The following is a 203119-nucleotide window of genomic DNA, read 5'->3' as shown; positions in this document are numbered from 1 at the left end:
TGCTGCTGTCCTATGAAATATGGCTGAAATGATTCATGGTGCTAGAAATGAACACAATGATGAAAAATGCTTTAATTCTTTGAAATTCAGACCATAAATAAAATAAAAGTCAAATTGAATTCACTATATGAGGAGTAAGCAGCACAGATATATTTGTATTACAATATAAAAGTAAGTAGACTTGTGTCAGTAAAATTAGGTACAAAATAATGTGTCAAGAGATAATTATAACACTACCAAATGGTTCAGTATATTTACTTTGTCGGGGTCCAAATTTAACATTAATGCATGACCTTGGCAGAATGGTGGTCAATCACGACTCTTGTGTGTTTGTGTGTGTGTGTGGGGGGGGGGGGGAATCCCAAATAACATCCACACTGCCCTCTGGTGGTTGATTTCAGGAATTGCTTTTTTTCTAGCGCATGCTATCTGATGTAGAAACGTCGGTGAGGCTGATTGTTGCCCATCTGAAAGTGACTCTTGAGAACAAAGCGGAGCTTCGACTCTCATCAGAGAGCTGGTCAAACATAACTCTTCTCTACGGGTCACTATAGACGTGTTGTGGTGTCCACGCCCCCGCCCAAATTCAAATCTGGCGCCCATCTGCCTGAGTTCCAGCCCAGTCACGCCCCTCCACTCCCCCGGGACCTGGGACTGCGCAGGCGCATTGGCCGTAAATGACCGCCATTTTGTGTTAGGCCCACTCTTCGAAAGCGGGAGAAAATTATTAGTCCCGCACTGAGCACACACGGCGGTTCGCTGCGGGACTGACGGGAGCGAACTCCAGAGGCGCACTCATAAGCGAATATACGGAGAGGGGGAGCTACGGAGGGTGAGTGGAACCGCCGATCTGCGTCCAGGCGGGGAAAGGTTTTTGTAGGAGCCGTTGTCGGCCTCTAGGTGTCACGGTAGGGCTTACCGGCCAGGCGGCTGGCGGGGGGTGTTTGTCTCCCTCTATCGTTATCCAAAATGCACTAAATCTGTCTATAAACTGTAACTGTCCGTCTCCATTGAGTATTCCGGTGTCCGTCGGCTCATATTTTTCGGTATTAGCAGGAGGATGGTCGTGTTTTAGTGTCTTTCTGTTTTAAGTTAGTTCAGGCCTGACGTCCATCTTATCCTGCCCTTTGTTTCCTGTTTTCAGACGCTCTCGCGCCTCTCGAGTTAACCAACTAACAGCCTGCAACTAGTTCTTACCGAACGACTCCGCTTTTTGGGTGCGGGGAAACACTGCGAGCTGCGAACAACGCCTTATAGACTACGTGTCTACGAACAAGTAGTTGACCGATTGAAGTTTGTATTGTTGGCAAACATTCAGCCTCAATTCGTGCGTGGTCAACACAAGAGGGCGAACACTTACTCTGTAAAGTTTGTATTCCGCTCAATGCAATGGGGAAAAAGTGATGGGGGGAATATCCTAGTGCGTTCTCTACGCGTTTTAGCCTCATTTTAGGCTAGAAAAGACCTGATCTATATCCAACAAACCTGAATTACAAAGCTTATATAACTGCCATTGATTAACTTACATCAAATGTTGACGAAGGGTAATCTGCTCAATGTTAATATTGGTGAAGTAATAAATGTTAAACCAAGTCAGACAAATGTTCCCAATAAATATTGTCATTTAGATCTAAGTACATACTGACATTGTATATCTGTATAATATAAAAAGTCTTACGTGTATTTTTGCTGCTTGAACTGATTTAACAGCCTCAAAACGTGTCTACACAATACAGTTTAAAGAAGTGGAAAGTTAAATAATACATTCTGTGTACATGTTAAAATACTGTTTTTTGCCTCTGTGTAGATTGTGTGTTTGTTTTTTTTTATCTTGTCTGGACTTGTTGATAGTCCTTCTGTGAATTCTGTTTTGGCCCAATGCAAGCATTTGTGCAGGTACTCATGTTGACATAGTATAGACTAACACAAGTTGTTTACCATCTGTGTTGTAAATTCAAGTGATCACCCTCACATAAGTCCTCGTTTGTGTGTTCTTTCTGTTCAGAGCTCTGGTTGGCCGCTCACCATGGAGGGTGAGGTTGTTTCCATTGAGGCGGCCCAGGCCGCTGCCCTGGCATCAGATGGAAAGGTCTTGACGGAGCGCGGACAGACCTTGATTCAAGGAACACAGGGCGAAGTAGCGGGGAACATGGAGATGATGGTGATGGACGATCTAGATCCGACTCTGCTGCAAATGAAGACAGAAGTGTTGGAGGGAGCCAGCACAGTGACCGTCACTGGAGGAGACGAAGGCCAGATCATCACACTTCAGGTTTGCAAAGAGCGCAGAGCAAACAAATGTTGAACCCTTGAGTAGTTGATGTTGTGAAATGTTTGTGTTTCGAGTAGTCAAGTTGTAAAGTTGCACTGCTGCTTGCAGGTGGTGAACATGGAGGAGCAGGCTGGAGCTGCATTGGGGCTGGGTCAGCTGCAGCTTGTCCATGTACCAGTCACAACAACCACTGTGGATGGTATCCAGACCACTTTTGTTCAAGCACACACCACAAACAAAGATGGAGAGCCAGTTATCTGTCACACTCTTCCCTTACCTGAAGGCTTCCAGGTGAGAACAAGTTGATGCATTTTGTTTTTGTCCTCTATTTAACACAGCCTGAAAATTCCTGTTGATGAAGGTTACATGAGTTTGACTGTATTTAAAATTCTTTAGGTGGTCAAAGTGGGTGCTAATGGCGAGGTGGAGACTGTAGAACATGGGGAGCTTCAGGCAGCCCATGGTGAGCTCCAAGGTGCAGGGGAAGAGGAAGACGAAGAGACTGCAGGAGTTGGCTCAGACATGCACCAAGAACCCCCGGAATGGTCCAAGGACCCAGACTACCAGCCAGTTACAAGTTTTCGCAAAGGGAAGAAGGGAAAAAAGAGCCGCTTGCGCTACGCAGAGGGAGATCGGGGCATGGATGTTTCTGTGTACGACTTTGAAGAAGAGCAGCAGGAGGGCCTTTTGTCGGAGGTGAATGCCGAGAAGGTTGTCGGCAACATGAAGCCACCAAAGCCCACGAAAATTAAGAAAAAAGGTTGGATTGTCACTCAAATATTGGGATACATTTTGAAAATTGCATACAAAGCAGATTAAAAAAGACTAGTTTGTAGTCAAGTGGATATAGCTCACAAATTGATTTGATTTTAAGAGTGTGTTAACATGAATTCTTTTTTTGCATTATTTCTGTAAATCTTGTTTTTACTTGTGTGGCGAGATTCTCTTGAAAATGAAATCCTCATCTGAAATAATTGTTTGGTGTTCAGGTGTGAAGAAGACTTTCCAGTGTGAGTTGTGTAGCTACACCTGTCCAAGGCGCTCGAACTTGGACCGGCACATGAAGAGTCACACAGACGAGAGGCCTCATAAATGTCACTTGTGTGGAAGAGCCTTCAGAACAGTCACACTGCTGAGGAACCACCTCAACACACACACAGGTAAAGGAAACATGAATACACATCAAAACTTAAATGAATGTATTTCATTTACCTAAGTTGTCTCTGTGTGCCAGTCGAAGAATATACGGTTTGGTTTCTTGCTATATTTACAATACAATGTCCATATATATTGAGCAGATATTCAAAATGTAGTTGGATTTTTCTTTAACCCTGTTATGACCCTTTTTTTTTTACTCCCCAAATCATTTTTTTAGGAACTCGGCCACACAAATGTACAGATTGCGACATGGCATTTGTGACCAGTGGAGAGTTGGTGCGACATCGTCGTTACAAACACACACACGAAAAGCCATTTAAGTGCTCCATGTGTGACTATTGCAGCGTGGAGGCAAGTATTGTGATGACCCATCGTCAGGCATTATTTTTATCTGCAAGTTTCCTCAAAGGTCTTATTTTGAAAGGTCTGTCTCCTCCCAGGTAAGCAAATTAAAAAGGCACATTCGATCTCACACGGGAGAGCGGCCCTTCCAGTGCAGCCTGTGCAGCTACGCCAGCAGAGACACTTACAAGCTCAAGAGACACATGAGAACACATTCAGGTAAGCGTCGCTCAGTTTTGCATTGTTGGGGCAATATTTTTGTTTTAACTTGAAAAGATGACACCCCTCACCGTTTTTCTGTCTTTTGCTGCAGGTGAGAAGCCGTACGAGTGCTACATCTGCCACGCTCGCTTCACACAGAGCGGCACCATGAAGATGCACATCCTGCAGAAGCACACAGAAAACGTGGCCAAGTTCCACTGCCCACACTGTGATACTGTCATCGCACGCAAGAGTGACCTTGGTGAGTGATCTTGTTCCATGCATCCCATTAAGCTACACAGAATAGACGGCGTTGGAGAGACTCATTTTGAAGTGATCACTGTCTGGAATAACAAATCATGCTACCTCACGACCCGCTAACCTTGTAGATCAGGGCACGGCTTTATTCTATTGTTTTGAGTACGAACTCCAGGGAATCTGAATATACCAAAGTGAAAGGTGGCAGAGCAACTGTTCTTTATGTCTACAATAAGTCTATCGTTTGTCTGACGATTCTCTTCGTGGTCCTTCTATCCCAGGTGTTCACTTGCGTAAGCAGCACTCGTTTATTGAGACGGGGAAGAAGTGTCGTTACTGTGATGCCGTTTTTCATGAGCGTTATGCTCTCATCCAACACCAGAAGAGTCACAAGAATGAGAAGCGTTTCAAGTGTGACCAGTGTGACTACTGTTGCAGACAGGTTTGTATTCCATGAAACGTGTGTTACTGACAAAGCAGACAAGTCATTTTGGTCATAAGTTTTGGAAGATGTTTGTCCACATGGCAATTTATTGGCCCTCAAATTGCTTTAAGATGCCTCCGACCTGGACGACGGACTAATATGTGATGTTTTCTCATTCCCGGTACTGCTAAATAATGGCTGAATCACTTAACTTTGCCACCAAACAGGAACGCCACATGATAATGCACAAGCGTACACACACCGGGGAGAAGCCGTTTGCCTGCAGCCAGTGTGAGAAGACTTTCCGGCAGAAGCAGCTTCTGGACATGCACTTCAAGCGCTACCATGACCCCAACTTTGTCCCTGTTGCCTTTGTCTGCAGCAAATGCAACAAGAACTTCACCCGCCGGGTAAGACTGAGATCAGAGAGCGCGCACAGCAGCTGTTCTTCCTTTTTGTGGCACTGGAGTGTGAGATTTGTTTGTGTGCTCCACAGAACACCATGCTGCGTCATACAGAGAGCTGCACAGGAGAAATCATTGGAGATGAAAATGGAACTCCAGCAGTCAAAAGGGGTCTCAGGGCCAGAAAGAGGAAGATGCAGATTAGGAGGGATGATGATGATGATGATGATGACACAGGTATTGTATCGTATTCTGAAATTAGTGAACGTGAAGACACTCAATACCTTTTTATAATGCTTTCAGTGAACTTGATTGTTTTCCTGTTGTAATATGTAATATATTGTGCCCAAAATAGATTAGATGACAGTTTTTCTTTTCACGAGAACAAAGTCGCTTGGGCCAGTTCAGTAGTTTTGTTTTAGCCTTAAGATGCACTTGAGATTTTCAATCGATGTTTTTAAATCCAACAAGACATGCCAGTCGTAGCTATTACCTGTTTACAACACTATAGAGAAACTTCTTTAAAGTATATTTCTTCCCGGTGCTTTTTGTCAACTGCTAAATAAATATTTCAGTAAAGCTGAACTTGTGTTCACAAACTCTGTTTGGTACTTTAATCTTTCTGTTTTGAGTACACGTAACCTGTAACTGATAACTGCTTCTTGTCCGTGCTGTCTTGTGTAGAAGATGATGCTGACGAGCTCGAGGGGGAAGACGATATCTTAAGTGAGCTTGAGGTGGAGCAGGCTGCAGCCGTTATCCCGGTCCCAGCCCCGGTGGAGCCCCCAGTCAAAAGGAAACGGGGACGACCCCCAAAGAATAAACCCAATAGTAAGTGATCCTTTCATTAGTATTTCCCCGCATGGAGACACTGGAGCTGAACAGCTAAGTTCACTCAAATCCATTAAACCTTTTAAATTCTGTACTTTCAACGCTCTTCATTCGGTTCACTGGTAGAATGGAACTGCATTGCAACGTTCTACTGGTACAATGGTGATCAGGTTGAGTTTCCCCAGAGGTTGTTTTAAGCCTTGTATTTGGAGATGTTTCTCATTTTTTTAAAGGGAAGTGAAAAAAGTTTGGTGTTGGGTGTGTGTGGTGTAGTCATTTCCTTTATCAGCACCAGTGTCTAACCGGAAACTTTCTGTGTAGCGGCTGCTATAATCCGCGTGGAGGATGAGACCACGGGAGAGGTGGATGACATCATTGTGAAGAGCGAGGCGGGATGCGATAATGACTACGACGTGGAGGAGGAGGCTGAGGAGGTGGTGGTCGGAGGGAAGTCGTCCATCGAGTTGGAAGCTTTGTCTCAGGAGGAGGAGGCAGCGCAGGAAGGGCAGCTCTCTGAGGCTCCTCCTAACGGAGACCTTACTCCTGAGATGATCCTCAGCATGATGGACCGGTGATGGTTGACCCTGCAAAAACACCCAGACCCTTGTTTTATCATTTAGATTTCAACTCTTGGCAGTTAGGATAACAAACATTCTCGTTCTGCACAGATGCAACCATCACTGTTGTAATTTAAGATTTGATTTTTTTTTTTTTAATGGCGAGTTGAATAAGTGGGAGGGGGAAAAAAAATCATATTTAATGAGGTTTTAAATACCAAAAATGCATTTTAAAACGTTTGTGCTTGGTGTGGCTGTAGCTAACGGCAGTATCCCCCCTCCACTTCTAACTTCAGTTGCACAATGAAGAGGATTATGTTGTGCTTCATTTTAAAGTTTGCTCCCTGGTCCTCGAGTGCAAAATAAACCACTAAATAAATGACTTGGGTAAACCTGGAGACGCTTTATTTTTTTACCTGCTGTAGAATTGAAGTTTTACACTAGTCATTTGTAGGAACCTATGGCTGAATAGCTTCAAGGTATAAAAAAAAAATAATAATTAGTTGGGGGTGAAAGAATACTGCTCCTAATTACAGCCATTTCAATATGAAGAAAACAATCTAAATATTTGTCTTTTTGTTTTCTTGGTTTTTTTTACATTTTTAGTTTGTTCATGCTTAATAGTTTGCTTATCTCGTGCTCTTCTCTTGCTACTGTAACACCCGTAGATAATGTGTATGTACTAAACATTGTCCCATTGATGCGAGGAAAAACATGTTTTGCTCTTCTGTGTTGCCATTCCACTATGGGTTGATGTTTTTCTTTTCTTTTTTGTATCACTGGCAATGCAATGCTATGTAGCAGCTTGAATGACCTTTTAAAAACTGTGGCAGACGAGAAAAGATGTATGACAACGCAACCAATAAAAAGAAAAGTAGACAAGCAAGTGTTTGTCTAAGTAGTCCATGGTCTGGAGGTACACTTCTAGTGAGACGTTACCTTGTCTACTGACATTGGCTGGACATGTGCTGATGTACTTTGATGACAAAATGTATTTTATTAAACAGAAAACCTGTATTATGTTATCGTTATTTATATGCCCAAAAGGATTTGTTCACACACTGATGAGCTTCTATGCATTTCTGATGGGGTTGGGATTATAATAAAATAACCTAATGGTTTTTTTTTAGACAATATTGAGAAGAAAACAGGGATATAATTAGTTTTAGCTTTGAAATTAGTCCTGTTTGGTTCAAGTAGATTCCTATGAAACAGACTTGGCTCATGGACTAGTAACACCGATCACTTTTTTTACGCTTTGTTGTCGTTCCAATGTGTTGTTAGTGATGAATGGTGTTGGTGTACACACAACCACAAATATAATGCCAGTACACATTAACCAGAATCACGAGTCAGCATTTTAGAAGCTGCAGTTGTGTTCAATTTTCAGTTCAGCTGGTATCAACAGCAGGATGCCAAAATAGTGACCAGATTCTCCACATGTGACATGTCATGTGAGGAAAGTATGGTGGGGCTAATTACAATCTGCCATAACATTCCTTCCGTCTCTTCTACTGCAACCACAAAACCAGAGGCGCTGTTTTAATGCTATGAGAAATTGTTCTGCCTGAAAGTATAAAGGATTTCTTTTTTACAAAGTTGCTTGTTTTCAAAATCCTGTTTAATGTCGGGCAGCTTCACAAATTAGTTTTTCAGATAAAAGTGCTTGCATGTTATCAGCAAGCAAATATCACCCATTAAAATTTAAACCAAAAGTTAAGTACAATCTGGAGACATTAATGAATTTTCCAACATTTTGAAAACAATGATAAACTTAATGAGCATGGTACATGAAAAAATATCTAAATTAAGATCAAATAATGCTTGTTTACCTGCCTTCAAGTTAAATGTATCAGTGGTTTTACTATTTTATTATTTTAATCTCAGAAGAGCTGGCCTAGTCTGCTCACACTGAGGCAGTGATGGCGAAGGCCCAGCAGAGGTTACTACACTTCTGAGGGTCTTCAGGAAGAACAAACTGGACCAGAGGCTGCTGGTGACCTACCGATCCAGAGCGTCCTCCCGTACTGCATGGCAGGCTGGTACGCTGGGAGATCGGCTGCGGACAGGAAAGCCCTGCAGAGGGTCATGGGCGAAGCACAGAAAATCATCGGCTGCGCTCTCCGGAGGAGGTCACCAGCTGCAGATGCTCGAGGAGGACGACTGCCATCCTTAAAGACTCCTCCCGCCCAGCTCGTCACGTCTCAACTGATGCCTGAGCCTCAACTGTGGGATCCCACTGCTCCTATGGTTAACTCTAAATAAGATGGATTAAATGCAGAAAAGAAATAATTCTAGGGGTTTGTTTGAAAAAAAAGAGAACAATTTTTAATTAGTGTTTATGTTGCAGTCTGGATAAAGTGGGCATAGAAGATTCATGGTTGGATTACACCTGACTTTAGGGACGATATTTTGTCCACTGAATGTGTGTATTTAGTAAAGCATTGTGTTTCATCACTACAGCTGGTATGGGGCCATGATTATAGGGGTAGTGATAGTTATATGTTAATTAATTCCATTCTATGTCAAGGACCTCAATTTTCTCTGAGATTACCACAGAAGTAGTTCACGTTCTGCTTTAAGCTCCCTGTGCGTTTTAGGATTGATTTTAAGATGAACTAAGCACTTTTTAAACTTGCCATGGCTTTGCTCCAGTTATTAGACCTTGTTCAGCTGTAGGACAGGTGGTTGTTTCAAAGTCCAATGAAGACAAAGGTAAACAAGCTTTTTCTGACAGGATATCATTTTTTTTAAAGACTTTCACTCCTGTAATGTTGTTTCATTGTAATATTCAGATGTTATTATTGTAATGTTAAGTCCATGCTCATTCTAGTTCATATTCTGTTACTCAGTATTAATCTTTTAAATGCCCAATAGTTTACATCTTAATTATTTTTGTTGTTGATGATGCTGTATTACTATGAGGAATCATCACATACTTTCTTCATAAAGGAATATCATGTATTCGGGGCCTTTCAAGCGTTTTCCAACTGGAATAAAGTATTTCTTTACGACTTAAGTTGATTATACTATAAAAAAAAAGTAATTTTGTTTCCTCCTGGCTTCTTATGATTAATAGCAACACTTTCAAAAGAGATGGATCACATGACTAGTTCCGTATGAAACCAGCGGGAACAATAAGTAACTTCTCTAACGGAACTCACTCAGTGTGTTAATCACTGGAGAAGTGCCCGTCTCCATGTTGTTGTTGTTCCTGACACAGACTGTTAGAGCTGGGTGGTTTCTGAGGTTTGGAAGCCTCCCGCTCGTGCAATACTTCTTCAACTCGGTGTAATGTTTGTTTGCTGGGAAGCTCGTAAGCAACAGGAGACAAACACGAGACCACATAACGTTTACATTTAAGTATTTTACGTGGAGTCTATAAACCACTTTCTTTTCCGCTATTGTATTTGCCCTCGCGCTTAAATGACCGTTAATAAGCAGCTGCCGTGAAGCGGCTCGTTTACCGTCATTTAACTCGCTTTGTTGACCTTGGCAGATTAATAGCAGCTCTCTCTCTCTCTCTCTCTGTCTCTGTCTCTCTCTCTCTGTCTCTCTCTCGGCGTTGCCAGCTGCAGCGTCCTGTTTTGGAGGAAGTCTGGAAGAAAAAGTGCCACATGCTTTCCTTCATCGCCGCCCCTTCTTCCCCTGCTCGGGTCAAACTTGGACAAACGGCACCTGATAAGGCAAACAGAACCGGCACGTTTTAACTGAAACACACCGCGGAGGGGAGGGGGGGGGGGGGGAACGCTGCGGCTCCGACAGGGGAAGTTGGGCACATTTCTCTCCGTCTTCTCAGGGTTTTTTTTTTTTCCGCTGCCTTCTTTCACCGCGGCGGCGTCGCCAGCAGCGGAGAGAAAGCAGTGACACACGGAGAGGGACATCCTCCCTGTTGCCACAGCAACTAGCCAAGGCACGAGTTCCGGCCGCAGCAGCAGCTTTTCACAATAAAACGGTGTACGCAGGAGCGTCTCAAACAATGACAACATGAGGGAAAAGTTTAGTAAGCCAAAAGTTTAAAGCATTTCTAACTGGTATGATTCTGAAATATTCCGATATTTTCAAGTTTGAAACTTTCAAGTTAATATAGTTCATTTGTTAAAAAAAATACAAATATATTGTATTCAATTCATGGTAGATAAACATGTAGTTTTAACTCACCATACTTTATTAATCTCCTAGGAAACTCGATTTTCTGCATTAACCCATCGTGTTTCTTGTGTGCGGTGGGCAGCCACATCAGGGTGCTTCAGGGAGCTGATGAGGGTCAAGGGACTTGTTCAGGGATTCACATCAGTGACCTGTCCATTGGGGGAATTGAACCTGCAAACCTTTTATCCCAAGTCTGTTTCTCTATCCTCTAGGCCACAACTTTGTAGGAGCATTAACACTGCTGGCTGTCAGCATACTTTTGATTGAGACATTCCATTGTGTTTTCTGTTGTGGTTTCTGTTTCCGCTCAACCCCCAGCCCGGAGGATCATTCTTTGTCTGGTCTCCATCCTTCGACCTGTTCAGCATAGGTGACCCTGCCAGGAGTGCTAGACTCCAGCCAACTCCTGCACTGAGGTTGAAGAGGTTTGGTTTTATCTTTCCATGTAACAGTTTCATGATTTGGAGCTGTCATCAGATCTAGGCACAGATTGTTCCAGCTGCTATGAAAAAGATGTTACATAAGAGCAAAATGCTACATCACCAAGTCTTTTCGTCCCGCATTGAGGGACAACTGATTTCACTCTGACAACCTGAAAGGTCCAGTTGGTTCACACCATACAAGCGTGTAAGCCATGAGTGCTGGTGCATGTTGTGAAGGGTTTTAAAATCACAACATGGGTTGTTCTGGTTCAGTTGTAGTTCTTTGAATTAATTTGTCCCAAAGTCTGTATGAAGCGCATTACTCTTTTTTTTTTTTACTGATAGACGTTCTCATGAAAGATTAATTGACCGAAGTAAATCAAAAGGATATTTTCAATGAGAGGAAGTCAGACAGTGTTTCAGTCAAAGTTATTATAAAACAAAAGAGTGGAAATGTACAGTTGTTATAATTTAGTGTAAGAAGAAATTAAGGGACAAATAGTAAATGCAAAGGGAAACATAAAACGTACAAGACCTAGATTCCAGTGCCATTTTGATAATCTAATGCTTTTTTATGTAATGCAATGCTTCCCAGTGCTCTATACAATTTACACATGGGTTTGTGCCCTGAGTATTTGAACTGGCAAATGCTGTAATATTCATTTACACCAGGAGAGAGAGAGAGAGAGAGAGAGAGAGAGAGAGAGAGAGAGAGAGAGAGAGAGAGAGAGAGAGAGAGAGAGAGAGAGAGAGAGAGAGAGAGAGAGAGCTTTTACTCTGAAGCCCACAGACCGGAAGCGGTCCGTGCTGTCTGTCGCTGTTTTGACTGCGCTCACAAAAAACTGCGAAATCAAGGAGAAGGACAGCGCCCAGAATAACAGTAACCCTCGGCAAACTGCGGGCAGCAGCGGCTGGAAATGGGACTCGGGCGGTGTGTTCGGAGCAGTCGGACAGTAACTCGGAGGTAGGACTCAGGCTGCTTTTAAAGTCCAAGGTCACTACGAGAAGCCAGATGGTTTTCCTCTACATGGGCATGAGTGCGTCCGACGTGAAGTTGCTTGATGTTGTTGGAAATGGAGCAGCAGCGGGGCTCCGTCGGACTTTCCCCCCTCGTTTCTCCCCTCCGCCGGGTTCTGGGTGGTGGATTGTCGGGCTGAGATCTTCCGGGGGAGGGTGGAGGTCCCGGTGCGTGTGTGTGAGAGGACGGAGTGGACTTTTTGTGGCCTGTGATGAGCTCCGGGGGTTTGGGGTGGGATATGGACTGAATACAAAATCTGCCTGGAAGGCGTCTCAAGTTTTTTTTTTTTTTTTCTTCTCTTCCTCCTGTTGTGCTCCATCCTGCGGGGATTGTGTGGGGGGGGGGGGGAGATCCGTGAGGTGCGGGTGTGTTGATCCGACTGAGTGGCCTCCTACCGCCGGGTTACACTAATCCAGTAATCTGGTGGTTGCATTTTATTGTAACACCATTACTCCTCATCTTCCTCCTCCTCTCCCTCCTCCCGCTCCTCCTCCTTAAACACACGCACAAAGTATGGATGTATCCGCTATTACTATCTATAATAACCCGCACAATGTTAAAACGTCAACAACTGATCGCGAATTAATAGATTGGCCATCATTTTATTTTATTGTCTAATTTAGTGTCATACTGTTAATCTACTATCTACACTCTGATTTGATCGATGTTCAGATTCAAAGTAGTAATTTAGATCAAATTAAAGTGAAAGTTCAGTTCATAAATTCCTGGAAAAGTTGAGAAATAAGTACAAAAAAAGAAGGTTTAGCCTGAAAATGGTCTCGTATTCACAGGGCTGTTGGATTTGATTGTCATGTAGAATAAAGTTATTCTAATCTGCAGGTGAAGCCTAATAAACGGCTAATCTAAAATTCCTGAATTTCTCTGATCCATGCTTAATAAATCCGATTATTTTCTGTGAATATTAGGAGCTCGGTTGTTGTGGTCTGCTGATCAGGACTTTTCAACAAATTTGACATTTTCTCTGACGTCTTAAATATGATTTGATTATTCCAGCTTCTTAAAACTGGATATTCTGCTGTTCCCTTAGTCATCCATAAAAAACAAACAAACAACTAAATGTCTTGTGAAATACATTGCAGGCTGTATCTCAATTTTGTTTCTTTCAGTTTTTGTGAACCCCTAAACAGCAAATTCAGCAATCAAGACAATAATTGATTTTTTTGAACAGAGTTTTATTCCCGTTTCAACTTGATTGTATTATTTATCTTTAGGGTTCTTGCTAAACTTATCAGCAAAGTTGAGATAATAACAATTTCGGGACACTGAGGAAACGATGATGTGCCAGTTTCATGGGTACACATGCGCTTTCCAGCTTCGTATCACCGAACAGAAACATTCTCAGCTCTTGTTCATCTTCAGCATCTTATTTGAGTGTTTTGCTGTTCAAGTCGCTCATCAGATAAATGAAAACTGATTAACGTTTTACATAATTCATATTGAAATAATATCACTGACTCACTGATTGCAGTTTCTCCAGTGTGTTCTGTGGCTGATACAATTGCATTTTTTATTCTTCTTTGTGTAACAAGTCTCTTTGCTTAAACGTATTCTTTATTTCTGGATGTTTATATAATAAATTATTCAATCCATTTAATATAGTCAGTGAGCAAAAAGCATCCTGTGATTGCCATAGTCTCAAATTACTGTGTGAACACAGTAATATGTGCTTGTTCGTGCTGCGAGTGCATTAATGGTTTTGTTTTTTTCTTCTCTAACAAAACTCCAGTCTTGTGAGGTGTTTGGGAACAGTGTCCTCTTTGTTCAGCCTGCTCCGCGGAGAGGATTAATCCAGCTAATGATCTTTAATGTAAGGAAAGGGATAAAAGCATATCTGATAGAGAGGAAACGGAGCAATCGGCTCCCATAATTATCAATATAAGTGAAGCTTGCAGAGAACATGTGTGGGCTTAATGTACAGCTATTTATATAAGTGTGGGAGTGAGTAAGACTGGGGTCCTCTCTCTTTTCTCTCACTCTCTCTCTCACTCCTCTTTCCGTCCTTCTGTGAGTGTTATCATGATGACTTTGCACTTCCACAGCAGAGTCCTGCTCCATGTTTAGTAAAAGACTTATTGCTTTTTATCTTTTGGGGGGGGGGGATCTCTGAAAAGCAGTTTGCTCTTTGCACCTTTTCTTTGCCACGTCCCTTCCTCCACCGTGCAGCTCCAGTTAATCTCTCCAGGGTACAGCAGAAAGATTAAGCTGTTGAGCTGGACCCCTGGCCCCCCTGTGCACCCCGGGGCCACGTCCTACAGTGTGACCGCAGAGAGTCAGCAGGGGGTGTGTGTGTGTGTGTGTGTGTGTGTGTATTTGGCTTAATCTGTTATCAGCAGCGTTGTTTCCAACAAGGCATTGATCACTGTAAAAACCGTATTCTCTGCGTTACCATCTTAACACCTCCAACAGGTGGAGCGCTCCATCCCATCTGCTGCAGAAAGACACTTTTCTCCATCCTGGATGTGAGTCTAACGCAGGACAATGCCACCAGTTGCTGTGTCTCCTGCGTTGGCTCATCCATAGATCCCATGTGTTAATATGGGTTTGGCTCCTGCTTGACAGATTTAGTTTGCTTTAAGTCTGTAATCTCTTTTGTGACTAGATTAGCTCAGGGATGACCCTCTCACTTCCTGCAAGTTTCCGACCCACCCGGCCGCAGCATCGCTCTAATCTGCACGTTTCACAGCTTTGGATGGGAAAAGAAAAGGGATCCCATTTTTACACCCTCGCACTCCACATGCTGCAGGCGTGGATTCTTTACGCGCTGGCCAAACTTCTGTGTAGAATTTCCTGTGTGGAGTCGGCCATGAGACTTCCTGTGCTCGGATGCTGGATGTGTTGTGGAGTGGCCGGGGGGGGAGGAGGTATGAAAGGAAGGGGAAGAGACGCACCAGCAGACTGTACTCCCTACTGTTGTCAGCGTCGGCCACAGAGGCTGCTGCTCGCTTGTCCCTCGCAGGCCTTCAGCAGAGCACTGCGGACAAACTGAGGAAGTGAAAGAGTGATTTGTGTCTCCTCTTCGCCTCAGGTTTTTTTTTTTCTTCAGGGCCTCTGTAATTATCAGAATCCTTGAAAATCACAGAGCGGCAAAATCCCTGACAGGTACAGTGAGGTATGAGGCACAGAGGGACATTTTTTTTTGCTTCTAACATCTCCGTTTGGTGTAATTACAGGTCATGTCCTTCAGTTTAAACCCACAGTGCTACACGCAGCTCTCCAAGCATGCTCCAGCAGTGATCATATCGCTCTACGCAGCAGGTGAGCCACGATCACAATGCACCATCGCTTCCTTTGATGCCATTTTGAGCGAGCTTCAATTAAAACTACCACAAAGCCCTTATCAGAAATGATCTTGAGCTCACTCTCCCTGTGTCTTTCCTCTTCCCCCAGCACCGTTTGATCCGAGAGAAACGTGCCTTGTAAGGAAGCAGGATGTTCACGGGCTCCACCAAACTACCACCCACTAAAACCCCCCAGCCCGAGCGGCTGGATGAAGTGTACGCTGCCTTACGCAGAGGCTTACAGTAAGTAAACACATCTCGGGCTCTGTTTGCGTTGATTTCAGTGGACGGCTGCCAGGCGGAAGATCGCGCTCAAAATAAATGTTATTCCAGGGACTTCACGCTAAAGAATGTGATGTGTCTGTGTCACCAGGTCGTACCTGCAGGTCCACCAGCTGGAGCTGGACAGTTTGGGTCAGCAGATCCGGGAGAACAAGAGGAACGGTCGCTTGGTGAGGCCCGATGTTGTCGGACCGGTCGCACCGGGACCGGCCATCGCTCAGTATCGCAAGTCGTTTCTTTTGTGATTGTAAATGTTCTCATTGTTGTCATGTTCTTTGCAGGGGTCTTTGTATGAGCAGGATAAGGTGAGTTTCACTCACTGCTGTTGGTTTTCAGACTATTCAGGTGGAAGTAGAAACAGTTTTTTAGTGTGTTAATTGTTTTCTTTACTGTAGCAAGTGAAAGCCATCGAGAGGTTCATGCGACGCTTGGAGTTCCACCTCAGCAAGGTGTGTATTTATTCATGGATTACTGATTGAAGAAAGAAAAATGTGTTTGTTTTTAAGATGAGCTGATATTGTCTTTGCTCTTATTAAATGAAAACACACAGGTGCACCTAAAAAAAAAAACAAGGTTCTAATTGAAAAGTTAATTGTTTTATGACTCATCACTAAGAACTCTCAAGATCAGTTTTGGATTTCTAACTGTGACAGTTATCACATCTGGTTAAAATGGAAATAGAGCTCTACTTTGGATTTTCATGAAGTATTGGCATAGAATATAAATAACAAAAAATAAAGACAAGAAATATCTCATTTTATTTGGAACAAATGTGAAATATATGGGGCTTCACTGTTTGAATGTGTATGAGTAAATAAGTAAGAGATAAAGATCAACCAATTAATTATAATTATTTTCTCCTTGAATATGATGAGTTGTTTTAGTAAGATTCTGCTTGGTGTTTTTGTTATGCAGTCCTATAACTTCATTGTCTTTGCTCGCACTCATTTATAGGGTTTTCATAAGCAGTAGGCAGCTATTTTTAGCTTCACTAAACCCATTTTGCACAACAGGCTCATCACCAAACAGAAACACAAAGTGTGTGTGTTTGGCTGGTGAAACGCTGAGCTGCTGAGCACACACAAATGCTGTTTAGAGGACATGGATGGAAGCAAATCTGCATCGTGAATATTGGACTTTAATTCATTTCTTCTACATAAAAGGAAACATCTACATGTTTTGTTGTTTTCTTGATTGAGAAAATACTGAGAAACGACTCAATCAGAAAGTTTTTCTCTATTTAGTCTTTAATTGTAATGTTGAAATGTGTTTTTAGTTTAATTTCTTTTTAAGTTTCTTCCCAAATCAATAGAAGCAATAAATGGACTTCACTTATCCTCAAAACATTTTATACAATTACACGCTCACACACACACACGCTCCATCACTTGGCGCTCAGTGTCTTGCCTAAGAGCACTTCGGTATAAGGACAGACGGAGCGATGAAGCCAACTTCATGAAAATGTTCAATAATCTGTTGAAACTTGTGTTTTGCTGAAATATTTGTTTGTCCAGGTCGAAGAGCTCTACGATGCTTATTGTATCCAGCGGCGACTGCGTGATGGAGCGAGTAAGATGGTGGCAGCGTTTAACTCGGCCACGGGCAGCAGGGAGGCGAGAGAGAGCCTGAGTGAAGCCAACAAAGGTTACCGGGAATGTACAGAGGTAAGAGGTGGAACGTGTCCACATGCACGGGTCAGTTCTGCATTACTTTAGAATGATGTTTTGGACTTGTAAGTGTTTTTACAAAGTGTTTTAACTGCCAAAGCACTTTTAAATATATTCACATTTACCGTGTTATTAATCGTATTGAGCTCAGTTGGTTATTATCTAAGAAACCTTCTATGTAGTAAGCAGCTGGCCCAGAGGACAGATTCAGCTTTAATACGTCGCATGTAAATGTAAATAAAGGAAATCTTAAAAAAAAAAAAAGCACAAGAAAGCCAAAGAAAGTTGGTTCTTTGTTTCTTACATTATATTTTTATTAATATGATATTTTAAGGTCTATATTTCTAAATATATTTTAAGCTATTTGATAAAGTTATCAGTTGACGCATTATGTGAACTTGGTTCTGTTTCGCGTTCCTCCAGCACATGTGCTCACTTGAGAGTGAGTTGGAAAGCCAGATGGGAGAGTTTCATGTGAAGATGAAGGGTGAGTCACAGTCTGCCTTCATGTGACTTCCTATTCACTCCTCTCAGCGTCACTTCACTTCTCATTTCTATTTTATTTGTCCGTTTCAGGCCTCGCTGGATTTGCACGGCTGTGTGCAGGCGACCAGTATGAGGTGTGAGACACACACACACACACACACACACACACACACACACACACACACACACACACACACACACACACACACACACACACACACACACACACACACACACACACACACACACACACACGCGCACACACACACGCACACATACACACACGGCCACTTCTCTGTTTGGCCCTGTGTGTATTGGGCTCATCATGTTGGGTGTCTCTGACCCCGTCAGGTCCTGATGCGCTACGGGCGGCAGCGCTGGAGGCTAAGAGGCCGCGTGGAGGTCAGCAACAAGCAGATATGGGACAGTGAGGAGTACATTTTCCTGCCTCTTGTAGCAGAACTGCTGTCAATAAAGGTAAGGACACTGCTTTCTCACCATCAAGATCACATCAAATCCTCACAGAAGGTTTTTTTTTTAAATATTCATGGACCACATTTACAAACCCCGTATATTCACAAATTATTCTAAGATCGGTACAAAAAATAAATAAAAACATCAAATGAAACCCATCACTTGATTAAAAAAAACAAACCCTGAATAAATAGCAATAAATACTCTCAAAAATGTGGCTATTTTAAATTAAATTGGACTCTCACTGCGAGATTGATAAAAATGTTGTTGTTTTTTTAAATCTGTCGCTGTACAGTTATTAAAAGCACAGAAATTAACTGTATTTAGAAAAAAAAAACTAATTTATTTCATCCTGTTCCCAAACTTTTCTTATATAATCTTTTTGTGTTTTTCTCCTCTTTGCGTCCCTGTCTTGTCAGTATTAAATAAAGGGTATAATTTAATTAAGTGCTTGTTATAATCGATCAGATTGTTGCAGTAATGAATGCACCTTTTAGGGAGTGTTTGTTGCTCTGTTTGAATTCAGGCTTTGTGCCTTAATGCAGGAGTAGAAAGACCTGATAATATACATTATATACAAATAATATAATGTACAAATAAACTAACATAGATGCAGCAAAGAATGACAGAGAGAACTTCCAGGCCTTCACAATAGTTCAGCGTAAAAGTTGTGATATAAACAATCATATCATCATCCGAAAAACTGCAAACTTGCTATTGATGAGTGGTATTGAGTTTTTCTACATACCTGTCCCTGTTCAAATCAACACTGAAAAATATTTGCTCTAGCTATTTATTATTGTGACAATTCAATAGAATAATATAAAGTATCTACTGTATTGAATAAATAAATACCTGGAGGAAATCGTAGTGAAGGAACACAAGTCATTTACCACCGATTAACTCTTGTTTAGTCGGATGATTAATCACTGCATTGGAAAATAATTTCTTGTCATTTGGATGTTTTCAGTGTTAATTTGTTTCTCTTCTCTTCTCTCATGATTTGTTGGTATTCTTTCGTGACCTTTGTCATTCATGCTCAGAGACCTGCTTCGCTTCGTGGCTGTGATCCGTGATTCTAAATGCTCGTCACTTTTTGTTGAATGCCTGGTGTCTGCCGCTCCGCATCTCATTGAGATCTGCTCTGGTATGTTGTCAAGGTGACGGAGCTGAAGAGCCTGGCCAATCACGTGGTGGTTGGCAGCGTGTCGTGTGAAATGCTCGATCTCTTCTGCCCGCTGCCCCAGACGCTTGCCGTCGACATCAACGACCTCGGGACGGTGAAGCTGAACCTGGAGGTCACGTGGAGGTACAGACTCTGTAAAACCGCCTTTGGCTGTTTTGTTCTCATCTTCGCTCTGTTGGTCTTCATCTGGATTTCTCACGTTGTCCTTCTTCTTCCAGTCCGTTCGACAAGGATGACCAGACGTGTTCCACCAGTACGGTTTCTAAACGGCTGCTGTCCAATCAGAGCCCCCCTGACACTCCCTCCATGAGAGAGCAGGTGTTTTATGTGAGTCACAGCCTCAGCTTTTCTCATTATCTCCCACTACCATCCCCCGTCTCATACTTTATATAAAGGATTTGTCTCATAAAATCAGCAGCAACCTCTGTATTTTTGCTCAATGTCTCTGACTTCACTGCAGTTTATTTGCTCGTCATCTCACTGATCGCTGTTGTTACTGTCATTTCACTGGCTTGTTCTATTTCAGCTGCTCCCCGACTGCTGTGTCTGTAGTGGTAGCACTGACGTGTGCGAGGATATTCACAGAGCGCTGTGTGTCAGGACTTGTGGCTGTGGGAGTGGCGTGCCTGGTGCCAGGAGGTTGAATGATAGTAGTAGCGGCGTGCGTGACACCAGCAGCAGCATGTTTGAGCGGAGCTGTGGTCCTTGTAGCTGTTTGATAGTGGTTGAGTAGTGCTCCAATATGTCCCTCCTCTTCCTCACCCCGATGAAGAGCGTGCCTCGCGGTGGGACCCGGCAGAGTCGCCCGCTGGCGGAGGCGTTCCACAGTGCAGCTGGGGGCAGGGCGGCGACCTTGCGTTGTGAATTCGGCCGCACAACTGGACAGTTGACCTCAGTACAGCCGGTGTGTTGTGACGTAGTTTAGTCTAGTCGGCAGCTCGGGGTTCCCACACTGAGTCTGGGAAATGCTGTGACATTAGTAGTTTTTTTTTTTTTTTTACTGGTGGGAACCCTGAACACTGACCAGACTGAGAAACAATCTGATCAATGGAACACAAATGATTGATGAGAACAATAATTATTTGTTCTAATTTATTTACTAACTATGAGACTGTAATCAAAATGTGGTAGCAGCTCTGCTCTCTAACACGACTTGTAAATAGTGTATTTAAAACCAAACTGGAACTCTGATTTAGATTTGTATTTGAATCTAAACGGATGACATTTCTTCCTGATTATTATTGGAACTTTTAGAATTTTAACAATGACAAATATAAATAATGATGTATATTGTGTAAAATATGACTAATCACAAAAACCCCAAACACATATCTCCTACACATGGGGGAGAACATGCAAACTCTGCTCAAGAACATTCACAAGCCTGAACTGGGGCCGTTCTTGCTGTGAGATGAGAGTGCCAACAACCGCACCACTGTGCGGCCCGAAAAAAAGTTTGTTTCAAGAAAAAACTGTGAGGTGCAACGGTTTTGCGTTACAGTCAGACCTGTCCTGTCACGTCCTGAGTTTGTAAACAAAACGCAGTAAAACTTGAGTGAGATTCAGAAGTTGTTTCAGTCGCCAACGCTGGTATATATGTAACTTTCAGTAAATGACCATTCTATTATTTTATCATGACTGATATGTCACGCCGCTACTGGAAACTAACAATGGAAACAGAACCGATGGATCATGTAACGTAAAGGCTTCAAGCTGCAGGTTTTCGCTGAGTTCTGATCATTGATGTAAAGTAATTGCAGTGAATAATTCATGAAGTTTGTTATGAGATGCTGTTAGCACTCATACAGGATTGGTTTACTTTGTGGACTTTTTCTGTCATGCTTCATAAAAGCAAAGAAAAGTGTTTGATCCCTCGTTAATTATTTATTGTGTAAAACAATTAGCTTTTCATCATTAAACATGAATAAAAACAATGCAGGAGATGACGACATAAAGATGAGAATAAAAATGAGGAATGATTAAATTTTTTTTTTAAAAAGACAATTAAATTTGATCAAAGTAAAAAAGTATTTTAATTAAAATGTATTTTTTTAAAATGCAATGTGAGAGTTAAAGCTACAGGACACAAAGTACAGAAACATGACTGTGTGTAGTGTTTACCTGTAAAAACAACTTTTACTTTGACTCCTTGGATAATGAGCCTGTTGGATTTTCCTGACTCCAGTCGAGACATTCGAGTTCACGTTGCCAGATTTTCAGTTTCAGCAGCCAGAAATCCATCAGCTGCACTTCACGTCTGATTTTACTGTTTGAGTCATTCCCGTCTTGAAGGGTTTTTTTTTAACCTGTTGGCACCAAAACACTGTGATGTGGAATTAGTCACCATATATAACAGACAGACTAAAACGCAGCTCCTCTCCTTGTTTTTGTCCTCATCTGCTCCCTTTTTAATTTGAGGATCAATAAATTTGTCAACCAGTAATTTGATAATTAGATTTTGGGATCATTTCCTGCAGCCCAGCAGTGGTAATGTAGCCTAATTCTCTCTGTCTCCTACTTATCTACTGCCTCTGGTCTCCTTTTTGTCAGTCTCTGCTGAAGCGTCAGGGTGAACTGGAGAACGGGACCGTGTGGTCCAACTCCTCCGAGTCCTCCGACGACTCGTCCAGCCCGGCGCTGGCTCATCACACTCAGAGGCTGACGGCCTCAAACATGCTGCAAACCACTCTCACTGCTCAGCTCTCGTCCACGCCGCACAAGTCCAGCGCCTCCACGCCCTCGCTCTCGTCCAATCAGGAGGAGGACGAGGCAGAAGCCGGGGAGGTCTTCCCTCCCGCGGACTCGGTGCAGAACGGGCACCTGCAGACGTTGTGCTCCCTCAGCCTCATCGGAGAGAGCAGCCCGGACTGTGCAGCCACGGACAGGGTGTCTGTGCGATCGGAGGAGCTCTCTGAAACCTCCGCGGACCTGAGCTGCTCCTGCCCCGACGTCTCCTCTGCACCTCCCGAGTCGCCGGTGGAGAAGGTGGAGGTCTCTGTGGAGGAGGTGAAGGAGGTGAAGGAGAAGGTGTCGGACGACTCGTTGGCCCCGACTGAACAGACTGAAGCGGAAACACAGGACGGCGCCACTGACGCGGCAAAGGAGCCGCAAACAGAGCAACGTCCGGCCGTCCGGGAGGTCAAACAGCCGGAGGACGCTCCAGTGGTGAGCTGCACAGTCACACCCGCTACAGGGTTGGATAAGAGTGATGTTTGAGCGTCTCACTCTGTTTTCTCCCTCAGGCTCCTTTTCCAACGTCCACTAGTTTCAATCAGGAGGTCGAGACCGCGCTCGAAAGCTTCGACTTTCTCAACTGCGCCGACCTCGAGGAAGAGGAAGAAGAGGAGGAGCCCCAGCAGCCGCAGGAGGACGAAGGAGAAAAAGAGGAGCAGGATGTGAAAGATAAAGAGGACCAAAACCCAGCAGGGGATGAGAAAATAAACGAAACAGAAGAAACAGAGGAAACAGAGAAGGTGGAGGAAACTGAGAAGATGGAGGAAACGGCAAAAACAGAGGATAAAGAAAAGGCGGTGGAGATCTTCTACTCTGGAGGAAGGTTAGTGGGAGGAGGACTCAAATATTCTTCTTTCAACACTAAACTGTGTGGCTTGTTTCCACGATGACTCTGTTTGTGCTTCCAGGACATTGTGCTTCATGAATATCAACTAAACATGGTTGTTCAGCACAATGAATGAATGAATGAATGAATGAAAACATCACCACTGATTCTTTTATCCTCTGCTGAAGCAGCTGCCTGCCATGTTTGCTCACTTTACTCTAAACTTTAGAGTAAAGTGAGCAAACATGGCAGGCAGCTGCCTACAGTGCCGTTTATGATTACATCAATGCTTTAGAGTCTAAAGCATTGATGTAATCATAAACGGCACTGTAGGCTGCTGCCATACTTGTTCATATTAATGGATATTTATACACTGAAAATATTAGGGATAGTCACAGAATTACACTCAATAAAACTGCATTATTTTAGATTAAAGTAGAAATAAAGAGGGATTAATCACCTGTTGCTGCAGCTCCTGAGGACTAAACGAAGATATCTGATAATTAGATTATACAAACAGAGGTGCAACTGTGTCCCAACAAGTAGAGCAAATCAAGAGTGGACATCACTCAGTAGAAAATCAGAAGTCAGGAAGTCAGCAGGAGTGATTTAGTGGAACAGTGTTTGTTGTTACTCTGATGGCCTGTGGAAGCCTTCAGGGACTGACTTCTCCTTTAATGTGCCGCAAATTAAAATACCATTGGAAAGCCTATTATTTTTTTTTTCCAACTGTTAGAACACATAAATTTGAGTTTCAAGCATTTGTTAAACAATTATTTTGAAACTCATGAGCGTAGGTAAACAACACGTATGAAAGACATCCGATTTTATAAAATATTCCAATATTCAGCGATACAGTATTTCATATTTTTGCATCTTATAAACTGAAATTGTAAGATTAAAAGAGGTTGTTAAATACATAAAATAAATATAAAATACTTGAAAGTTTGCATTGAATCCGTTAAAATAAGATTTTCACTTTCCTAATTTCTGAGCTTTACAGTTTCAGGTTGCTGTGACGTTTCTCATTATCTCTCCTCTTATGATTCCCTCTTGCTTCTCTCCTCTGACCATTAGAAAAACCCTTGAAAGCTCTAATGACGCAAACTCGTACATGTAAAGAGACAGAAGGTGAAGATAGTGAAGCTTGTAGCTGCTCATGGAACTGACATTTGATTCAGCGGGTGATAGAGACCAAACGTAGCAGTTGTTACCAAAGCGCTGCACATTAACCAGACATCATAATGAGCTGGAAGAACAAACGCTCAGAAGAAATCAAATCAGTTCTTGTGGCGCCCATTGGAAGCTCTCTCCAGTAAACTCTTGTGTTCTTAAGGTATTTGACACGTTTCTGGAGCATGACTCGTCCGAGTCAGATTTATTTTGGTGAGATGAAACATCACATTATGAACTTTTCACAGACAAATCAAGCAGGTATGAAAACTAACATCTTTGATCATTCCATGGATCTTCTCAGTATGTGGGAGATATTGAAGATACAAAATAATAAGATAAAGTTATTCAGATTCCTTTGACTCAAACTTACTTGAAGGGTGTTAAAAGTTGTTTTTTTGCTGATCTTAGCTGCTTGTAGTTAATACCCAATTGTGATGTGAGAGTGAAACAAACCAAACAAGATCCAACAGCGCAGCCAGACATTGTGCTAACGTCTTTCAGCGTAGAAGGATTTCCCCTCCGTCATGTTAAAAACTCCCCATGGACTGAGAAGAGACTCAAGAAGTCTCTTATGGATCAAGTTTTCCAACATGCCCGAGACGTCAGGCACCAAATATGGAGATATGTGCCACATTACAGTGCAGTGTAAAGGTTTCCCACTGTACTCACTAAATATACATTCGCTGAAAATGTCCAGTTTTGTGTGTGAATACTTCCCTCAGAACTGCAGTTTGGAGCGACATGCTCCTGTAACATAATCACAATGTTTGTCCTGACTCTGCAGTGACGAGGAGGAGGAGGTGGAGGAGGAGGTGGAGGGTCTTGACATCCTGATGGAGGCTCCTGAAGGCTTTAGAAACTCGGATGAGGATGGTTTCTCTGAGTCACAGGTAATCAGACTTCTGCTGAAGAATTTTCTTCTTCAAACAGAACTGTGGATTAAAACATATTTCTTGTGAAGGAGTCGAGCGTGGCAGACGTGCAGGATTTGGGTCAGTTGGAAATCCCCGTGGCCGAGGAGGAGGAAGATGAGGAGCAGAGCGAGGAGAAGAAGGGAGACGAAGAACACGGTGAGAGCGGTTTATCAGGAAACGGAGGCAATAGTTGTTCATGGGAGTGTGGGCTCAATTTTCCCCTCTTTCAGGAGAGGGAACATCCCAGGATCAGGAGGAGTGTCCCTCTACCCCCACCCATTTGGCCACAACTGTCTTCTGATGACACGGCGGAGCCGCAGCGAAACCATTTCTCCCCTTTTCGACATACCAGTGCCATCTCAGTCCGTCTCTCTCAGCCGCTGTGGGATTGGAGGCCGTGAGGACTTCTTCACTCCCTGCTCAGACAAACAGGCTCTCCTAACAGTGGAGTTTGTGCACATTTCTGCCTTCTTCCCGACCAGCATCGGTGTACTACGAGGAGGTTTCCGCGTCTTGGTCACGACTGAAAACACTCTCGCACACACTCCCCTCTTCGATCACTCTGGAACACCCCCTCGTCACGTCGCCTGGGTTACAATGGGGGCAATGTTTTACGTTTACACTTTTATAATCTGCTCCTGTCATGTGATCGTTCAGTGTCCAGGGCGTGCCAGGAGCAGATGAAAGGGGCCTTGTTTTGGCTGTTACAGTGCTTTGTTTTTGTTTTTTTTATGTGATCTAATAATTTTCAAATGATTTTCTAGGTTCAAGTATTTTTATTATTATTTTTTCAATCTCTGGAGAAGCTTACAGTCATTTCCCAAGTTGCATCACAAGTTTTCCCAAATGTATCAGTATTTGTGGATGTGACAGACTGCAGTAGTCATTATTTTCAGTGTTCAGGGAGTGCACACCCCGCAGCGCTCTCATTGACAAGAGGGAAAGACTTCATGAGCATGTGATGTTTGTCTGAGGGCATGAAGTCATTTCCAAACCAGAAATGCACCCAGAGAAGTGAGAGGGATTTTTTTTTTTTTTTTTTTGAATTTGAGGCATCTGAGATGTTTCAGGAGAATATTCAGAGACACACATGGAGACCACAAGTTACATTTACTGTTCAAAGCTGTTCGAACATGTGTTTTCTAATAACTTGAAGGATTGGAGTGGTGAGTCTCGTCGCAAAACTCATTTTGGTCCAGTTTTTTTTTTTTTTTTACATAACAATCTGCAGTGTGGAAATATATTTAAGCGTGCATGTGTAGCTGCGTCACATTGCCAGCATGTCTGTGTAAAAAAAGAAAGAAAGAAAAAAGAAAAAAAAAGCTCAACTGATCAGTTTTAAGTGTGTAAGCTAGGCTCCACTCCAAAAGAAGCCATCTGGTCTGTGACTGTGTCCAAAAGCTGCCTCATGGGGGCGCTATAGTCTCTCAGCGTCATGCTTTACATGTTTCTTCAACAGCCTCTTCATTCAGAAAGTGCCTCAAGTGACAGAGATGTAAGGTTTTAAATGCTACGACAGGAGAGATCAGGCTAAAGATAACAGTGTTTATTTTCTGAATTACTTCAAGAGTGTGCACAATAAGAGATATTTACTGTTTCATATAAAGGATTGTATATGTCTTGAAATGTTCAAATGTTTATGTTCAGAAATGTTCAAACTTTATAAAGGTTTCTTTAAAATCGGTACACTGGCTGTGTTGAATGAGTGATGTAAATATCCAGATTAGAGAAATCCCAGACGCTCAGTGTTCCTTCCTCAACCTGATGAGCATTAATGACGCACCGATGAATGCTGGAGTGTTTCTGATGCTCTTTGGCTTTCCGAGTTATCGTGTGAACATCAAAGAATGCTACGGGACTGCCTGTTAATTAAAATAGACACATTTTATTTATCTGGACACACATTCCTTATTGATGAGAATAAAAACCTAGAATAACAGCTTATTTTGTCAGTGCTGCTCACAAACGCATTAAAATGGATTCACCACAGCAAACGGCAGAAATGACTAAAACCAACCAGTCAAGCAACACCGCAACCCATTTAACCTGCCAAACGTAATCACTCACTCTCTAGAGACATTGAGACCCTTTGCACCATTCGTGCTACTTGAAATGTGAACAGGTGACCCAGTCGAACAAAACCTCAGACGCTTGAAACTCAAACTTCAATGAAAGCCAGTTAATGTGACACACACACACACACACACACACACACACACACACACACACACACACACACACACACACACACACACACACACACACACACACACACACACACACACACACACACACACACACACACACACACACACACACACACACACACACACACAGCAGTCAATATTCAGTGCATTAAAACATCTCAGATAAAACACAACATGAATTAAAACAAAGACTTAAAAAATGCCTTGTTTTGTTGAAGCTTCCTGAAAAAGAAAAGATAAAAAAGCACATCATACACAGGTTGTATAGTTTGATGTTGTGTTTCTTGTTCTTACTAATGATGGGATGTGTCTCCTCTCTTACAGATTTAATTTTGGTATATTACATTTGGATTTTTCTCTTCACTGTAAAATTACCAAAATATATATTATAACAATGTAAAAATTCAATAAAACCACAGAAATCACAGCAAAAGAGTCTTAACTGGACTATATCACATTCCAGTCTATCAGTCAGCAAACCTCAACATTTGTGTCCTTGCACATTAGTCATGTTTCGCCAACAAAAGGCTAATGGCACAAATGAAGTGTTTCAACGACTGATATTTGATTTAATATTATGTAAAACAGATTTAATTTCACATGTTGATTTTGAGCCACAATAAGCTTCTTACCAACCGACTGCTTCAGTGGCTTAACAGTGAAAACCCTCCAGTATAAAACCAGAACCGGAGGGCGACAGATCTGCGGGGCCGTGTCCTCACCTAAAGCCTGAGCTGATGCTCCAGAGACCCCCCGAGCAGCAGCAGAGCCGAACTCAGTCCAGACTTCAGCGCTGAGTAGTCGGGCTGCTCCGAGTACTGCAGAGCCATCACTGAGGTCAGGTAGTTTTGAAATGAAGCTGCACGACAGCAGAGAAACACATGAATACACACAACCCACCAGACAGGCATTGTCAATCAAAGGAGAAACATTTGCACTCACTAGAAACTTTGTTCCTCCCAAAGCAGTGATGTAACAGTGCAGCAACGTCATCCATATACCTGCAGATACGTTTATGATTAAAACATAATAGAACATGTCATGTCTGTAAAAAGACTCGCTGTATTGTACTAAAGTGTAGATGAAGATGAAGTTCTGCGGGTCTGCAGCAAACGGCTGACAGTGCAATGTTTCTGCCTCAGAGGTGATGATGAGCTCGGTCTTACCTTTGTTTCTGGGTGGCTACCTGCTCTGGTTGAGTGAGTTCGGTCCACGGCAGCATCCCGGTGTGCCAGTGCAGCATGCAGTAACCCAACGACTGCAAGTCACTGCGGCGAGACGGAGCTGAAACCCAGGGAGGACAGCCGCATCGATTTTTAACACAGAGTTATCGGACACACCAAAGCACCAAACAATTTGGAAGAAAAGGATTTAACTCCTTTCTTTTCACCAGGGCTTTGCCTACGCGGTATACTTTTGAACAAAATACTGGTTTCGTACCAGTATCTGTGATACCAGCTATGCTTTTAGGAGATCAGTGGTAATGCGCAGCTCTGGTTCGAAGCCTGCGTTTGACAGATGGTGTGTGGGCTAATCATGGACAGGAGAGAGTAAATGTGGTGGCGTTTACTTTACGCAGACACTCAGGATGAAGCGATGATCACTGGCATCGGAGGTTTGACAGTCATTTGTGCAAGAAGGCTCACCTGCTCCTTTATGCGCGTCCAGGCTGATGAACTCGATGGCGCCCTCGTGTGGTGTGCGGCTGCCCTCACGGTACTCCACATGTTGCCCTCCGGGACAGTACCGGAAGGCGTGGCAGTACCCTACAAGGTAGACCTGAACACACACGTGAACAAGGTCCGGTCAGTTTGAAAGACACTTCAGCTGCAGACGCTGTGATTGTTCCTCACCTGTGATTTCTGTCCCGGTTTAATGTAGATGTTCTCCGCATTAAGATCAGCATGAACGTACTCGTTTGAATGTAGATATTCCAGCGCATCCAGCTGTTTAATTCAAAAAATTCAAAAAATTTAAAAATTCTAATAATAAATTTGAACTAGGATCATTTTCTGGGTAACATTTCAGTTGTGGACTGGAGTTCATTTACAGCAGACATAAGAGTACTGACTATTCTGCAGGCGAGCTGAAGAACAACTTTCTCAGAAAGGAGCTCGTTTTCTTCCTCAATGACAGAGTGCAGAGACTGGCCCATGCTGGGGAAAATCAGAAACCTTAAAACAAAGCAAGACATCATCTCAGAGTTAGTGTGAAATGCGTCAGTTTAATGTGAGCGTACGCAAAGAAGAACCTCACACCTGTAAGATTCTGCATGGCGACCGAAGCCGACACAAGAGGGAATCCCCAGAAAGTCCATCTTGTTTTGTTTGATCCATTTCTCCACTGTAGAGGCACAACGAGTCTCATTAGGACAACAGTTATCAGTAGTGCATTTTGGTACACTCAAGGAAAGTCAGCATAAAGAATGTAATAAAGTAAAGATATGGCTCAGCTAGTTAACCTCGACATTCCTCTGAGTGTAACATGGAATCAAGCAGATCTTTGTTTTATATAAAATAAGTGGATCCTCTCAAACTGTAGCAGTGTTATAAGTCGTCAGGGCTTGTGTGACTCCAGATACACAGAACGCAGACCCCAGAGGACTGTACTACGACGCTGGATTTTCTCTTATCGAGATAACTTCAAGGATTAAGGATATTAGATTTTCCGTACTACGGCGCTCGCTCGCTTCTCACCGAGATGAATCACCCCGGTAACTGAATGTCTAACCTGCTCTGGAGCAGGTTAAGTTCTCAAAAAGAGGTGAAAGCTCCGCCTCCTGACCAGTCAGATCTCAAATCTTAAATGATTCTGATTGGTGCACTGTTTCAATTCAATTCAACTTGAGAAAAATGTATCCTTCACTAATGTGTAAACTGCTCTGCAGAGTTTCTCCCTGTGTGCGATTGGTCAGCCGCTGCAAACTCCGCCCCTTTCATGTCAACGCGCACACGTAGGTCTGGGTGGAACCAGCGAGTTGATAACCTGCTTCGTAGTAACGGTGATCAGGATCACACGTGTCTGGATAAGTCAACCCAGGAAACAGAGAGATCCTGGATATATTGATCACAGTTTGCAGTCCAGGCCTCTGGTGTAGACAGTATAAGACAGAGGACACACTTTCAAAGAAAACCTGTTAATCTAAAGAAAAATGTTAAGATGTTCACCTGATGCAGGTTTGGCTGCTCTCTGCAGGAAATTCTGCTCGTTGAAAAGTCTTCCAACATTTGCTCCCTGGCAGTAACAAACACATGAGAGATGTTACTCTTGTTATGGAAGTTTTTTTATATGGCAAAGACAAAGACGTCAAGATGTATTTCTTGGAATAGACAGAAAAAACCCCCAGATGGTATAAAAATGCTAAAGCATGCTGAACGGCGCCTACAGTTTAAAAACTCTTCACGTTTTTAGAGGTGCTGAAACTTACCAGTTTGAGAATGTGGTTGGATTCTTTGGCATTGGAAAGTGACACTGAAAATGACAGATATTATTCTTCATTAGTAATGATATTTGTGTTTAACATACTTTAAATCAGTTTACAATGAGGGCATGTTTTGTTGCTGAAATGAACTGATGATTCATTTTCTGAAATAAATTAATCTTCACATTTTGGCAGAAAACTTTTCTTTTTAACAGGAAATGAGATCTGGTTTGACAGATTTAAAAAAAAAAAAAAAAAGTAAACAAGTTGTGATGTCACTCACCTTCGTATATGAGCTCCGTCCAGCTCTGACTGAGCAGTTTTATCAGCTTCCACTTCTTTCCTGTGGTGTCCGTCACTTCTTCACCTTCCTGCAGCGGCTCCACAGCGGGGGCACGCTTTGCTTTCTTGGTTTTGCTTTTTCCCGTTGCTGTACATTCACAGACACAGCCCATATTAAATAATGAGGAGTGAAAAGGAAGATTTAGGCACTAACTATATATATAAAAAAAAAAAACTTTCTTCGTTATAATCCTGGGAGCTGCGGTTAGGAGGTGTAACAAGTAAACTGGGACACTTATTGCATAACAATTATCTAAGCACACATGAAGACATCAAAGAGTTTGATTGATTCATTTATTTTTCAAACTCAGCTGAAAGTTGCACACAGAGAATGTTTAAGAAGCTCAATCGTTTCCACATCATTCTGCTTCTGACGTACAAATCGACACAGTGATGTGTGCAGCAATGCAAGCATAGACAGGTTAATGTAAAAATTCTTCTCAGTGAACATAAGTTGAGCAAAGGAATGAATTCACAGACAGAGGAGGATGGGTGGAAGAGGAAGCTCACCTTTCAAAGGGGACTTGGAGGTCAGAGATGAAGTCGGAGAAGAGACGCTCACAGAAGAGCCATCAACCACTGAGGCCTCTGCTCTGCTGCTCATCCTCTCAGAGAGCCTTTTTCCTTCTGGGCTGGAGAGTTTGGATTTTCCCCTGACTACACAAAGACCCAGTAAAGGTCATGCTGAATTAAAGACATGACTATGACAGCTGTGCTGGGAGATGCTGCGGTTTTCAGAAAGCCGCTGTTTCAATGAGTAGATCAAATGGATTCAGCTCACCAGATCGAGTGACTTTTTTGGCAGGAGAAGGTGACGACTGTACGGCTGGCTCCACCTCCGGGTTGAGTTTAAAAGCCACTGTGTGCCGTTTCACCCAGGAAAATTGCTGTCCAACACCCTTATCTGTTTAATGAAATAGCAGGCCTGAATCATTGCTGCTGTTTTCATTGTGTTTTTAAAGTTTTGTTGATCTAAATTAACTCTCTATGACCATGAAAGTACCATAATCTGCTAACAAAGTAAAAAATATGAAATTACAACTGAATCACTCTGCTGCCCGTCTGTTCTTCTTTGTCTTGTGTTTCATATAGAAACCACAATGAACAGTCCTTCTCTTTGAATTTGTGTACCTTCAGTCTTGTCGTCCCTGAGAGAATGAGCTGAAGACTCTGCAGACTGAATTGCATCTGGGATGTTAGGAGTCACTTCCCTATCCAGGCGAAGAGATTTACGGGTCTTTCCTAGTGGGGGACGTGGTGAAGCTGGGGTTGGAAGAAACACAGGCATACAATGGAGAGCATGCCTCAAAATCTCTGCACAACACGCACAAGAAGTTTTCAAATGTCTCCAATATTTACCCTTAATGTGTGTTGGCGCCGTGCTTGCCACGGGACTCCTTGTAAGTGCGGATGCTGATGCTTCATTATTTGAAAGCAAGCAGAGACTTGGAGAGGCAATGGAGCTGCAGAAAGGTTCAGGCTCATCGGCAGCACCGGGAAGCTTCTCACCACATGATGGACAAAATTTGAACCCTGGCTGCAACTTTGCCCCACACTGAGGGCAAAAGTGGAAAGGCATTCTGCAAGAATGAAAACACTTTATTGTACATCCATCCTCACCCCTCGGGTGAAGGGTACAGGCATAAAGCAGGTGAAGCAACGAAAAGACAAAATCATTGTTGTAAAACTAGTGAGGAATCTGTTCAAATATTTTTTAGGTGATATCAAGTAAATATCAGCAAGTATTTCAAAGCTTCTACAATAAAAAAATTATCTGAGAAACGCTTTGCACTCTAATCTCACCTTGGAAAAAAGCTTCTTTTTTCTTTTTTTAATCTTGCAATTAAAACATGACAGAGAGCAGTAACCTAATATTTACCGGACCATTTATGTGTGTGTCTCCACATGTGTTCACATAGCTGATGGAGCTGTTGACATTAACAAAGACTATTTTTAATTTGTTATTTTATTACGTTAGCTTGCTGTGTGTGGATATCTTTGTTCCAGTTTTTGTTGTTGTTGTTTTGAATAGTTTTATTGCATAGCATACAGTGTTTGCATTGTATTCAGTGGTCCACAAGCAATTTGTTGTTTTGTCTTATCGTATCTGGTTTATTATGAGCTGTCAGTGAGGATACAGCTCTACACACATATGTTTTTTACACCCTCTTATATCAACTTCCAAGTGTTCAATACATTTTATATCTCCAGCATATCAATCGTATGTCACCGACTCGGAGTGGGACGACATTGTGCCAGTCGAGTTCGGTAAGATGAAACTATAAGACAAAAACCAAACTATTAACGTAATGTTAGCTACTAGTTCGTGCAAATTGAAACTTTGCACAGAAACAAAATACAGCGAGGTAATCTTTCCAAATGAACTTATTGCGGACACAACGCTCTAGATGACAGTACACTTGACGCAAGCATTGAAATATATAAGAATTTTACTGAAATAGTAATTAAGAAAGATTAAAGGTGTTCCTGTTACCTTTCTGCGATTCTACTTCCTCCTGACGGTGTTGAATCTTCTTCTCGCTACAAACTGTGGTGCAGCTCTGTCTGCGCTGCGTAGGTGCTGCCCCCTGCAGGCTCTCAGAGTGGCTACAGCCGAGCGGCACTCAGCCAAAGATGTTAAAATTAAATAATCGCTTAAAATATGAGTTATACGGTTTTAATCATTTTAACAAACGACGTGTTTAAAAATATACGCTGTGCCTCTAATCTGTTTTGTTTGGAAAGTAATTCCGAATACTTCGTAGGCCAAGTAGGCACAGGCTCAGGAGTGGAACTACCGGTCTCTTACATATTTGCACCCACAAGTCTATTGTCTTGTAGTCTATTCATAGTTATAATCACTGTGATGGGAGTGTTAATGTCTCTGTACCTCTGGAAAGTTACAGCATTTGATCAAAAGTCTTGAATACAATTTCCCGCAGCTTTAATATCAAACTAATAAACTTGGCATAACTTTTATTACAGTGCGATAAACTTGTGAGAAGTCGTCATAATCATGTCCTTAAAAATGCGTCATGACCTCACTAAATACAGATAGAGCCCCGGACTATAGAGAAGAAAATAACCGCGTAGTAACAAGATAATATATTGTTCCTTCAAGTCGATAAAGTGAGGGAACGAGATAATTTAGTTCCTGGCCACGAGATTCTTTACCCATGAGCAGGAATTACTTACCTCGAGTTATATTGTAGCGATGGCGGGTTAAAGAACAGTAATATCAATTTCTAAAGCCAAATCTTTTTAATTTCTCATGTTCTGACAGAGATTGGTGGGTCTCCGGCAAAGATATCATTTGAATCTTTCTTTTCTTTCAGTTTTGTTAAGACCTTCACTCTCTTCGCAGGTGAAATCAAACCATTTATTTTTAGCGACAACATTTTTAGACTGATGAATCGGATGCTATCAGGGGTGAGTCTCAACTATGAAACTACTGATATGGACGATAAAACTAGAATACGGAACGCGAGTAATACCATTATGGTCCGCCATGATTGTTTACAAGTGGATGAGCAGAAAGAAGGGGAGGGAGGGGGTGAGATATGCGCATGCGCAGTAAGAGCGCTCCATTGCCTCCGGCAGTCTCTTCAGGAAGGAATCGTGACCATGAAAGAATCTTTCCACCTTTGGAGCCAGGATAAAAACTTTGCAAATACAGTAGATCCACACACCAGTGTCGTGTAAACAGACCCCCCCCCAAAAGTGAAGAAAGTTTTGCGGATACACTCGTATTTGTTGTCGTGTAAATGGGGCTTTCTCGTCTGTGTGTTAGCGCTCAGTGTGCGCGCCGAATGAGAAGCTTGGTTCTGTCTGATAGCGCCAGCTCGTTTCTCAGCAGCTGGTCCAAAAAGTCCGCAATTGAGCCTCCATCTGCTCCTTTGGGCAAGCCGAAAATCCGAATATTATTTCTCCGTGATCTTGCCTCCAGGTCTGTGATTTTTTTCCTGCATCAGATGAGTGTGTTTGGCCACTTTCTGGAGTAAATCGCTGGTCTCGGTGTTATAATGTTTCAGCTCTGGTTTTCGAGTCTGAGGCCACATTTACACATACCTGGGTTTTTACAAAAACGAACATTTCCCCCTCTACCTTTCAAAAAAAAATAAAAAAAAATCTTAATTTACATGTACTAGCATATATACCGGGTTCAGAGCTGCTATGAGCAGCCAAACCTGTAGGGGGCAGTGTAGCAAGAAGTGGTTCTTCAGCTTCTTTGCCCTTTCATGTCCTATATTTCAAATTGTCAGGTCCCTGTCTGTCTGTCTGCCCCTGCGTGTCTCACCTCATGTTTTCAATTATCCTATGTGTTTTCCGTCTGTGTGCACCGATCGTTATGAGTTCCACCAGTGTCCTCCCTCTCCCTGTGTATTTAAACCCCTCTCCCTTTGTTGTTTGCGTCGGCTCTTGTCCCTTCCGTATATTAATAATAATTGTATCGGGTCCTGGCCTCCTCCTGTAAATCCCCTGAACGCGCACTCATACACCTACTCTGGCTAGTTTGTTTTCCTCAAAATAAAAATGGCTCCATCCCAAAACGTAATTTGTGATGTAAGCCCGACTTCCCAAGGTAAGAAAACCCCAAAAAACAAAAACTGAGATCAGTCTTTACCTCAAATTATTAACGCGAAGGAACAAGATCATTTAATTAACGGCCACGAGTTACTGCCTTTTGGCCATGAATTAAATGATCTTGTTCCCACGCATTATTTTTTTATTCCTCTATGGCCACTCTAAGGCCGCTGGCGCTCCACAGAAGAAAAAAAAGATGAAACTCTTTGTTGAACACAGTCAAAAAGTGTTTGATGTTTCTGCTCAGTCACTGTGTCTTTTTTTGCGCCTCACTTTTGGGGATTGTTTAAAAACTAGTCTCATAACCCTCAGACTCTTTCAGATTTGAAGAGTGAACAGGCCTCGGGAAAAGCGTACAAAACCAAAATGTTGCCTAGCAACAAATGCACTGATACTGGCACAATAGTGTAATAAAATCAGCACACTGAGAGATGGAAAACGTTCAATCTAGCAGTGATACTGCAGCAATAACTTAAGACGACAACAAAATCTGAACAATAAAAGACATTCAACATGTGTCCACCATTGGGAGGCAGCTAAAGGAATCTATGATCCAGGTCTCCATTGTATTGCCATATTTATTCAACTTTGTAATACATCTTGACTTGGCAGCTCATAACCAGAACTGCAATGCAGAGTTTCGGTAAAAAAAGCTGTTTGCCTGAGAGAAAATCCCAGATATGCACACATCTCATCTGATCCATGAACGAACACACTCGAATCTGCTGTATGAAACTGCCCTTTTTCCTCAGTCTGCAACTTCATTCTTTTAAATGCATCGTTTTCATCATGGTGTCAGCGGGAAAGACAAAATGATGACAAACCTGTAAGACTGAAGCTTTTATGATTAAAATTGTAGGCATATTGACAAAATTAATCACATTTTTATAATTTACTTATGCGGTGGGACTTCAACAGTCTGAAGTGTCTTTGGGCACATTGGTGTTTTCATGCAATCAGGTGCCAGTTCAAGTTAAATGCATATTTGTTGCAGGATGAGTTTTGCAATTTACTTTAATACTAAAGCTTTATTTTTTTTTTTAAAACATATTTATCTTACCTTGATAATCAAAACCAAAATATTGTATTCATGAATGTATCGCCAATAGGAAACAGCCCAAAAGAATGATAATAAAAAAAGAGCGTTAATGATCCATGCAGTGAATGCTGTCTGGTCAACCTGAGCTGTGTGTTCGCTGTGGCAGCAGTGAGATAACAGTATTCAGTCAGACATTCAGAGAAGCATCAGTAGTACATAACCGATGTTGAAATATATCTACAAGCAGTGTGTTTTTACAGCAGGTTCAGCGTATTAACAGTGTTTTTATGGCACGCGTTGCACAGGAGCTCATTTTTCGGTGTCGCAAACAACAAAGATAAAACCTGAATTTATTTGACATCTTCGACTAGAGATTAGAGCTGAACGTTTAAGCTCAGCGTCAAAGGAAATAAATATCCCACACTCGCAGCAACCAAGAAATCATTGATGAAAAGATTTGAATTGAAATTGAATGCCCAAAATTCAAAAGGCATTCACCTTGATACTGATAAACAATACAACACGTCAGTGGCAGTAGATCCATAAAATGCTGGTTTGGGGGCAAAAGGTCATGTTAAGTTCCACCTAACATACAATATATTACACAAACTCCCACTTTGTTATACTTGGAGGTATTTTTCTATTTCCACCAATAACGTGAACAAAAGACGTGAAACTAAACATCCTCTAGCATGCACATTTGCTGCTGTCAGAGCCCTCTGAGATATCCAGGTGAGTGGGTCCGTTTGCTCGGACGGTACCATCGGGGATCCAGGACTTGTCCACACATCGCTCCATCCTCTTCATGATGAGATCCAGCAGGACGTCTACAGCCTGGCCCACGTTCTGCCCGTCGGCAGCACTCGTCTCAAAGTACGGGATCCTGCCCGCAAACGAGACAATGTGACACAAACCTTCAGGGCTTCTGTGGTCGGTTTTCCTTTGAAACATTTCTAGCTGCTATAAATCTCAACAAAATAATAGTCCATATCTCAGCAACTATCAAATGCTGCAAATTAACAAGAAGATCCCAAACAATTAGTTTGTTTTGAATATGCAATAAAAACAACGTGATTGAAGAGCTGAACATTGTTTGACTGGACAGTGTAACGGCAGGTGGCATGATACCTTGGTAGACACGCCAGTCTTGAAGTCATTAAAGATCCTTTACAAGCTGCACTAGTAAAACTGTATTTTTAGTAAAGGTGTGTCTGACAGGGGCAGAACAGGATATTTTACATGCATGCACAAATATTTGCTTTTCACCGAGGACCAATTTAGACTTGCGTTCTCCTGCACAGACTTGGCAAACAATACTGCCACTGCCTTTTTGACAAACGTTCAAGGGAGAGGTTGGTGGAAACACACACACACACATTTAGACACACACACACACACACACACATTTAGACACACACATACCCGTACTGCTCTGCCAGTTCACGGGCCTCTTTCTCGCTGACAGCTCTCTGGTCTGACAGATCACATTTGTTGCCGCACAGAACCACATCTGGACTCTCACAGTACGCGTGAATCTGTAACTGACCTGGAAAACATTTTTATCATCTGTTTACTCTCGTTTTAGAAGGAAAGAGATTCAGAAGCAAAGGTGTTCAAAATGATTCACTCATAACTCTGCATGCTTTTTTACTGCACACAAATATTTAACTGATATGAAATGTCCAACATAAATGCATTTGTCTTCAATAATCAATATTTTGAGAGTCTCTCTCTCAATGAAATGAAATTGTTGATTTAAGTCCGATCATCAGGAGACGCACTCATCCAGTTTCTGACGTTGAGGAAACTTTGCTCATTTGTGAGGTCAAACAGCAGCAGGAAGCCCATCGCATCTCTAAAGAAAGCCGTCGTCAAACTTCGAAACCTGATATTCAGGAAATAAACAAATCATTAGAGATAAGAGACCCATCTAAAAAAAAAGAAAAGCTGTATTAGAGGCAAGTCACTTACCTCTCCTGTCCTGCAGTGTCCCACAGCTGCATGTGGATCTTCTGTCCTTTGCCTGAAGCTCCATCAGGACCTGTAGATTTGTATATCTGAGGGAAATAAAAAATATTTTACTTATTCTTAATCTGTTTTGAAATGATATGGTCAAAAACCTGCAGTGTTATCCAGTAGCTGTTTTGAAGACATGACAATGTCTGATTACACAAAGTAGTTAAACGGATCATATAGAATTGAGGTAAAGAAAAATTTAAATCAACATATCCCACGTCCAGAAGGAAAGCGGCCGTTGACATCACTCTATCGCGCCGTTTGGGAATGCCAAGTCGAAGTGAATTTTGATCCTTTTTTTGAGGGGCGGGCATGAAAATGAAAAAGCAACCTCCTCTTTGAGTTCTGTCATAAAACGCACGGCCCAAATAAAAAAATGAAAATGCAGTATGGATGATCTATTATTAATTTTATTTAGTTGCAATGCCCTTGTTGTGTAAACGAGCAGCCAAAACAAGGTGAAAGTTCTCTTGCTATTTGAGGAACGTTTTACTTCTTTTTCAGGAGGACAACGTTAAATAAGATACTGCATTCATCAGAACAGATGGAGACTACACAAATACAAACATGGCTCTTTAACGAAGTTTTGTTTTTTTTGGACGCTTCTTGAAAATTCTATGAAAATGTCTCTGCGATTCCCCTTGATTATCTTCTTGAACTGTAAAACAAAAACAATAAAACATGCCTGGATAAGCATACTTTACTCCTTTTCGTAGTTAACACACACCAGGAACACGAGGCTGCCATCATGTGGCACCAGAGGCCTGAACTACGAACCGTGATCAACATATCCAGGATCTCTCTGTTTCCTGGGTTGACTTATCCAGACACGCGTGATCCTTCGTTACTACGAAACAGGTTATCAACTCGCCGGTTCAACCCAGACCTACGTGTGCGCGTTGACACGAAAGGGGCGGAGTTTGCAGCGTCTGACCAATCGCACACAGGGAGAAACTCTGCAGAGCAGTTTACAGATTACAGAAGGATCAATTTTTTTGTTGGGATTTTTGTTGGGATTTCAACCTGCAAACCTCTGAACCTAAGTCTGCTTCCCTAACCTCTAGGGCAGAAGCCTCCGACCTCGGTCCTCGAGAGCCCCTGTCCTGCATGTCTTAGTTCTCTCCCTGCTTCAGCGTACCTGAATCTAATGATGATGTCATCACCAAGGTTGTGAAAAAGCCCAATAAGGAGCCCTTCATTTCAATCCGGTGTGTTGCAACTGGGAGCGAGCTAAAACATGCAGGACAGGGGCTCTCCAGGACCGAGGCTGGAGACCTCTGCTCTAGGGAAACCAACAACAGGATAAAAGTGTTGCAGGTGCTGTTGATTCTATGTATGTCTGCTACCACTACAAAATGTTTATTTCAAAGTTTTCTTTTTCCAAAAAACATTTGCGTCGTCTTTCAGGTTTCTTCACTTGGAAAGGAGAGAAACCCCTAAAGACACTGAAGGTTCTGGGGTAAATACAATTTATTGGTAGTTCAGGTTATATTCCAGGAGCTGGAAGCAGCATGAGAAGGAGAACAGTGTAAATATGGCTGAGCTGTTTGCCAATGCTTTCAAGTGTTTATTCTTTAGGAGGGTGCTGCCTGCTGTTCATGAGTCACCACGCAGATTTCTGTTGCAACATTCGTCACTAGCGCTTTGTTACAGGAGTGTTGCTTAATGTTTTCGGAATGGATTTAAGCTCCTAATCAGGGTGTTGAAAATGCTTGCAGCGCCTATGGATGTTAGAAATTGCTGCATCACTAGTCCAGAGCATAGATTCACAGAGATAATCCCAGCTATCCCAAAGCTGGCTCGAGTAAAGCGTCAGTATCAACTCACCACTCGTTTTTCTCTGAAGTCGATTCCCACTGTAGTGATGAACTTTGAGTTAAACTTGCTATCTGTGTACTGGTACAAGAAGCTGGTTTTTCCCACGCCAGAGTCACCGAGGGCTAGGAATTTGATGAGGTAATCATACTCCCCATCAGACATTGTGGGTCCTTAATTTCTGAAATAGAACAAGGCGGCACAGTGAACCAATGGGTCATACTCACAGACAAACATATACATGTAAAAAATATTAAATGATCAAACTTTTGTTTTCCATTCATAAAATTCAACAGTGTGGGCAGTCTTTTAGGATTTTTACTTGACACGTCTATTAATGAGCAGAAAAGAGCCCTGGAGTTGCTAATGTTCTATTAAGCTTCATTTTGTTTACATCTGAACAGAAATCTGTGTAAATGTTTTCACCACCAAGTAGCTGATAGAGTAAGACATGCCAACAAACTGGCAGTATGATGGACAGAGGCGTGTTTGGTGATTGATGGAAGAATATTTTCTCAATGATTTAATTGCGTTTCAGAGAAAGACAACAGTTAAAGTTTGTTTCTGGACAAAAAGAAAAGATCTTCAGCTTGCCAAGATGTCTTGGACAATGTTATGCCTCCAACCTGGTGGAATAAATTTAGAAACACCTTTTTAACTTTGGATACGTCCGTAACCATTTCTATTTATATGTGTGACACTCCAGTCTCAATGAGAAGCCTCAGCAACATTAAATAAAATATAATGACACAACCCCCGTGTAGAAGACCACCTCCAAAAATAGACATTAAATTTAAATGCACAGTATATCAAACAATCCACTTACTGCAGCCATCTCTGTTACTCTTCCCCATTTCAATTAATAGAATAATGTTGCCACATAGTTGGCGTGTTTATATTGTAAAAGATGCAATAACTATGAACAGTACTGTCATTCTTACCACAGATCACACCTCCCGGGATTTTATAGTGTTTAGTTTAACCTACACCGACTGCTGGTAAGAGAAACACAAAATGAGGTTAAACAATTCCACTGGTATGTTACTTGTAGACGTGGATTTGTGTCATTGACACAGCGCAGTGAGATAATGAGTGTGACGTAAAAGTCGCTTCATCTCGCCGACACTGTAACAGGAAGCATTTTAAATTCCTCGGCTTCTCTCATGCTGAAAACACAGTATTACAAACGCAAGGTAACTGTAAAGATATGAAAGTACCCAATGCTTAACTTCCCTCTACTCTTTAAAAGACAATTAACTACATTCTGGTGAAGAAAATGAGCAGATATTGAACCCATTTTTGTACACAACCGCACAACTGAATGTAACATCCTCAATTGCAACACTTGAGTGATCAGGACAAAAACAGTTTAAAGAAAGTGCAGATGCATCATGTGACGAAGAAACGCATTCAGGGGAGTCTGCATTCTTTAACGGAACCTTTCATCAGGGGCCATAAGCAGCTTAAGGTCTCGTGCAAAATCCAGACCCAAGGTAAACGCACTGTGATGGAAATGGTTGCTACCGGCATCAATGTAGCCAAAAATGGTGAGCCGGCTCCTCTAAACCCAACAACAATGATGATGTACACATTCCTGCTTATGGACCGAATTGGACTCAGGTGGATTTGAAGCTATGAATGAAGCTTCACTTATAACTTTAAAACTCCATCAGGCCTGGCAGAAGAAGCTCAGTTACCATCAACTATTAAACAAACCCATGTGAAGCCCATGTACAGTAGAACTCTTAACTCTTTTCAACATGCTGCACATGTCTGCATTTCATTTCTGACTACAAAAAAAAATTCATTAATATAACCAAGAATCGATTTTTGGGCAAATACACATTCTGACGTAAATTTGCAGAAAACGATGCAACTTTACAGACATAACAAAGGTTACCAACAACTCAAATCAGGTGTGGCTGCAGAGGTTTGTTGAGTGTAAAGTCTCAGAGACTGCAACAAAACAGAAAAGTAAAAAAAAAAGCAAATCAGTCTATACTCAGGAAATTCAGTGGAGAATGATCGGAACACAATGAGCTGCTGGCAGGAAGAACATTTTTGTAATGAGAAAATTAAAGTATCATAATGACTTTGCCTGAGCAGTGACCTCAATCCCATAAAGACCCTGCAAGATGCCAAACAGACAAACTATTAGCTCATTATTCTTCTGATGCAGATAAACTCAAGGTTTCACACAGAGGAAACTTTCATCACCGCCGTTACTGAAACAGACACAGATGTTGTCAGGCAGTTCTGCAAACTACGTACACATTCTCTTTGTCATACCGCAATAAACGTGTGTTTCTTTGATCAGAGTTTGGACAATATGTTCACGTGAGTTGGTGTGCATTGTGTGAGCAGGGTTTCTACTTAGGTTTCATAAATATTCTGGGTCACTGTATACGGGACCAGCTGGTTTTTAAATATTACATTAAAACAAAATGTTTCTTGAAGTAAAACGTGGTGAAGAAAACACTTACAATTTGACTTGTCAGTCTTCCATGTTGACACAAATGTTCACAGTTCGGAAGAAACTTTTTTTTTTTTCCCCAATCATGACTTGAAATATGAAATTCTTTATACACTACAACTCAATCCGACATGTGAAGATCGCACTCATTTCTCTAAAACCTAGTTCCCGACATTGTTGTAAATGCCATGACACGAAAAACCAGAGTCATAATATAATTTGTGCTTCTGTAGCAACAGATATCAGAAGTGACACAGACAAGGAAAACCACAATGAGGGAAGATTTTTTTCTGCAAATTTCTGCAGACTGCTATCAAGCTAATCAGATGACTCCTTGCTGACGTCAACTCGAACACAAATCTTAAAAAATAATCTTGCGATTAATAAATTCTGCTTTAAAGAAATTTAAGTAAATGCCAATTCTTGGTCAAGTGATTCAGGTCCACTTTGCAAAAACCCTAAAATTACAAGAGCATTTCCTCATCACACTGCACCTCCCAGAGCTATTACAGCAGCGAGGAAGAAACAAGCTCTGACTGTCTGTTGTATTACACCAGAAAAAAAAAAACTGAGTGCAGCAAACAAAAAGAGCATGGAAACCTGTCCTTACCGCTGCCTTAAATCTCTCTGCAGAAACATTATAAGACCAGGAGAAAACTAAAAGTTGATGTATTTTTAACATGAAAATCTAAAGTCTCCTTGTGACTTGCTGCCTTCTGCCAATAACTACCGTGATATATTCACTTTGCTTCATTACTTTTTAGCACTCAGGGTTAAACTAATTTAACACCGGGAAGTTTCATGTATCCCTCAACCTTTTAAAAGACACAAACGGCTCCTTGTACTCCCAGATGGAAGCGTCACATAATACCAAGATCCTCGGTGTTGGAAAAAGTCTAAGTGTGATTAAATGGAAATGTAAAACTTCGCGTCACTTTTAACTTAACTACATTCATTGTTTCCCCCAACAACAACAACAACAACAACATTACCATGTAGGACAGAAACAACTGCTGTGTTTGAGGAGGATTATCCTCTGGTGTATGTTATGACAAGAAAGTGTGAAGGAGTCTTAACTAGTCTTACCTCACAGGGTTTCACCCATATTCTGGAGGGATTTTCTCTGTTAGGGTCCCACAGTCCAAGCACAGTGTGCTTTGTGTCTTTTGACCGCTGGTGTGAAGGGAGTGCGTTTGTCTTGTACGTCTGTTATTTCCCCCTGTGATCGACTGGCAACCTGCCCAGGGTGGACCCTACCTTGAGCTTCTCTGCTCCAGACGCCCACAATCATAACACGAGGTGGCACAGAACACTGATAGATAAACTGTCACACTGATGCAAATATCATACATGTCTCTCTGTGATCGACCCGGTTTATGGGCTGGTACAGCTGTATTACCAAACCACCAAAGCAAGGCGATTGGTGTTAACATTAACAGCACTTAAGTAGTTTTGAGTGTCCCGTCTGAAAACTGACTGAATTGATATTATACTGAGAAAGAGGCTTTCCAATTAACCAGCCATCCTGAATGAAAAGAAACTTCTTAAAATCAGAGATACGCCTCAAATTTGTCCAACAGGTCCAAACCTAATGATAGTTAGTCCATACTTCTAACAGAAAACATCTAATAGTGACAACTAACAAGGTGATACAAAACATAATTTGGTATTGTTTCTTTAAATTAAAAAAAAAAAGGTAGAAGCAATCATTTAACCATCATCTAGTTAACTGATTTTGATCCCCAAAATATTGAGGTTCCAGCTGTCAATGGCTCATGTAGGCAAGTTAGAAAACAAATGTTTAGATATTCACCACAAACAACTAACAAACACCAATGTGCTGAAAAGAAAAGAGGGGAAACTGTATTTCAGACTTAATCCTCAGAATGTATTAACTGAGAAACTGAGTAGAACTATTATAATCTTTTAATAAACTGCCAACTTTGGATGAAAGAATCAAATACTTAGAAGAAATGTCTCAACAGATATGGTTTGTTATTCGACACTTCATGATCACATTGGCACATGGCGTTGTCGAATGTTGTTCTGTATAGTTCCCCCGTAGAGCTTTTCCAATCAGTTTAAGTACAGCATGTTTAGAAACTCAGCGCTGAACCATGGTATGTTTTGGTATTTCCTTCTGCACCACCACCCAGTAGCAAATAAAAAGCTGCTTTGATCATTGGTCACGGATAAAGTGGAAGACCCACCCTGGGAAACTTTCCACCTCAAAGAAAGGCTGCCTTGCTCCTTGGGGAATATCCAGAAAACCCTGTAAACTTCCCCTCAGCCAGCGAAGACAACCTGGCAGCACACAGGTGATGGATGTGTTGAGCCTGCATTTTTAAAAAAAAGAGACTGATAACCTACAAATACCTTGTGAGTATTTGTATCAGCAGCAAACACTGGAGCACAAGGAAAACCATCATCAGACTGAGGCAAAAAACAACAAAAACAACCACAACAACAACACGAAAACAAAACCCAAATCGATTAGATCAGACACAATGTAATGATCCTCAGCTGGTTCTCATGTGGCTGTCACTGTGACCATGTGACAGAAAGAACCTTTACTTCATCGTGCCAAGAGGACAACATGGTGCCAGGCAGCTTCACAGCCTCAGTCAGTCCGAGTGGGAAACATGTTCATACTTCCTGCTGGGACAAACTCTCCGAGCAGTGTGTATCAGCTCACTGGGGAGGAGCAGGCAGGTGGAAAAAGCTCCCCGGTGCCAGCACTGGGGGGCTTCGAGGGGGAAGCCCCAAAACACAATACTAACGTGAAGTGAGGTTGATAAAAGTCCCTCGAACTGGTGTGAACTCCAAACAAACTCTACGGGCTGCGTTCAGCGACTTGACATTTCCTGAAAACTCTCGGAGGAAAGTACTCACCACCGGCCCCGGGGCGTCGTTGAAAGCTGCTGCCGCTGCTGCTGAACGAACTCGAAAAGTTATCTGCAATATTTCCCCAATATCACCCGAGGGGCTTTACTGACTCTGTCCCCGCTGCTGGTGCTGCTGCTGCTGCTGGTGGTAAGTTTGGATAGACATGGGAACAGGCTCATTAACAGAAAGCGCCACCTTACAGTGCGTGTCGCTGTGAAGAAACAGCTCCTCCCCGCGGAGAAACAACGAGGCCGAACGGGGCCGAGCGGATCCGAGCGGGGCCGAGTTTAGCCGACCGGCGCCGAGTGAGCCCGAGTGGCGTGCGCTCTGCGGAGGCAATGGTTGCAACGCAGAAACAAATTTTAAAAACAGAAATTTTTACCTTTATTAAAACAAACCAATACAACAACAATATACAGATATACTGTTTTGAAAATTCTTTAAGTGAAAACATTAAGAAAATGTCTTCCAGAGTGCAGTGTCTTTTTTTTAATACTGTCGATCTCAATCACAAGCAACAGCAAACCTAACTAAACGAGCCTATAGCAATGGAGGGCAGCTTAAAGGAATTTATATCATAATGTTCTCGCTGCATATGGGTGTGAGTTTATGTTCCATCACCAACAAGTGGCCGAGCATAACTTATTATTTTCAGTGTTTTCCACATGAACAGTGATCATTATAGCAATGTTGCCTGTATTGAACATGAAACATTTCTGAAACAAAAATAAAAAAACGATGCATTTTCAGACAATATGTTTGTGTGAACAGGGCCTTCGTGCATTTGCTGCTGGTAAATACCACGACTTCAAACATAACCCTGATGAAATGAGTTGCATGCATTTCTCTGATGCTCTCCTGCAAAAATGTTTTTATCAGCTATAAAGCTGAAAAGTTAATTTTACCACACGTAACAAAGACAGTGTGGAGGTGATGCAGGTCAGTACTTAGATTACTGTAGAGACCAGAAGCTTTACACTGTATATGTAATTTTTAATGTGGTCAGATCTGGATAAAGTGGCATAACTACTTTTTTATCCTCTCCCTTACCACATTTTCATTGTTTCCCCATGCTTATGGTTTATTGTTGTGTGCCCTGATGGATAGGTGCACTTATTTTTCATCATGTTTCACAGCAATATTGTATCACAATATTGTTTTAGTAAAACACTGTATTTTAACTAGTTGTGTGGCAGTCTTTTAAAACCCTTGACACAATAATGTTACGTGACTTTAACATTCAGAGACATTAATAATTTAATTTCGTAAAGAAAAATGTTAGTTACTTTCTTGCATCTGTACACAACGGATCTAACATCACTAAATAACATACAGGTTTTGGCACCGGTCCAAACATGGAACACAGTCCATCCTGGTCCTCAGCACCATGATTATTTTGGCACTGATGCAAACGGTAGCAAAGCTTCACAGCCTTACATTCCAGTTAGATGCAGAATCTATTTGATTCTACACATTTAACACATTAACACATTTAGATCCAATGTTGTGCTCTTTTTGTACTCAAAGCCATTTATTCAGTTAAGTTACATTGTTACATGTACAGAAGTAAAAATGACAGTATAAGGCAAATATAATTGTGTTTTTTTTTTTTTTTTAATTTCTATGTTCTTTTTCAAGCATACGGACAGTACGGAAAAACATGAGAAAAGTCCTTTTGAGACAGACAGCTCCAAACGGATGTTTATATATATTTTTTGTATACTTTTATAATCACACAATGCCGTTACTGGAATAAAGACTTCACTGTGGTTTGTTTGGGCTCCCACTGTGACAGTCCTGCAGCCTGCGATTGTTTTGGCTTCCATCTGTGAAGTTTTTCCTGGGAGTGATGAATGGCTTCAGTCCGTTTCACTCTCTTTCTTCGGTACATCCTGGCTCTGCTCCTCTGAGGGCTTTGGCACTGGCTCGAAATACGGCCCATAGATATAAATACCACCACAGACTCCGAGCAGTGCAGCTAAGGCCAGCTGTGTGAATGGCATTCTTCGTCGAAACATGACTTCTCGAACTTCAGACACTGGACAACCCTGAAAGAGAAACAATGCCATGAACTTTACTGTGTTTAAGCTATTTCACGTCCTGTTGAATGTTACATGTTCTTGCAACATTTAGAGCATGTTGCATGACTGTTGTTAGTGCTTCCAGCAAAGTCATGTTTTGCTGACTGCGTTTGAAGAAAGCTAATAATTTCTCCACGCTTAACAGCTGCTGCAGCTGGATGACGTACAATCAAACAATCCTCTGATATTGAGCAGTCACAGGACTCTTTTTAGGTATCTGTAGAAATATTAAAGTCAAAGAATACCTTTAATCTACTTGGCCTGGTGCACTTTTACAGCAGAAGATGCAGGCTAGAACAAATGAACTGCACAGTAATACATTTGCCTGCACACATCTGAAAACCAGAGTAGGAATGTAACTCTGCGTGAATTCCGACGTACTCTGCATTGTCTAAATATTTCTCTTTCATGTAAGATTGGATCTTTACTACAATAAAATATTTTATCAAATTTATTAATCCCAGAGGGAAATTCTTGAACTAATGAATTAATGTAACTCTTAACCTCACTAGTTATAGTATGAACATTAGAATTCTTCATTCCTTCCCCAGCCAATGAAAAATATGTACATTCACATTAAGTGATTGGATTTCTTACAAACTGAATGACAAGGCGTTCTTTTATCGGTTGATAAAATTCTCCTTCTCAAAGTTAAAAATAGCCATTTGTCTGAGCTTGTGCAGCTGACTATTTAGGGCTATAAGATTGAAAGAGGGCAGCAATACTACAAATCTATACAATCTTATGGATCACCAGAGTAAATTATGCTTTATATTATGCTATTAAAATGAACTCAATCTTGACCTTAAATAGCAGTTAAATGGCAAGTACACCTAATGTAACTGTAACACTAATAACATGACACTAATATTCCAGTATAACTGTCAGGAACCATTCCATTAACAAATGATTTAGTGAACTTTCATTAAAAACAATATGAATTCGATTTTTTCATTAAAAAACGACCTTTGAACTTATGACTTTTATTCTTAGGACACAGTCAGCATTAATGAACAGAATCCCCTCCTCTTTGAAGTTGCTTAAGGTGCTTTTGTTTTAGTGCAAAGAGGGGTGTTCTTCTTCACTGGATTTGATCCCCAATCCAAGAGATACTCAAGAGGAAAACGTGAAATTTCATATCTGACAAAACCTTAGTCAGGAATTACACTTTCAGTACTTCCACTGAGTGGGATTGTTACTAATATTTAAGTGATGGACTTCCTTCTTTCAATGAATCTGAATACACTTCGACGTGTCATCAAGGTTGTATTGAAGTACAGTATGTCTTATACAAAATGCAAAAATGGAATTTCTTACTACCACTGTTAAAAAAAACACAGCTTCTCATATGTAAACAAACAAACAACAAATTATATATCTGTGAGTATTAATAATGAAAAAGTCTAATTCGGCTTCATAAATATCCTTCTAAAATCCTTTGAGATAGTAATAGTTTGTTTTATGTTGAACAGTGGATTGTATCTTAAGCTATAAAAAGACCACAATCAAATCACTTTATTAGTAAAAAAAAATTGAATGAAATAAATGACACAAGATGACACCTGGATAGGAGCTATGTATCTATTGTGGGGGAAAAACAAAAACCCCAAAAGAGATTCTGGAAAAAAATAGAGCTTCTGGAATAAAGACAGCATCAAAAATTGGGAATGGATGCGGCTCCCAGATAAATGTATTTAATTTTAATACGTATAAAGTCATGGATTAAATACAGGTGTTTGCTTGTAATTACTTTAATCAAACAACCAGGTTTAAGAGTTCGAAAGTCTTATGAAAATGTCTTTAGGGTTAACAAATGAGTTTTAAATAAAGCATTAGTTATAATACTATTGCTTGGTATTGTAGTGAGTCTTATTTTGAGAAGTCTGTCCTTTTACAAAACAACCTTGCTGCTACTTTGACAGTTTGACCCCCTTTTTGTAACTACGGCTCTGGCAGGAGGTCTCATCCGCGACATGAACAGATTCCTGGAAGGGTTTTAACTCACCGAGGGCACGGTGTAAGAGACGAGACGCTGAGAACTTCAGCAGAAACACAGACGGAAAAAACAAGTAAACACAGAGGAAACCTATGGAGGGAAACGGCAGCAGCATGAGGACAGGAGGACACTTCTTCCTCTACAGTGACCTGAGCCTGAGCAGCACAGCAGCGCCCCCAGCGGAGGAGGGCTTACAATGCCTTAAAACGAACTGCGATGTCTCCCTGTTTCTAAACGTTAGTTGATGCTTTGTACATGATTTATGCTGTTTGACAATGAACCCGATCCGGGAATTTAAGAATTTTTGACCGTAAGAAAAGCGAATTTGTGAGATCACTGTAGTTACTTGTAGGTATTGCCCCAAATAGTGGACAGTCGAGAATAATATGTATTCCTCATGCCTATGGTAGACGCACACATCAGTCCCGGGCAGTGGGGGGCGGTATTGTAGTATGTGGTTGTTTTCACATTACTGATCTGAAACAGAAGAAGATTGAGCGCCGTGAGAAAAGAGAGAAGCTTTTATACTGAAGTTTGTTGTGACCATTGCACCGGAAATGAGATCTTAAGGGCGGAAGCAGCCGCAACCAGGTCGGAATACTTGCTCTGTATGTGTTAATATTTACTTACATTTTAAATAAAGACTTTTGTCAGTCGTTGTGTGAATGCTGAGAAAGGCCGTGGGTGTGCAACTGAAAGTTCAATTAAATCCAGTGTTAACGAGCCTCGAGGAGAGGAGCCTCGTGCATCTGCATCTGAGCACCTGCTCGCCTCAGAAGAGTTGAAGTTGACATGTCCTGATGGAGACTCTCAGGCTGCGCTTTGAAAACAAAACACAGGATGTGAAGTTGAGGAAACGTAAATCTCAGCTGTACTTTGGGGAAAATGACAGCTCCCTGAACCACGGTACGGTTTAAGAACGTCACCATGGAGGAGAGTGGCTTATGGTGGATGAACGTGTGAGTTGAGCGTGCTGTCCTCCACAGGTGTGCTGAGAGCCAGAGTGCTGGTGTTTGCTGTGGTGTTCAGGCTGATCAACTGCTCCCTGGTTCAGACCAGCTTCGTCCCCGATGAGTACTGGCAGTCTCTGGAGGTTTCCCACCGCATGGTCTTCAAATATCCTCCCACCAGCAGACCTGGAGTGAAATTTATACTTGTTTTAATCCCACTCAATTATGAGTAAAATCACGGGTGTTAAAAGCATGCAAGCTTCTGGGGCGCGAGTTACTTTTTAACCACGGGGTGTTTTATTGCTCCGTCAGTCGCAGACATTCAGTTCAATTCATCTGCATGCGTATCTGCGTTCACAGAACTTTATACATATAAGCAATACAATATAAAGCGTGACAGAATGCACATTTCTACTGTAATGAAATGTTGACAAAAAGCCAACGTTTTTTCTTAAAATATAAATTCTTGGCTACAAATGTGCAGATCAAAGGTTTGAATATGGTTTATGATTGTGGGTCCGAGGAGGGACTGGTATCATTTTGAAGGTAGTTTTAAGTCTGAAAGTAGATTATCATACAGAGAGTAAACCAGAGATGGACATATCATTTTCCTGGGGGGTTATTTTGCTTTTTTTGTTTTGTTTTGGTCTCATAAACTCTGTAAACCTTAATAATGTGACTTATGGGTATCTGACCTGGGAATGGAAGCAAGGAATAAGAGGTTTCACATATCCCCTCTTCTTTGCATTGCTGTACAAGATACTGAGCTTCATGAATTGTGACTCGGTTTATCTCCTGGTGAGTTGTTGTTGTTTTTTTTGTTTTTTTTGTTTTTTTTTAATTACTTCCTCTTTTTTTTTCATCAGCACACAGTTTCTCATCTTTGTAAGGTTCTGCTTGATCTATCTGCAGATTTGGCTTCCACGGGTGACTCAGGCGCTCTTGGCGGCGTATGTAGATGTGAAAGTCTTCTTCCTTTTCCGTACACTGGAAAACCAGGACGTTGCCAATTGGACGGTACAGTTGAAACACTGTTTTATGTTTCTTCACTTGACATGCAGGAAGTCTTTAATTTGATATCATTCGATATTTAATGTGAGTAGTGATTACAGTTGAAATCATGATGTTACAGTTGTATATAAGATATTTTAAATGAAAATGACATTGTCACTCTATAGAGAAGCTGACTGCTGTATAATAAACACACTAATTCAACACCTTTGAGAAGAAATATAAAAACTCAGTTGTGAAGACAAACAGGAAAACAAACATGACAGATTAAAAAATGAAAACATGCATTGATGTGAGGCATCATAAATATTATGAGTACTCAGTCTTGTAGTAGTTTCATATATATAATCTTACAATTTTTTGCCTTTTATTCTGATGGTAGTGTCTTGTTTTCCCCACAGTTTTTCTGTCATATGTGCTCCTGGTTTACGTGGTTTTGTTGCACCAGGACTTTGACCAACAGCACTGAGACCGCCCTCACCTCTCTGGCTCTTTTTTACTTTCCTCTGCCAGGATCCAAAACACAGAACAGGTCTCCGACACAGCTGATTGTCTCATTCCTATTTACCCTGAACCTCTCAGACACTGGTCCTACACTCAGTCTGTTGTGTTTTTCTACTCCAGTGTGAAGTATTTGGCCCTGGTGGCCTTGGCTGTGATTGTTCGACCAACGGCTCTGATTGTGTGGTTTCCTTTGCTCATCTACCACTTCTGGCAGGAGGAAAACAAACTGAGACTCCTCACCCATAACTATATTCCGACAGGGTTTGTGCTTTCATCCTCTTTTCCACTCAAACACCAATTTTTCTCCAATTTATTTAATTTCAATATGATTTCCTCATTTCCAGGTTGCTAGCGGTTATAATTTCAACTCTGATAGACTGTGTGTACTATGAGAAGGTAAAAAAAAAAGGTTTTCATGTGTACTCTCATTCCCGCATTTCAAGTCAGATTTTCAAACTGTAGTCTGAATTTTTTTTCTTTTCTGCAGTGGACTCTGGTTCAGTTCAATTTCCTCAAGTTTAACATTTTCCACGGTGTGGCTGACTTCTACGGCTCCCATCCCTGGCACTGGTACCTCACGCAGGGGTTTGTCGTGGTGATTGGCCCTCATCTTCCTTTCTTTCTTCACGGCTGCAGCCTTGCTTTCGCACGGTACAAAATCCTGCTGGTCGCCATCATCTGGACCATCGTGGTTTACAGGTAAAACTGTTCAAGAATGAGGAACCATGCAGGTTCTTTGACGTGCAGTAAAGACTATTTCCTGTGTGTCACATATATTTTTAAAAAAAGCTTCTCACTCATTGATTAAAATCAAATTTTGAAGAACTAGCAGATCTTGAAAGCTGAAGTTATCTTGGGAAAAGGGGTAGAATCACTCAACTAATGCACATTTTATGACAAGAGCCATGAAATCACAACAAATCTATTCAATCTATTCAGAAGGGACTCAAAGGAAACCGGGGTGAATTATCTCTCTGTTTGAAGCCAGCCAGACTCCATTAACAAGAACAGTTCTTGTGCCTTGGAGAGTGTGTGAGTTGTGGGTGCAATGCCCCCACAGTAACATAAACAAACTGTCTGCTGGAGGCAATGGCTGACCTACAACTCTACTGCAGTGTATCTGCTAGTTTTAGTCATTCGGTGTTGTCTGTATATATAAAGTCCACTATCCGACTGTCTCTGATGAAAATCAGTCTCAGTACAATCATGTGAAAAGAGACATGTTGAACAGATGTATGACTGTGGCCCTCTGGGAATCAATGTAAGAGGTTTAATATCAGACGTGACATTGTTGAAAAATATTTAGCCTTAATTTAAAATGCAAATGATCTCAAATTTATGATCCTTTTTTGGCTGAAAAGCTTTTAATAGCATCCACGTTCGGTACCTTGATGTAGTGATTAGCTCTTTAACTTCAGAGCATGAAAGCTGTGGGTTGTAGTCTGGATTCAAACTTTCCCATAGATAATTTGCATGTGCTTCCTTTGTGTGTGTGTGTGTGGGGGGGGTTTCACTTCACTTTGCCTTTGTAGAGCAAGGCATTTTACAAGTCTGAAAAGCATGTTGTTAGTAAAGTAGTGTTAAAATATATGCTTTCAGTTTATCAAAGATGTGGGTGGTTACAACATTATCTAAAACTAAATCCTAAAATGATGCAACAGAATTTCATTCCCGGTGACAGAGAATTTCTGTTTCTTTCATTTCAGTTTGCTACCTCATAAGGAGTTCCGGTTTATCTACCCTGTGCTGCCTTTCTGTATGGTCTTCTGTGGTGAGTGTTTCCTCTCATGCGGTGTTAATCACACTTACTGCCACACAGATGTGTTTATACACGGCCTCCTTGTTTTTACCACAGGGATATCCATCTCTCGTTTGAAAATGTGGCGTCGGGCTGCAGCAGTTTCCTTGCTGGTGGCCAACCTGGTCCCTGCCCTGTACACCGGCCTCGTTCACCAGCGGGGCTCACTGGATGTGATGACACACCTGCAGAAGTTTTGTAACGGCAGCGGCGACTCCACCCACGACATGCCAAACATCCTTTTCCTCATGCCGTGCCACTCCACGCCGTTCTACAGGTACGACTCGCCTCATCACACCTGCAAGTTTTGTGACCTTCTGCTGCTTTAAAATCCTGAGTTGAAAGCTCTGGCGTGTTTTTCCTGCAGGAGCCTGAACAAGCCAAAAAATTAATCACAGTAACTGTTTATTTTTGTTTGGTTGTCACTGAGGTAATTGTTCGTACAGTTCAACAGTTTTTGCTCAATTATTTTAACACGATAGTAAAACAAATGTAGCGTAGTTGCACAAGGTTTCTTCAGTAAAATATTAATAACACATAAAGTCTGCAGGTTCCACCATGCACAGACAAGTGAAAAGCCCTGACCGCTTACCTCCTCCACCACTCCTCCTACAACTACAAACCATGTCGATTCACTTTGTGTCGTTTGTTTTGAACTGTGCATCATAAAGACATTTCACATTACTTTAGGGGTTTCAAAATGCTTTTATAGTTGTTGTTTTTTTTTTTTTTTTAAATACAATGTCCAGATTGAATTGCTTTATTAAAGGGACTATTAGGATTATATTTACATTTACAGGGGCTTTTCACTTCTGTAGTATTATTACTATATATAGTATTCTTACTATTGATACTTTAAGTGAGACGTAATCCCCAAGAGACTGCCTTGTGGGCGAATCTATGAGGCTGACGGAGGAAGCAGTCGTCAGAGTGGCATTGCTTCTAATCTGCCCACAGAACGATGAAGAGAAGTGCTGCTTTTTTTTCATAGAAACTGTCGGGACAATTCCCCTTTGGCTCTTACAGTCAAGACAAATGAGCGGCAGAGTCCACTCTGTGCAAATCTGCCACATCTGAAGTAGAACTTAAAAAGACAGCTATTGTTTACTTCCTTTTAGTGGAGGAGGAATTATTTATATTATATTTATATAATTATTTGATTTCAAAGATTACCAAGACCCATAACTCCACGTATCACTAATACTAAAAGAGAGGTTATTTCAAGCATAATAAAGCATGTTGAGTAAACTCTCAGAAGACTTTCTGAATTTGTGTCTTTTTTTCTAGATATTTTGTTTTATAAATTAATTGTCTTTTACGTACTGATGAAGCTCATTTTGAATATATTAAAACTATAGGACAGCTTTAAGTAAACCTCCGGTATCCTTTAAGGTGTCTTTTTTTTTGGAAATGAAAATATGGTCAAAAATAAATGAAAAACTTACCCTACAAGCCACACATGCCAGTTTGTATACTATTCAAAATTTCTTTTGACAAGGAGTCTGTGGTGATCTCTGTAAGAAGTCAGTTTTTACATCGAGTGACGAGAAACAAAAGATAAAACAATAGAAGTTAGGAATGAATCATTGCAGTTATCAGTAATAAAAAACAGACCATGCATCTCGGGTGTTATTAGGTATAATTACAGCACGATGGAGGGGATTTGGTTTATGGTGTATTTAGTTTGAGCCGAGTAGTTTGGAAGTACCTCTGGAATACACCCCAGGCTGTGCAATACTGCATTTGTAATCTGTGTGACTGTTTGAGGGTCGGACAAGACATAACATTGGGTGCAGGTAGGCAGTTTTCAATGTCAAATTTCTTTTGAAAATATGTCCAACTATTATGGAGCAAGAGTTCATTTCAAAGTGTGTTTTGTACATTGTGATTTCTCCAGTCCGAATTAAGTTTGACACAACACACTCTCCTCGCAGCCACATCCACTGCCCCATGAAGATGAGGTTCCTCGAGTGTCCTCCGGATCTCGGAGAAGAGGGCTACTTCGACGAAGCTGAAGATTTCTATAATGCCCCTCTCCTCTGGCTCAGGACTTCATTCTCGCACACACTCTCCCTGCCATCGCATCTGGTGTTTTTTGACGTTCTGGAAAAGGTAGAGGTTACGGTTCTTCATTTAAGTAAAATGTTTAGAAAGGCACGTAATGTTTGTGTTTTCTTTCAGGAGATCTCAGAGTTTCTGAAGTGGAATAACTACACAGCAAGAGAAGAACTATTTCACACTCATTTTCCTGAAGGAAGAGTTGGAGGAAGCATCTTTATTTATGAAAGAATTGCCTCGGGGACAACGTGACACGGAATGAGAGTGCAACAAATATAAATATTTTCAACTCAAACACTTTTTAAGTGCAATTAAATGATTTGGGATGTTATCTTTCCAGTCAATATGAAGTGGGGAAAAAAAACCTCTAGGTCCAGTTAAACAAGCTGGAAGTGGAATGTCAAAAAACGGCAAATCACACAGACACACACACCTCACTAGCAGCAAATAAAAAAAAACAACAATTGTGGCATTTTCTTCACAGAAGTCAGATTTATAATTTTCCGCTCAATATTAAAAGTGATGCCACGTTCAGGTTCATAATTTCATGAGGCAAAAGTCAAAGAATGCTTCATTTCAGTTTTGGTCGAATGTTAAACTCAGAAATGTGCAGCAGATATTAAATACGCCACGTCTTCAAATCAGGTAAGACGTTAACACAGCAAACAGCTGAAAAGACATTCAGTAGCCATAAAAGTTAACATGGAACTGTTTCGCATCTAAACGCAACCCAAAATTTTAAATGTGCAGCAAATATAAGAGTAGCAGAGAGAAAGAGAGGGTGAGGATTTTCAATATTTTGGATCAAATGGCATAGGGCCCAGCTCTATTTTGACATCAGCCATGTGTCTGTCCGTGTTTCTTCCTGATCGGCTCCACTTGCGTTCGTTCTGTGCTCGAGCTCTGGCTCGCTGGTGTTTTCGCTGTTGGTTCTTTGCCCACGAAGTCTCCTTGGAGTCTGTGCTGGGTCCTTCAAATGGCCCGCTGGGTCAAAGACAAAAGAAAAATGATTTCAGTAAGTTAGCGTTTGTTTTTGTCAATAAATAAACATTGTGTTTGCTTTGTTAGTGTAGCTTATTGAAACTGAACGCTGCCATCCAAACACCTGGCGCACACCAAACACACCATGAGCCTCTGAGGAACCGGCAGAGGCCTGTTTTAGCATTTGATACGATTAACTATGGAATTTCTATTGTACAAACTTAACGCAATCTGACAGGATAACTTTATTGATTGGATGTGTTCCTATTTAAGTGGTCGAGAACAAAGAGTGGCTCTGAATGGAGTGGAGTCGGGGGCAGCAGCGATAACGTTCGGTGTACCTCAAGGCAGCATACTTGGTCCTTTGTTGTTTTTACTGTATGTAAATGACATGAAATCAGCAGACAACTGTGAGCTCCTCTTATGATTCAGCTCTTGTTTTGTACCACTGTCATGCAGGTCCACAACATCAGAACTTGTTAATGTGTGACTTTGTGAGATTATACAATATTGATTCACTGGATAATATTAACGAGCTGTGATCAATTAATTTCACTTTATTACAGCAGAAACTTTTCAGGCAGCGTTTCCTCACTGCTCTTCTTTTAGTTTATATTTTCCATCAAGTTATTTTGAGTTTCCTCCATGTAAGTGTGTTTTGTGTTGGAATATTAATAAATTACCGTGACGAGTAGATATGCGCTCCATGTTTCTGCAGTTCTGTCAGGCTTTCAACTGCGTGAGCAGCCCCAAAGCTTTACATCGTTAATCACTTTCGGCCTTTCACACACCAACGGAGGCTGCGGCCATGCAAGGCGCCGTCTCTCCAATGGGAGCAATTTAGAGTTCAGTGTCGCTCACGGACACTTTGGCAAGTGGGCAGGTGCAGATGGGAATTGAACCTACAACCGTCCGATAGGGAGACGACTGCTCTACCAGCCAAGCCATGAAATGAAGTTAAGCAGACTTGGGAACGTGTCAATCAAATGTAATTTGAAGCCTCAGTGATGAGGCTATATGTTATTATGTCAAAACGTTGCTCTAATAACTCTTTCTCCTCTCTGAAACGATGTTGTATTTGGTGCTATATAAAGTTGAATTGAAATAAAACAGAATAATTTAAGAACGGGCAGGTCATTTTTAAAGAGATCTGATTGGTCAGGGGGCGGAGCTTTGACCTCTTATCAGGAACACAACCTGGTCTGGAACAGGTTAGACATTCAGAGCAAGTTACCGGGGTGACCTATCCAGGTAAGAAGTGAACAAGCATCGCAATACGGAAAACCCAGAGTTAATCCCTGAAGCCACCTCAATAAGAGGAAATCCAGCATCATCATATAGGACCCCTGATCTGCTCCAGCCAGTGTTTTCTAGGAACTACTTTCAGTGTGAAGAACAGGGGTTCTTAGAGGTGATGGTGTGGCTCTCACAGAACCATGATCCCAACATAATCAAATCTTTTTAATATCTTCCTTTGCAGCCATTTCTTTTTACACCTGACATGAACTTATGGAGAACTCAAGCATGCAAAAATACTAAAAATTAATTTGTTGTCATCCTCATTCACACTCACCTCGGGCCGTAACTTTTGGCATACGTTTCTCCAAATACATGTCTGTAGATGAAATCATCAAGATCTCCAAACACGCCGTCGGCGTGGCCGTGATACTCGTGCATGTCTGCTAGATAGTTTTCAACGCCGCTTACAAAGTCTGTGAACAACATCTGGTCGTGGATGAACATTCCATTGTGGAAGAAGTCATTGATGAACGTCTCCAACTCCTTCCAGTGGTGGAAGTGGTCGACCTCCTGATGCAGGTAGCTCTGCAGCAGCTGGAGGAACTCGTCGGCTCTGATCGGCTCCATGGCCTTGTTAAAGAGACTCATTGACTCCTGGTACGCACAGTCGAAAACCCCGGAGCATCCCTTCATGCCTGCTTTGTGATTGCTATGTCCTCGGTCTTCATGAACTTTGCCCCCTGACTTGCGTGTGTTGTGGTTGCTCTGGAAGGCATCGGACTTGTGTCTGTGGTGAGGTCTGTGGGATTTGTGATGCCACGACTCTCTTGTATTCTTCTCATCATGTTTCTTGTGGTAAAACCCTTGGGCTTTATTCATGAAGGTCGAGGCTGAATCCTTGAAGTTTCTGAAAGTCGATTTGACAGAATCAGAAAACTTCCTGAGGTTCTCCTTCACAGCCTCTTTGGCCTTCTTAATCTGCTCTTTGTGGTGGTGTACAAACTCCTTTGTGGAGTTCTTTACCGCATCAAACGTCTCCTTCATTTTCCCTGCCATACCCCGTTTAGAGTGTTTCACTTTGGGGTCCATGTCTCCTTTAGCTCGGTCCTCTTTGGTTTCTACGTACAGCCTCTCCCACAGGTCAGAGCGCTGCTGCTCGAAGTTCAGTCTCTTCTCCAGCTTCATCAGTCGCGACTGCAGCTCCCCTGCCTCCGAGCTCCCTTCCTTTCCAGCTCCGGAGGCTCGACTCCTCAGGTGGCTCAGCTCTCTCCTCAGCTCATCTGTGACCTTTCTCTCTTTCTCCAGCTTTTTTCTCAGCATCTGTGCCTCCACCATTATGTTCTCCCTCTGGCCGTGAAAATTTGTCATCTGCTGTTTCTCCTCCTCCAGCTGCTGCTTTAGCCTCTGGTTTTCCAACAGCAGGGAGTCCGTACCAGTGCCGAGTGCCTCCAGCTCTTTAATGTGCGAGCGCAGGTTTCTCAGCTCCTCCTGCAGGGTGGCCAAAGACTTTTCTTCACGTTCCAGTGAGTTTTTCAGCAGCTGGTTTTCAGCTGACAATCTCTGCTGCTCGGACAAGATGCCCATCTTCTCATCCACCTCATGTTTCAGCAATGTCTGCAGTTCATTTCTTTCAGCCTTGATGAAAAAAGAAAGGAACGCAAGGTTATGGCTACCAAAAAATAAAAGTTTACATTTAACAGTACTGTTCACAGTTCAACCAAGTTGTTCAGGAAGAATTGTTTGGTTCACTTTCTACTGTCTACTGTCAAATATTTCATTAGTGTTTTGTTGTCAAATATCTTTGTTAGGAAATAGGAAATAGACGACGAAGTTACCTGTATCTGCATTTCTGTGACAAGAAGTTGCATATGACGAGTTTTTAACTTTTCTAATTGTTCTCTGAGCTGATGGACATCTGTATCATCTGGTTTGATGAAGCCAGAGTCATCACTCTTATAAGGAAAAAAGTCATCATCCTCAGAAGGAAAATGGTCAAAGTCGTCTTCGTAATCTTCACTCTGAAACAGGAAAGCAAAAATAATAGTTATGCAGAGGTTTGAATTCAAATTAAAACAAGTCAAACCATCACAGAATTCAGGTTAGTATCGTATTCATCATACAAAATAAACCAAATTAACTGTTCATTTTCCTGGCTGGCCTGTTTTCACTTGGTTTACATTATCACAATAAATGACAACAGACAAAAGTATTTGTTCTTCTATTAGACAATGGAGATTTAACACATCACTGCTCAAGGATCCAGACATCCTCACATTCTTTAAAAAACAATGGACAATCTTTTTAGAAACAAATGACCTGCCTGGTGTTTCTCCTTGTGTCCTCTGGGAGACGGCTAAAGTTGTCATGAGAGGCTAAATCATTTCTTACTCCTCATACAAGACCAAAAAGGACAAAATAAAGGAAAAAGAACTGGAAGATAAAATCAAAACCATGGAGACAGCTCATTCTGCCTGCAAAGACGACCGCTTCTTCATGGAACTAAGGAAATTAAAAATGGATTTGAATAAAAAAACTGAACATAAAACACAATTTCAACTGCAGAGATTACGCTGGGAGAACATTGAACATGGCAATAAATCCAGCAAACACACACACACACGCACACACCTCGTGAAAGGTGTTGCTGAAGTTGCTTAATTTCTGTCATCATTTGCTCAAACTCATGTTCCTCTTTTGTTGTTGCCTCTGTTAATTCATGTTCCTGCTTCATGTTACTGTCTAGATAGAGCTGCTCAGGCTGGTTAATCTAGAAAATCATGTTACTCTCTAGATAGAGCTGCTCAGGCTGGTTTAATTTTGAAAATCATGTTACTGTCTAGATAGAGCTGTTCAGGCTGGTTAATCTAGAAAATCATGTTACTCTCTAGATAGAGCTGCTCAGGCTGGTTTGATTTTGGAAATCATGTTACTGTCTAGATAGAGCTGCTCAGGCTGGTTAATCTAATAACAGTTGGGAAGTATTTGGATCAGTGTGATAACTGCAAATAATATATGTAGCACGAACAAGGGTATTGTATGTAACCCTCCCTCCCTCCTCCCCTCAATCTCTCTTCTCTCTCTCTCTTTGAGCGTTCCCCCCCGGTCGTGTACGGCAGCCATGCCAACTTCTAATAAAGGCAGCAACAGGAGGAGACACCAGGTCTCTTCCTGTTGCAAGAGCAAAAACTGTTCTGACTCCGGAAGGCTCTCAATCACATAATATTGTTTGCCCAAGCTGCCGAACAGGACAAGGGTTAAAAAATAAATAAATCAATAAAAAAAGAAGTATTTTTTCAGTATAATGATGATAGGACAGTTTTATGGGGATGTGTAGTGTGTTCAAAAAGGAAAAAAAAAAAATCCCAATATTCTTAAAAGGAAATCATTGCACATAATGCTACATATATACTTACACCACAAACAAACTCCATGTATTCAGGGTCATCATGGAACATTTTACCTGCGAAGGAGATTTAAAACAAGTTATTTACCTGCAGCAGTAAGTAAGTGATCTAAGCGACTGACATGTGAAGAAGCAGCAGTGGGTTAAGAAGTCTTCGAGTTGTTGTGAGGAACAAAAGTTTGAAACCCACAGACCATTTTTACCAAAGACAAGAAAATCAGACATTTAGAAAATTAAAAAATACAGCACAAAAGAAGGTCTACTTGAACGTTATTATTACCAAGATCAGTCAAATGCCATGGAGGGTTGAGTTCTTACTGTAGAAGTGACCAAAGGACATGCAGACAACTACGAGGAGGCCGAGCAGGATGCATGTGATGAAGATGCTGTGCAGCCGTCTCCTCACAGTGGCTGCTTTGACCTCAGTCGGCTCCTCCTGCTGGTGCATCTCTTTGACCTCTTCTTCCTTCTCGTCCTCTCTCATGCTTGACACCAGCAGCGCCTCCTCCTCCTCCTCCTCCTGGTCTGTAGTGAGGCTTGCGGTGTTTTTTCTCAACCTCCGTCTTCGTACATTGGTACAGGCGCTTCTTTCAGACTCGTCCTCACTACTGCTGGAGTTTCTCACTGTGGGCTGCTGAACTGGCAAATCTATAATAGAAATAAAAAAGAGACATCTTCTAAAGATAAAACCTAAATATATTGAAAGGTACAAATTACCAAAAAGGGCAGTTAATCATGCAGACAATAATGCTGAGCAATACTATTAAAAAAAAAATGCATTTTGTGGATGCATTTGTCAATTCTTCACACACACAACACACCCTAGAAGAAATTAAACTGTAAAATCTGCTCATGCAGAGAGACAGGACACAAATGTATGGCAGCAATTTGTGAGCTTGGCACTCTCAGACTTTATCGGGGGTTAGCTTAGAGCATTGCTGAACAACAAGTTTAGCACTGTTTTGGATTCACTCCTTCAATCAGGCCACCTGTAAAAGAGCGGCTTCCAGTGAGACGACCTCTCAGACGATAGCTTAAGTTCATCAGACTCTGAGGAAGTTTCCAGTGACTCAACAACAAATCTGCACACAGGCAGAGGAGAAACGTCTTGTGTTAACCTTTTGAATGCTGAATACTAGGCTGTGTGTAGGAATGAAATCAGGTTTCTAGAAGAACGAGTTTCGTGTGAGCCTTGGCAGTCGTACCGGGCTCCGCGGGTCTGAAGGTGTACTGGCTGCTGCTGGAGCTGCCGAGATACAGATCCTCGGTGAAGGCAGCTCCCACCTCCAGCTCGGTGTGATCGTCATCCTTTAGGTCCCCCAGAGTCACAATGTCGGAGTGATCACTGAAGGACAACACGTGCTCCTTCCCTCCAGTGTTTCCTCCAACCTGCAGGAGCAGAGATTCAAGAAGGACAGTGAGGAAAGCATCCATAAGGAGGCTGAGATTATTTCCAAAACCTGCTGCATGCTGGTTTCAGTTCCTCCCACCTCTGAGGCCTGGAGAGTCTCAACCAAGGCTTGTTCTCCCAGAGTCTTGTCAATTGAGGCAGCCTCTTCAACACACACACCTGAAAAGATCATTATAGTTAAAAGGTGACTGTGTTAAAGAAATGTTCACTATGAATAAAGTCAACTACCGAAGGTGGTTTTGTTGTGTTAAAAACTCTTAAGCTAGCCAATCACATTTCAAATGACACAATCTGATAATAAATGTAGTATGGAAACTATTCTTGTCTGACAATAGAACTCAGGCATAGATTGTGTGAAATAGGTCTGAATGCTCTAAAGCTCAAGGACACTATTGAACATAATACCACAAATGTTTTAGTTCCAGTCATGTGAGCTGCACGATGGTTTAGTGGGAAGCACAAAATGAGAGCAATATAATAGGATTAATTTACCATCAGGTGCAGAGGCCTGTGCGTCCTGTAGCTCTGCTTCTTCTACACGAGGGCGCTCTAATGGTTCCACTCCATATTCCACTGTGACCTCCGATCCCAAAGTCTCAATGTCTGAACCCTAAACACAGCAGCCAGCGTTAAAACCAGAAAACTAATGAGAAAACAACACATTTCTGAACCAACAAGTAAAATTCCAAAGATATTATATCGATGCATTCATCACAGGAAGTCTTTCTGTGAGAGATGCTGAACTCTGACTGGCCTGTTGTCATGGAAATCATCAAATACAAGGTATGAATAGATGATATATAGATGGTAGTTTAATTACTCAACACCTGAGCCCGTATTCACCTGAGTCCTCGCAGAGAGCTCCTAACTTAGCCTAAAACTTCTTAGCAAGGAATTTAGCTTGAAAGTGATTCAGGAAGTTCCGAAGAGCAACTCTGAGCAAGGAGTTGACAGAAACCTTTATCTCAGTGAGGAGGTGTGGTTGACCCTGTTGCTACGTATGATGCAGTCTGTGATTGGTTGTTAGAGAAAGGAAGAAAGAAAAAGGCGCTCTGTGCTCCTAGGAATGAATAGAGAGTAAAATTAACTGATCAAATATCTTGGGCTGTATTAAAAATGTGTAATCATTAAAACTATTTTATGTCATGATGCTGAAACTCAGAAAAATGTATTTAATTTGTACATTGCTTAAAAATTATTGAACTTACCTCGTTCACGTGCCGATTATTATATTGAATTGCTTATTGTTATGTTTTCTGTCTATGCTGGTTATTTTTTACCACTTAATGTATCTGATATTAATGGTGGATGCAGACGCAGCCGTCACCAATTCCTGTGATTGGTGGAGCTCTAGTAAAAAGAGATTTGATTTGGCAGAATGATGAAAACAACAAACTGAATGGATACCAAAAAAAGAAAAAGGAAATAGAAAGCCCAACTGTACAGAAGAGCAGTGCCTGCTGTAAGCTCATCCCCGATGAGGTCGACCACAAACATTATTCCTGTAGCGTGTCATTAAATCGTTGTCGTTAAGCACACAGAGAAAAATCTTTCCTTTTTCTTTGTCTTTCCGCCATCTTGTCTGTTTAAGAAAGTGTTAGGCTTCATAAAAGTCTTCCTCACTCCTTTTAACGGTTTTCCACCTTAAGAGCTCTCTTAGGGCATAAGATGCTTTGTGAATTACTTTTATCTTAGTAAGGGAACATTCTAAGAAAAATCTTAAAATTCAAGGAATTCTAAGATTTCCTTTCTTTTTTTTTTTTTTTTTTTTTAAAGAGTGACATCAGGGCTATTTTCGGCCTTAGGATACTTTGTGAATACGGGAACTAGTCTGAGATTACAGCATTGCCTTTTTTGGGATGTTTTTCTTGAGATAGTAAAGTTTGCTATGCTAAAGTGTGCTATCACATTGTTTACAAATGTTTGACAATGAAATTAACAATTTATAACATCAGATTGAACATTTTAAAAGTTGTCATTACTCAGTAAAGTAGGAGTCCTCCAGTCTGCTGTGAAATAATGTCATCCACACAAAATAAACAGGACTAGTGGACGCGTCTTAACACATTAAACCTCCTTGAAATGTCACTGACTGAGGGACAAATGAAAGGTGGGAAAATCCTTTTCTCATTACCTCATTACTGATAATGGTCCAGCCACAGGACGATTCTGCATCGCTTGAGGTCTCCGACATTTTCGCCAGCTGTCACAGAGTTACACAGGAGATTGGAAAGAAAGAAGAGATTAGCACTTAAGAATTTCTGTCCTGGTGAAAAGATAAAGCAAATCAATATGTCACAGTCAGATTTAGTTACTGATTAGTAGAGGAATCAAACTATCAAATGATTTACAGGAAGATGGTTATATTTTGGGGTGTACTTTTGGGAGTCATTTTTAGATAGCTATAATATATAATTAGACTCATATATTAGAATAATCTAAACTAAACTGCATCATCTACTTTCAGAAGCATAATCACTTCTGAGTACACCCACAATTTAAACAGATGTTAGGACTCCATATATCAAAGTGCAGTTTATTGTTTCTCTGAGAAATGTCCTTTGGACAAAGATAAGACTTGGAGTAGTTTCTGAGAAAAATACTTTAACTGTCTTTTTAGCAGGAGTGAATGTCACCGAGTACAATTTAATCAAGTTCATGGTTGTCCACGAGTCCTGGTTTCCACTTGTGGTTATTATCTACGGGTAACACTGGAGGAAGGCTGCTTCTCTGTGGCCTCATTATAGAAACATACTGCAGTCAGATCAGTGGGTGGATGTGAGCTACATTTTATTAGTTCAGGGAGTTTGTGCAAATCGTTCACCAACAACAAACTCAAGGTTCCTAATCCCCCCCCCTTTTTTAAATGAAGTCTAACCAACTTCAAGGGTCAAAACAAGATTATTTTCTGTGTATCTAGAAAAAGGCGAACAATGACAAGAAGTCGACGGAATCCCACTGGTTGAGGATAAAGGTACATGGTTGTGATGTGATGGCCATAGGCTCTTCATAGGTGAAGATATAATGTTCACTTCATTTCAAGCCTGTGTGTTATTCATCGCAATGTAGTCTTGACCCAGGTACCATCTCAAAAAAGCGTTAACTATTAAGCAAGTGACGACAGGATGGCCCTGGTCTATGATCCTGGTTTTGAGGCTACTGCTTCAACACATGAAGCAAAATCCATCTGGATTTGTGATGACAGTCTTCCCCACTGACCCACAACTGTGCAGTCATCTAGTTTCTGCAGGTGACTGCTGTGCTGCTAACCACCTGCTCAGACACACCCCACCTGAGTTACAAAACTATAGTCTGTCTGCAATCTAGTGAGTAGATCCAGAACATGTGGTGGTGTCTACTAAGTGAGAGTCGGTTTGATGAGGCAGGCAGGTGAGAGAATCATATCTACAGCACCAGCCTCAGGGTGGTATGCACATTAAAGAGGATAGATAAAGAGAGGGGTCACCTGAGGTTCTGAGACATGTCAAAACCAGCCTCCACAGGACTTAAATGATGAGGGATGTCATTATAACTATTACGATGTTAGTCACTGCTTTCTGGCTTTGTGGAAGAGAAGTAACAGAAAATAAAAACATTGCATCAAACATACTATTCACAATGGATTCAAGGCCTAGTGGTATTTTATATTCCTTAAGAAATACAGATACATCCCACTGTATGCAATCCTCAGTATTTAGAATTCTGTGATCACTCCTGCTGTGTCCGATAAGAAAACCAGCCACTTACTACTGAATATGACTTTAGGCTCATTAACTCTAGTACAAAATAACCAATGTCATGATAGAAAATTACTTATATATGTAACAACAGCTTCAAATATAAAACACAGGTGCTGAGCTACTTAATCTGCGCTTAAGCTCTGTTGGTTGTTGTATTCATACAAATATGATACATGTCAATGAAAGACATTTTAAGTGAAAAGACAAATTTGTTAAATTTGAATGACTTTCAGGTCCTTGTAAAACACACAGCAAGGAAACATGTTTCCATCTGTGTGTAGTGACGTCACTGCACGTCGACTACAATGACTGCTGAACAAATTCAAATCCAAGCATAAAATAGATTTCAAAAGCAGCATGTAAAACATAAAACTACTCAAAAATACACCAGATAAAAGCAGAACTTCACAAAAACACCACCTCATGCAGCAGTACTTGTTGTCCTTTATGATTATAGCCTCTGTCAGCTGTTTAAGGAGTCTCGAGATGGTTTTATTTACATCAAATCATTTAAATGCATATCATGAAGCCTTGTGTTTTATTCTCCTGATGATGTACCAATTACTTGTCTTAGCCGTATAAATACCTCTATATATTCCTCAGACTGTACAAGGTGCTGAAGAGTGTTTACACCGTAGTATAAACATAAACAAGAACATGGATGCGACAGCTCCCCCTGGTGGTCTCAGGCCTTTATGGCACATCGTGAAGAGTGCCAACCAGGGCGGCCTGACACAGCACGCAGTCATTGTTTACATCTAAAACACAGATTTCAGCATCATAGAGAGACAATGCTCACAGTGGACAAGTTTATCTTCTTCTACTCACATTCAGTAAAGAAAGTTAGCGACATTGTCGCAGCTATTCAACTCACTTTAAGGCTTGTTAGTGAGTGACACATTTACAAACATCGTCCCGACCACATGAATCCTGACGCCTCCATTGCGTGGTTTGTTTTTAACAATACCTCAACACGACCGGATTCTTAACAAACTACCGGAGAAGCTCTACTTACTTACCGGCGGGTTTGCGCTGTGCGACGAAGCAGCTGGTTGCAGACAGACCGACAGTTGTTGCAGTACAGCCCCGGTTACCCGTTAACAACACTGCGAAGCCGACAGCAGACGGGAAATGTAGTTTTACGGCGATGCTGCGCGCGACTCAATAGAAGTGGCTCTCCAAGCTAGTGGAACTACATCTCCCATCAGCCAACATGGTACCCAAACAGGCTGAGCCAGAGTGGCGCAAACCCAGTGGAGACAAATCTTGTGGGCGAAAAAAACAAAAGCCTTATACAAGGAAGCATGACAGGTGGCCCGCCCACTGCAGATTTAAACACGGGACTCGAACACCGACAATAGCCCCAAACAACACTGTAATAAGCATTTCACTGAAATATGGAACGTGCAAGTATTCGTTTGAAAGCACGTGCTCATTGTTATGGAAAGCGAACTGCCACCCACCAGATCAATAAACAATTAACAATGGAACACAACAGATCTTTAACTACTGTACGGAGCCCTTGAGTGGCCATAGAAAAGAAATAATGTGTGGGAACGAGATAATAAGTCATTACCTCAAGTTATTAATGCGAGGGAACAAAATGATTTAATACATGGCCACAAATTATATATATGTAAATATATGTATGTAGGCAGCTTTTTCACACTACCATACTAGCACACACGCAGGACGCACATGCACACACACACACACACACACACACACACACACCACTAACACCAACTGCCTTTAACGAGACATAAAAACAGATGTATGAATGGCCGAGGTAGCCGCTGCGGCATTCTCTCCGCATTAAGGCCTTTCCATGCTCTCTGCTATGCACGTCTGTGCAGACCGTGCACAGGCCACGGGTGCGCACATGATTGCATCTACTCTGGGTTCACTTCCGTGCGCGTTCCATAACATAACATAACCATCCCGAAAACATCTCCATGTCCGCGGCCCAGCGTTCGCCACCTTTCCTAAAGTAGTTTATGTTTCACTTCAGGAGTTCTGAGCCATCTGGCTATCTTTATTTGCTTTTAAATTGTGATTGTTCAGACGGGAGACTGAGGATCTCCTCACACAAGCGCCCCTAGATGCCTTCCAGTGCATTGTCTTTAGAATTTGCACGGTTTTCACCTGGTTCATCTGACACAGAAATATGACCCCCCCACTGACGAGTGCACAGCACTGACCTCACATGACCCATGGGCTTATACTTTTGAGATGCCATGTTTCTCTGTGAATACTGAATACAGACTGAGGCAGGGAAACCTCATTTATATGAGAGTCTGTTTCTCGAGACATGAAGCATGACATTCTGCAGAAGCTATCTGAGGAAATTTCCAAGTTCTCGGCTTACTAAACAAGATTTAACATTTCACAAAGGTTACTGCAGCACTGGTTGTTAAGCACCCTTGCCTTTCTGAGCCAGGGTCAGCCATGCATTGCAATGGATGGACAAATAGTTTAAAGTTCAAAATGGGAAATCTCCGTTCTAAACTTCACAGATGTGGAAGTGCAGATGTGTAAATCAATGGTAATATAGAGCACAGCAGAATCCAGATGGAGAGCCACCTTGTGAAAACCAGAGGAGACCCAAAAGAAGTGAAACAAACTTCCTGCCAGATTTACCAGTGGGCCAGGATGCTTCAACCCTTGAAAACTCTCTGCAGCTACTTGAAGATGAAATGAAGAAAAGGTTCCCAAATACAGCTTTTGTGAATCAACTGATGAGCCAGACCTTCTCATGAAGATGCAAAGAAATCATGGAAGAGCAGCCCTCTGTGAAACAGATGTTGGAATGTGGCCAGCTCTATTCAGAAAACAACAGGTAAACAAAAAGTCAGGATGTTGCTTGCTGAGGGAATTTAGGGGAAAAACATAAACCTAAAATACAAACGTTTTGCATGATGTGAAACTGTCCTATTCACAGATTGAATGCTGCGATATTGTGGCCATCTCTCAATGTGGTATACAATGTTGTGTTTGTGTCCTGTTATGTCCTTGAGTGGTTGCAGAATTCACATAAGTGGCAAGCAAAGACCTTGAGCAAGACTTTTTGGAGTCCCTGTACTAATCGCAACTTCACCATTGGTTTTGCGATTATTGTTGAGGAATGACATCACATACCCGCGTTGTTACGGTATTGTCTGTGGTGGGACCATGCACCAGAGGTGAGAGGAAAGCATGGGAAGACAAGAAGAAGCTGGTGACTTTTATTAACATTGACATCAGGTATTAAATCAAAAAAGGAAAGGATCAAGGTTATTAAGGTCAGAGATCATCAGAGCACAGAGACAGCTCCGGTCAAAGTTACTAATGATCTTCTCCTGGCCTCAGACAAAGGATTCAACTCTGTTCTTGTCCTGTTAGAAATCATCGTTGTATTTTATACTATTGGTCATAACACCCAACATTACACACATTACACTTTGTTCATGTTAATAGTGACTCTTCAGCTCAGATCATGGAGTTCCACAGGGTTTTGTATGAGGACGCATACTTTTCACATTATACATTGTTTCTGGAGGGGATATCATTGGGAAATATTCCATTAACTTCCATTGTTATTCAGATGATACAGAAATGTAATAATTTATTAAACCAAATGACACTGATCAAGATTTGAAACTGAAAGGTTGTCTTCTCAATTCCATACAGTAAAAGTCATACAGGTCTTTTCTGCTTCTTCACTCAGATAAAACAGAAGTTAATATATTTGGCCCAAAACATCTGAGAAACAAATACACAAATGATCTAAGCATATGATAATGCTGGATGGTACTATTTGACCTCCAGTACCACGAGGGGGAACCTGAGAGTTACTTTTGATCATGCAGGACTTATCCTAGAGCTTCCACATTAAAAAAAAAGTGTGCAGGCGTGTTCTTCAACTTGTACAATTCATATCTCCAAGATCAGGGACATGTTGACTCAGAGTGATGATGAGAAAGTAATCTATGCATTTTTTAGTTCCAGACTAGACTATTGTAACTCCCTATTGCCAGGGTCTCCCAATAACCGCTTAAGAAGTCTTCAACTGAATGAAAATGCTGCAACGGGAGTATTGACACAGGAACGAGTAGGAGAAATGACATCACTCTAGCATTGACTTGTCTTCATTGGCTTCCTGTGAGATGTAGAGTACTTTGGTTCTTTGAACGGTACATATGTTATAAAAAGAAATTAAATAAAAACAAAATAAAAATAAAAAAAACACAGCAGACACCAATCAGTTTTCATTTCGCTTTTATTTTAACTGAGAATCAGAATTGTATATAGAATTATTAACTGTCTAAAATGTCCTAACTAAACCAACTTGCTAGAAATGTTTTTTTTTTCTGATGTGGACAAAATGTAACAAAACATCAACACAAAATAGCAGGTAAAATAACAATTAGAAGAAGGTACATTCATTTTAAACACCTGCTTTCTTCTAGAAAAGGAGGAGCTGTGGGTCCCCCTGAGTCAGACTGTACTGTAAATGACCCACAGCCCCCCTCCACTGCACGTTATTCAAACATTACTGCAAAAAGGAAGGACACAGAGCAAGTTGGCTCACACTTAACTCTGCGTTTCATCCATAAAAATTCACACACTGGGACCAGAATATAATTCCAACATAACATCATGAATGAGGTGGAAAGCAGCAGATCAACACCCTGAGCCACATGTTTAAAGGTGATGAATTCTCGCCTTAATCTCACAAACATTGACAACCCAAGTGTTTCATCTGCATTTATGATGAAAATACACCAAACAATTAAGACATGAGGTAGCAGTTGTGTACCTGCAAGAACTACAAAAACCCAATTCAGAGCCCTGTATGACAACCATAAGAAGAGCCGTAACGCAGAGACATTTCTACTGCAAACATCCACTGACTGGTGAATGAGCCAAAAGGATTCTGGATTGGGCACTTAAAGATCTCAAAATACAGGGTGTGAGCCTATGGAAATTAAAACTGAAAAACCTGAAGTTTCCTCACACTGGAAAAAAAGGCAAACATGACTGAATTTCTTTCCAAATCAAATGATCTTAAATGAGAGAAAAAAAACTACATGGAACACATGTTTTCTTCAAACTTTTTTCACATTTCAACACATACAGGTAAAATGTGTATGAGAGCAATTAAAATGTCAACATTTCACATGAATATAGGATGCTTTTAAATTGATCTCTTGCCAATATGCAACGGCGACCTTAAAAAAAAGAAATCTTTGGTTCACGTTGTTTGCTTTTTTCAAAGAAAGTTAAATTGATTGTGTCACTTTTCATCCCAAAGCATTCCCTTGATTGAATCCTCTGCATTCTCCTCTGATTAAAAACACAGACTCGTATGCACCGCTGATATTTCTAGGATCTCTCTCATGCTATAAAATAATTCATAATTTCCATTTATGACAACCTAAAATGAAGCATCATCAAAATATATGTATCAAAGTGGAATCATATGCTTAATACTCTTTCTTATTTAGAAAAATTGTTTGCAAATCTCTCAAATATATTTAAAACATTTCCCTGTAAATTACTTTTTGCTCATTCATAGAAAGAAAAATCAGCGGATGCACGTCTACACGACTGTGCTGTCACAACACAGACCACTAAACAATATAATATACTGTAATTATCTCTCATAATACTCTCCTACAATGTACAGATGTCTGTGTGTGACAGTTTTGGAGGAGGTCTGCATCGGGATTATTTGGTTCATGTGCATAAACATTGATTATTAATTGTCACTCCATCGCCGTTCAGCGCCCATGAATCTTGTTGGCACCTGGTCAGAGTTTGAACCCGCAACTCTCTGCAATTTTTCTATGTGTCACGGGACAAGGCCACTATTGTGCAAGGCTTTGTTTGAGGGTCTCAACTAATCTCTGAGGGCGGTGTTTCTTCTTTGGTCTCATGTGTTTCGATTATTTCACACTCGTACAGTGAGATTAGTTGAGAGGCTAAAAATAAACTCACTTCGCAAACAACTCTTTGGGTAATAGCGTCACAGTCACCGCTGCACATTGGCCTATCGTACAAAACTACCCGGCAGACAAGTGCTAATCTTCATCTACACTATGGTAAAGAAAGGAAAAGACTTGAAAGAAGAGTGACTACAAAGTGTACTCAGAAGTACATTATTATCTAACAAAAATATAGACTTTAACAGCTGGTGTAAAAGTTGATTCTTCACTTCAATCTCTGATTAAACACTTTCATTGCTTTGACTACGATCATTCTTCATGTGTTGCATCGTCACGCGGAGCTTCTCCCTCAGAGAGATTCATTAGGCTTTGGTTTGGGTGTCTGAGGGACGGTTTCCACATTAAGGCCAATTTTAAAGCTTTTCTAGACCGACATGCCATTGCAAGCACTTCTGGTGTGAATCCTTACGCTAATAAAATAAGTAGGGGAACAAACACAGCGGCTTGTGGGAAAGAAAGTTAAAGAAACAAACGCAAAAGAACAGACATCACAGGAGTTGAAACACAGAGGATGAATCCATCTGTTGGGGAGGGGGGGGGGGGGGGGGGGGGGGGGGCAGCAGCGACTTCTGAGCTACTGGCACACAATGTCAGAGATACATTCATAGCATTTTCTATTAGGTAATTACACACTACAGCAGTTTAGTACTGAGAAGATACCCTGTCAGTTCACCATGTAACACTACATGACTTTTCAAATGTACTAAACTTTGTTCCCTGAGTTTAGGAAAACAATAGGACAATAAAATTAATTGTTAAACGAGGTAGTATAAAACAGGAATAGCAAGGGCAGCTGCTCACTGTAAATGAAAAAAAAGCAGACATTCAATATTTCTTTTAAACCATTACTCAATAATGGATTAAATGAACAAATAATATTATTAATACTGGCTCAGATCCTCAGCATCATCTGAGGATATAAATAACAAACTGCATGCGTGTTGTGTATATCCTTCAGTCCACACAACAGGTGGAGCGAGAGGAAAAAGCAGCGGTACCCTTACCATCCAGGTCAAATCAGAAAAAAGCACAAAAAAAATGAAACAGGACGACAATTAGAAAAAAAAAAGTCATCAGGAAGTATAACACGCAATGCAACTGAAGCAGCCCATCACGTAACATAGGTAAAAGTAGTTCTTAAATACACAGTGGAAAGTTTACCCAGAGGCAAACTGAGGTAGATAGTCAGCGAAGAGGATTCACACTTCCCTTTCGCTCCAGTGATAAACTAAACTCTGTTAAATAAGGTCAGAAATGTCACTTTGACGATCTCTATTAAACATTCATGGTGGGTGAGATTTTCTTTCAAACACACACACACACACACACACACACACACACACACACACACACACACACACACACACACACACACACACACACACACACACACACACACACACACACACACACACACACACACACACACACACACACACACACACACACAGACAAGGCATCACTGAAACAAAGAGGAAGAAAGAAATGAAATGAGGTGACCCTCCTGGTCATTGTTTTGTATTTTAAAAGGCCTTGGTTGGCTTTGTGTTCTTTACGTGTTGGGAAAAAAAAGGAGAAATAAAAAAAAAAATAAAGGAATTCTCTCACAAACAGTACAGTCACACCAACATTCACACCTGCAGTACATTTACAACAAAAAACCATCTGTGGGATTTAATGGAAAAAGTCGAACCTGTCCTGACTCCTGGGAGAGTGACCATGTAAAGTTGCTCCGCCATGTTTTGATGATTATTGTGATGACATTTGCACTTAAATAAAAGAAAGGGACTAGTTGAATATTTTGCACATGAGTGGACTGTGATCAGTGTCCCCTTTGTAGGTTTTAATACAAGGCTCGACTGCTTGTTTACTTTAGGAAACAATTAGCATCTGCACATGACAAAATCCACCTCGCAGACGATTTAGCCCTGGTTAAAGCATGTCATGTGGTTTTTTGTATGTGAAAATAAAAATATACGCTGTTGATCTTATAAGTTGACTTTTGCAATGAATTTTTTCAGCAAATGTACTGCTGCCTTCAAACATGCACGCACGCACACACTCACACACTCACTCGCTCAAAATGACAGATGTGCCTACATGACAGAAAGTGCAGCATGAGAGCTGCCCTGGTCTTCGTGATGACAGCAGTCTGCATCGACTGACCCCATCTTCTTCACATTGGTCTGACTTGTCTCCTCAGCAGAGCCGCAGCCCTCCGAGTCGGCGCTGTCCTCCCCAGTCAGCGACGAGGGCCGGCTGCTGTGACCAGACGACAGGTTGGTCAGCTCGGTCTCGTCGTGTGAATAGCGGCCTGAGTCGCCTGTAGCGTGGCTGCCCTCGCTGTTAGAGGATCCCTCAGTGTCGCCAGGAGGCCCGAACAGAATCTGCAGGCTGGTGGGCTGGCTTGGACTAATAGTCATCTCGTCCTCATATGTCAACACTGTGGTGCCTGGCTGGTAGGAGACAGCGCCACGTCTCATATTCTGTGAAGTGGAGAAAAAGATTGTCCTGTTAAATTGTTTTGCTTCAGAAACATTTATAGCTGAACTCAAACAGAGAAAAATCCTTCTGCCTCTGTATCCGAACTGGAAGCTCAACTGGTCGTCTTAAAACAAACTCCAGTGCTGTTAAAACATCAAACTAGCAACAGGAATAAAGTAGTCATGTTTAAAGGATGTTTATGAGCCTGGGTGATCACTACATTGTGGAATTATTTTTTCTATCTTCCCTGACTTGTTGATGGTGACAATTTACTTCCAAGGCTCTTATTAAATCTCACCTGCACTGTTTTACTGTCTTTCTTCCTGTTACCGTTGAAGAAACACCATTTCTTTTTCTTCTCAGTGTTGGGCTGAACAGGACCGAGAGAATTGATAATAGGACTTCTTCCACCCTACAAGAAAAACCAGTTCTTTAATGAAAAGGTTTACCATGTGAGCCCAAAAAAAAAAAAAAATGTCATGAGAGCCATTTTAAGTGGCTCTTATGACGTCAAGGTTGATGTGTGCACAATGTCTGACAACAATATACAAAGTTACATTACTGTTATGGCTGATGAATATGTCAGTGTGCTTTTAAAGCCATAACGACAAAAACACATGAAAAATATTTTCCTTTCATTAATTGAATCCCATATTTTTTTTCCCGACATTGTATTTTTGGCAAACATACCTTGGCATCGAGATAATGGCCTTGAATTATCATGGGCACGGTCACGTCATTACTCTCTGCCTGTCTCTCAGAGCCCGGATGTCCCCCGGCTTCAGCAGATGCCCCTACTCTCTCCCGGTATGTTTTAGCAGCTGAAAGTTTCCTGGAGGGAAACAATTGTGACATCATGTTAGGCAGGACGCTCATGGAAAATGGAATATTGGAGGCCATCAAGCACTGGTTTATTCACACACAGTTAGTACCTGTTTTTGCCTCTGCAGACAATAATGAAAGCACAGACGATGATGCAAATGAGCGCGATGGAGACTCCCACACTTATTCCTGTCATTGACTTTTGGTCCAGGTGGTAGAAACCTTCAGAAAAGGCTGTGGCAGATCAGAAAAACACTGTCAGATTAACCCCAGGAGGTTTTGATCATGAACTTTCACCGTGTCATTATAGGACATCCTTTGGTTCTGTTAACATGAACCTTCTTGTCACTGACCTGTGGAATGTGTGGAGCCTCGGGAGAACCGGACATCATTAGTGGAGAGATCTGCGCGTACCATCAGCTCCACCGCGTGAGAGAACGGCCCATCACCCATGTCGTTAGATGCAGAAACTTTCACTAAGTAAATCTGTCCTGGCTTCAGGTGTTCCAGCAGTGTCATGGTGACGCTCCCTGTTGAGACAGGGTACTCTTTTGTGACTAAAGCAGTCTCATGGACCGTTAGCAATACAAATTGAGTTTTCATATAATGAGCAAATTGATATCTGATGAGCACAAATCTGGAGGTTTGACTGTCCTTAGACTGATGATGAATATAACAAAGAAACCTTACTTAGAAAAATTCTCATCAATGTGTTATTTGTGTCAGAGATTAAATAAACACATTATGTGGATAAACATCTAAAACAAAAACAAAATTTAAACTAAGTGAATTCTATCTTTTTTTCCCCACCTGTCTATGTAAAAGCATCACAGACAAATAAGGGAAAGTACACTTGTCTGCTTTTATATTTATATGTCATATGTAAACATGTGGGAAAACCAACTGTAGGTCTAAGCATCACCAATAATATTCCTTTCTAGTATAATCATACTTTCAAAAACTAAAGTACAATAGCAACATGATACTGAAAGCAAAGAACATAAACAACCCGCATTTTCCAAAATACTTGTGAGAATCTCTAATGATGGGGCTGACCTGTGAATATAGTGTGATGTAGGAAGAGACAAATAATCCCCGTGTGAGGTGCCAGTTGACAAAATCTGGAGCTCTGTAGATTAACAAGAACCACCCTGTCTCTCGCTCACCAGGATCTCAGTGAGGACTGAAAGAGGTGAGTGCTAAGTTTGAAGGAACAGCTTCACTTTTGAGCTGTTTGCCAGCACCAAAGGAATTGTGTCTTTTTCATATGCTCTGAAAAAAGACCCTCTGCTGTATCACAAACCAGATACAGCAAATTCATAGCCACTGAATCTGACTGCTAATCTGTGATTCCAATATTGTGGTAATACAGTGAAATGATTTGTGCATTTTCCTGACCTGTTCTGGAGAATTCTCTGATCACAGTAGACAGACACATGGAATAAAGGATGAACTTAGTTACTGATTCCCAATCAACAGTTTGACTGTGGCCTGATGATAGCTTTGTTTGCGTGTCTCAATGTCTTGCATGTCTCATCTAATTCACCTCATTTATCTCTGCTCCTCACCTTCTCTCTGCAGCACTTGCCATTCACCGGCTATCCAAGCCTTTCTTGAGGCGTATAGGATGGTGTAATGCGTCACAGGTACATTGGGTTCTTCTGGGAGTTTCCATGAAACCAGCGCTGTGTCCTCTTCAATCAAGGTCACTTTGACGTTGGAAGGTGGTTGAGTGGGAGCTGGGAAGAGACAGATGAAAAAACAAACTGAGAAAATAGATAGAATTCAACATATATGTTAAAAAAGAGAAGACATATTATGGAGGATGCCTAAATCTTTTCTTGCTCACCTTCAGGGAAAGTGCTCTGATAGACCACAGGGCTCCATGGGCTGGACAGCTGGTCAAAATGAAGCCGGATGGCAAACTCATATTTGGTGTTAGGCTCCAGATCTCGCACTAGCAGGTTCTGCTCATTTCTAAGGAGACAAAAAAACATGACAGACAATGGTCATGGGTGTAGATTTACCACGATTGACTGATGGTGCAGGTCAAAAGAGCATCATCAGATATGCATTTTGACGTGGCCACTCACATTGACTCAGTTCAAATGAGGTGAACTGGTTCTTTAAAAAATAACCAGTAGATGGCGATGTGGAGCTTTGCTGACAGTGAGTGGAGTGAAACTACAAAGTACCATGGAGCTGCAAACTTTCCTCAGCAAGTGTGAAGAAGATTTTGAAAGCGATGAGTTGTAAAGAAACATTCAGGGAGACGTGATTCACTGGAGGTGATGAGGTGATAATCTTATTGTGGATATTAATGTGTTTGTCATGTAACATTTGTCTCTAATGTTGCACCATTTACAATTGATCAGTCTTGTGTGAAATTTGTAGTTAAACTATTACTACTTACGTCTGTAGGTAGAGCACCAGAGAGGCGTTCTGGAGGCCCACTGGGTTGCAGCGGACAGTGTAGTTGATGGCCTGGCTGGAGGTGAAGGCTGGTCGGCCCCAGTGCAAAAACACCGTGGTTGAACTGTTGGTCTTAATCTGCACGTTGTGTGGAGGAGGTGGCGGTGGCACCAAGCGGTCTCGAACAGCTGAATGAATGATGAATGAATTAGCTTACTGGAAGTGTTTATGCCTGTAATACTCCCAAAAATGTTTTTTTCAACACTGTGGGACTTACAGACACATCCAGGCGTGCTGACAGTCTGGTCTGCCTGGTATCCATCTCCAACTGTGTTATAGGGCAGAAGCTTAACGTGGTACTTCTTTCTTGGATCTTGAGGAAAAAACAAAGAGAAAAGTGAATTAACTCCAATCGAGGCCGGTGTTTACTAACACTCAGCTTTCAAAGTAATTTGGGGGCATTGGCACTGAGTCACATCACACTGCCTTCCCTGTAGCCATTGAGGAGCAGAGGTGCTACCTGAAAGGAAGCCGGACTGTGTGGATGAAGGGTCAGTGAGGTTTTTTTTGGACTGATGGTGTGGTGGGAACACTGCGACAGATGCATGTTGGTGCGAGTCCTTTGGTCAGTTTCCACAGTACAGGGGGCAGCAGGACAGATCCATCACCCTGTCACCCCGATTCTTTTGATGCAAATAAGAAAACCCATTTAGCCCCGCCCCGGTCAGGCCTGCTGGTCAGTGATCAGTGGCCTCTTCGACTCAGGACCTGAATCTAAGGGTGATCTCCCCTGGGAAAGACGACGCTGATGGTCAACAGAAGTTGCAGGGTTCAGTGACCCTAAAGACCCTCTGCAAAACAATAGCCATCTGACCAAATGTCCCTTTTACGCCCCAAAAGAACAATAATCAAATCTCAATTTAAATGTTGCATTTAGTATAGATATTTTTTGTTTTATATTCAACTCTTACAGAGACAGTTTGAGATGATATGTGATATGTGTTTCTTTCTAACAGCTTGACAAAGTTTGGTGAGAAACAAATTTATTTATTTTTTGTTGACAACATGTAATAAATGTAATTCGTGCCATAAATGACTTGAAGGTCTGTTTTGTTATTGAGAGATAGGTATTTGTAGGTTTTTAGTTACTTTTTAGGAACACAATTATAAATGTATAGACTGAATACGAAAAACATGATCTTCCTATACAACACAAACTATTTATTGACCCAGCTACATTTATGTCAAACCTCTGAGTCCTGCTGGACACAAGCACTTTTCTTTTGTGTTTTCAGGTTGTCAGTAGCTTGAGAGCACAAGGGGACCACAGGAGGTGGATTCGTGTTGATAGAGTTTAGCAGAGTTTAGGAAAGGTGGAGCTTTTTGCACCCCCATGCAGCCCTGAGGAGATTCACTGGAGCCACATCAGGGCCAGCAGGTCAGGCTGAGATAAAACTTTGAAAAGAATCTGAGGTCACGGGTGCGGAATACAAGATGAGCTTTTTTTTTTCACTCAGGGGTCCTCCATCTAAAAAGTTCTTAGCCGAGGCATTTAGGAAAAAGGATGACCCAGCTAATGAGCACAATGATGTATTATGAGTTGCTAGACTTTGTATGGAAGAGATAAATGTTTACGATGTCAACACAGAGCAGGAGGATCATTTGAATGGAAAGAAGCTCAGTCTGTCTCTCTGGTACGATGAGAAGAAACTTTGAGGCACAATATCCACCTTGTTCTCCTGAGTTTTTGTGCTGTTTGTTAAGCCCCAGTGTCCACCTCTAAAGAGGAGCAGGCATGTAGTATGTACCTCTACCCAGTCCCTTATACAATGGGCCTGCCGTAATTATGTGAGAGAAGAGCTCTGAGAGGGGGTGGGGGGCTGTGACATCTGGGCCACGACCTTTGACATGGAATCTGGGCAAGCTAAATCCTGCAAAAGGAGGGGAGGGGGAGGGTTAAAGCAGAGGAAGTGAGTAGAGAAACAGGGAAACACCACAAGTCAAAATGAAACGGCTCTTAATAAGGGGTGTCACAGTGTCCTGATAGGAGGAAACTCAGCAAACAGGTTTGTTTCTCGGTCTCAGTGCGGTGCAATCATCTGACACGCTCGACAACAACAGGAGGACATGTCGACCAAGAGCAACAAAGTCAGATACAACCAGGGTGTTACATAACAATCCCCCAAAATCTCCGCACTATTCCAACGTGAATAGTCCCTGACACAAACTGGTCAACACGATGCAGTGACTCACGAGGCCTTCAAATTTGGATTTTTATGGCTGCAGCAAAAAACTTTTTTTGTTTTTAGTTTCTGGTTTTGTTAATATTTAGCTATTCCAGTGACTTGTCTCATAAGGCACAAGGCAAAGACCAAGCCTTCCATCCTCTTAGTCCAAATATATATATATATATATATATATATATATATATATATATATATACACAAATGGCTGCAATACAACTTGCAGTGACTTCATTTGTGTTTTGAAACTCATTCTTGTGAAGCCTTTTTCTCTGCCCCTACCACTGGGATGGCTGAGCAGTCATAAATTATTCTGTCTGTATTAAAGGGCATTTTTGGGCCATTTGTGGTCACCTCATTTTCTCTCTCCCTTTTTTCTTAAAGCTAAAAAGCATTTCCATTGGCCCCTGAAGTTTTGTTCTTTTAAGAAAGGCCCCCCAGGCCGTGGCAAGCCAGGCCCGAACCAGGGCTGTAAATGTCAACTCCTGCATGAAGCCTCACACCAGCATCTATCACCCCTCCAGCCACCCCTCTACCTTTAGACCCTCCTACCACAAATCAACACATGGACACAAACTGACACACAAACAGATTCAACACAAAATACCCTTTTAAGGTGACGGCTGTCAGGGACTTAGTTCTCACGCCAAGCCCATTTTGCATGTTTGATTGAAGAAGTGGACGAAAGGTAACGCAGCCCACGACTGCAAGATAAATCTACAGCGCATACAGTGCTGTCTGGTGCCAACAGGTATGAGAGGTATTTGAGCTTCGGCTATGACTACATGTTCTTTTCATGGGCAGAGGAAAGAATACACACACGAGGAAAGGTCACATCACTGTGCCATTTATACCAACTAGAGCCCCACACATTCCTGTCTCTCATGGTGGGCCTTCAATCATCTGGATCGTTATAAGTGATAATTCAACAGTCGCCCTGTTCAGAGCATGTTGTCCTGCAGCTCCGCTCAGGGAGCTGAATCAGCAGGATCCAGTTTTGCCCGAGCTGATAGTTCAGGAATCTATGTTATTGACAAAAAGGGGATGGCTGTGGTGTACAACATCAAGTGGATTATAGGAAATGCCATTTACAGTACAAGGAGATTTAATTCGTAGTGATCGAAGGCCGAGAAAAATCAACATTCCGGATTTCACAGTCTGTGGTCTGGAAGCTACTTCTAACAGTGAATGAATGATAGCAATAATACATTTTGAGTAAAGTAAATGTGATTAGTAGTGCTGTCAATAAAATGGTCCAATCCATAAATGCAGCGTGTGGAGTTATTTCAAATTGATCTGCGTTGTTCATTGTTTCTATCATCATGGCCTTTTTCTGCCTGTCAGTATGACAGAAACAAAGTCAGTAAATATAAAGGTCCTGGTTTGCACAGCTCATCACCAGTTCTGGTGGAAAACTTGACAGATATGTACAATACCTATGTTCTACAAATCTTTAGCTGCATCACCAATTACAAATGAGCCACAACTCAAAGTGTGATTATGTTTACAGTAAAGAACTGTCAGCTTTCATATAGAGAAAACAACATATTGATCTTTTAAAATAAAATCCAAATTGATAGGGAAAACCTCACCCAACATAGTCCATTACATTCAGGCTTGGTTTCTTTGGCATTACTTGGTTTAGTGTGACCAATAGTTTATGGTGGCTAATGTGAGGATATAATACAAATTGCTTCATAACTCATGCTACAGTGTGAGCATGCTGAGTTTACAACTCTTTCGGCATTTGTGAGAGCAGGTTTCTTCATCAAACAGATTTACATGTAGAGTACCTCTTCATCTGCATGCGTTTTAAAATTTTCCTCTAATATCCACATTCATATAGGTTTTTGCAGAAGTAAAGTTAACACATTTAATTGATAGTGTGCATTCATGTTTTACTCTTGAACATTCATCATTGCACTTCAGTATTTCCTCTTCAGGATGTGTCAGAATACAAGGAGTTCAAAAACTTCACTTTATACCTTTTAATTCATGCAAGTGGCACAGGTAATTTATGAGAAATAAATCCCAGAACTATGAGATTGCAAGCCCACAATATCTGTTCATTGTTTGGCCTGCAGCTCAGTTGGTCGGAGCCTGCCTTTCCTTGAAGTCTTGGCTAATAAACTATCTTTGTGGCTCTCGAAGCCAAACACAATGAGTGTCTTTGATGTCAATGCTCCTCCAGCAACACTGCTCAGAGCAGTCATAAAACACATGATAAATCAGGCTCCACAAAACAGCTTTCCTCTCTTTAAAACCAGCCCTGCAAACACCCCCTAACAAAGAGGAACAAAAAGGTAATCCTTTTTGGTTCTTATTGACTGCTATCTTTTATCTTATTCATATCTTTTATTCACACACCCAAAAAAAAAAAAAAAAGTCTATAAACTTTAACCATGATTACAATAGCAATTAAAGAAAAAAAGACCAAATGGAATAAAACGCAAGATAAATCAGACAATGGAGGGGTTTTTTTTAAACATCTCCTTGGCCAACATTATACCAAGCACAACCGTATAATTAAATGTATGACTTTAGCAGGTTTGTGCTTTTATCAGTATTGAGATTCATCCCTATCGATGAGAAAGGGTTCAGTAACAGCAGGACGAGCTGACTTCACTGCAGCTACAGTGCAGCAGTGTTCATTGAAGTAAATAACTAACTAAATGCCTGCAGCAGTTCTTAACACCTACAGTAATTTATAGTGCCTCCTCGTCTTTCTTTCTTTCCTCTTCATCTCATTCAAGCATGGCTTCCTGATTTACAAGTCAGCTGCTGACCACCTGGTTGACCCCCACTGGCCACAGATGGTCAGTTGTCCACTGCACTGGCTGAAGGCCCCTTCACCATCTCACAAAGAAAAAAGGCCAAAATGAATCTGACCTAAAGGCCAGAAAGGCAGTGACATAGCTCAAAAGCCACCCAACAGTCACAGAAAAGTCACACAGAACTCTTGCTCAAAGGTTGTGGGAGGTCATCATGGAAGTGGGATGTGGAGCTGCTCTGTTTCACGCCTATTGGGTTTCTGCTTGACACATGACAATTATTCACCCATAAGCTGTAAACAGACGCTAATTTTTAACCAAGTCCTTCCTCCACAAACTCATTCGTTTAAGGCATTGCGGATGGAGATGAATGAATGGACGCGATTTGACTTGACAAATATTTGAAACGGTCTTTTAGTCATTTGTGGGAATATGTAAAGCTCAAATCTTCATATGTTGTCGTATCTCTGTTAGTGGTTGTCTTCCTATAGTTTAACATGACAAGAATACTTAAGCTGCTTCTTGGCCAATCCTAAATTTGAAAAGTATCAATCCAAGCAAACTTGCTCTCCTCAAATTACACAAATTTGAGTTAGAAAAAATGATCTTTGTGTCAGTGTGTTATTCCTCAGATGAAACCTGAGTAAATCATAAAAACTGGGTGTCTATAATAAAGGACATTTTCATTATGGAGAAACTTAAATACAAGTTGAAAATACAAGAATCCATCTTTACCAGAAATAGGGACAAATGGCTCATTTACATGGAGCAAACAGCCACAAACAAAAGAGACTTGATTACTACTAAAAAAGTATAAGTGGACTTAACTTCCCCACATTCCCCAACTTTTGTTAAGTGAATGTTTTTTTTGTCTAGTTCAGTTTTTAATGTAAATTTTCAGGGTTTAACGTACACATATATTCCAAGATATTAATGGGAAAAAAGGAGCTTCAGCGAAGCTATGAGGAATAAGTTGATTAAAGCTCAAGAAGGTTGTTAAAATTAGTTTGATCTTAATATGTCCATTTGTGCTTCTGAATTTCTCAAAATCCTGATTCAGCAGCGTGAACATAAAACACCCATTATGTCAATGAAAATACCACATAGCGACTCAAACACCAAGCGGTATCGTGCCACAAGGTGTCCAAAGACAAAACTCACCGAGTCCTCCGATGGTGTGAGCATTATCAGTGGCACGCAGCTGCAGCGGGGTGCTCTCAGCCTGGCTCTCCTCATGGTAGAAGAGTCTGAAGCCTTGCACCCCAGCGGAATTTTTCGGCGCCAAGATCCAGCGCACTGAAATAGTGGTGCAGTTTAAAGGCTCCAAGTACAGTTCAGGGGCCAGAGGTACTGCGGAGAAAATCAGAGTAAAAACATTTTTTTTTTTTGACACTGATATTACAAAATGGTTTGCGGTCACACTGAAACCAACACAGGCTTTTGAGATCAAAATAAATTATGCTGCTATTTTCTTAATATTCAATGTGTGTAAATATCAAACTGAACAAGACCTAGATGCTCTTGTTAGTTGCTATGTACAACTTGCCAATCAAGTTCTTCAGAAAATGGTGCCTTGTTCTTAGATAACTGAAAACTATCCACTCTCTTGTTTCCAGTGTTTACATGAAAGACACGGGAGCTTCCTGAGCAGGTTTTCTTTGAAAAGTGAAACTGTCTCACCAGCTGTTTCACACTCAGCACAGATCAGGGAAAAAACACACCGATAGTCTAGGGAGCCTTGTCACACATTTTCATTTTAGACATGAGGGGAATGAAGTTTGTCAATTAAAACAATGAGGGCAACAGAGATGGCCAGGGGAAAAAAACAAGGCCTCCCCTCCTCCACCCTGAAAGCTTCAGATGTAGCTCTAAACAGCCATATACTCTTTCCCACCCGGAGGCCTGAGTCGCTCCCTTTATGACCCATGACTGAAGCCCTTCCAATGTTACTGACAGTGCAGGGCAAAGGTCACAGAGTAACAAACGCAATGCCTTAACAAGATTATTTGAGCAAGCTCTTCTCTATGGCTTGCTCTGTCACATGGTGTCAACTGAACCCAAGAGGGCAGTCATATTTCATCTTTTTGGGTCAATCATCCAAAGTGCCAGCACGCTGGGAACTTTGCACAATTTTATGTACTTCGGCTTTGTGCTGTTTCATGCTGTTATTTCATTTTATTTATTTTATCATGAGTATTATAGCTCAAAATGTTTCACCTCGTGCACTGGATGCCTTTGGTGTGCGGTGAGATGTCCAGGCGGACTGCTCCCCCCACCCAACGGCGGTGGCAGCAGCAATACGCAAAAGATAGATGGTGTCAGGCTGCAGGTTTTCCAGGAGATGCTGGGTCTTTTCCCCAGGTAGTTCTATTTGTGAGACTGCGCTATCCGAAGTGGTGCGATAAGACAAGCGGTAGCTGGAGATTTGGCCGCGGCTCAGCTTATCGGGAAGCGGCTGCCAGGACACCTGGATGTCGGTGGGGCTGCGGCTGGTGAGGCTGAGCTCTGGGGCACGGAGCGGAACTGTGGGCCAACAAGAGAGGAGCATTAACTGGGATCTAAGTGCCTCAGCATGCACTAATCTCTAATGATTAATTTACAGACAGACTTCCAAACTAAAAACACCCTTACAACTTAAAGCTGTTGGAATGATGTTTGTCCACATCGGACGGGAAAAATTGGTCTTCAATCACATTAAATAAAAAGATGTTCAGGGCCACTTGAAATGTTAGACTAATAGCATTAGCAACAGCCAGTAATCTTGGGTTTTGCCAAAATATGAGCATTTAAGGTTTATAGATTATGTTAAATTTAATTACAAAAGTCTAATGTAACTTCACTATATAATATTTGATCTGTTTCTTATGATGTATTCATTTGGAACATGCTTTATAATTTCTTTGACAAATGCTATTTTTCCAGGGGGTAGGCCTCACCATCCTCGAGCGTGTGCTGGAACACGTTGTCAGACATACGACTAGCTCCCATGGGCATGTAGGCCACCACGTAGAAGGTGTAGTTTTGAGCTGGCTCCAGATCATCAATAATATAGCGAGTTGTATCGTTTCCAATAACGACTTGATATTCCTCATTGTTCAATCCTGGGAAAATGAAAACAAGACAGATTAAGACCGATTTCTGACATTTTCTTCAAAGAATAAGATCTCCTTGGTTTAGGGTCATGCTTTCCTCAAAAGCAGACTGTCCCAGGTTAAATATTCTTTTAAACTTGTGAAAGTTGAGAGCAGGTTATAAACAACCATTCCATTTTCTGGCGCACAAAAATATATCTAAAAAATGGGTCATGATTTTGTAGTTAAAAAACAATTTTAAAATAGTTTTGAGACACATGTATTAACAGTACATGATTCTAAAATGTATAGCCTCATTATTATGTAAGGCTGAATAGCGAGTTGCCACAGCTTTTTTTCTTGCACCCCTTTAATTTGAGTTTAGTGAAGCTTTCCACCAGATATATGTGAAGGCAGGTTGGAATTAATTATCAAGCCTGATTTCTGACCTTGTAAACAAGGTACTTCAGAGTAAACAAAAAGAGCTTTCTCCATACTCTGAATGCCTCAGTCAGCCTCTGTGCAAAATTGAACAAAGCTTGTCTTCTTGTCCAATTCACACCCTCTTTTTGCCTCACAGAATACACACTTTTGGACACTCCATCACGCCAGCTAATTAGTTCCTCCTTTCAGTAGAGCCTCAATTTAGTGCTAAGCCACCCTGTCAGCAACCTCAGGTGCAGAGCGTACTGTCTCATACTTTGTCAATGTCAATGTGCAACTATTCTGTCCGACTGGGACCTCGGAGATTGTGTCACAAAGTCTATATCAAGTGCAGACACAAGTTACTCAAGAACAAAACTGAGAGTTTCTTGAGTTTGACCTCCTTATGCCTGCTGAAGGCCAGCAGGTGTTTCCCTTTTTGCCCGTTGAATTTTGAACATTTCACCTCTCTCAATGGAAGTCAGCACCATTATAATTAAGTGCAGTGCTTGAATGTGGAGGGTGCACATTTTCCTGAAATGATGAATTGCTTGAATGTGACTCTTCTTGTCAACAGCAAGAGTTCCCAGGGGAAACTGAATGGCACTGAGGCTTTTCTACTGCAACACTACAACTTTTGTGCTTTTTATTACCTTCCTCTTGCATTTCATCCAATAATAGAAAGGAATGTACCTATGACACTCCCACATGGTTATAAAAAAAAAATCTAATTCTTTTTGATGGGTTCCTATCTTTGACCTCTATAGTGGAACTGATCATTTATGTAAAAGAAAAGTGGAAAATGTACCCTCCTGGTAAGCTATTTCCTCAAGTCATAAATGCAATAAACACCAAATGTATAAATGCATTAATAGCCCCCTTATGCTGCTCTTGTTATAGCCTGCTCACATGGGGCAAAAATCTAAACACATTTGTTTATTTTTCACATGTACACAGTGGAAAACAGGGACTTTTTTGTTTGCACATCACTCACCCTCAGCCCTCATATAGTGCACAGAGTAAGCTATGACTTTATCTGAGTTGTACAGAGGCCTCTCCCAGGCCAGAAGAATGGCAGAACTCGACACAGTGTCAGCTCGGATGTTCCTGGGCGCGCTCGGTCGGTCCTCGGACATGACCACAATCAGCCTGGCCACGGAGAGTACGGAACCCTGCTCATTCTCTGCCTGGCACTGATAGATGGCATCATCTTCAGGGATGATCTGGTTGATGACCAGTTTGCTAGAACACACACACAAACACACACACACGCACGCACGCACACACACATACACACACACAGATTATGGACCCGGACGGCTTCTTCCTGAAGCTCATTTTCCAATGTTCACCCCTTCTATAATTACCTTAACAAGCACTGACAGTTGAATAAGGAGCACAGGCAAATTATAGGTAAAACAACTAAAATCCCATTTACAGAGCTGTAAATTATTCAGTTTCCTTTCTACTGTAGGACGAGTATTGATTTATTTATTCAAACAGTTTTAAATTGGCCAACAAACATCAAACATGTGTCTCATGGTTAAAGGATATGGGTTTACTATGTCTGTGAATACGAATGCTTTAAATGTGTAATGAAGGTCCCATTATGAAATTTATGGGATCGCAAGAATTTATGTGGAAGAGAGGTACCTGCTGTACATCTTGATCCGACCATTGGAGTGAACATTCTCTCCATTCTTGAGCCAAGTAACGTGAGGTGTTGGAAAGCCTTCAGCATGGCATACAAAGCGTGCGGTGCCAGCACGTGGACGAGTCAGGCTTTCCGGCCACTCCACCAAGGAGGGAGGTGCTTTAGAGGAATGAAAGTAACACTTGAATAACTGAAAAAACAAAATTAATAATCTGATACATACACAGCCGAACTACTGTCTGGAACCCTTACCGAGCACGGTGACATTGGCTGAAGTCACGGTATAGTTTCGCGTGCCAGGAGTAGTGGCTCTGCACATATACACTCCTCCATGTTGGGGCTTGATGTCCGTGATAATGAGGTTGCCATTTCCCAACACTTTGGTGTTGTAAACATCAATCGACTTGCTGTCTGCTCGACTCCAGGAGATGATAGGTCGAGGATTTCCTGTGGCCATGCACTCCAAGATAGCGGTCTGGTGCAGTGGCACTGAAATGTTCTGTGGTCCGACGATGATGCGAGGTCTCTGGGGAAGTCGGGGGCTCGGAGCTACAGAGACATAGGAAAACAGCTTTAGTGAACATAATGAGATGTGATCGGCAATCATGTAAAAACACAATCCTTCTGCCAGCTCCATAAGTTAGAAGGTAGCCCTTTCAATAAGGTACTGACCAGTGTGCTACTTTAAAAACACACTAACAATCTAAACCACTCCACTAACCCTTATCCTTCACATAGGTGTTATTTACTACTACATTGTGAAAATGGCACTACTACAGTATCAATGCATAAACGACATATCTGTAAGAGAGATTTTTGACACACCTCCAGTAACAGTGAGGGTGGCTTCTGTGCTTCTTCGGCGACTGGCAATGTTGGTTGCAATGCAGCGGTAATTTCCAGCATCTGATCGCTGCACGCCATAAATTTGAAGAACACCACTGGGCAGGACTGTGATTCTGAAAGTCCAAACCACACACCAGTATTATACAGCCTGTATCATTGCAGTCATGTATCAAAAAGGTTAAATACTTGATGATAATCAAGAGACATACTTTAAAAACAATATGGAAATGATACCATTTAGTGGAAACAACAGAGGGCATACCTTTCAGTAGCGAGGGGTAATGTTAACCGATTGAACTCCCAAGTGATGATTGGAGGAGGATGCGCACTGATTTTACATGAAAATCTGGCAACTGAGCCTTCAGTCACCACTATGGACATTGGCTGGAGTGCAAAAGAGGAGATGCCTGCAACAGAAAAAGGGTGAGATGTGAATATAAGATATATAATATCAGATTCAACACTATTCACAGTGTTTAGCAGTATAAATACAAAGAAGAAAGTGTCCTTAATCATTTGAAACCCAAGTCCTTTTAAGTTCACCAAAAAAAAGTCAATTGTTTAAACTACGATGGTATTGTATGAGTAATAAGTGGTTTGTTCTAAAAAACTTATTCAGCCTCATATGATTAATCCATCGATCATCAACACCACTTCATCCAACTTGGGGTTTTAGAGAGCTGGAGTCAAACCCACCTGATTATGGGAAAAGGCACTGTACACCTGGACAGGCTGCCACTCCATCACAGAGAGAAGAGAGGCCATCACACATGACCTTACATACTAGCTTCAAACATATGCTTTCATATATTTGAAGTATTGCAAGTATTGTACCTTAAGAAAACCATTGCACACACAACAACAACATGCAAACAGTTAAACACCACACATAAAGGCCCCAGCCAAATTCGAAGTAGGGATATGGTAAGGCAATAGCTCAAACCACTGTATCACTGTACAGCCCCAGCCTTATATTAACATTGTATTTTTGCCAAAAGGCAAAAGAAGAGACGTTTCCCAGTTGTGTAGTTTCTAAAGCGGTATTCTTCGGTACAACTGAACCACTTTTTATCCCTTGCATGTAGCCCTTTCCAAATAAATTAACAGGAAACTCCCCTCAGGTGGCTCTTTGTTGTAAAAGACAGTATTAAATTTCACTCTGTCTCTGGTCTTAAACCTTGCTTTGACACAAAACTGTAGCACACCGGGTCCAAACTAATTACATAAAGTGAGTAAAACCATGTACAACTGACCACAAAGTCAGCATTAAGAATGAACCCTCAAATGGCAAAATAATACGATGATCAAGTACTATTATCTGCAACAAGTGTAACAAACAAGCAGTATATTTCTTACTAACATTTGGTTTTTAATTCAAGCTTTGCAATGTGTATCAGAAATTCATCCATCTCAGTCCAAGCCAGTGGATGTCAGAAAACAAAGATGCCTATTACCTAAAGCTAGAGACATGCTGAGTGCTGCAGGAAGGTGATGACTGGAGTGGAACAGCTACATCCGGGGCAGATAGAGTTTCCCTGAAACTGAGCTGTTGTCAGCCACCAGCTGAGCAGACAGCAAATAAGAGCCAGCATGACTGACAATGGGCCTTTTATACAACACCAGGAGTGCATGCATTTTGTGGTGATTTCAGTTGTTCAAACCTTTTTTTATCAATAAGTGTCCTCTTTGACAGTAGTTCCTTTTGAGCCATAAAATGAAAGACATTAAGGTCAACCAGTGTGGTACCATCCCCCTCAACTCTAAAAGCCAAACACGCCTGAGGTCAGTCATTTGTTAAGAGAAATCAATTGCACTGCTGTTCATGATAGAAAAACAGTCAGACTCACAGCACGATAACTTTTAACTATGGTAAAGACATAAAATCATCAGCGGCAAGCCAAGAGCAGAGATGGTCTAGTAAAGTTAATTCAGTGTGAAATGATTTCAAAACTAAGTAAAAGGATGACATTATCTATACTGACCTAAAATTCTAATGTCAGTGGGCTTATTTCTAAGACGTAATGATCAGTCTGCTAGAAAGAATAAGTGAGGGACAAACAAACATATTGTGAGGGCTCTTTAACCTGAGTGCACACGCCACAAAGCTGTTTCTGTTGCAGTGAAACATCAAAGAAACACAATAGAGCAGGAAACAGGGAATCAAGCTGAAGCCACTTCTGTCAGAAGTGATAAACATATAAAAACACTCAAAATATGAATGATCTCCTACAGCTTAGATATGCTGCATGTAAGCCACACCAGCAGCAAATAGACAAGGCAAACAATCTACTTTTATCTAACAACTCAACAGAAAAACAGACCATTGTTTTAATTGCTCTTAAGAGAACTAAAATCAAAGATAAAAAAAAAAAACAGGACAGTAACATATACATTTTTTTGGTTTGTTCTAAAAGCACCATCATGTTGGGGTAAACTCTGCTTTCGAGAAAAGCCTACTGGAAATCCCTGAACTGCAATAAACACACTGTGTGTATGAGAAGAATGATAAATTACTGTGTGTAAGCGAAGTTGCCAGGTGTTATGGTGTTAAACAGTAGGAGAGCTCAGACTCTGAATTATGACTTTTACACATCTAATAAGCAACTTGTCTGCAAATCAAGCTGACATCTGTTTGGAAAGGAGTGTCTCATTTTGACCAAGAACAGAAGAGGGATCTAATTCCAAGATAGAAATATCAGGATTCATTTGTGGTGCTACATTGTTTTAGTTTGACAGGAACAGAATAACTTCTAAGTTATTGTTAATAAAGAAAGGTTTGCACAAAAGGCTATTTTCTACGGATGCAGGCCCATAATACATTTTTAAACTATAAAAAAGAGGTCAAATATTACAATTTGCAAACAGTGTCTGTTGCTAGAATTTGATATTATTCCCATTGTGTTGCATATTGTGTACAATCGATTAGTTATTTTTCTTTCAGTTTCAGTAAAAGTCCATGATAGGTCAAATTTGCTGGAAATCTGAATTCAGAATTAAAAACATGGCTTTTGTTTTCAGACAGTCCATTTATCTGAGACTATTCTTGTTGGACAAGCGGCAAACTGCTGTTAAGATCAGTTCTCCTCACCATGGACACGTTTAATCAAATTAGTCTTGAGCTGTTACTCCCATAGCTCCTCTCTGGGTGTTTGATGTGAGGACAGAGGCAGGGAGAGGCCTTCAACTCCCCCACCCCCCACCCCCCACCCCCCCCCCCCCCCCCCTTTCTCACACAAACACCCACCCTATCCTGCCCCGCCTGTGTGGGAAGCTCCTACAGAAATGCCATTAATGTGTTGAAGTGATATGACTGCAGGGCATACGGGATGAGCTTCACTTTTCCTTGGCCTTCCTTTTCTTTTAAATCTAACCATGTGTTTCTGTATCGACAAACAGCGGGATGATCATTGATTACTGATAAACTACTGAGACAAGGTGGAAAATCTATAAATGCTCGGGTTTGTCTATCACTGACCAGGGGACTTCAAGCTGAAAATAAGAGGCCAAGCTTCTGCTTTGAGCAATGATGTTTGTCCAGGGACATCTAATATGTGGACGAGATGATCAGAGCAACAAAACAAGTGCTTCGTGATTTACCTAATTACATTCATCCCCCTTCTATAATTTGTGTTTGACCAAGAAAAATGGGCAAATAAGTTTTCAACTTTCACTGTGAGTAATGTGTGTCATGCCTTTTACAACACCAAAATATATCAACATAAAACCTTCAGGGTGACATTTTGGCCTCTCCTCTAACTCAAACACGGGGTAAATACCTCGGCCTATTCCCCGAAAGCTTGAAGAAACAGTTCCGACCATCTGCCCTTCCCAGCAATCTCACCTCTCACCTCTCACCCCTGACCTCCACAAATCCCAGCCAGCACCCGGCTCAGCCAGAGCCCTGTGTGACCACCCCAAACCAGAGCTGTTGCCCACTGCTGTCGGACAAACAGGGCAGAAATCATTTTGATCGCTTTCCAGCTGTGGGGCTTTAACATTCTGTTTTGTAATGATATTGTTCTCAGTATCGTACCTGTGACTTCTTACAATCGCTAGTACTACAACAAGATGAAAAGAAAACTGCACCCCTTGTTTTGCTGTTGCAAGACTTGGGATTGCAGTATAATACATTTAAAACTACTCTTTACTCTTCATACTGTCAATACTGTGTTAAACGGAGGGCAAAAAGAAAAAAAAAGGAATATATATACTATTAATAACATGCACACAAGGTTTGTTAGACTGAAGAACAATGCAGGTAAAAGTGTTCAGCGTAGTTCAAAATCTAAAGTTAAAAAGGTTCTATTCATTCGCCTTTCCTAGTTTATTGGAACAATTCATCCTAAGGTGCAACCTGAACCAGAGGAGTGAATCTATATTTGTAACACTCAAGCCTGCAGCAGATGGGTCTTTCTGATGTCAGCAGCTCAACAAAGGTCAGAGGACAGGTCGGGTCCAAACAAAGGTTCCCTTGCAAATGCAGGAATTAGTTCAGGCCTCTCTCCTCTGGCTGCTGTGGTCAGTTTCTCAGCAAGAGCAGGATACAGCAAATCACAAACCCTACCAGAATGTGAGCTATAAGTGCCAGGAGGAGCCGAATTGTTCCACTGCTGCGCAATAACACAATATTTCTAGAAACAGGTCAGAACTTTTTGCAGAAAATCAATTATTTTCTTTTCGCCTTACAATGCGGCATTCGAATGCCTTCAGTAGTTAACAAGAAATTATTCAATTACCATTCAGTGAGAGAGTATTCACCTCAGAGTGGTTTGAGCATTGTGGATGACGAAAGCAGTTTCTGTTCAGTTGCTAAGTTATGTGGATGACAATGATGTTTTCTCCTCCATCGACAACCATCCCTCACCCAACCCGCCCTCCAGGGTCCAATCTTAAGGGAGGCATTAAAATTGATCATCCTCTTCTGATCCTGCAGGCTGCATCCTGAATTGATGGCCATCAGGAGGCCCATGAAACATTGGGCCTTCACTGAATCACTTAAACGACCCTCAAAACTCTCACTCTTCTTATGGTTTAGATTTTTCTGTGCTGTGGTGTGCCACATGACCCCCCACCGACAGAAAAACTAAAAAACAAAAAAAACTTATGTCACTATCCAATCCATCAGTGCTACTGAAAAGCAGCACTATGTAATTGACTGGTGAATCATTTACAGCATTCAGTGACGCCACTGAGCAATAATAAAAGGCCTGGGAAAAACAGTTCTGTGATAAGCAATGAGAAGAATGCGAAAGCTGAAAACCTCCTAAATCAATCACTAGCTGGTTGGCAGATGTGCTGCAGCTCCACACAGGCTGCAGGACAGTCAAGTGACCAGTGGCCTGGCTAAACAAAGAGCTATTCCCATGAGCAGCGTGACCTCTTAAAGCACCGGACAGGCAGTGGGGGAGCAGGGTTAGAGCATTCATCTACTCCTCCAATCCCTTATCTCCACTGCAAAGTTTTCCAATCACTCAACAGCTCCCCTCCACTCAGACAGAGGCGTCATTGTCTTTAACCACTATATCAGAGCAGAGGGTTTGAAAAAGTCAATCTGTAATTACCTATACTTTGTTCTTGAGAACACTATAATCATTTTTCATCGCAAGAGAAATTTAGGACTGCTAGTTAAAATGTCACTGAATATGCAATAGAAAATCTAAGGACAGATACCCACAAAAATATAAAAGCAGATAAAACTCCAGGAGCTGATGTGATTGTAAGAAAGATTTAAGTCTTGTTCTAGATATCCCTGCCCTCCATCTATTGAACAGTTTAAAGAAACCTTTGACCTCCGGGCCTGCTGTTCAGGGGAACCATGGTAACCTTTCGTACCCAGCAGAGGAGAAAAACAAGATTCCAGGCTTTGAGTTGTCTCACTTAAGGGCATTTCATTCATTCACATCACTGTTCACACTCGGTAAGGTTTGCTCTCGTCGTATTAGAGCTTCTAATTGTGCCAAGCCTGTGCAAATCAGATGCATTCCTTAGCACCTTAAAATAATGCTGTGTCTCTGACCTGGCTGACTTTGGGCACACCAGTGAGGTCAAATGAACTTTGTAAATTATCTGGAGCAGCATCTTTAAAAAATCTCATTAAGGCCAGTTCTGCTCTCAGCTTTAAAAACAGGCTAAATGAATAGGATCAGCAAGATGACCCCAATATTTGTAAGAATTACTTTTCCTCTTACGAGAACTAAAGAACAGTACACAAACTTGTACTTTAGGATGATGTACTGAGACTTATTTTGTTGGGTGACCTCAGTTTTATACTTAAAGAAGACTTAAAACACAGTGGGGCTCACTAAAAATATACTTAATTAAATGTGTATTATATTTGCAAAGTAAGCTGCTTCATTATATTTCTATTGTCACAAGTCTTTTAGCGTTATCATCTAATTCTTTTCACCGGATAGTGTGTTGCACTTAAATCTGACACCCTGACAGCAATCTTTTTGTGCAGATCTACTGGTCACCATGAATCTCACTAACAATATATACAATTTTCACTCAACAGCATAAGTCAAACCAATTTAGTGGCAAATGGATGGTGCATTTTAGCACTTCAGCAGTTTCAACTGCTGGTCTTGTGAGGATGAAATAGAGAATGAAACCACCACCACCACCCCTCAGATCAGAAGGTGATCCATTCTACCAACTAAGTCACAGCTGCCCAGCTGTTGATGGAATAACTCAGGTGCTCTTTTATTTGATTTTTTTTTTTTTTTTTACAAATAGGGATTTCAGTAATAGTCCACACCTGTAGAAATGGGCCAAAAATAGAAGACATCATCCACAGGTTTTTGCCAAATCTGTGGTCAGGTTGTATTAAAGGACAAAAGAGTCAGAGAACCCAGGAGGCAATCTCTCTGTCAAATCACCATCAATCTAAACTCTGTTGACAAAAGTCACACGATGAGGTTCAGGTGTCACATTCCTTTTCATAAGGCCAAATCCCTTCTCACCTGTATGCTTTATCACACGATGTCTAAGGTTGCCCTCTATCACCACCACATCCATCACAACAACTAGCGAGTCCATTACTTCAGAAGGTCACTAAGAAGAGTAGTAGGTATCTCTAATCAGCTTGAGAAAGTAGGTAGTTAGGCTACAGAAGTCTATCAGACTGGGCTTACTAATAATTGATATGTCCCTGCTTACACACATCACAACCTACATATTCTCTCAGAGGACTTAAGGCAACAGGCAAGAAAGTGGCGCTGGCTCTCTGCGAGCCAACATTAGACTAACTAATCTTTAACTTTTACAGTTCATTGTAATTAGCCTTGCTGTGATGACCAGCTCCAGCTGTTAATGTGCCCCGATTTCAGGGCGAACAATTGCCCCCAAAGAATCCCTATTCTTGTGTGAGCACGGGAGGCAGTGTGCACAAAAACAGTCAGAAAAGCTTTTCACTCTTTCACCAGAGTAGTGAGGCAGAAAACAATTGTGTGCAAAGCCTGCAATCCCAACTGACCTGGTGAGGCCTGCAATAAAGTTTAGGTCATTTAGACACTTAGGGCAAAGCCACAGTACTGGGAAACAGCAGTGGTGTGTGTGTGTGTGTGCGTGTGTGTGTGTGTGTGTGTGTGTGTGTGTGTGTGTGTGTGTGTGTGTGTGTGTGTGTGTGTGTGTGTGTGTGTGTGTGTGTGTGTGTGTGTGTGTGTGTGTGTGTGTGTGTGTCAACCCCCACTGCTACCTCTGTGCCCTTCAAATGAGCATTTCTCAGGTATGTGAAAATTTTATGAGCTTCTAGATAGACCTTCCAGCAGCTCTAAGTGCCATTTTAAAACAAACTAGTAAAGCTTACTGGCAGCTTTTATCACCTCTTAACATCAAGCTATAAAGCAGGAAAACTACTCAATCAATTAATAAAACTGTAGACAGTCTTTAGGTACCACAATACATTGGCCATATGACTAAATATTGCATCAGAATAACAAATGTAGAATCACTCAAATCAAAAATCAAACAGAAAAACGGATATGTAGTTGCCCTTTACAAGCATGATGGGAGGTGGTTTGGGGGATTTGGATTTTGACCTCTTTTTTTATCATACGTATATAGAATGGCACAGAATTTTGTAAACTAAAGAAATCCAAGAATTTAACAGTAATTTTCATCAACTTCTCTCCTTCTCAGGGGAAAATTACTTCAGAATGAAACAACTATCTTAAACTGGATCATCCAGTTACACAAAAACAGCTGTCATCTGCCTTTTTAAAGTCATCATAAAGACTGATCGTGAGCATTTTGCGTAGAAAACACGTTTCAGTTGAGATTGGTGGGCGTTGCTGGCAGGGATAAATGCCTAACATACACGCACTACACTGGTGCCACAACAAGATGCATGGCCTGTAGATAGGTGGGTAGGTAGGAGGGGATATAAGGTCCCAAAAGCGTAACCCTGCCCACAGCTTCCATACCTCCCCCTCCTTAAAATACAAGGCCAGCTCGCATGGCAGTGAGGGAGAAAGCATTCCAAAGGAACAATTCCTCAAGCGACCAGGGTGCAATAACATGAAAGCCCCAGTCAGTGAATAGGGGTCATCTGCTCTTTAGCATTGGTGAGCTGGTATCCTGGACAGCTACTAACCCTTCAAATCCCCTGCTCCTTCATTACCACACCAATGGGCATTTCCCCCCTGTCCAAGCAGCATCATTTTTAACTTTGAAGACTTTGTCCTCATTCGTGCTTCCAGCAAAGCTTCCCTAATCGCAGCACGAAGCAGCAAAAACAATATTCTATGAGAAGGTGACCAGGCATGATAAAACATTACTAACGTGATACTCACTTGCGATTGTAAGACGGGCTTTTTGGCTCAAGATTGCTCCATACTTGTTCTGAGCCAGGCACTGATAGAGCCCTTCATCTGATTTGTCTCCTCTTCTGCTCTCCACCTCTGCAATATAGAGGGAGCCATTGGAGAGCCGGTAAACCCGCTCGTTCTCTACAACTTTTACTTCATTCTTGAGCCATCTGACATCAATGGGCGCCTCTCCACGTGCCTGACAGTCCAAAATAACGGCCTCTTTCCGCATGATGGTGACATCATGGGGCTCCTTGATGAAAAACAACTCACTAAAGCACAAAACACCTGTAGATAAAGGGAGAGAAAGACCAAAACAAGAGTCAGAGAAGCACATGAGAAGTGAAGGTGGTATTCTACATGAGACCAGACCAGAGGAGTAAGATCAGCAGTGGTCAGTCAAACAATTTGAAGCACTAACACATATAATTAAAGTCCAAAGGTAACACAATTCACAATGGTTGAATACTTTTGCATGTCTTATTTGCTTTAAAGGAAGTAATAACAGTTATTAACGCAGAGGCTGAGCAACCTCTGGGTGTACAGTATCGTTGTCACAAGTTTCAACACTTTAAAAAACTTCAAATTTAAAAGTGAAACCAACAGTCATCACATAGCAGCATCATTTCAGGTTTCTGCTCCACTCATATAATGCTAAGAAGTTTTTATAATGTTTGCAGTTTTCTCCAGTAGAATAATCTGAACAGACATTTTAAAGAACTTGTCACTGGCCCCCTCTATGAATTCTGAATTTATGAGGTTACAGTGAGTTTACTACTGCTACCGGAGAGTAGTGGTATATTGTTCATGCTCTCCACCTCCATAGTGATGATGAAGTCGCCAGCATATTAGAAACACACCTCAGTAGTTGGACACTAGTGTTCAACAACATTAGTGATAAACCTGTACTTTAACTGACTCTATGACAGTTGCTGGTGCGGATGAATTCATGCTGCGTTGCACTGGTCACTTTAAACAGCACAGATTGACCTCATAAGTGTGAATCCTTTCTTCATGACTGTGATGTAGGTGTTTTTGTTTTGAGTTGTCAATGCTGAATTCTGATCTCAGCTCCGATCATCACTGTATAATGACAGCCTAATAGTAAAGAAATAATCTGTTGTACTTTCATGTTTAGATATTATTGTTTTACTCTGTTATTATTCCTCATTTATCAGACAGTCTGTTATTATAACAATGATTAGGTATGAGATCAAGCAACAAAACCACATTACATGAAAATACTACTGAAAAATGTTTATTCATTATATTTGGTCAACATAAACATCTTTCACCTTTACCTGTTTACGTTGATCAGGTTTAAGAGGACGGAATGTTGGTGTTTATGTTGTTTATCTGTTAGAAATAACAGATAAACTGTGACGGGTGGGTTCACAGTGGTTTTAAAGTGAACCCGTTTAACATTACATGAAGTTAAAAGTCATCAAACCTGCAGCTCACTCGTGTCTTTACTCTCACGTGAAATGCATGCAAAAACAAAACAAAACAAAACAAAACAAAACGACTCTTACCTGAGATTGGAAGAATAACGGCACAAACCAGCAAACGCTGATATAATTTCCTTTTGACAGGCTCCATTGACTCTAACTGTCGTGCATGCCAGCTCCGGTGTGGGCTGCTTCCTCCATGTGAGCTGCGCTGGGACTGACCGCAGCTCCGCACTGGTCAGCGGAGCAGGACTGCAGGTTTCCCTCCTCAGAGGTGGATCCAGGCGATCAATCACGTCTCTGGTCAGCATGGGGCAGTGTGGGACAGCGCCATCTGCCGGCGCAGTGAACAAACGGGTCGGTACACGTGGGACAGTTTGTGTGGAAGGGCCCACACTCACCACAACCATTGAAAAACTACATATATGACCCTAGTGCTACACTTTGCACTTTTGCATGCCACAATGGTAATTTGCCTATTTTGGCCATTCATCCGTCTTATACACTGAATCAACCCAGAAAGGCTGAGTAAACCCTGGATAGGTCACCACGTCATCATAGGACACAACCACAAGTACTAACTTGTATACAATCAATTTAGAGACAAAAATACATGTAACATGTTTTTGAACTGTGAGAGTGAACCAGAGTACATGGAGAATTCAACCCACATGACATGATAAGAACGAAACACAGTTTCTCAGGTCACAAAGTACAGCAGAATAGAATAAACAGATAAAGGTAAAGCAAAAGACAAAGGAAAGAAATAGAATAAACTGAGCTAAAGTATAAATAATTAAAGCCTAAGATAAAGAAATGTGTAACTGCACAGTGTACAGCAGCAGTAGCATCATAGGGTCATGGTCAATGCAAAAATATAAGAAGGACTGCAGGTCATGGTGGTTAAAGTAAATATTTTAGTCTCAGACACATTATCAAGAACATGTAAACTTAACACACGGTTCTATTGCACGTAACTAAACCAGACACTTGTGAGGTGAGACTGAATGCAAACCACTACATTCCTGTGCAACCCTCAGTTTGACCATATTCTTTCTTATTATTTCTTTTCTTCTGTATTTGGTTAGAGACTCCAGTTTTGTCATTTTATGTTAGAACTCAGTTTGTGCTGTCTTCCTCTAATTTGACTCATGCTTGTCTCTAATTTCGCTGCTCAAAAAGATTGTTTTATATCTCTTTGACAGTTAATGGTTTGTACATTTAAAGCACTGTTGACAAGTATCCATATGCCTGGTGCATCCATATTTTCATCACACGCTTCAGAGGGAAACCTTTCACTCCTCTCTTATCAATACAAGTCAGTTATATTGATGACGGCAGATCACTCAGAATTATAGACCAGCTGCACGCCAAATGGTTTCCACAGACTGAGAAGAAAAATATTGTTAATGGAAATGAGTTTGTCCTTTAAAACTGGGCCTGCAATCACGAGGAAGCATTGATAGGAGCAGGACAGCTGCTGTGTCAGTGCCGATATTGATCAGATGTCCATCACTTATTGTGAAGAGCGATCACACTCCCTGCCCCCCAAGGTCCTCCCCCTCACTCCCTCTGTGAGCCATTATTCAGGAGTCGGACTGCTGCCCAGCTGTGATGTCCAAAGGAAAACAAAAAAAGTACAAAGGGGGGGGGGGGGGGGGCAGAAAAAAGTGTGCACTTCAATGATCAGTGAGGCCTATTCCTTGGTAGTGTGTAATATTTTGAGTGCACAACACTGAACCATTCATATGCAAGGATTTGAGGATGAAGGGATCAAACTACTTCAGTACTAAACAAATATTCTATTTTATCATATGAGTAAGCAGATTTTCTGCACTAATGACCCCTTAATAATAACATTGATACAAGAAAAAAGATCAAGTTCAGTGGTCATTTTATTCCTAAAACTAGCATTTAGAAACTTCTAACTTTGATATTTGACATTATTATAAAGAGTTCATTAGTTTTAAGATTTCTGTCAGTTAAATCATTGGATCTGGTCGACCAGTCTCTTGAGCTTGGAAAGTTTACCGACCAGCAACATTATTAAATTTCTCTCTGTAGTCCCCTCAGAAGACTCCATCTCCTAATTTACAGTTGAAAAACTTGTCTTTCCTACAACTACAGAAACAAATATATTGTAAAGGGTTGCTGTCAAAAAGTCAACACACATGAGATCATATTTGATCTTATCTCAAATGTATTTGTTCTCAAGAAAATGAACACTTTTTTTTTTAGTTTGGGTATGAAAACAATAATGTGGCCTGATTCAAAGTATTACATAATCCAATAACTGATCACCTGAGTTTAAGTGAGCCACGCCTCTCTTACATAATGTGAGAAAGTGCAAGGTTGACCTGAGTCCTGGTCAGCTGGTCCATCCCCAGGGAGTTTAATTAATCAATGACTCAGCTTCAATATGGCGCAGTTTGTGGGTGGACTGATGCTCGGCCCATGTGTAAACTGGGGTCAAGCTCTGCAGCCAGATCAATGAACCAAAAGTCATTATCAAGCTATGAATGCTGTAGAGGTTGTGGGTAAAGGGGAGCCAACTTTCTCAAGACCCAGTGCCATTGGCTGAGGCCTGTGCCTTCCTGTTACCATGCAGGACCAGCCCCACTGACCCCAGAATTGTCCAAAAAGACTGGCCTGAATCGTGTGTGACCTTTACCCTAACCTCTGGAAAGGGAAGGGGGTTTTAGAGCCCCAGTGGGGGGTTGAGGATGGATTGGGATTGTAGCTCTTCAGCTAAGTCACACAAAAGACTGCAACTCCAGAGATGGAGATGAAAACTCTCCACACATTGTTCACCGTAACATGAGTGCCCCATGCTGTTGGTCACCTGAAATGGATTATAAAGTGAAAGGAAGTTTTTCATCCATAGAAATAGTTTGCTCCGTTGAGATATTGTAACGTGCTTATTAATTCAGATGATGACTTTATAGCCCTCATAGTTTTTTGAAATATTTTAATGTTCTGGGGGGGTAATGCACTTGAATCCATCTGCACAACTGGGAAATGAAGGTTAGTAGTTTAGAAATTAAAAGTCTCTCTCTGATTTTGAATAAATGGGGAGAAACTAAAGTAAAAGCAACTACTAGTTTAAACACATTGCAGAAGCAGGGGTTGAGTGTTTCTTCTCTGTTTTGCTCATGTACTGTGGTGACTTGTACAGATGCTCCAAAAGAATTCAAATACGTCCCAACAGACAATGGCCATGCTTTTCACCTAATCTTAGCCTGCATGTTAACTGACAAGCTGTACTCACGTTTGGCTTTAATGTCCTTTTATTTAGTATGATGGACTCTTGTCACGGTCTCAGTGAAAAATCTGTTGGAGAGCTGCAGCTCATCCAGAACACTGCAGCCAACACTAAGATTGACTCCAACATTGTGATTCTTGTCTATAAAGCTTCAAATGGGGCCTAAATACATCTCAGATTGACTTGTAGAATATAAAACATCCAGACCCCCGAGGTCCTCGTGAAGAGGTTTACTAAGTGTTCCTTAGTATTCACCAAGGCCTTCCATTAACTGAAAGATTTTATCTATACTGTTACCTTTATCCTAATAAAGATTTTACTTTATTTATTTTATTTTTATGTCTTTCTTAATCATTTTGTTTTAATGTATTTCATCATCTGAACCACTTGATATTAAAATTCTTAATCATCTTGTTTTCACGTCATTCCTTTGAAACACCGTGAATTGTCTTCCGGTGAGACAGGCATCAAAAAGAGTAGACTATATGAAGAAGAACACAGTTTCCAAGTCCATGTGGGTTTAAAGCAGAACACTCTATTGATCAGACTTCATTTCAAGATCTGGTGAGGACTTTCAGAACCATTGACTGTGTTTTATCGCCCCCAGCTGGAGCAACTCAGTACTACCGTAGTTTACAATAAAACAAGATACATTCGGGGTTTGTCTCTATGTTTATTCCCATAAACGTTCCTAATAAATATGTAAACAACTCAAAAAGGTAAGGAAAGTCAACAACGACATTTTTCTTTTAATTTCATACTGTTATGTTGAAGAGTTATGGTTTTAGGGAATACAATCGGTTTAATAACTTGACTGAAATGAACATTCTTTCTCCCTGCTCTGTCTCCAACTGAACACACTGTTTCATCCTGACAATCACACAGTGAATAGTTCAAGTTCCACCACAATAACATTTTCTGTGGTCATTTTAGTATTCATTTTCAGAAATCATTAACACTGACACAAACAGATCAGCAGTCTTACACATACATTATGTTTTCAGTAAGATGATCAAGTGAAAAGAGACTTTGTCTTCATTCGCTCTGGCTTTATTTTATTGAAAGACTGTTGTTGTTGTTTAAATGACGCTCATATAAGTCATTTTGCGAGTATCTGTCTTTACTGAAACATTTTTATATCAAACATTTGAATTTGAACTAAATTATTGATATACATTTCCTCTGTTGATTAGCACATCCAAACTAGATCTGCTGTTGTTATTGAACCTCTTCACCATTTGACTAAAAGACATAAAAGCCTAGATGAACTGTAACGTTATGTCCCGAACACCTTAGAGATAAATTATCTAAACATATAGTGACTTTGAATGGTTTCACTGTGACCTCCACTCCCAAAAGGGGAAAACTGGGAGTTATTTATGACCAGGACAACTGAATGTGAAACTGGAAGTGTGTAATCTGTGCTTCCTGCCATCACTAACTCTGCTACAAGTTGATTTGCTTGCTGTCCGGTGCCACCTTGTTTGCTTGTTGCTCTCTGTCTTTTTGTTTCCTTTTTCTACTTCTTAACCTTAACCAAAACAGCAGAAAGCTACCCCTGTGAAAAGCGCATTTGTCCTTTACGTTACCTATGCTTGCTCATGTGGAATAGTTGGGTTTTCTTTGTAACAGTGTCACTAGATGGTTATAAATAAAATTGAATGGAACTGAAAATTAAATAAGAGACTATGTGCAATACTCCACAAATTTCAGTTCAATTTCCATTCAGGCCTTCCTATGTTTCTAAGGTATAATATAGCTCCATTAGATAAATAATTAATATAGTTCCATTAAATAAATAATGACTTTGCCAGGACCTTAAAAGGGACTTTTTTGTCAAATTCCAATAGAGTTACTGTAACACATCATCAGTGATGTAGTGGTTAGTACTCTTACTTCACAGTGAAAAGTCCCCTAATTCAGATACACGTTTACAGGCCTTTCTATGTGCAGTTTGCATGTTCTCCTGTGCTTGTGAGAGTTTTTTTTTACGGCTGTACAATTTTCTTCCAGAGTTTGAAGACATACATATTATGCGATGTGGTGTCTGTACATTGACTGTGTGTGAGCTGAATGTGTGAGGGTGACTTTTGTTCAGCATCAGCTGCAATTAACCCCACCCACCTGCAGTCCTAACCTGGATAAGGCTGGGAGGGTGGATGGATGGATGGATGGATTTTTGTTCTGCAACAGAACAAAAACATGGATTTACAAATGAATTATTAAATCCACAGTAAATTGATCTTATATGTTAATGTGAGCAGTGTATATGGTATGTTCGAGGTGGACAAGAGTTAGCTGGGATTAGCTCCAGCAACCTGCAACCCTGAATTGAATATAATGCTGTTGAGAATTGATAGAAAAGCATTATTGCCTCTAGACCTTGTGTTATAGCTGTGTTTATAAAGTACATGTTTAAAAACCTATACTGTTACAAGAAACAGGAGTACCTAGTACCATACAATGAAAGGCATCGTCTCTCTGTAGAGTTTGTATAATCAAAGATGGGTTTGATTGGTCCTCAACTGTGAACTGCTGGCCATGGTGCAGATGCTTCTGGGTTTGAAAAATAAATCAGGTTATACAACCGTGAGACTTGTGGATGTTTTAGAATTTTCTTGAAGTACTCTGGTTTTCTCCCACAGACCAAACACATTTGGGATTTATTGGTGTCTCTAAAATGACCACTACATGTGAATCTCTCGCTCTGTGTTTGCCCAATGATGGAGCGATGACCTGTCCAGTGTGTATTCTTCTTTAGCCTGTCACCCTGGGATCTGCTGCAAAACTCCATAACTAGGTGAAGTACTGTAGAAGGTGGTTAGATGAAAGGATGTATTGTTACCCTAGATGAAAAGACTACTATTGCAGTGTCACCTAATCACCGAACCAGGGTGTGACGGAGCCATATCTGCCCCAACACTCTGGAACTCCCCACCCCAACACATCCATGACTGCACCGGCCTGACCACTTTCAAGTCAATCATCAAGACACATGTGTTCAGATGTGTTTTATGACTTGTTTTTTGAAGTTCCTCCATTTTAATATTTGCAGATTTTATAATGTAACTATGTAAAGTGTCTGAGTTTTTTGAAAAGCACTATAGAAATAAAATGCATTCTTCTTCTTCTTCTTCTTCTTCTTATTATTATTATTATTATTATATGCTGTTATTAAAATATTCAAATAAAAGTATGAGTTACTTTTTAATTGTATTTTCAATAACAGGCATTCCTAGAATTGACCCGTATATAAGATATCTCAATTCAAAGCATTTCACACACTGTACTTCTTCATGGAGGACTTATACTTTGGCAATTACCTTGATAGACAAATGTAGCTATGGAACTTTCTCGGATAAAACAATAAAGGTTTTAACAACAAAAATGCTAAATATTACTCAATAGCACCTTATGGGTTTTAAAGTGGATTATTTAGTGTGGAATATGAGTGAACTCACCAACTTGAAAACTTAATAAATCCTTGATATGGGCACATATGTGTGTTTTTCATTTAAATAATATGTATATTATTCGTTAAAAAAAGAAAAGGATGATGGAGATAACCCTTAGTAAAACTTGTCTCAAATCAATGTGGCGTCCAGTATCTGATTGACTGTACAGTGTGTGAGTGTGTGTATGTGTGTTTTGACGGCTGGGCGTGTCAGTGCGCATGCGTACGCTCGGCATTTAAAAGCTGTGACACCTAGTAGACAGACAGGGAGCTCTGGCTGTGCCTCCCACTTATCCACTTGTTTACCAGCCGCCGGGTTAACGCTCGGCTTTCCGCACAGGGAGCCGGCCTCAGAGGCACGGAGCTCGGCTTCACCGCCTCCGAAACACGCCGAGTCCGGGGAGTCACACGAGGAGTGGAGTGGAGGGAGGGAGGGGGGACAAACATCATCATCAACAACAACAACAACGCTGTCCCGTTAGCATCGCGGCGTCCTCCGGAGCGTGGGCAACCACACCGGGCGACTGCACCGTTCCACGCCTCCTGTCCCGTCCGGATCCGTCCAGCGTCCGAGGCCCGTAGTCATGGCGGAGGAGAACCTGCACGGGCAGGAGCAGCAGCAGCAGCCGAGCACGGAGAGCCTTCCTGGCCTGCTTCCCGGGCTGCAGGGCGCTGAGCTCCGGATCAAGAGCTCCATCTGGTAGGAGCATGTTCTCATACTGCTGCGTGTGCGTCAAGGGACAATTCGTGTGCACGCGGGTCAGCGACAAACAACAGCGCGCAAAATGCGCACGAGGAACATTTATACAAGCGCACATGGAATGCACGCGTCTGCCTTTGAATATATTCTTTGACTTTATGTTTCTTTTAATCCAATCTGGAGTATGATTGTGGGAAAAACAATCAAGGTAAAAATCTAGGCTGTAAACGTCAGTAATGTCACCATAAAGACGCAGAGATGCTTTAAAGCGTTCATTCTCATTGACAGTAAATATACTTCACATTGAAGTTCAAGTTCATAAATACACTCGGTGGTTATAGGAGGAGCTACACCTGTTCAACTGCTAATGCAAACAACTAATCGGTAAAATCTCAGGGCATGCCTCAGTGCATTTAGGCAACATGGCGAAAACTGAGCGTCAGAATAACAAGAAAGGAGATTTAAGTGACTTTGTAAGTGACATTTGGAATATATCCAGCGGCAATCCGTTTTCTGGGCAAAGATGTCTTATAAAGCTGAAGTTCAGGGGAAAACAGCGAACATAAACTGACGAGTTCCATCCCAGGTCTGCAGAAAACATCGAATGTACATTATATTGAACAAAAAGAAGGTCTAAATCAGTTTGTTTCTAAGACCAGAAAACTGAAGTTACAATTAATGTCATAATACAGTAATAGAAGATTGGAAAATGGTTGTCGGGTCTGCTGAGATTAGATTTTCTGACACTAGGATTTGGCATACAGTGCATAAAAACATCACCCTTCCTGCTTTGGTTCAAGTCTTTATTTAAGAGACACACCCACAAAATTGGTCCATTGTGTGTCTTTTAAATGCTGTTTAAACACCATGGTCTACCTGAGCACTGTTGTTGTTAATGTCGACCCTTTTATGACCTTCAGATGTCCAATGCAATCTAGCATCAAATGGCAACGTCCAGCAGGGTAACCTGCCATGTCACAATTCTCCAGTCAAGTCAAACTGGTTTTCTTAACATAATGGTTATGCCACTGGACTCGAACGGCCTATGCAGTCACCACAGCAGATTAACATTAATCGACATGCAGCTGACAAATCTGCAGCTCCCGTGTGATGCGGTTGTGTCAATATGGAGCAAAATATCAGTTGTTGTTTTTTTAACCTGTTGGATCTGTGGTGCAAAGAATGAGGACTTTTCTGAGAATGAAGGGAGATTAGAAATCTTGTGTTGAGGCATCTGCAATATATTACATGAGTCCAACATGAGCACCATCCTTATCAGGTCTTCTTCCAAAGCATTGTACTACAATGTAACAGTGCACTACTACAAGTACTGTAAATGTTATCTACATCTGTATATATTCTTGTAGAGCAGGAACTTGTCCCAGGATGAGTTCTAGCTGAACACACACGTGTTGCTCATATGAAGTCTTAATGGCCACGAGTCCCGACAGCAGCGAGTAGACAGACACATAGTACTAAAGCGAAAAACACACAACAGGTATTACAATGTGAAAACTACATTTTATTCTATTTTGTTGAATTCTATTAAGTGCAATCCTTTTAGTGCAGAGAAATAATGTGCAAATTAGGAAGACTTGTGAAACGCATTGTCTAGAATTATTACTAACAGATTACGTAATTGACATCTTGAAATGTGTTGATTTTATACCTGGAGGACAAATCTTTACAACCAATAACACTTAAAAACCAACTGAATTTAGGGTCACCAATTAACCTGACATGCATGTTTTTGGCCCCGGCAAGTGGAAATCAGAGTACCCGGAGGAAACCCACACACACACACACACACACACACACACACACACACACACACACACACACACACACACACACACACACACACACACACACACACACACACAGGGAGAACATGCAAACTCCACACGGCTGTGAGGTGAAAGCACAAACCACTGCACCACCTTGCGGGCCCCATTTGAAACCTTGTCGCAGAATTCATATTAAAGTTTAGACAAATTGTATCAAGCTTCCTCACTCGTATAAAAAAAACCCAACAACTTTAGACTTAATCTATGATCGCTTTACTTGCATAACAACATATCTTTGTCACACTGCGTTACTTTAGAAATCAGTAGAAAATAAATCCAGAGGCGTCTACTATAGCACTACTAGTTTGTGCAATGGGATATCATTCTCAGCAAGCATGCAAAGTCCACCCTCACTCAGACAGCTGAGATCAATGAACCAACACCTTCTGCTCCACATCTGCATCTTTCACCTTTTCAGCACCAGCTTCAAACTCGAGAACAGCTCCTCCATTCAGATTAGATCATATTATCACTCTCACTCTTTGGTTTGAGTTTGATTAGAAAATGCGTACTCTTCATGTTTTTTCCTCAAATTACTCATTTCAGTGGATCCTTCCATCTTTGTTGCTCAAAAATACTTTAATCCTTTTTGAGATGTTAAACATTCACCAGGTGTTTGTTTTTCATTTTCAATTTAATGCTGATATAGAATTCCGTGACTCTGCATTTGACAGCAGAATCACTGAAATCAGAATGGAAAAAAAAAAAAAAGAGACTACTTTTTAATCACATGCACACTCACTCACTTTGTTTTCCTGTTCAAAAACCAAAAGCATAGTGACACACAGAATAATCACAGACACTTGAAGCAGAGTAAACATCCAGCACAACACTAGAAGATTAAAAAACGGATTATTTCAAATGAGCAAGTTCATGTCTATGGAGTTGTTTCACTGGACACTGAGAAGACGAGCTGAGCAGACTCGGCCTTTCAGTGTCTGTGTGAAGGTACAACACGCCTCAAGACACCCTGAGTGATGATGGCAAACACGAGACTCATTTAATGCCAGGCAGGTCGTGTCCCGGTTACAGCAGGTGGACAACTTGTTAGACACATTGAAGATGTAAAAGTGGCAAATATTTAAAAAAAAATAAAAAGGCATCTTACTCATTGATTGCAACTAACTGCAGAAAGTCAGATTAAGAGCGAGTTATAACACACTTCTTGACACAGCTTCAGCCTACAATGAGAAAAATAGATAAATAAATAAAAAAGGTTTTGGGGGGAGAAATGCTACTGAAATAAATGAAATCCTTAATTTACTACCGATGGTGCACATTAACTGTGCCCGCTTCATTCTTAAGGCAATGTTCTGACCTTTGTACTCTCTGAATGAACGAGAGTACTATCATCTAAATGTCAAAGAGGCACGAAATGTCAGAAAAGCTGCTGCGGCCAGGAAGAACAACAGATCAGAGGTCAAGCGTCTGTTAGAAATATCCTCGACTGCACTGCCTGACTGCGCTGCCGGTGCCACATTATCAATAACACATTGGGATATTGAATATTTGTCCCACACCGTAAATGTTTAACCTTTAAGAGGATTAGAGCAGAAACAGTGACGTTCACCTCGGTGACCTGCAGCCAAGAGGTTCACGAGAGAACAAGACGGCTGGAGCCTGGGTCAGCAAGTTCATGTGCAACAATCAATCCAGCGATGGTCTGCACAAACACACTGCTACCTGCTGGTTTTCATTCAGTCCTCGACATCACAAGTTGCTCCTGCATAACGTTCATGGTTTGATTTAAACACGGTCCTGTCTCACTTCTTTAGTTTCTAATCTAAGTCCTTGCAGAAAGTTGCATCAGGTGTCGTTCAGTTTACCCACCAAATCTGATGACAAACAGCTTAATGACGGCCTCCCAGCCCTGGGAAATCCCTGGCCCACCTGGTAACAGTGAATTAAAGTGAACTGTTCTTGTCGTGGCTTAGAGTGTCTCCTGATTGTGGCCTTCCTGGTGTTGTCGTCAAGTAAGAGTCTTTAAATGTGACCTGCCTTCTGCCTCACCGTCAACAACAGTCTGACCTGTCTGTGGATTACAAAAGAAACACGTTTCCGTGCTGTCAAAATGGATCTTTAGCCTTTGTTAATTTGCTCTGCGTGTTTTCACCTGAGGTACTTGCTGTTCTTATTGCTCTCTCTTTTGTCTTTTTTTTTTTTTTTTTTTTTCCTATTATAGAGCACAAATTGGCATGGTTTGTGAATAACATCAAGCAATCAAGTAGAACAGGAACACATCTGTTATAATCTTTTTAAACATTTTCTACTAGTTTCTTTTAAATAACATGTTTTAAAAAAAAATCGTATTTATGCCTGTAAGATTTTATGACCATGAATAGATTGTGAGCGATAAAACCACTTTGTGTGTGTGTGTGTGTGTGTGTGTGTGTGTGTGTGTGTGTGTGTGTGTGTGTGTGTGTGTGTGTGTGTGTGTGTGTGTGTGTGTGTGTGTGTGTGTGTTCCGTCTCTTACATATGACATGTGTTCCTGGTGGAGGGATACATGACCTGAGAGATGCTGAAGGGAGGGTCGTCTCATACCAAACATTCCTCTGCTTTATAAATAAATACACTTTGAACACAAGCGCTCATGTTACACTGACTTCATACTAATGTATACTTTGTCTCTATTTTGCAGCAAATCTGTCCAATTAAAGGTAGAAAGCATTCTGGTGAGTACTCCTGTTATTATTTATGGATTTATTTATGTTTTGATTAGAAAAAAGAAAATTACATCTTTAATTTTTTTTTTTGTTGATTTAAAAACAGTTCATTGGTGTTTTCAACATGTTGGACAGGTTTTTCCAAGTGTTTGTCCAGGGCTCATTAAAAAAAAAAAAACAACTTTGAATCTGTACAGCAGTTTTTGAGCTCAACCTGGAGAGTGTTTATATAAAGTGGCCCATGAGGATCACCAGGATGCAAAAACCACTGCACAAATGCAAAAACTCACATCAAAACTATGAAGATCACAACACAAAATCTGGTGTTGATACTTCTGAGCCTACGTACATATAAGCCAAGAGCCCAAATAAATGTTCATTTATGGAAAGTATTTTCATTGCTTCAAGAGTTTTGAATCACTGTCAAACTTTACGTTTACATTTACATTTATTTACACACACACACACACACAGACACACACACACACACACACACACACACACACACACACACACACACACACACACACACACACACACACACACACACACACACACACACACACACACACACACAGCTATTAAAGACCCCATGAAATGAACAATGCATTTCCACGGTCTAAAGTTGGGTATATGAGCTAAGGGTTCATTTTGATCTCTGACAAATAATTGTCAAATATAACTATTGGAACTTTCCACACTAAAATCCCTGCTTTTGCTTTTCCTGTAAAGTGGTGTCGACGGTCATGACTCATCTTGCTATTGAGAGCATTTATTAATTCTGCAGCCAATATAATTGTGCATATGTAGACACTAGGGTTTCTCATCAACAGTGCTGGCATCAGTAGTCTGCTCAGATTGGCCTTATGTGTAATATTCAGTATGACTGGCTGTTGAAAAATCAAATATGAACCCCCCCCCCTCTATTTTGATGCATTTTCAACTGAGACGTGAAAACTTGTACATCATTTCACATTGTCTGTAGAAGTCTATATTTCAACAACTGAGTTCATGGTTAAAAGGCCAATGGCTTTCACCTTTGTCAGCTTGGCTGTGCATAATGTGAGAGTAGAGATTGGCTCCAGTCAAGTACGGGCTCTGTTTACTATCTTAATTCATCATAGGTGTGTTTGGTGAACCAATCAAACGGTTACCTAAGAGACGTGAAATGCTCCTGCAAAAATAGGCCTGGCGCATAAATATAGCTGAGCAGGAAAAAAGCAATGTGTGAAATGTTGTGGACGTGCAACAGATGGATGCTGCTGTGCTGAACACATTGCTCTGCGTTCCAAGTAAAGGGGCATGTCTCTAAGAATGCAGAAAATACCTTTAAATCTGATTTTTACAATGTCATAAATGGCATCAATGCTTTTTGAGGGACAAACTATTTGTAGCGACGTCTGTTGATATTTCTATGCTGCAGTTGTTACCTAATGGTTACGTTACTAGAAAACACAAGCACAGATACAATTCAATAAAAATTGGTCTCATGATAAAATGATAGATAGAATGCCTTACCCATCTTTAAATATGGAATTCATGGTGACTTAAGCTGCACAAAGCAAAATAACCAACGACAAATACACCGACTTAACATTTTGTTTCTAGTTAAAGTCGAGAACAGAATAACACAGACGCTGACAGTCACTGTCCGCAGAACAGACAGTGAGTCACGCTGAAAAGGCCATCTTCAGAAAGAAACACGGGGTCTTGGAGCATAATGTAATAGTAACAGTATGCTGCAGGGCAACTGGGTTTAAATTTACTTGTGAACACAAATATTTGAGGTACATGCCGACAGACCACTCAGACTGTCTGGCGGAGCTCGATCTCAGTTGTTCTTTTGATCGCATGATGCCAGTCGGCTCAACGTGTTGCTAAAACGCCAAACCGTCCGGAGTTCTACCTTCAGTTTTCATGTAACGAGGATTTAGATCGTGTCTCATCCTCAGACAAACAGCCTCTGTTTCTTATGATTGTAAGATTGTACCTACGCTCTGGGTCTTTTACTTTGATCATATGCCCCCCCCGTTTGACATATTTTACGTGTATACAGTCAGTATTGATTTTTACACAGCATTTTGAACTGCTTTTAATGTTATGAAGTTAAATAATACGAGTGATAATTATTGTCACTGTCAATAAAAAATAAAAATGTACAGTTGTATGATATAATATGATCTCATATAGCTCAGTCAGAACTCTAAATGTTAATGTTTAATTTCCTTGAACTTGACATAATTCAACTTCATATTGAATACTACCATCAGAGATTTCAGACATGTATTTCAATATTTTTTTTCCATCTATTTAACATACATGACAGAGGCAGAATATTTGTTAAACCTTTCAGCGCAATACTTCCACCCACTGCAATCTCAGTAATGTACACAAAGTAAGAATATCACTCATTTTGATTGTATAAAACAAATTAAGATTACTGTCTTTGTTCAGATGCAATTTGCTTGTGTACTGAATCACAATGTACAGTGAGTGTATGTTGTTGCAATGATTTGAAAGAAATATAGATTGCCGTCTCGACACACATTCTCTTATATCACCATCATCTGACACCTGACATAAACTGGGTAGTTGTTTTATTCTCAATTATTTGTGTTGTTTTTAAACAATCTTTCATAAAAAAAAATGATGATTTAACTAATTTAAGACACAAATGTACTCGATGGTTTTTAACACGAGTTGAGCGCTGGCACTGTACTATGGTAGCATTGTTTTTACCCTGTTTTAACTCACGTATTATTATTTTTAACTGTGAAGCACTTTGGTCAACTTTGGTTGTTGTTTTTAAATGTGCTATACATGTAAAGTTTGATTGGATTTGTAGTGCAGGAAAAAAAGGTCTACGAAAGAAACTTAGTTGAAACTTTTTGAGAGACACTATATGCCACTAATCAAACTTGCAAACACTATTGTTTGGGGATTGAAGCTGTTCACCCTAAAAAGTTAAAAAGTTCTCTTATTGTTCTTACAGCAAGATGTGGAGAAATTCTCAGACATTGAAAAACTCTACCTCTACCTCAAGTTGCCTTCTTATACCAGCAGTACTGCTGACAAAAGGTAAGATATGCATTTTCAAAATGTTCATGACACTGAGAAGCATTTGAATAATTCAAAAGAGCTTCATACCAGTGACGTGAAATGGCAGCAATGATAAATGAAAACACAAATAATTTCTCAGAACCAAAGTTACAGCCACTTGTGTCCTGTGTTGTTGTTCATGCGGTCAGTTGTCTTTTTTTTTTACATCTTTTATCAGTGACCACAGTGGCCTGTCATCAAGTCGCGTACAGCAGGTGCACGCCTTCAACTGGATCCGCAATCATTTAGAGGAATACCCAGAAACCTCTCTCCCCAAGCAGGAGGTCTATGATGAATACAAGTAGGTACAAGCAGAGTGAAGGCAAGATCCACCGGGTGGAGTTTATATTCTACTACAACTGTCATTCTCACAGTTATAATTACATGCGTTTAGATAAATATCACATGTATGCACATAAGAAACTAATCAGACTTTTATCTGTGACTGAAGTGGTGCTCGGTGTTGGTGTTTTGCACAGCGACCGGTGCTTTGAGCGTCTTTCTCCTCTAAATTGCCGCTGGCTAAAGCCTCAGTATAAATAGATGCTGCAGGCATGAGAATCACAGAGCAGCATGTGTTGGTAATATTAGAATGGAAAGTCTGAGACAGTCATTGAAATGCTCTGACAGTGTTATGTAACGGTCTTTTTAACTCTACTAGAACAGAAATACAGCACCCTCCAGAAATATTGGCGCCTTGAGGACACATAGGTGAAAAGGATTTGGAGATACGGCGTATAATTTTACAGTGAAAAAAACCCCCAAAAAAAACATAAAGGTAAACACTTTCTAAACACTTTCAAGATTTTTGGATTCTGACACTTAACCATTAATAGGGAACATATATTTCTAAATGAGTGTTTTCAGCTTTTTGTAACCTTTTAAAGTCTGTGTAAATAAGCACCAAAAATAGCATTCATGTGTAATACAATCTTATATCAACTCGTATAATCTTTATAGTTAGAAAAAGAAAAATCTAAATTGAATAGAGTTCTCACTGGAGGCTTTCACACTCATGTTTTACACTATATGGCAGAGACAATCAATGCAAATATGGTGTTATCTAAAAGGTTGTGTGTTCTGTAACTGTTATTTAATCACATGTATTTAATGGTGGTTTCATGAGCCATGATACTAATATTTATCAATCAGTGCGCACCAAATAAGCACAGCAATATCAAACTCACGTGGTATGAACAATCTCCATTTCAACTTTGATAAAAAGAAAATACATTTGCACACGTTATTCACAACCTGAACATAATCTTAATTAAATTGTACAGGTTCTTTGTAGAGTTGCTGACCTTTACTAGACTGAGGCCGACTCAAGGTCGATCTGGCAAGTGGTCGTATTTAGTAACCTCCTCATTTCTTCACATTTCAAACCACCCAGTTATGAGTAAATGAGAGTGGAACATACAAATAGATAGTTGAACTACACAAAGTGGAGCTGTAGATTGAGTATGAGTTGAGATTTTATGACAACCCATAGCACCTCTGCTTTTAACTTCTCATAATGACACAAACACTATTGTGTCTTACCCCTTTGTTCTGACTTAATCAGCACCTTATCGAGCAAGGCATTAACAGTTGCCTTTTTACACATCCAGCAATTAAAGGGCAACATTTGGAGTTGTTTCTCTGGATGAGTATAAATCCATTCTTTGAAATCAGCTTTACAGCTCCCAACACGTATCTTGCTATTCAACAGCAACAAGACTGACTTTGTGAAGAGACACAGTTTATGAGTTGCTGGTGAGCAGAGCAGGTGGGCATGTGGGGTTATGGAATTACTTTTAAGTTAGCCGCAAGTTAGAGTCTAAAGACAAAATCAAACATGTAAAGTTCTGGGACATCAAAACAAACCGATGAGCTGAAGGGCAACACTGTGTGGGCAAATCCCAGTCAGGTTATAACCGAGTCCTTCGTTTGTTCTTCTCCTTTCTGCTTTTAATTTTACTCATGTTGCTGTGTTTCAGGAGCTTCTGTGACAATCTAAACTACCACCCGCTGAGTGCTGCGGACTTTGGAAAGATGATGAAAAATGTCTTCCCAAGCATGAAGGCGCGTCGACTTGGCATGAGAGGAAAATCAAAATATCCTTGACTGGAATGGATTGTAACAGTCTGGCCTCTGTCTCTGGTCACAGACCATCTGCTGCTGCAGTTCATAAGCTCTCTAAATATAGACGTGAAATGAAATAAAGTCCCCCTCAGCCTCAGAAGCACAGGCATAATACAGGGACCCTCAGGAGAATCACTATGATCTTGACCTTTAGGACTCTTTTCTTCCATTGAGCTGATGACGTCAAAGTGCAGAACTTAATTTATTGTGGTGACATTTATTTAGGGTGATGGCAGGAGGTGAGATGGGGTAACGGTTCTTAATTTTGTGTCGTGTGGTGGAAAAACACTGTGCTGGCCATTTCAGCAAAGTGCATCAAAGAAGTTGAAGGCTTGTTTTAATTTTGCGCAGCTTCTCCAGTATGCACAGTGATTAACTTGAACAACAACAAAAAAAGGATTATCTGTATTTGCTCTATTTAAATAGCATGACAAAGACGAATTAGTGCAAAGTCTGAATATTCTTCAAATTCTACAGAGTCCAATGAAATCACTGGTGTAAAAATCTTCAACACCATTTTTAACTTTTTTTCAGCACAAAACAGTTTTATTGCATAGTTTGTACCTACATCCATACATCCTCCATATGGCTGCAGATTAGGAGCCATGGCGCTGGAGCCATGCCCAGCTGATTGTGGGTTAATAGCAATATACACCCTGGACACGTCACTAATCCACCACAAGGTAAACAAAGAAATAACCAATAATCGCCAATGATCATCTTATGAACGTTTGGACTGAGGGACAAAACCAGAGTGCTTGCAGTTAAAAAAAAAAATTCTTCCTGTACACAAAACACTTTCAACAACACTTAAAGTTCTCGAGCTCAGACTTGAACCAGGAATACTGGCTATCAGGTGATCGTGCTAAACATGCTAACCATCGAAATGCTTCCTAAATAAAAGCTGCACAGACACAAATGTTCTGTTGTTATTTGTCTAATCAGCAACATTTGAACCAGTTGGTGTTTTGTTCATAGCCAATGGCAGAAGAAAATCTTTTCTCAACGTAGCATATTCTATTTGCTTTTTTCTACTTGAACTCCCGCCTGTTGGATCACCGTTTTTCACATTCACTGCTGCTGGCCCCTTGTGTCAGACTCAGGAAGCTTTTGTTCAATGTCCAGTTAAAATGCTCCGATTACTTTTGCCAAACTTTTCACATGAAGCAGTTCAGAGTGCCAATCCTGGAGTTTCACAATCCAGCAGGTTTTAAAGATTTCCTCCTCCCCCACACCTGAATCTAATAAATTATTCATCGCCACACTCTGCAGAAAGACAATAACAAACCACAAAGTACAGTCAGTGTTTCTGGGGCATGGAGAGGACCAAAACACTCTGGACTTTGACTTTGAGCATTATATGTCTTAAGTGTATTGCATTGTTTCATTTCACAAATCAATCAGTTTCCAATATGGTAATGTTGCTCTCACAGAGTTTTGGAATGTGTATTTAAATTGTCTCTTTCAGTGCTAACCATGTTTTTGTTTTCATCATTTATCTTAACACTGAGTTACATATTGCTACAGTGGACTAAGGAAGAGACCTTTTGTTCACATGCCATCTTTACCTACTCTGGAGATTCATAAAACAGCAGACGCAGTGAGCACACTTCAATCTTTCTTTTGCATTATTTCAGAATATGATCCTTGTACTCTGTATGCATTTGTACATTGTGTGTGCAGAGTCAATGTGATGTTCTGGAGTCTCCGGGCCAGCTGGGCAGCATCAAGGAGGATGTGCGATTTGCAGCCTGCGAGCTCATGTGCGAGTGGGCCCAGAAGGTGCTGAAGCGGCAGTTTGATGCCGTTGAAGATTTGGCTCGCTTCTTAATCGACAGCCATTACATCAGCAACAAGTCTTTGGCAGCTCTCACCATAATGACAGGCACAGCAACAGGTAAGACACGAAACTGGCCTCATGCTCTGTGTGTACAAAAAAGGGATCAACAGTGAAGTCTGGTGGTCAATGCCTGTTATTGCATGTGATGCCTTGAATCTGCTGCATTATGTTACTCTATGACAAAATTATACCAGCGACCATTATTTTCACTTGTGTCAACACAATGCCAGCTTGAATGCATTTTAAAAACATTAATACACTTGGAGCACGCACATCTGTTCTTGGAAAAACACTGCAATATCCAGTAGATTGAAGTAAAGTGGGCTTTTCATCTGAATAAAACAAAGTCTTAGGGATCCTACACAAAGTTTCCCTCAGTATTACTTCATGATACATGCATTTCTTCTTGGTCTAAACCGAAACAAAGATCTAATCTTCAGAAATTACGTAGATGAAACATGTTTCCATCAACAAAACACAAACAATAACAACAACTGGTTCTTCACTTCGTTACGTTTCGGTGTCGACCGGTTACAGAATTTCCTAATATGTAATGTAGCAGTGTACTGGTATGATTAGTATTTTTTTAAATAAATTATTTTTTTTAATAAATTATTCATAAGAAATTTACTCCTGTATGACTAAAACTGACATACAGACAAGACATCAAATCATTGATGTAATTATTTAGAACTTTATGAAAGCAAAGTCCCTCTAAAATAATGTGATACAAAAATATATTTAAGATTTTGTATGTGATAGAATGAACTACATTTTAAATGTAACACGGAGATACAACTAGGCAGTGTATGACAGTTTTTTTTTTAAAGTATTTTTTGTTTTATTAGCTCACCCACGTGTTCTTATATAAATTGTATTTTTCCAAATGTCTCCCTCCCATTTCTCATTTGTTTAGAGGCTGTTTTGCTTTTCTTCTGCCCCTCTGTTTGTCTAAATTGAACAAAAGCATAGAAGCAAAACTTTAGTGTTGATATTATTGCATCAAAGGGAACAATGGACTTTTGCTCCAAAAGTCCAAAACTGAATCAGCCACCAGAGTATGAACATATTGTGCCTCTATTGCGCTTAAAGGAATCACAGAATAAAATCCCACTTTCACTTCATCCCACGATAAATAGAGAAAAGCTGTGGCTTTATGAAAGGAAGCTTCATCACTACACGGTAGGCAATATTTGTGTGAATGAGTCAAGGATGCTCAAACTGAGTTGTGTTTAACTGTTTGACATCCTCACTCAGAACAAAGAGCAATCAAAAGACATTACCGTCAGTAACAAAAACCTAGATCTTCTTTTGAGAATAATGCACTCAAACCGAAGGGTGAAAATGCTTCAATCAACAAGTTCTAATTTTCATATAACAAACTGTGACTTAGAATTGTATTTTTATGACATGATAATTGAAGCAGTTTAATTAAACAGATAATAGAGAGTTAAGTTTGCATCTCAAGCATTTTGTTGTACATTGTTGATTCCACTACTGCGCAGCATAGTAACACGTGAAACGCTTTTGTATCCCTTTGTTTTTTTCTTCAGAGGTCAAAACTCAACAGACGGCCTCAGCCTTTGTCCACACCACTGAGGCTCAATCTTTCCAGCCTCACTCAGCGGCCCTGTCGTCACCTTCAGTCGATGCAAAGCAGCAGCTCCAGAGGAAGATTCAGAGGAAGCAACAGGAGCAGAAGCTGCACTCTCCTTTACCCGGAGAGGGTCAAACCAAGAGGGCAGACAGCGGTGTGCCTTGTGGAACCCCCACACCTCCAATACCTCCCCCAACCATCGGCATTGTGATGACCGCTGTGCCAAGCCCCATCACTGTAAGCCACTGAACTAACATATCTTTTACAATATATTATAGCCATCCAGAAAAAAACTAAAAACATCTGGAATCATTTTGATTTGCATGATGATAACACATGAAACAAGTCTACTGGAAGTGACCTACTGACAAAGAGGCTTGATGGTGCATGTTTGGCTTGCTGATGTTGAAATAAGCTTCCCGGCTGCCGGCGAGTTAGAGTGAAGTTGACTTTTGAAATAGAGACAAAACTAACACAAACAGTTTCAGACAGAAACTGAAACTTCAACTGAAAGAGATGTAATGTGATTCTTTCAACTGCAAATCAAGAAAAGCTTCTTTTAGCTGACAGCTCAGCTGAAGTTACCAATCTTTTTTTCATTTTCTAAATTCTATAATACAAATGATTAAATATTTTGTTGACTGGTCATGTGTTGTGACGAATAAACAAAATGTGTTTTGAAATACACCTAACTTTCAGAAAGTCTTCTTAACCTGAAAGTACAATTGATTTTTATTTTTTAAATAACAGGACTTAAGATCACTTTGCAGATAAAACATTTAACAACAATTCAAAAATGTAACTGATATCAAGGCAAATGGCGGCAAAAAAGGGTTGAGAACAACATAACAAGAACAACGGTGATCACACAGAAAAAGCATGATATTGTTTTGTAAAATTGAAATATTATGTATTATTCAGTGTTTCCTATTTGTGCTTTCTCCTATTTCTCCGCAGATAAGTGGAGAGTTGATGACCTCAAGTCCAGTGGGAACACTGGAGAGCAAAGTGCTTCCCATTAACTTCCAAATGATGACCCAGCCGGTAAAAGCAGCAAAGCAGAGTCCTAAACCTCCCCAAAATTTTGTTCACAGTGCAGTGGGAGAGCGCACGGCCCGGCAGCGCTATGCTCAAATCCTGCCCAAACCTTCTGCCAGCACTGCCATCGCATTGCGCTCGCCCTCCACCATGATCTTCACCAACAACCCCGTTAAGACTGTGATGACCGCATGTCACGTCAGCCCGGTCAGTTTAGTCAAGATGACAGCCATATCACTTGCAGCCACCAGCAGTGAAACCACCACAACCCTTACAAACTCTGCAGTGTCTATGACATCTGCAGACATTAGTTCTGCCATGATAGAAGACATCGGCTCCGATCAATCCATGAGGTGCACTCTTACAGCGCCCATACGGACCCCAATGGTCTGGCCAGGACAGAATATTAACAGTGATGTTGGCATGGTAAATGAAGATATACATAAAAACAGCCAGACACAAAGTCCGAGCAATCAGGGTTTGACCCAAAGAGCCAGTATGTGTCGAGCTGGAGGGGCTGCCCAGAGGGCTTCAAGCGTGCCCATCCCTCACACGAAATGCTTCCTTGGCCTGGAGGAAACATCTCGCAATACATGCAATGAGAATGTCTCTTCAAGCATTAACACTGTGGTGATAGGCGAAAGCAGCAATAACAATGCTTGTAGAACAAGCACTCCCTCCTCTCACAATACCAGCACTGTTTTTTCTTCACTCAGCACCAGCAGAGCCTCTTCATTTGAAGAAAGCTGCCAAATAAAGGAAGGAAACATATCCAGAAAACGTTCAAGCCTCAGTCCAGACATTACCCCAGTCAAAAGGGCATTTTTACCCCAACAGTCAATAGAGGGTGCTGCTAGTCTTGGGTACATTTCCAAGCCAGGTGCTCCAGTTAGACCTGAAAGTGCACCAGTCACCAGAGAGGTGGAGATGAACATGAACTCTACCGTGTCCACTCCAGTCAACACGCTGTGTACTTCTTCTTTCCGAACCAGTGGCTTTTACTCTGTTTCCAAAACATATAACTCAATGCAGAGGACAAACACTTCCACTGTTATGGAAACTGGCACGGCAGTCAGTCACCCATTAATGCAGCAACATCAGGGGCACACAGTGGCTAACATACAAGCTGTTCCCAATAATCCCGGCTTTCAGAAGTATTTGGGTGCAAGTTCAAACTCAACAATGGGAGGTCTAGAAGGACAACAACAGAATTACACCGAGTCCAATCCTGCTCCTGAAAACTTGGGTTTTTTAAACCAAGCGTCATCGGGCAAACAGCTCCCCCTACAGTCAGTTATGGATTACTTTCACTTTGACGACGATGTGACTCAGGACAGCATCATGGAGGAGCTGGTGCAGATGGAAGAGCAGATGAAACTCAACCGTCAACAGGAGTTCCGAAGCTGCGCGGCCCTGCAGGGGCAGCAGGCTGTGATACCAGAGAGCATGACGTCCACCAATCAGACCATGACTGCTTTCTACCACGCAGCTAACAACAGCGGAAACCCAGTTCAAAGTCCTACACCCACTCCCACACCCACACCAGAAATGATGGGTGGAGCCCAAAGTCTAACTGGGGAGAGCCCCTGCTCTCGTATTGCATCCACAACCCCAGGGGACAGTGCTCTGGGAAGTAGTCGTCACACCCCCGCAGGTACTCCACACTCCAACTGCAGCAGCACTGTGCCTCCCAGCCCGGTGGAGTGCAGGAACCCATTTGCATTCACACCCATCAATTCCAGCGTCACAGGCATCCATGACGGGAGCAACGTCTCCTGCAGTCCCGTCAAGCCCATGCAGAGGCCGATGGCCACCCACCCGGACAAGACCCGGCTGGACTGGATGAACAGTAATTACAACAGCAGCAGTGGGAGTGCAATCAAGTCAAACAGCGGGATGGGTATCCTTCCCAGCTACCAAGGCTACCAATTTCAGAAGCCTCACGCCTTCGCCATTCCTCATGCACGACACCATGACAGCCATTCTGCCCGTCTCACTCCCATCTCACCTGTTCAGCAACAGGTAGCCGGCATGGCTAACATGACCCGGCAGGAGGGCTTTGCTGTGCCAGCTCCTCTGGATAACAAAACCACCAACACGGCTCTCACAACATTTCGCTGCCGCAGTGTAAGCCCTGCTGTCCATCAGAGGAATCTGAGTGGAAATACAGGAAACGGCTCTTTTACCAATGTCCCCCATTCACTGGTGTCTGCATTTAATTCTCTAGCCACGCCTGAGGAGTTAAACATCTTTCCAAACAGCCAGATGAGTTTTGGGGTGAGCAGCATGGCTCAGAGGAGCCGCTCTGTGCCTCTCAACATCATGATGCAAACCGAAGTCCTGCCAATGTCGGCCCAACAATGCAGCAACAAAAATGTTTCCAGTGTCCTCATGGGCAAGCTTGATGGGGATTGTGATGATTCTATGCGGGGTGTGGGCATAAATAATTCACCGTCCACCTATACAGCACGCATGAACCTCACCCAGATCCTGGAGTTCAACCCTGATCCGTCCGGCACCGAGGACCACCTCAGACTGATGGACACTGAATCCACTACCACATGCAAGTTGCAGAGGCCCAATTATCTCATAGAAAATGCTGTTAATGATCCAATGAGTCTCTCAGCAGGAGACAGCAGAGTACAATCAGCCTCAGGAGGGCAGTCGACGTTGTTAGCTTTGAGCTCACAGCAGCAGCAGCAGGTCGGACTGCAGCAGCACCAGCATCTACATTTCAGCGGCAATCAGGAGATGCTGACTGGTGGCAGCCTTGCTGTCGGCACTCAATTCATGGAACAGGTGTCACAACTGACTACCACCAGGGCCGATTACCCCTGTGAAATCAGAATGACATCGGAGCTCTCCAGTAGCATCAATGACCTTAACGCATTGGACACAAACCTACTGTTTGACCCAAATCTGCACCAAGGTCCTTATCAGAACGCTGTGCCGGAGGAGCTGGTGAGCAATACCCTGTTTCACCACATTACCAGTGACACGGCACATGCAAGTGATCTAGACTGGCTGGAGAGCAAAGATCATCCAGCTGTTGGTCTAATGGGCTGAAGAAAAGAGGTTTTTTTTGTTGTTGTTTTTTTTCAAGCTGTGTTGACCATGGCAAAGTGTGGTTGCTGTTTTGTTTTATTTATTTTCAGGCATTTACACTTTATAATGCAACACTGGACACAGTGATAGGTGTCCAGTTTAAGTGCCAGGCTAATATGTAATAATGCTTGTGTTTGAAATGCTGGTCATTTCCCTTTAATGAGAGGGTCGCCTCACGTTGTGTTAGCAGAGTACACAGATCAAACCAAAAAAATAGGAAATCTAACTCTAAAACTACAATCTTTATGCTTAATATTTATCTGAACCGTCTGTGATTTATGATTATACAGAGCCATAGTAATAATTCAAAAGCGAAATTTGTTGGCTGACCAATCCGAGTGGAGAAAAGGGACACAAGGTTAAAAATAATGTTTTTATTAGTTTAGAACCACCTAAAACTAACTCCTATTTTTTTTTTTTTTTTTTACTATGAGCCGGTTCTCTTCAAATAATATTGCACTACAATATTTATATAGCAGCCATGAATTGGCAAAACAAATCTGGTGTTTTCTACATGTTTCTCGGACATCGTAGGCGGTCCTCCCTGCCTGCATGGGGAAAGTGAGGTGGATTTGGCTTGTTGCAACCTGCATACTCATGTTTTGTCATATGTGTACACTGAAAAGGTGTTTTTCTTTCTCGCTGCTTGATGCCACTAAATCTTTCCATCATCCATTTACATTGTTGCATAAGTTACAACATGCAACTATACTGATTTAAAAATATGTCATAACTAAAACACTAGTGTCTCAGAAATGTTGTTATGAGTTGAGTGTTTTCCAGACATCATTTCAACAGTTTTGACGTTAAAATAGTTTAACATTAAAGAGAGAGAAGTCCATTCATGCGAATCCCAAAAATATACACTCAAGTACCAAACCTATAATGCTATGCATTTAAAAAAAACAAAAACACTTTTATTGTTATTTTATCTGATCCTTAACCAAGTAGTGTACCTTATTAATGCAATACCTGGAAATGTACATTTTCAAACTTAGACCGGAAAAAAAAGACACATTTTATAACATTTCTATTTTAAATGTTTATTATACCAACACAGCGACTGCTAATCATAGAACTCAGCCATTTTTTTCAGTGCTTTTCTAAAATGTGTCATACTTTTTAATATATGTGTTAATAATTATAGCAATAATTTTCTTGCACTTCCCTAGATATAAAAATGGAGACGCCCCAAGCAATTCACTTCAAATTTTGGGCGAAGTTGACAATTGAACTGCACTCTACAAACAAAAATGATGACATGCAATGCTGCTCTGCAAAAATGCTTCTAATTGTTCATGTCAAACGGAACATTGTTTAGAAAAAGCTGCAAGTTCCACTACGGCCAGCAACGCATTTGTGTCGTAATCATGTATCTGGAAACTTCCCACTATCGTATGTTGCACGTATGAAAGGATGAATGGATAAACTGTGAATCTCTTCAGATGGGTTTTTTCTTCAAATTTTAACAAATGATTGATTCAAATAAATAGATCATATGTGAATGTGAATATAATAAAAAAAAAATCTGACGAGAGTTGATATGAATTATTATTGACATAATTATTGCCTATTTCTCTGTTTATGATATATTGACAGTCTGAAAAGCAGACGTTAGAAAAATCGCACGGTGGTTGATTGTGTGATGATGGGTCAGTCAAAAGTGAAAGTGGAGCTGATGCAGAGCAGCGAGTGAGGACGTCACACCAGCACTGACTGTAAAGGTGCTTCTCAAGGGCCTTTGGTTTCTGAGCCTTATGTCTATGCCAAAGATATAACCGAAAAAGAACAATCTTTGATGTGTACAATGTGATGGACAAAACCGTCACTGGAAATTCATCCACTGAATTCAGTCATTTAAAAAAGAAAAAGAAAAATGGCTAAAAACTTTTTGTCTGAAACAATCAGTTGGGAAAGTGTTCGGGTTTTTCTTTGTTTACTGTTACAGATGCTTATTTTTTAAACCTGAGTGGTACATCCTGCACTCTTAAAACACTGTAATTTACTGATGCACTGTTTCACTGTGTTAGCAGTAATTCTGGATGTGTCTGTCACATTTTCTTTATTTGTTGTACAAATCGTGAGAGTTGCCTATTGTTTTGTTTGTTTTACAGCTATTTATTTATTGTGTGTCGTGTCCACAGAAGACTTGTCGTCGCAAACCCCAAAATCTTGTGTATTGAAAGTAGTCCAACATGTTCTGATTTGGTGTTTTGCTGCAAACAATATTACTGTATCACTACATATCCTATCAGAATTTGTTTTTTGGTTTTCAAACAATGTTTGGCAATTTGTTCATATTGATGTAAGTAATTGAGGGATTTTGCCAAAACATTTAAAATTGAATTTGTTACCTGAAATCTTTCAGAATTGGACTTTTGATTGGAAACTTGTCTCAGAAAACATGTGTGAATCTGACAATTCATAGTTTAGCTATGCAATTCCAGCTGAACACGCTGCAAACTCAGCACATTGAATCTAACATTATGCTGAAGATAAACCCTAATAATGCTCAAATAAGATTATGGTGAGAAACGAGTTTATTTTTCTTATGCAGTTTTAGTATTTTTCAGTTCTGATGTTTAACTGGGTTGTGCGTGCTGTATTTGTTGACACTTGCTCCTCTGTGTGGTTCAGAGCTGTACTGCTGCTGTCCACTGTTTTAAGACTTTTTTCTGGTTACAGGCATCTTTTGTTGTTGGTGTTTTGCAGTTCATGAAGGGCTTTTATAAAAGAAAACTACCAGTTCATACAAGTTTTCTGGTTTTCAAAGACCTTTTTTTTTTTTTTTTTAAACCTAATAAACATTTTCAAGTACATCTGCGAAGTCTGTGTTTTTTTGTATTTAATAGCATAAAAGTAAAAAAAAAAGAAAAGGGTTTTACACAGAGAACATCTGAATTGTTGCCTCTGAAATGTAAATTGTTTGCAGTTTGGTAGTTTTGTGCGGTAAGTCAATTTATCAAAAACAAAGGTAACTTTTTAATTTCATGAAGCCTCACTATAATCCTACAATAAAATATACTAAATTTGTATTGGATCCGAGCCCCCTCTCGTCTACTTATCCAAACTTAAACAAAATTATATTTAAAGCATCAGGGGTAAAATGTTTCTTCCTCTCACAGAACACTCAGCGTAAACTGTAAAATTATATTCACAAGAAATTGCTCATTTTGGTTAATGTCAGGCTTCTCATCGAATTTCACAATATATTTTTTGCTAGATAATGGCTTTCTCTTTGAAAGTGAAGGACCGGTGAGTGTGGCACTAGAGGCCAGCTTACGTTGTCCCTGTCATGATCTTCCTCTATAAACTATTTCATCATTTCAAATTGTTGAGATTAGATTTGGATGGTATTTAATTTCATAGATGTGTATTTTTAATTGAATGATTTGTTCTAAAATCTGCCTATACCTTTGTAGAATGATTTCTTTTCAAAAGTTACTCTACTTCTAGTACTAATATTAGCTGTGAAAGACGCGTGTGCTGTGCGGGCCACTTACCCCGAGGACACTTCAGAGGCAGGGTTTATTGCAGGTGCTGTTGATCTCACAGTCCAATCATTATTATTTTCTAAAACTTCAGAAATCACTTGACATTACCCTCAGAACACCACTCCATTATACCAGATTAATCACAACATTTTGAATTCTTTTCTGAGAGGCACACATCCACACAGCTGTGTACACTTCACAGAGAGCTTCCCGTTATCTCTTATACACTCAACAGGTTGGGTTTCCCCACACATCACATGGAGCCAAAAAATTCTTTTCAAAATCAATAAAAGCTATAACCTACATGTCTCTGGCTCTTGTTTTCTGCTGCCTTTCTTTGTGTAACACACCAGAGGTGATATTGATGTTGTTACTTGCACCTCTGTTCTTCCTGCCGTGACAAGACAAAAAACATACGCTGAGAAAAAGAGCAAATTCCTAGAGCTGCAATATGTGCAGCAGTTTAATTAGGCAGACTAAATGAAAACATCTGTCTGGCTGTGCGTGTTCTTTGAAGGCCACATGCACTTTGAAAGAAATATTTTTTTAAAGCATTCAATTAAGAGTTTGGAAAAAAAAAGTGGATAAAGACCCTTCAACTTATTCAGCTACTCGTACGGTTTGTGCATCGGGACAGATGTGCACACAGTGAGGAGACATACTTCGATAGAGACAAACCTCATGTATTGTCTGGGCTTTATAAACAATATGATTACATGCATAGTCTTGCATGATGTTACAAACAAAGGGATCATTTGTTCAAAGTACTCCTATCAGAAAAGCTTCATTTAAATTTTGTAAATTACACTTAAATATTATTCTATAGGCATGTGCAAATCAACTTCATGCTGGAGACCAGGTCTTTGCTTTGGTTTGAAGGAGCAGCGCTGCTCTTGGGGGCTAAACCGACTATTGGACTGATGACAGCCTAAAGTACGTTTGCCCAGTTGAACAAACTGCTGTTTATGTTTCTCCCAACCTGCTTTTATTTCTGAGCCAGCTTGCTGGTGCAATTTGCAGAAACAGTTGACCAAGTGGTGTACTGCTATCGCCCCACATCAAGAAGATCCCTGGCTCTGTATTGATGGTTTTTCTATGTGGAGTTTGCATGCTTTTCTACTGATCTTATAGGTTTCTTTATACAATCAACATAGTTACTCCATTTTACACATCGGTGAGAATGTGTGGTAAAGTGACTCTGTGTTTGCCCTTTGATAGATGCTCTTGGCCCAATGTCAGCTGGGTTCAGCTCTAGTTATCCAGATGAAGTTGTATAGAAGATGGATAAACTGATATTTGGAGTAGCAGCCAACAGATTTTCACCACCACTGTATTTCCTGTTACATTTTACTAGTCACCCACCTTTTATTCGAAAAAAATTACAACTCAAATTCTTGAGAAGTGCAAACACTGTGTGACATGTCAAGGCTCCTTATCAAATTATAAGGAAAAGAAAAAAAAAAAGAAAAAAATGTATATATATTGGTCAGGTTTGTTACACAAGCAAGTAATTTGACACTGGCTCCACCCTTGTTAGGCTTGTTGTGATGCAGCATGGATGAATTGATGGATGGATGGATGGATGGATGGATGGATGGATGGATGGACGAATAGGCTTTCAGCTGCTATTGTACCGTACTTCTTAGTAGTTAGTAAGTACGTAGTTCTTGTGCCTTTGAAATCACTTTGAGACATTAGCCACGTTACTGAATTATTGCCATTTATGGACAGTTTGTCTTACTGTGGACAGATGAATACTTAAAGTTGTACCTTTTCCAATCCTATATGTGAATAGGTAATTCTTGGTAAAGGATCATTTAACTTTTAATAGCTGTTTTGATGATGACAGTGGCTCAGTTCATCTTGCTCTATTTATATGTTGAAGTGTCTTTTTTCAAGGCACTGAATCCTTCATCTTTCCCAATGGTCTTGAGAGCCTTTTGAATAGTACCCTCACCATTGGCGTGTGTGACTGGGTGGATGTGACTAATCATCTCAAAACAATTGAAGCAGGAAAAATTTTCTAAATTATTGAATTTGATTTATAAGTCAAACTTGTTCTGTTGAACCTGTTGATATCTAGCTTTGTGTTAAAACAGTGCTATATGAATCAAGTTAGTTATTTTTTAAATTACTAAATGATCAGATAATTTGTTGTCAGTTAGGGCCGTGTCAGTTTATGCAGACCAGGAGGGGTTAAGTCAAGGGGTTGCATTACACATTTATTTTTGGTTAACTCGTAATTATTGATTGCATTTGCTGATGATTAGGAACAAGGGTGATACATGCATAAGAACAGGGTATGAAGTTATAAGTATATACTGTACTTTTTCAAACTCCTTTTAGAGCATTGTTTTCAGTAGTGTTTAACATATCTTTTGTTTAGTTTGACTTGTATCATCTGGTCCAAGACTATAAAGGAAACTGGGGTAATTTAAAGGGTTGGTGTAGTTTTTGAGTGGAGCATGAGTGTTGTTGACTGCTTCCTCCACCATGCAGGGAAGTGAATACAGAAGTCCTCTTTAGTGGCTTCCTTCTGGGTTTCCTCCGGCGACAGGAGGAGGGGGAGGAACAGGAGGAGGAAGCGGAGGAGGAGGAGGATGGATACAACTGGGAGGGACGACGGTGTCACAGGCAGGCAGCCACTAGGTCAGGTTCACGGTACCAGGCAGGGTAAACACACGGAAGGAATCGAAGAGGCAGAGGAGTAAAAAACCAGCAGTACAGCGCCTTGTTGGGCGGACTACTGTCTTCTTCTTCATCCTCATCCGCGCCTTCCTCTGGTTGTTTGTCTGTCGTCGCTCTCTGGGAGGAAGAAGAGGAAGAAGAAGGGCGAGGATATTATGGCTGCACTTTCCCCGCAGATCCGCGGACTTCAAACAGATGAGGTAAAACTTGGACATTTGTCCACCAGCTGCTCGCGCGGCGCTCGCGTCGTTAGCCAGTTAGCTAACTAGTTCACCAGAAGTTTAAACTAGGAAGAAAGTCGAGCGTGTGTTCTGCGAGTTTAGCTGCCCAGCTGGATTTCAGTTCACTCTGAGCCAGATAAACATGTTACTCAACATATAAACCAAACAGGGGGGGGGGGGGGGGGGAACACACCCTCGTTGGCGGTACTTTTTTTCTTAGCAGGAAATCAGCAGGAGGCTCGTCACCGCCTCTCTGCTCCCCAAACTGATATCTAACAAACTCTTCACCAAACAGTTAAAAAAACCTCCGGGATGTGCGAGGCCTGGCGGCCGCCTCAACGGGCTCCCCGACACGGCGTGACTGATTGTGACATTTCCAGGAGATAGGCAGTAAATGAGAGGCTGTGATGGGAAATAGTGCTCGGAGTCGAGGGGTGTTACGTCATCCGCGCACTGATTGTACTGTGACGTGCGCGCGAAAGGACAATCATTAAAAACACGCACTTGAACAGCCTGCGGCTCGTGTCTGCTCTGCGATCCCTCACCTGAGCTCTCCCAGTGTAAGGAGTTTTCAAATAGTGATGCGGGCCTTTTCCTCCTCATTTAGGGTTATGAAAACTAATTGTGATAGAAACAAATAAATCAAGACTTTTTTTTGCTCAAGCACACATTTTATTTTTTGAGAAATGTTGCAGCCAAATGTTTGGATGGGCTGTGGGAATGTAACACAGAGGTTTCATTCAAGTGATACCTCCATCAGGTGTGTAAGCAAAAGGGTCATTCGTTTTCTGAGTGAAGCTAGAAAAGCATTGCTTATTTGTTCATGTTTGTTTTCTTTTTTTGTGGATAATGAAAACAGATTAATTGAAAGTAATACATCAGTGTAACAGTTGTAGCAATTCCAGTCTATTAAAATACTTCGATATTTCAACTGAAAAAGCAACTAACCTGTGCAAATACTGTTATTTTTTACTAATGGCTCTAAGCACCTGATAGCAATTACCTTACAATGTGGAAAAGTACCAGGAAGCCTGGGAAAGAAATAAAGAAGAAAAGCTAACATAGAACATCATAAACCCACACATAAAGAAATATCACTATCTGATGTGAGTCAAGGCTTGACCTTAGAATGGGAGGTGAAAACTGCAGCCACACGTTTTGTCAGATATTTACCAGATAATTGCCATTTTATGGCTGGAATAAAGTTTTTTTTTAATTATTACTAGAGTTTTTATTGCATCACTATGAGGTGTATGAGCTTAAGTTAGTGTTTTGACATCTTGTTGGTATTTTGTTGTTCTATTTAAACAAACGAACAAAATTAAATCCTTTAATGATTGGATGATGAATTATATAGTTATATGAGTTATGTCATTTGGTAAAGTCTGTTACAGTATGTTGTCCTGTGTGTAACATAACAGACTCCTACAATGTAAAAACACAAGATCTATTTATTCATTGATATTTGTGATAATGACAATGACTTTCAGTCTTTGTTCACATGTACTGACAAGATTAATAAAAAAAGTCATTAAGCTATCATGCTCTCATTTTAATGTATTGACAGATGATTTAATACATGACTGGTCAGACGACAATGGCGTTTTTTTGGCATCAACATCTATTAATGCACAAACACACAGCACATATTTGTAAGAAGAGTCCAACCATCATGACTGCGAATTCGGTCTTGGCCTATTTGTTTTGTATAGACGTGGGTTTACTATATTACCCATTTGTGTCTGTGATTCTTTTTTTTTTGTGTATGTGTTTTTTGTTTTGTTTTTCTAGCTGTAATTAGTATTGTTTTATATGACGTTCAACATTGCAATACAGTCTCTCTCTTGTATTAATCATCCTTATGCATTACATAACTGTGTAATGTATATGCAATATAGCGATACAGTATAGTTCAAATGTGTGTGCAATCTTTTCTCATAAAATTCATGTATCTTAAGGTCTATGTAAGGTGCAGCAGCTTGAGCACAGTCAACAGGTGAAATGTAAAAGTCAGGATTGTGTTTTTACTCTGTGCTGGGCCTTAACGAGGCCACGACTTCTATGATGAAAATGTTTTCACTGTCCTGCATCAGTCCGGTTTATCAGAATGTCACTAATCTCAAAGAGTCGATTTAAGCATCAAATCTATTGCTGGGTTACCACATTATGGTTGCTCTTTAATTGTCAGCTGCTTCAGTTTTCAGTATAGTATTACAATTGTCTGTGAAAACCCTAGATTGTCAGATAACACTGCTGCATTCCTGGTTTTCTTGGTGCATGACGATAAAGTGACTTAATTTTCTGAACTTTGGCAGTCTTTTTTTTTTTTAGCTCCTCTTTATCCTCATAAGCATTGCTTCACATTGCTTATAATATTCATGTCATTAATCTCTTTGTGTTGATGTTTAGTAAAAGCAGCGATAGTCATCCCTTCATTGTCATCACAACACCAAGAGTTTATTCAGACCTTTCTCCACATTGCCCTTTTCCTTTACTTCTTGATCCGTCACAAGCTTATTTTTAAGATTTGTCTTTCGTTGTTTCAGGATGACTCCAGGATTCTAAAGGTGAAAGTCATCGGTGGAATTGGGCTGGCAAAAAAAGATATTCTTGGGGCTAGGTATGGCGGAAAAACTCCAGGTTCACTAAAATCACATGACCCATTAATGACACACTAGTAAGTTACTCAATGACATCACTCTCACATGATCAAATGTTTATCTCATCAATGGTCTGACAACATTTTACTAAAACTGACAACAAAAATGCTACTAATACAACTTTATTAACATCCTTTTTAAAACAATTTCTTTAAATTATTTTTTTCCAAAGTTCATTATTAAAAATCCACTTTGCAGTCTTAAATCTGTCAAATGTAATGAATTGTTTATGAAGGCTTATCTGTGATATTTAATTTCATTATATCTACTGTATCAGTAATTGTTGTTGTTGCTAAATAACAAAATTATTGTAACTCTAATGCAGCACCCTCTACTATATACACCTCTCAACAAAAAGCCCCCTCTGGTTTGACTGGACAATGAAATGTGAATATGATGATGGTGTGCTGCAAATGTCTTCAAAAACTGCCATTACAGCCAATTGTAGAGTGTCGACTGGTCAAACATTGACTGAAATGGCTATAAGTAAAGGAGAGACCACAACAAACCCTACATAAACTTTTAAAACATGAATTCTGAATGTTTGTGGGTGGATGTCTGTAAACCTGGATCTCAGTGTGAAACTTCTATTCCCTGCAGTGATCCATACACCAGACTGTCGCTCTATGATCCTGTCAATGGAGAACTCACAAGTCTTCAGACCAAAACCAAAAAAAAGGTGAGTGCTGGAAAAGATATATTTGCTTTGTCTGTGGACCTGGTGTGTGTGTGGTTTGTTTTTTTTCCAGATATTTATTTTTTTCTTTCGTCTTTCTGCAGACTCTGGATCCAAAATGGAATGAAGAATTCTTTTTCAGAGTAGGTGAAACGTCACGTAAATTCACAGAACCTATTTGCTCTTGTGCTCACGCGGCTGTGAAGAGGTTTAGTTTGAGGAAACCAGGTTATATTCTAAAGCAATAAACTGTCGGCATAACAAATTAAAATGAATCACGTTGGTTTTGTTGACCTTTGATCGTCTTAGCTGTACTTTCACCAGCTTTTAAAGCAGCTCTACATCATGTTTCAGGTTGATCCGCAGAAGCATCGACTGCTGTTTGAGGTGTTTGATGAGAACCGGCTGGTAAGTCACTGAGTCATATTCAATTTTCAAATGATTTGTTAATTGGGTTCGCTTACAATGTTTGTGCTGGGCACCTTGACTGCAAATTGCCTTTATTCTGTTCTTTTCCATGATAGCATCTCTTCAGTTTATATGGCCTTGTTCTGAAAGCAGTAGTGGAGAAATATACAGGTGCATCGAAACAATTTACATAAAATGGGAAAAGCAATTTTAGAACTATAGATTTGTTACATAAACAAAAATATTTCACACAGTTTATATTGTATTCCTTATCATTTTAGATTCCAAGCATTTAAAAAAGTCACTAGATTAGAACCATCACCAAGTCTATCTGCTCCAGTGCCATTTTAGCAGTTGACCTTTGTTCCTCACCTCTGTCTTCTCACGATAATTCAGATACCCATGTAGTCCAGGGCATTGAGGATATTGGAAAACAGTTCTGCAAAATTGATTTAGAAAAATTGTAGCAGTTGTAGTGCACAAAATATAAATTCTAACCTGAAAAAAAAGTGTCTTTTCAATTTCTGTGTTATTGCACAGGTTCACATAAATGTTCTCTGAAAGTGAGCAACTGGCTGCTGCTGAAGCTGGGGGTGTTTTGGTATGTGAAATGTGGTCATAAGCTCTAGATATAATGATGTGATGTGTAGACTGGATAGAAACATATTTGATAATCACTCAAGTACTGGAAATCAATCTTAAAAGCTTCTTTGTTCCAATGGGACATGCTTAATTAATGGTTTGTAACAGACCTTATGCTTACAGTTTGACATCTGCAGTATGCCCTGAGGATTAGCCTAAAAAAAATGAGCTGTGCACAAATATTATAAGAGAAAACATTGTTTATCTAGAGCCGTGAACGCCAAATGTGTACTCTAAATGTGTAATCTTTCTGTCAATGAGGATGTAATCCAGCCTTGAGGCAGTTAACTTTGGTTTGTCAGATATAGTGGCCCTTATTTTGCCATGACATGTGAGATATTGTTAGAAAACTAGACTACCTTATTAGACCGGGCAGTAAATATGGGCAAATCTGGTGTTGTTAAGGGCAACATGTCACTTGCATGTGCATTTCTCGCAGCAGGATGAATCTGGAGGTGGATCAGGGCGATGCCTCATCCCAGCATGTTTTTTGTTGTTGTTGTTCTTTCAAAGAAATTGTGATCAAAGAATTAAGTGGAGGGGGGGGATCATTCTTGGAAAACAAATCTCTTGAACTGAATGATTAATTAGTCAAAATCACAACAATACAACAACTGTCACAGTTTTGACAGTTTCCAGACGAGGGGTCCTGAGACATCTGAACGAGCAGAAATCCTCAGGGGCAGCAGAACGTCCGTTCAAGATTTATCCATCGTCTGTATGTAATATAAACACGGTGGATGTTTACTGACATCGTTGGCTTAAAACCTGTGAAATTGCCTCTGCGCAGCCACATTGGAGCAAGAAATCTGGGTAATAAATCACTTTACTTAAAACCTCAATTTACTTAACAGGAAAAATTGGATGAACGTCAGTATGTAGGAAAATAAGAAAGCTTCTGTGGCTATAATGCAACACAGCTGTGATAGAGGTCACCAGTTGCATATTCCGCATTTGATGTATTCAAATATGCATAGAATTTATTATTTGAAGTTGTAGAGCAATAAAAAAAAATTAAAAATTATTTCAGCTTTTTCCTCCCCACCCTGTTGTGTTTTTAAACATTTAAATGATAGTTCTCTTCAGGGGGAATATCTCACTGCTCCATTAACCTGTCCTACTGGTCAAGTCTGATTAGTTATAACACGAATCAACAAAACGACAAGTCAGAGCACAGCCATGTGTCTTATAGTGAATAGAGTTACCCTCAGTAGCTCAAAAATCTAGTAGTTTACCACAGAACTACTGCAACTGTTTGGTCCTGCCTCATCATCGCTGTTGTGTTTCTGATCATTGTGCTCGTAATCCTGTTGTTGGTCATGTTTAAATCATTGGGGAGTTTCTACATGAAACTGTTGTTGCTGTTTGACGTGTTGCACAAGATTTGACTCAGACTCATTAAAAACACTTCATTGTTTCACCATGAATCCCAAAAAGAAACAAAGCCACAATGACACATGAAGCACAGTGACATAGAACTGAGATAAACTTGCTCACTCCACCTTCGCTCCGGTCATTTTGTAGTTTAGTTGAATGGTTCTGGAATGAATTTCTACGTCACCCTTCAGTCACATGAGGAAAAATGTAGCTGGGTGTGACCAACTCGAGTCTGCCTTGGCAAGTTTCAGGTAGAAATTTAGGGTGTGTGTGTTTGTGTGCGCGTGCGTGTGCGTGTGCGTGTGTTGCTTTGACACACTGGGTGCTGGGAAGAGAAAACAAGGAAACATGTTCCTTTTCGTTTTGCTGCCAGCTGAGTCTGAGAATGAAGCCGAGCCTGATTGTTGTTCCCTACCAAGATATGCTCAGTGGATAACTGTTGCTCCCCAGAGGAAGACTGTGGAAGACTATTTACTCTTACTATTATTAGTCATGCAATCCAGAGTTTGACCTCTCACACAGTGACATAATGAGATGAATTATCCCACAGCATGTTGTAGTACATGAACTGTCTCTTCAGTATTTATTACCTTCATAAAATTTATTGTTTTTCAATGACAAAAATATAGAAAATCGAAATCAACGCTATTGAGTGCATTGAACTATTGTGAGTGGAGACGCTTCACCATCAGAAATAAAAATTTTCCTCAAAAAATCTCAGACGTCAGTGTAACAGTTGCAAAAAAAGATCAGCAATAAGAAACACAAATATCTAAATGAGAAAACTGCTTCCTGAATAAATAACACTTACTAGACCCAGCCTGTGTTTTGTGTGTCGTCGGGCCCCCTCTAGCTCCCACAGACAGCATGAATAGAGGGCATGCACATGACATCCACAGCATGCACACATTGCTATGGTTACCCCCCCTCGAATTAATTGCCACAATGAATTCACATGGGGAAAAAACAGGGAAACCACAGATAAAAGCTGTTCAGCAACCAACTGCACGGATTCATAAGGAAGCTAATGCCTGAAGGAAACTCAACACAAACACAGGAATGTGGGGAAAAAAATGCACATTCGCATTTTTTTTTTTTTTTTTTAGACTTTAACAATGAGCTTCTGTTGTTGCGACTTCTTAATTTGCAGTGAGCGAAACAGCAGAAACTACTTAGAAACAACCAGCTAGTTAACAACAAGCAACCAGTAGTGTTTAGTGCACTTTGAGAGATGGATATCAGTGTTTTCCTGGACTAAATCTAATCAAATGACAAAGAATTTAGTGATCTGTTTTGTGAATTTATGCTTTTACCAGGCAGCGTGTATGTATGTGTACGAGAAGGGGCACCACTTTTTGGATCTATTCTGCTCTGTATCATGGAATCATTTAGATATACACATTATGATACATGTTTAGTCAAATATAATTCAAATTAAGTGAGCGTGAAAAGATTGAACACACAGTTGGCTGTAATAATGTCAAATTAAGTCTTCAATCTGTCAGTTCGGCCTGCTAATTAACAATTGGCAGATAAAGTAAGGTGGTAAAAGTTCACATATGTATTTTTCATTTAAAGTTGAAATGTGGATAATTATGTGAGAACAAACTTCAAAATACTGATTCAACTATTTTTCACTGAGTTACTGTACGTACGTTTTAAAAAAAAAAAACTGCAGAGGAATATCACAGTTTTTTAAATACCTTGGTACGTGTAAACATGGCCTAAGAAAATAAAGGCTTCAAAATCTAATCTTAAGTATACAGGTGACCATTATATTTTTCTATCAGCTGTTTCTGACAACTTGAAACATTCCTCATTTCTTTGTCTTCCTTTAGTCAGTCATGGAGTAATATACAGATGAAACGAAACAAACCGTAAAGTCAACAGGTTTGTTATTGCTCATCCATCAAGACCAGTAATAATGTTTGGAAGTAGTGCAATTGTGCAAAAAAAAAATGTAATTAATATATAATTGACACTGGATTAGTTTTTAAGGTGGAGTAAGTAACACAAAGTACAAATATTTGTGTTAACAAGAGAGAAGTACCATACAAATACCTAATACATTAAGGAAAAAACACTTACCATTGTACATTTTCCTTAACTTGTAAATGGTTTAAAAAAAAAACCCAAAAAGAATAATATAGATACATTTAAAATTTTGAAAGTTATACTGATTAAATATATTAAGGATTAAACTCAATAGTACCATTTCAGATGTTCTTTTCCCCCTGTGGGATCAGCACCGCTGATTTGTTTTGCCTCGACGGTTGTCAACTTGTCATCAAAAGAGGAACAAAATATGCTTTAGCGACTCGTTAGCTGAACTCACTACAGGTGTTGATTGACGGAGCCACCTCGTCTTACCACATGTCTGACCACAACCACATCCCACTGACCCAGTTTGTATTGACAACACCTGCGATGATGTGTTGTCTGAAGAGTTTATTAAATATAGACTGCCCTTCAGTGTTTCCTCTGACCGTGACGCTCCAATACGTTCATGCATGTATAACAGGCAGCTTCGCTTTATTTTTGGCATATTACATCTCACTGCCTGACTTGGCATATATACGTGCAGCATGTGCGTCACTGGTCTGATCTAATGGCTTATGCAGCGCTATCCGCATCAATTGACCCTGTTTTTGGCCTGAAGGAGTGATTAATAGCCAATCATGGGGTTTCCTGGCAATTTACCATGTTTGTTTGAAAAATAGGCGATGAGTTGCTCTGCAGTGGCGAGCCTCCTCCGGTGAATCATGACTTTATCCTGGCGGTGCCACTTTTAAGTATTATACAAAACCTGACTGGCGAAGTAATTCCCTAAAATAGGCCAGCGTGGCTCACAATAAGCTGCCATTAATAAACAGGACTGTCAGCGGGCATGTAGAAGAAATCGGAGGAGTGGCGATGGTTACAAAAGGTGTCGAATAACAGGTGTCATGTCACTGCAGCCACCTCATTTCTTCCATTGCTTATCATCCTGACTTTTCTGTCAGTCGGGCAGATAATGTGTCACAAATTACTCTGCGGAATATGCCTTCTGTGACTTATTTTACAACTTTAATTTGTCTTTTGCATGAAACGTTTTACAATTTTTGCAGTTTAAGTTAACTTCTGGTCCATGGCATGGTGGTTTTAGTTTTAATGTGCTTAGGGATTTGGATCTCAGTCTGACACAGATTTATGTTGAAAGTCATTTTAGTGTTTTCCTGTAATTCAATAGCAGTGGGTAAAGATATTTGTGGGAGAACCGAGCAGCAGAAACATTAGAAGCGAGGCTGCAGCAGGAAGTAGAGTCTTGAGTGAGAGGCCCCAAGCAGATGTAACGGTTTACCAGAGCTTCACTCTGCGATGCAGCCTGGATGACTGCTATGGCGTTTTTGTTGTTGTTGTTTTTCTGAAGGGTGAAACAGGAGTGACGTGGCTCAAGAAGATAAGATTTGTTCAATATTAATCCATCTCAATCTTGGTCAACTTGCACCAAGCTAAATTGAAAATCAGATTGGCAGTGGAAGCTCAATCTTTCATGTGAAGTTTTCTTTTTTTTTTGTATGAGGATATCCTTGAAGGGACTAAGAAAGAGCTTTGCTCTTGTTTCAAAGGTTGTGTGTTTGGGTCATGTCTCCAAACAGAACTACTGACCTCCTCTGACTAAAAGCTGAGATCAGCCTGCAGAGGAATGTAGGTTGTCACCAGAGCTATTTTGGCAATGTACAGCCACTAATGATTGTGATCACAGAGCGTACTTCGGAGCAGTTGCTTTGCTCGCCTTTTTTCTTGCCAGCAAGTTTGATCATGCAGCTCTCAGCGGCGCTGCAGGGATTAGAGAGTTAAACGAATGGCACGGCGGCTCCGCTTGCACTTTGCGTCAAGGAGAAGCCACACGGACCCCCTGTCAGAAAGCCTCAGCAGCCATGGTGAGGAGAGTGGAGTCGGAGTGTTAGCTCACAGCCCCGCAGAGAGTCTGGCGCACAGTTCTTTCCACTTGAAGGTGACTCCTCTGTCACCAGACTACGGTAACAGTCGGTACTCTTCAGTATTCATACCAAAGGTTAACGCTGGAGGATGTAATAAGAAGAGCGTCGTACAGATCTCGCTGCAACCCTGCGGAAAACTCAGTGGAGAAGTGGATGGCAGTGTAGAGGATGGAGACTCGGGGGCTATCGAAGGAGGAGCAGGTACGGGCTCTGACGGAGGCTCATGCAGCAGCAGCATGGCCAGCGATGCTGGATACTGTAGCAGCAGCAGCATCTTTGAGCCAGAAGCGCCAGAAAAGCACAGGACCACCCAGGAGAGAAGTCAGTCCAGCTCCAAGTCCAAGGTCCCACTGAGGAGGTGCTCCTCCTTGGTTATATTTCCAAAGAGCCCCTGCAGCACTCCACCTGCTTCCCCAGTAAGTCCAGTGGCTCTGCCTGCCCTCCCACCAGAAAAGGGGTCAACTCAGTCGTCTCTTCAGACATCTGCCAGTGAATACTTGCAAGACGACGAGGAGGTGACTTGCAAAGGGTCCACCACCACGGCAGTAAGTGGCCATCGTCCTCTGAAGGGAAGCTGTTTAGCCGAGTTCAGGGACATGAAACACATGGTGCAATTTAATATTCCTTTACAGGACGAACCAAAATGCAAAATGGAGGAGAGGAGTAAAGCAATGGAACTGTCATCCACTCTCGACAGATCAAGTCGTCACTCGAGCCAAGTGCTACTGCACTTTGCCCAACAGAGACCAATCCCATCGGGGAAAGGAGCTACGACCGATGCTCAGCAGCCGGCCACGCACCCCAAGGGTGAACATGACACTCACAAAAAACTGTACCGCAGTACCTCCGCATGTTTGTTTTCTTCAGAGAAAAACCACAAGGTGTGCTCACCAGGAAAGAGCCAAGAGAGGCCCGAAGAAAACCATTGTCATCGTGCAATCCAGAGGAGCTTTTCCCTTGAGGTTCCCTATGCCAACACTGGAATTTCATGTCATGTTTCAAACCCAAAACTCAGCAGCCCTTTGTCCCCACATGTCCATATCCATTTGTCACCTTGTTGCCCAGCTAAACCGTCAAGCTCTGTCACTGATGTTTACTCAAGTCACAAAGGGAATAATTCACCAAGAACTCCTTTTGAAAACACTAAGGTGAGTGCTCAGTTTCTTAGCTGGTGCTAACCTGTTGTCAGTGATTGACAGGAACCAAATGAAAAGTGTGAAACTTCACCTTGTGCTTCGAAGACAAGTGCTCTAAAATGCATCAAATTACATATTTTTCTGCCCCAAGAAACCTGACTTATGAGAGCCCTTTGAACACAGTGGACTTGCCTTGTAATGTTGTTGAACTGGTTCAAGTACATTCCACTTTGCATTTCTCTTTCAAAGATAATGCTACAAACTACTCCAAAGAAAGTTCTTCTCACATCTTATTGTAGGTAATGAAAATGTAACCATCTCGACAATGTGCAGTGCTGCAAGTCTTTCCAGTGTCCTTTACACAATTTATGCTGTGATAAGTCACTTGTCCTTCTCTGCTGCTGCAATTCAAATCCTTAAAACTCTGTGTACTCAGAGTCGGCCATTAGACTCCCTGCAACACAGAGTCACATTCAGTAACTGAGAAGATCGCTGCAGCTAAGTCTTGCAATTAACAAGCCCAATGTGGACAAACTATCAGAGGTATTTGGTTACATTACAATTAATTCACTTGAATATTGTGAAAAAAATGAAATAATGCACGAATAGGACGAAAAAGCCACCTTTCAATGTGTGTATCTGTTTGTTGGTACGTGAACTTGACTTTAAAACAGTTCTCCATTTTTATTATTCTGTTAGCGCTATGAGTAATCGACTTAAGTATTTACCCGGGCTAATTTTAGTGGTGGGAAAAGTGGTGCCCCTTGCTGATATAAATAAAGTGCCTCGGAAATATTCCCCCTGACTCCAGATAGTCTGGTGGTCTGTAGCACTGCTCAGTCCCGTGGATTCAAATTTAACAGTGTGATACGAGAGCAGCGCTGTCATGCCAGCCGTGTGTGTGTGTGTGTGTGTGTGTGTGTGTGTGTGTGTGTGTGTGTGTGTGTGTGTGTGTGTGTGTGTGTGTGTGTGTGTGTGTGTGTGTGTGTGTGTGTGTGTGTGTGTGTGTGTGTGTGTGTGTGTGTGTGTGTGTGTGTGTGTGTGTGTGTGTGTGTCAGAAGCAGAGTGTGCCTTTCCCAGTAAACGGGTCGTGTGTTACCTTCCCTGTGGGTCCCCCTGCCAGCTAGTGTTTGTGAAGTATCAGGTGGCAGTCGTCCCCTTTGCATTTAGCAGGTTGTCAAGTAAGACACTCTCTTCAAGTAATTAGCCTGTCTCTTTACTTGGAAAAATGATAATAATAATTTGCTTCTTGTAAGTCTGAATTTAAATTTATTTTTAATTTTTTTTTACTTTTCCTCCGACCACCAATGAAAGAATCTCTTAAATAGGTCTGTCGTTATTTTACACTTGAGTGTCATATTCACGTCAAACATCCTCATAGAAATAAGCAACTACACACCTTTGCTTTGGCGGAATGACTCCCACTCAGACATGTGACACCAATTCAAAACTCGGTCTTATCTGAAGTGATGAGGAAACACAACAGATAGCAATGAAAACAAAAGTCCTAATTGTTTAACAACGGAAATGGATTTTTTTTTTAACTATTTCTGGCTGAATGATCTTTGTACTTAATACATTTTTTTCCTTTTACAGCAGCATCACACAGAATCATGTGACGAGTACAAACAGTCCAACAGGCGTACTTAATATACTGACACATAATGCATTTAAAAAAAACTTTTCCACTCTTATTTTCCTGGTGCAGATTTTTATATTGGCGTTTTCCCAGTCTAACAGAAGCTTGGGGCTGAGTGGTGAATTCAGATGTGGAATGAACTAAGGCATATATCAATAGCTGCCAGCACCAACATCTCCAGGTGTACATGAATAATGCAAATTACAAGGAAATATATGAAAGGAATGAGTAGGAACAATTACAAAATACCAAGTAATCCCTCCCCAGCTGCTGCTGCTGTTAAAGACACTGTATGAGCTTACTGCTCATTTGGAATAAGAAAAAAATTACAGCATTTTGCTATTTCTCAATGGATTTCTCAAAATGTTCCCTTTCAAGAAAATATTTTCTGCTTTCTTTTGTCTCTTCAGATTGGACCACAGGGTCTAACTTGCTTGGAGTGACATGCTGGTAGTTTTTCAATCTATTGAATATATATGAACTGAATGATATGATGTCGAGTGTGTGGTTGGTTCACACACATACAGCACATGTAGTAATATCCATCTTAACACGGCCTACAGGGGTACAGTATGCAGTATTTCTGTGTTTAAAATGTTTAAAAAAAACAAAATGACAAGAACAAAAAACAGTCATGATGTTGATCCATTGATTATGGGTTGTGCTCTTGGTTTGTGGTCTAAAGTAAGCCAACTGGCCGCAGTCTGTCTAATCTTCAGTCTGTCTTCAGTGTCTTTGGGGAAAAATGTCAGATTGAATATAAAACACAAGAAGCTGGAGCGCTTGGTGTAATGATATGTTCTTTTAATTAAAATTTCTTTAGCCACAATTTTATCTTTATCCTTATCACGCAGCAACAGATAAAAAGCTTCTCGACTGGTGAGGTGAAGGTGTCAGTCATGTTGCGTCTTATCCGCAGTGCAGTCATAGTCCCACGTGTTTCATCCCTCCAGTTAATGAACAGCCAGGTATGACCATATTACACAAGTGTGGTGAAGAAGATTAAAGGAGGAAGCATCATTTTGTGCAGTCATGGGCACAGAGTGTTGTTGAGGCAGAGACTCGACCAAACATTCATTTGTAAAAGCAAAAATGTTAAAGGTATCTCTTCGTATTTCAACTCGACTTTTAAAAATCTGAGTTTTGTGCAGCTGCCTAAGGTTTTTTTTTTTTCTTTTCTTTTTCTCAATGTGTCGCCGTATTGCAGCATTTCTTTATTCAAGTACAAAGTCCTTCAGGTCCTTTCAGACATGGTAACATGTTCTTTAATCCCATCATAGTGTCCCTCATCCAACAGGCTCCACATCTCACTGAATTTACAGACATCAGAAAAGTTTAAAGACTGGATGACAGCAAGCAAGACCCTTTTCCTCTTCATGGAGAATAGATACACATATGACATGTGTTTTATCTTTATGAACACAGGCCATTCACCATGATGCAGCTGTCAATAACAGCTCCCTGCAATAAAACAAAAGGCTTTTTTTGTTTTTTTGGGCCATTTCACAGGCTGGATTGAACTCAGAAGTTCTGTTCTGTTGCCAGGTTGAGCCGCAGTTCAGGAAGGGCCATCGCCACACAGCGTGTTTGCCTGCTCTGACAACATTAGCCGAGGATCTCTTCAGAAGTTTATTTTTCACAGGCTGCGGTCCACCTGTCAAAAGTAGTTTGTCGTTGCAGACCTAAGATGGATTTCACTGAGCTCGCTCTGCGGATGCCCAAACATGTGTCTGTAGCCGTACAGTATGCGGTCAGCACTGCTTAATGCCACATACTAAACTGAGGTGCATTTAGTGTCACATGAACCTTCAGAGAGGCTCTGAATGCACATTTGTCTGTCGTTATCTTTTCTTGGACAGCCTCGTCACATGTTCATATACGTATATTGCTTTTGTTGAAGATCATGCGGGAGGTTTTCTTGGAAAAAATGTTTGCTTCACTTCCTTGTCTGTCTGTTGCACATATAGAAGTAAAACACTCAGCTTCACAAAGTAGCAAAAGGAGATAATATTAGTTAATGTTTAATTTTTGTTTGCAGCTGAAAGCTGAGTCATTGTTTGGCCAATGGATCAATTTGTGGACCGCCATATAATCGAGCTGACAAGTTCTGTATTAAATGTAACAAAGGGAGGAGCAGTCTCCATTAAAGACCCCATGGTATGATGATGATTATGGAATCCTGGTAAATAACATTAAGTCATTTGAAATTCAAGATCACTTCACAGTGAGAATGTAGATGCAATTTGGGACAGGACAGTGAAGTTGAAGCATCACGTTTCGTCAAATCCAATTCCTCTGAGAGATTTTTTATATGTTAATATTATAGAAAGTTTTTGTTTACCTTTTATTTCACCATAACTCTTGGAAATGTATGTATGTGACCACAAATACTGTGTGTAGTGTTTTCCACTAATGTATACTATGTAGTTGGTCTCCAGTCAGTGGCTTTTTAATGGGGTCATATGTAAACAACACATATACAAACTAAGTTCATTAAATTTCTGTGAGCTGTGAATTTTAAACATCACATTTGACACCTAATGATGCATATCTATTATTTTTCATGAAAAAGCTATCAGAAATATTCACCATGGAACAGTAACGCTGATGCTTCGTATATTTCAGGGTAGATAAACAGAACTCACAGCACTCTTTTACTATTGTTATAAATAAATACATCTATTTGTTTTATTCCCGTCGAAGCTGAGGCCTGAATGGCTTTGGCTTTGTCAGGGATAGAATGGATCTGTTCAGTGTAACCACTGCCGATGTACACAAAGACATTTAACTTGTCTGATGTTCCCGGCTGCTCTGTTACAAGTGCAAGGGCAGGACGCAGGCGGCCTCCATCTATATTTGTTCACGTAAACACTCTGTACTGCTGTCATACTGTTTGACCTGCTGCGGGTGTTAATTTGGTCCCAAAGCTGACTCCCGCTGCGTGATGTGTTCGCCTTCAGCCTGCTGCTTTCCAGACTGTAACCACCAAAACAAAAGGCAGGCAGTGAATCTGCCAAGTGTTCAAAGTTAAGATGCTTCATCTGGCAAATGGTACAATATTCTAATCCTGGTCTCACTGCCAATACCACTTAACCGCTGTCCAGGAGTAGGCTGATATACACACTCCTCTTTGCTTCATACACTAAATGCAGTGCAGATCCAGTCGGATGGCTCTCAAAAGAGGGTAATGGTGCAGTTTTTCTATTCAGACATAGAGGTATTATCTGCTTTATCTCCATAAAAGAAAGGAACCGAAAGAAAATTCTTGCACTTCTTAAAGCCTATAAATCTCATTCTATTATTAACTATTGGTTCTTCTTTAATGGGTTACAGTGTGTATGCTTTGAGTCTTCTATACCAGATATAACATGTGGTTATGTAGCCTGAAACGGTCATGAAATGAAAAGAAAGCTACAGTATCATAGAATTCTATATTTAGTTAGATCAGATGTTTTTAGTTTTTTTTAATCAGAAACCATAATTGTAACAAAAATAAAACACTCAAATCTGAATTTATTTGAGTATTTTGAGAGGATGGGACCTCATGAGTGATGGCATACTACAGGAGCTTTGAACCTCCTTATGGAGCTGCACTCTGCTGTATAAAGTATTCACACATAACACGAAGAGGTGATTAATATGTGAATCATTCTGACAATCAAGCTTTTCTTTTTTAACGTTTTCTGTACTCTAATCCCCTCCTTATATATTTCTTGACCTGTGACCTGCTATAGCAAGTGAATTCCTCTGAGTGAGATGAATAGCGTTACCTTATAATTGGGGAAATAACTGACAAAACAATAAACCCAACAATACTCTGATATGAGTATTTTTTCATTAGATGCACCTGTAGATTTGAGACACTCACAAATGTTTAGAAAAGGCGAACACATGAGTCCTTTTCTATTCAGAAAAATTATGTAAAATGTTATCCTAATCAATACTGTCTTAACACGATGACTTGGAAATGATAGAAGGGACAATGCTGTATATGCTGGCTAGATCTACACATTTGGAATGACCGTTGTTATGGTAAACTATGAAGGCGAGGTTAATATGATCTTGGTTAGTCTCATTTTAAAGATCTTTATGTTGCGTTTATTGGATCACTCTTCATCTATCTCATGATCTGTGCCAAGTTATTGTAATTAAAGTATATTCACATTCACCTTGTATAAGGTTAAATGTCTTCTCTTTTACATTTTCTGTTTAGAAAGCTTAAAGTTGCATGAAATACTGGTGGAGAGATAAAAGTGGCAGATGTACTTAACAAAAATGGGTTTTGATGTGATTTGAGATGCTCCGCCTTCGAGATGTACTGCACAGATTGGGTGGTTGTTCTTCATACTGTATGGCAGAGTATTTAGAATATTAAAAGAAGAAGGCGGTGAAATTAAATGTCTCTTTTAGAAATGAGATAAAGTAAAATACCCCCAATGTCTGGGATTTGGTTAAAAAAAAATGTTGTAGAAAGGTTTTCAGCCAATTTTATTATTTTTCCATTGAAAAATGACCAAACAGCCCTAAACTGATTTTATTAATGGGTTTCACCAAGTCAGAAGTTTATAAACAGCTAGTTTATGTTAATTTGGCTCAATTTATGCATGTTTATGGGATTACTTCTTTTTTTTTAAACTAAGGCTGTCGAGATCCTTTTTCAAACTTTGTTTAGGGCTCAGAGTTTCTGAAGTTTAATTGTGGGCTCTAAAGGCCAAGCATGCCTGAGCCAACCCTGTATTATTATTATTATTCATAATTTATATGTTACTGTTTTTAGGAGGCGATCATAATGTCATGATGCTGATGTCTGTGTGACTCCCTCTCTTTCTCTTTCTCTCTCTTTCATCAGACGCGTGATGACTTCCTCGGACAGGTGGACGTCCCCTTGAATCAGATACCAGTGAGTGCTTGGTTGCTGTACAATGTGTACAATTGTGCGCCGGTGCCTTGTGACCTGTTCAGCTTCACGTGGCCTGATTTGTTTCACTGAGCGTTTTACCGTTCCAGCTCTCGACCTCAATCTCACCCATGTCACCATGTAAACATAAACACTCTCGCCCTCATTCTGCTGTCTGTTCCACATCGTTGTGATTAGTTTTGGAAACACAGTTGGTCATGTTTATGTTGCAGCCTTGCTTTTGTTTTATTGTAAATACAACACCCACAAATTAGCCCTCATTGTACAGTGTCACCGCCACCACATGCAAAGGTATTTTAAATGATTCACTGTGTTTATGATGCAGCGCATGTATTCATTCAGCTGGAATTAAACTTTTTTTTTGTGTTGTTTTTTTTTGTTGTTGTTGTTTTCTCAGACAGAAAATCCTAACACAGAAAGGCCATACACATTCAAGGATTTTCTGCTTCACCCACGAAGGTTGGCATGGTTTTATGTAATCTGTTTTGCATTTCATCTTTTTTGTTTAGTTTGTTCATTTTTCCCCCTCCCCGTCCTCCAATCATTTACATGGTTTATTGATGTCGTGCAGCCACAAGTCCAGAGTCAAAGGTCATCTCCGTCTCAAGATGACCTATCTGCCAAAAAACTCTGGTTCAGAGGAGGAGATGGCCGACCAGCCTGAGGACATGGATGTAAGTCAGCACTGAGCCAGATTTTCCATCACAGTGACTCCTCTTTTTTTAATCACTGAACCTCTGTGTGAAGGCAGTCGGGGCTGACATAACGACATCAAAATAACTTTTTAATGCCTCAGTAAACCGAGTTTATTTGGATCTTCTATTGACCCTAAACCACATTGCCTATTGACGATTGCTTTTTGTTGTTATATGGATTTTATTAATTTATTCTACTACTTTAAAGGCTGTTTCGTATTTAAGAATCAAAATAGAAACTAAATACTTTTTTATTAATGTGCTTATGTAAATAGGCTCTGACACAGTTGGACTATTTAACACACATTGTCTTTTCCCCACCTGTTCAGTTCATTTGGTGTCTGCACACGGAGGTGTTATTCGTCTGCCATCAGCACAGCCTCTTTCAAATAGTGTCAAACAGCTGCTGAGCTCCTGGCTCACACAGCCGCACGAATGGATCAGCAATCGCTGCTTGTTGGCTTTAAGATCGCGGGGTGGTAAACATATCATCCAACACTCGTAAACACGGGCAGAAAAAAAACTAAAGCTATCAGCAAAGACGGCCTGCAAACTGACCAAACTATTTTCAGTGTCCTCGATCTGTGTGTATGAGATGACCCATGGTAACAAAACTGCCTTTATCCACAAATGATTAGCTTAAAAAAAAGAAACGTTTATTTAATCAAGATGAGTGGGAAAACCAAGTCTGAATGCAAAGATGTGGGTAAAGCTTTGTGGGGCCCATCTTTCCAACCTGACAACAAATCGCCAGCAGAAGTTAAGAAGTTAGTTACAGAACAAATGTAAATCAGTTAAATACATCCTTCAGAGAGGTTTTCTGATTCTTCAATTCAATAGTGATAGTTGTTAGTGAGAAATCTTTCACTTTCCTGATTAGCTGAAGAACTGAATAAATTTCATGGTGCGGCCATTACACAGTTTTATTGTTTTCTTTCTAGCGGTCAGTCACAGACAGTAATATGATGATCATGTATAATCTGTCTGAGGACAGAGATTTGATCATTGTAACTATGGTCAGTGTACTTAAATATATATCTATATGTATATATTTTAATGCAATGAACAATTACGATAAATAGATAATTTCATGTCTAATTTATTGAATAGAGTTGGTTATTTATTAAAAAACCAAAGTAAACAAATGAATTTATGCTTATTATTATGAGGCTTTATTTTGTTATGATGACAATAATCACATTGAAGAGCCAAGTTATGAACTTCATTGCATCATTTGACTCACAAAGCCTCAGAGGCTTGGAGTCTTTTACTTCAACAGTCATTCAGCTCTGGTTCACATGATACTTTGTGAATTCTTTCTTCATCGTCTAGTCTGTCTTGATGTTTGCCGTTATTCATCTTCTGTTAAGATATTTTCTACCCTCTAAAGGGCCTCCCTGGGTGTAAGCCTCTCTGTGTTTGTTTTGCAGCCTGGTTGGGAGCTACTGGAGTCTCAGGACATGTCGGGTCCCAGGCAAAGCCAGCTGCTGCCTCCTCTGCCCCCTGGCTGGGAGGAGCGGCAGGACAACCTGGGGAGGATCTACTTCGTCAACCATGAACACCGAACCACCCAGTGGCACCGTCCCACCGCACAGTACGACATATCCAGTCTCTTCAGCAAACTCACGTTTCTTCTTTGTTTGTGTATTTCAAATATGTGAGAGCTTGTGTATGTTTCTGTGCCCCAAAACAGGGATGGTAATTTGGAGGTTCAACAAAGCCAAAACAACAATCGGGATGTGGAGCAGGCTTTCAATACACGCAGACAGATCTCAGACCACGATGAAAACGCTACGCAGGAGTCTCCCGAGGTATTCTTTCACAGTTTGTCCATATTGTGTGCTACATTTTTGTGTGTGAAAGTTTTCCAAACTAATCATAAAAGAAAGGAAAGGAAAAAATGTTTTTCAATGTGAATATAAAGAAAGTCCAACATAATTTTAGTGGGAAGAAAATGATGTGTGGTGTGATTGAATTTTAAGTTAGTTAGAAGTTTCACTCTCAATGTGAGATTGGTGAGAGTCCTGCTAAAACAAAGCAGTTATACTCTCTGTGGGCAGCACAATGCCCCAGTCTGAGAATATAACATGAGACTGATTAACCTTCTGTCTTCTGTTGAAAACTACACGCAAACAACAGCAGTGTTGTTTTCCCACATTCCACAGTTTGAAATGGCGCATGTATGGGCTGTGATGCTAACACACACAGAAGAATTGTAGATTCTTACCAAGTAATGTTGTACAGTAGGGAACTTATATAATCCGATATAACTTCACGATAGAAGGACAAAACATTTAATGTCTTGTGAAATATGTGAAACCAACAGCAGACTGACTTCATCCTAGTTTCTTGTTTACTCCAAGCTCACACTGTGGTTTCCAGCTGCAGCAGACAGCTGTTTTCAGTAAAGGAAAGCTACAAAAAAAACAACCACACAGTACCTGCTAAGCTTCAAGCAGCAGTCAAACATAAGCTGGTGAACGTAGCTGGTGAGAAATTGGCCTTAATAGACAGTAAATAGTAAAACCAAAATGAGGGGGAGGCGAAACTGGGAGGCCTGAAACTTGACTCCAGATAAAAATGAACGTGTTTACTGGGTGTGTGTCACCTCATCTTTTTCATATCAGCTAGACAGCTGATATCCTGACTGTTTTTGGTTGCAGTTTGTCTTTACTGCACAGACATAGAAGGAAAAGCTGTTGTTGCGATTAAACAATGTAAAACAGGCTGCCCTCCAGACTGAATCTAAAAGTGGAGCCACAAAAATGTGCACAGATGTGGCAGCAGATGTTGGAGCCAGGTGTTGCTGTGGGGTTTGTAGCGGTGCACTTCTGGCTGGTGTTCTGGCTTAAACGCTTGAGAAAATCCACTTTGAGTTGAAACAAACTAGCTGAAAGGTTCATTATAACATAGATATCTCAGTGGCTTCAAGTGTGTGTGTGTGTGTGCGCGTGTGCGTGCGTGTAGATAGAATTCATCTTCTCTATGCACTAAAAGTAAGGAAATTAGTTTTGCTTTTCAATAGTGTCACATATGTAAGAAATATGCATTTGTGGGACGAGCAACAGAGCTGAGTTTGTGGGTCGTACCCATTGAAAGACTATTGGAATTGGACTATTTATTCATTTACCAAGTGAGAGACTCAGAAGCTTGTTGAAAACCATACACAACACTCATTATTTGACCTCTGACAGACATTTCCTAGATGTTCTGATGCGTTACTTTCCGCTTAAAAAAAGTAAACTATCAAGTTTGGCCAAACCGTTTTGATTATAACAATGCACTTTGTTATTTTTCTCTTTCTCATCTTCTAGAGCTGGGAGATCATCGCCGAGAACGACAGCACCTTGTACCACAACAATAACCAGCTGGTATCTCCTTCGTCCCACATACCCGTGGAGATCCACTCGTGCTGCGACGGGCTGAGCAACACGCACATTTCAGGGGCCAGAGCTGGCGAGCAGCGCTCCTCGCAGACGGTGAGTCATGTTTGGTTCATTGTGGTAACTATCAGAGGAAGCGACTCAGATTCAATTAGAGCTTGTCTTGAAGGACAGGAAGCTGTACGGGAAGTAGGAAGTGACACACATTAACCCTTTATCAGGTAAATGACCATATTTGGTAGCTTTTGCATTTCCATCAAGCATACTACTACAATTGCCCATTGGTGTTGGATTATGATGATGTACAATACTGTTTTACACTTTTTTTTAAACCAGCTGCATTTTCTTTTGTCTCGTTTCCCAGCTTGAGATGTTTACCTCAAAATCACATGTCGTATTGTTAGACATTTATACCCAGTAGTTTTATAGGGAGTCGTCACAATATTTCAAATCCAGTGATTCATTTATTCCATTTAGAGATTTTAGGGAGCCAGGAATGTTTGAATAAATCATGAAATCTGAAGTATTACATTTAAAACCCATACAAAATCCATACAACATATATTTTTTTAACTTTGATGACACAGAAAAGCTCAGATTATTTCAGTGGCGACACAACGGAGGACTGTAGTCTCCCAGTGTTCATTGTTGTCATCCTTCCTCTTTGCTGCAGGATCATGTTAGTAATTCACGCCATTCCAGCCTCAGAGGAAGTGTCCACAATTCACCTGCAGAGGAACGTCCTGCAAATCCTGTGGTGAGTATTTCACTCACTGTTGAAATAACTCCCTCTGGAATTTGACCAAACTGGTCTTGCATCAGGGAGTTTCTGCTTCCGACAACTACTCAATGGTATATAATAGAATAAAATACAAATACTTTATTATTCCCAGAGGGAAATTCTTGTAGCAGTTCCCTAATTTATAAAAAGAGTTTATTGATAGAGTGACAGAGCTGTTCTTCAATGGAAATGACTCAACAGTTTTCATTGACAAAAAAATGTGAGGAGCTCGAGGAAGCTTCAGTGATTTTTGATTAAAATGTTATCACACGCAAGAGAACACTGGTGATTTCTAGCAATTTGACAGTTGATGTTGTTCTTTTTCGGCAATTATCAATGTGTTGGGGTTTTTTTTTCTCTTTATTGTTGAATAGCTGCTTTCAAACTCAGCGGGGCTGCCTGCAGGCTGGGAGGAGAAGCGGGACAACAAAGGAAGGCGCTACTTCATCAACCACCTCAGCCGAACCACAACATGGTCACGACCTCTTCTCCAGGTCTCTCATTTATCAGCTGCATTTGCATCCATGTATTTTCTTCTATGATGTTTTTATCATTGCTTTTGTTCTGCATCAGTTGCTGTTCAAATTCGTTATTATAAAGCACTTTGAATTGCCTTGAACAAATAAAGTGGCCTTGATGTACACAAGCACTTTAAACAAGAAGCAAACCGGCAGAAATGCTACTTTCCTGTTCCCAATTCAGTTTATCTAATCGATCTAAAATGTTTTGGTTTTTATTGGACAGAGAACCTCAGAGGCATCTGCACCAGCCCAACAACAACAACAACAACAACAACAACAACAACCACCACCACCACCACCACCACCACCATCATCCGCAGCAGCAGCACAAAGCAACACCGGTTCATCTCGGAGCACGAGTCCACCACAGCTGCCTTTGTCGCCTGAGGGGTCTCCTCGCCACACGCCGAGTCCCGACGCCACAGCCGAGCCTGGCTTCTTGCCCGCTGGTTGGGAGGTTCGCAGCGCTCCCAATGGACGACCTTTTTTCATCGACCACAACACAAAGACAACTACCTGGGTAAAAATATTCTCCACATGTGAGATAAATAAAGGATATCTTATCTTATCTTAAATATAGTAATAAAAAACAACAAAGGGGTTGATCTGAAAACAGTTTTTTACTAACACTCTAGAAGCATGTTCATTTCTGCTTGTAGAGGTAAATGACACCATGAAAGAGTGCAGTTGCATAAATACATTTAGAGCACATTTCAGAAAAGCATTGATAAATCATGCAGGTAATATTAATATGAAATTGCATTCTTTCTCGTGAAAACTAGATTCCTGGCAGATTTTGTATAAACTTTTTTTTTTTTTTTTATATGTAAGTGGGAACTGTATAGCTATATTCTGTCATAAAGTCTAGATGAGAAAATTCGACTACTCTTAAAAGATTTAGAGAAGAACTCTTTCGGATTTTTATTTTTTTCTGGGGAAATGTTGGCGATGTTCTGGTGGTCAGGAGGATTCCAAAAGGTTGGGGACTGAGAGCTGAATGCTCAAGCTTCATTTGTAAACAGGTGACATGGAGATGAACGCCGATACAGAGGACCTCCTTGTGTTCATGAGGAGAAGAAGGTTGTTCATGACATTTAATGGTCACATCTTCATCAGTGCGTTGCTCAGCTGCGAGTTAGTTAGTTGGAGCGAGTCCAGCAGCTGAAGTTCTGAACTGGTTGGAGTTTATGGATTTTTTTTTTTTTTTTTTTTTTACTATCCCCCAACAAAGTTGGAATAATGTGTGTTGTGCCAAATGAGTGCAGTAGTGGGAGAGTGCTGTGAGCTGTGGAAGTTTAGGAGACAATGAATGATGCAAAGGCTGCCTAGTTGATTGTAATGATGTGGGATTGTGATGATAGACTGCAGTCTGAGACAATAGGGTGTGAGAAAAAAAAGACCAAGAGTTTGTTGAAAAAAACAAAAAACAACCTGCAGTTTTTTCGCACACTGAGATTTGTTTTCCGGTTGTGCGGCATTGCCTCCATAGTGTACAACAAACAGCCTTATGCAAGCATTTCCTCTCCCACTCATACACGCCCTGTTTTTCTTCTCTGAATAGGAAGATCCCAGGCTGAAGATTCCAGTACACATGAGGAGGGCGGCCTCTCTCGACCCTGCTGATCTGGGCCCTCTGCCGGTAACTTCCTCCATTACACAAAACCAGTAAAACTGAATTGGAAGATATGAATCAGATGTCTGAAAAACACATGTATAGTGGAACATATTTTCAGAGCCTGTGTTACTCTTGTCCTCTCTGAATCTGTTTCATATTGTTTGTTCCCAGCCTGGATGGGAGGAAAGAGTTCACTCTGACGGGAGAATATTCTACATCGATCACAGTGCGTACGATGTCCATTTAGTTTATTTCAACTAATGACATTCATTCTATTCAAACTGATGTTAGAGTCATCTTATTATTCCTGTGTGTTTTTATTCAATGAATTAATAGATGGTTCTGCTTTTCTTTCTCAGACACCAAAACCACACAGTGGGATGATCCCAGGCTACAGAACTCTGCTATAACTGGACCAGTCAGTATCAACACTATATTTCTCACTAACATAATACTGTCACAGACACATTTGCCTATATGTGAATATCGACATTGATTACGGAGTACAGCTTGAGGTAAAGTGCATTTTTTTGTCACTGAACTGCGTTCTTTGTTGATCATAGGCAGTGCCTTATTCTCGAGATTATAAACAGAAGTACGATTACTTCAGAAAGAAGCTGAAGAAACCGGTGAGTTTCCTCAAGCAGCAGCTGTCGCTCAGATTATCATCATTCTGACCTCTGAAGGATGACTCACCGCTTTACATCTTCATTGTAGGCTGACATCCCTAACCGCTTTGAGTTGAAGCTGAAACGCAACTCCGTCTTTGAGGACTCGTATAGACGCATCCTCTCGGTGAAGAGGCCCGACCTACTGAAGGCTCGACTGTGGGTGGAGTTTGATGGGGAAAAGGGCCTGGATTATGGTGGTTTAGCCCGGGAGTGGTTCTTCCTCATGTCCAAGGAGATGTTCAACCCCTACTATGGACTCTTTGAGTACTCTGCCACGTGAGTTCAAATTGTTCCTCTGAGCTCCACTTTGTCTCACACCAGGAAGTCATTTTTGGTTGAATGCTGGACTTCCTAATGTTTTACACTTTATAATGTATATTTGTTGACATTCTTAGGCAATTACACATACAGAAAATTAATCATTTAATTTGAGATATCTGGTATATCTTTATATATATATATAGCCTCAACTGTTGTGTTATAATTATGATTTTGGACCTAACCTTATTTTTCCATAATGATTTGTTGCTATGACATTTGGAATTAATTCAATTCTAAAAGTGTATGTTTTTAGATTAAGTGTATAGGGCTCTGACGTGATAATTATTAGTCCGCTTACATTTTACTACTTTTCCTTATCAAGGTAAAGGTTTGCCGCCATGCTCGTGTAGTCCAGCTCTGCCACAAGTTTACTGGATATATTTAGATATCTCAATCTGTGTTTGATTGTCAGAGTGTATGGTAGGTTGGAAAATAGCAAGAATATGAAAAAGAAAGTGATCAGGAGTCATGAGGCGTTGATGCAGGTCGCATTACTCGAGATGAGCGTCAGTGAAAATATAAACAACATCAGTTTATCACATCATTCACAACACTTATTAAGAATTCTTTTTGACTGTAAATGATCTGTTTCTCTCTTTAAGAGCTCTATTCCACTTTTTTCTTCACAGACGAATATAGATTGAATGAAACAATGAGAGGAGGAGTTAAAACAGCCATTCAAAAAACATTACTTCTTTTAAAATGTGATAATATTTGTCTTCCAGGGACAACTACACTCTGCAGATTAACCCAAACTCGGGTTTATGTAACGAGGACCACTTGTCCTATTTCAAGTTCATCGGTCGCGTGGCCGGCATGGCCGTGTATCACGGCAAACTCCTGGATGGTGAGCGAGACCTGATCAAATCCATACTGTGTAAAGTTTGAGACATTTTAAAGGCATGAGCAGATCCTGACGTCTTTGTCTCCTTCCAAGCCTTCTTCATTCGGCCTTTTTACAAGATGATGCTGCAGAAGCCAATCATCCTCCAGGACATGGAGTCCGTCGTGAGTAGTCGCAGTATTCAAGACGACCCCCTGAATTGAAATGTTTACATGAACGAGATCCTCAGTGTTTGATTGACTCTGCTGTCTTACTTTTCAGGATAGTGAATATTTCAACTCACTGATGTGGATTTTGGAGAATGACCCAACAGATTTGGATCTAATGTTTACCATCGATGAGGATCTGTTTGGACAGGTTTGTCACCATCTTCTTCATTGGTTTTATGATGTTTAAGTTTCTTTCTGTGTAAATGACGCCTCGCATCCCGTCCTTGTTGTTCAGACTCACCAGCACGAACTGACACCGGGCGGTGCAGAGATCGTTGTCACCAACGAAACAAAGAAGGAATACATCCAGTAAAGAACTGAAAACTTATTTATCTCGTTCTAAGAGTCAAATTCTGGTTTAATGCTAATCTGTTGTTTTGTGTTTGGCAGTCTGGTGATGCAGTGGAGGTTTGTGAACCGAGTCCAGAAGCAGATGACTGCTTTCAAAGATGTAACAGTTTATTTTATATCAAAATGAGAAACCCTTTCTACGCAAAAATGTGTATAACTCTGGTAAATTCTTTTGTGTTGCAGGGATTTTTCGAGTTGATACCACAAGATCTGATCAAGATCTTTGACGAGAATGAGCTGGAGGTGAGTTCTTAGTTGATTCAATGCACAGACTGGCGTCCAGTTAACGTTTTCTAAATAACTGATCATCTACCTGGTTTCTTTCCCCGACAGTTGCTCATGTGCGGCCTTGGAGACGTGGATGTGAACGACTGGAGGGCGAACACCAAGTACAAGAACAGCTACAGCGCCAACCACGTGGTTATCCAGTGGTTTTGGAAAGTAAGACAACTTTCAACAACAGAAGCCAATGAGCTGAAGTTGTGGTCCGAGCTTCTCTTTAATTTTTCTGTGCGTCGCTGTAGACGGTGCTGGTGATGGACGCCGAGAAGAGAATCCGACTCTTACAGTTTGTGACGGGAACATCGAGGGTCCCAATGAATGGGTTTGCTGAACTCTACGGTAAAATAACACAATACGTCTTCATTACTGCTTCAATGTTCTGGTGGTGATGTAAAGTTTGCGAGTCAGCTGTGATCGTATATTCTCTTTTTTCTCTGGATTTCATCTGTAACATGAATCTTGATAAATGTTCTTCTTTGCCTCTATTTGTCACAGTGCTACGTTAAAATTATGTTATTGTCTCATGTTTATTATTCAGGGTCGAACGGACCACAACTGTTCACCATCGAGCAGTGGGGCACACGTGAAAAACTTCCAAGAGCCCACACATGGTAAGCTCTATTCTTTGAGTTTAAGACACAGTAGGATACACTGCGAAGATGTATCTGAGAAATTACTATATAATGGAAATGGAAATTCTTCCCATGATTTAATTTAAAGAGTAAAACATCCATGTATTTTCAATTTAGGCCACGTAAACTGAAATATTTAACTTTATGTTTCATACTACTTAAGTACAGACTTTTCTAAAAGTTCCTCTCGCCTACATTCCAATATTGTGTTCCACAAAATATCAATAGCAGTTAGCTTATTCTAAAAAAAAACATACACCTTAGATGTATTTCTCATAAACTGAAATATTTCAAGCTCGTTCATTTCAGCCTTTTGTAATTTTACTTCACAAATCATGAAAATCAAGAACACAGCCTGAAAGTAATCTATTACTTTATAAGATCAGCTGTGCCTCCTGTTTTGTTAAAGTGGAAATCATAATTGTCCTGTTAAAACCACAAAAGAAATGCTTCAAACTATTTAGTTTATATATAACTGACATATCGATTAACTTTCCAATAATATAGACATTTTTTGAAATGCACCTATGTTTGCTCCTGATTTCTCTAAATTCCTTTATGATTCTATTGCTCCAGTATGACTCCAGCCACGTTTTTTTCCTTTAAACTTTCCCCTCCAGCTTTAACCGGCTGGACCTTCCTCCGTACGAGTCTTTCGAGGAACTGAGGGAGAAACTTCACATCGCCATCGAGAATGCACAAGGCTTCGACGGGGTGGATTAGAGTGCGTCTGTCGGGATGGAGCCGAAATGACGTGACTGCCGTCGGCGCAAAGCCAGGCGGCGTGACACGGTGACGGTGACGAGGAAAACAAGCTGTGCTTCAGATTCGGGTCTTAACTTGCCAGCTGTGTGACACATGAAGGACAGTCGCACGACCCCCGCTCTGGTCCTCTGCTTAGACAGACGTTTGAGAGAGAGAACTTTAAATCTGGAGTGAACGAGGTATTTCTATGTCACTCCGCGTATTCTCAAGTTTACAAATCAGGTTTTCTTATTATTTGAATCTTTATTTTAAGTCGCTCAAAGATGTATTCACTCTTACTTGTTCTGCTAAAATGCATACATATTTAAAGAACTTGATTCTGTGAAAAAAAAAGGATTCTAGAAATCAGATAAATATAAATGTGAATGCAACCTATACAGTATCTGACCGAAACATCAAACCTTAAAAGAGCTTTGTTTTCATGTGCTTTCAATCCAAATCTTTTTCTAGCCAGTGTCTCAGCCATCTTGGAAGCTTTCAGTGTGATTCTGTTGCTTGAAGTCGCTCCATCTTTCTTTGCCTTGAAAGTGCGGAAGGATGAACCCCCTCCTCACAAAGCTTGATCCTCCTCGTCTCTTTTTAGAAGTTTTGAATGTTTTCACATGTTCAACATATTCTTGTTAATGGCTGTTGTCAAATGGCAATAAAAAGCACAACTCTTCCTGAGATAGCTCGATATCAAAACAGTCTCTACACATGTCTGCAACTGTCATATCTGTTACATCTATAGTTTTGTACTAAAGCTTATTTTATCATTTGAAATAGTCTCAATTACACTTAAAATAAATTCAATTTAAAAAAGGTGTGTCTTAATAGTACAGTTATTTATTTTATCCCCCATCTGTTTACATTATATTTAATTTTTTTTTATTTTAAATGGCATTCTTAGTTGGCAATATTTCATTTTTTTTTTACACCTTCCTATATCAGATATATTCCCAGAATTGCTGTTTGTTTTAACCGTCAGCAAATAGTTCTTGTGTGTCTCGAATCATCTCTTGGGTTTTTCACATCTTTTGCCTTTTGTTGGCCCAAGTCCTGATCTGACAGCGATAACTGAAGTAAGAAATCATTTGAAGATTTGCTCTACGAGTCAAATTCATCCCCTTCACAGCAGTCATCAAAATCTGGTTGGAGGCTGCTGTTTATACTTATTTTTACTTTTTTTTTTACTTCTTATCTTTTAAGAGATGATTGATATGTTGCAGAATTTCCCATTTATAAGAAGCATTTATATTCTGACATGTGATCTTAGTGTTTTGTTTCATCCACTAAGAACCTTTATACAGTAAAAACTTTTAATTGCAGGTTATGATGCCACAAAACGGAATCATCTGGTTAGGATGGTAAATACCTTTCACAAGATACTGTACAGTTTGGCTTTGTCGCAGGGCCACAGGTTGAAATAATCAAACACACTGTGACAACGTTTTTCATTTAAGCCCAACATGAGAATGGGTAAAAAAAGAAAACAAGTAGGTAATTTTTATGATGTGTCTCTACTGCAATTTATATAGGTATGAGTATTCAACCCTCTTTAGAATATGTCATTGAACCACCTGGAGGGGGGAAATAAAATCGAGCAACATTATTGTATTTAATTTTCACATTACTTTTTTCAGTACACCATATCAGAAAATGCTAAATCCCAAATATGTGGACTTCAACAGCATTGGCAGCAGAAAATGAGCAGGTTACATACAATTTTGAGCGACTGTAGTTAAACTAATAATCATTATGGTAGTGATGTACCAATACCAGGACCAGAAAAAGATGAACTAATCATACTGTTGTTTGTCTCCATGTGGTCCACTGATCCAAAGACTGCATGCAGACTGTGTTGAAACCCGATGCGTAAATGTACATACCAACATCAGATCTCTGAAATGTTTTAGTTAATCGGATTTTTTTTTTTTTAAATATATTGAACATGCAAGTATATTGTTGTACAATGTTAGGAAGCATTTTGTGTTAGGGCTGTTAAAGTCATCACTACAGGCTGAGAAAAAGGCTAAAAAGGAGGAAGGTGCACATCTACATTGAGCACCCTTTGCTGTTCACTTACACTCATACTCAAGTTCAACACTGATTGTTCACATACCAGAAGAATTAAATGATGTATCTTTGCATTATGTCTCCTGGCCGGTATCTTTGTATAAAACAAATCAGACAAACTGACTTTACACAGTTTCTATACAGTACGGCAAATATTATATTCGTTGTCGTTTGTCATCGAACGATATGAATTTGTGTTCTGCTCCTCAACAAGGGTGTCTAATTGCAGCACAGTGCTCTATTTTTAAGAGTGCAACTTTAAAAATTGTTTTGTTGGTTGTCAACATGTGTACAGATTATTGTTTTCAAAATGAGCGATCCCTCGTGATACCTTTGTAAGAAAGTAACTGTACTTAAAGCTGGGGTTTTAACATTTTCTGAATGGTGAAACGCGTGTTTACACTACCTGCCACGTTTACAGGTCGGTGATAAAGGAAGGTATTGTGGGCTGGTTCTTGTCTCTGACAACACAATTTTATACTTCTGCTTTTATAAAGTGAAGCACTTTGTTAATATTGATGAGTCTTACTTCTGAACTGTCTGAATCTTTGCTAATCTGTCAACTGCGGACTGCTTTAATCACTCTTCAAGAACATGATCGTATGCTTCAAGTGCACATGTGTTAAAGTGTTTACATGTGAACATTGCTGAAAATAAGCACATTCTCCTCTGTCACTTGTATTTAAAAAATAAATACAAAGGCCTCCATTTGTAACGTGTTATAGAGTTCAATTATGGTTAATAATGTTCTGATCTCTGAATGAAAGTACTGTTATACATGTTTTCTCCTTAGGACTAATTAATACGTCAACACTTCCTTTCTGATATATAAAGTTTTTGTTATCATTGTAGCACCTATAAGTGCATTACAACAAAAGCATACATGCAACATATTTATACAACAATTTAAAGGGTGAAATGAAATGGAGCTGTTTAAATGCATAGCTGAATAAACTGAATATAGATATATTGAATAAATATAAAAGCAAGTATTGAGTGTGTGTCTATATGTTGCTTCCCCAGTCATTCTGTGTAGCCCGTCAAACGGCTTGACAGCGACAACAAGGTTCAGTGATTGAGCCACCTCACCTGCGCACACAACCATCAGTTGATTTTGACATTTAAAATGAATGAGTGCAAAGTGTCACTTTTGTCACTGGTTTGCATGGCAAAATAGGGTTTCATCGGATTGCGCATTGTGTCTTGACTACATTATAATTGAGGCTAAGTAAACTGACTGATGTTCACTGCAAAGTGGTGTAGCGGTTAGCTCTCTTGCCTCGCAGGAAGTGTTCCCATTGTTCAATCCCCGGTTTCGGGGGCCGTGTGTGTTGTTTGTTGAGTTTGCATGTTCTCCCTGTGAGGGCAGATTTTCTCCCAGAGTCCAAAGATGTGACTACTAGATGAAGTTGGATCTCTTTTTTTATTTCTTTATTTTTATTTCTTTAGTTGATCGGGACAACGCACATAAATGAACAATCAAATACAAATACAAATTGTAAATGTACCAGATTATAGCAAAAATGCTCATTTACATCTGTAATCCTGAGGCAGGTCACACAAGCAATACAGTGTATAAAGGAATATAAAAACACAATATACTAACTATACAAATTGCATCAACGTAAAGTGAGTGCAGGACTAATTTACTTTCAGATAATGTTTAAGTTGTTTTTTGAAAGATAAGTAAGTCAGGCATTCTCTTATATCTGTCGGCAGGCTGTTCCAAAACTGACCTCCTCTTATGGACAGCACAGTTTGTCCAAATGTTGTTCTTCTGTGTGGGATCTCAACATCTCCTCTGAAGGAAGCTGTATTCTGAGACCCCTCACAGGTTTAGGTTTAACGTGGTTAGAGAGTGGGGGCTTGAAGTGCTTTGTAGACAAGGCAACAGTTTTAGAAATTCTGAAATAGGAATACTTCAGTGATGATATGACCAAGGCTTTTGATCCAGAATTTGTATGGACTTTTTGAAAAGGGTTTCTATGGTTTTGCTATTTGTGTCTCCAGTGCGTGACGAGGATGTAATACAGTAATCTAAGTGTGAAAAAAATCATAGAATGTAGAAACATCTTTGCTGAGTTTATTGTCATAAATGGCCTGATTCATTTGAAGTTCTGTAAATTGAACTTGATTGTGTTAGCAGTGAGTTTAATGTTTTTTAAAGGAGTGTTGAATCCAGATTGACCCTGAGATACTTGAACTCCTCAACAAGGTCAAGCTCAGTGTCCCCAAAGAACACATTAGAGCGATAAAGTTTAATAGTTTTTTTTGTGTGAACATCATTGACACGGTTTTCTCTAAATTGATCATAAGCATGTCATGTTTATGTTCGTGGTTGTCTGTCTCTGCGTTTAACACGTGATAAGCCTTTTCCCTCAATGGCACTTGGGTTGGCTCCAGCTCCTCCTGACCCTCAGTTGGATAAAGCAGTAGAGAATGGATGAACACAGTTTTCAGCTGGCACTGTAGCGTGACATTTGGTTCTCAGCCTGCACCTTTCTGCATGGATTTGAATAATCTCCTTATGCCCGAGTCCTTTTTTTTCCTCCAACTTTTAATCCCAAAATCACGAAATCTGAGTAGCCTCGGTGCGGGAAAGTTGCTTCCCTCCCTGCCAAAAAAGAAAAACATGGTTTTGAAGCATGACAGATATGCTTCTGGTGATTTACTGCTGCTTAGCTCTGACAGAAAACAAAAATTACAAAGTCATGAGTCATACAAAAAGATGAGTCATGAAACGAATGCATTTTAGCTTGTAGAAACACGTTACAGTTTTAAGAACAAAAAAAACAAAAAAAAAACATTTCTTTTGCTGTCTTCTTACATATTTGCAAATCCAAACTGTATATGTCCTCGTTGAGTTGCCGTACCCATTGGGCGGGTAATGTGGAGACTGTTGCTAGGCAACGCTTACCTCAGCTCAACAATGGCTGAAAGACGTCTGGAGAAAAAGTCCGTCGTTTTTCAGGTATGTACAATGTTTTATTTTACGTCGAGGGGCTAAAACAACTGTTTTTCTTACTTTCGGACAGGAGCGTAGCCAATAGTCAATGTTTTAAACTCACGAAGCTGCTCTACTTTATTTACAAAACTTCCTTTGCCTAAGGGGAAAGTTAAGGGGAAAATATCTACTTAACATGTGGAACTACTGTTTTTTTTTAAATTACTATCAGTTTTCTGTATTATACTTTGATGTCATTTTAGACATGTTAGGTAACATGTAAACTTTGCCCAACAATCAATATTGAATTTTGTTCTATTGTGAAAATGCTTAAGGGGAGACATAGCAGATTATTTTTTCATACCTCAACCACTTTGGACCAGGCCCAGATCGAAAACCACCATACCTGGACTTCTCAAATCTTGACGAGATTATTATAGAAGGGCTAAACGTTCATAAAAATAAAACAAAACACGGTTTCAGATTTGTGAAACCTTAATTTTATTTGTGAACATGGAAATTAAAAAAAAGGCACATTTTACAGTGAAGAGGGTCATGAGATACATGATGAAGATCACCTTGATGACCCATAGCTCTGGCATGACCTCAATTCAGACCATCAGGAGGTAGTAGATGCTGCTATGGCACAAAAACAGCACACCTTCCAGCTGGTGAATTTTATTAGACATGCAAACAACTCACTTGACTATTTTTGCTGAAATGGTTTTGATATTTCGATATTTTTACCCACACACTGTTTGCTTTCCTGTTATTGTCTTTCTTCTTAAATAATACACCACCACAAAAGTACAATTGAGTTTAACGCATTGTATTACCAACACTAGAACTGACCTTGAGTGTCCTGTCATTCTAGGCAATGCACATGAAGGCTTTAGCAAGTTTGATCTTTCTTATACAGAAATACACAAATCACCTGGACAGAAGGAGGCTGGAAAGAGGGGACAAGCTTCCTTCCAAGCACCTTGCTATTGTAGATGTTCACACAGTGAACAAGGTCCCCGGAGTAGCTCCGCAGTGACGGGGGGCTGGAGTGCCAGGGAAGCAGCTCCTCTGTCCTGGTTCCATCTGTTGAGGCCATCCAGGAGCTACAGCTGGAAATTCAGACTGTTGGCACTCATTCCTTAAAATATATTAAAACAAAGAAACACTGAGCAGTTCACTTTGGCAGTTTGCAATACTGACACTGTCTGGCGATTGTTGTGCTATAAACTACAACATAATGTCAAACTGCACTTATCTTGCTGATGAATAGTGATTAATACTAACCTGGAATGAACCTCTGTAGATGAAGGTGGAAAGATTCCAGTCATGTCGACCCCCTGGCACAGCGGTATTTAGGGAGAATGAGTCCCTCCTTGGTGGTGGTACAGCCTATCTCTGTGTAGAGGAGCACACCAGGGTGGTCCTGAATGCATTTTGCGTGCCTCTTCTGGACTCTCCAAATGTTCTGCATCCTCTCCTGGTCCAAGAGAGCCACACCAAGAAGGTCTCTGCCCTTCACGCCCATCAGCTCATGAAGTAGCCCCTCCATCATGATGACAGTCTGTGACTCCCCTCTTGTCCGTCTCCTGCAGTGCAGAGAGACTTTTAAGGATTTAGTGATTCTATTCATTTTAATGGTTTGAAATCATTTGAAAATTCCTATCTGAATATCTGTTCTTTTGGAGCACCTTAGCTGCTGTCTGGTTGCCAGGTTTTGACATCCCCTCATGCCTCTATATACCGGTACTTGTATCAACCTTTCAGAAGGTGTCTGTCATTTTCTTGCGGTTTTCACTCAGGCACCCTCGAACAAACACACACAATCCTGATCTTCCCCAGATTGTGTAACCATTTGAATTTAACTGTGTCTTGCTTCACAAAGAGAGCAAGGCTCTGTAGCTGCATTCCTGCATATTCCTGCTGACTTTGGCTAAAGAATGTTTCTCAAGGTCATGACAGAAGAGCATACACAGCACATGGTCAGCCTGAATATCATTTTGAAAAAAGTCTGATCATTATTGGTGTCTGATTATTTTTTCAAAATTGAAGTCCTCTCTGAAGTCCATATTGTCCCATCAAAAATCTCCAACTCTCTTGAGTTGGGTCTCGACAAAGACCCAACTGTCTTAATGAGGCATTGCATCACGATGGGAGGAGCCAGCCCACAAAGCAGACAAGGTTAGAGTTTTGAGCCACTTCACCTCCTGGGAAACACAGGAAAATGTCCTTATTTTAGGACTGGGCTCAAATTAACTCTAGCAGAGATCATTTTAATTATTAAGTTTATGTTACTTAAAAATGTTTTTTATTGTGCTCCTGCTTCTCCCTCTTCTTTCTCTCCTGCGTGTCCCCTCTTCTCTCTCTTTTCACTCTCCTGCTCCTCCGTCTCCTGTCTTCTCTCTTTCCTGCCTCTCCTTCTTCTCCCTCTTCTCTGTCTTCTCTCTTTCCTGCCTCTCCTTCTTCTCTCTCTCCTCCCTCTCCTTCTTCTCTCTCTTCTCTGTCTTCTCTCTTTCCTGCCTCTCCTTCTTCTCCCTCTTCCCTGTCTTCTCTCTTTCCTGCCTCTCCTTCTTCTCTCTCTCCTCCCTCTCCTTCTTCTCTCTCTTCTCTGTCTTCTCTCTTTCCTGCCTCTCCTTCTTCTCCCTCTTCCCTGTCTTCTCTCTTTCCTGCCTCTCCTTCTTCTCTCTCTCCTCCCTCTCCTTCTTCTCTCTCTTCTCTGTCTTCTCTCTTTCCTGCCTCTCCCTCTTCTCTCTCTTCTGCGACTCTTTCTTCTCTTTTTCCTGTCTCTTTGTGGCCTCTTCACTGGCTTTCTTCTCTGCTTTTTTCATCTTGGCCTTCTCTTTATCAGTCATGGAGGCGAGCCTATCCAGTTTCACAATCCTGTCTCGAAGGATCTGGACCTCCTGATTTGCCGCGTTTTTGTCTTCCATCAATTGCGTCTCCCTAGTGGTCCAGAACTTCTCTTTCTCTTGGATCCTTTTCAGCAGCTCCTTTTTCTCCTGCTCAGATGACATGATTTTCCTTTTTAGCTGTTTATGTTCTGCTTGCATCTTGACTCTGCGGGCTGCAGCCTCCTTATGTCGGACACTCAGCTGCTTACGCAGCTTCTTGACGAGCTGATCCCCATTGGTCTTGAGGATAGTAGCCTCAGTGTCTCCTTTCTGTAGGGTCTGTTTCAGGGTTGTAACCTCTGAACTCAGCTGGCTGTGTTTCTGTTCGTACTGAACCAGCAGGACAGATTTCTTTTCAGCCTCCTCCAGCTTAGTGACCATCATCTTCATGGCATTCTTCTGTCCCTCCAGTTCCTTTTCAAGACTGGCACACTCGGCCGCTTTAAGGTTCAAAGCATTTGTGAGTCTCTTCTCTCCTGCTTTGAGGTGGCTAATTTTGGTCTCGTAGTCAGTGAGTTGCTCTTTGGTCTTGTTTACCAAAGAGCACATGACTTGCCCCATCTCTCTGAGTTCGTTGCGTCCCTCCATCTTCCTGTCAGCTTTTGCTCTTTCTGCCTCGAGTCTGATTTCCAAGGCCTGAATCTTCTGGTCCTTGTCTATCAGTTGTTTATCCTTCTTTTGGAGCATAAATTTCAACTGTCCTTGTGTGGGCTCCAGAGCTTGGCTGATCAAATCAATATTTTTTTCCAGCAGTTTCTTATCGCCTTTTTCCGAACTGCTGAAGGGCCTATAGGCCTCAAAGTATTTGTCAGTCGCGTCTTTTGGAAAAGACTCCATTTCTTATGAAAAATACTGCAATAGTGTTTGACTTTTAAATCGTACAGGTGCACTTGCAGTAATGCTGTGTGACAATCTGGAAAGATATCAACTGATGATTCCACCTTTTGGGTTTAATGACAGTTTGTCATAAAGTCCTATCAGCAGACTCTGGTTTGTGAGATTAAATTTGGTGTGTGGTTCCTGTGTGACATCATGAGATCAGAGGAATCAAAGGTGAAGCTGTCATCAGTGAACCTACGTGATCTGATGTTGTCATAGTAACGGGTACCAGGGCAACTGCAGAGTGTCTTTGGTTCTCTGTATTTTGACATTAAATAGAATCAGTTATATATACAGTAAACTTGGATTATCGTGTTTTCATTGAATTCTGTTCGATATTTCTTTCTTTCAAAAAGTATTGAGAGCTCAGAAAGAGGCACAGTCTTTGTTTCTTTCCAATAGATAAACCCAATGTTTTTCCAAACCTTCTTTATCCAGACATGTTTTAGTTTTGTGCTCAAATAGTATCAGTAAACTAGAAAATTCGAGAGGAAATTTTGTGTGCCTGCCTCTCCTTTGATCTCCTTCATGAGGTACCTCTCCTCTCCACTTTGTATGGCACACTCTTTTGCAGTTTTTGGGGAACGTTGCTAGATTTTGCTCTGGAATTTTCTAGTTATTATTATCATTATTATTAGTAGTAGCAGTAGTAGGATCAGTTCCTATAATTGTCACAATGTTGTTTTCGCTAAAAAGATGTACACGCGCTTTACTGTGGCATTCAGTGGTGTTGACCTCTGCTGTCACTAGACCTTAAATAGAAACTTGCCCCACCAAGTATTTACATATAGAAGCACCACTGCCTAGTACAGAAAACGGATAGTCAATAGAAAAGCAGTCGCTCCAGAGAACACCCTGGGATCTGCTGACCCTCTCTCTTCTTTTAACCAGGACTTTAAACATCATAATTTGGCTCAGGTTTTCCATTAAACAGTTGTTGTTTTTTTTTACCTATTTTATTACCTTTATCTTAACAAAGTTTTTACTTTATTTATTCTCCTTTTTTCTACCTGTCTTAATCACTTTGTTTTAATGTATTTTATTTCTTTGTGAAGCACTGTGAATTGCCTTGTATGTGAATGATGCTTTAGATAATAATTGTGTGTAGTTAAAGCTGTGATTTGCAATAAAAAAAATACTCACGTAGTGGAACTGAGTTGTCGTAGCTAATGGGAAAATACCCACTTGAGAACAAAGTGTTGGCGGGAAAAAACTTGCACTCTCAACCTCTATTGTCTTCATCATGTTCAGAAGAAACGTCCAGTATCTACAAGCAAAGCAGAGAAGTCCAAGAGGGTTGAATTCAGACAGCAGGCTAAATCTGCCTCTTGTCTAACAAACACACACACAGATGATCTTCTTGCCAAGGAAGAACAATATAAGTAAGAATGTTCTTGACCAATATTGATTAATTTGTGGTTATTTTCCTTGCACCAAGTTAACAGTTATGACTGATTTATTTCATTGTTCTCTTTCCATGAGGAGTCTGTATCCTTTCAGCTCTAAATGTTGTATGACAGTGTTATTGGATCATTTAATCAAACCTGGACAGGCACGATGTACATTTAAATTTTCTGACTGTCATGGTTTATTATGCATGAATGTCTGTCTTTACTTTTGTGCTATATAACACAGTGACTTGTTCATTTATTTTCATCAGACTCCTAAATGCAGAGCTAGAAGCCAAAACAGCAGATCTAGTGAGACAGGCAGACCAACTCATGGTAAGTAATTTATTCGCACGCTTCCATTAAATAATTGATAATTGTGTTTTGAGTGAATATATCAGACAGAATGGTGCTTTCAAAACAGACCATTCGAAATCACTGAAACTGCTTTGTTGTGTTTTCGGTGGCTTTTAGAGAGAACAGAATGAAGCTTTGACAAAGCCCACATCCAACTTCCTGCTCACTGACAATGACGACAAAGACCATTTAAGGTGAAAAAAAACCCCACGTCTATATCACTGCTCACTCGCTGCTCATAAGTCACCAGTGCCTGACAAAGACACTGCAATGGTCTTTCTTGTAAAATAATCTAGCAATGTATTGTTAATTAAATGTAAAAAAAAAATGCTTGAAAAATCAAATTTTCTGTCTTCCTGTTTTCACCACTAGGGTGTCAAAACCTCAACTGGAGCCAACTAGTTTGAAGGTATCAGTCCCGATCTGCATCTCAAAACCACAAAGGCATTTTGGAGAACTGACACGAGTTTGAAACATAGACTGTATTATATGAGATTGTGTTTTCATCCCTCAGGTGGTCACTAAAAAAAGGACCACAGCATCACTGCAAAATAAGTGTCCTGGACAACAAAGAAATGAGCTTTACTGTGAAACAGCGTAAGTTTTATCTGTCTGTCAAGGATTGAGTGAAATAGTTGACTTATTAGGCATCTTTAGAGGCTGCTGAAGCTTTTCATCCTGTTGTTCTGTTTGTTTTCAGAGCCTCCAAAGAGTCTGGCCTTAATGATCAGGCTCAAGATTCTTTCCTGGCGAAAACGATTCAGAGCATGGAGGAAAAGATGGGAGACACTGTCGCACCCGAAAACATTGTGGATGAATTGTGTGATGGAGACACTGTCGGAGCAGGTGAGATTGATGCCACTTTAAAAACAAGTAGGTCTCATGAAATCATTAATCACTTCATGTTTTATGCATCTTTCACAATAAGATTACTTCTTTCCACCGAATGTTTTCTATGGAGCTGATTTGTGCGGCGTCTTATTCTCTGTATTTATTATATGTTAAATGTCACATGTAACAGTAGAAAGTCTGAGTCTGGGGGAAGACTAACTGCTTAAAAACATTACCTGCAGTGTTTCTCAATTTCAGAACCTCAATTTAAGTGTAAGTGAAGCTTGCATTTTAAACGATTCATGTTTGATGAGGGTTAAATGTATATATTTTTTTGTGTGTTTGTCATTTTTCTTATTCTCTTTTAAGGCATTGCAGATGCTCAAATGCGAGTTCTAAAGGCAAAATTACGGATCATGCAGGAAGAACTGGACCAGCTGTCTTGTGAATTTTACAAAAAGGTGCTAAACTACATTAAGAGTTATTAAAGAGAGTAAGACTCTCTTTAAGACTTTATTCTTTGTCCTAAGATTGAGTTTGACCTGACCAGCCGTTGGAGTTAAAAATAAAATGATAATCATGTTTCTGCTCTTCATTGATGCACCAGATTATAAAACTGTGACGTTATCTTTGCTTCTACATCATTGTTTCTAACAAATTAGTTTGACCTTTAAGTTTCTGCTGTTGTAGGATGATGAAAACACAAAGCTGTGTGCAAAAATGAAGGAGCTGGAGGAGGATCGAGCGCGCCTGCAGAAGTCCTCAAACGTCCAGCAAATGCAGATAGAGAAGCACAGGACTTTCGCCGAGGACTCTGCCAGGAAATGTGACGGTCTTCAGCTGCAAGTGTCGCGTCTGCACAAAGTTCGTATCAGCTGGAGCCCTAACTCAGAGCATGCTTCATATTTGACGTGTAAAGACCGACAGCATGCGTCTTTATCTGATTGAATCTTTGACAACAAGCTCCTCCGTCATTCACATAATTGGCTGTGCTCTGTGTAGGAAATAGAAAATCTGAATCGAACCCATAAACAAGCTGCAGCTGCCCACGGCACTGCGGAGGTTCGCTTGAACCGAGCGCTGGAAGAGGTGGAGAAGCTGAAGACTCAACTCAACCAGATCAAACAGACCAACAAGGTAAACACACAACAGATGAATGGTTCACTTACAGCACACTTTGTAATAATGGAGGTCACAAGCTGGACACTTGGACGGATAGTAAAAGGTCATTTTTTTACTTTAATCTTTAACTGAAGGTTTATTTACATTTCATTATGTTGGCCTTTATGTTATTCAAAAGATACTCAAGCGTACTGACATTTCTCAGTTATTAATGTTTTAGATTTATTTCACAATTTCTCAGAATTAAACCAATGAACCAGTGTGTGTGTGTGTGTGTGTGTGTGTGTGTGTGTGTGTGTGTGTGTGTGTGTGTGCCTGGTTGTTAATCGGTGATTGACTGTAGCTACTTTATCACTATGATAAAATAATCTCACTAAGGTACCCTGAGATTCCGACTGATTTATAAATTGTCGGCAGGAAAGCACACAAAAACATTTGTAATCTTTATTTAAGTCCTTCAGAACTATGGTTTCGCCCGTTCATATTCAAATTGTTTCAAAGGAAAAGATCAGTGAGGAACATCAGAGTAAAGAAAACCTGCTTGCTGAAAACAAAATGCTGAAAAAGCAGAAAGGAGAACTCGTCGTGGAATTTAAGAAACAGCTCAAGCTGATCGACATTCTCAAAAGACAGAAGGTAAGCGCCTCCACATCCTCCTGGTTAAAGTGGCTGTTTAAAGTTTTTAATGAAAACCCTATAACAGTGTCTCTGTGTGTGCAGACGCACTTTGAAGCTGCTAAGTTGCTGTCCTTCACAGAAGAAGAGTTCATGAAAGCCCTGGACTGGGGACAGTCATAAACACACACATATATATATAACATTTTTCCTTTTTTTTTTTTTTTTCTTTTTTGAAAGACAAACTCTTCACATTTTCTGAATCACAGTTCAAATAAAAAACACAGTCTGCCACTTCTGGACTGACTTTAATATTCTTTTGTATTTTTGCAAATGGTCACTCAAGCCTGCAACCTATTCAGAGAGATGAAACTGCCCCCTGGTGGCAAACTGAAGGAGAAACGTTTGGCCGTTGCTGTCCCAGCCGTCCTCAGAGAAGATGTCAGAGTTTCAAACTGTCAAAGTTTTCATTTAGACCTTCATCATCATCATCATCATCATCATCATCTCCTTGGTATCTTTTCTGGAGCAAATCCTGAGAGCAGACACACCAATCATACATGTGTTATGTATCTACATATGATTTGTAAGCCAACAAAATGGTTTCTGACCCACACACTCCCTCTGACCTTCGTAAAGTGACTGAGGAGTTGTAGACGTCGCTGCTTCTCCTCCTCGATTATCTGTCTGCGCACCTTCTCCTTCTCCTGTTCAATCGCTCGTTCTTGAGCCTCCCACTCCTTCAAGAGAGGGAGCAGGATTATTTTTTTCAGAGAGTTGAAGAAAAATCGAAAAGAATCATTAAATCCGGGACAAGTGCCAAAAGATGTTAAAGTGTAAACATCTATCTGCTGCCGTTAATCTGCACAGAGACGGTGTGCTTCATACCAAGTCCATCTCACGCTGGCGCCGTCTGTCCTCCAGCAGCTTCTCCACGGCCTGCTTGTGTTCAAGTTTCTTCAGGCGTCGTTTCCGGTCGTTCATCTGCTCAACGCGGTCGTCCTCTGCAAACTTAGCCATCATGGTTTTGGTGAAGGCCTCCTCCTCCTCCTTCTCTGCCTGCCTGCGCATCTCTTTGAAAGCCAGCTGCTCCTGGATGGTTTGTTGCATCATCAGCCTCTGTCTGACTTTATTCTCCATCTCCTCCTGTTGAGCAAAACACTTTGAACTTTAACAATCATTCAGGTGCAAATGACTGTGGAAGTCAAAGTGTCACCAGGCTCAGGTCCAGGCTTCAGAGGCTCTGTGACAGACAGCAGGGACGCTTGTCCCGCTGACTTCTTGATAGTGGAAGTTTACAAATTTGGATCCAAAAGTTTTTCATAATATATATATATATTATTGATAGAACACATTTTGCATATTGAATGAAAAGGAAATGTGATGAAGATAAGTTGCTCACTGATTATTGCTCCCTGGTCCTACTTTTTAAGATAACATCAGTTTTGCTTGTAATAATATTCCAACTTCAACTGAGACGTGTTGATCAATCAGGGAAATTGTTCAATACAAGACAAAAGAGGTGCGTTCCAACTTCTTAACAGATTTCGTGACATATAATATAATATACCAGCTAATAAGAAAATGATGAGAGATCGACTGTATGAAATGCAGCTGCACGGTGGCGCAGTGGTTCGCACTCCCGCATCACAGCAACAGTGTCCGGGTTCAAATACAAGCCGGAGCCCCAACGCCGCCGTGGCCATGCACAGGACTAATCGCTACAGGAAGTGGATGGATGTATAAAATACACGTTGCGATGTATTTACAGCGGTATCCACAGCATTCTCTCTTGACGTTACGCCTGTAAAACATCATACTTGAAGAAGTAAGACAATGCGGTGACGATTCTTACGATCTCTCGCTGTCTGCTGGCCTCTATCTGTTCCTCCAAATAAAATTCCTCACGGATCCTCTCCATCTCCTCCCGCTGTTGCCTCTCTGTTTCCATCTGCTCGGCCACCTACAACACAGAAATGTGAGTTGACTTTGGTGCTTCTCATTCCAGTCATAGGTGCAGTGGCTTGCAAAAGGTATTCATACAACTTCTCCACACGTCGTCACATTACGCCCACAAATGTAATTGTATTTTATTGGGACTTAATGTGATAAGTCTCGAATACTTTTGCAAGCCGCTGTGGATTGGCTTTTAGGAAAAGGGCAAAAACATAAACTCAACCTTTTTATAGAGCTGCTCCTTTGCGTCATCTCTCTCTTTTGTCTTTGCCACTTCTTTCTCCTTTGTCAGCTCTTTCTGCTTTGCAAACTCCATGACGCGTCTGTTCTCGGCCTCCAACTTTTCTTGCTCGATGCGTCTCGCTTCGGCCTTCTGTCTTTGGAAGTCTTCAATGCTCCGCTGAGTGGCTCTGACTTTCTCCAGTTTCAGCTCTCGCTCCCTGTCAGGAAACCATGGGTTCTCTCAGAACTAATCATAATGTGCCGTGTCAGCACGTTCACCATGTTAGTCAAACACAGAATCCAGGTGTGAGTGGATTCTTATGTTTGAGACACAAACTCACACTGAAATATGGCAAGTTCTGACTTGAGTGAGTCACGACTTTAAGGTCATAGTGTATGCTTGTTATTCATGCTGACTCACTTCTGATCCTCCTCATAAACTTTCCGGACGATCTCTTCCACCATGAGCCTCTCCCTGAGGGACTCCTCGAATGCCTCTTGCCGTTTTTTCTCCCTCTCTATCATCTGCCAGTCCAGCTCCCGTTGGTACTGCGCTGCCTCCTCCTGCTGTTTCTGCTCCAGCTTCTGCTGTTCAGCTTCTGCTCGCTCCCATTCGCCCTTCATCTTGCGGGCAAATTCTGCCTCCTCATGCTAATGTCACAGAGACGCAAGAGAGAAAAATACTGTTTTCATTTCTGCACCTCAAATAGTTCAGCCGGTAGGGAAGGTCCAACGTCTGCCCCTATTATATTTAGGACGAATAGAAACTTTCAACATTTATTACGATTTAGAGAACCTACGCTAAAAGTAAAATGCAAGAAATAAAATGAACTGAACCAGCAATGCACATACCATGGTTTCCAACTTCATAACTTCCATCTCTGCAAGCTGTGCAACTACTTCTCTTTGCGTATAGACACTCTTTAGTCTTGAATCCAACTCCCGGAGCTCCACACTGTAAAGTGTAGATTGTAGAATACTTTAAAAATACCAAAGACCATAAAGAGACAAGAGCATGGAGAATAGAATATTCATTAATTCACTATATTGAGCGGAGTGAGTACCTGTTTTCTATAATGTGCTGCCTCATCTTCTCTTCTCTCTGCTTCTCGCACGCGATGCGAGCCAGCTCTTTAGCAATTCTCTCCTCTTGTTCCAACTCTCTATTCCTGTTTAATCTCACCTCCTCTGCCTGCAAGGCAAGTTTAATTCTGATTAATTGCATCGACTCACAAAAAGACATCAAAAGACATTGACGTCCCTGACAGAGAGAGACACAAAAAAGGCAAAAACAAATTGAAAATGACCACAAAAAGACAAATGACAACAGGAAAAATACACAAAACCGCAATGACAATTGAAAGCAATGACAAAATAAATGCAAAATAACAAGATGAGCGGACTGTACATTTCATTAAAAATAGCTGCAAGATTGCTGCGTCTTACATGTTTGTTGTAATCAGCCAAAATCTGAATGATGAAAACTAGAGGCTTATATGAGAACTAAAGAATGACTTAACAAGTGGTAGTTTTGAACCGTCTGTCATTGTTTGGGCTGTAAATCTTTTTGCAGATCACCAATCTATCAATCTAACTTTTTCCACCAATCAACTGAAATATGTCTGATTAATTGAAGTGCAATGTTGACCAGGTTTAATAGAAGACTAAATTGTTCATCGTTCAAGATGACTTCTGTATCAGTTAATTTATCAGGCTCTACTATGTTTGTGTCTCTGTGTTGAGAAAACAGAACTAAAATAGTATTTCGTCAGTCCGTGGAGAACAGATAAGGTCCTATATGAGTGCTTGCATCCACCTGTGTAGAAACAACGTAAAGCAACAGACCCTGAGCTGAGCGCTCTCTAGCTCCCTCTGCTGGAGCGTCTCCTGCGCGTGTCGGAGGAGTCTCTTGTCCTCAGACCGGTGCTCGTCCTTCTGTCCGGCCTGCACCTGTCTCTCTCTGTCCAGACGTCTGGTCTCCTGCTCCCGGTGCTGCTCCTGAACCTGTCGCTGTATTAACTTCTGCTCGTGGACGCGCCTCAGGTGGCCGCTCTGCGTGAGGAGCAAACACACGCGCGCGCGCACACGCACACTGGGGAATGAAACCACAGAATTGCTAGTACACGAGCTAACTGACAAACAACGACGTTTTACCATCTTCCTGCTTTTCGTTGAGTCTCGCCTCCTTCACTTAGCCCCGATTTAAGTGTCTCGCACGTCAATCTTGTTGGATTGACAGATTTGAAGTTAGTTAGACCCTGAAGAGTTTCTCACTCCTCTCGCGCGGTTGTTTGGCGTGTTGTAGTCCTGGAAACGACGCAGCGTCGTCGGCTCAGCTAATGACGTCAGATCCGCGAAAGTTAAACTAAATACTAAATGAAAAAAATTATAAAATAGAAATGGAAATAGAATTTTTTGGGATGTACATTTTTTTCCCCATGAACAAATTAAATTATATAAACATATCCATGAATGTATGAAACCTTACAAAAATACAATCCCACACACAAAATTATGTTCAGATTGATTGTAAAAGTGTAATTGCATATGCCTTGTGCCATTCACATAATTAAGTTGTTATATGAAAAAGAAAGTTACTTTTGGATGTGTCTTGTTGCTGGGAAGACACAATTAGTAGCAGGCTGCAGAACTCTGCGTCGGATAATGAACTAGAACATTTCAGAGGACATTTTGTAGCTGCAGCATCTCCATGGCAACAGACGCTTTGTATGGGAATTTTTTTTGCAGTTTTTCCTGAAACAGTCAGCTGAATCATTAACAAAAGAATAGCAAACTATTCTCAACCTTTCCACGTTTTAATGTGCTTTTTCTGTCCGTGCTCCCAACGGTACTCGACTAGTTACGTGCCCCCAAAAAGGAAGCCTCGGATAGTAATCTTTGCACCTTGCATCTTCGGCACAAGAACTAATGAGTAACAGCAATAAATCAGACGGCTGAGAATTATTACCAATATTCACAGTGAGCTCTAAGAATGGTAAGGTAATGTACTTTCAGGGCTATGAAAGCATTAGTTGTGCCAAAGTTGTCTCAAGGAGCAGGACAGAAACAAACAGCAGCTCTGCTGCTGCTGGTCTTCTCTCTGAAACTCCAGGGACCGCCAACAAAATCAAATCCTGCTGCGGCTAATCAGTGACGTTAATGCTTTACAGCACATTTAGAATAATCCTATGAGTTGGTTTGGATGTTTTGAAAAGCAACACTGAGAAACAGCGAATCAAATATTGTAATAAAGTTTTATTTACATAACAAATCATGAGAAAACTCCAAACTCATTGAGCTCTGAGGTGAAAGTGTCCTCAGAGGAACACAACATCTTTAAGGAATGTCGTCAAAACAGGTTGTGTGGATTAGTTATGGAGTCGTCACAGACATTGATGCATTTACAAACTTTCACTTGTATATACAGTAAAGCAAGTCTTTTTCAAAACCTATGAATAAACATAGTACCTCACTCTCACTTACACACTTAAAACCTATTTCGGGACTCTTTTTCAGTAAACATTCCACAGTTGTCCCACTTATAAAGCCTCCCACCAATACACATCATTCACAAAGCTGACAACCCCCTCCTCCAATGAGAACTGGACTGTAGTATTCCGTATACATATGCTCATAATTGTTTTTGAAGAAGACACGTCTCGGTCTTGCAAATTCAGACTAGAATCTATCAAATGTCAGCTAACTACAAACCAAAGGATAGACTTAAGAAAAAGAAAAACAGGAACCCCCCCCCCCCCCCCAAAAAAAAAACAAACAAAAAAAAACAAATCTAGAATATCTAATTAGAATACGCTGCACTTAAACTCAATTCAAACCAGAATACTTGCATAAGACCACATGCACATTTTACTACTGAAACATGAGCATGTATCCTCAAAACCACTGACAGTTCAGTCTAAATTCAAACGGCGTTTTACATTCAAATCACTGACATCAGGAATTCTAAGCACTATTAAAATCACTCTTCATGGCCTCAAAGATAATGTCCACTAGTACAGGTGCTTCATTTCACATCAACAGTTGGAACTTAAAAAAGCCCAGAACCATATACAGAGGTTGTGTGAGGAATCTTTTTGGATTTAAACTTAGATAAAACTTCTAATACATTACCTACCTGTAAAAGAAGCGACACTAAAAAACTTAAAAACCCAGACAAGCAACGAGTGAAGGGCTATACACAGAACCAGCACAGTATAAATGGGGACTTTTGTTTTCCTTAGAATATATAAAAACAACCGAGTATACCATCACCCCTTAAAGTGCGATGAAAGACAGTCAGTGGTCTGGAGCGAGTCAAAGTGCAGAATATTCATGTGATGTTACTGCGAAATCCCCCCACCACAACATTTACTAGGCAAGAAAAAGTGGATGCACTTTTATCTAGAAATATAACTACATTTTACATAGTTAGACAATGTACGTTACAGAGGAGTCAACAAACCTGTCAACATTTTCACTAATTTTATTAAAACTGGTGTTGCCAATGATTTGACTCTGGAGATTATTTCCTTAAAAAAAAAAAAAAAAAAAAAAAGGGATCACGACCACAACAAGTGTGGGGAAAAAAACTGACAGTAATTTTTACAATGTCAATGTTCAGTATTGGAGCATTGTGTAAATGATACATGTTCAGTCTGCTTTAGGTGACTGCTCCTCATCTGTGGGCTCGGCCTCGGAGACCGGAGGGTTGCCGTCGTCTTCTGGACTCTCCGAGTTCCGTACCAGTTCCTCACAGAGATCTGAAACCTGTTCTGTCTGGTTGGACATGCATGCCTCGGACGCCATTTCTTCTTTCGAGGAATCTTCGGTAAGGCTAATTTCAGTGGAAACCTCTTCCTGATAGTCGGCGGGTGACATGGGCTCTGAATCCAGTGGCGCGACACTGGCAACAGTTTCACTTTCCGGTGCGGGACTCTCTGCGTCGTTCTCGTCCGTTTCCTTTGGCGTTGTAGCGGGTCCCGACGGTGACGGCAACACTTGGGCTTTAGCTGGCGGGCTCACGTGGAGAAGCCTGTTACGGTGCAGTGAAACATCATAGAAACGTATTTCTGATTAGCATAGTTGCAGCAACACGTTTTCATGAAACATTGTCCTAGTCTTTCAGCATTTCTCAACAGCTTCTGTAGATTTTAGGAGACGTTCAACATAAGATGATTTTCTCAAGAAACATTCTTGTGTCATCTTAAAGGGGCACTCATTTGTAGACTTAGGAGGTTTTCTGGTCACTCGCGGAGCATAATGTGTAGCCTGAGAGGTGATGGAGTGTCATGACCCCCACCCAAAGCTTAAGATGGGGTTGTTACAAAAAGAAAGAGCACCTGGTCAGTCTTCTTATCATAGCGCTGTAACAAGCAAGAACTTCTATGTAGGAGCTGTGGAGCTCAGCTTCACTGCAAAGCTCAGCCAGCAATATTTCTGTAGAACCAGGGAGTCCTTCGACATGACAATAATAAATTAAATTTTTTTTTTTATAACTGGTGATCAAATGATGATGATATGAGTTGAGCTTTTAATCAAACTCGACTCATATAAAATACAAACACAGACAAAACACTGCTCACTTTCAATGAGCAAGAAAAGGAATAAGCTGAAGCCAGTGGCTTATTTCTGCCTTTCCCATACAGTCAATGGGATAACCTAGAAGGTGTACAACCTAAAAGCAAAAACCCAAAACAACAAAACAAAAATTGCAATTATCAAATCAGACATGTCAACATGCAGTTTGGAAGTATGATACGAAAAAACAGCGGGTTAACATTCTTCATTCATTCTGTCATTGAATTTCTTCCAAGTTATTTTTAAAACCTCTTGCATTGTTTTGTTGAACATGGTTCTTTGTGGTACCGAAGGTAACGTTTTTATTAATTTTATTTTATTTTCCTTTTCACTCCAGAAGCGGCTCTGCCGACTTCAGTTTTCTGCAATTCCCTGCATTCACCAAGACATCACACTATTGTGACAGAATTCAAGTTCATCCAATTTCTCATTAGAGAACTGCTGTTAGCAATAAAGAATTAGAACATCAGTTTACAAGATCACTGTGGCAGGGAGGGGATTAAGCCCCTGATGGGAATCAAGTGTGCTGCTTCACCTCTCTGCCCATAAAGGAGGAGCCGCCCGGACACACGGGGTGACAGGCGGGAGACACAAGAGGCTGCGAAAGAGCCTGAAAGAGGCTGGGGATCTGTGTGTGTTTTCAGTTTTGGTTTAATTCAACAAAAGAATAATGGTTTTGACAACATCTGACTTGGTGCCTCTGTGGGTGACGCCGACGGTGGCATGCATCACTGCCACAATCAACTTGAATAGTTCAGACTGTACGTCTGCATATGAAGCTTTCAATTCATCACATGCGTTTTTCTATTATTAAAATTTCATCCTTGACTTGTGGTCGATGCCAGAGGGTTTGATAAATGTTGTTAATGCCTGATTGAGTCTGGTTTGCTGTGGTCATTGCATTAGCAGTGGATCTCCACAAACTCAATGCATTATGGGAATCTTCTAGCTTTCCTCTGAAACAGCTGATTGAGCTCCGTTTTGCAAAAATGTAAAAAAAAAAAAGTAAGTTAAATGTCATTTTGTTGTGTTGCTGTCCTCGTAAGGCAACTTTTAAGTTCTATAGTAATGACATAAAGGACAAACGCTTAGAGATCAGATAGTGTTGAGGACAATGATAGATGGACGAGTGTCTTTATTCACTGGAAACAGAACATCCTGGAGACAGGAACGTAAAGTCTGTGAGGACTGATGTTTCAGCACTGAACAATTCTACTGGTGGATAAAGAAAGAAATACGTTTCACATTGTGGAGTATGCAGCTGTGAGTATCGCCGTCCTAACAGGGGAAGTGGTAGATTCCAGTGCTTGTGGCACTTATAACCAGATTTCCATCCTAAAATCCAGCTGCTTTTATTTTCACTTTTTAAAATGTGCATGAATGCATGGAAGTGCGGCATCAACTCAGAGTACCCCTTTAAGAATCAAACTCCGGCCTTTAGCACGATTGGACAGAATTAAAGTAGACAACAGGATGTGATGTGGGTAGTTAGTTTCTACTCACACTCGATCTTTGGCTTTGACATCTGCTGGGTTAAAAACAAGACAAAGCCTTTTCAAGAAACGTGTGACACTAAAAACAAGCCGTGACTCTTGTGGCTGGAGGAGAAAATCCTACCTCTCTCCTGGATGACCTTGCACGAGTGATTTGGTCGATCGTTTAGGTGTTTGGTCATCAAGTCGCCACCTGATGCGTCCACGAGGAAGTCACAGTTGAGACAGACCAGAGTTAATCTGTAAGAGAGAGAAACATTTTTTCTGTTACATTCAGGCTCAAATCTAAACCCCCTGATTTGTAAAAGAGCTTCTGAGCTCACTTTAATGCTGACGAGTGTTTCTTGTGGTCCATTTTGAGGAATCTGTTTTTGGTGATGGTGCTGTGGAATCTAAAAAATAAGAGAAAAGAAAGGTGCAGAACACATTTATTCTAAGATTTGTCCGACAGAGAGAACATAAATGGCACTGATAAATAAATAAATTGTTGTTACTCACCTTATCATATGATTGCTGATGGACACTTTGCAACTTGTTCGATATTTGCAAGCGCCACAATTTGAAACCATCGGGTAATGAGCAAAGAAGTCGTCGACGTGTGCGTTGCATTCAATGCAGGTATAATGTTCTCCGTCGATGCTGCAAGCATACAGTCAGGTCAGTGAAGGAGCTTCTCCTCATGCAGTCAAATCTTCTAACAAAGTAATTTAATACTTTGATTCCCTCTCATTACCAATGTGGCATTTTACCAAGATACTAGTTCCTGCATCTGCCACAATAAGACAAGTGAGTTACTACATTGACTGTAGCAGAGGTCCTCGGTGCCTGGTTCCATTGCATGAGACTAAAAGCAGTGCCTTGTCTTTGATTACTGCGGCTATAAAAGCAAATATAACTCATTAATTGTTTAAAGAAGTCCTCCTACACACTGGATTATTTTTAGTCTGCCTAATGAAGAGTGTCCAGAAAATTAATTGAAAGCCAATTAGCTACTTTGCGTGCTGGTCGGCTTTAACAACCGCCATTAATTTGCTCCCACCCTGACATGAACGCTCGGGAGGTGGTGGGGGGGGGGCGGTGGGCTGGGGAACCCTGAATGAATCGAGGAGCTCAAAGGTGGACTTGAATAGATTTCTGTAGCAAATTGCTACCCCCCCCCCGCCTCCCCCCCTTCAGTGAATCTTCCACGTAACCTCAGCTAGTGTGTTTCAGTTGGGACTGTATTTTACGTATGTTTGTGACGGCTGTTGTAGAAATGCTCAGCTTATAACCTGAGGTTCTGGAGGGCCAGATTGTGCGTGGTTACTCGGCGGTCTTGCTTCCTGGCCGCAGTCGTCTTGGTTTTGCCCGCTCCGGCAACGTTTGTTTTGAACTTTGTAGCAGTGAACGGAGGTTTGGGCTGATGATTGAAACTCGTCGTTTCTGGGCTGGCGACGAAACCTGTTGAGGCTGCCACTGCTGGTGCCTTTCCCGTGAGGGAAGCTCGAATGGTCACCTGCAACAGTCAAACAACATGCGTAATAATTGTGTCTGCGTTCATCCGAAGGGGATGGAAAAATAAACAAAAGATTAACAACAAAATGATCTTTGAATGACTATTTCAGACCTTTGTACCCGGAGGAAGACCCTCCAGGGCTTTAGGTTTCCTGAACGTCTTGTGGACTTGAGTCCGATGCTCCATTTTCTCCTTGTAGGAGAGGAAATTCAGTCGGCATTTGCCACAGCGATGGATCCCTTTTTTCTGAAACACAGAAAAAGTACAGAAAGAGAAACGCAAAAGAATGTGATGAATAAGCGGCGTGGCTGGAGGCTAATTGCTGAGATGTTTCATCAGGATTCCCTGGAACAGTAGAACAAGCATGATTTCTTCCAACGCTAACAATAGAGATGCAATTAACTTCATTTGGTTCCAACTCCATCATATTGATTGCTCCTTTAGAGCAGGTGAGGAGAAGCAGGTTTTTATTGTCAGCCGTTTATGAATTACAGTGAGCTGTTCATTAGACAGCCAAATCAATCCAAAACCCAAAGCCAGAAGTACAAAACAAAAGGGAGCTCCAACTTGTGAACCGAGTTTCCAAATTCAGTAAAATGTAAAGAACAAAAAATAATTAAATAGACTGTGCTGTGCAAAGTTTTAGGCTGGCATGAGAGGGGAAAAGGTATTTCTGATGGTATTATGTGATGGATAAGTAGCATCACCAGCCTCCAATATTTGTACAGTACTGTATAGAGAAGATGGTACTCTTAACAGCATCATACCTGATGTTTCATGTAGTGCTGCATGTAAATATGACTAGTCCGGAGAACTTTGAGACAGAAGGGACACAGCAGGTCTTTGGTGTTTTCATGGACAGTCCGAAAGTGCGTCTCCACGTCTGAGAAGAAAGACGACCTGTAATTGCACACCTGTAGGGGGTCAACCAAAAAAAAAGAAGAAATTCAGTGTCGGTGACTTTATCAAACAGCGAGTCAGTGAGCGCTGCAGGACCTGGCAGACGTAAGGCATTTCCCCGGGTTTGTGGTTCCCCTTCATATGTTCCAGGAGAACCTGCTCGGACTCAAACGCCAGCTCACAGATCTTACAATTGGCTGAGGTTAAAAAAAAAAGAAAGAGAGATAAAGCGATCAAAGTTACAAATTTCCAAAGAGTGAGCTACATTAGATGGTCAAGTCGGGTCTCATGGAGTTATACTTGAGGACTCGATGGGACTGTGAGCGCTCTCGATGTGGCACTGCAGCTGGAAGGGAGTCATGTACTGTCGGTAGCAGTGCTGGCAGGTGGTGTGGCTTTCCCAGCTCTCACTGTTCTGCTTTTCCAGCTCAAGGTGGTGTTTCATATGGTTCATGAACCTGGAAAGGAGGCAGAGAGAGAACTTCTAATCACAAGACTCCCAATGCAGATTACACATGTTCTCACTAAAGGTTAGTACGTACAAACGTCACAACAGAGAGAAAGTCATTTTCTCAGAGCCGGGAGAGAGAACAAATTCCTCTGTTCTTGCAGTGTGTATTGATCTTAAACACACATGTTAGGATCAGCAGGTTACCAGACAAGAGTGAAAATGGCTAGAAAGCCACAAATACGTCACCCATGTCAAATGCGTTCATATTTGATATATTTGGTTGAATTGCAGAGTACTGAGAAAATTCTAATTTCACATCTGTAATTGCTGCATGTGTTGAGAGACTTCACATTATGCACACTGCACATTTATAAGAACAAGCCAAAGTTAAATAATAAAAATAAACACAAATGAAAACATAAAATATATTACATAAAATAGCACAATGACCTCAGAATGACCCTCCTGCGGGGCTCAACCCATTAAAACATTTAGCATTTGTTGAAGAGCATCAAACAGATGTGATGTGAACATTAGTACATCGCATTTCGACTCTTGAATCAACTACTTTATTTACCAAATAACCTCAGATGAATGCAATGTATTGTTTTCATGCACCCATCCTACTTTTTCTTTTAGTTTGGGGACTTCAGTATTCTCCCTCTTTTAGTTTTGGTTGCAATCTATCAGCAGAAATGAGAGTAAAAAGTAACTAGTGTGGACATGCAGGCAGACACGTTCTGAAGGACTGCAGTATCGGTGACTTTATAATAACGAAGTAATAATGGTGACTCCTACTCTGGCAAACAAATGTCCCAAGTAGACTAAAATGACGTATCAGTGAAAAGATTATAGCAATATAAAGAAGGGCGACATATCAAATGTTAGAAATGAAAATTTCTTCAAATTAGATTAAGAAAATTGTCGCATTTTGAAACAACACATTGCCAACAAAGTGGGACAGGGATATTTTCACCAAGTTCCCTCTCTGATAGACTCCTACTGCGACATCATAACGACACGCAGTGTTTATTAATATTCAAATATGAAAGAATAATTAGATTTTACTAAATTCTTTAAGCATGTTTACCATTTACACCTTGAATCTGTCAGTTAAAACAATTGTGTGCATTGATGTCAAATGACTGAATTCAGTCTTTTAAATAAATCTAAATACTTCTTAGGGTTTCTGTGTGCGCAGTATTCTGAGGAATACTTTTCAATGTATTAAATAGCTGCATTAAAACAAAGTAGAGGAGCTATAATTGAATATTTATGGTCTGTGTACATGCAGCGGTTATAGTCCAGGTCCCAAAGGCTTTCATGATAAATGAAGTACTCTCAACGCATCTCACTTCTTAAGCATGCATAATGGCCGTTATAATATCAGCAATTACACCAAAAAAATTTGGGGTTTGCTTAATGATGCAGTGCCCCGCCGCAGTAAGGAGCAGCTCCACAGCGACCTGCCCCGACGAGACGCGGCCCATTTTTCAGTGGCGTACATTGTGCTACCTCAGCTCCCCTAATAGAAATTTTTCTGCGGATGAACTATGACCTCGACCATGAGAGCACGCTCGCTGTACAAATGTGTTTCCCCATTAAAAGCAGCTTACAGAAGCTTTTTTTTTTTTTTTTTGCGATGCTCCAAAGTAAACTTATTTAATCAAAGGAGCCGATTGTACGCCACCTAAACTAGCCGTCATTTTTCATCTTTAGGCCCCTGAGGGAAATCGTCTGATATCGTCATCCATCTGAGAGGAAAGCTGCAGTTCGGGCAGAGAAAAATATATATCCCCCCTCATCTCTATTGGCAGAGGACAGATTTGGTTTTATCTTGAATTGCAGCAAGAAATAAACACAATCACTTGCGCGTGAATGTCCGCGCAGCCCGAACGCTTCAACCCCATTGTGCTGTATGTTAGTGGACACGTCACTAATAATGCGAACAAATGAACACACCTGATATTGTTCTTGAGAATTTTTAAGCAGCTTTGGCACTTGAACGTATTGTTGGTCTTCTGTGCGTCTTTCTTGAGCACGTCTCCCTCGAAGGTTCCGTAGTAGAACTCCGAGACCAGCATGATGCGCTTGTTTGCGTTGAGAGCTGAACCACTTCCGAGGTTTGCACGGCAGTTCTAGAATAAAGGACAACTTCAACACTTCATTTTTCAGCCTAATGTGAGAATTAGGGAAAACTGACTTTCATGACATAGTTGATACAGCTCCTCAGCCACAGAGCGATTAATGTCATGGCCATTAGGACAGATCCACTGTCCCACTTCAACATTTCAAGTAGCAGAGGATCTCTCTTTATGCCATCATACTTCCCACTGCTCAATTTCACATCAAAGGACTTTTAACTCACCAGTATGTGATATTTGTGTGCCTCATCTGTTTGAAATTCCTCTTGACAATTAGGGCACGTGTTCTTCACTATGCCATTTTCCACTCTCATCACTACCTTTGGAGGAGCTACAAGAAAGCAGACAATTAAAAATGAAACAATATTAGGACACATCCGCCCCAAAATGACAGGGTTGGTCGACTGTAAATCACACTAGTTGGTTAATATATATGTATATATATATATATATATAAATGTGTAGGAAAACAAAAACCTACGCAGGTCACGTTTAACTCTCTTCACAGCACTGTCCAACTCCTGTGGCGTCAACCCTCGCTTGAGTACGCTTTGATCTGCATCAGGAGAAATCAAACGGCCACATTTGAGCTACTTTACCCGCCGATTGAAGCAGTGGCGTGATGTACAATCACGGCGTTAATAGTATTACCTCTGTTGATGCTGTTGACGTTTACGGGCAGAGAGAAGGTCTGTAGAGCCTGTGAGTTGGGCCGGCTGAGTTGCAGCTGACTGGACTGGGCAGAATACACAACGGGACTCTGAACGTTGGACAAAGTCACGACGTTGTTGCTTATTTGTTGCACCTGCGGCCTGTGGACGGCGCCAGGTATCACCGTGCCTGGAGTGACATGCCGAAAGAGCTGCTGCTGACCCGCTGAAAGAAAGAGGGTGCACAGCTGTTACTAAAAGAGGACAAAAATGTCACTGTTCTGAAGGATTTCAGACCGAGATTTACCTGGTACGATTGCAAACGACGTCCCAGGCGGATACTGATTCCCAAGGGAATTGATGAAATCCCTGTTGTTCGCCAATTGCGGAGAAGTGACAATAAAACCCTGGGGAAACAACACAAACGTACTTTGTACAGGTAGTGTTGTAATTGTGTATTATTCTCAAAAAATAAAGAGTTTATAGGAAAACCTACCTGATTATTGACAATAACAGGCTGCGGAATCATCGTGTTCAATGTGGGCGGAGCTGCGGTGACGGCGTTTCCTGCTATGCTGAGGGGCAGCACTACGGGTGACTGGCCAACAGCCGGCGGAATAACAGGTCGCTTTATTTCTTGTTTGCCCACAATGTTCCTCTGAGGACGGGGAGGAGGGTTGGACTTGCCATCCTTTTGGTTATTGGCTGTAAAATATTGAAGAAGAAGAAAAAAAAAAAATTCTTTTGGTGCAAAGCAGCAGAACCACGTCAATTGGTTCACGTGAAGTATGTACATAAAATTTGTTCTGTTTAACTTGTGTGCAGTCAACAGTAGAAATACACATGATTAGTTGCTTAACTTATTAAACATCCACCAGTTAGTTTGCCTCAAACCTGACATAAACATGTTTTTCCCCCCATATACCAAAAAACCAGTTGTCAGAGAGCAGTCCACCGCCTGCAGCTGTGTTCCAGTAAACTGGAGTTTTAAAACAGTGTGGTGGGAAGTTAAGAGAGGTATCTTTAAAAAGAAAAAAAGACAATCTACAAAACTGTACTTACATACGTATGGGTGTTAAAGAGCCTCAGCGTGCTCGCATTCAGTTTTTGCTGTGTTTTTTTTTTGTTTGTCTGTTATTTGACTCGAGCGTTAAATAAATACAAGAACGAGAGCTGCCGCTCCTTGCAGTGCACTCAAGCTGCACCGACGTCGTTTAACCAGTGATCATCACAACGACGACCTCTCAAGGTTACACTGCTTACACTTAACTCGAATCTGCAAACGCAAAGCGGTTTACCAAATGTTTTTCTTTTTTTGACGAGTCAACTAGTCTATATAATTGATTTGTGCCATTGCTGCATTACAAGATAGATCATCTTCCTATCACAGCCCAGAAGAGGCAAAGCAAATAACCAGTAAGGACCTTTAATGTTTTGTTTTTTTTGAGAGTCTCATGGCCACTGCAGGTTTTTCAACATGCTTTGAAAACTGATGGCGACTGGAGGGGAATTAACCTGAACGTAATCTGTCTGCTAATGCTGCCAAATCCCACATACTGGTCCTACTAATAAATATAAATGCAAACACAGAAAACTTTTGACATACACAACACTCCCACGAAGATGGGCTCATCATCATCATCTTCTATCAAATGAACTTCAGAGGCTTGCTTCTGCCACGGCTCCAGCTCCTCCTCCACACACTCCATGAAAAGTTCAGACATTGTGGATCTGCAAAACAAACAAAAAAAAAAGAAAGAAAAGAAAACGTGTTAGGCCAACATTCAAACTTGATTTTGAAGATTTTAAAACAATTACTGCAAGCAAATAATAAATATATGCTACCATCTATTTCTAACGGACGGTATCCTCCCCTAAATGTTCAGTTTTCCAGTCAAAAGGTTTTTAGTTTGACCACCATCTCACCCTATCAACATGTCGAAGTGTCCTTGAGCAAGACGCCGACTCCTGAATTGCTACTAGAGATCAAGCACCGTGCACGGTAGCCGCCACCGTTGGGAGTGTGTGTGATAATGGATATACAGTGGAGGAAATAATTATTTGATCCCTCACTAATTTTGTTAGTTTGCTCACTGACATAGAAGTGAACGGTCTATAATTTTAAATGTAGGTTCCTTTTAACAATGAGAGATAGAATATCAAAAAGGACATTCAGAAAATTGATTTGCATTTTATCGAGTGAAAAAAATATTCAATCCCCGGGCAAAACATGGCTTAGTACTTGGTGGCAAAACCCTTGTTGGCAAGCACAGAGGCCAGAGGTTTCTTGTAGTTGATTACCAGGTTTGTGCACATATCAAGAGGAATCTTGGTCCACTCTTCTCTGCAAGTCATCTCCAAATCCTTAAGGTTTCGAGACTGTCGCTTTGCAACTCGAAGCTTCAGCTCCCTCCACAGATTTTCTATGGGATTAAGGTCCGGAGACTGGCTCGGCCACTCCATTGCTTGAGCCACTCCTATGTTGCCTTGGCCGTGTGTTTTGGGTCATTGTCGTGCTGGAAGACCAATATTCAGCGCCCTGGCAGGGGGAAGAAGGTTGTCACTCAGGATTTCACGGTACATGGCCCCGTCCATCTTTCCAACAATGCGGTGAAGTCGTCCTGTCCCCTTAGCAGAGAAACACCCCCAAAGCATGATGTTTCCACCTCCATGCTTGACGGTGGGGACGGTGTTCTTGGGGTCATAGTCAGTATTTTGTTCCTCCAAACACGGCGAGTCCAGTTGATGCCAAAGAGCTCGATTTTGGTTTCATCTGACCACAGCACTTTCTCCCAAGACTTCTCTGAATCTTTCAGGTGATCAATGGCAAACTTCAGACGGGCCTGTACATGTGCCTACTTGAGCAGGGGGACCGTGCGGGCACTGCAGGATTTTAATCCGTTGTGTTGTGTATTTCTTCCATTTTCGAATGATTGCACCAACAGTTGTCTCCTTCTCACCCAGCTTCTTGCCTATAGTCTTGTAGCCCGATCCAGCCTTGTTGCAGGTCTACAATCTTGTACCTGATGTCCTTAGAGAGCTCTTTGGTCTTGCGCATGGTCAAGAGGTTGGAGTCTGATTGATTGCATGGACAGGTGTCTTTTGTACAGGTGACTGGTTGACACAGGCGCCTTTGCTGCAGGTAACAACTTTTTTCCGGTGTGTCTAAGGACTAGGAGTATTTAACCAGTCTGTGGGAGCCAGAATTGTTAATGGTTGCCAGGGGATCAAATACTGATTTCACTTAATAAAATGCAAATCAATTTATATCTTTTATATAATGTGGTTTTCTGAATTTTCTTTTTGATATTCTATCTCTCATTGTTAAAAGGAACCTACCTTTAAAATTATAGACCGTTCACTTCTACGTCAGTGAGCAAACTAACAAAATTAGTGAGGGATCAAATAATTTTTTCCTCCACTGTATGTTAAACACATTTCTCAGTTTTTAAACTGTTTCACGATATAAGTGAAGTCCATTTAATATAATGCTTTTGTGATTAAATATTTAGGATACATATTCAGTGCCATTTAAACTGTGAAAACATTTTATTCAGCAGTTTCAGGTTTAATTCGTCTACATATATATTACTGGTAAAGAAATTTAAAAAACATTTTCATTGCAGGACGGAGCGCTCACATTAGCTTCATTGACTCAAGATGATTATAGATCCCTAAATCTAAATGAATTCCCAGCTTCCTTCACACATGTTTTTTTGCTGAACGCCCAGCATGTCAGGTTAAGTTTTTACACCAAGTGTGGGGGACGTGGGTTCAAATTCTGGTTGCAGGAGGAAGGAATAGCATCCGATGTGATAAAGAGCCACCGTTACATCAACGGACTCGGGTGTGAAATTGGAGCATACATTTTCTGCATCTGCATCGACAAAAACCTGCTGACTGCCAAATCTACATGTAACATACTAGACCGTCAGCAATCCGATCCCTTCGCATCCATCCTCAAATCATCTGAACATGGCAGAGATACATGATGCCCAATAAGTGATGAAGTGCTTTGCAAAGTGAATCACTGACCATGTAAAAACTCTTTAGAGCCAAGCCTTCCTCTTTGGTTCAGTGTTGCAGAGCAATTCAACGAAGCAGAGCAGCTTCAGAATGTGTGCTGCATTTCTTTGTTAAGCACGTTTTGCTCTTCAGTCTTTTGTGACATATTTCATGGTACACTGTGCCACCCCAGCTGCAATCTACACTGAGTCACCAAAAAGGCTACAATGGCTGGTTGAGGCCTGAAGATGAAAACCCCGTCAAAAGCTTAATGGAGGAACAGTGATAATTCTTAGATTAAACAAAACATTACATGTACTGGCTGGGCTTACAGAAATGTTGGTGGACTTTCAAACATGCGGTCATTGATAACTAACATTTTCGGGCCACAAAAACTTCTACTTGACTCCCACAGTGACTTCGCCCTTGTACAGATATAAGAATTGAGCGTCACAATTTGTGAACAGAAGTAGTTTGATATTTGCAGCTAAAACATGCTACATGAATGTATTGCAAACAATTTTTGCACTGATGGGTTGTTTGAGCAAGGACAGCTTAACTGGGCCTTTTCTTTAACAAAATGCTAAAACTGTTACACTCCTCCAAAATAGATGGGCAAAAAACCTAAAACTGGGTCCTAAATTTTTTACTTTTCCCGTGAGAATTCTGGTAGAGTAACATTAAGAGCAGGAATGACAGAAGTTTATGAATAAGTGCCAAATATGGCAAGGAGGCAAACACCATTTTAATAAAGTATTAATAACATCAGCATGTTTAAAGAAGTTCTAATGATGTTGACGCCATGTCATTTATAGTGACACTGAAACAGTTATTTAAGAAAACTGCATCAAAATCTTCTCTAAAGCTCAAATGAGAACAGGCTTATTCCAACAAGATAGCAGGGTGAAGCGGTGGTTAGTGGGGTTTCCCACAGCAAAGAAGTGTTCAAGTTTCTGAATGGAGTTTGCATGTTTGAAGGTTCTACCTTCTTCCAACAATCCAAAACATGATCAGGGCACTAATTCACACACCACTTTTCCAACAAGCTGGTTCCAGTGCTAGTTCAGAGCCAGAGCCTCACTTAGCAGCAGTTCTTTGTTTTCCCACAGGCAAAGCTCCGGGCTCTCCAAACTGGTGCTGAGCGAGCATCGACTCTTTGCTGGGCCACAGTGTTGCACCAACATGTCATGCGCTAGGGGCGGAGTTATATAGCCCATTGGAAATGCAGAACCGCCATCTTTAACAGCCGAACGTGAGAGCAGCAACGGACTGAGACTGAGACCCAGTGCTTCGAGGTCCAAAACAATCTGGAGGGAGCCTCTTGGTCCAAGCGTGTGTTTGAAGAAATACAGCAGGAGGTGGCTGCTGCAGGATACCAGTGGAGCCTCCACTAGCTTCTCAACAAAATTAAGTAAATAAAAGACTAGTCAATTGTTAGGTAAATGGCTCTGAACATGGAGGTAAATTAAAAGTATGTCATTAAAAGTATGTCATTAAAACGAACTAAACATATTTTGAAAGATTTGTTGAAACGACCAGGTCTCGAACCAAAGTTTCCCACTTGGGAGGCAAGAATTGTACCAGTGAGCCACAATGGCTTCATATGTAACGATTCTCAGAAGGCTTTCAAGGTTATATATATATATATATATATATATATAATAGATGCAGTGACTTACTGGTATTTCACTTGGCTCCTTGCCAATGTAAAAGAAACTGGTTCTTATGAGATGGCAGCTTGGCCTTACTACACCGTGGCACCAGAGAGATGCAGGACGGCTGTGGCTCGATTGATATAGGGGTTGACTCTCAATCAGTAGATCGCAGGTTCAATGCCACGTATCCCCATGTCCATGTGCGGAAGTGTCCTTGAGCAAGACACTGCATCCTTATGGAGGGATTGAATGCCTTGCATGGCAGCTGCCTTCATTGGTGTGTGACTGTGATTAACATTGTACAGCACTTTGGGTGCCGCTCAAGTGGTGAAAAAGCACTATACAAGAGACATCTTTTTACCATGTTCACCGTCACAAAATCACATTCAAATAAAGGCCAACATGCATGTGTTTGTACTATAGAGACAACCGCCACGGGACAATCATGAAAACTCCACATTTAAAGACTGTCGCCCAGCCAATTATGTAAACACATTTTTAAATTTAGGACTGCAAAATTGACATTTTCAGTCCCAACTGTATCAAAATGATTGGAGTACCTGTGATTTCTAATGATGTGAAGACAAACTGCACATCAGCAGTGTCTTATTAACAGATGATCAATGCAGATCAGCGACAATGATCAATGTAATAGTAAAACGTAAATGCAACAACTTTAACTGAGCTCCAACTTGTCTCCTGCACAATGCAATCCCAGAAGTGAGTAAATGAAACAAGCGTGAAAGCTGCTTTCATCGCCTGAACAGCATCTGGGATCAATAAAGTCTCTCTGTTCGATCCTATGTAGCATTAGCTGCTGTTGTTAGCCTAGCCACTTTACTGGGAATGCAGTTAGCTTCTCCAGCTAAGGCCAACCTGTGTGGTTTTTGTCGTTTGTGCTCCCACATTACTGAAATCCTCAACACGGTTAAACCACAGCCTGGTAATGTGATCTCCATATGGTCAGATCACTGAGCAGCTTGAGTCGTGGATCACAGGACCTTGTTCACGTTAGCAGATCCCCGTTAGCATGCTCCGGGGCTGTGGAGGGGGGGGTGCTGCGGGACAAAGACTGCGCTCATAGTTTGACATTTCGGGTCCCCGGTTCAGCCTACCTGCTTCACATCCAGCCTCTGGATCACACAGTGAAGCCGTGTCCTGATAGCAGGTCCAGTCCAGATGCAGGCTGAGCAGGACGCGGTTCACACAGTGCGGGTGTACATCAAACACACAGCAGGGAGAGTGCGGCGCGCGCCCGGGCCGGAGCGGCGGAAACACTCGAAGCGTCTGCACCAATCAGAGCAGCGGGATGGCCCCGACCACACGAGCACTTCCTCCCATTTCTGCTTCCTGGTCCCTTAATGGCTCCTTTACTCTAATCACTCCTCTTTTGTCTTCAAACATCGATGAAATCAAGATTTTACCAAAGTCAGGGCATTTTCAATGAGACGATAAAGTGAAACTTGACTCAGCCTCGAGAGACAAAAAAGACTACTCAAAGATTCCCTGTAATTGTAATACATTTAAAGTGTGTAGCCTTTGGTTAGATGAAAAATTAGGTTTTAAAACTAAATCATTTAGAGAGTACTCAGCAGGCCTTGTTATGCCACAAATACAAGACTTGTATGAAATCCCGTCCTCTGTTTTCTGAATAACTTGTTTCATAAATTCAGCTTTTTCCAGTGTAAACGAAACAAGCTTCACAGTCACATATACCAGTTTAGTAAACACAAAAAAAATCTGTATTTTACTTAAAACCGGAATTAGTTTTCTTCAGTTTCTCTGAAATAACACAATTTTGCAATCAGTGAGTTGATTATCTCACTGCATGAGAACTGCTTAAATGCACCACTGGAACACAGGGTACACAATCATTCTGGAATTCAGCACAAGCAGACTGAAACAAAAAAAAGGGCAAGGCAAAAGCAGAAGACAATCCAAAAATCATGAGAGGAAACCCACAGGCAACAAGACAATTTGGCTCAAAGTGCCTACAAAGGGTTTTATAAGGTAGACTCAGGTGAGACACATTGGGGCGGGGCTGATCAGCACACCGAGGAGGCAGGACATGGAGCTGCTCCCACAGGAGTTCTCTCATGTTTTAGCAGTGGCATATGTTTCCCCCTCTACTAGCGCTGAAGCAGCTTGTTATGTCCTCAATCCAGTAGGCTGCAGATCAGCACCCCCAATTTCTCTTTCTGATCTATGCCCATATTCAGACAGTATGTAACCTGCCACACCAGGGAAAATAAAACACTGGACGTGTTCTGTGCTAACACAAAGGAGGCATACACCTCATCGCCCCTCCCTCCCCTGGCAAGATCGGACCAAAACCTGATTGAACTCCTGCCTGTAGACAAGCCTCCTCGAACACAGGGAACCACCCACACAGTGAGGCCGCAGACTGATGAAGCAGAGGAGACCCTGAAGGACTGCTTCAAGACTATGTGGGAGTAACTGTGGGATTCTCACAGGAAGGACATCAACAGCCTCTCAAACTCTATCATGGACTTCATTAACCTGTGGGTGGAGAACAATGTACCCACCACGACTGCACAGTGTGTCTCCAACAACAAACCATGGATTAAGCCTGAGACAGAGGTTCTCCTGAAGGAGAAAAGACGACCTATAAATCAGGATTGATAGAATTGCTGAACCTGAAGGAGGTTTAGAAATGAGTGAGGAGAAGCATCAGGGAGAAGGACAGCTACAAAAGGAAGCTGGAGGACCGGCTGCAGCAGAACAACATCAGCAGAGTCTGGAATGGCCCAAAGACTAATCTCAGGAACTAAACTTCTGGGCTGGGGGAGACCAACAACCTTTTTTAAGAAGATTCATCAGCCATCTGCCCCTCCCCTAGCCCACTCACCCCTGCTGCAACCCCCATAATCGACATCTTCAGTTTACTGTCCTGCCGCGACCTCCATCCACCTCTCTTCCTTCAGCACTCAACTCACAGCTACCCCCCCTCTGTGCATCACTTCAGTCCCACTGCTCCAGGGCTCTAGTGAGGCCTTACATGAACCCACTCCAGTTTGCCTATCAACCTGGCACGGGGGTGGAGGACACCATCATCCTCCTCCAACACCAAGCCCTGTCTCCCCTGGAGAAGCCTGGAAGCACTGTGAGGATCATGTTCTTTGATTACTCCACTGCTCTCAACACCATACAGCACACAGGGGTGGACCAGCAAATCCTGAATCCTGGACAGTATGTGAGAACACCGGACTGTGTGTCTGACACAGTCTCTTTGTAGTACGGGGCCACGCAGGGAACAGCCTTCGTACCTTATATCTTCATGTATTTCAACCATAAAACCTGGAATAAGAACATGGGAAAGAAAAGCAGCACCATAAGCAAATGCTGCTCTGTGCGTAATTAAAGCTAACAAGACCCTGTCAACCAAGCTTGCGACTGCCACCGGTGGGCAAAAGGTATACTTACATGCATTTTCCATTGGTCTGTTGTCATTATCATTTTGATGATTAAAAAAATATAGAAAAATCTGGTGCCCCACTACAGTAGATTTTTATTATTTTCATTAGAAAAATAATCCTCACTTTGGATCTTTATGGAGCCAAAAGTTCACGCTCTTCCTGAAACAAATCATTTCAGCATGTGTTTGATCAAGTCTGTTTCACCAAATTTTTGCTTGTTTCAAACATTTTTGAAGAAGGAAAAATGAGTGAAACTAGACCAACATGTCGCCCACCGTCTGGATTTTATTGCGAGTCTGCTGAAGTTTGGATGAGCTGACTTTGTCCAACAGGTGGCAGTCTGGATTCATTAATGACTGTCAGAGGAGTCCCATGACCTCCGTGAGAAAACTTGGTTTTAATTTTTCCTATTCAGGACAGTTTGGTTTTAATTAAGTTTCTTCCACAAACAGGCCGACATCAAAGTGAATATGTAAAATAAAGGTTTTTTTATTCAAAATGTTTTGGGATATTTGTGAAATCACACACCTCTCTTGTAACTGTGTGAAGTTAGTTTTGCTGATGATGAACACTTTGTGCTCTTTTTCTGGATCTTTCTCGATGTTTTTCATAATGGGGTCACTTTACAAAAAAACCTGTGTTATTGTCTCAATGTGATGATCTGCTGTACGTTGGTCTCATGATTCAAAAGCCTAAAGAATTTAATTTTTTTAGAAAAACTCAGACTGACAGCACTTTAATTGTGTGATTATGAGCAGTGTAAAACTCAGCATGTGATGTCGGTTCTCTTTTAAGACCGTAATAACTGGCAGAGGTGGAGGATGTGGGTAGGATGGGATGGGATCATGAGGGATGGAGTCTTTACTGTAACGTTAAACAACCACCACACACAGTCAGCCGAAAGCTTATTAAATACATTCTCTGAGATAGATGCAATTACTATTATTTCAAAAGCCTGCAAGATATCTTCCTTTTATTGTTCTTTTTGTCAGGAGTCCTCCCCATAGTGTAAACACCCAAATATTTATTGTACTATAGCTCTGTTCCTGTTCCATAAAAAGAGTGTTATTTGCTCGAGGGCATTCCACCTGATGAGGCCTGTTGGTTCAGCAGCTTTCTTTCATGTAACAAACAGCACTTGGCTCGTTTTAATGTAACTTATGGTCTTTTTGTGCCGGAAACAAGGTGAAGCGGACCGGCACTCTGATTCAGAAAGAAGATAAAGTCACATATTATTCCTTTAAGTGGGGGAAATTGTCCACCTGTATGAATCTGTAACCCTAACCAAAACAACCACATTGGCTGATTTATAAATATTACTGGCTCAGGAATACATCCCAGTGCGACGTCACGATGCGACGTGCGACCAGGCTGGAGACCTCTGTGAGGAGGTGCCAGGCTGTTGCGGTTGTAGATAAAGTTCTATACACCCCTGAGGCTCCTGGTTGTTCGATCACAATATGTCTTTTTTCTTCCAATGTCAACAGCAATGAAACGGTGTTGAGAAATTCTAGACAATTTTCCATGGGCACATGCTTCACACATGCTCATCCCACAAATGCACTCTGCAAAAGGTGATTTAATCAGGCAGTGGCATACAATTTATTACAAAGAAGCTTTGTTACAAGATAGAAATGATTCGTCCGTAACACATTTCCTTAGTTTATTTGTGCAGTTTATTTTCTGCAATATTCCACAGTGACGGCACCAGAACAGCAGGATGTGGCTACACGTGATTACACTGGAGTTTGACTGCAGACTGCACTACAGACCCAAAGAATGTTTTGTGAAAATAAATGTCCTTGTCAAACAGATCTGAGAGTGTAACAGCGTGTGACTATACGACCATAATTGTTGACGAACACGCTAAACAACTGCACCACCAACACTGAGCTGTTTATCCTCCACTGTGTGTCGTGTCCACGGTGTTAAGACAATTTCACCATCTTTGTTGTCTGAAAGCAAAGAGCAGACGTCAAACTAAATAGTTTACAAATAAAAGAAAACATCTTTGCGGTCAATGTTGTGATGGAGAAATAAAATGGGCTTCTGACTTAATCTGTTATTGTAGAAAACATACACTAACTATGCAAAACAAAAGCTAACATCAGGAAGCAGCTTTAACAAACGTTAACCTTCCTATACTGGTGTTCCTTCTCCGACAATGTGACCCTTTTTCCCAGCTTCTCCATTAACATTTTTTTATCTGAATCATTGAGTGCGGTGCCAAAAGTGTTGGTGGTTCTGGGAACATGTTTCCTGAAGCTCCTTTCGGTGTTACAGGCCTCATTCAATAAAACATCTGGATGAGATGGGAGGGGAAACCCCGAGTGAAGCATCAACAACCCACTCGCTCCTTCTTCTGCTCGCATGTGGGTTTTATTGCTCCCTGCTCTGCCTAAAGTGTTTCATCATTGTTTTGTTTTCATTTGCATACCGCATTTCATTTACACACCAAATGGGGTATTCGCTTGAAGTTGTTTCAATTAGTATTATGGGTTTGTGTCTGAAACTGTTAAAATATGATTTTAAGTTAAAAAAGACTTTGCAGCCACGAGCTCCCCCGTGACTAATGTGGATGAACACATTTAGAAAATGGACGGATAGATGGATGAATGGATGAAGGGATTGCTGGACGGCTCTTTGCTCTGTTGCCTCACAGTTGTGTAGTGGTTAGCACTCTTCCCTCACAGCAAGAAACACGCTGGTTCAATTCTCGGCTTGGATACCTTTCTCGGTGTGTGTGTGTGTGTGCGTGTCCTGTGGGGAACAAGTCATCTGTGCTTAACCAATAGTCAACTGAGATTAGCTCGAGGCCCTCACGTTTGATAAACTGATATCGAAGATGGAGGGATAGCTGTACAGCTCTGAAAGTATTAGTCTGACAGAGGTCACTTGGTGTCAAGTGCACAAACCCACCCACCACTCGTGCTTTCTCCACACCCGCATGCTCTGAGTCAGTTCAGTTTTCCCTTATCGGTCATTACAGTTTCAGTCAAGATTTGCCTCCTTTAAGCCACCCACACAACTGTCTGCTCACTCAAACTCAAGCTGTCCAACAGTAACAAGATGCCTTAATTCAGGACTGTCTGCTTACAAATCTGTTAAACCTTTAAAGTTATTTATTTTATTGTGCTAGTATACCTTGATATTCTGGTATTTGTGATTTTAAATTGTGATAAACAGGGACATCTGTTGCTAGACAGGGTCATCGTGGCTCATTTCAGGGACATTGATATCTTTGCGGGTTATATAGTACGTTATTGGCAAACTGGATGGCAGCGCGGAGGAAAAAGTAGTCCCGGCGCAGTGACAGGGTGGATGGTCCTGCGCTGTGCTTTACTGAAGGCGTGTATACCTGCGCTGTGCGTTTGCTTGATTACCTGCCACTGTCTCAGCTCCCCATAAAGCCCTTCTTACCTTTAACTTCCTGCAGACAGACTGAAACACTAGAAATACCGGCATGTGCTGTGTTTCTCCATTTGTATTTCTCAACATTACTCTGTACACTTTCTTCAAAAATGAGATGTTATATAAAAGTAAGATTCAATTTGAGATGAGATCACTGAAGTCACGAGGCTTGTTGTTAGGTTTTAAAGTTTTTACAGGGTATTCTGTATTCAAAGTGTATTTCTTTCTTCTTTAATTATTAGCAAATTAATTTATACAATCACTTTCATCAAGCTCTTAAGAGTTCACCAAACAGTTGGCAAAGTCTCCATCAGCACACAGATTATTTCCCTTTATTCTTTTCCTCCAAACTTGTAATTGGTTACTTTCCTTTCTGGCTCTCAGTTTTTGGATGATGATTATTGAAGCGAGAAATCCGCAATTTCCACCAGGAGTGATAAAAAAAACAAACAATCCAACACCTTATTTAATTCAAATCCAAATAAACTCCACAAACAAAATCTCCATCATATACGTGTCATTAATTTTGTATTTATTGAATTCATTTTGAATGTGCAGATAACACAAAAGCTACAAAATGTTATCAGAAAAAGTTGTAAAAGTATAATATGCAAGTATTATAATTCCTCTACATGTCCACGAACACATAATCATTCAAAAAGTACAACCAATAAAGAATTACTAAATAAAATATAATGAATAGCCTTTTGAATATATAATTATGTGTTTTTACAAAAACGTATTTATTCCCAACAACTTTATCTTTAATGCTTATTCATGTCAAGCTTCATTTAGACTGAATTTGATGAATAAAGTCAGAGTGGACTTTGTACTAATGACTGTTTGTATAACTATCGCCAGAAAACATTGAATATAAAAACAGAAACAAGTAGAATGTTAACTTAAAAGTGTAAAAAATCAAAGCGTTGCAGAAAAAAAAGTTTCCTAAAATGAGAACTCAGCCACAAAGGGGTTATTAGGAAAAATACATTGCAGCAAGTGAAAATATTGTGATTTGACATGTGTACATATTTTATATAGGTAGCAATAGTCTTGAGTTTCTCATTCAGAATCCAAAAAGTCCCTTGACATTGCAGAGAACCACCACTATGCAAACATACCAAATGGATATTAATGAAAAACTGCTAGCCATTGAAGCAAATATTTAAGTTTTGTTTTTTTTAATGGTGTAAAACAAGGGAGAACAAAATGATGACAATCATCCTTTCCATTTACAATTGTGGCATTTGAAATCAAAAATATCCGGGGCCGGGTCGCGGAGGCAACAGTCTAAGCAGGGATGCCCAGACTTCCATCGCCCCAGATACTTCCTCCAGCTTTTCCGGTGGGACCCCAAGGACCGATACGGCGACCGCATAACTGCAGACGCTGCACCGACCCCCCTGTCGATCTCACGCTCCATCTTCCCCCCAGTCGTGAACAAGACCCCGAGATACTTGAACTCCTCCACTTTAATTTAACATAGTCAATTTTACAAGACACAGCAGATGGACAATACAAAGCCCATTTTGTAGCTGATGTGGCTTTCTGCTGCATTAGTTAGAGTTAGTGGATAGTATGAAAGAAAAGGATCAGAAAAGGACCGAGACAAACAAGCAAGTTATTCTCATTATTGTTATTATAATTATTATTATTAATGCAGCATTGTGTTTTCATTATGTATTGAATGTACAGTACATTGTCAACATCAAAACATGTGTGGTTTTACATAATATGGTATTGAATAAGCTTTAAGGGAAAACTCAACATATAGCTTATTCAAAATAAGAGAACTGTTGGACTTTTATTGTGTTCTTTGCAATGAAATCGAAAAACTAGATTTTAGTACAAGTCACCTCCGCTTTAATTAGATAATATACTGCATTATCCATTTTCAGTGTTGACACTTATTTCACAAACTCTTACAGAGTCATTTACAACTGAACAAGTCTTAAAACAATTAGGCCTGCAGGCTTATTAAAAATATCTTGGAGTTATTGGACTTGATGCAAATGCAACATCACTTTTTAATTGTATAAACAGTGTAGGATGCCAAAAAGAAATATCTTTGTAATGTTTGCGGGAGAGTTTCTGGAGGTTTGCTAGTCAAATATCTTTGGTACAAAATGATGCCAAAAGAAACAAAACTCATAATTCCAACAAGAGTGTTGGACTAGACTAAAGTATTTCATTTATTTCTGTGCATATGTCAGTTTTTTAATTGTAAAAAAGCTGAACTATTGTGAATATATGAAGAGTGTTGTTCTTTGTGTTGTGTGGGATTGAATTAAATAGCTTACGTATTGCATTGAAGAAGCAGATGTCGAGGAGAATCAAACAATCAAGGGAGACATGTCAAACCTAATATTAGTTTCAAGAGTGGAATAATAAGGAAGTTTTCACTCTCTTAGGACTACTCAGTGGTGTAGTGGGTAGCACTCCTGCGTCACAGTCTGCCATGTGTTCGTCCAGCCTGTACCAGGCCTTCTTTTTGGACTATACATGCTCTCCCTGTGCCTGCTTGGGTTTTCTCTTGGTACTCGGGTTTCTCTTTTGGTGACCCTAAATTACTGGTCGGCGTGCCTGTCTGTCTGTGTTTGCACTGTGACAGACCGATCTGTGCAGGGTGTGCATGCTTTGGCCCATTGTCAGCTGGGATCCACTTCCAAATTGAATAAAGCATTCCGGAAATTAATAGATGGACCAAAATCAAGAGGCGCTTAGAGCTCCCACTTCACAGCAAGAGAGCCATGGGTTTAAATCCTGGCCGGGCCTTTCTGTGTGGAGTTTGCATGTAATAAATACAATAACAGAACAATTAAAATATTTATTTCTACTTTGAGACATCACTGGCAGCTTAATTTAAGATTATTCGGATCTCCTCTGGAAAAGTCCCATTGCATACTGGGGAAAGAAATGCATTTTCCTAATTCGTCTGCTCCTTATTAAATGGTAAAGAGAAGTAATTGACAAATTTGAGAGAATGTCTGATA

At 40.9% G+C, this 203119-nt stretch overlaps 11 protein-coding genes across 18 annotated transcripts; 6 read left to right on the top strand and 5 right to left on the bottom strand.

Moving 5' to 3' along the window:
* Positions 1-637: 637 nt before the first annotated feature.
* Positions 638-7462, top strand: LOC308126021 (transcriptional repressor CTCF-like). The gene is made up of 13 exons (XM_080490099.1): positions 638-832; positions 2006-2272; positions 2381-2563; positions 2669-3032; positions 3262-3432; positions 3648-3781; positions 3871-3991; positions 4086-4235; positions 4513-4673; positions 4883-5065; positions 5152-5296; positions 5744-5890; positions 6212-7462. Exons 2-13 carry the CDS (start codon positions 2027-2029, stop codon positions 6463-6465), a joined length of 2259 nt encoding a protein of 752 aa, XP_080346225.1. The 5' UTR covers positions 638-832; positions 2006-2026; the 3' UTR covers positions 6466-7462.
* Positions 7463-11806: 4344 nt separating this feature from the next.
* On the top strand, positions 11807-26769 carry LOC308128060 (rho family-interacting cell polarization regulator 1-like). Its single transcript, XM_080493394.1, has 17 exons — positions 11807-11985; positions 15231-15315; positions 15448-15581; positions 15712-15790; positions 15902-15925; positions 16016-16069; positions 17135-17284; positions 17711-17774; positions 17864-17907; positions 18125-18250; positions 19408-19556; positions 19652-19760; positions 21984-22598; positions 22676-22989; positions 24953-25058; positions 25130-25238; positions 25313-26769. The coding sequence occupies exons 3-17, from the start codon at positions 15490-15492 to the stop codon at positions 25381-25383; spliced, it is 2106 nt and encodes a 701-aa protein (XP_080349520.1). The 5' UTR covers positions 11807-11985; positions 15231-15315; positions 15448-15489; the 3' UTR covers positions 25384-26769.
* A 176-nt stretch (positions 26770-26945) lies between these two features.
* vrk3 (VRK serine/threonine kinase 3) lies at positions 26946-33607 on the bottom strand. Its single transcript, XM_080493395.1, has 16 exons — positions 33547-33607; positions 32412-32632; positions 32184-32315; positions 31834-31956; positions 31563-31709; positions 30994-31140; positions 30717-30760; positions 30457-30523; positions 29548-29632; positions 29361-29463; positions 29143-29235; positions 28936-29068; positions 28456-28573; positions 28232-28290; positions 28012-28148; positions 26946-27511 (listed from the first exon to the last, which is right to left on the bottom strand). Exons 2-15 carry the CDS (start codon positions 32629-32631, stop codon positions 28012-28014), a joined length of 1608 nt encoding a protein of 535 aa, XP_080349521.1. The 5' UTR covers position 32632; positions 33547-33607; the 3' UTR covers positions 26946-27511.
* Positions 33608-36608: 3001 nt separating this feature from the next.
* rab27a (RAB27A, member RAS oncogene family) lies at positions 36609-46099 on the bottom strand. Of its 4 annotated transcripts, XM_080493590.1 has the most exons (8): positions 45872-46080; positions 45190-45315; positions 41448-41498; positions 40519-40687; positions 38647-38732; positions 38457-38560; positions 38098-38221; positions 36609-37558 (listed from the first exon to the last, which is right to left on the bottom strand). In XM_080493590.1, the coding sequence occupies exons 4-8, from the start codon at positions 40669-40671 to the stop codon at positions 37363-37365; spliced, it is 663 nt and encodes a 220-aa protein (XP_080349716.1). In that variant the 5' UTR covers positions 40672-40687; positions 41448-41498; positions 45190-45315; positions 45872-46080; the 3' UTR covers positions 36609-37362. The 4 variants fall into 4 exon arrangements, with proteins under 4 accessions (XP_080349716.1, XP_080349715.1, XP_080349714.1 ...); XM_080493589.1 differs by lacking the exon at positions 41448-41498 and having other exon boundaries at positions 45872-46088; XM_080493588.1 differs by lacking the exon at positions 45190-45315 and having other exon boundaries at positions 41448-41501.
* Positions 46100-50490: 4391 nt separating this feature from the next.
* pigb (phosphatidylinositol glycan anchor biosynthesis, class B) lies at positions 50491-57939 on the top strand. Its single transcript, XM_080492489.1, has 13 exons — positions 50491-50533; positions 50657-50848; positions 50929-51058; positions 51573-51690; positions 51805-51909; positions 52305-52435; positions 52528-52668; positions 52752-52803; positions 52895-53106; positions 54114-54178; positions 54263-54482; positions 56140-56317; positions 56387-57939. Exons 2-13 carry the CDS (start codon positions 50743-50745, stop codon positions 56513-56515), a joined length of 1587 nt encoding a protein of 528 aa, XP_080348615.1. The 5' UTR covers positions 50491-50533; positions 50657-50742; the 3' UTR covers positions 56516-57939.
* Positions 56441-68172, bottom strand: ccpg1 (cell cycle progression 1). Of its 4 annotated transcripts, none has more exons than XM_080492452.1 (11): positions 68057-68153; positions 65432-65500; positions 63790-63907; positions 63377-63456; positions 63092-63275; positions 62876-62968; positions 62205-62534; positions 61897-61943; positions 60319-60501; positions 58818-60118; positions 56441-57247 (listed from the first exon to the last, which is right to left on the bottom strand). In XM_080492452.1, exons 2-11 carry the CDS (start codon positions 65489-65491, stop codon positions 57055-57057), a joined length of 2589 nt encoding a protein of 862 aa, XP_080348578.1. In that variant the 5' UTR covers positions 65492-65500; positions 68057-68153; the 3' UTR covers positions 56441-57054. The 4 variants fall into 4 exon arrangements, with proteins under 4 accessions (XP_080348578.1, XP_080348577.1, XP_080348580.1 ...); XM_080492451.1 differs by lacking the exon at positions 68057-68153 and adding an exon at positions 67912-67977; XM_080492454.1 differs by lacking the exon at positions 62876-62968 and having other exon boundaries at positions 68057-68172.
* Positions 68173-75120: 6948 nt separating this feature from the next.
* prtga (protogenin homolog a (Gallus gallus)) lies at positions 75121-100156 on the bottom strand (the record flags this gene model as incomplete). The annotated part of the gene is made up of 19 exons (XM_080458064.1): positions 75121-75510; positions 75807-75920; positions 76199-76340; positions 76441-76564; positions 76684-76860; positions 77899-78069; positions 78180-78307; positions 78744-78930; positions 79020-79115; positions 84918-85106; positions 85974-86279; positions 86693-86857; positions 88245-88492; positions 88904-89063; positions 89157-89453; positions 89730-89863; positions 90013-90157; positions 98543-98845; positions 100090-100156. The coding sequence occupies 19 exons, from the start codon at positions 100154-100156 to the stop codon at positions 75121-75123; spliced, it is 3543 nt and encodes a 1180-aa protein (XP_080314190.1).
* Positions 100157-107305: 7149 nt separating this feature from the next.
* LOC308106365 (DNA-binding protein RFX7-like) lies at positions 107306-124697 on the top strand (the record flags this gene model as incomplete). Its single annotated transcript, XM_080458063.1, has 9 exons — positions 107306-107421; positions 111909-111942; positions 114926-115011; positions 115211-115333; positions 117012-117128; positions 118672-118756; positions 118840-119053; positions 120550-120830; positions 121551-124697. 9 exons carry the CDS (start codon positions 107306-107308, stop codon positions 124695-124697), a joined length of 4203 nt encoding a protein of 1400 aa, XP_080314189.1.
* Positions 124698-130819: 6122 nt separating this feature from the next.
* nedd4a (NEDD4 E3 ubiquitin protein ligase a) lies at positions 130820-162675 on the top strand. 2 transcript variants are annotated; one of them, XM_080458111.1, is made up of 29 exons: positions 130820-131118; positions 133686-133816; positions 134400-134478; positions 134580-134618; positions 134830-134883; positions 148510-148560; positions 148976-149037; positions 149150-149252; positions 150704-150867; positions 150967-151084; positions 152588-152752; positions 153330-153413; positions 153812-153931; positions 154182-154478; positions 155520-155597; positions 155745-155799; positions 155933-155991; positions 156137-156202; positions 156291-156520; positions 157291-157412; positions 157503-157573; positions 157671-157766; positions 157854-157927; positions 158009-158069; positions 158153-158212; positions 158303-158410; positions 158494-158590; positions 158790-158862; positions 159504-162675. In XM_080458111.1, the coding sequence occupies exons 1-29, from the start codon at positions 131074-131076 to the stop codon at positions 159604-159606; spliced, it is 2865 nt and encodes a 954-aa protein (XP_080314237.1). In that variant the 5' UTR covers positions 130820-131073; the 3' UTR covers positions 159607-162675. The 2 variants fall into 2 exon arrangements, with proteins under 2 accessions (XP_080314237.1, XP_080314238.1); XM_080458112.1 differs by having other exon boundaries at positions 130855-131118; positions 133686-133759.
* Positions 162676-164620: 1945 nt separating this feature from the next.
* tex9 (testis expressed 9) lies at positions 164621-173039 on the top strand. Its single transcript, XM_080458575.1, has 12 exons — positions 164621-164674; positions 169669-169799; positions 170078-170141; positions 170280-170356; positions 170535-170571; positions 170677-170759; positions 170863-171008; positions 171363-171454; positions 171684-171857; positions 171996-172130; positions 172617-172751; positions 172836-173039. The coding sequence occupies exons 1-12, from the start codon at positions 164633-164635 to the stop codon at positions 172911-172913; spliced, it is 1194 nt and encodes a 397-aa protein (XP_080314701.1). The 5' UTR covers positions 164621-164632; the 3' UTR covers positions 172914-173039.
* znf280d (zinc finger protein 280D) lies at positions 173021-194525 on the bottom strand. The gene is made up of 27 exons (XM_080458061.1): positions 194394-194525; positions 189225-189349; positions 188115-188323; positions 187926-188025; positions 187620-187844; positions 187450-187524; positions 187193-187299; positions 186787-186962; positions 184674-184831; positions 184470-184570; positions 184241-184387; positions 183585-183719; positions 183250-183473; positions 182477-182617; positions 182302-182370; positions 182103-182218; positions 181989-182013; positions 179568-179940; positions 176754-176960; positions 175973-176100; positions 175761-175863; positions 175330-175559; positions 174910-175126; positions 174586-174693; positions 173619-173876; positions 173360-173470; positions 173021-173265 (listed from the first exon to the last, which is right to left on the bottom strand). Exons 2-27 carry the CDS (start codon positions 189340-189342, stop codon positions 173173-173175), a joined length of 3954 nt encoding a protein of 1317 aa, XP_080314187.1. The 5' UTR covers positions 189343-189349; positions 194394-194525; the 3' UTR covers positions 173021-173172.
* Positions 194526-203119: the final 8594 nt, after the last annotated feature.

Source organism: Lipophrys pholis (assembly GCF_963383615.2).
Source record: "Lipophrys pholis genome assembly, chromosome: 2".
Classification (NCBI taxonomy): Eukaryota; Metazoa; Chordata; class Actinopteri; order Blenniiformes; family Blenniidae; genus Lipophrys; species Lipophrys pholis.
This window is presented reverse-complemented; position numbering and strand designations above follow the sequence as displayed.

Excerpts from the sequence above, each read along its gene's own strand:
- LOC308126021 (XM_080490099.1), top strand. The coding sequence starts at position 2,027 with ATGGAGGGTGAGGTTGTTTCCATTGAGGCGGCCCAGGCCGCTGCCCTG. Across the intron at positions 2,273-2,380 it reads GCCAGATCATCACACTTCAG|GTGGTGAACATGGAGGAGCA; the intron begins GTTTGCAAAGAG and ends TGCTGCTTGCAG. Across the intron at positions 4,236-4,512 it reads CGCACGCAAGAGTGACCTTG|GTGTTCACTTGCGTAAGCAG; the intron begins GTGAGTGATCTT and ends CTTCTATCCCAG.
- LOC308128060 (XM_080493394.1), top strand. The coding sequence starts at position 15,490 with ATGTTCACGGGCTCCACCAAACTACCACCCACTAAAACCCCCCAGCCC. Across the intron at positions 15,926-16,015 it reads CTTTGTATGAGCAGGATAAG|CAAGTGAAAGCCATCGAGAG; the intron begins GTGAGTTTCACT and ends TCTTTACTGTAG. Across the intron at positions 22,990-24,952 it reads ATCTTCTACTCTGGAGGAAG|TGACGAGGAGGAGGAGGTGG; the intron begins GTTAGTGGGAGG and ends CTGACTCTGCAG.
- vrk3 (XM_080493395.1), bottom strand. The coding sequence starts at position 32,631 with ATGCCTTTCCACTTTTGCCCTCAGTGTGGGGCAAAGTTGCAGCCAGGG. Across the intron at positions 29,236-29,360 it reads TTCAGCTCGCCTGCAGAATA|CTGGATGCGCTGGAATATCT; the intron begins GTCAGTACTCTT and ends TGAATTAAACAG. Across the intron at positions 29,069-29,142 it reads AACCGGGACAGAAATCACAG|GTCTACCTTGTAGGGTACTG; the intron begins GTGAGGAACAAT and ends GTGTGTGTTCAG.
- rab27a (XM_080493587.1), bottom strand. The coding sequence starts at position 40,671 with ATGTCTGATGGGGAGTATGATTACCTCATCAAATTCCTAGCCCTCGGT. Across the intron at positions 38,222-38,456 it reads CAACGTCAGAAACTGGATGA|GTCAGTTACAGATTCACGCG; the intron begins GTGCGTCTCCTG and ends AATGTTTTCCAG. Across the intron at positions 37,559-38,097 it reads GAACTGGCAGAGCAGTACGG|GATCCCGTACTTTGAGACGA; the intron begins GTATGTGTGTGT and ends GTTTGCGGGCAG.
- pigb (XM_080492489.1), top strand. The coding sequence starts at position 50,743 with ATGGAGACTCTCAGGCTGCGCTTTGAAAACAAAACACAGGATGTGAAG. Across the intron at positions 50,849-50,928 it reads TGACAGCTCCCTGAACCACG|GTGTGCTGAGAGCCAGAGTG; the intron begins GTACGGTTTAAG and ends TGTCCTCCACAG. Across the intron at positions 51,910-52,304 it reads AGGACGTTGCCAATTGGACG|TTTTTCTGTCATATGTGCTC; the intron begins GTACAGTTGAAA and ends TTTTCCCCACAG.
- ccpg1 (XM_080492451.1), bottom strand. The coding sequence starts at position 67,938 with ATGTGTCACTCACTAACAAGCCTTAAA. Across the intron at positions 63,276-63,376 it reads AGACTCTCCAGGCCTCAGAG|GTTGGAGGAAACACTGGAGG; the intron begins GTGGGAGGAACT and ends CTGCTCCTGCAG. Across the intron at positions 60,119-60,318 it reads TCACAGAAATGCAGATACAG|GCTGAAAGAAATGAACTGCA; the intron begins GTAACTTCGTCG and ends TTTTTCATCAAG.
- nedd4a (XM_080458111.1), top strand. The coding sequence starts at position 131,074 with ATGGCTGCACTTTCCCCGCAGATCCGCGGACTTCAAACAGATGAG. Across the intron at positions 156,203-156,290 it reads GAAAGAAGCTGAAGAAACCG|GCTGACATCCCTAACCGCTT; the intron begins GTGAGTTTCCTC and ends TCTTCATTGTAG. Across the intron at positions 158,213-158,302 it reads TTGACGAGAATGAGCTGGAG|TTGCTCATGTGCGGCCTTGG; the intron begins GTGAGTTCTTAG and ends TTTCCCCGACAG.
- tex9 (XM_080458575.1), top strand. The coding sequence starts at position 164,633 with ATGGCTGAAAGACGTCTGGAGAAAAAGTCCGTCGTTTTTCAG. Across the intron at positions 169,800-170,077 it reads GCCAAGGAAGAACAATATAA|ACTCCTAAATGCAGAGCTAG; the intron begins GTAAGAATGTTC and ends TATTTTCATCAG. Across the intron at positions 171,009-171,362 it reads TGGAGACACTGTCGGAGCAG|GCATTGCAGATGCTCAAATG; the intron begins GTGAGATTGATG and ends TTCTCTTTTAAG.
- znf280d (XM_080458061.1), bottom strand. The coding sequence starts at position 189,342 with ATGTCTGAACTTTTCATGGAGTGTGTGGAGGAGGAGCTGGAGCCGTGG. Across the intron at positions 182,219-182,301 it reads AAACACTCGTCAGCATTAAA|ATTAACTCTGGTCTGTCTCA; the intron begins GTGAGCTCAGAA and ends TCTCTCTTACAG. Across the intron at positions 173,266-173,359 it reads TCCTCAGTCACTTTACGAAG|GATTTGCTCCAGAAAAGATA; the intron begins GTCAGAGGGAGT and ends GTCTGCTCTCAG.